This window comes from Dendrobates tinctorius, unplaced genomic scaffold, assembly GCF_039654945.1.
Source record: "Dendrobates tinctorius isolate UK_male_01 unplaced genomic scaffold, ASM3965494v1 ptg000011l, whole genome shotgun sequence".
Taxonomy (NCBI): domain Eukaryota; kingdom Metazoa; phylum Chordata; class Amphibia; order Anura; family Dendrobatidae; genus Dendrobates; species Dendrobates tinctorius.
Genome location: NW_027361679.1, coordinates 82,866,268 through 83,084,082, shown reverse-complemented (window position 1 = coordinate 83,084,082; position 217,815 = coordinate 82,866,268). Strand labels below are relative to the sequence as shown.

General features: G+C 43.6%; 1 protein-coding gene and 1 long non-coding RNA gene across 4 annotated transcripts; one reads left to right on the top strand and one right to left on the bottom strand.

The window, feature by feature from the left end:
* Window positions 1-41,506: 41,506 nt before the first annotated feature.
* Window positions 41,507-211,690, top strand: NFIC (nuclear factor I C). Of its 3 annotated transcripts, none has more exons than XM_073543941.1 (11): window positions 41,507-41,966; window positions 67,478-68,009; window positions 112,280-112,351; window positions 112,488-112,562; window positions 112,993-113,116; window positions 116,337-116,461; window positions 141,511-141,639; window positions 159,179-159,363; window positions 159,649-159,802; window positions 166,915-167,000; window positions 206,513-211,690. In XM_073543941.1, the coding sequence occupies exons 1-11, from the start codon at window positions 41,964-41,966 to the stop codon at window positions 206,528-206,530; spliced, it is 1,503 nt and encodes a 500-aa protein (XP_073400042.1). In that variant the 5' UTR covers window positions 41,507-41,963; the 3' UTR covers window positions 206,531-211,690. The 3 variants fall into 3 exon arrangements, with proteins under 3 accessions (XP_073400042.1, XP_073400052.1, XP_073400035.1); XM_073543951.1 differs by lacking the exon at window positions 41,507-41,966 and adding an exon at window positions 43,060-43,600 and having other exon boundaries at window positions 159,700-159,802; XM_073543934.1 differs by lacking the exon at window positions 41,507-41,966 and adding an exon at window positions 43,065-43,600.
* On the bottom strand, window positions 89,508-123,373 carry LOC141048422 (uncharacterized). Its single transcript, XR_012220049.1, has 4 exons — window positions 123,214-123,373; window positions 113,627-113,757; window positions 92,218-92,322; window positions 89,508-91,983 (listed from the first exon to the last, which is right to left on the bottom strand). It is a non-coding gene; the product is annotated as an uncharacterized lncRNA (long non-coding RNA).
* Window positions 211,691-217,815: the final 6,125 nt, after the last annotated feature.

Here is a 217,815-nt window from a genome sequence, read left to right as displayed (position 1 = left end):
CTGGGCTGTATTATACTGTGCTGGGCTGTGTTATACCATTTTGGGGGGCTATATACCATGCTGGGCTGTATTATACCATGCTGGGCTGTATTATACCATTCTGGGGGGCTATATACCATGCTGGGCTGTATTATACCATACTGAGTGGGTCATATACCATGCTGGGCTGTATTATACCATACTGGGCTGTATTATTCCATTCTGGGGGGCTATATGCCATGCTGGGCTGTATTATACCATTTTGGGGGCTATATACCATGGTGGGCTGTATTATACCATGGTGGGCTGTATTATACCATGCTGGGGGAGCTATATACCTTGCTGGGCTGTATTATACCATGCTGGGGGGCTATATACCATGCTGGGCTGTATTATACCATACTGGGCTGTATTATTCCATGCAGGGGGGGCTATATACCATGCTGGGCTGTATTATACCATACTGGGCTGTATTATTCCTTTCTGGGGGGCTATATACCATGCTGGGCTGTATTACACCATTCTGTGGGGCTATATACCTTGCTGGGCTGTAGTAGACCATGCTGGGCTGTATTATAACATTCTGAGGGTCTATATACTATGCTGGGTTGTATTATACCATGCTGGGCTATTTTATACAGCCCAGCATGGTATACAGCTTGTATACCATGGTGGGCTGTATTATACCATGGTGGGCTGTATTATACCATGGTGTGCTATATACCATGCTGTGCTGTATACCATGGTGGGCTGGGCTGTATACCATGGTGGGCTGGGCTGTATACCATGTGGTGCTGGGGTATATACCATGTGGTGCTGGGCTATATAACAAGGGGTGCTGGGCTATATACAATGCAGCTGTGTTATATACCATGGGGGGTACATTTTACATTATATTCTATAGGGGAAGGCTGTTATATAATATGGGGGGCTACATTATATTCTATGGGGAGGTGGGCTGTATTATATTCTATTTGGGGCTACATTATATTCTATGGGGGGCTATATTATATTTATTATATTTAATGGGGGCTGCATTATACTATATGAGGAGGGCTACATTGTATTCTATGGAGGGGCTACATTATACTATATAAGGGGCTGCATTATATCCTGTGAGGGGATTGCCATATATTCTATGAAGGGGCTGCATTATACTATATGGGGGTGGGGCTGCATTACATTCTATGGGGGGTTACATTATATTCTGTGGAGTGGCTGCATTATACTCTAAGGGGTGGCTGCATTATACTATAAGAGGGGGGCTGCATTATATTCTATGGGGGTTACATTATATTGTATGGCGGGGCTGCATTATACTCTGTGGGGTGGCTGCATTATGCTCTATTGGGTGGCTGCTTTAAACTATATGTTGGCTGCATTATACTGTATCGAAGACTATGGAGAATACATTATATGAAGAACTATGGGGTGCGCTATGCTATGGGAAGTGAATTGTACTACATGGGTGACTATGGCGGTGCATTATACTATATGGAGAGTGTATTATACTATATGGAGGACTGAACAGTGTATTTTAATATATGGAGGGCTATGAGGAGTGTATTATACTATATGGAGGACTGAGGAGTGTATTATACTATATGGAGGACTATGGGGCAGATTATATTATATGGAGGACTATGTGGTGTAAACTGTAGATGTGCTGCTGATAGCATGATATTGTATGGTGATCTGTTAGGGTGTGTGCACACGTTGCGGATTAGTCTGCGACTTTTTCTGCAGAGAATCAATATCTCTTGGCAGAAACCGCAGGGTAAAACACATGCATTTTTCCTGCGGATTCCTACCATATGTACAGCGGATTTGATGCAGGTTCTAGTGTGGTTTGGCAGTGCGGATGAGAGAGAGATTGATTGATTTGTATGTCCCGGAAGGTACTGTCATGGTCACGTGTGTCAGGACGCAGATGATGTCGCAAGGCGAACCCATAACACACGTGACCCTGGATACACCGCCTCCAGTGGGGCGAATTTAAATAATAAAGCGTGCAGGTGGATACGCCGCCTCCACCTGGCGGATTTAGGTATTACACGCCATGCATACATATATCTGGAAACACCGCCTCCAGTAAGGCGCATTTAAATAATAAGGGGGGAACCTGGGTAACTTTAACAATGGTGGGCCCTGCGATAGGGAATGGGGAAATGGAGACCTCCTGCACTCCCCTGAGCCAGTGACCCTACACTCCTCACATTCCCTAAACAGGCTCCGCACCTGTCACCGCACGCGTACCTTAACGCCCTTGCTCGCCCTGAGCCTAAACCCTCACTAGGGAATAGGTCGGTGCGGAGACTAATCCCACCACTGCACTAACAACACACATGAGGAAAGAGACAATACAGGGGAAACACCACTTATCTTTGCTCTGTTGCGTGCGCTCCTAGCAACAGAGCCCACCACCTGTGTGCATCTTCTCCTCCACCCTGATCCATCACATAACTGGATCCATCACCATCGTGCAGCCTGGGAGCAGAGTCCATCACCACTTGCAGCAGTCCAGTACACAGAGTCCCAAGATGAGTCCAGCCTCTGCCAAGAATCCAAGCATGCTCGAGTCCAGTTCTCAGCAACCAAGTCGAACATGCTGAGTGCAACTCTCTTCCAAGTCGCCACTCCTCCAAGCCATGCCCGCACCTCCCGCCGACACCATAAACTGGGACTCCACCAGGCCATGCCAGTCCTTCCTGCAGACACCATTAGCTGGCACTCATTCTCTCTGGCTGACTGCGCAGGACTCCTATCCAGCTCCATCATTCCACCAGGCTCTCCAACAACTCAGCAAGAAATATCACCAGCGGTGAGTGAACACCCTGAGCACACCTTTATCGGGAGTCACACCTGATCCATAATTAAGTGAACATTAACCTAAACCTAAAGTGCGATACCACTCACCACCACCGGGGACAGTCAAAACACCTTTGAACTCAACCAAAGTAAAAAAAGTTCACTTTGTGCTTTTAATACCGCCAGATCCAACACTGGATCATGACAGTACCCCCTCCTTAATGAGGGGCCTCTGGACCCTCAAGACCACCCCTCATTAGGGAAACACCTACAGCGGGGACGCCCAGACCCTGAGTTCACCCCACCATTCCCTGACACTTCAGGTTTATGACAAACACCGCTGATATTGGCAATATATGTTCCTTTTGGAGGCACCACTCATCTCCACAGTGCCGACCTGGGGAACGAGTTAATGTATGTGTAGGTTTTCTCAGAGCTAATCAGACTCCACAACACATTTCCACAAGATGTTTTTTGGTGGCACCCATACACGCTCGTTCACACACAGGTCCGGACCTGAACGTTTATTGCACACATACATGTCATAACTTGGTGAACTCACTCCGGACTCAACAGAGGCATCCCCCTGTGTCACCACACTCACACCCCCACTATTCACCAAGGGACACCACCCTCCAACCCTTTCACCATGAGGACTGCGCCTCTTAGGGTTGGTTAATGGCGAGGGTAGAGATTTGTCCCTACTCCCCCGCAGCACACCTGCTGCACACACCAGGAGGAGAAGGGGACCGGGAAATGGAGGAAATATACTCTCGCTGGTCGCCTCCACATGACCAGGAGGGCGGCTTCTTCGATGGTATGAAGATTTGGCGTAAAACCCCACGGACTCACACCAGTCAGCTCACCACAGGGGCGTACCCCTTCACCTCGGGGAATACCAGGCAGCTCCATGGGGCACCATTCCTCCCACCTGCCTGGGTGCGCCCGCCTGCATGAACCAGTCCTGCTCCCCAGCAGCGACTCTAGGGGGTTTTAGTACCATAGCCGCAGGAATATGGAGGAAAATATATATACTCGCTGGTCGCCTCCACACGACCAGGAGGGGCGGCATCGAAGATTTGGCATGAGCCCCGCGGAATATACACCAATCTGCTCCCTACAGGGACGTACCCCTTCACCTCGGGGAATGCCAGGCAGCTCCGTGGGGCACCATTCCTCCCACTTGCCTGGGTGCGTCCCCTGTAAGAGCAAGTCCCGCTCCCCAGCAGCGACTACACACCTAGTCTGCTCACCACAGGGATGTACCCCTTCACCTCGGGGAATACCAGGCAGCTCCGTGGGGCACCATTCCTCCCACCTGCCTGGGTACCTCCCCATGCAAGAGCAAGTCCCGCTCCCCAGCAGCGACTCTAGGGGTTATTGCCAGACCGCAGCCGCCATTTTTGTTTCTCTGGTTATCTGAGCAGAGGCCCCAGACCCTGATAACTGCTGCTGCAGCGGCTTAAACACACCTTGCCGCTCCCCACTGCACCTCAGTGAGGACCGGCAGCAATTACCAAAGGTCTCCACATGGCCAAAGCTCACCAGAAAAAAAGTAAGGGCTGGTGATAATGTCATGGTCACGTGTGTCAGGACGCAGATGATGTCGCAAGGCGAACCCATAACACACGTGACCCTGGATACACCGCCTCCAGTGGGGCGAATTTAAATAATAAAGCGTGCAGGTGGATACGCCGCCTCCACCTGGCGGATTTAGGTATTACACGCCATGCATACATATATCTGGAAACACCGCCTCCAGTAAGGCGCATTTAAATAATAAGGGGGGAACCTGGGTAACTTTAACAATGGTGGGCCCTGCGATAGGGAATGGGGAAATGGAGACCTCCTGCACTCCCCTGAGCCAGTGACCCTACACTCCTCACATTCCCTAAACAGGCTCCGCACCTGTCACCGCACGCGTACCTTAACGCCCTTGCTCGCCCTGAGCCTAAACCCTCACTAGGGAATAGGTCGGTGCGGAGACTAATCCCACCACTGCACTAACAACACACATGAGGAAAGAGACAATACAGGGGAAACACCACTTATCTTTGCTCTGTTGCGTGCGCTCCTAGCAACAGAGCCCACCACCTGTGTGCATCTTCTCCTCCACCCTGATCCATCACATAACTGGATCCATCACCATCGTGCAGCCTGGGAGCAGAGTCCATCACCACTTGCAGCAGTCCAGTACACAGAGTCCCAAGATGAGTCCAGCCTCTGCCAAGAATCCAAGCATGCTCGAGTCCAGTTCTCAGCAACCAAGTCGAACATGCTGAGTGCAACTCTCTTCCAAGTCGCCACTCCTCCAAGCCATGCCCGCACCTCCCGCCGACACCATAAACTGCGACTCCACCAGGCCATGCCAGTCCTTCCTGCAGACACCATTAGCTGGCACTCATTCTCTCTGGCTGACTGCGCAGGACTCCTATCCAGCTCCATCATTCCACCAGGCCCTCCAACAACTCAGCAAGAAATATCACCAGCGGTGAGTGAACACCCTGAGCACACCTTTATCGGGAGTCACACCTGATCCATAATTAAGTGAACATTAACCTAAACCTAAAGTGCGATACCACTCACCACCACCGGGGACAGTCAAAACACCTTTGAACTCAACCAAAGTAAAAAAAGTTCACTTTGTGCTTTTAATACCGCCAGATCCAACACTGGATCATGACAGGTACATTGAAACTGCGGTTCCGCAAAAAAGAAATAACATGCTGCGGAAAATAAACCGCAGGAAATCTGCGCGGAATTTTCCACATGTGCACGGCGGATTTGGTTTTCCATAGGTTTACATGGTACTGTAAACCGCATGAAAACTGCTGCAGATCCGCAGCAAAAATCGCAACGTGTGCACACACCCTTAGTGATCCATTAGTTATCATTCTGTTCCCATCATTCTTTCTCAGATGGTGGAAAGAGGCCGGGAAACAAGTGTTGAACGACTTCTTCAATTTTGTCGATCACACTCGTTTAGCGGCCTGAACTCAGCGCATGTAAATACAATTGAAATGCTTCTGTGATGTGCAATATGTTAGCATTTGGGGCCCCATTTTAAACTCTGCCTAGGGACCCACTTTGCCTAAAACCGGCCCTGCCTGGCGGTGATCATGTAAGAAAATGAGCCAGGACAGAGTCAGCAGTTCCCTGTATACTTTAGGGCCGGAACTATCGGGACTGTCACCACTGTTGCTGGAGGACAATTCTTCTGAGGGGGGAGGACCTTTGCACTGGACAGCAGGGGGCATGGGGGAGATAAAAGGGGCTGAGCGTGTGAACGGGGGAGATTTGGCGGGAAGGCGACAGGAGAACAAGGAGAAGGTTGACTCCCTCCCCACTGCTCCGACTGCTAACTCCTCATCCTTTAGTCCCCTGTGGATTGACTCCCCAACAGACTGTGTCCTGACTGAGCTGCCCCCGGACATTCCTGTACCGGTCAAATCCTTTCTACCCCAGTGAAAGATAGTTTTGCTCACTCTGCTCATAGCGAGTAGGTTAGAGTTTTGCACACTGCCGCGGTCTGCGGGCCTGCATGCTGTTCGTGTTCTGCACCATCCCAGAGGAATCAACGAAAGAGACTGTTTCTGCATTCCAACGTACTCAAGCCAAGCGAGTCCGGATTCATCGGCACGGTAGGGAGACAGTGCATTCCGTTCCTCCGTAACAGAGCCAGAGACATTGTTCACGATCTATGATGCCGGCGGGAGATATTCCAGACTCTCCCCAACAAGAATTTCAAGCGACAAGTTACCTCTTTCGTACACCCTTTTCCCCAAATATTGTGTTTTTGTTCAAATTCTGTTGTTGCGCTCAGTGCTCCTGTGACATTTCGTTGTTGATCTTATCTCCCTGTGCGGAGTATACCTTGTACGTCAATAACCTGTATAAGTAAATTCTGTTAACCCCTTCTCTGCCTCTTCACTGCATCCCACGAACCTCACTCTAGTATCTTTACAATCACACGTGCACAGCTTCTGTGCACTGCCAAACGCCATGTTGTACCCATACGTCAAAGATCGAGAATCCCTATCCAATCATGACCTATTAGGTACGTCAAAGGTTGTGAGGGGGTTAAAGAGTATCCATCGTTGTAATTTTGATTTCATAAATCAATAGTACACAAGAAAATAAGCTATTTTGTAATATATCGTATCAGAGCGAGCCACCTCTTTTTCTGCCAGAATTGATCAGTCATTACCAAAATTCTCAATTCTGAGGTAAAATCTGCATTCAGTGAAGACAGATTTTCCCAATACTGAGATGGCATTTGCTATGGATAAAGTTCTAGATGGGAGAAGAGAGGAGCTAGAAGCTGAGCTCCTCCCTTTTCCTCTCCATTTAATCTACATAGAGTCTCATCAGTAGCAGTCGCCATCTCAGTAATATAATAATCTTTCTTCACTGAATACAGAATTGGGAATCTTGATAATGACTAATCAATTCTGGAAGAGAAAGAAGCTGATTTCTCTGATAAGATATATTACAAAGTTGCTTATTTTTATTTGTTTCAGGCAAATAATCTTTCAGTGTAAAAAAAAACCAATCACCCTACACAGATAATGAACACAGCAATAGATATAGCTGTGCAGGCTGAAGTAAGAAGGAGGTTGAAAAAAATGACCATTTATATATGCACTACTAAGCGTCAATATAATTTATACATGAGCGAAAAGGTCACATAAAAATCATTTTACCTTGGACAACAAGGTAGAATACGCGGAAAAAACTATCAGCGAGTCAAACAAGGGAACTCAATCTTTGTCTTTTTATAGCTTTAGATCTGAGATTTCCAGTCTCTAAGCTGATTTAAAAGATAAGTTGATCACTAGGGGGAGGTGGAAACTTTATAGATCAGGTAACTGGATGTGTGTTTAACTGTTTAACACAGCAGCGTAGCTAGCAGGGGGGCAGAGGGTGCCGTCCCCCAGGGCCACGCGCTCTGAGGGGCCCAGCCGGAATTTACTTTTAACTGTATCGGCATGAACAGTAAAATTCTGCACCAGAGTAGGGAGACATGATCTCCTTGCATTGCTGCTCTCCTTTCTGTAAGCATTAGGTCGCTTTAGTCCTGCGGCCTACAGAACGGCAGGTCCAGAGCAGAGAAAGGCATGACGTCATTGCGCCCCTACATGCACAGGACGTGACTCGTGGTGTGATTACATCACAGTATTCGTCTGTCCCGGGCCTGCAGCTGTCTGCTGCTGGACTCGATGGGGAAAGGTGAGTGTATGATGTTTATTTTATTAAAATTGTGTTATGGCCATAATGTGTGGAGGCCCTGCAAAAATAGTTGGAGCTGCTAACGGGTCCTCTATAAATAGTGGGGGCTTCTAAGGGGGCAATGAATAAGGATTACAATCCCAGACACGTTTGCTCATTTTGCTCATTTATGTACAGTTAGGTCCATATATAGTTGGACAGAGACAACATTTTTCTAATTTTGGTTCTAGACATTACCACAATAAATTTTAAACAAAACAAATCAGAAATGCAGTTGAAGTTCAGACTTTCAGCTTTCATTTGAGGGTATCCACATTAAAATTGGATGAAGGGTTTAGGAGTTTCAGCTCCTTAACATGTGCCACCCTATTTTTTAAGGGGACCAAAAGTAATTGGACAATTGACTCCAAGGCTATTTCATGGACAGGTGTGGACAGTCCCTTCGTTATGTCATTCTCAAGGCCTGGAGTTGATTTGAGGTGTGGTGCTTGCATTTGGAAGGTTTTGCTGTGAAAGAAACATGCGGTCAAAGGAGCTCTCCATGCTTAAGCTGCAAAAACAGAAAGAACCCATCCGAGAAATTGCTACAACATTAGGAGTGGCAAAATCTACAATTTAGTACATCCTGAGAAAGAAAGAAAGCACTGGTGAACTCATCAATGCAAAAAGACCTGGGCGCCCATGGAAGACAACAGTGGTGGATGATCACAGAATAATCTCCATGGTGAAGAGAAACCCCTTCACAACAGCCAACCAAGTGAACAACACTCTCCAGGAGGTAGGTGTATCAATATCCAAATCTACCATAAAGAGAAGACTGCATGAAAGTAAATACAGAGTGTTCACTGCACGGTGCAAGCCACTCATAAGCATCAAGAATAAAAAGGCTAGACTGGACTTTGCTAAAATCATCTAAAAAAGTCAGCACAGTTCTGGAAGAACATTCTTTGGACGGATGAAACCAAGATCAACCTCTACCAGAATGATGGAAAGAGAAAAGTATGGCGAAGATGTGGTACAGCTCATGATCCAAAACATACCACATCATCTGTAAAACAAAACACGGCGGAGGCAGTGTGATGGCTTGGGCATACATGGCTGCCAGTGTCACTGGGTCACTAGTGTTTATTGATGATGTGACACAGGACAGAAGCAGTCGAATGAATTCTGAGGTATTCAGAGCCATACTGTGTGCTCAGATCCAGCCAAATGCAGCCAAACTGATTGGTCGTCATTTCATACTACAGATGGACAATGACCTAAAACATAAAGCCAAAGCAACCCAGGAGTTTATTAAAGCAAAGAAGTGGAATATTCTTGAATGGCCAAGTCAGTCACCTGATCTCAACCCAATTGAGCATGCATTTCACTTGTTAAAGACTAAACTTCAGACAGAAAGGCCCACAAACAAACAGCAACTGAAAACCACCGCAGTGAAGGCCTGGCAGAGCATCAAAAAGGAGGAAACACAGCGTCTGGTGATGCCTATGAGTTCAAGACTTCAGGCAGTCATTGCCAACAAAGGGTTTTCAACCAAGTACTAGAAATGAACATTTTATTTACAATTATTTAATCTGTTCAATTACTTTTGGTCCCTTTAAATACAGGGGGGCACATGTTAAGGAGCTGAAACTCGTAAACCCTTCATCCAATTTTAATGTGGATACCCTAAAATGAAAGGTGAAAGTCTGAACTTCAACTGCATCTGAATTGTTTTGTTTAAAATTCATTGTAGTAATGTGTAGAACCAAAATTAGAAAAATGTTGTCTCTGTTCAAATATATATGGACCTAACTGTAACCCTATGCAAATAGCTGTATGCAGTAGCTGCCACTTTTATGGATTTTTTTACACTGCTCAATAAAGTTTCTTTTTTTAATGAAGACCTACACTCTGGATTTCCTCCAATTTTCTTCATCTATTAAGTAGGCCCCCATAAATACTAGGCGCTACTAAGGGGGCACTCATAAATAGTTGGGGCTACTAGGGGAGGCCATTATATATAGTGGGGGCTACTAAGGGGGCTATCATAAAGTGTGAGGGCTACTAAGGGGGCCATGACACAGTGTGGAGGCTACTAAGAGGGCCATAACACAGTATGGGGGCTACTAAGGGTGTCCTGATATGGTGTGAGGTCTACTAAAGGGGCAATGATACAGAGGGGGCCTACTTAAGGGGTCATGATACAGAGTGAGAGCTAGTTAGGGGGGAATGATAAAGAGTGGGACTGCATGTGTCATCATGGCCGGACTGGCCATCTGGCAATTCTGGCAAATGCCAAAAGGGCCTGATTGTGGGCTGCCTTGTCTGCTACATTGTTAACAGAATCGGTGTTCTCAAGACACCCATAGTGTTAAGAGTTGTGACGGAGCACAAAGTCGCTGACTCCGTCACTTACCGCAGCAGGCTATGGGTAGCATTATAAATAATGGTCTTGTAGTAAATCTTGCTTTCCTCTATCTTGGGTAGCATTAGCAATTCATCCCATCTAGTGCTTGAGGATCGGGACAGCATGGGCCTGTGTGATTTCAAATGCCAGGGCTGAATTTCAGCCCCAGTCCGTAACTGGTCATTATACAGTTTGTAGACTACTGAGGGGGGCCATGACACAGTGTGAGGGCTTCTAAGCGGCCCATGAGAGTGAGGGGGCTACTAAAGGATCAAGATACAGAATGGGGGCTACTAATATGGCCATGATACAGAGTGGGTGCTACTTAGGGGCCATGAAACAGTTTGTGGGCTACTGAGCGGGTCATCATACAATGTTGAGGCTACTGAGGGGCCATCATACAGTGTGGGGACTATGGGGAATGCCACCATACAGAGTTGGGGCCATCAATCAGCTTTGGGTCAGTATTCTGTGTGGGGTTTACTACAAGTGTTGGGGCATTATATTATGTGTAGGGGGCAAAATATGGGCACTGTTTTCTAAAGCACTTGCACAGTGCATTCATATATTATAGAGGTTTGCTTTACCATCTGGAGGCACACAGTAACACGCAATAGATACCGTAAGAGGGACACACACGGCAGCAGCGGCTCAGTATTGGGGTATCAGCATGATAGGGAGTTTGTGCAGATTGAGAATAGATGGGGACGGTGCTGGAAATTTGAGAAGTCAAATTTGTCTTTGTTGTAATCTCTGCAGACGAGTCCTGACTGGGAGAAGTTGTCATGTTGGTCTGGGCCAGATGGAAAAGTTTGGAAAAGTGAACGTTTCCACGGGAAAGAACATCAGCTGTAAGTCACCATCTATAACTGTACTGTAATCTCTTACATGTTCTGCAGGACAGATATCTACCACTATATAGTCACTATATGGCGGCAATATCAGTGCTGGTCTTTGTATAGAGTTTTTTTTAATAATAGCGCTGTCATCTGCTGAGGTTCACCTACATCCACTATTAGGGTGCACCACCATATTAGTTTCCAGGGTTACCTGGTTAGGGGCCCACTCAGACGTTTTACCCCCCTCCCCCCAAACCAAACCAAACCAAACCCTTAGTTATACCTCTGGTTTAACAATAATAAACATTTGGCTGACATTGCCATTAAAAGGGGTTTTCTTGGACAGGGAAAATTTTCACTCAAGCACGTTTGCTCAGGTATAACAGTGTGTAATATACATGGAGTCAGAATTCAGCTCTACTTGCCAGTTCGAGTGATCTTCACATGACCAAAAGTATACCTACTCCTACTTGATTTCCAGCCTCTATGCTCTGTGACTTCATGCAAAGGAACCATCAGTCAAGCAAAAGGAGGTGGAGCTGGGTGGGAAATTTAGCTGTGGTCACAGAGGTTTTAGATCTACATATCAGTTCAAACTCTGATTTCTTAATATTGGAGGAATGGACTAGCCATGTAAAGACTTGGGGGTTGAAATCTTGCTGAAAATTCCACCTGCTGCCACTAGAGGGAGCAATACTGCATAAACAGTATACATCCCTGAAAACGGTTAAGGGTAAGTTCACACAGGCGTTTTTGCAGCTTTTTTTCTGCAGCAAAACCTGATTTCTTGGCAGGAAAGAAGCTGCGGCAAAAACGCAGGTTTAGGTGCATTTTTGGTGCGGATTTGGTGCATTTTTGCTTCGTTCTTTCTGTCTCTTTGTCCATGCTAATGTCCATGTCCATGCAGAAAAAACACTGCAAATAATGATACCTGCGTTTTTGCTGCAAAAACATTGCAAAAATGCTGAAAAAAGTGACATGCTCTATGTCCAAAACAAGCAGTAAAGCACAAAATCCTGATGTGTGCATGAGATTTCTGAAATCTCATTGGCTTTGCTGGTACTGTAAAAAGCAGCTGAAAATCCTTATGTGATGATTGTGGCGACAAACTGAATTTTATCAGGTAGCAATAGCATATTGCTGAATAAAGAATAGTGCGATTTAGAGCTTTGTATTATATAAAAATGCACATGATATAAGGAATACAGTGGGTACGGAAAGTATTCACACCCCTTTAAATTTTTCACTCTTTTCTTTCATTGCAACTATTTGGTAAATTTAAAAAAGTTCTTTTTTTCCTCACTAATGTACACTCTGCACCCCATCTTGACTGAAAAAAAGAGAAATGTAGAAATTTTTGCAATTTTATTAAAAAAGAAAAACTGAAATATCACATGGTCATAAGTATTCAGACCCTTCGCTCAGTATTGAGTAGAAGCACCCTTTTGAGCTAGTACAGCCATGAGTCTTCTTGGGAATGATCCAAGTTTTTCACACTTGCATTTGTGGATCCTCTGCCATTCTTCCTTGCAGATCCTCTCCAGTTCCGTCAGGTTGGATGGTGAACATTGGTGGAGAGCTATTTTCAGGTCTCTCCAGAGATGCTCAATTGGGTTTAGGTCAGGGCTCTGGCTGGACCAGTCAAGAAAGGTCACAGAGTTGTTCTGAAGCCACACCTTTGCTATTTTAGCTGTGAGTTTAGGGTCATTGTCTTGTTGGAAGGTGAATCTTCAGCCAAGTCTGAGGTCCAGAGCACTCTGGAAGAGGTTTTCATCCAGGATGTCTCTGTACTTGGCCGCATTCATGTTTACTTCAATTGCAACCAGTCGTCCTGTCCCTGCAGCTGAAAAACACCCCCATAGCATGATGCTGCCACCACCATGTTTCACTGTTGTGATTGTATTGGGCAGGTGATGAGCAGTGCTTGGTTTTCTCCACACATACCGCTTAGAATTATCACCAAAAACGTCTATCTTCATCTCATCAGACCAAAGAATCTTATTTCTCATAGTCTTATAGTCCTTCATATGATTTTTAGCAAATTCTATGCGGGCTTTCATATGTCTGGCACTGAGGAGAGGCTTCCGTCGGGCCACTCTGCCATAAAGGCCCGACTGGTGGAGGGCTTCAGTGATATTTGACTTTATGGAACTTTCTTCCATCTCCCTTCTGCATCTGTGGGGTCTGAATACTTTCCGTACCCACTGTATATATAACTACATTTTGTACACTAAACAACCATTAAATTACCCATATACTGTTCCAATACACAATAAATGTTAGGTATTGTTCTGGGTTACCAATAGTTGTTGAGGAGGCTACTTTATTATTTTCACGTGGGCATCAGTGTGATTTATCTCTCCTTTAAAAATTCACATAAGTAGAAATTTGGTGTTACAGTCTTCCAGACGCTCTCTGGCTAATATCTATACACTGGATATAAAAAGTCTACACTCTTCTGTTAAAATGCCAGGTTGTAAAGAAATCATACCAAGAACAATTATTTCACATTTTTTTTCCACCTTTAATGTCACCCAGTAGCGTAACTACCAGGGGGCGCAGAGGGGCAGTTGCTTGGAGGGCCCCACCTGGAGCTACTGCTACCCTTAACTGTATACAGTTAAGCTGTAAAGTAGGGCAAGAAGACATGATGTTTCAGCTTTACCGCTTTCCGTTCTGTAGACCGTAGGTCGTTTAAAGTCTGCAGTCAACAGAACGGCAGGGTGATGCAGTGGCCTTGGCCCTGTCAGATGCCCGTGAATCCCAAGGCTGGCGTCAGCATCTGGCGAAATGCCGGGGCCCTGAGTAGGTGGGGGGCCCACTCACTGTCGGGGACACAGAAGTGCTAAGGGGGCCCAGTGCTAGCACCTGCGAGTGGGTCCCCCCAGCTTGTTTAAGGCCCTGGTACTTGCAATATTTACTTCTCCCCGTTCCTCCTCTGCGGCATCTTCCGTGTATTCTGACTTGTGTCGTTTCAGGTAAAAAAGTGCGATGTCACTAGTGTGCGCCCTCTGCTCTGAACAGTCACAGTGCAGAGAGCCAGAAGACGGCAAGGCTGCACAGCAGTTTCTACAATGTGTGAGGCCCCCACACTGTCTTGGGGCCCCTGGAGGAGCCAGTGCCCTAGGCAGCTGCCTGTTCTGCCTGCCCCTAACACCGGCCCTGACTATATGTCAGCACATGGCAGTAATATTGGTGTTGGCCTTAGTGTAGATTTATTTTCAGTAACACCATATGCTTCTTTTGAGGTTCCCCATACCAACATTTAGGGTTCGCCACCATAGTTGTAATCAGGGTTGCTGGTTAGCGGCCCACTCAGGTGTTTTGCCCCCCTCAACCTCCCGAGCAGATTCCATAGCTGCACCCTTGATGTCACCCATCATGTCAACAATTCAATTAAAAATCAAACTGAAATCTTTTTGGGTGGAAAAAGAAAAAAGAACTGCAATGATGTAGTTTCAGAAATATATTCACCCTTAAACTAATTATTTGTTGATGTACTGTACCCTTTGAATTTATGACAGCATTCAGTCTTTTTTGGTAGGAGTCTACAAGCATGGCACATCTAGAGTAGGCAATATTTGCTCTCTTTTGCTTGGTAGGGCTCCAAATCTGTAAGATGGCAAGGACATCTCCTGTGCACAGCTCTCTTCATATCAACCCACAGATTTTCAGTTGGATTCAGGTCTGGGACATCTCAAAACATCTGGTGAAGCCATTCTTTTATTGATTTGGATGTATAGTTATTGACATTTTTGTGCTGAAAGATGACATTTTTCTTCATCTTCAGCTTTTTAGCAGAAGCCTGAATCTTTTGGTGCAAATTTGACTATTCATAATTCCTTCCACCTTGACAAAACCCTAGTTCCAACTGTTGAAAACAGCCCCAATGCATAATGCAGCCTTCACCATGCTTCACTATGGGTATGGTGTTTTTTTTGGTGCTGCAAACACCAAACATACCTCTTGGAATTTTTGCCAAAAAGTTCAACTTTGTTCTCATCACACTACAACACATTTTCTCACATGCCTTTGGCAGACTGGCTGTAGGTTTTAACATAATATAGTTGAGCTTGGATGTTTTTCTTTGTGAGAAAATCTTCTGTAGGCCTCCTGGCGGCTTCCCCGATCAATTTTCTTTTCATCAATTTTTGAGCGATGACCAGTTCTAGGTAATGTCACTGCTGTGCCAGCTATGGACTGACTACTATTTAACATGAGTTTAAATGTGATTGAAAAGGAACCCGACACTCAAATAACAGATGCAAATGAAGAAAGGTTTATTGTAGTAGAATTGTGCAATCCACTGATTACTGTAATGTTTTGGTCATGCAATATACCTTCATCAGACACTATCATATATACATGAGAAAATAAAAAATAAATGGTTACTGTTTAAGGCAAGCACATTTAAGGTGTATGCACTACTTGATTTACCTACTTCAACATCTTCGGAGCAGTGGAGTATATAGAACACAGGGTAAATAAATCTGCAAAAAAGAAAACCGTAAGTAGAGCCACTCTTACCAGATTATGTTGGTAACGATATATAGGGAATAGAATTTAAACATGCAACGCTATATTATAGCATGTATGTGCAGGAGAAAGGTGCTAGAGATTGATTCTGACCATCACTTTAAATAGAAAACCCAACGTGTGGACCACACGAGTTATGGGCGGGTAAATAAAAAGACGCCGAGACCGGAAGTGATGCGTTCCTCTGGTGCTGAAAAGATATTGTCGCCTAACTAGGGATCTTGGTGAGTTATGCATCACTGGAAGTGATTATTGCATGAGTCAGTTTGTCAATAGATGTCAATTTAGTATACTTGTGGCAAGAGGAATGAGGGATAATCAGGGCTATATTTTCTACTAGGCATCAGAGGTCCGGTGACTAGGGCAGCAGGCTGCGGAAGGCAGCACTAGCCTGCCATGACTATAAAAAAAACAACAAAAATTAATTCCATTTCCCTTTCCTCCCTCCACCGGATTGACATCTTTGCCCGGGGTCTATAAAGACGCGAATACAAATGAATATGTGAGCGCTGGTACTTCTTTGATAAGCTCCCTGCCTGAGGTGCAGAGCGATCATGTCATCTCATCTAGTGATAGGTCGTTCACGAATGATCCGGTACAAAGAGCTGGCTCCCTGCTGTGAATGATGGGAGCCGACACTCCAGTGAGAGCCACTGAATTCTCTGAATAGCTCTCACTGGGCATACAATCCCTGAGTTCAGCAGACGTAACTCCGCCCACCCAAACAAAACGCCACCCATTCATCATTTTAATTGGTTACTTAGCAAGTGGGCAGAGTTTATGCCGTCGGTGTTTGCCGGGTTTTCGGATGCATTATGTCAGCATAAATATGTGTTCACATATTGCAAACACATATTTAATAGGGTTCCATTTAGGATCCAAAAAGAGACAGCTCTTTTTGGTGAGTGGAGCCATGAGAGCCAGATCACCAAAAAGAGCCGGACTTCCCATCACTAATGGACTGGAGATAGGCAGTAAAAGGGGGTCCCTATGTAGATGGGGCAGTATAATGGAGTCCAAAAGGAGATGGGGCAGCATAAGGGGGACCTTATGGAGATGGGCCAGCAAAATGGGGTCCCTATGGAGATAGGGCAGTATAATTGGTCCCTATAGAGATGGGGCGGTATAAGAAGTCCCTATTGAGATGGGGCAGTATAAGGAGTCGCTATGGATACGGGGCAGTATAAGAAATAGAAAAAAATGTATTTCAGCTCACCAAACATTCATACAAATGAGGTCACTCCGCAGTTAGTAGGGTGCAGTAAACGGACATGGAGATTCTGAGCCAACTCCCAGGTGAATAAACCATATACAAAAAAAGGAGGACGTCCAGTCACCAGCAAAATGGCGTATTTTAGGCATAATTTTACTCTATCAAAATACGCCATTTTGCTGGTGACTGGACTTCCTCTTTTTTAGTGTAAGACTATGGAGATGCGGCAGCAGAATAAGAAGTTTTTATGGAGATGGGTCAATATAAGGAGTCCCTATGGAGATAGGGCAACATAAGGGGGTCCCTATGGAGATGTGGCAGCATAAGAGGGTCCCTATGGAGACGAGGCAGCATAAAGGGGTCCCTATGGAGATGGGACAGCATAAAGTGGTCACTATAGAGGTGAGGCAGCATAAGGAGTCCATATGCAGATGGGACAGCAAAAGGGGGTCCCTATGGAGATCTGGGCAGCATAAGTAGGTCCCTATGGAGATGGGGCAGCATAAAGGGGTCCCTATAGAGATGAGTGGCATAAGGGGTTCCTATAGAGATCGGGCAGTATAAAAGGGTCCGTATAAAGATGGGGCAGTATATGGGGCTCTGTATGGAAATGGGCCACTATAAGGGGGACTTGGTGTGGAGATGGGGCAGTATAAGGGAACTTGGTGTGGAGATGGGGCAGTACGAAAGGGGGCTCTGTATGCAGATGGTGCATTATGGAGGTGCTCTCTATGGAGATGGCGCAATATGGGAAGTCTGTGACTGGAGAATGGGCAGAATGTGGGGCTGTCTATGAAGAAGGGGCAGTATGTGAGGTCAATATGGGGACAAGGCTCAGTGTGAAGCGGGTGGGGACAGTGTAAAAAGGAGGCTCAATGTAGAGTGAAGGCATAGTGGGGGTTCAGTATGGGGGAAATAATGTGGACTGCATAGTTCATTAAGAATGAAGGTATGGTGGGTATAACTCATAAGCGAGGACATTGGTGGTTGTAGTTCACCAAGGCGTACAGTAGTATGGTGGCATTCATAGTATAAAAGGGGGATGGTATGTTGAGAATATTTTATAGGCAGGGATGGTGTGGATACTATGTAACATAAGAGGAACAATGTGGGGATCACTTTTTGTGCAAGGAGCACTGTAAGAGGCAATTATTTATTCCGGCGCAGTGTAGGGTTTATTTAGGGCACATCATACAGTAGGTGGTTATATTTATTCAGGAGAATTACAATGACATGCTATTGTAGGAACGTGTGCCGACTGGGGGGTGGTCCCTTCCGTACCGCTGTAACATCCAACGTGCCATTGCCAAAGCCAGGAGACAGGAGCCCGTAGATGTTCAAAACAAGTTATTCTTTGTTTCTTTTCTCCAGTAACGGTAGTCTCAGACAGCTTCTGCACACCTGCCTGGGTACCCGTAAACCTCCTTCTGCTTTCCTGGTGCAACAGCTCTTCGGTCTCTTTCACTGTGCCTGTCTTAGTCTACCGGCCACAGTGATCACCCTGTCAAGCCTGTCCACCCGCTGCTACACCTACTTCCGCTTCAGTGAACAGCCTTCTGGTACCCCAGGCTCCTCCTGTCTGCCGCTGTTAGGCGTCGGGTTCCTGCAGCTGCACAGCAGGAATCCAGAGCCTTGCATTCAGCAGTCTCCCATTCTCCACCGACCGCTCAGGAGCCTGCACAGCAATCCCGGCATCCCAGACGCTCTGCTTAGACCAGCTCTGTGGGTCTGGCTGTTGCTGCCACCTCTGGGCCAGCAATAGCATTGCAGCCTGCTCAGCAACAAGTGTGTTATGATTGGGTCACCAAGGAGGAAAGCAAGACCAAGCTAAGCCACAGAAAACCAGAGAGGTTGGTAACTAAGCGGATTGCAGACCCCTGATCGTATCCACACAACTAGCAGTAGCCGTGGAGCGTACCTACGATGATTCTAGACGCCTCGACACAGCCAGAGAACTAAATAAGCCTAAAGCAAGAAAGGGGAAATCTAAACTGCCCCAGAGCAGACCCCAAAGGAATAGTTAGCCCCAAAACATATATTGTCAGTGAGACAAGAAGAAAACACAAACGCAGGTAGGAAAATAGGCTGAGCAAACAATGGGGCTCACACTAACTAGACAGGACAGGAAAGGAAAGACACTGTCTGCAATCACGCAAAAAAACCTGCCAAAAATTTCCAACAAGTCTGATAGAAAAATACTGAAGTCACTCGACTTCGCTCACTATATCAGCACTCTGGCATATTCTGAAAGCAAAGCAAAAAGAGGCCAATCTAATAAGGGACAAAAACAAACTGGCACAAGCAGTAATATAAGGATGGAAATTCAGCACAGCCCCAGCTGGGGTTGGCTGACCACACAAAACTGAATAGACAAAACCAAATCAAATGTGAACAGTAGCAAAAGAACACTTAGCTTGAGCATGCAGGGACTGAGCTGGAAACTAAGACCTCAGGAGGCAGGTAAAAATCACCAGCAGGGATAGAGGGAGTCGGCTGTCTTAAATCCAGTCAAAAACTCGAGATGTCCAATCGTCCTCCTCATTATCAGATGGCAGGCCTCTGTTAATTAGATCAGCTCCATTACCTCCTGTAACCACCAGAGGGAGCCCGGAAAGAGAACTCGCGACCCCTCTGTCAATATAACCAGCTCCACTACCTTCACTAGTAACCAGAGGTAGGCCAGAAAGTGAATTTACAACAGTACCCCCCCTTGAGGAGGGGTCACCGAACCCTCATCCACGCCACCAGGCCGATCAGGATGGGCCCGGTGAAAAACACAAACCAATCTGTCGGCATGAATGTCAGAAGCAGAGACTCAAGAATTATCCTCCTGGCCATAACCCTTCCATTTGACCAAGTACTGGAGTCTCCATCTAGCCAAACGAGAATCCAATATTTTCTCTACCTCATATTCCACATTGCCTTTAACCAATACAGGGTCAGGAGCTGCCGCCATAGTAACTACTGGCTCCACAAACCTCTTCAACAGAGATTTATGAAACACGTTATGGATCTTAAATGTAACTGGAAGAGCCAATCGAAAAGAAACAGGATTAAGAATCTCCAAAATCTTATAAGGTCCAATGAATCTTGAACTTTGGAGACGCAACCTTCATAGGAATATTCTTTGACGACAACCAAACCATATCACCCACTTTAAACCGGGGACCAATGGTCCTATGCCGGTTGTAAAACCGTTGGGCTTTTTCCTGAGAGAGGGACAACTTATCCACCACTTGGTCACAAATCTGCTGCATTCTCTCTACCACAGTGTCCACACTTGGGCAGGTCGAAGATTCCACTTGCCCTGAAGAAAATCGAGGATGAAACCCAAAGTTACAGAAAAAGGGCGACATCAAAGTGGCAGAACTAGCTCTATTGTTTAGCGCGAATTTGGCCAAGGGCAAAAATGAGACCAAGTCATTCTGATCAGCAGATATAAAACATCTCAAATAGGACTCCAAAGTCTGGTTTGTTTTCTCAGTCTGCCCATTGGTCTGAGGATGAAACGCAGAGGAGAAAGATAACTGAATTCCCAGATTGGAACAAAAAGTTCTCCAAAATCTGGAAACAAACTGGGCTCCTCTGTCTGACACAATGTTCTCAGGAATCCCATGCAGCCGAACCACCTGTTGTAAAAACAAGGGCACCAACTCTGAAGAAGACAGCAACTTTGGGAGTGGTACAAGATGGATCATCTTAGAAAATCTATCACAAATCACCCAGATAACAGTCATTCTCTGAGAGACAGGAAGATCAGAAATAAAATCCATTGAGATATGGGTCCATGGCCTCTTGGGCACCGGCAGGGGCATCAACAACCCACTAGAACGAGAACAGGGTTTAGACCGAGAACAAGTCCCACAGGACTGCACAAAATTCCTGACATCACGAGATAAGGCAGGTCACCAAAAAGACCGACTCACCAAATCTCTGGTACCAAAAATACCTGCATGACCAGCCAACGCGGAGCAATGAATTTCAGACATCACTCTCTTCCTCCACTGGTCAGGAGCATACAATTTTCCCATAGGGCAACGCTCAGGTTTGTCCTCCTGAAATTCCTCCAGGGCACGTCTCAAATTGGGTGAGATGGCGGAAAGAACTACCCCCTCACCTAGAATGGCAGTAGACTTGGTCACAATAAGAGGATCCGCAAAGAAACCCCTAGAAAGGGCGTCCGCCTTAACATTCTTAGTGCCTGGAAGAAAAGAGACCACAAAATTAAAACGCGTGAAAAACAAGGTCCACCTAGCCTGTCTAGGATTCAAGCCTTTGGCTGATTCAAGATAAATCAAATTCTTGTGGTCGGTGAGGACCACAACTTGATGTCTAGCTCCCTCCAACCAATGTCTCCACTCTTCAAATGCCCATTTCATGGCCAACAATTCCCGATTCCCCACGTCATAGTTACGTTCAGATGGGGAGAATTTTCGAGAAAAGAAGGCACAGGGATTCATTTTACAAGTCACCGAATCTTTTTGGGACAAAACAGCTCCTGCACCAATCTCAGAAGCATCTACCTCCACTTGAAATGGAAGTGAGACATCAGGTTGCTGTAGAACCAGAGCAGAAGTGAATCTCCGCTTAAGCTCCTGAAATGCCGAGACTGCCTCTGGAGACCAATTCACCACATCAGCGCCCTTTTTGGTCAGATCAGTCAGTGGTTTGACAATACCAGAAAAATTACCTATAAATTTACGATAGAAATTAGCAAAACCCAAAAATTTCTGGAGATCCTTCAAAGAAGTGGGCTGAACCCAATCATAAATGGCCAGTACCTTGGCCGGGTCCATTTCAATAGCCGACGGAGACAAAATAAATCCCGAAAATGAAATCCTCTATACACCAAAGAGGCATTTCGATCCCTTAACATACAGGGAATTTTCCCTCAAAATCCGGAACACAGTCCGGACATGTTAAACATAAGAATCCCAATCACTGGAAAAGATCAAAATATCATCCAGATAGATGATCAAAAACTTATCCACAAAGTCCCGGAAAATATCATTCATAAAGGATTGGAAGACAGAAGGGGCATTAGTGAGCCCAAAAGGCATCACCAGGTACTCAAAATGTCCCTCCGGAGTATTAAACGCCGTCTTCCATTCATCCCCGTGCTTGATGCAAATAAGATTATACGCCCCCTGAGGTCAAGCTTGGTAAACCAGCAGGCATTTTTAACTCTTGAAAATAAATCAGAAATCAGGGGTAACGGGTACTGATATTTGACAGTGATTTTGTTAAGGGAACGATAGTCAATACAAGGCCTTAATGAACCATCTTTCTTGGTCACAAAAAACCCCCAGCACCTAAGGGTGAAGAGGATGGTCTAATATGACCCTTCTCCAACGACTCCTTGATATAAGACCACATAGCATCATGTTCAGGTACTGATAAGTTGAAAAGCTGACCCTTGGGAAATTTACACCCGGGCATTAACTCAATTGCACATAACTCCTATGAGGAGGCAAAGACGAAGACTTACTCTCACTAAATACATCAGAAAAATCAGCCAAATAATCAGGAATATCATGAGACTGGGGAGAGGTGGATAAAACAGGAGTGTCACTAAGAACACACTGACAACCCCAACTCACCACAGACACAGATTTCCAATCCAAAACAGGATTATGAGTTTGCAACCAGGGAAAACCCAGAACAATAGTATCATGCAAATTGTACAGCACCAAAAATGTACAATTTTCTTGGTGGTCCGGGGCAACCCGCATTATCACCTGGATCCAAAACTGGGGTTTATTCTCCACCAAAGGAGTAGCATCAATACACCTCAAAGGGATAGGAGTCCACAGGGGTATCATGGGAAAACCACAACGTTTAGCAAAGTCCAAATCCATCAGATTCAAAGCTGCTCCTGAATCTACAAAATCCTTAGCGGAAAATGTAGATAAGGAGCAGATCAGAGTAATTGCCAAAAGGAGCTTAGGTTGTACACTGCCCACAGCAAATGTGTGCGCAAAACGTTTCTCTCGTTTAGGGCAGACAGAAATAGTATGAGAGGCGTCTCCACAGAATAAACACAGCTTATTACGCCTTCTAAACTCCTAGACAAAACCCTATCACATTGCATGGGTCCAGACGTTTGCTCAAAAGGCGGCAACGCCTCTCATGTAGTTTTACGTTCACGTAAACGCCGATAAACTTGATTGGCTAATGACATAGAATCATCTTTCTGATAAACCCTTCCGAAAGAGAGCTGTATGGCACCATCATTCCATGTAGTAAGGACCGCCCACTTTTGGAATTTTTGACAGTATAACTCTGCAGAATCCTGACCCTGGTTCAATGCCAATAGGGTTTTCTCAGCTTGATCAATAGCAGTAGGTTCATCATACAACCCCAAGGCTTGAAAAAATGCATCCACATTAGTCAGAATAGGATTTCCAGGTGTCAGAGAAAAAGCCCAATCCTGGGGATCGCTGTGCAGCAAAGACATGACAATTTTAACCTGCTGCACAGAGCTCCCCGATGAGTTAGGCTTCAAGGCAAGAAATAGTTTACAATTATTCTTAAAATTCAAAAATTTAGACCGATCCCCAGAAAATACATCAGGAGTAGAGATTTTTGGTTCAACAGCAGGTGATTGAGCGAGATAGGCAGAAATTCCCCGCACACGATCAGACAATTGCTTAATCTCCATTAAAGAAAAAATCCTCCTACGGCCTCATAGAAAAAGAGGAAAAATATATATATATAAAAAAAAAAAATTCTGACACTTTTTTTTTTTTACAATTCTCTCCTGCTTTTCAGTACCCTAGAATCTGCGGTTTAGGCTGGTGATTCTGTTATGATTGGGTCACCGAGGAGGAAAGCAAGACCAAGCTAAGCCACAGAAAACCAGAGAGGTTGGTAACTAAGCGGATTGCAGACCCCTGATCCTATCCACACAACTAGCAGTAGCCGTGGAACGTACCTACGATGATTCTAGACGCCTCGGCACAGACGGAGAGCTACATAAGCTTAAAGCAAGAAAGGGGAAACCTAAACTGCCCCAGAGCAGACCCCAAAGGGATAGATAGCCCCAAAACATATATTGTCAGTGAGCCAAGAAGAAAACACAAACGCAGGTAGGAAAATAGGCTGAGCAAACGATGGGGCCCACACTAAATAGGCAGGACAGGAAAGGAAAGACACAGTCTGCAATCACGCAAAAAACCCTGCCAAAAATGTCCAACACGTCTGATAGAAAAATACTGGTCACTCGACTTCGCCCACTATATCAGCACTCTGGCATATTCTGAAAGCAGAGCAAAAAGAGGCCAATCTAATAAGGGACAAAAACAAACTGGAACAAGCAGAAATATAAGGAAGGAAATTCAACACAGCCCCAGCCGGGGCTGGCTGACCACACAAAACTGAATAGACAAAACCAAATCAAACGTGAACAATAGCAAAAGAACACTTAGCTTGAGCATGCAGGGACTGAGCTGGAAACTAAGACCTCAGGAGGCAGGAAAAAATCACCAGCAGGGATAGAGGGAGTCGGCTGTCTTAAATCCAGTCAAAAACTCCAGATGTCCAATCGTCCTCCTCATTATCAGGTGGCAGGCCTCTGTTAATTAGATCAGCTCCATTACCTCCTGTAACCACCAGATGGAGCCCTCTGTCAATATAACCAGCTCCACTACCTTCACTAGTAACCAGAGGTAGGCCAGAAAGTGAATTCACAACACAAGCCACTCCAGAGGCTAAGTCCTCCCGTCGCTCTACTGGGCATGCACATGAGATGATCTCCCATCGGAGATCGGGAGTCACATGCCCAGATCCTTCTCGTGATCTGATTGGTCCATCTCAGGGATCTGGAAGCTTCCGGAAGGTCCCGGCTATAAAAGGTTCGCATGGCCGCTCGGCCATGCGCTAGTATAAACTAGTATAAAGTGGCTAACTGTGTGAATGATGATGGATGCATGTACCTGCGAATGACTCATTAAGATCCCCTCCCTCTGATATTACGAGTGTGTATAGGGACTTAGGTTTAGAGTCAGCGCCAGCCAGTGGCAAGCTACAGCCACAGTGCTCCTCCACAGTGCTAGCGTCCGACAGTGCACCTGCTACCGGGCATTGTCGATTAGCAGCAGTGTCTGTCGCCACGCTACAGTCTGCAGCTCCTCTTGGCGTCCGCAGTAGCGACGCCACATGCACAGTAGGTCTAGACGGACGCTGACCTTCTGCCTAGGGCCCAGCTCCTGTGACCATATACCATACGTGCACTTCTCTGAGACCTGTGACGTTAACAGGCTCAGCCTTTTGTGTTTAGCACTTAGGCGTCTCTGTGAATAAACAGAGATCGCTCAGCGCACTCGGGTGACGTTCACCCTGCGTGCGTTATACCGCCATATTGTACGTCCGCCATTATCTAGCAGCAGTGTTAACACCTTCTGCACGGTGGACCCTGGGTGGCGAACGCACTTTACGTTATTTAATATTTAGTGCGCTCCGCCGTCCCTAACATTATACTAGCACCAGGGTCTGGCTAGTAATGGCGGACCTGCAGCAGCTACGGCAGTACATTCGGCAGCTGGAGGGCAGGTTGGCGGCTATCGAGAGCTCCACCTCAGCTGCGAATGCTACAGTGGACGCTGCCTGGGCAGTCGCAGAGGCTGTCTCGCGTGTACCCACATCCACGCCTGTGCCGAAATTGTCCCGCCTCCCATTGCCCGATAAATTCTCTGGTGACAGCACCTACTGCAGTGGTTTCGTGAGCCAGTGCTCTATCCAGTTGGAGTTACTGGCCGCGCGATTCCCTACAGAGCGGGCTAAGGTGGGGTTTATCGTCTCCCTCTTGTCGGGCAGGGCGTTAGAATGGGCCACGCCGCTGTGGGAGTGTGGTAATCCCGTGGTTCTGAGCGCTGCTCAGTTTCTAACCTCTCTAAAGCAGGTCTTTCTGAGACCACGGGTCACTCACGACACCTCTCTCCAGCTATTGGCATTAACACAGGGCTCTCTCTTGGTCAGCCATTACGCCGTCCATTTTCGGACTCTGGCTTCCGAGTTGGAGTGACCTGATAAGGCACTCGTCCCTGTGTTCTGGAGGGGTTTGGCGGAGCATGTCAAAGATGCTTTAGCTACCAGGGAGGTTCCCGTAACTCTGGAGGAGCTGATTACTATCTCCACCCGCATTGATCTCCGTTATACCGGGCGCGGGTTGGATCAAGCTCAATCCAGACAGAAGATTAGGTTGGCTCCTACCTTCTCGGTACCTCTTGAACCCACGGAGGTGTCACGCACCGGTCCCAAGTCGAGTCCGGTGCGAAGCTTCGCACGCTGTTACCAGTGTCGACAGTTTGGTCACCCGGCTAACAGGTGCCCGCAGCGCTCGAAAAAACGAGCACGTAACATGGTAGTATGTGGGGGTCTACCTGATATGAAGCCCTTTTCCCCCAAACCAGTATTCCGAGGGACGTTAGATAGTGGTGCCTCCACCTGGGAGGTAGAGGTCACAGTGGATTCCGGGGCAGAAGGAAATTTCATGTCCTCGTCCTTCGCCCAAAAGCACGCTATTCCGCTGGTGCTACTGCCCCATCCCATGACCATCAGGGTGGTTAACGGTGCGCCTTTACCATCTCAGGTCATCCATCAGACAGCACCCCTTGGGCTCTCAATCTCACCACGAGACCTTGTCCCTGTTCATTTTGCCAGATGGCATCGACCAGGTGCTTCTCCGAGTTCCCTGGCTCCGTTGCCATTCACCTCATATAGATTGGTCTTCGGGGAGTATACTGGGTTGCAGCAAGGACTGTGAGGGAAGGTGCATGAGGGGCAGTGTTCAAGTAGCCTCCACAGAGGTGCCCGCGGATCTTTCTGCGCTCCCTAGCCACTACCGGCAGTACGCGGACGTCTTCTCCAAAAAATCAGCGGAGACACTTCTGCCGCACCGTCCTTACGATTGCCCAATAGACCTATTGCCAGGCGCGGAACCTCCAAGAGGATGCGTGTATCCTCTATCTCTCCCGGAGACAGAGGCCATGTCACAATATATCCGGGAGAACCTGGCAAGAGGGTTTATCAGAAAATCGGTGTCACCGTCTGGTGCAGGGTTCTTCTTCGTGCAGAAGAAGAGTGGGGAGTTGCTCCCCTGCATCGACTACAGAGGTCTCAACGCCATTACAGTAAAAAACAAATACCCTCTTCCTTTGATCTCTGAGTTGTTTGACAGGTTGCGAGGGGCCCGGATCTTTACGAAATTGGATCTACGGAGGGCGTACAACCTGATCCGCATACGCGAGGGAGACGCGTGGAAGACAGCCTTTAATACCAGGGATGGCCACTATGAGTATCTGGTCATGCCCTTCGGCCTCTGTAATGCGCCTGCTGTCTTCCAGGACTTTGTAAATGACGTCTTTCGCGATATGCTCTCTACCTTGGTGGTGGTCTATCTGGATGACATCCTCATCTTTTCTCCAGATTTGACCTCTCACCAGAGAGACATCTGCAAGGTCTTCGACCGTTTGCGGGCAAATTCTCTCTTCGCCAAGCTGGAGAAGTGCTAGTTTGAGCAGGAGTCCTTGCCGTTCCTGGGCTATATCATCTCAGCCCAGGGGTTGGCTATGGATCCTGCCAAATTGCAAGCGGTAATGGACTGGCAGGATCCCCATTCTCTGAAAGCGGTGCAGCACTTTTTGGGGTTCGTTAACTATTACCGTCAGTTCATTCCTCACTTCTCCACACTGGTAGCTCCTTTGGTCGCTCTCACCAAGAAAGGAGCCAATCCTAAGGTTTGGTCAGAGCAGGTCTCCACGACCTTCTCGTCTCTGAAGACCCATTTTGCTGGCGCTCCGCTATCCTCCACTGTCCTGATGTGGATAAACCCTTTATCCTAGAGGTAGACGCCTCATCCGTCGGTGCAGGAGCAGTCCTTTTCCAGAAGGATGCTCAAGGTCGGAAGCATCCCTGCTTCTTCTTCTCAAAGACCTTCTCACCAGTGGAGAAAAACTACTTCATCAGGGACAGGGAGTTGCTGGCCATGAAATTGGCCTTTTCCGAGTGGAGACATCTCTTGGAGGGAGCCCGCTTTCCCTTTCAGGTGTACACTGACCATAAAAACCTGGTCTATTTACAAACGGCCCAGCGCTTGAACTCTCGTCAAGCTAGGTGGTCGCTCTTCTTCTCCCGCTTCCGCTTCACCTTGCACTATTTGTCTGGAGAGAAGAACGTCCGTGCGGATGCTCTCTCTCGCTTGGTGGTCTCAGTGGAGGAAGAGGAGGCTGAGCCTTGGCTAATCGTCCCCACTGAGAGCCTGAGGACCGTGGCCCCAGTCGCTCTTGAGGCAGTACCGCCGGGCAAGACCTTTGTCCCTCCTCGCCTGTGACCAGAGGTCCTCGCGTGGGCACACGCGTCCAGGGTGGGCGGTCACTTTGGCAATAAGCGGACCACATTGCTCCTGGCAAGGTCTTATTGGTGGCCACACATGGCTCGGGACACAAAAGAGTACATTCAGGCATGCGTCTCTTGTGCTTGGAACAGGTCCTCTAGACAGAGGCCAGCTGGGTTACTGTATCCCTTGCTGGTGGCAGACAGACTCTGGGAGATGGTCGGCATGGATTTTGTGGGCGGCCTGCCCAAATCTGGTGGCAGCAAGGTCATCTGGGTGGTCACCGATCATTTTTCTAAAATGGTGCATCTGGTGCCACTCGCGCGGCTGCCTTACGCTCGTGGTCTTGCCGCACTGTTCATAAAGCACGTATTTTGCTTGCACGGTAAGCCAGACAAAATAGTCAGTGACCGAGGTCCCCAATTTGCGTCTCGATTTTGGAGGGAGCTCTGCAGTCTACTCAGTATCGAGCTCAATTTGTCCTCCGCATATCATCCCGAGTCGAACGGGTTGGTTGAGAGAGCCAATCAAACTCTGGTCACGTACCTGCGACATTTTGTCTCTGCCAGGCAGGATGACTGGGCATCCTTACTACCATGGGCTAAATTTGCCCTGAATAACGCAGTGGCTGATTCCACTGGTCAGATGCCGTTCCTTCTTAATTACGGCCAGCATCCGCGCATCCCCGTTCCGATGCCAGTGTCTTCCACTGATTCCAGGGTGGCAGACTGGGCAGTGGAGGCTCGTGACATTTGGGATCACACCCAGGATGCCATTCGAGCCTCTAAAGAGAGAATGAGGGCGTCCGCCGACACACATCGGCGCCCCGCTAAAACGTTTGCCCCTGGTGACTTGGTGTGGCTCTCTGCCCGAAATATCAAGCTGCGGGCCGAGTCCTCCAAGTTCGCGCAGTGATACATTGGTCCCTTCAAGGTCCTCGAGCGGATCAGCTCAGTGGTCTACCGTCTGGCTCTGCCACCACACTTGGCCATCTCTGACGTCTTCCACGTTCTTCAAGCCTGTTCACATGTCCCGGTTTTCCGAGTCATCTGCCGAGACATCAGACTTGTCTTCGGACGAGTTTGAGGTCAACGCCATTGTGGGACGCAGGATTGTGCGTGGCAAAAAGTTTTATTTGGTGGACTGGAAGGGTCATGGTCCAGAGGCCTGGACACCAGTGGAGAACATCCACGCCCTGCTCCTGATTGTGGCATTTGAGCGTAGCGAGGCTCAGAGGGGAGGAGGCGGGGTAATGTTAGGCGTCAGGTTCCTGCAGCTGCACAGCAGGAATCCAGAGCCTTGCATTGAGTGGTCTCCCATTCTCCACCGACCGCTTAGCAGCCTGCACAGCAATCCCGGCGTCCCAGACGCTCTGCTCAGACCAGCTCTGTGGGTCTGGCTGTTGCTGCCACCTCTGGGCCAGCAATAGCATCGCAGGCTGCTCAGCAACAAGTCACTCCAGTCCTCCCTTTGCTCTACTGGGCATGCTCACGAGACGGTCTCCCATTGGAGATCGGGAGTCACATGCCCTGGTCCTTCTCGTGATCTGATTGGTCCATCTCAGGGATCTGGAAGCTTCCGGAAGGTCCTGGTAATAAAAGGTTTGCATGGCCGCTCGGCCATGCGCTAGTATAGACTCTATGTGGCGAACTGTGTGAATGATGATGGATGCATGTACCTGCGAATGACTCATTAAGATCCCCTCCCTCTGATATTGCGAGTGTGTATAGGGACTTAGGTTTATAGTCAGCGCCAGCCAGTGGCAAGCTACAGCCACAATAGCATCCTTCACAGTGCTAGCGTCCGACAGTGCGCCTGCTACCGGGCATTGTCAATTAGCAGCAGTGTCTGTCGCCGCGCTGCAGTCTGCAGCTCCTCTTGGTGTCCACAGTAGCGACGCCGCACACACGGTAGGTCTAGACAGACGCTGACCCTCTGCCTAGGGCCCAGCTCCTGTGACCATGTACCGTACGTGCACTTCTCTGAGACCTGTGACGTTAACAGGCTCAGCCTTTTGTGTTTAGAACTTAGGCGTCTCTGTGAATAAACAGAGATCGCTCAGCGCACCCGGGTGACGTTCAACCCGCGTGCATTATACCTCCATATTGTACGTCTGCCATTATCTAACAGCAGTGTTAACACCTTCTGCATGGTGGACCTTGGGCGGCGAACGCACTTTACGTTATTTAATATTTAGTGCGTTCCGCCATCCCTAACAGCCGCTGTCCTTCCAGGACCACCCCCCGACTGACTCTTAGTATAAGTTCACACGTGGCGTTTTTTTCGCGTTTCCGCGGCGGTTTTAACTGCGCGATTTTGCCGTGAAAACGCGAAAAATAAGCATCCCATGCATTCCTATGGGATTCCGCAATGCTGTGCTAATGCTGCGGTTTTTACCGCGGCGGAATCGCTTTGCGGTAAAAAACGCAGCATGCTCATTAATTTGCGGAATCGCGGTGATCCTGCACCCATAGGAATGCATTGTTCCGCTTACTTCCCGCATGTGGCTGTGCACACCATGCGGAAAGTAAGCAGAACAATTGCGGATGGTACCCACGGTCCGGAGGAGAGGAGACTGTCCTCCGGACTTTGGGTACCATATCCCTGTAAAAAATAGAATTTAAAATAAAAAATATTGTTATTCTTACCTTCCGGCGTCCCGTGTAGCCTTTCCGCCTCTCTCCACGCTTCCGTTCCCAGTAATCCTTTGCGAAAATGCCCGCGATGACGTCCGTTCTCGCGGGATCGCGAAGTCTCGCGGTCATTCGCGTGACGTCATCGCGAATTACCGCGAGACATCGCGATCCCGCGAGAACGGACGTCATCGCGGGCATTTTCGCAAAGGATTACTGGGAACGGCTGAGCAGGACGCCGGAAGGTAAGAATAACACCATTTTTTATTTTTTTTTTACATTCTATCTTTTACTACTGAGGCTGCATAGGCAGCCTCAGTAGTAAAAAGTTGGTCACACTCGTCAAACACTACGTTTGACGAGTGTGACCAACCTGTCAATCAGTTCTCCAAGTGATGCTACAGATCGCTTGGAGAACGCTAGCATTTTGCAAGCTAATTACGCTTGCAAAATGCTAGTTTTTCCACGGGAAAATCGCGGGAATTTAAAATGCGATTTTCCTGCGGAAAGGAATTCCGGAATTCTCGCGGTAATTTCCGCGAGAGTTCCGGTACGTGTGCACTCAGCCTTAATCTGGGACTCCCCCTCCTTTTATTCCTTTTTCCTGGAAATTCCCTTCTTTGTCTCACTTGCTCCGCCCACCATGACTTGGGATTTTCCTAGCATTAGCTGTTGTTAATGCCTTTTCTTTCCCTGCACTGTGTCTCCCCATAGTGGCTAACTTCTGTACTCTACTGTCTCTAGCGAATCCCTTCTACTTCAAACATATACTCATATACATGTAATGGATACAATAGAACATGTCACACAGCTCATATACATTTGTCCTATACACTCAGACAGGTCCACGTATTAGTCCACTCTCCTACATAACCCCTTCCTGTGATCAATGTCGTCCCCGACAATCCTATAGCTTTCTTTTTTCTTCCCAACTTTCGTTTTGTTTGTGTGGCAGGTTGCCGAGCAGAGTCCGAAGCACTTTTAGCTCTACACAGGGTGCTGGGCAGAGCCTGGAGCAATTAAACTCCGAGTAGCTGAAGGCTACCCGCAGGCACGTGCGCCTATATGACAATTCCCACAATTTGTTGGGGTAGGACCACCTGGACTCCTCAATGGGTGCTCTCCCCCACTTTTCTTACATTTCCAGCACCCACATTTTATTGGGGTGTGACCACCTGGACTCCTCAACGGGTGCTCTCCCCCACTTTTCTTGCACTTCTAAAACGGTTTTTAGTTCTAACCCGTGGACCATTGTCTGTACCAGGCCATAAACCATCATATCAAACTTTCATATGCTTTCTGTTACATTTTGTCATGGCAGGCATTTCACTTTGTTTTGTACTATATATCTTTGCATTTTTACCATGGTTAACATTCATAACATTTTAATATTTTACCACGTTAATATTTTACAACACTTAAAATATTTTCCCAACATCAACATCCCAACATTTCAACCATTTTCAATATTCTGCAACATTTGTGCTCCCCCTTCCTTTGTGGAGAGCACCCCATACATCCCTGCCACGTCAGGAGACAGGGTTTCTTACCCTGAGGGGACGCGGAACAATACCCATGCTGTGCAACCGTGCACAGTAGTCCGGCAGTCTGTTTTCTTCAGCGGTGCTTCAGGCCGTCTCCTGGTGACCGATCTTTTTTCCCCCCCTGGCAAAAAGGAACTCCACAGCCGTGGAGCCCCCAGGATGACTGGCAGTCCCCAGGCCACGAGTGTCCTCAGTGCCCGAGACCCGGGAGTCCGCCTCCCCTTTACGGGGTTCTGTGTTCTTCCGGGTATACGATGACCGCCATGGCATAGTAACCACGGGGACAGTATTCCTTATAAAAGGACACCCAGTCCCCCATTTGCAGGGCCCTTACGTGCTTGATGGAGGCTGCGTTCAGAAAGACCTTGTGACCAGTCTCCGTTTCCTTGATGAATCCGTAGCCCCGTTCAGCATTAAACGAGCTGCCCGTGCCATCGGGGGACAGACATAGCAGCCTCTCCTTTCTCATGCTGCAGTGCCCAGACCTCCCGCTCCTTGGCCTTCTTTTGCGTGATGATGTCAGCGATCCAGACAGACGGCCCCGCATAGGCCGCGGATCCATCAGGGGCGGGGACGCTGGTCGAGGGGACGCTGGGCGGGGAGGCTGAGGCTCGGGGGCGCGGACCTATGGTCTGGTACCCCCCTGGGCCGATGATGTGGGCTCTGCCTGCAGCGGTCCCGGCTGGGGCGGGGATGCACTCACCTTCCCCGGAGCCGCGGCTTCTCTCGAACTGAGATGCAGCTCCTGCAGGAACTGGTGCATCCGGGCGGCCGAGGTCTCCGGGGTGTTGCCAACTTCCACCTGCTGGATGAGTCCCGCCGTTCCTCTGCTGCTTCCGGTCCCGTCATCTGGAGTGCGCTACTGTTCTTCATCCTGCCGTCCGGCAGGACCAGCCTCCAGGCACGATGGTTCCACAGGGAGCCTCAGCGGCAGTTCCTCCAGTCGCTGCTCTGGCACGGTCTGAACTGTGGGTGAGCACGCTTCCAGCTCCGCAGGTCCGGCCGTCGGCGGCTCCAGCACGCTCTCCTCCATGCCCTGGGTACCATATCCCTGTAAAAAATAGAATTAAAATAAAAAATAGGGATATACTTACCCTCTGTCGGCCCCCGGAGTCCTCAGCGGCGCTGCCGGCAAGTTCCGTTCCCAGGCGTGCTTTGTGAGAATGACCTCTGATGACGTAGTGGTCACGCAACCGCTACGTCATCAGATGTCATTCTCACAAAGCACGCCTGGAAACAGAACTTGCCGGCAGCGCCGCTGAAGACTGGGAGCGATGCTGAGGAGATCGGGGGCCGCCAGGAGACGAGTATATCAATATTTTTTTTAATTATTTTTAACATTCTACCTTTTACTATTGAGGCTGCATAGGCAGCCTCAATTGTTAAGCACTATACTTGACAAGTGTGACCAACCTGTCAATCACTTTTCCAAGCGATGCTTCAAATCACTTGGAAAAGCGCTAGCATTCTGCAAGTAAAAAACGCTTGCAAAACGGTTGTGTTTTGCGGGAAAACACATGCGAATTCCGCATGCGTTTTACCCGCGGCAGAGAGTTGCGGAAATGCTACGGACAATTCTGCAGCATTTCTGCAACGTGGGCACAAAGCCTAATACTGAAAGTTATACAGTCATGGCCAAAAGTATTGACACCCCTGCAATTCTGTCAGATAATACTCAGTTTCTTCCTGAAAATGATTGCAAACACAAATTCTTTGGTATTATTATCTTCATTTAATTTGTCTTAAATGAAAAAACACAAAAAGAATTGTCCTAAAGCCAAATTGGATATAATTCCACACCAAACATAAAAAAGAGGGTGGACAAAAGTATTGGCACTGTTCGAAAAATCATGTGATGCTTCTCTAATTTGTGTAATTAACAGCACCTATAACTTACCTGTGGCACCTAACAGGTGTTGGCAATAACTAAATCACACTTGCAGCCAGTTGACATTGATTAAAGTTGACTCAACCTCTGTCCTGTGTCCTTGTGTGTACCACATTGAGCACGGAGAAAAGAAAGAAGACCAAAGAACTGTCTGAGGACTTGAGAAACCAAATTGTGAGGAAGCATGAGCAATCTCAAGGCTACAAGTCCATCTCCAAAGATCTGAATGTTCCTGTGTCTACCGTGCGCAGTGTCATCAAGAAGTTTAAAGCCCATGGCACTGTGGTTAACCTAGAATCATAGAATCGTAGAGTTGGAAGGGACCTCCTGGGCCATCTGGTCCAACCCCCTGCTCAAATCATCCCAGTCAGATGTCTGTCCAGCCTCTGTTTGAAGACTTCCATTGAAGGAGAACTCACAACTTCTCGTGGCAGCCTGTTCCACTCATTGATCACTCTAACTGTCAAAAAGTTTTTTCTAATATCTAATCTGTGTCTCCTCCCATTCAGTTTCATCCCATTGCTTACCTCCCTAGATGTGGCCGGAAAAGAAAAATTGACAAGAGATTTCAACGCTAGATTGTGCGGATGTTGGATAAAGAACCTCCACTAACATCCAAACAAGTTCAAGCTGCCCTGCAGTCCGAGGGTACAACGGTGTCAATCCGTACTATCCGTCGGCATCTGAATGAAAAGGGACTGTATGGTAGGAGACCCAGGAAGACTCCACTTCTTACCCCGAGACATAAAAAAGCCAGGCTGGAGATTGCCAAAACTTACCTGAAAAAGCCTAAAACATTTTGGAAGACTGTTCTCTGGTCAGATGAGACAAAAGTAGAGCTTTTAGGGCAAAAGCATCAACATAGAGTTTACAGGAGAAAAAAGAGGCATTCAAAGAAAAGTACACGGTCCCTACAGTCAAACATGGCGGAGGTTCCCTGATGTTTTGGGGTTGCTTTGCTGCCTCTGGCACTGGACTGCTTGACAGTGTGCATGGCATTATGAAGTCAGAAGACTACCAACAAATTTTGCAGCATAATTTAGGGCCCAGTGTGAGAAAGCTGGGTCTACCTCAGAGGTCATGGGTCTTCCAGCAGGACAATAACCCAAAACACACTTCAAAAAGCACTAGAAAATGGTGTGAGAGAAAGCACTGGAGACTTCTAAGGTGGCCAGCAATGAGTCCAGACCTGAATCCCATAGAACACCTGTGGAGAGATCTAAAAATGGCAGTTTGGAGAAGGCACCCTTCAAATATCAGGGACCTGGAGTAGTTTGCGAAAGAAGAATGGTCTAAAATTCCAGCAGAGCATTGTAAGAAACTCATTGATGGTTACCGGAAGCGGTTGGTCGCAGTTATTTTGGCTAAAGGTTGTGCAACCAAGTATTAGGCTGAGGGTGCCAATACTTTTGTCCGGCCCATTTTTGGAGTTTTGTGTGAAATGATCAATGTTTTGCTTTTTGCTTCATTCTCTTTTGTGTTTTTTCATTTAAGACAAATTAAATGAAGATAATAATACCAAAGAATTTGTGCTTGCAATCATTTTCAGGAAGAAACTGAATATTATCTGACAGAATTGCAGGGGTGTCAATACTTTTGGCCATGACTGTAGGTTCATGAGATACATATGTATGTTGTGATGTGTAACCTCACATTGCAAGAGATTGCTATATTTTATTGTGTTGTATTGATGTACTGATGTTGGTTCTGGTGGTGTAGTCATGTACTGATGATAGTTCTAATGATACATTCATGTGCTGATGGTAGTTCTGGTGCTGTACACATGATTGTTCTGGTGCTGTATTTACATACCAATGATGGTTCTGGTGCTGTATTCATATACGTATAATGGTTTTATTGTAATGTTCGTGTGCTGATTATGGTTAAGGTGCTGCATTCATATACTGATTATGAATCTGTTGCTATAATCATGCACTGATGATGATTCTCATAATGTATTCATATATTGACAATGGTTCTGGTGCTGTGTTCATGTACTGATAATGGTTCTCATACTTATTCATGTTTTGACAATGGTTATGGTGCAGTATTAGTGTACTGATAGATGGTTCTTGTGTTTTGTGTACTGATGATCTGTATTAGTAGCATTAAAAAAAAATTATTTGAGGGTTTGGAAAGGTAGGGGGTTGGAGATGGGAGCCGTGCTTTGATGTGTTTTGTTATATGAGTAGATTCGGTAATTTCATTAAAACCTTAGATATCACCTACTACCTCATGGTTTGCATGATTTGCACCTACGTTTGAATGAGCCCTAAAATGAGGTCCTATGTTCCTAAAGCCTCATTGGGAGGTCATTATGAGGGGGCTTTTCCTAGTGGTTGTGTTGCTGTTATTTGCCCTAACATTACTAAGGTGTCACAAGAGGTTTGCTATGTCAGTTGCCTATTTTCCCAGCTAACCACACCCGGGAGCAGCATAAAACTGTGCAAAAACTTTGTGAGCCAAAATGTTAAAATATTTGATGCCCCCCCCGCCCCCCAAATGGCACAGAAGCCATAAAGTATATCCCCAATGTCTCCAGGACACCTCAGCTCCATCCTTCCATCTTCTGGTGGATCATTTAATCTGCATTTGTACAATTTGGAGGCACCGTACGCGTCCATGCACCAGATGGGGGAGTAACATGAGGCTATTTCTGGTGCCCTATGGCGGACCCATTGGATGGTATAACAGGATGGAGCCCTCTGTCAGTGCAGGGGCAGCTGGGTGTCACTGCTGTATACGGCGGACCCATTGGGTGGTATAACAGGATGGAGCCCTCTGTCAGTGCAGGGGCAGCTGGGTGTCACTGCTGTATAAGGCGGACCCATTGGGTGGTATAACAGGATGGAGCCCTCTGTCAGTGCCGGGGCAGCTGGCTGTCACTGCTGTATACGGCAGACCCATCGGGTGGTATAACAGGATGGAGCCCTCTGTCAGTGCAGGGGCAGCTGGGTGTCACTGCTGTATACGGCGGACCCATTGGGTGGTATAACAGGATGGAGCCCTCTGTCAGTGCAGGGGCAGCTGGGTGTCACTGCTGTATACGGCGGACCCATTGGGTGGTATAACAGGATGGAGCCCTCTGTCAGTGCAGGGGCAGCTGGGTGTCACTGCTGTATACGGCAGACCCATTGGGTGGTATAACAGGATGGAGCCCTCTGTCAGTGCAGGGGCAGCTGGGTGTCACTGCTGTATACGGCGGACCCATTGGGTGGTATAACAGGATGGAGCCCTCTGTCAGTGCAGGGGCAGCTGGGTGTCACTGCTGTATACGGCGGACCCATTGGGTGGTATAACAGGATGGAGCCCTCTGTCAGTGCAGGGGCAGCTGGGTGTCACTGCTGTATACGGCAGACCCATTGGGTGGTATAACAGGATGGAGCCCTCTGGCAGTGCAGGGGCAGCTGGGTGTCACTGCTGTATACGGCGGACCCATCGGGTGGTATAACAGGATGGAGCCCTCTGTCAGTGCAGGGGCAGCTGGGTGTCACTGCTGTATACGGCGGACCCATCGGGTGGTATAACAGGATGGAGCCCTCTGTCAGTGCAGGGGCAGCTGGGTGTCACTGCTGTATACGGCGGACCCATCGGGTGGTATAACAGGATGGAGCCCTCTGTCAGTGCAGGGGCAGCTGGGTGTCACTGCTGTATACGGCGGACCCATCGGGTGGTATAACAGGATGGAGCCCTCTGTCAGTGCAGGGGCAGCTGGGTGTCACTGCTGTATACGGCGGACCCATCGGGTGGTATAACAGGATGGAGCCCTCTGTCAGTGCAGGGGCAGCTGGGTGTCACTGCTGTATACGGCGGACCTATTGGGTGGTATAACAGGATGGAGCCCTTTGTCAGTGCAGGGGCAGCTGGGTGTCACTGCTGTATACGGCGGACCCATTGGGTGGTATAACAGGATGGAGCCCTCTGTCAGTGCAGGGGCAGCTGGGTGTCACTGCTGTATACGGCGGACCCATTGGGTGGTATAACAGGATGGAGCCCTCTGTCAGTGCAGGGGCAGCTGGGTGTCACTGCTGTATACGGTGGACCCATTGGGTGGTATAACAGGATGGAGCCTTCTGTCAGTGCAGGGGCAGCTGGGTGTCACTGCTGTATACGGCGGACCCATTGGGTGGTATAACAGGATGGAGCCCTCTGTCAGTGCAGGGGCAGCTGGGTGTCACTGCTGTATACGGCGGACCCATTGGGTGGTATAACAGGATGGAGCCCTCTGTCAGTGCAGGGGCAGCTGGGTGTCACTGCTGTATACGGCGGACCCATTGGGTGGTATAACAGGATGGAGCCCTCCAGGCCCGGATTGGCAATATAACCAACCGGGCATTTTCCCGCTGGGCCGCTGTCACGTGGGCCGCGGGCGGCAGCGCCCAATCATCTGGCCACTTGCCAGCTGCTGCGGCCACTGTTGCTCCTGCCGCTGGCCCTCTGCGGGTACGGCGGTGATAGTTTCAAGTTCCTCCCGCACTGCAGGGAGATAAGCCGCCACGCCCCCCATCCTCGCCTTAGCATGAGACCCCCCCCGCAGCCACTCACTGCGTCGCACTCGCTTGCCTGCTCGCTCTGTTCGCAGGACCTGTGATGAGGTCACAGGAGGGGAGGAGTCAGGGGGGTCACATGATCAGGAGCCTTTGTCCAGACCCCCGATCATGTCACCCCCTGACTCCGCCCCTCCTGTGACCTCATCACAGGTCCTGTGTGCTCAGCCTTGCCTCTACCGTCTGCAAGACTCTGCTACTTTGCTGTTGTCATGGTGCTGGTTGAGGGAAGTATGTGTGGGGTCAGGATTTACAGTGTGGATGTAGCAGAGCTGTGTGTGTACGAGGTGTACGGAGCGGAGCCGTGTGTGTACGAGGTGTACGGAGCGGAGCCGTGTGTGTACCAGGTGTACGGAGCGGAGCCGTGTGTGTACGAGGTGTACGGAGCGGAGCCGTGTGTGTACGAGGTGTACGGAGCGGAGCCGCGTGTACGAGGTGTACAGAGCGGAGCCGTGTGTGTACGAGGTGTACGGAGCGGAGCCGCGTGTACGAGGAGTACGGAGCGGAGCAGTGTGTACGAGGTGTACGGAGCGGAGCCGTGTGTGTACGAGGTGTACGGAGCGGAGCTGTGTGTGTACGAGGTGTACGGAGCGGAGCAGTGTGTACGAGGTGTACGGAGCGGAGCCGCGCGTGTACGAGGTGTACGGAGCGGAGCCGCGCGTGTACGAGGTGTACGGAGAGGAGCCGTGTGTACGAGGTGTACGGAGCGGAGCCGTGGGTGTATGAGGTGTACGGAGAGGAGCAGTGTGTACGAGGTGTACGGAGCGGAGCAGTGTGTACGAGGTGTACGGAGCGGAGCCGTGTGTGTATGAGGTGTACGGAGCGGAGCAGTGTGTACGAGGTGTACGGAGCGGAGCAGTGTGTACGAGGTGTACGGAGCGGAGCAGTGTGTACGAGGTGTACGGAGCGGAGCCGCGCGTGTACGAGGTGTACGGAGAGGAGCCGCGCGTGTACGAGATGTATGGAGAGGAGCCGCGCGTGTACGAGATGTACGGAGAGGAGCCGCGCGTGTACGAGGTGTACGGAGAGGAGCCGCGCGTGTACGAGGTGGACGGAGTGGAGCCGTGTGTGTATGGAGTGGAGCCATATGTGTACGGGATGTACGGAGTGGAGCCAAGTGTGTACAAAGCATATAAAGCGGGCTTTTCCCACGGACACAGGAGTACACGGCGGAGCCCCGAGGAGCATTTTAAAACACACACATGACATTCCACCTGAAGTGATGTGCTGGAAGCTGACCAGAAATGAGATAATTTCTTGAGGAGATTGTGACGGAACCAGGAATGCTTCAGATCTATCACCGTGTCCTCCTCCGACAGCGCAGACAGCAGGATCGCCTTGGACTCGGGGATGCCGGCCATGTGAGCGGATCATGATAGGTCCTGCACCGGGAGGCTCAGGTGGGCACTACAATGGGAGCCGGACTGCTATAGTATCTTTGTAGAATCTTTCTTTATTTCTTTCTCTCTTTTTCTTTCTTTCTCTGTTCTTTCATTCTCTGTTCTGTCTTTCCCTCATTTTCTTTCTCTCTCTGTTCTTTCTTTCTCTCTGTTCTTTCTTTCTCTCTGTTCTTTCTTTTTTCTCTCTGTTCTTTCTTCCCCTTTCTTTCTTTTTCTTTCCTCTCTTTCTCTCTGTTCTTTCTTTTCTTTACTTCTTTCTTTCTCTCTCTGTTCTTTCTGTCTCTCTGTTCTTTCTTTCCCCTCTTTCTTTCTCTCTCTGTTCTTTCTTTGTCTCTCACTGTTCTTTCTTTCCCCTTTCTTTCTCGCTCTCTGTTTTCTTTTTTCTCTCTCTCTCTGTTTTCTCTCTTCCTTAGTGCCAGTCAGTGTGCCCATAATGCCAGCCACTGTGCCCTCAGTATCAGTCAGTGTGATCAGCAGTGCTAAATGGGTGCGATTAGGCGTGGACATGGGTGTGACTAGTTGTGAAATGGGTGTGGCTGGGCGTGGCCAAAATTTGCAGCGGCGCGCCATCTTTCCCTTCTTCAAAAGTTGGGAGGTATGATAGGGGCGGCTATGACCAGGGGGTCTGTTTGCCCAATAGAGAGCAGTTCTGCCAGGAATTCTGTCACCGTGCATACAAAAGGGGACAGAGATTTGGGAGGAGTACTGTACCTAAAAGCAATAAATAGGACTGAGCTGAAATACTGGGCACAGCTATGACTACATGTTATATAGTCGTGTTAATCTCCTCTCACTTCTTGTAAGCTACAAGTGTACAAAGATATTATATAGTCACCATGTGACTAGTGGGCCTGTGTAACTTCAAATGCCAGGGCTGAATTTTAGTCCCAGTCCGGCCCTGGAGCCCTCTGTCAGTGCAGGGGCAGCTGGGTGTCACTGTTGTAGAGCGACATGTTGGTGTCAGCACAGCCAGGAAGCTTTGTGAACTGTCTGCCATGAAGTAGTTAACCCAGGGCCTGTGCAGTCTGAGGAGGGGAGGCCGAGCTCCTCCCTCACCCCTGCAGATGCCAGGGGGCACAGGCCAGACGGGTACAGCCAGTGTGCGGGGAGGAGACTAGCTGGAGGTGGGGATGCATGAGTAGGAAGGAGGGTGCTGACAGGGAAGACTGAGGGGATGACTAGAGGGTCAGGGCAACTAGGGAGAGGTGCGAGCACAGCCTGTGCCACATGAGCCGGGTGTGAGCCCACATGTGGCCAGTGAGGGTGACACACTAGTTCTCTGCCCCCAGACCAGTCTGACAAAAAGCCTGTGCTGGCGCGAGGGGCTGCACGAGAAGTGGGGCGCCGTCCCCTCGGTGACACGCCAGGCGCCCGTTATTTTCGGGTGCTCCCTTCTCCCCTCCCTCCGGCCCAGTAATTCCCCAGCTGGAGCAGCGGGGAGGGCAGGACAGGAGCTCACACTATGTTACTCAGCATTTCGTTCCCAGCGCCGGGACAGGACACACGGGGACCCTGATGGGCTCCTCCTCGGCTCCCACCTACCCAACCCGCCGGGCATGGACCTGGGAAGAGCCCCTGGCGCCTCCAGCCTAATTGTGGCTGCCTAATTGCATCGGGCACAGGATCATGGTAGGTGGCCTCCACGCTGCGAGCTCACAGGGCTGTGTGGGCACATGCTTTGTACATGCGGCCCCGGTATTAGCGGGGTGACACCCCCCATTTCCTCACCCTTCTATGTGTCTAGCGTTATACTAGAGGAGGGGAATTTAGGACAAGGGGGTGGGGAGATTCGGCTACAACAGACTACAGGCTGGAGCTGGTTAAAAATGGCCGCGTAGGAAGGGGAGGACCCGGCGCAGACATCAGCGTGAACTTGGAAGTGAAGCCGGGAGAGCTGTGCCCTGCTAGAGCAGCCCCATAGGCAGCAGGGCAGTGCCAGGCTGCGGCCACTGCGGGAGCCGCCATGTATGCCCGTGTCCTTATGTACCCCGGGGAGCTGTCAGCCGCAGTGCCGCCTGCTGCAGTGCCCCCCACAGCCTGGGCACCGAGGAGAACTTCTGCCCTTCCATGGAGCAGTGCCAGCCATTTCTAGTTATACAGTGTGTATGTGCTGCTCTCTCCTCACCCAGCCAGGATCTGACAGCCCATAGTGTCAGTGTATGGAGAAAGGGCACTTCTGGAGGACTGACCCCTCTACACTATGGGGACATATGGCGATGCCCACAACCTAGACATCCCTAAACTCCTACAAGCCCAAACTTGAAGCATGAACACGTTAAGGGCTTATTCACACGTAGCGTTTCTTAAAGCGTTCTTATTTCTTACTGCTTTTTTGAGCTGTGATGGGTTTTTACTCCAAGCTTTTGCAGCAGGTTCATTCATTCATTAATTCTTTCTTGTATTTCTTTTTACCCATCCATCAAAAACTCACATAATGTAGTTTTTCCTGCCAACTTTGCATTTTCGAGTGGAGGAAAAAATGCCTTAAAAAAAAAATAAAAAGTACTGTGTGAACTTACCCTTACTAAGCAGGCAGAGCGTAATCCGTAACCCCCAAATCCCTGCACATAACAACAGAAAGGACATTTCTATGTGACGCATGCTACACAGAACAGGTACCAGAGACACAGACGGTGTCCCAAAACCAATTGTGTCTGTACTGATGCATCGCAGGTTAACCAGTCGTCTGCCAGGCGCTGCACCGTCACCGTCCTTACTCTTTGTGCACGGATGCTACATCTTTAAAGGGATGTCATTTTATATCAGGTTTTTTTTTTTATAAGTAGTGTAGGACGGGCTTGATGTAGGACGTCACCCTTTTCTCTCCTCCTCCCCCTCCTTCCCACACTCTCTCTTTTTTTTCTGTCTTTTTTATTCTATCGTTCCTCTGCTCATTTTCCTAATGGAATACAATTCACAAAGTTGCCTTCTGCCTCCCTGTGAGGAAGCCTAAATTAGGCAGTGTGCTAAAGGAGGGGATCAGGATTTTTTAAGGCAAAAAAACAAAACGAAAACCTCTTTGCCACTGTCCCAATCTGGAATTACCCAAAAAGGAAGCTTTATTGCTGTTATTATTTTTATGTGGATTTTGCAAGAACATTTTGTATTTTTTGGGGGGATCCAGAAAGTTGGATGTGGGATCGCAGAAGGAGAAGCGAGCGGACAGCTGCTGCCTGTGACTCAGTAACTTTGTGCATGTAACAGTGGAGTATAAGAGGATCCCCTACCCAGTCATGTATGCATCACCTTTATGCCTGACCCAGGTAAAGTCACTTGTACCCAGTTGCTCTGCTTCGCAGCTTGCCACACTCCTCTCCCACCCTGCTTGCTCCTTCCCGCTGCATTGTAGTGCCTTGTCATACGCAGCTACGATTCTATCTTTATAGGATGTGTAATGCATGGCATTGTTGGGCGAGAAAAGCTCGGCGTACAGATAAAAGAGCAGAGGAGAAGGAAGCATTACTGCCATGGCAGTTGCGACATTTTATACCTTATGCAAAAAATCGAGAAACTGGTTAGAAGTTTTCAACAAAGTGCTTCTGTCCTGAAAAGGTCACGCTTTCATGGCGAATTTCTTGTTATTTTAGCCAAAATGATCGGTTACGAGAAAGTTTTGGGTATAGGTTTTTCAAAACGTTTTCTATCTTAGGAATGTAACGCAGGCCGTTCTTTGCTGATAAAAAAAAAAACAAGTCACATGTCGAGTCCGCCCCTCGTCCCACACCCTCTTGCCCGCTTTTTTCTGGGACGTGAATATTATATATATATATTTATATATGTATATATCTGGACCTTTGGCATCAAATCTCTTACTTCTCTTGCATTTCAAGGCTATACAGATCAATGAGGTTTTCGTTCATGTCTGGCGCAATTTACCGTACAGAATTATTGCTGTTTGTTCCCTGGGTGCTGAGTAATTGTGGGTGTTTTCCATCTCGCCCCCTGTTTTTAATGTGTCGAAGCTTGGTAACTGCCGGAAAACACAAAATTACCTCCATCGTGCTTTGTACTGTATTTTACTGCTCGTTCAAGTGGCAGCCCAGGGGTTAATGGACGGGAGAGTGGAAAAGGCCTGTGCGTAAAGTGACCTTGGCCTGGTGTGACAGCACTCCCAATAAGCAGCAATAACCAATTGTTCGCACTTTCATGGACTTTTATTGCACCTGCTGATTAAATGCTATCTAGCTGGTACTGCGTGAATATATACATAATTAACATATATGGACGTGTGGGTATGTATAATATATATAGATATATTTGCACTGTGGGTGTGTGTGTCTGTGTATATATATAGAGAGAGAGATAAGTGTGTGTGTATATATATGTATATAATAAGTATTTGATACTCTGCCAGTTTTGCAAGTTTTCCCACCTACAAAGAATGGAGAGGTCTGTAATTTTTATCGTAGGTACACTTCAACTGTTACAGATAGAATCTAAAACTAAAAAACAGAAAATCACATTGTATGATTTTCATATAATTAAATAGCATTTTATTGCATGAAATAAGTATATGATCACCTACCAACCAGCAAGAATTCTGCTATCACAGACCTGTTAGTTTTTCCATAAGAAGTCCTCATACTCTACACTCATTACCTGTATTAATTGCACCAGTTTGAACTTGTTGCCTGTATAAAAGACACCTGTCCGCATAATCAATGACATTCCAACCTCTCCACCATGGCCAAGTTCAAAGAGCTGTCTAAGGACACCAGGGACTAAATTGTAGACCTGCACAAGGCTGTGATGGGCTACGGGACAATAGGCAAGCAGCTTGGTGAGAAGGCAACAACTGTTTGCACAATTATTAGAAAATGGAAGAAACACAAGGTATCGGTCACTCTTCCTAGGTCTGGGGCTCCATGCAATATGGTAAAGATGATTCTGAGAAAGGTCAGGAATCAGCTCAGAACTACATACGAGGACCTGGTCAATGACCGGAAGAGAGCTGGGACCACAGTCTCAAACATTACCGTTAGTAACACAGTTTTCTGTCATGGACTAAAATCCTGCAGGGCACGCAAGGTCACCCTGTTCACGCTAGCACATGTCCAAGCCCGTTTGAAATTCACCAATGACCATCTGTATGATCCAGAGGAGGCATGGAAGAAGGTCATGTGGTCAGATGAGACCAAAATAGAACTTTTTGGTATCAACTCCTTTCGCCATGTTTGGAGGAAGGAGAAAGATGACTACAACCCCAAGAACACCATCCCAACCGGGAAGTGTGGTGGGGGAAACATCATACTGCACCTTATTGAAGGGAGGATAGATGTGGTCATGTATCGCAAAAATTTTGGGCAATAACCTCCTTCCCTCAGTAAGAGCATTGAAGATGGGTTGTGGTTGGGTTCTTCCAGTAATGCGATGACCTGAAACATACAGCCAGGGCATCAAAGCAGTTGCACCATAAGAAGTATTTCAAGGTCCTGGAGTGGCCTAGCCAGTCTCCAGACCTGAACCCAATAGAAAATCTTTGGAGGGAGATGAGACTCAGTGTTGCCCAGCGAGAGCTCCGAAACCTGAAAGATCTGGAGAAGATCAATATGGAGGAGTGGGCCAAAATCCCTGCTGCAGTGTGTGCAACCTTGGTCAAGAACTACAGGAAACGTCTGATCTCTGTAATTACAAAAACAGGTTTCTGCAGCAAATATTAAGTTCTGTTTTTCTATTGTGTCAAATACTCATTTCCTGCAATAAAATGCAAATCAATTATGTAAAAATCATACAATGTTATTTTCTGGATTTTTTTTGAAGATTCTCTCTCTCATAGCTGAATTGTACATACGATAAAAATGACATATCTCTCCATTCTTTGTAGGTGGGAAAACTTGCAAAATTGGCAGTGAATGCCAAGTAGTCACGTAATTTGTAGCTCATGGGCCTCAATGCAAAATCTCCAACATGGCCACCAGCTATCATGGGTCTTTAGTAGAATTGGACATCTCATATGGCCCAAAAGAACCTTTTGATCTCCAATTTGCTCCAGGGCATCGGTGCACCTGCAACCTCTGCACACACTGTAGTTACTCCCCTTTTTTTAAGTTATTTTGCTTTTTATCATTTATTACTTATTTTTCAGTGTTTTAATTAGTTCATTACGTTATAACTCCTATAGTCAAAGTTCTTCTGTGTCTGCAGAAGGACCTACCGTATATCAGTTTAGGTCACTAGCAGGCTTAGCTAATATATGAGGCCTGCTATGGAAGCATAGAAGTAAAAATGACTTCAAATATATTTAGAATTTATTGCTGAAAATACATTTCTATTCTGATGGGAACTGTCATGTTCCACATGGTATTTGATCTGCAGGCAGCTTGTTATGAAATGTGAGGAGCTGATCAGAATGATACATAGTTTATTTATTGGTGAATCACGCTATTGATTTTAGCAAAAGGAAAATAACAATATTTAGTAATCAATAGCAGCGAGATATAAAACAATCTAATCAATTATTGAAAGGCAAAGAGCTAGATAGCTTCTATTCAATCACTAAAACGGACAAGGACAAGGGGAGAGGTAGGATGGAGGAGGACAAAAAGGTTCCCTAAATGATTGGTATGAAACCAAATGTAGATTAATGCTATATAAAACTATTTTGCATCTGCCAGGTCTTCCAGGATATGTACGATCTTTATTTCTCACCATTATATATCTTATTCTATGAATGATGATAATTTTATTTATATAGCGACAACATATTACCCAGCACATTACAATTAACCCCTTTGAGACGAAGCCTGTTTTCACCCCAATGACCCGGCCAATTTTTACAATTCTGACCACTGTCCCTTTATGAGGTAATAACTCTGGAACGCTTCAACGGATCACAGTAAATCTGGGATTGTTTTCTCGTGACATATTGTTCTTTATTATAGTGGTAAAATTTCTTCGAAATAACTTGCGTTTATTTGTGAAAAAAAAACGAAAATTTTGAAAACTTTGCAATTTTCAAACTTTTAATTTTTATGCCCTTAAATCAGAGAGTCAAATCGCACAAAATAGTTAATAAATAACATTTCCCACATGTCTACTTTACATCAGCACAATTTTTGAAACATCATTTTTTTTTAGGAAGTTATAAGGGTTAAAAGTTGACCAGCGATATCTCATTTTTACAACAAAATTTGCAAAACCATTTTTTTAAATAACCACCTCACAATTGAAGTCACTTTGAGGGGCCTATATGACAGAAAGTACCCAAAAGTGACAACATTCTAAAAACTGCACCCCGCAAGGTGCTCAAAACCACATTCAAGAAGTTTATTAACCCTTCAGGTGCCTCACAGGAATTTTTGGAATTTGGAAGGAAAAAAATAAACATTTACTTTTCTTTCACAAAAATTTTCCTTTAGACTTATTTTTTTTTTTACTTTTGTAAGAGTAACAGGAGAAAATGGATCATACATTTTGTTGTGCAATTTATCATGAGCACACCGATACCCCATATGTGGGGGAAATCTACTGTTTGGGCACACGGCAGGGCTCGGAAAGGGAAGGAGCGCCATTTCACTTTTTGAATGTAAGATATGCTGGAATAATTAGCGGTCGCCATGTCGCATTTGGAGAGCCCCTGATGTGCCTAAACAGTGGAAATCCCCAACAAGTGACACTATTTTGGAAACTAGACCCCTTAGGGAACTTATCTAGATGTGTATTGAGCACCTTGAACCCACAGGTGCTTCACAGAAGTTTATAACGTTAAGCCGTAAAAATTAAAAAAATCACGTTTCCCACAAAAATCTTTTTTTGCTGCAAATTTAGTATTTTCACAAGCGCAAAAGGAGAAAATGGACCCCAAAGATTGTTGTACAATTTCTACTGAGTTCACCGATACACCATATGTGGTTGAAAACTACTTTTGAGGAACAGTGCAGAGCTCAGAAGGGACGTAGCACCATATTACAGTTCAGATTTTGCTGCACTTGTTTGAGGGTGCCATGTTACATTGACAGTGCCCCTGAGGTGCCAGAACAGCATAAACAGCAGAACTCCCCATAAGTGACCCCATTTTACCAATTAAACCTCTCAATGAATTCATCTAGGGGTGCAGTCATTATATTGACACCACAGGTGTGTGACAAATTTTTTTACCATTGGGCAGTGAAGACAAAAATAACTACATTTTTACCACCAAGATTGTGTGATAGCCCCAAGTTTTACATTTTCACACTGGGAAATTGGTAAAAATGGCACCAAAAGTTAGCCCAGAATTTCTGCTGAATGTAGAAATACACCATATGTGGCTATAAAGTACTACTTTTGCATACAGCGTGACTAAAGGTACAGAGCGCTATTTGCCTCTTGGAGTGCAGATTTTCCTAGACTAGTTTGTGGACTCCATATAAAGAGCCCCTTAAGTGCTAGAAAAGCAGAATCTCCCCTAAAGTGACCTAATTTTGGAAATTATAACCCTTTCGGTTCATATTCACATGCAAAAAACTCTTGATGAGTCTCGCACGTCAATACCCGGCACTACTGCTGGGACTCGGATTGGAGCGTTCAGCTGCAAATAAATACATGCAGCTGAATGCTCCGATCCGAGTGCCGGCTGCAGTGTCGGGTATTGTCGTGCGAGACTCGTCCAATTTTCTCGCATGTGAGTATGAGCCCTTTGGGAATTTATCTACAGGTTTAGTGACGATTTTGACTCCATGGGTGTTTTCCAGAAACAGGCAGCAGTGGATGTTGCTGAGTGAAAGTTGAAAACTGCCATTGTAGTGAACAGTATGCTGTAGTGACCAGCACATTATACCCAGCCCGTGCTTCTGGAGACATGCATCTGTAAGTTAGGTGGGCTCTCATCACTACAGAAATGCCAAACATTTGGGTGCTAAATGTTGTTTAGGAACACTGGGGCTCAGAAGGAAGGGGGGCATTTGGATTTGGGAGCTGACAATTTGCTAAATTTCAGCAGGTGAGAAGCCATTTTGCTTTTCCAAAGCTTTTGGCTACCAGTAACAGATGACAGAGCTGAGTGAGGACTTGCTTTTTTTGTGGATTGAGTGGAAGCTTTTAATGGGAACATTTTACATAACCTTTGGGATCACAGTTATCTGGCGCTCTACGCTGACCACTTACTTTGGGTTTTCCATCTAAATCTCTGAGTGACGCAATTCAGATGAAACCCCTGATACATCCATTCACTATAGTGAGGCAGCAGAGTTACTCTGGACACCGACTGGCCTCTGTTCCATGGTTTCCATCTTTTCAGAAGTGCACAAAACTGTGGCCGATGGCACTTTTATGTAATCCTAAAAAGACGCACACCGCCGGATCACAGATGCTATGGCGTCCACTGTGCCTCCATCTGTCTCATTATAGGGAATGTTCAGCCAGAGGTTCTGTCTGAATCAAGTATTTCAGAGATTTACATGGAAACCCCGATTTAAGTGCTCACTGCAGAGCGCAGGATAAATGTGTGCAGAGCCTTATTGCGATCTTTGGGAGGCAGATTGAAAAAATCAACAGCATGTGAAGAATTGGTTTTACTTATTTTTTATGCCGTTCCTCGTGCGGTATAAGTGATTAGGAGACTTTATTCTTCGGATCGGTGCGATTACAGCGATACCAGATTAAGGCTGTGTGCCCACGATGCGTTTTGTTAAGCGTTTCCGCAGCGTTTGTGCCGGATCATACGCTGCAGAAATGCTTAAAAGATGCATCAAATTAATTAGCATGCGTTTTTGGCTTTTTGTGCCAATGCATGCGTTTTTAACCGCTCAGGAATCGCATAGCGGCTAAAAACGCAGCAGGCTCATTAATTCCCGCATTGCTCAGCGTTTTTAGCCATCCCCAATGTTCCCAGAAATCGTGTGTCAAAAAACGCGTCAAAAACGCGTCAAGAAACGCGCAGAAAAAGACGCGCGTTTTCTGGGAAAGGGGATCCTTTTCCTGAGCGTTTAAAAATGCTAGCGTGGGCACATAGCCTTATATCTGGTTTTTATGTTTGGCTGCTGTCACACACTAAAAGATGCTTTTTAATGCGAAAACTAATTTTTTCATCACCATATTTTGAGAGCTATAATTTTTTCATATTTCGGCCAACAGAGTCATGTGAGTGCTTGTTTTTTGTGGGACGAGCTGACGTTTTTATTGGTACCATTTTCTGGCACATTTTTTTTATCTCTTTCTATTCCAATTTTTGGGGGGACAGAATGAACAAAGACCAGCAATTCAGAAATTGCTTTTTTTTTTATACCGTTCCACGTGTGGTAAAATTGATAAGGCAAGCTTTATTGTTTGAGTCAGTACGATTACAGCAATACCTTATTTATATCTTTTTTTTATGTTTTGGCGCTTTTACAAGATAAAAACTTTTATAGACAAAAATAATTATTTTTGCATCACATTATTCTGAGAGCTATAACTTTTTTATTTTTCCACTGATGGTAGCTTGTTTTTTCAGGACAAGATGACTTTTTAAGCGGTACCATTTTTATTTACATCCTTCTTTTTTATCACGTTTTATTGCACTTTTTTGTAATTGCATTTTTTGTTTCGGTATGATGATAAAGCATTGTTTTTTTGCCTCTTTTATGCTGTTTACTGAAGGGGTTAACTAGTTTTATAAAGCAGGTTGTTACGGATGTGGCGATACCAAATATGTGTACTTTTATTGTTTTTTATTTACATAACTATTTATTGGTAAAATATTTATTTTATTTTTTTCTTTGGGGATTTAAAAAAAAAAAAAAAAAAATAGTTTTACAGATTATAATTTCTTTTTTACTAATTTGCATTGTCCCAGTATGGGACATAAATATATAATGTCAAATCGCTGATCTGACACTGCACAGCAGATTATTATTATTATTCTGCTGTCACTACTGACAGCGGCATCAGAGGGGTTAAAGGGAACCTGTCACCCCCTCCAGGTGATTTTTAAGTAAAAGAGCCATCTTGTGCAGCACTAATGCTGGATTCTGTCAAGGTGGCTCTTTTATTTAGGGTACCTTCCACCGCAGAAATAAGCGTTTTTAAAATTTGTCAGACATACCTGATATTTGCGGCCAGAGGTCTTGCTTATGATTTATTCACACTGCGGGGCTGGCAATCTTGGGCATGCGCAGTAGTTATCTGCGGCTCTCATGCCCAAGATTCCCAGCCCCGCAGTGTGAATAAATCATAAGCGAGACCTCTGGCCGCGCGTCCACGTAGGCGCGATAGGAAGGCCAGGAAGTCATGAGAGAGGACGGCAGCGGTCACTGCGCATGCTCCAGAATACATACTACAGCGCAGGCGCCAGGATTTGAAAAGAAAAATGAAGAGGAGCAAACAACGCAGGAAGACATGACTGACGGATGTGAGGCGTCTCGGTCAGATGGGGAAAGCCCTGCCCCCTGTCAAATATCAGGTGTGTCTGACCAATTTTAAAAAAAGATTATTTCTGCAGTGGAAGGTACCCTAAATGAAAGAGCCACCTTGACAGAATGCAGCATTAGTGCTGCACAAGGTGGCTCTTTTACTTAAAATCGCCTGGAGGGCGTGACAGGTTCCCTTTAAATGCCCACGATCGGTGCTGACACACGCACGCGATTGCTGCCGCACTCAGCCTGAGGCTGCGTGATCACGGCGCCGTACTAATACTGCTCTCGGCACAAACGCACCTACCGCAGAGCAGGACTAGTATGGCGCATGTCGCGAAGGGGTTAAAGGGAATCTGTCAGAATGATCATCCCACCTAAGCTGTCTGGGCATGTAGGTCATAGGAAGCTGGACAAAATAATACCTTCATATCTGTAATCTGATGTCTTATTCCAGAGAAATCCACATTTTTCTTATATGTAAATGAGATGTTAAGATCTATGGACTGGACACTGATTATTATTATTATTTATTTATATAGCGCCATTAATTCCATGGTGCGGAACATGAGAAGGGGGGTTACATACAAAGTTATAGATATCGTTAACAGTAAACAAATTTACAATGACAGACTGGTACAGAGGGGAGGGGACCCTGTCCTTGCGGACTTACATTCTACATTCTATACATACTTACATTCTATAGTGGGGAAGAGACAGAAGATCAGGGGTGCAGCAGCTCTGGTGGTGATGAGGCGGGAGCTCAGGCGGTTGTGAGGCGGCACCTCAAAAAGAGGAAAAAATCCTCCACAAAATTCAGGAAAACCAGACAGGCCTAAATGCATCTGCACTAATACAGGGTGCAGCGGACCCAAGTAAAATGGCAGCTGCACAGGTGCAATAATACCAAATGAATCAGCCAGCCTACAATCAGGGATTGGCTGTGTGGCACACCAGTGCAGAAAAAATAATCCGCATGTGGCAGTGTTCACACAGGGAATGCAGGGCTGTTGTGAGGCGGCAGAATGGTCATTGCAGGCTGTAAGCTTTCCTGAAACGATGGGTTTTCAGGTTTCGTTTGGAGGATCCGAGGGTGGTGGATATTCGGCTGTGTTGAGGCATGGCATTCCAGAGGATAGTGGATATTTGGGATAATCTTGGAGGCGGTTGTGTGAGGAACGAATAGGTGTGGAGGAGAGTAGGAGGTCTTGAGAGGATCGAAGATTACGTGAGGGAAGATATTGGGAGATTAGTTCAGACAATAGGGAGGGGAAAGGTTGTGGATGGCTTTGCAGGTCAGTGTTAGTAGTTTGAACTGGATTCGTTGGGGAATTGGGAGCCAATGGAGGGATTTGCATAGGGGGGAGACAGGGGAGTAGCGAGGAGAGAGGTGGATTAGTCGGGCAGCAGAATAGAGGACAGACTGGAGTGGTGCAAGAGAGTTAGCAGGGAGGCCACAGAGGAGAGTGTTGCAGTAGTCGAGGCGGGAGATGATGAGGGCATGTACAAGAGTTTTAGTAGATTGAGGACTGAGGAAGGGCCGGATTCTGGAAATATTTTTGAGTTGGAGGCGACAGGAGGTGGCGAGTCGAGAGTTACTCAGAGGCAGCGGATTTCAGGTGCGGTAGAGAGCGTGATGCCGTTTACCATAATAGATAGATCGGGTAGGGAAGAAAGGTGACATGAAGGAAAGATAATGAGTTCAGTTTTGTCTATGTTGAGTTTTAGGAAGCGAGAGGTGAAAAAGGAGGATATGGCTGATAGATACTCTGGGATTCTGGACAGCAGAGAGGTGACATCTGGAGCGAGAGAGGTAGATCTGAGTGTCGTCTGCATACAGGTGGTACTGGAAGCCATGGGACTTTATGAGTTGTCCTAGGTCAAGAGTATAGATGGAAAAAAGTAGGGGTCCCAGGACAGAGCCTTGGGGGACTCCAAGAGAGAGGAGGTAGTGTGGGAGTGGGAAACGCTGAATGTGCGGTCAGAAAGGTGTGAGGAAATCCAGGACAGGGCAAGGTCTTTGATGCCAAGAGAAGAAAGAATCTGTAGCAGTAGGCAGTGGTGAACTGTCTCAAAGGCAGAGGACAGGTCAAGAAGGAGGAGGATGGAGAACTGTCTGTTAGCTTTGGCTGTGAGTAAGTCATTAGTAATTTTGGTCAGGGCAGTTTCAGTGGAGTGGTGGGGGCGGAAGCCAGATTGCAGGATGTCAAGCGGGGAGTTAAATGAGAGGTGGGAGGAAAGTTGAGCATGGACATGCTGTTCAAGGAGTTTGGAAGCAAACGGGAGCAGTGATATGGGGCGATAGCTGGGCATAGCAGTTGGGTCAAGGTTTGATTTTTTGAGGATGGGTGTTATGGTGGCATGTTTGAAGGCAGAGGGGAAGGTACCAGAAGTTAGGGATAGGTTGAAGAGATGGGTTAGGGCTAGAATGATCATGTTAGTGAGGTTGGGGAGCAGGTGGGAAGGGATGGGGTCAAGTTTACAGGTGGTGAGGCGTGATTTGGAAAGGAGATGAGTAAGCTCTCCTTCAGTGATGTTGGAGAGTGAAGTTATTAGGGAAGGGCAGAGGTCTGGTATGTGGCGTGGTTGGGGTGGTGGAACCGTAAAAGAAAGGTTTGCCTTGTTTGGTCAATCTTGTTTTTGAAGTAGGTGGCAAAGTCCTCAGCAGAGATGAGGGGAGTTGGAGGTGGCAGTGGTGGGCAGAGGAGAGAGTTGAATGTTCTGAACAGTTGTTTTGGGTTGTGGGATAATGAAGAGACAAGGTTTGTGAAATCTGTTTAGCAGAGGTGAGGGCTGATTTAAAAGCAAGTGTAGCTTGTTTGAAAGCAGTGAAGTCGTCTGGCAGGCGTGTTTTTTTCCACCGCCGCTCCGCGACCCTGGATGCTTGTCAAGGTTATTTTTGTGAGGTTCTTGTGCCAGGGTTGCCTATTGGTTTGTCGCACTTTGCCATGCATGAGAGGAGCAACTGAGTCTATGGCTGATGTGAGGGTGGCGTTGTAGAAAGCGGTGGCACTCTCCGTGTTGTGGAGTGAAGATATGGAGGACAGAGGTAAAAGAGAGTCTGAGAGTCTGTGGATGTCTAGGTGTGTGAGGTTTCTGTGAGGATGTGCTAGTGGCTGGACATGGGGGGCAGGTGAGAAGGATGAGAAGGTGAGTAGATGGTGGTCAGATAGGGGGAAGGGAGAGGTTGTGAGATTAGATAGGGAACAGAGGCAGGTTATGATGAGGTCTAATGTATGTCCATCTGTGTGGGTGGCTGTGGAGGACCACTGAGTAAGTCCAAAGGATGAGGTAAGTGACAGGAGTTTGGAGGCTGCTGGCTGGTGGGTGTCAATGGGGATGGTGAAGTCCCCCATGATGATGGTGGAGATGTCAGCAGAGAGAAAGTGGAGGAGCCAGGTGGAGAATTGGTCGATGAAGGCAGTGGCTGAGCCCGGTGGTCGGTATATGACAGCCATTTAGAGATTAGAGGGGGAGTAAATACGGACAGAGTGAACCTCGAAAGAAGGGAGGATAAGGGAGGGTTGGGGTTGTATAGGGTTGAAGGAGCAGTTTTTAGAAAGGAGGAAACCCACTCCTCCACCATGTCTGTTGCCAGGGTGAGGAGTGTGGGTAAAATGGAGGCCACCATAACTTAGTGCGGCCGGGGAGGTTGTGTCAGGGGGTGTCAGCCAGGTCTCAGTGAGGGCCAGGAAGGAAAGGTTGCAGGCGGTAAAGAGGTCTTGGATCACGTGGAGCTTGTTGCAGATGGAGCGAGCGTTCCAAAGTGCTCCAGAAAGAGGGTGCGGGAGGGAGGGGGTCAGTGGCACAGGTTTTAAGTGTGAGGGATTGCGGTAGTTTGTCTTAGTGTGAGAAAGATAGGGGTGGGGATTAGTGGGATGTATGAGGCAGGGGGGGCCGGTATTGGGGGATATGTCAACAGCAGTGAGAAGAAGCAGAGAAAGGGAGAGCAGGTGGGTGAAGGAGAGTGATCGTCTTGTATTGTATTTTAGTAGGAGAGGTCTGAGGTTAAGGAGTATGTCTGCAGATATAGTGAGGTGGGGGGCTAAGATAGAGGGGGATATATTTGGTTCGAGGGTGCAGGGGTTTGGGGATAGCAAAGGAAAGTGAAGATTAGTGGAGCAAAAACGGTGAGGGCAAATGTGAGCATGGTTAAAGAGCAGGGTGAAAGGAAAAAAAAAGCAAGTAAACTAAGAAAGCAGTGGTTAGTCTTACCGTCTGACCGATTTCTGAACTATTTCTGGTATACTTCTCATGTATCACTTTAAATATGTCACTTCAAATGATGTCACATCTGACCAAGGTCATATCTGACCTGCTCTGTTCAAACTTATACCATTTAAAATGGATACACGGATATAGACAGCACACGGACACACGGATGTCACGTACATACGAACGGATGTCACACGCACCATGGATCTCAACATTACACTGATCTCTGTGATAATCTACCTCCAGAGCGTATTTTAAATAAAAGAGGATGTTACCAGTGTGAGACATGTAGATCAGGAGACCAGGCTGTCAGTCATTACATGTCTCACTCATTTGAAATAAGCTCTGGAGGAAAATTATCAGGGAGATCTAATGTATGTCCGGCCCATAGAGCTTAACAGCTCATTTACATATAAGAAAAATTTGGATTTCTCCATAAAAAAAATCTGATTTCCAATATCAAGGTAAAATTTGGTTTAACTTTCTATGAACTACATATTGACGGATGACGAGAGTTGATCCTACTGACAGATTACCTTTATGAGGGTCCTTGTACAAATATTAAGACTAATTAGAACAAAGAAAGGGAAAAAAATGACTTGGGAGGGATAAAGGCATCTCTATATATAAAAGTGAATGTATGTATATATATGTGTGTGTGTGTGTGTATCACTAACCAATCACGAAGCATCTTTTATTTCACCAGAGCTGTTCAAAAGAAGCTGAGCTGTGATTGGTTGCTGTGAGCAAGTTTTCCCACTTGACAACACCTCAGCAGACACTGACATGGTGGGAGAAATCTAGCATCCCCGGGAACATAAGCTCCCAGCCATTGTCTGCCCCTAGAAAGGAGCAGTGAGTACATGACAGAAATGAATCCCCCCCTCCCGTGCCTATATACCCATCACACATCCTCCATTTCATAGTCACATCTTCTCTCTTAAAGGGATCATTAGTATAGAAGTCAGAGCAAATCCATTCAGTGCTTTGGTTTTGACCCCAGGCCTCTCTTAAAGGGATCCCCGGTATGGAAGTTAGGACCGTTCCACTCAGCTCTGTGGTTCTGACCCCAGGGTCTCTTAAAGGGATCATTGGTATGGAAGTTAGGGCAAATCCACTCTGCTTTGGTACTGACCCTAGGCCTTTCTTAAACGGATCTCCGGTATGGAAGTCAGGGCAAATCCATCCAGCACTTTGATTCCGACCCCAGGCCTCTCTTAAAGGGATCCCCGGTATGGAAGTCAGGGCAAATCCATCCAGCACTTTGATTCCGACCCCAGGCCTCTCTTAAAGGGATCCCCGGTATGGAAGTCAGGGCAAATGCCTTCAAATGCTGTGGTACTGACCCCAGGCTCTCTTAAAGGGATCTCCTGTATGGAAGTTGGGCAAATCCCTCAGCTCTCTGATTCTGACCCCAGGGTTCTATTAAAGGGATCACTGGTATGCAAATCAGGGCAAATCCACTCAGCACTCTGGTTCTGACCCAAGGCTCTCTTAAAGGGATCTCCTGTATGGAAGTTAGGGCAGATCCCTCAGTGCTCTGATTCTGACTCCAGGGTTCTATTAAAGGGACAACTGGTATGCAAATCAGGGCAAATCCACTCAGCGCTCTGGTTCTAATCCAAGGCCCCTCTTAAAGGGATCCCTGGTATGGAAGTGAGGGCAAATCCACTCTGCACGTTGGTACTGACCCCAGGCCTCTCTTAAAGGGATCCCCGGTATGGAAGTTGGGGTAAATCCCTCAGCGCTCTTATTCTCACCCCAGGCTTCTATGAAAGGGATCATTGGTATGGAAGTCAGGGAAAATCTACTCAGCGCTGTGGTTCTGACGCCAGGCCTCTCTTAAAGGGATCCCCGGTATGGAATTTAGGATTAGGACCGTTCCACTCAGTGCTCTGGTTCTGACCCCAGCCTGACGGGATGATGTGGGATATTAGGGGTAGTAGTCTGGTGGCTCTGGCTGCGGGATGATGTTGGATATTAGGGGGAGTAGTCCGGTGGCTATGGCTGACGGGATGATGTGGGATATTAGAGGTAGTAGTCCGGTAGCTCTGGCTGACGGGATGATGTGGGATATTAGTGGTAGTAGTCTGGCGACTGAAGGGATGAACTGGGATATTAGTGGTAGTAGTCCGGTGGCTCTGACTGATGGGATGATGTGGGATATTAGGGGTAGTAGTCCGGTGGCTCTGGCTGACGAGATGATGTGGGAAATTATAGTGAATGTGGCTATGTGGAGTGGGCGGGGCTCTACACTCAGCTTTATATATATAGATATAATCATTATAATTTTTTATAACTAACCGTAGTTAGTTACTATGCCCGGGCAGTACCGGGCTCTTCAGGTAGTATTAAATAAAAAGGGGAGAACCCCATATTGGATCCTTTTCTAACAAGTCATAAGACTTAACTTTTACTTAATTAATAAAAATACAAGAGAGGTACATATAATAAACATGTCCCTAATCTGCCTTCTGTTTATATACTTTAAGGAAGACTTCCTATTAGTGCTTTCAATAGATGGCACCCTGGGGTGTCCTCATTATCTGGCACAAGACAAAAATTAGTACACAGGCCCCCCTAACACATTACTATATTGTGCAATGGATGCATATTAACACTGTTCCTTTAAATTAAATGAAATAAGAAATATGCATATGAATAATTGAGCATATATACTGTAATTATTCAGTTATTTAATAAACATCCACAATCTTTAACATCTGAACAGCTATTGAAGTGGAGGAGCCAATGTGTGTAAACGTGACCAATCAAACTGACAATAGTCAATGTGATGTAGCGGAAGTAACTGACCAATCCGGTCGGTATGTTAGTCCACCAGTAGAGCGTTTATGGCTAGTATGGTCATCCAATGTTATATTGGGTACGGAAAGTATTCAGACCCCTTTAAATTTTTCACTCTGTTTCATGGCAGACATTTGGTAAATTCAAAAAAGTTATTTTTTTTCTCATTAATGTACACTCTGCACCCCATCTTGACTGAAAGAAAACTGAAATGTAGAAATTTTTGCAAATTTATTAAATGGCGTTTCTAGCTGTCCGCCATTCATGCCATTGTCCCATCCCCTGATGATGCCACACATGCGGTGTAATATTAAGACTTCTCAACCCTTTTTTATCTAGGAGATTGAACTTAGGATAATTGACAATAAAGCCATCTTAGCTGATGCCACAATTCTACTAGCACAGACTTGATTATATCAATAAAATATATAATTCCAAAAAGAAGTGATCATCGGGTATTCCCATCAGGTATACATGTAAAGGGCATGTCACACTAAGAGATATCGCTAGCAATATCGCTATAACTAGTGACGTTATAGCGATATTGCTAGCGATATCTCTGTGTCTGATACTTACCTACGACCGGCTCCCCCGCTGGTTATCGCTGATCGCGCGAGAACGTTCAGGACTGTTTCTCGTCGTCAGCTTCCTGTGGCGCTTCCTGCTGTGAGGACGAGCAACGCATGGAGCCGGGCAGGAGGACCCAGGATCGCCTGGTGTGACAGGTAAGTAGCGATCCCCGTCCCCAGCGATGTCGCTAGTGAGATCTGCCTGTGTGGCAGCTCACTAGCGACCACTTAGCGATGTACCAGCGATCCTGACCGCGTCATATCGCTGGTCGGGATCGCTGGTACATCGCTAAGTGTGACAGTACCTTTAGAGCTAATCGATCTACCCCATTTCCAGCAAGCATTGGAGGATGTTGGAAAGATTATGGGACATCTATACTAATTAGAAAGAATTTAAACATTTTACTTTGGAGTTCTACAAGCAATCAATGACTCGTGGTTAAGTTGAAACATTCATCTTGAGGAGTTCCTCCTCCGTGGAGGTAACAATCAGTTCTTTCTCTCATTTAAAATCAAAAGCTGATTTAACCTCTGTAGTCTTCACGTCTTTCAGCAACCCATAGACCAAAAAATTGGTCAGATTTATGTAGGGATGCCTAGAACAAAGAGGAAATTGTGTTTTATCAAGAGCATCAGGGTTCCAGGTCTGGAGCAAAGTTTCATTTTATCATAAAAAGTCCAATATTCCTAGGAGAACTCCGGATATGTAAGGTTGATCTGTAATAGGAGGACAAGCTAATTCTAGGATTCAAGATAAATTGTGAGAAAAGAGAGGGGAGAGACGGGGGTCCAGACCTAACAGTAGCTTTGAGGTCTGATGATGCCAACGCTGCAAAAACTGGCCCAGTACTCTAGACCGATATCTGGCAGACTAGTGCCCCTCCTGTCTCTATGTCTTGTCAATGAGGAATTAAGGCCCCATACACATTAGATGAAATTCAGCTAAATCTGCTGAATTTGGTTGAACTGGCCGAACATCTGACGTGAATAGAGGCCACCTGACTCTCTACCATTAAATGCTGGGGAAGAGAAGAATCAGGCTTAGCCTTTTTTTTGAATGGACACTGGTGGTATCTTCTCTCTCCCTGTTGAAAACACTTGAACACTGAGTGAATTGGAGTGCTCATTTCTATGGAGGAGTCAAGAGAGATAGCTGCCTGAAAAAATTATTTGATATATATGGCCAAGTTAACTCTGAAGAAGCTTAAGGACCAAATAAACATGCTCACTAACGATTCAGCTTCATTAAAAAAAGAATGTCCCAGGACTATGATACAGGAAAGATATATATCTTTGTACCGTATTAGCCATTAGTTAGAAGAATATTTAGAATTGAGAGTCCTCAGTGGTTGATACCTTTTAATGGCTAACTGAAAAGATGGTAACAAATTGCAAGCTTTCGAGACTACTCAGGTCTCTTCATCAGGCTAGACTAATACAAAATCTGAAGAGTCACATATTTATACACAAGACAGCACAGAAATAATGCAATAGAAAAGACAAGTGATGTGAAGCAGAAAATAAGAAAAAATAACCAGGTGCCTCTAGTGGTCACCTAAAATCCAAATCTGGAGGTGCTAAGGGGAGCTGCACGGAAATTACAACCTTTACTACAAAAAGATGCCAGATTACAATCCATATTTCCAGACCCCCCACTGCTGTGTTTTAGGTAGCCCCCTAATCTAAGAAGCATCATTGTCAGAAGCTCCCTGTCCTCTCCAACAGCTGCAGGAACCTTTCCTTGCAACCAGAAAAAATGTAAAACCTGTCCATTTATAATGACCATGGGACACGATAAAGATCCCCAACTCACATCAGGACTACAAGATCCCAGGTACTTTCAGCTGCATCATATCTAATGTGGTGTACTTAATTATTTTTTAGTAAATGTCCAAGTGGGGGTCTGTATGTGGGGGAGACCGGGCAAAAACTGAGAACAAGGATGAATTCTCATCGTCACACAATAAGAGAAAAAAGAATGGATCTACCTGTGGCAAAACATTTTTGTATCCCTGGCCATAGCCTGATGGACATTAAATTACTTGTATTTAAAGGTAACTTCAAGTCTCAGAGAGACAGAAGAATCTTGGAGTACAAATTTATGAAAACTTTCGACACATTCAGTGCAGGAATGAATGTGTTGCATGGATTTATGTCCTTTTACATCAATTAAGGAATTTGCTCTTCAGACCTTCTGGGGTCATCACAACACAGAACTAGACCCCATCAGAGGGCAATAAAACGTTCACGGTTCTTATCTATGAACTGCTCCAATATTTATGTTTATCCCTCTACCATAATGACAATTCTGTTTCACAACACTTGTCTTTTCTATTGCATTTTTTCTGTGCTGTGTTGTGCATAAATATGTGATTCTTCAGATGTTGTATTAGTCTAGCCTGATGAGACCTGAGTAGTCTCGAAAGCTTGCAATTTGCTACCATCTTTTCAGTTAGCCATTAAAAGGTATCAACCACTGAGGACTCTCAATTCTAAATATTCTTCTGTCCCAGGACTAGGAATTAATAATTTGTGTAGATTGTATAGGACTCTAGGTAATATGCCCATTTTGATTGCTGCCACTCACTCGATTAAGTGAGCAGATTCCACCTCTCATGTAGATGAATGAGTTACAGTATATAGTTCATAGTATAGAAGACATTAAGATCTGTCACTTTTTGTAACCCTATGTATCTGTTAAACCGGGATTGGCACTGAAAGAGAAATGGTGAATTAATTATAGAAAAAGTATCTGATCAGAGAGAAATATTTAAAATCCCAGATTTAGAAATATCAACTTTACGGTTACTTAATGAGCCAAATTTCGTGAATTTGGTCAAGAATGCCAGCAGCAAGAAGTAACATACAATAGGAGATCATCTGCAGAAAGAGAAAGCTTATAAGGGTGATCTCACATCACAACTCCTGGAATGCGTGGCGAAGTTCTCAACACCACAACTAAATGTTCCTTTACTAGAATGCAAAGGAGAAGGCGAGGGGATGCCCATATCTTGTGCTGTTGTAGAGCAGTCAGACTACCATTGATCCTAAGCTGAGTTGAAGCATTATGGTATAGAATATCTATCATCACTCTGGGGATGCCCTTTTAATTTAATAAAATATAAGTTATTGACAAGAGTACACGGAAGACTCTCTAATGTGCCTCGACTTTTGGGAAAAATTCACGCCTGAACTTCTAGGTAGGAGAATCCCTGCATGCAGATCGCCTTCAAAGGCTCCTCTCGCAGTTAACGCGAGAGATCGTCTACATTATCGCCAGAGTCCTCTCTTTTCACCACCCCAGCGATGCCGCTTCGTTTGCTGTACAGTAATATCCTTAAAGTGGTGATCATTCAGTCTCTGCTTACTAAACCATTCGGCAGCGCTGGGGTAGTGCATAGAGCGAGATCTCGCAAAAATCCACAGAATTTCACACTTTCACCGCTAGTGTGTGCGAGGGATGTGCAATCCCACCCTGCATGCAAGGGTCCCACAATTCAGAAGTTCAGATCGGACCGTGTCTAGAAATTTGGACCCTTTCTGAGAACTTCAGGGAGATTCTGTGCACTTTCGTCAATAATTTGTAGTTAGAAAAATGACCAGTCTTGGGATGCTCACGTTTTCATTAAATAAAAAGGGCAGTCCCAGATTGGTGATATGTACCTTTTATGTAGATTGGGTCCCATCTCTATACCCTTGAGTACCCACTGCATGAAATCCCAGTTCACTCAACCAAGTCTTTTCGTCATCTACAGATAGCATGTGGTAGTTTGTTTTTTTACGGTATTGCCCTCTGCCTTGGGACAAAATTGCCATATATAAATTATTTGGATTCCTGCTCATGCTGTTTAGACAGCTGTCAATCACTGAGTAGGGCCGCCCACAGGACTCCTCAGCACAGAATGAGCAGAGATGTAAATCAATAATATATTGGACATACTACATATTTTCGTACAAAACTGTATATCAGCCTCCTGCTGTACAACTTGCTATCCAGAGATTGCACAGCATTTTCAAGCTGACAGGTTCCCTTTAAATGAATAATAATGAAGGACCTGTGTAAACCAAGGCATCAGCATCTCCGTCTTCCTATGAAACTGGTAGTGCTTCTCTGCTCTTACACCGTTGAGAGCTTGATGGAAAATGCTAGAAAATGTTATGAGTTGGATCGCTAAGTGCTGGGCATTTCTCTCCCAGCATATGTGTGAAAATGTCGCGTGTCGCTACACTTCCACTACCTATGTACATTTCTAAATGCACACACAGAATCCGTGTCCTCGTATAACCTTACTTTATGTTCTCTTGACACAAACACCCCTCTGAGCTCCACCTGTTCTTACTCCGGAAGTAAGATCTCCCCCCCCTCCATTTCTTGCATTTGCTTTGTAGCGTTAACCATTCATCGACCAACAGCACCCCTTATTGTTGTTGAGAACGTTGTCGCCAGCTCTCTTTAATGTAAGAAGATTTAAGATTTTGCTGTGTCCTTATTTTGTTCACCAAAGAGTGTTCATATGCCCCTACCGTGCAAGGCGTGGCGTGTGATTTCCACAGTGGGTGCTCGAGAGTTCCAACTCTGAAATAAAAGTCCACTGAGACTTGTCAGTAAAGACATTGTGAAAGAGAATAGCAAATAATACGGGATTTAAAGAGTTTTAGGCTGTGTTCACTTTGCATTTTTTTCGTGTTTTTACCAAATAAAGCGCTTAAAAGAAGCTTCCCATTCATTTTAATGAATTCCGCACTTTCTGTGCATATTGATATGTTTTTTTCCGCGAAAAAAAACCGCATCGTGGAAAAAAACGCAGCATGTTCATTAATTTCGTGGAAAATTCTGCATTTTTAGCTATTTTCTATGTGACTGGGACCGCTTCGGAAAAAAAAAGCATTAAAAACGTACAAAAGCGTACAAAAGCCGGCAGCGCTTTGGACGGAGCGGGCATGTGCTGCGTCCAAAGCGCTGCCGGTTTGTGCCCATGGAAACATAACAGTCGTTTTCGCCTTGGAAACTCAGATGTTTCTCTGGCATCTTAACCCCTTTCCCAACAGTTTTTTTTTCCTTGTTGCATTTTTGTTTTCACCCCCCCCCCCTTCTTCCCAAAGCAATTACGTTATTATTGTTCCATCGACATAGTCATATGCGGGCTTAATTTTTGAAGGGTACGTTTTTTTTTCGAATGACACCATCCATTTTATCATGTGATGTACTGGAAAGTGGGACCCCTCATAGAGTATAATGCCCTCCAAAATGTACTTCCACAGTATGTTGACCCCACGGCATCCTCCAACACAGTATGATGTTCCCGTAGATCCTGAAACACATTATAATGTTCTCACAGCCCCCAAACATAATTTAACGCCGCCCCCCCAAGCAGTTACACAGACCAATGGCCACCACACAGTATGATGCTCTCAATGCTCCCATACACAGTATGATGCCACCACAACTCCCCACACACAGAATGATCAGCTCTAAAGCCCCATACGCACAGTATGATGGCTGCTACAGCCCTTCTTGCAGAGTATGATGCCACTAAAGCCCCGCATACACAGTATGATGCTTCTATATAGTATAATATCCCCACACAGCCCCCATATACAAGATGATGGCTATCACAGCCCTCCATATCTAGTATGATTTCCACCAACACACACAATGTGATGTCTCCCACAGCCCCCATATAAATTTTGATGCCTCAAAGTACACAGTATGATGGCCACCCCACAGTATAATGCCCCACAATCCCTCAATAATAAGGCCTCAGTATGATGGCCTCCACAGACTCCCAACACAGTATGATGACCACACAGCATCCTATATACAGTATGATGGACCTCACAGCCCCCCCCACACAGTTTGATCCCCCCTAACACCCACTCAGTATGATAGCCTCACTGCCCCATGCTCACACACTATGGTGGTCACCACACAACTCCACATAGTATGATGCCCCCATTGCCCCTATAAACAGTATGATGGTCATCCAACCACCATACAGAGATTGATGGCTCCCACAGCCCTCCACACAAAATATGATGATGCCCACAGCCCATCACACTCTCTGATGCTGTAATGTTCCAAATACACAGAATGACTGCATCCATACAGTTTTATGTTCCACATCTCCCATACTCAGTATGGCTCTCACATACTGATTATCCCACAACGCCCCACAGTATTATGATCACCCTACCACTACTACAGTATGATGCTCCCACAACCCCCCTGAAACAATATGCCGCAGTATGATGGCATCCACAGACCTCCCAACACAAAAGAGCGCCCCACAGCATCCTATATACAGTATGATGGACCCCTCAGCCCCCATACATGGTATGATGGCCCCCAACCACCACGCAGTATAATGGCCTCACTGCCCTGCACACACTACGATGGTCACAGTATGAAGCAGAGATTGATGGCTCGCACAGCACTTCACACCTAATTTGATGTCATCCACAGTCCCTCACACTCCTTTTGATGCTTCAAAGTCCCAAATGCACAGAATGATGGCTCTCTTGCATTATGATGTCCCACAGCCCCCCACATTCAATATGATGGCTCTCACAGACCATCTTCACACAGTATGATTATTCCAAAACCCCCATAGTATGATGGACACCCCAGCTCTAAGATGATATGACGCTCCTACAAACCCCACACACTGTGTTGATGGTCGTCGAAGCCCCTCACACAGTAGGATGCTACCACAGTTACCACATTCAGTTCCCGCAAAGCATGATGCCACCACAGCCCCCACTTAGCATGATTGCCCCCACAAATCCCATACACAGTATCATGCTACCAAAGATAGCAGTGAAGTGAACGCATTGTAGCGCCCAACATCACGTATGTAGCTCCAGCCTTTTGCAGCTCACAAACTGGAAGCAGGTTAATGCCTGCCAGAGCGAGTGGTGGACCAGGAAGCCAATAGTTCTCTGCTCCACTACAGGTGTTAACAGTATTGGTATCCATAGGAAGGATGCTAGACCAGCCTATCTGGCATTTACAAAATGGTCAGTCTTGCTGTTTTTAAGCCCAAACCACAAGTGGCTCCAAAACATGGAAGAAGTAGAAATCTATCTATTACATTTTTTTCTAATCTGGCTTACAAATTCTCAAACCTCAAATTCCCTGGTAAGAGAACTGGATGCAGTTTTCATTTACCGAGGTCTAAAATTGTTACGGCATCTAATAATTATTGAAATTATTGAACTGCAATTTGTGATAATAGGTAAAACAAAAGCATACAGAACTTCAAAAATGCATTACAATACTAACGTTTTATAACAAAAAGAATATATTAGTTTTTGTGCAACTTTCTTCAAGGGACTTTCTTGTTTTAACATTTTATCATTCTTAGGCTAGCGAAGGTTGAAAGCAATGAACTGTGATGATACTCACCTTTTGTTGCTCCTGTGGCGGCGCTCCACAACTGATCCAGTTCCTTTTTATAGGCTGGGGCAGCGTCATGACTTTAGCGCACATCACTGCTGCAACCAATCACTGAGCTTAGTGGCTTGTGCCGTCTCCATTGGATGAGCTCATTGTTTAGCCGCAGCACAGTCGTGACGTCACTGATGCAGCCTCTGAACAGAGACAAGGCCAGTGGCAGATAGCCGCCAAATGGAGAATTAAAAGGTGAGTACAATCTCAATTTATTGTTTTTACCCTCTGCTGTCTGTTTTAACCTCCTTTGGATGATAAACGTTTTTTTTTTTTAGATTTTATCATTATAAGTGATTTGCTACCACTTGCAGTATGTTCTGTAAACTTGTATTTCTGCGTGCGCCGTATGGCTACAGACGGCGGTTCTTTAGTGAGAGTTTTGCTTTAGTATTTGTAAGCCAATATCAATAGAATACTTACACTAAGAAATATTATAATAGACGGATTTGCAAATCCTTTGTGTTTTGCACCCATTCCTAGTTTAGCACAACAAATGCTGAAGCAAAACACTTACCAAAATATTGGTTATTGAAAATGCCCTTTGGCCGGGTTATACCATGCTTTGCTACTCTTACTGTGGATAAAAAGTGTACTGCAATATGTTTTTGGCTTTATATTGACTACAATTGTAAAAATCCATAAAATCACCACAAAAATGAAAAGATAGAATCGCAAAAATGAATTGCAAGCCATTGCCTGCTCTCTTTGATTCAGGCTCTGTCCACACTGGCCCTGTGTCGCAGCCGGTCTACGAGAAGCCTACTAATAATAATTTTTACTTTACCCACACAGGATGAATTTCACCCATTTATTGAAGCCCTGCTCCCTCATGTACGAGCTTTTGCCTACACTTGGTTCAACCTTCAGGCACGAAAAAGAAAATATTTCAAGAAACATGAGAAAAAAATGACTAAAGAAGAAGAGCGGGGCGTAAAGGACGAACTTTTGAATGAGAAAGCTGAGGTTAAGCAGAAATGGGCATCCCGCCTTTTAGCAAAGCTTCGCAAAGATATTAGGCCGGAGTTTCGGGAGGACTTCGTGTTGTCTATTACTGGAAAGAAGGCCGCCGGTTGTGTCCTCTCTAACCCGGACCAGAAGGGCAAGATAAGGAGAATCGATTGCCTACGGCAGGCAGATAAGGTGTGGAGGTTGGATCTTGTCATGGTAATCCTTTTCAAAGGCATTCCATTGGAGAGCACGGATGGAGAGAGACTGATGAAGGCAGCGCACTGCTCAAACCCCCAACTATGTGTGCAGCCGCACCACATTAGTGTTTCTGTAAAAGAACTAGACCTGTACTTGGCTTACTTCATTCGGGAGAGAGGTGAGACAATATTTTTGTGTTCATTCAGCTTTTCAATGGGAAATTTCATGCTATAATGCCAACTTTATGCCCTAAAGTATGCCAGGTTATAAAGTATGAGTATTATCTCACATTGAATCTCTTGTTTTGTGAAATGAGTAGTTTTGGAACAGAAGAAAATAACTAAAGAAAATTTAGTTATAAATAATTTCCTAAATACCTTTAATTAGTATATCACGCTCATCTTGTCTAGGGAGGTAATCACTATAAAATTGTTCAGTAAGGAAGCTCGTCTCCCCTCTCTTCATACAGTGGGTACGGAAAGTATTCAGACCCCTTTACATTTTTCACTCTTTGTTTCATTGCAGCCATTTGGTAAATTCAAAAAAGTTCATTTTTTCTCATTAATGTACACTCTGCACCCCATCTTTACTGAAAAAAACAAATGTAGAAATTTTTGCAAATTTATTAAAAAAGAAAAACTGAAAATCACATGGCCATGAGTATTCAGACCTTTTGCTCAGTACTGAGTAGAAGCACCCTTTTGAGCTAGTACAGCCATGAGTCTTCTTGGGAATGATGCAACAAGTTTTTCACACCTGGATTTGGGGATCCTCTGCCGTTCTTCCTTGCAGATCCTCTCCAATTCTGTCAGGTTGGATGATGAACGTTGGTGGACAGCCATTTTCAGGTCTCTCCAGAGATGCTCAATTGGGTTTAGGTCAGGGCTCTGGCTGTGCCAGAGAATGGTCACAGAATTGTTCTGAAGCCACTCCTTTGTTATTTTAGCTGTGTGCTTAGGGTCATTGTCTTGTTGGAAGGTGAACCAAAGGTAAGAGGGTTTGGGAATATATGGGTGGGCGGTATATACTATTCAGACACGAGCTTTGGCATAATACATTTCAAATTTAGATTCATGTCCTGTTTCTTTTTAAAAAATGAAATAAAAGTTTTTAAAGACGTTTTGTAACAGTGGTTTGTAAAGTCAAAGGAGCTGTTTGGAGAAAGCTAGTTATCATCTGTCCACAGGATAGGCTATAACTTGAAGGGTGGGGGTCCGACTGCTGGGACCCATACTGATCAGCAGAACTCCATTAATTCTGCGGAGAAAGTTGAGTGCTGTGCTTGGCAGTTTTGCAGGGAATGTGTACAGACACTCCATTCTAATGGAGTGGAGGTTGGGCATCCAACCAATCAGTAAGTTATCACTGGACAACCGTTTAGTTTTTTTCAATTACTTATTTTGCTTGTCCATATATAACATTTTGGTAAGGGGCAGACATTCCTCTGCCCTGTCCAGCTCCAGGTGGAGGAATCTCACATAGCTAGTAATCCGGTCTTGACAGACCCTCGCCTTGTTTCCTTCTATTCGAGGCCATGCACCTTTTTAAGGAGAACATCACCTTTTCTTTGATTTGGAAAGCATCAGAGGGCTCCAGAAACATGGCGCTATCGCATCGATCATTCTCCCTCCACCACATTTCATCCCTCACAGTTGTTTCTATTCTCTTGGTCTTGCTTTATATCTCTTACATCAGCGTTATTCTCCCAGAGTCCCACTGACTCATGAAGGTTGAAACTCTAGGGACATTTGGCCTGGAAGATTGTGTCCCTTCTTTGGGGAGAATGTGTAATTGTGAGTGTGTTTCTCCTTCTGACGTTTCCGCTTTATCTGCCCTGTCTCACTCTTTGTCTCGTGTTTTCTCCCTCCCTAGAAGGTCACATGACACTTCTTCTCACTGCGGTTTCTTTGCAGAAGTCTTAACAAATTTTACTTATTTCAGTTTGTGGCTTGTGAGGAAAATATTGGGGGCTGGGAAGAAAGAACAGATCTCAAAATGAATAAATAAACTGAATGTTCTGAATGTGCTTAGCAGAGAGTTAGAGAAGATGGACGAGGAGCAGAGATGTTGTGTTAACATTGAGATCTCTGATGTCCTCTCCTCCACCCTCTGTTACCCCTTCTCTTACAGCGAATGCTCCTTCTCCTCCCTGTGCCCTGAGACACGCAGCAGATGGCACCAGGCTGCCTGGCAATGTGAGGGAGGGACTCATCTGTCACTTTATCTGTGCCAGGCTTTACAGATGTGTATTAACCCTTACATACAGTTGCCACCTGTTATCCCTTTTTATCCCTCTCTACTCCTCTAGTTTATCTGCCATTTTTTTTTCGTCATACTGCCGTTCGCTTTCAGGTCTTTGAAGAGAAAGATTGATCATTATATTCTTCTGTTGTAAAATTAATAATAATAAGTCACTGACCTTCTTTGTGAGAATTCTGCTTAAAGGGATTGTCCCATAAACAAAGTTAATTTTAATCAATAGATCTTGGAATAATAATTTCAAGAATTGGATGTGTTCCTGTGCTGAGATAATCTTATAAATGTGCCCCTTCTGTGTATTGTGTAATGGCCATGCCTGACCATACAGGAACATGGTCTGATCATTCCACAGCTCCTGGGCAGGGGAAGCAAAGAAGTATACAGACAGGACAGGAGGGGATCACAGGTAAAGCTTTAGCTTCTTGTTTTTAAACATGTTTTACCTCACAAAATGACAACAGCTATAATCCCCTGCTGTAATGTCTGCATGCTCTCTTTTGCGTCCTCCTCTGCCCAGGAAATGTAGTATTATCAGATCATGTTCCTGCATGGTGAGACACTGCCATTACACATTACATAGCATGGGCATATTTAGCAGCCCCAGCTATCTGCTTTCACTTTGCTGGTTATTGAAAAATTGGTTAACCCAATAATAAATAATGTGATGTCCCCCTATTTTTAATAACCAGCTAAGGCAATGCAGACAGCTGGGGGCTGATATTAATAGGTTGGGAAAGTCTATGGATATTGTCCCCTTTCCAGCCTAATAAGGCCAGCCAAAATGGTGCATCCATTGGATGCGCCAATTCTGGCGTTTAACCTCGTCTCTTTCCGATTGCCTTGGTGAGGTGGCAATCGGGGTAATAGTTGATGTCAGCTTTGTAATGTCAGCTGGCATCAAGCCCAGGGATTAGTAATAGAGAGGCGTCTATCAGACACCTTCATTACTAACCTCGTATTTAAAAGAAAAAAACAGAGGACAAAAAGTTTATTAGAATAAAGACTCTCCCACACATTCCCTGGTTTACCCATTTAATATTAAAAAATAATCTCATCAGTTCCATCATAATCCTTGATGTTCCCATGACGTCCATTAATTCTCTAGATTCTCTCACGGGGATGACAAAAGTAACGTCAGCGCCCATGAGACATGACCGTGAGTGAACTATGCAGCCTTGTTCTCGAGAACAAGGCTGCATAGATCATTAGCGGTAATTTCTCACAGGCGATGATGTTGCGTCGGCACCCACGATAAATTACCGCAAGCGACCTATACAGCTGCCACTGGTCCGCGATGATGTCTGGAAGCTAGTGGCTGCAGGGAGAATATAAATTCATTTTCTCTCTGTAGCTGCTGCTCCTGTATGGCAGCCAGGCAGGATTTTAACACTATTATCCATTTATATCGGCAGGTTAATAGTGTTTCTGGACATGAAGAGTTCCCTTTAAAATTAAAAACAACATGGTACAGCATATAAAATCCTTCATTTTTTTCATGCTCTTATTACTGTGTTCTGGCACATAAAGCCGTTATTTCCATTCATGTTACTGTTATGAGCATGGTATTTTTTACTTGAATTGAACTGACCCTGTGGCCTGTATTACATTTTTTTTTTCTGGTATTACCTGCATCTTTTACAACTGACAATGATTCTAGATATAGAGCTTGAATTCTTCTTCTGCCAGGAGCACTCACGCTAAATTCTTGTAAAAATTGAGGTTGTAGAAGTCTTCAAGAAAAATCCAGCATAATTGCAGAACTTTCATTATATATTACAGCATTGGTCCCCAACCTGTGGCTCGTGAGACTTCTTAAGCTTGTGAGTCCCTGCTGTGTGGCATTAGCATCGGGGATAGCATTCAGTTGAAAGTGTAGGGGTAGCCATGGAAAGTCTGTAGTGTAGCGGCACAGTGCCACTAATTCCCCTTAGGGCTTATTCACAAGCTGCATTTTTCTACTCATTTTAACAGTATCAGAAAAGTTAATTACATTTCTGAAATCTCATGCCCATGCTACATATTTTTTCCTTGCAAATTTGATTCAAATCATTTTATTCAAATCTGTTAAGTCAATTGTTTCAGGTTTTTGAAGCATTTTTTATCCATTCAAATGCATGATAATAAAATGCTGTAAAAACGCATCTGAAACGCTTTTATTTTGCACAACGTTATTCCTGCCAACACTCTAGTTTTGGTGCAGAATATTCGGCTGCAAATATTCAGCGTGTGCACATAGCCACTTGTTCCCATGGGATCTTCTTGAACATTGCATAGCCATTTACTGACTGCCTGCCTCCAATTGCATACTCTACTCGGCAGCATGCACCCACATGGCTCCCCATTGCTCTCCTAAACATACTTTACACATTCTTCCTTACTATCAGTATTTTAGTGGGAGGAAGGCAGGTTGTAAATATGGCCATTTTACATCATTATGGTTAAATGTTTACTTCCATCGGAATAACACCTCCCGATGGCGCATTCGTCTGGGCAGGAGTCTGTAGACCTTCACTGGCAGCGCTCACCTCCCAATGTGGAAGCCAGAATAATCCTTTAAACATTAATCTGATTTCATTGTACGTTCTGCACCATTTGGAAAGTTTTAAAGGGAACTTGTCACTAGGCCTTTCCAATATAAACTGCGGCCACCACCTTTAATACCTCTTTTACAGCAGTCTAGCAAGCTGTATATAAGTCCACAACCCCCTCTACATAGCCCAAAAAATACCTTTTAAATTCCCCATACGGTATGGACATCTCTGGTTTTGCTTGGTGCCTCCATTAACCCCCTAATCACCGTCCTCCTTCCCTGCTTCATGTGGGTGAAGCTTCCTACATCATCCACACGTCTCAACTCACCGCCATATCTGGAGGTTAGAGGCATCAGTGATGTCACATTTACAGGTGCCTGCCGGGACACTTACGCCATCGACAGGTGTAAAGCACTTGGCCTATTCTAATAATACCTGCTGATAACACACACATCCCATCAGGCATCTATTGGCATAATGTAGCACCACAATATGGAAGTGACAGAGCCAGAGTAACCCTTTAACGGCCAGTGACCTATACAGTATTCGTCATTGGTAGCATCCCTACAGTATGTGTGGAGAGCGCCCATAAGCTTTGTATTCTCTATACAGTGGAGGTTGGATGTTTTACACAGTCTGTACCTGGAGGCTGCTAGCGGGACCAGAGATACCTCCAATCCCGACAGCTTACCGCTGATATGCCAGGGTTATTTGTGACTGTGACAGCTGAAGAATTAGTCAGGGGGTAGCCCCTGACCTCTTGTTTCAGTTTTTTTGCTGTTTTCTACTGGAAGATTTCTGTGCATAAAATAAATATAAACCTCAAGATCGGAAAAGTTGGGACCATGGCACTTTAGGAGACAGCAGGTCCCCATGATCACAGGCATTTACAATGTGGGTTTGCCTTATCCTGTTGTTTATCGGTATTGGGACCTGCTATAGGTTAGACCTGTTTCACACGTCCTGATATTTCCGTTACTGGAAAAACCAGAAGAGGAGATATTATTGTCTGTGTGTGTAATTCTTGTGGCATACGTATGGCAACCGTGTGCCGCCCGTATGCTGCATCAGTACCACACATACCAGCGCCAGGGAACAGTGGCAGAGAAGCAGCGGTATAGTTAGTACTGTTCTCGGATGCTGAAGACCCTCTCATCATTCTCCCTTGCTCTGCCAGCAATCAGCATGGGAAGAGGAGAATGTTGAGAGTTATTTTCAACTGATAACAGTGAGAACAGGCGGTGGCTGATAGGACTACTACTCTGATCAGCCTACACCTGCTGATGCTAATAACAGTGAGAGCAGGCAGAGGCTGATGGGAGTATTCATCAATCGCCACCTGCGCTATAAATAAAGGAAAAATCCAGTGAGGGTTTCCATGTATTTTTGACAACCAATCAGGCAAAAATGACAGCTGCATGCTGCAACCCTCAGCTGTTAGCGTTAGCAAGGCTGGTTATCTAGAATAGAAGGGTTCCCATGCGTTTTTTTTAAAATTAAATGTCCCCCCATTTTTGACAATCAGTCTTGCTAAAGCAGACAGCTGGGGGCTGGTATTCTCAAGCTGGTAATGGGCCATGGATATTGACCCCCCATCCTTAAAATAGCAGCCCACAGCTGACCAAAAAAGGAACACCTATTAGATGCACAAATTCTGGTGCTTTGCCAAGCTCATTCCACTTTCCCTGTGGCGGTGGCAAGTGGGGTAATATTTGTGGGGTTGATATCACCTTTGTATTGTCCGGTGACATCAAGCCCACGGCGTAGTTTTTGAGAGGTGTCTATAAGACACCTATCCATTACTAATCCTATAGTTGTATTGTAAATAAACATGCAGCAAGTATAAAGTCCTTTATTTGACATAAAAACAAAAAACACTTTCAAGTGAGACGAATCGGGCAAAATGGCAGAATTGATGCATCTAATAGATGTACCCTTTTTGGGTGTCTACAGGCTGCTATTTTTAGGCTAGGGGGGCAATATCCATTGCTCCTTACCAGCCTGAGAATACCAGCCCCCAACTGTCTGCTTTAGCTTGGCTGGTTGTCAATATGAGGGGGACCCGATGCCGTTTATTAAAATTATTTTTTTAAATAATTTAAAAAAACAGCATGGGTACCCCTCCTTTCTTAACCATCCTTGCTGGAGCTGACAGCTGAGGATTGCAGCCCCCAGTTTTCAGTTTTGTCTGGCTGGTTGTCAAAAATACAGAGAAACACATGCCTTTTTTTAAATTTATTTATAGCACAGGCCTGCACTCACTGTTATTAGCGGCAGCAGGTGTAGGCTGATGGGAGTAGTAGTCCAATCAGTCACCGCCTGCTCTCATTGTTATCAGTTAAATATAACTCTCAACATTCCACCCTGCTCTTGCTAATCGCTGGCAGAGCAGGGGAGAATGATGAGAACGGTCTGCAGCTCCTGGCATTGGGGAACAGCGCTAACTGCAATGCTGCTTCCCAGGCACCCGGTATGTATTATACTGATGACACACGGATTTCATCCATGTGTCATCAGTGTACACGTGTGCTTGAAGTTTTGCAGCCTGTCCTGCTGTTAAAAAACGGACATGTCAGCGTATTTTGCCCAAGGACACAGGGTCAGTGAAAACACACTGACATGTGCACAGACCGATTCACTTGAATGGGTTTATGTGTGTAAGTGTCTCCGGCCTGTGGGAAAACAGTCACCACACGTATTGGAGACACTGACGTCTGAAAGAGCCCTAAGTCTGGCTTTTATTGTGTGATGTTTTAAGATGAATTATCCCTCGTGTCCTGAGCATTTATGGAGCTTTTGTTCTTCATTTAGAAATGTTTCCATACGATCCATTTCCCATGTTCATAGCGGCAAATGTGTTGAAAGTGTAGGCGCGTAAATCGTATGTAATTCCTTGCAGATTCTCTCTTTTTTTCTGTCCTTTTTGCTGTCTTTCTGGAATCCAGTATCAAAATATTTATGTTCCTGTTGGTTTTACTTCCTTGCTGACCTCAAGTCCCCTCTCTTCCTTTTCTGCCTCTCTTTTTAATGGATCTATAGGAGGCGCTTCCCAGTACAGAAAGATTAACCCCTTTACAGTCAGAAAAGTACAGCTAAGAAGCACACTTAAATATTATGATAGGGTAAATCCTTATTGTCCTCATTTATTATATAATCTTACTATTATATCTATGTGCTCTGCCAAGTAAAGAAGAAATGCACACTGTGGTAATGTACATGTGTAATAGTGTAAAAAATGCTGTATATGTAACGGCAACTAGGGTGGAGCCCATCTAATCAAGCTGTTGTCAAGCAGATTAAGGCTGTGTGCCCACGATGCGTTTTGTTAAGCGTTTCCGCAGCGTTTGAGCCGGATCAGACGCTGCAGAAACGCTTAAAAGATGCATCCAATTAATTAGCATGCGTTTTTGGCTTTTTGTGCCAATGCATGCGTTTTTAACCGCTCAGGAATCGCTTAGCGGCTAAAAACGCAGCATACTCATTAATTCCCGCATTGCTCAGCGTTTTTAGCCATCCTCAATGATCCCAGAAATCGCGTGTCAAAAACGCGTCAAATCGCGTCAAAAATCGCGCAAAAAACGCTCGGAAAAAGACGCGTGATTTCTGGGAAGGGGATCCTTTTCCTGAGCGTTTAAAAACGCTAGCGTGGGCACATAGCCTTAAGGGGATAGTGGGGGTCTGACCCTGAGACCCCCAAGTTTAGCATCATTGCTTGCTCAGTATTTTCTCAGACACACACCATTGTGTACTTCAGGTCAGTCATACTCGCATATGTAGGTCTATCAAAAAGGGGCAATGTCACCCAAATTTTGCTGACCAAAGGGGGGGTGAATATAATTATATATATATATAGAGAGAGAGCGAGAGAGAGATGGTAATAGAAATAGTGGAACAGCACACTTATAAAAATGCAATGTGGGTGCAAAAAAGCCTTCCATGCAAGATATGTAAATTTTGTAAGAGTACATAAAAGTAAAAAAGGTAGGCAGCACTCCAGTTGTTACCAAAATAGATTTCCTTTATTAGCTCATATGTGCGGATTTGTGGCAAAACCTGATGCCAGCATAGAGAATGAGAAACCTGAGTTCTCATGCACAGGTTGAGTCTTTGTGACGTGCAGATTTGGTGTAGAAAACAATCTGCAGCATGGCTTAAATGCCCGTTTTTGCTGCCAAGAAGTGCAGAAATAGTGCAGAAATGTTACTTAACAAAAGTTAAACAATTTATAACAGAACTGTATGGATGTTATTCTGCTGTTGTTCGCTATTGTCACGTACGATTGGAATAAACGGCAATGAGCAAAATAGTGTCGTGTAGTAGTAACGGTTTATGATGGCTCATTAACATTGTGCTGTCTGTTGTTAGATGGCTATAAAAAGATAGGGTCCTGTTTACTCCAAATCTTTTCTGATTTCTCGGGATTCCCGTTGTTAATGTCTTATCCGATGAATATGTTCCACACGTTGGTGTCACTGCCAGCAATGCAATGCTGTGCTTTGCAGCCCAGGGCCCAGGATTGGGGTGAAATGAGGGGAGGCGCTCCTATCAGCTCTGAATGTTAATCAGGCTGTGATTGTCAGCCCAGACCGGAGCCAGTCGATGAGTATTGATCAGCCTGTGAAAAGCCTCCTGCATGTTGTTAAGAAGGGGATGGAATGGAGCTTCGTGAAGCAAAACTCCTGCATAGTTTAACTCTGTATGTGCAACGAGAGTTTTGATCATTGTGACAAATACCTTAAAGAGAATCTATCACCAGGTTTCTGACACATAACCTGAGAGCAGTATAATGAAGGGTCCGGGACCCTTATTCCATAGTCTTTTAGTATACTTTTTATAAAATCATTGTTTTATTAGCTGGTGATTATCACTAGAGGACCAGTAAACCTGCTGCCTGGTAGTCCATCCACACCCCCAGCACTGATGACAGCTTTCTAGGTATACTGTGCATAGGCAGAAAGCTGCCAATCAGTAATGTGGGTGGGGTTATACAGAACTCCGCATTCAGACAACTGATAGATCTGCAGCAGAGAAAACCACTGCAATACCCAGTAAAGTGAGTAATACATTGAGTGCAGCATGTTATAGGGACAGAGACCGTGATTCCAGCAGATTGAGTAGCCAAAACATGGTGATAGATTCCCTTGAGGGTATGTGCACACGTCTTCCCAGAAAATGCGCATTTTTTCTGCACGTTTTTTATGTGTTTTTTTTCTGCGCTTCCCCAGTCTCATAGAATATAGATAGAAATGCGGATTTTTCTGCAAAATTAATGGGCATGCTGCGTTTTTACCGTGATGCGTTTTTTTTGCGGAAAAAAGCGCATCAATGTGCACAAAAAGTGCGGAATTCATTCAAATGAATGGGATGCTTTGTGTAAGCGTTTTTTAAGCGTTTTTGCCAGTAAAAACGCTTAAACAACGCGAAAAAAACGCTTACGTGTGCACACAGCCTCAAAGGGAAACCCGTCAGTCGATTCACGCTGACCAAGCTACGGGCAGCATGAATCAGAGCCTGGCTGCACACTTGCAGTCAGGTATGAATTTTCTCTGAATTGCCATTCCAAAGAAAGAATAGTTTAAGCATCTGATCAGGAACCGTAGGCAGATACTAGAGTAGTGCTAAAATATGAATGTAAAAGATATCTAGCATTATACAACCTTTTACAATTCTATAGCTTAATAAGGGTCTGTCACATTCCTGATATGTCTTGTTTTTCAGTGACTGCTTGTATTACCGATGAAATAATTCTGGAGCATCTTTTCGTAGAACTTGGTGTAATGCTGTTCCTCCGTTAATCCCCTTAATAATTTATGTAACAACTGGGTGTTATCATTTCCCCCTCAAAGGAATGTGTCCTTACACAATCTCAATCTGTCAGCACTGATTTAACAGTGTCAGCCTGTGAAGGTACAGTACATTCGTCTCCCAATTAGTAATACCCATTTGTCAATTTATTCATAAATTACCGTATTTTTCCGATTGAAAGACGTTCCGAATTATAAGACGCAACCCAAATTTTGAGGAGAGAAATAGTATTTTTTTTTTTTTTTAATAAAATGGTGGTGCTTCTTATAACCCATGCGTGGGTGAAGCAGGGTCCCAGGGTCGCTGCTGGAGGAGGCAGGAGTGGGGTGATGCTGCAGGCCGCAGGCTGGGGTGATGGGGCGTCCGATATGCAATGCACCGCGGCAGATGTCCGGTGCTGTAGGGGTGTCTGGCGTTCCTGCGGGTGTGTCCAGCGGTGCTGTGGGGGTCTCTGGAGCGGCTGTGGGGGTCTCCAGTGCTGCGGGGGACTCTGCCGACATTTTGTGAAAGGTCAGAGCCCCGCGGTGGACTCCGGGAAAATGGCCACTGAAATCTCATCTCCCGAGATCATGATGCCAAGATCTCCATCTGTGCATGCGACGCCCCCTGGCGGCCATTTTCCCGGAGTCCACCGCAAAGGAAACCACGAAACTGCGGGGGCTCTGGCCTTTCACAAATTGTCAGCAGAGCCCCCCTGCAGCACCGTAGACCCCAGCAGCACCACCGAGCAATCCCTCATCCTAGCCTGGTATATACACATTATCAGACGCGCCCGAATTTCCTCCTCAAATTTGGGGGGGAAAAGTGCGTCTTATAATCCGTAAAATATGGTACTTGGAGGAATGTTAGAGGACTAGCAGAAGTGCCTCCATACAAAAAGAGTAAAAAAAAATCACATAGCTCCAGTGTCACATAGCCTTTTACAGCAAATTTCTATTTCTTTTGATCGAAAACTATCTGCGTCTGTTCATTCAAGACCTGGAAGTCTTTGTACAATTTGATAAGTGATGAGGATGAGTCTGGTCTCCTATCTCAAATGCAAGATTTCTTGCCTACATCAGGATTGTTGCCTATAGGCTCTTCCCTCTTGTCGGTCATTGACGTGTGAGCCATATTATTGTCCTTCCTCTTCTACTTATTATTATTTGCAGCATGGCATCTATGGATCACTTTTTCATCCACACAGTGCACAGGATTCATTTTTCATCCATTTTTGGTCTGTGCATCATTATTTTTTAATACGTTAAAAAAAACTTCTGAATGAGGTTTCCTCAGGTTCTTTTAGCAACCAACCAGTCAAAAACCGATACCATTAGGCTATGTGCACACGTAGCAGAACTCTCACGGAAGTTACCGCGAGAATTCCGGAATTCCATTCCGCGGGAAAATCGTATTTTAAATTCCCGCGATTTTCCCGCGGAAAAACTAGCAATTTGTAATTAACTTGCAGAATGCTAGCATTTTCCAAGCGATCTGTAGCATCGCTTGGAGAACTGATTGACAGGTTGGCCACACTCGTCAAACACAGTGTTTGATGAGTGTGACCAACTTTTTACTATTGAGGCTGCCTATGCGGCATCAATAGTAAAAGATATAATGTTAAATATAATTAAAAAAATAAAAAATGGTGTTATATTCACCTTCCAGCGTCCCGCACAGCCTTCCAGGGCCTCAGTGATGCTTCCGTTCCCAGTAATGCCTTGCGAGACCTTTGATGACGTCGCGGTCTCGCGATAATGTAGCGTCTTCAAAGGTCTCGCAAGGCATTACTGGGAACAGAAGCATCGCTGAGGCCCGGGAAGGCTGCGCGGGACGCCGGAAGGTGAATATAACACCATTTTTTATTCTATTTTTTACAGGGATATGGTAACCAGAGCCCGGAGGACAGTCTCCTCTCCTCCGGACCGTGGGTGCCATCCGCAAATGTTCTGCTTACTTTTCGCATGGTGGGCACAGCCACATGCGGGAAGTAAGCGGAACAATGCAATTCTATAGGTGCGGGATCGCCGCGATTCCGCAAAATAATGAGCATGCTGCATATTTTTCTGCGATGCGATTCCGCCGCGGGAAAATCCGCAGCATTAGCACAGCATTGCGGAATCCCATAGAATTGCATGGGATGCTGTTTTTTTGCGTTTTTGCGGCAAAATTGTGCGTTAAAAAACGCCATGAAAATGCAAAAAGAAACGCAACGTGTGAATGCAGCCTTAGTGTGCTGTCCGATTTTTATTTTTCAGCTGATCCATTCAATTGTCCGTAGGTTTGAGTAGGATACAGTATGTTCCGTTTTTCTTTATACGGGACATCTATCATGTGGTGTGTCAGTGAAAAAATCTGATGTCACAAGTACTAGTGCTAAAAATGTCAAACCACTTGAGTGGTTTAGTACTATACTATTGTATCGGTATAAGGGCTCATTCAGACAGAAGGGTTTTTTCACATTCGAGATAAACAGTGTGTTAATTAGCATTTCACCCGGGTTTCAGCAATGTCGTTAAAGTTTGATTCGAGTTTCATCATTATTTCTCCGATGAGGGACAAAAGATAAAAGTGCTTGACCTTCTCCTATCTAGAAGTCCATGAAAAACGGACACCCCTCAGATGCCACCAAGTTGAAGTTAGTAAACCTTCATTCAGTACGTGCTTCGTAGTCCGTACTTGGACTTTATTCCAGATGTCTGAATTCGGCCTAAAGCTAGGTTTAATTGAGCAATGAACTTTGCAGACCAGTCACATCCGCAAATTGTTCTCGACATAGGTCTCATGTGCAGCACCTTGCTTAGTGGACAGGTGTAGGAGCTACCTACTATTTACATGCACTAGTTTGGGCTTTATATTCGATCAGACTAACACATGATTCGATTTCCATGTCGACTTGAGTTTCATGTGGAAATTAACACATGTTTACTGCATGTGCTTACACACCAAAACAAACGTGATTACGTCGACATAAGACATCCATTGCCAAATAAATGTAGATGTCAATGATTACAAACTTCAGATATATTGCCTGTCTTTCGCACGATATTTATTTCGTGTTCTAGTCAACCTTTTGGGCCTCGGTTGACATTGGCTGTTCTGAAAAGAGGAGGTCCGTCTGGAAGGGGGTGTGGCCTAAAATGCAAAACACTTTGCCAGAAACTAACAAGTGGTGTAAACTTAGACCAGACAGACTTAAAATGAGGCAAGTGTATCAAACAGTAGGAACCACTAAAATAGAAATAGTGGATTTTAAGACCATTTAGTGTAATTTTGCACTGTTTGAAAAATAGTCAGTGCAGTTAATTACAATTATAAAAGATATGTCATTGATTTCTATAGCGTTACCACATTTTTGTATGTAGCTATAGTCATGTTATACATCTAATGTACATGGTGGCCTTCACACTAGATAAGAAGATACAGCAGAAAGCTTCTGTGCAAAGAAGGCTTGGTGACTAATTTATATAGTAAAAGAAAAGTGAAGGACAATGGTTAAAGAAAAATCTACATAGAGAACTGATATTCTTAACTACGAACGAACGTGCACTCTGTCAAGCATCATTTTTGAGCCAGTGCCCCTACTGGTGGCGGACAATCGGATATGGTAGACTGCATCTGAGTGTCCACCCCCACTTGGTGTATACTCCCAAAAATGATGCATGGCATAGTGCACATTCGCTCTGTTGGCACCATTAGCTGCTTAATATTTGGTTGCACACCCTTTGGAATAAATAATAATTGCAATCAATGGCTTCCTATAACCATCAACAAGCTTCTTCCACCTTTCAACTGGAATTTTGCACCACTCATCTTTTGAAAACTGCTCCAGGTCTCATATTTGAAGGGTGCCTTCTCCCTACAGAAACTTTAAGATCTCTCTACAGGGGTTCAATGGGATTTAGATCCTGACTCATTGCTGGCCTCTTCAGAGCTCTCCAGTGCTTTGTTTCCATCTACGGTATTTCTGGATGCTTCTTGTAGTATGTTTGGGGTTATTGTCCTATTGGAAAACCCATGACTTAGGACACAAATCTAGCTTTCTGAAGCTGGGCATTATATTGCGACCCAAAATCTTTTGGTAATCTGCACATTTCATGATACCTCGCACACAGTCAAGACACTCGGTGTCAGAGACAGCAAAACAACCCCAAAACATCTTTGATCCTCGCCATATTTGACTGTAGCTACTATGTTCTTTTCTTTGTAGGCCTCATTCCATTTTCGGTAAACAGTAGGATTATGTGCTTTACCAAAAAAACCTCTACCTTGGTGTCATCTGTCCACAAGACACTTTCTCAGAAGGATTTTGGCTAAGGCCTCTTTCACACTTCAGTTTTTTGCATCAGTTCAAATCCGCCAAAAAGTCAGACAAGCGGATCCGTTGTCAACTGATGTGAACGGATGGCACAGGATCCGTTTTCAGACGGATCCTGAAAATGAGGAAATTTAAAGGAATCGCTGGCTGGGAAGGAGAGAGAGAGAGAAGAGAGAAAGAGAGAGAGAAAGAGAGAGAGAGAGAGAGAATTTTTTTTTGTCCGGCAACCAGAAAGAATTTCGGGTTAAATGAGTGTCTGGAGGATCCGCCAGAAAAAAAAACGTTGCAAGCTCCGTTTTGAAATCTTTGAGGATGTGACGGACAGCAACTTTTGGCGGATCCTCAAAAAAAACGGATGCAACGGACGGCAATCCGTCACAATCCGCCATTAATGAAAGTCAATGGAGAAAAAAAACGGATCCTCAAAAGAAAATTGAGGATCCGTTTTTTTCAAAACCTGGCGGATTGTGACTGATTGTAAAAAACTGAAGTGTGAAAGAGGCCTTACTCATGTACTTTTTGCCAAACTGCTGTCTAGCCTTTTTCTGTCTGTGTCAGCGATGGAATCCTCCTGGGTCTCCTGCCATAGCATTTCATTCAAGTTACAATGGATAGTTCACACTGACACTGATGCACCCTGAGCCTGCAGGACGACATGATTTTCTTTGGAACCTGATTGGAGCTGCTTATCCACCATCCAGACTATCCGGCTTTTCAGCCTTTCATCAGTTTTTCTCTTCCATTCACATCCAGGGAGATTAGCTACAGTGCCATGGGTTGTAAACTTCTTGATTATGTTGAGCACCATGGACAAAGGAACATCAAGATCTCTGGAGATTAACATGTAATCTTGTGATTGTTGATATTTTTCAACAATTTGGGCTTTCAAGTACTCAGACAGTTTTCTTCTTCTCCTGTTCTCCGTGGTTAGTATACACACAGCTACACAATGCAAAAATTGAGTCAACTTCTCCCCTTTTTATCTGGTTTCAGGTGTGATTTTTATATTGCCCACACCTGTTACTTGCCACAGGTGAGTTTAAACGAGTATCACATGCTTGAAAGAAAGTTATTTTGACACAATTTTAGGAAAGGTGCCACAAATGTTGGCTTGCCCACTTTGGGGGTTTTGTGTGAAATTATGTCCAATTTGTTTTTTTTCTCTGTTGTTCCAATATATGCAAAGGAAATAAACTTGTGTATAACAAGACATGTGTTATAACATGTACTGCTTTGTGATGCTGGATCACACTAGGCTCCTCACTTCTTCTTTGGATTCAGCTATTGGCTGTGAAAATACTTCTTTGCTCTCTTGGATCTAGTTGGGGCAAAAAAAAAAAAAATTGGCTCTAGGTTTTGTTATTACTGCCGTACCAGCAAAGGTGACCTACAAAGCTGTTCTTATTAGTATTGTAATTGAATGACCAATCATCAGTACTTCGGTTCCAATCATCAGTACTTCGGTTTTGGTTGTTTTTGTGAGAGCTAATTTAGATGATAGTAGGCTACTTAAAGTTTGAGTTAGCATGGACTGTATTGGACTTAGTCTTTTGGTAATTGTAAATCATATATTTTGGAAGTTCAGCATATTTTTTTTTTACATCAGACAACTTTGAGAACCCATCTGAGGAAGAAAAGTTGAGGAGCTGTGCCAGGTACGCATCTGGTGCTCACTCCTTCGGACTCCCCCAGATGACGCTGCTAAGCATGTGACAGAATCTCAATCCACCTTAGAAAGAGAACCTAAACCAAGTGCACCAAAAAAGGAAACTATCTCTTGTTTTGGTCAAAATAGAAACACCTCATTTATTTGAACTGGAGGTGAACATGTCTTAATTGTTTTCACCTGAGGTTTTTGTGGTCTCATGAACTGTGGTGAAAGCCAATTCATTTGGTTAAAAACTGCTCCTCGTGTGTTTTTTACTAAAAACTCAAACAAAACTTTGAGTAAAGAATTGCCCTACTCTGTCAGAATCTGGGAACCATCTCTAATGGACACTTTCCTCCATTTTGTTGACCGCATGTCCCCTTCCTAGGGAGAGAGGGTGGTGGGCAAAGTTTAATTAAGTCTCCAGAAAGATGGAGTGTGTATTTAGGTGACACTCCCATGGCGAGTTATGCCACAAGAAAAATGGTAGCTTCTGAGTCAATGTGATAGCTTTCTCCTAAGGATTTACTTGCGGCACTTCTGCATTTCATTTTTGTTGGATGCATCACTGGCTGCCGTTTGCACCCAGCAGCTGTTCTGAGGTGGCTGCTTCCACAAATAACGAATCAAAGTCTCAGCAGAGCTTATTCCTATTACTAAAAAGACAGAAAGTCTATAAAGTACAGATTACTAAACCACCTGTGAGAAAAATAATGAACTCCCTCCCCTTGGTGGAATAAAAGGGGGGTCGCATGATAACACATCCCCCATAGGATGATTATTTAATGTTGATATGCATTTTGGTATGAAGGAACATGAAAGGGTTAATAAAACCTCTGGTAAGCTGTGCTGTGCAGGAACAGGTTATAACTGTTTTTTTTTGGTCTGGCTTCCCGCTCTTTTTTACTTTTTTGATTGGTTAGCACAAAAAGAGCGGGAGAAATTTTTCTTATAAAATCAGCTGTTTTGAGCAGTTACCTCAAGAAGATTCAAGATCCCTCCCTCCCTCCCTGTTATTTTCGCTTTATTTCGTGTCGTTTATTTTGTGGGAAAATTGCCTGGTTTTCCGGGTGGATTTGGACGTGCGAGTTAGGATTTACTTCAGTTTACAGGATTTAAATGGTTTATTTGTTATGATTAAATAAAATTGGATTTATGAATAACTCAAGATAAACGCCACGGCCATTTTATTCCACACTTAGTGGTATTCACGTGTGCTTATTTAATTTCGGGTGGGGCTTGTATTACCATGAATATTAGGCAACTGATATATATATACAGTATATATATATATATATATATATATATATGCACAGAGGGGGAAATAATTATTTGATCCCTTGCTGATTTTGTAAGTTTGCCCACTGACAAAGATATGAACAATCTTTAATTTTAAGGGTAGGTTCATTTTAACATTGAGAGATAGAATAACAAAAATTAAATCCGGAAATTCCCATTGTATAAATTACCGTATTTTCTGGCGTATAAGACAACCTTTTAACCCCTGAATATCTTCTTAAGGCTGTGTGCCCACGTTGCGTTTTTGTAAGCGTTTCCGCAGCGTTTGTGCCGGCTCAAACGCTGCAGAAACGCTTAAAAGAAGCTTCACATTAATTAGCATGCGTTTTTGGCTTTTTGTGCCAATGCATGCGTTTTTGGCTTTTTGTGCCAATGCATGCGTTTTTAACCGCTCAGGAATCGCTTAGCGGCTAAAAACGCAGCAGGCTCATTAATTTCTGCATTGCTGAGCGTTTTTAGCCATCCCCAATGTTCCCAGAAAACGCGCGTCAAAAAATGCATCAAAAACGCGCGTCTTTTGTGCAAAAAACGTGCGGAAAAAAGACGCGCATTTTCTGGGAAGGGGATCAGTTTCCTGAGCGTTTAAAACGCTAACGTGGGCACATAGCCTTAGGCTATGTGCCCACGTAGCGTTTCTTAAGCAGAATATTCGTGAGCAGAATCGCACACCCTGCTCCCGGGAAAACGCATGCGGTTTTCAACACGCTTTTTTAAGCGTTTGTCAAGCGTTTTAGCATGCGTTTTCCTATGTGTTTTTGCCCATACAATTGATGGTATGCGGAATTGCACACGATTCCGCAAAATTAATGAACATGCTGCGTTTTTTACCGCTAAGCAATTCCGCAGCGGTAAAAAACGCACTATTGGCACAACATGTGCATTTTCAGTTAGGAATGCTTTTTTTAAGCGTTTCTGCGGCAGAATCGCGCGTTTAAAATCCCAGCGGAAACGCTTAAAAACGCTACGTGGGCACACAGCCTAAAAGTCGGGGGTCGTCTTATACACCGGGTGCAGACCAATCAGCATATGGTGAGGGAGTGGTCCCAATGACGAAAGGAGGGGGCGTCTCACAGGGAACTGGAGTTGCCTTCCCCCTTTTACCTCATTCTTGGCAGCGGTGCTATCTGCGGGTCTCTGTGCTGGGGTGCGGCGGCTCCTCTTCCTTCAGCAGTGTGGCGGCTCTGTGCTGGGGGTTGGCGGCGGCTCCTCTTTGTATAGCGTGGGGGCTCTGTGCTGGGGTCGGCTGTGGCGGCTCTTTGTCCAGCATCGTGGCTCCGCTGAGCGTACCAAAATGCAACACGGTGCGTTTGGCACACGTCGGCGCAGCGCCAAAAGGGCGCATGCTCCCGCAAAAACATACCAGCGCATGGCCTGCGTACCCAATGCTAAATATAGGGGACGCAGGTCGCATGCAGCATCATGCGCCCATAGGAGGAGCTGACCTGAGGGGGCGGGGCCGGGGGCTGAGCTTAGCGGCGGCGCTGCGCCTGATAACGCAAGTCTGAAAGTAGCCTAAGGGGGCATAATTGAGATCTTCACTCTACACCACCAATTGCATGCTTATTTTTGGAAAACATATAAAGGTGGTTTCTGTTGTTCTGGAACTTAGTGTCTCTGAGTGTCTCTGGAACATAGTGTCTGCAAACTATTCCAAGAAAATCTGTGCTCCTTCCTTTCCGAACCCTTCCATGTTCCCAAATAATAATGTACAGCCACATATGGGGTATTGCTGCTTATTGGAGAAACTGTAACAAATTCTGAATTCATTTTCACCTTGTGAAAATTAAACTAAAACAGCATTTTAATGGTAAAAAGTTTATTTTTATTATGAACGTTATACAATTTTGTGAAACATCAGTATGCACATTGTACACCAAGGTGAACATAAAATAGCAGTGTTCTTAGGCAAAATTGTGCGTGAGCCCACTCACTTGTAAAGCAACCACACATACAGTATGAATGGTTCCAGGATGCTTTACTGTTGGCATCACACAGGACTCAAGGAAGTGCACACCTTTTATCCGGGCAATCATTCTTCCAGATGTCCTTAAACTGCTTGGAGGCTTCATCAGCGAAAATAACTTTACAGGAAGACCTGCTTTTCCACTGAAAATTTTGCGCAAGCGCCTTCATTGCCTCGGCCGTGTTTGCGAAGTAAGGTCCTGATGACACTGTGAAAGCCGGTCTATCAGTCTGCACATGCGCCAACCCAAGACTATCAATCTGCACATGTGCCAACCCAGGACTATCAGTCTGCACAAGGGACATCCCAGACAATGATGGTGCTGATGAACTATCTCTCTAGAAATAGCATGTCACTGATGAAATAGTGACCTGTCAGTCAGATTCAGAAGGCAGGCAATGTGAGAGAGTCTAATGCATTGTCCCTCCCCGATTCACTTGCAACTCATCTGCATAAGATTTCAACAATAAATTTCTCTTAAGCAGCAAAAGGCATTTTCACAAAGCAAGGTAAAGATTTACTCAGCATTAAAGCGCTATCACATACGGGCCTTTATTTAGGGGTATATAATCCGGATAACAGGTTCCTTTTAATGAGACAGAGGAGATAGTCAAGTCGTCAGTCCCATAAAAGTATACACTGAATAATAAAAAACACACAGTCAGCAGGAGATTTCTATAAATCCCATCTACTTTGCTGGAACTGTAAGATGCTGCGTTTTGGATACAGCAAAAATATGCAGCATCAAAAACTCACTAAAACTTATTGTGGGCATACAGCTTTAGTGATCAGTGAGAATGGGTCAGACCCGTATCAGTCATATATAGAATAGTTATTAATTGAATGGAATAATAAGATGCAATTTAAAGCAAAGTCTATGACATGACATGAGCCTTTAAAGAGGTGTATTTTCTAATATACTTGCATTAAAAATGTCCTATCCTTCCTTGACCTCTCTAAGGCTGTGTGCACACGATGCAGATTTGCAGCGGATTCGCAGCGGATTTTACCGCGCAGAAACGTTGCATATCCACATTGTGATGTACAGTAGCCTTAAAATCAATGCAAAAAAAAAACCGCTGTGCAGACGCTGTGGATTTTTCCGTGCGGTTTTCCTGCGTTACAAAATCTGCAGCATGTTTCTTCTTTTTGCGGTTTTCCATCTCCCCTGTCACCAAATCCGCAGGGGGGAAACCGCAGTGGAAAACCGCACAAAAAACGCAAGAAAACCGCATGAAAAATGGAAGAAATCCGCAGGAAAAATGCAGGTCATTTGACCTGCGGATTTCTTCCATTCTGCGCGGAAAAATCCGCAGGGCCAAAAAGTCCGTCTGCACTCAGCCTAACTGTTTTTTTATTTTTTTCCCTACTACCTTCTTGATGATGCTTCGTTTGAGAGTCCCAGTGCATGCTGGCATACTCAAAAGAAGCGTCATCAGGGGGCAGAGGCTGCGGTCACTGCCACAGCTGCTGCACCCTCCCTGAAAACCAAGCGCCATCAGTGACACTCCTTTCAGAGGCTGGGCTAGTACTTCCTTTGTCCCTGCTGTATACTGTGTGATATGCACATTGACAGCGCACAGTTTGTGTTGTCGGCTCAGATCAGCAGTAACAAGGTGGCAACTGAGCGATGTCAGAATACCCGGCGTGCAGAGACCAGCGGTACCCCCCCCCTACAAGTGACGTCACTGGTTTCTGCAACTCAGGGTATTATGACAACGTGTACTGTTGCTGGCTTGTTACTGTTGATCTGAGCTGATAACAAAGCGCGCGCTGGCATTGTGCATATTGTGTACAGAGACTAGCCCAGCCCCTGAAACGAGTGCCACTGACAAAGCTTCTTTTCAGGAAGGGGACAGGGGCTGTAGCAGTGAATGTAGCCTCTGTCCCCTGACGATGCTTCCTTTGAGTATCCCATGCACTGGGATTCTCAAGCCAAGCGTCATAAAAAAGGAAGTAGGGGAAAATTTGAAAAACAGTAGTGTAGTTAGGGAAGGATAGGGAATTTTTAATGCAAGTATATTAGAAAATAATTTAGATTATGGCACTAAATAGATAGGGATTGAGCATGAAAATTACTTTGCCGTTGGACACCTTCGGACCACCCCTTTAACACAAATCCGAATATATCCTTAGGGTATGTTTACTTTAGAGTTCAACCTTTACATTTGTCACCAATTAAAAAATAAACATACTGCCTACAAGTCAATTTCCACACAATTTTCAGAAACATGTAGATCAGCTGGTACTATATTATGCTGTGGATTTTTCACACACAAATCCACTCAGAAAACTTGCAACTAATACGTAATGTGTGAACCTTAAGTGTACTCTAATCATAGCTCACCCCTTTTAATGAGTTCCGTTTGATTCCATCATAGTGTCATGGTGTCAGCTTTTTTTCTACTCAAACCTGGCAGAACTTGCAACAGTCTAGAAAGGAGTCTTTAAAGGGAACCTGTGACTTCGGACTACTCTATTTACCTGCAGTATAGGGTTAATCTGCAGGCACTGTAATGGCATTAAAAATGCTGCCAAAATACCATACCGAAAGGAAAGTCCAGCTGCTGCGAGAAAATGTACTTCCTTCCAAGAGCAGCCAGCTTTCAGTCATGGAGGCACTTTGATTGACAGCTCGCTCTGCATAGATGATGCATAACCAACTGTCAAATCAAAGTGCCTTTCAGTCACAGTATATTGACCCGTGCCGTGCACACTCCCACAGCTCAAAGCCGGTGGCTCCAAAGAGGAAAAAAGTTCATTTTCTCCCAGTAGCTGCACTTTCTGTAAGTCAGTTGGGCAATCTTGTAATGCTGTTTACCTTCAGAATAACTCTATATCTGGAAATAGGGTTTTTCCAACTTGACTAGTTCAGTAAAAAATCTGATCAGTACATACAGATGGCCATATAAACTGTGTATTTAGACACGCCATGGAACTGTCTTGAGATCTTGGAATTGTGCCGAAATGGGACAAGAAGTATTTTAAAAAAGTCAAGAACTTTTTTGATACAAGCAATAATTAATGTATATTTGCTCAAAAACAGTAGTCATGTATTTACATTTAGGTGACCCTCCACCCTAGGACTAAAAATTAAATGTACATTCCATATTTGTAGACATCCTACTTGGTGCTCTCCATTCGTCTTCCACTTCCTCCTCTGATCACATAGGCTTTCTGTTCTTCCTGTTTCCACCATGGCCACCACAATATACCGTAAACCATACTTTCCCTGTGCTGTGGGATTGGAAAGGCAGGGGAGCCTTGTTGTAGACTTATCTGAGCTTCCCTTGCCACTGTGGCTGTTATCTTGGAAGCAGGAGAAAAACAAACAGGAGACTGAGCAGAAGAGGCAGGCGGAGGCCAATGGAGGGCTCCGGGTACATGAGAAATGTGTAGCCACATTTCAGTCTCATGGTGGAGGATCGCTTTAATTTTTGACAATACAGATATGAGTGAACAAGTGGACTACCTAATGTAGTTTTTGTGCAATGGAAAACCAAAAAATTAAAAGAGACAGGTTCAGTTTGTGCCACTCTGAAATGGTCATCATGGTGGGATGATTATTCTGACAAGCTTCCGAGGACCATTTTGTCCACACGTTGGCCAGTCCTCTCTTCTTCGCAGCAGCACGGACACTGTCTCTGAGCTGATGACTGCTATATTTCAGATTTCTGTCTCGGAGACCACTTTGGATCGGAGAAAGTAATGTAATTAGGAGAAGGGCACCAACCTAAATACCTAAATCGAATACAGAAAATCTGATATGGAATACTTAAAACGTAGGGGAACATGATGTACAGTGAAAAAGAAAAGTTAGTGCGGTGTGAGAGAAACCACTTAGAAAGATAGAGGAAATAATAGAAAGCTTAAGAAATGAGGGGAGAGTGCAGAAGATAAGAGGAAGTAAGAGAAGGAAATGGAATGAACCACTGAAAAGAGGGAGTGGAGGCAAAGGGAGAAGGAGGGAGAGAAAGAGAGAGGAAAGAGGGTGCTTGCCAAATTCAACTACTTGGCTTGGCAGACTTGTATGCTAGAGAATTTAACCCTGTAGTTGGTCAGCTGTAAAGCACAAACACTTCCGTGATTGGTGTGCTTCCTTACAGTGCGGTTCTCCGTTATCAGAGTTGCTACCTGCACTATCAGTATTAACTCCTTGTCTACCAGGGAGGCCAGCTTGTGCCAGGTCATTTCAGCGTTCTGTTCCTTGCCACTTAAAAGGTTAAACTTTATCAGCAGTGGATCGGGAAACTGCCGACACCCTCTTCATTCCCCTCTCTCTACTAAACCTCTGTGCTTCACAAACATTTTCACATTCGGAGACAACAAAATGGCCGCCATTCTGTAAAACTGAGAAAGAAGAGGGAAAAGAAAATGTAAATGTAGCAGAAAAAAAAACAAAATGGCTGCCTAGACATTAGTCAGGTACCGCGTGACCTTAAGTATCACCCCTTCCAAAACACACACTCCTTTTTTTTTTTTTATAACGCTCCAAAATGTCTCCACCCCCACACTCCGTCTGTGTACTGGACATTTGCCATTATAAATATATGATCAGCACTACTGTACATTCAATCTATTTACCCGTCTTTCATTAAAGGCAGATAGGAAGGAAGTAGTAGCTCTAATCAGGTCGTACTTTATGCTCACACGGACACATGGAGTATTGTGCGGATATGGAAATGCAAACTGAAAGACACAAACAAACAGATGTTGCTCATTTTTATGAGTGGTAAGCACCACAAGGAATGCCATGTTTCCCTGCCAGAATTGTAGAATTCGTCTAGCATTAACTATATCTTGGCTTCTGCAGTCTTGGATAAAAATTACAAATGAAACCATGCAGATCTCTAACACAAGCGAAATGAAAGGAGCGACATATAAGCTCGATAACATATTCATCAGGCTGTGCATTGTTTCGTAAAACTTGAATTTGACATCCAGGTCCAACGTATTTACTAAGAAAGCGTTTACACATGGGGCTGACCAATATTCCCAAGCGGCATGCAAATGCTCCATCTAGTAACTTACTGGTTCAAGATATAAAGTTGAAACTAGAAGTTTATACACTATATGAAAAGACACAGGTGCATGTTTTTCTCAATATCTGACATGATATCATAATAAACCTTTCCCATTTTAGGTCAATTAGGAATACAATAATTATTAATACTTGCCAAATGCCCGAATAATGAGAGAGAGGGAATGTTTTAAGGAATTTTTATTACTTACTGCAAAGTCAAAAGTTTACATACATTTCATTGGTATTTAGTACCATTGCCCTTAAACTCAGTGACTTGGGTCAAACGTTTGGGACATCCTTCCACAAGTTCCTCAAAATAGTTGGTTAGAATTTGGGCCCATTGCTCCTGACAAAACTGGTGTAACTGATCCAGGTCTTGAGATGTTGCTTCAGTATTGCCACATAATCTTCTTTTCTCATGATGCCATCTATTTTGTGAACTGCACCAGTCCCTCCTGCAGCAAAACAAACCCACAACATGATGCTGCCACCCATGTGTTTCACAGTTGGGATGGTGTGCTTAGGCTTCCAAGCTTCTCCCTTTTTCCTCCAAACGTAACGATGGTCATTATGGCCAAAAAGTTCAGTTTTAGTTTCATAAGACCACAGGACATGTCTCTAAAAATTAAGGTCTTTTCTGTTTCTTTTGGAGTAATGGCTTCATCCTGGCAAAGTGGCCTTTCAATCCATGTTGACACAGTACTCGTTTCACAGTGGATATGGACACAATCTTACCAGCTTCCGCTTGTGTGTCTTTTTATATAGTGTATGTAAACTTCTGGTTTCAACTGTATATAATGCACTGCTCATAAATTGGCTTACATTGTGCCTTCCTTGTCACTTTTCTTGCATTGATTGCCCTGCAAATCTGGATCGTTTCATACAATTGTATTACAATACAGTTGTATAGAGCGAGGCCACGCCCTATCTAGTGACGTGACCGCCCAGTGGACATGGCCGACTAGAGGGCACAGCCTTGCTCCTTATAAGTGTATGCAGTGAGTCCGCACCCACTGGACGGGATCTGGCCGGGAATATGTATAACTCATACATACCCTCTTGTCCGGGTTTAAAAACCGGCGAATCCTTGCAGAGCACAGTGTGCGCGCTGCAGGGATTCATAAATCTGTAGTCACACAGAGTGACTGCAGACTTATCGATTTGGCCAGGAGATCGACTTTAAGTTCAAGAACCACTCTGGTTTTTTTTGTCAAATGAGTGTGACGACCCTTGTCATGTGCCTCCCATGTTAGTTCAAAACTAAGCTTATAGGATTTCTGCTGTAATAACACAACAATATATTATGGCTTATACATTACCTTTCCTTGTGTTTCCTCCCTCTATTAATGTACCTATACCCGACATTGCTATTTCCGTGTGTGGTTCCACCATTACTCCCCAGCAACATGCCCGCTGTCTTGGGGTCATACTTGACTCCGAGCTTTCCTTTGCCCCCCACATCCGATCACTGGCTCGCTCTTGTTGTCAGCACCTCAAAAACATTTCTAGAATTCGACCTTTTCTTACTTTTGACTCCGCAAAAACTCTTACTGTTTCTCTTATTCATTCTCGTCTGGACTATTGTAACTCTCTTCTAATCGGTCTCCCTCTTACCAAACTCTCCCCTCTCCAATCTGTTTTGAATGCTGCAGCCAGGATCATATTCCTCGCCAATCGTTACACCGATGCCTCTATCTTGTGCCAGTCATTACACTGGCTACCCATCCACTCCAGAATTCAGTATAAACGTATTACCCTCACCCACAATGCTCTTCATGGCTCAGCACCACCCTACATCTCCTCCCTCGTTTCAGTCTACCACCCTACCCGCGCCCTCCGTTCTGCTGATGACCTAAGGTTAGCATCCTCAATAATCAGAACCTCCCACTCCCATCACCAAGACTATACACGTGCTGCGCCAATTCTTTGGAATGCACTTCCCAGGTCAATACAATTAGTCCCCAATCCCGACAATTTTAAGTGTGCCCTAAAAAACGCTTTTATTCAGACTGGCCTACCGCCTCAACACATTAACCTAACTATCCCTGTGTGGCACAGTCAAAAGTTTTACCATAACCAGTTTCCCCGTACCATGTTCCCACATGCTTTATGCATCTATTAGCCCTCTGTGTCTGTACTGTTACACACTTAACATTATGGCTGTCCAAACAATCAGGGCAATTGTTACCACCCACCTTTCGTGTCTACCTTTTAGGGCCCTCATTCCTCTTGGCATCTGTTATGATCTATGTGATTATTGCTATGCTGTAATGGCTATCGTCTGTACAAGTCCCCTCTGAAATGTAAAGTGCTGCGGAATATGTTGGCGCTATAGAAATAAAATTTATTATTATTATTAATAAGCAATTTGTAATCCAAAATAATACTTAAAAACGCTTGGATTTCAAATTACTACATTTATTTTTGAGGTGATTTGAAATCCAGACCTAAATTTGTTGATGATTTTGCTGTACATTGACCGTTTTCTTTTCAATTAAGTATTTTATTTCCATAAAGACTTTCATCTTGAATCTTTCCTTCATCAATATCCGATGTGTGATTTATTGAGGATCTACCAGTCATGGCAGAAATGTTACCAATGACAGCAGATTAAAATATTAGATTTTTGTCAGTAGCCCAGTTTTACAGTGCAAAATCTGTCGAGTTTCTCTTCTCTGTGACATGCTAACTGCGAGGGGTAACGCTAGCGCTATACAGCATCTCTGTGGTTAAAGTGAGGCCTTGTGCTCAGACTTGACAGGATTAGGCCTGTTTTGCGATTTTGTTGAATCATTCGTCCATAGAATACAGTGGAAGAATCGATTCACCTATTTTTCTCAAAGGTTCGCCAAAAAAAAAGAATAAACTGCTAAAGAGTTCATCTAAGTCTCTCAATACATAATGTACACAGGCAGACATCCCTGCATGTGTTGCCGGAGTCTAACAGTCGCGAGACATGCAGCCGTGGAGACTTAAACATACTTTTCGAGCACGCCAAAGAACAGTGCAGTTTCTAGGGAATTTTGCCAACAGGGCGAACATCGAAAAAGCGCCCCCCCCCCCGAACATTAACATGCTGAATACTTTAGATAAACTTAGATAAACGCGTCCTCATGTCACTGTTATTAGCGGCAGCAGGTGTAGGTTGATAGGAGTAATAGTCCCAAAAGCCTCCACTTGCTGTCATTGTTCTCACCTTAATATAATGCCGATCGCCGGCAGAGCAGGGGAGAATGATGAGAGCCATCTTCAGCACCCGCTGCCGGGGAACAGTGCTTACTGTAGCGCTTCTTCCCCGGCGGCCTCCAGTGTTGTACTGATGTGGCACGCGTGCGGCACACGGTTGCCACACGTGTGCCGCAAGTATTACACACTCAGTCATGGATATCTCCGGTACCGGTTTTTCCGGTACCAGAAATATCAGGACGTATGAAACCGGCCTCACACACAGTGACTCACAGACCCTGCGCTATCAATCTGCAAATTGCAAAGATTGCAGTGTGTGAACAATCAACAATGTATGTAAGACATCCATCTCTATTCTAGGAAACAATGGTTTTCATTTGGGATGATAACGTATGAGAATAATGAGAGAGTGGCTCCCGTCCTCACCGAACATCTGTGAGCCGGTAATGGTCCATCATCATCTATAGGAGCCGGCGCAGACTTCTGTGTGCAGCCTCCGACCCTCTCCTGTGCCATTACATCACTCACCCCCCCACCAACCAGGACATGACAAGTGACAGCGAAGCCTCCCAAAATCACTGGGGCAGACACACATCACTGGGGCAGACACTGGGGTATACACACATATCACTGGGGCAGACACTGGGGTATATACAGATCCCTGGGGCAGACACTGGGGTATATACACATCACTTGGGCAGACACTGGGGTATATACAGATCACTGTGGTATATACACATCACTGGGGCAGACACTGGGGTATATACATCACTGGGGCAGACACTGGGGTATATACACATCAATGGAGCAGACACTGGGGTATATACAGACACTGTGGTATATACACATCACTGGGGCCGACACTGGGGTATATACATCACTGGGGCAGACACTGGGGTATAAACATCACTGGGGCAGACACTGGGGTATAAACATCACTGGGGCAGACACTGGGGTATATACACATCACTGGGGCAGACACTGGGGTATATACACATCACTGGGGCAGACACTGGGGTATATACAGACACTGGGGCAGACACTGAGGTATATACAGACACTGGGGCAGACACTGAGGTATATACACATCACTGGGGCAGACACTGGGGTATATACAGACACTGTTGTATATACACATCACTGGGGCCGGGACTGTGCATACAGTAACAGATGCTCCATGTCTGGACTCACCCAGATCCTGATGAGGGGAAGATGAAAGGCGGGAATGCAGAGCAGATTCCATAGACAATACAGGCACAGAGCAGACTCCATAGAGACAACGGGACAGAGCACAAACTCCGCCCACCGAAAAGCTTCCTTGCCGGAGTCAGACATGTGACACAGCAGGGGTTACAGGGAGAGTCGGCACCACGTTATCTGACGGGGGCCGCTCTGCCGCCCCTGTCTTCAGGAAGCACTGCCGCCTGAGGCAAATAGCTCAATTTGGCTCATGAGGTGCGGCCCTGCAAGCGCCCCCTGGCTTGGGTGGCGCCCCGGTCGATCGCACCCCCCGTTCCCCCCTAAAAACGGCCCTGCCAAAGACAATCGGCTAGCACACAAGCAATCAGCATCTCTCCTTGTTTACATGCTGTATGTTTCCACCCCCCACACACTGACATACTGTGGTATCTCATAGCTGAGGTGCAGGAAGTCTCACACAGCTGTCAGTATGGTGAGGCGGCAGACAGCCCCTCAGGCAGCACAGTGGCTCAGTGGTTAGCATTGTGCCACCAAAGACAATATCTGCAAGGAGTTTGTATGTTCATCCTGTGTTTTCGTGGGTTTTCTCCCACACACCAAAGACATACTGACAGGGAATTTAGGTTTTGAGCCCCAAATGGGGGCAGCAATGATAATATATGTAAACTGCTACAGAATGCTATGCAAGTGAGCATAAATAATAAATAAGTGAAAAAAATAGAAGTTGCGGACGGCACCGCTATTACCATATATCAGCTGATGGTATGCGTCTGGCAGCAAGCTGTCATCCAATGCTCCTGGGTGCTTGACCTCGCAGTGATCAAATAATGGAATCCATGTGAAGAAAAAGGTCGCACTCGACAGGATGAAATATAGCTCCTTTATTGACACGTAGTTACATGTCAGGTCAGAGTAGAGTGGCAAGAGTGTTCACAAGCTGACAACGGCCGTTTCGCGCTGTGCTAGCGCTTCCACGGGTCAAAGAGCAGGAGGAAATTACGGGCTCATATACTACTCGCCTCATCTCGTCTACCCTCCTGCTACAGCTGATACATAAGTGATAAGTGAATTAAAAACATGTGCACTATACAATTCACAAAATACGCCATGAAACACACATTTTTCATTAACCACTAAGCTGCGGGGTAAAAATTATGAGCCTGTCATTTCCTCCTGCTCTTTGACCCGTGGAAGCGCTAGAACAGCGCGAAACGGCCGTTGTCAGCTTGTGAACACTCTTGCCACTCTACTCTGACCTGACATGTAACTACGTGTCAATAAAGGAGCTATATTTCATCCTGTCGAGTGCGACCTTTTTCTTCATATGGATTCCATAAATAATAAATACTTGAGATTCTTAATTAAATGAATTTCTTTTTTAGACCACGTGCACATGTTGAGTTTTTTACCTCAGTATTTGTAATCCAAAACCAGGAGTAGGTGATAAATTCAGAAGTGGTGACGTGTTTCTATTATACTTTTCCTTTGATTGTTCCACTCCTGGTTTTGGCCTACAAATACTGAGATAAAAAACTGACCAAATACTGAACGTGTGAACATGGCCTTAAAGGGAATCTGTCAGCTGGTTTTTGCTATGTAATTTGAGCTCATTGTGTAGGAATTCACCTTTTAGATGTTTTACTTAAGGGGCTGCGTGTTGTTGTGTCAAAAAAATCAGGGTTTTATCAGCAGGAGATTATCACTTGAGGACTAGTTGTTTTGTTTCATTTAGGTCTCCTGCTGTGTCACCCTGCCCCCACCACCAATTAGAAGCTTTTTGCTTATATACAGTGTTAACATATAGCTGTCAATCAGTGATGTGGGGGCAGGGTTATACAGAGGTCAACATTCAGAGATCTGCTAGATCAGTGTTCCCCAACTCCAGTCCTCAAGGCCCACCAACAGGTCATGTTTTCAGGATTTCCCTTGTATTGCATAGGTGATGCAATTATATCACCTGGGCAATACCAAGGAAATCCTGAAAACATGACCTGTTAGTGGGCCTTGAGGACGAGTTGGGGAACCCTGTGCTAGATCTGCTGCTGAGAAGACAGTGATTTGATCAAAATGACAGCGTACAGGCCAGTACGTGACACATTGCTGGAATCGGGGCCAGTGACCCTACATCATAATAATCAAAGATGGGGTAACAAAAACTTGCTGAAAGATTTTCTTTAAATCATTAAGTTTTACAGTTCTCCTGTCATATACAGTATGTTGGAGAAACATTGGAGGCTACTTTAACACGTGCATTTTTGGCAGTATCTTTTTTTTCTCCAGTTTTTGGTGTGCGTTTTGACATTTTTTTTTTGTTAGTTTACATTCTTATTACAATTAATATCATTCATAGATCATGTAATTCCAAGTTTTAATAGAAAAAGACACAAGAAAAAAGCACAACTAAAAATGCAATACATGTTAACTCTACCATTTTTCAGCAGAGGGGAAAAAAACAAAAGTGGTAGTAAAAAAGAGGTACATATTTATCAAGCTAAATGTGCCAGTACTGTGACTTAATTTGCACCAAAAAACCCTGTTTTTCATGATTTGCATCATATTTATGATGTGTTTTAGACACCTTTTACAAATTGTCCGACTAGGCAAGGTGGCCTCACTGAAAAGGAGCATAGCTTATTGGGAAAGGGCTCATGGCTTTACATGAGAAGTTGGGGTGCACTTTTCTGGCACAAAGTAAGCCAACTAATACAGAGGAAAAGACCCGGCTCTCCTTATAGTGTTTGAAGAAGAACATCTTTAATGGTGCAATCCAGAAAAATAACATTTCAGTCCACATTAGACCACAGTGTGATCCAGCAATCCCGATGAAATAAAAAAATCTAATTTATTGCAAATATATTAAAAACATGGCAAATAAGCAAAAGAGGGAACAAAGAAAAAAATATATAAAACCATATATTAAAAGTGGTGACGCGTTTCGAACCATTCTGGTTCTTTATCATACCATCATGGGGCCATGATTATAGACACCTACTAAGGGAACTACACCTGTTTCTCCAATTGTTTTACAATGCAGTTTAGTCAACTCCACACAGTGCTAGCCACCTGCAAATTCTGTATATGCGTCTAAAACCATGGCATCTGAACTGGCTGCATTTATGCACATGTATGTTACCCCGTTTCACACAGTTTATCGGGATATTTTGATTGGAATATTCTGTTATACTTGGTTATTTACCTACTTTTGTGGGGAGGTACACATATTTTGTGTCATGATCCAGTGTTGGATCTGGCGGTATTAAAAGCACAAAGTGAACTTTTTTTACTTTGGAAAGTTCCAAGGTGTCTTGACTGTCCCCGGTGGTGGTGAGTGGTATTGCACTTTAGGGTTTTTTGCACTTAATTATGGATCAGGTGTGACACCCTATAAAGGTGTGCTCAGGGTGTTCACTCACTGCCTGTGATATTGTGAGTTTGTGTTCACTCTGTTTTTGGAGAGCCTGGAGGAAGGATGGAGCTGGTGAGGAGTCCTGCGCAGCTTAGCCAGGGGGGACGTGTTTCAGCTATGGTGTCTGGACGAAGGGCTGGCATGGCGTGGTGGAGTCGCAGTGATGGTGTCAGCGGGAAGTGTCTGCATGGTCTGGTGGAGTGGCTACTATGGAGAGTGGCACTCACCATGTGGGACTTGGCCGCTGAGCTGGACTCAAGCATGCTTGACTTCGTGGCAGAAGCTGAACACTTCCTTGGGACTCTGGTACTAAGCAGCTGCAACTGGTGTTGGACTCTGCTCCAAGGTTGCACTAAGGTGAAGGATCCTGTTATGGTGATGGATCCGGGTGGAGGAGAAGATGCACTCAGGTGGAGGGCTCTGTTGCTAGGAGCGCACGCAACAGAGCAAAGCTAAGTGGTGTTTCCCCTGTATTGTCTCTTTCCTCATGTGTGTTATTAGTGCAGTGGTGAGATTAGTCTCCGCACCGACCCATTCCCTAGTGAGAGTTTAGGGTCAGGGTGAGCAAGGGCGTTAAGGTACGCGTGCGGCGACAGGTGCGGAGCCTGTTTAGGGAATGTAAGGAGTGCAGGGACACTGGCTCAGGGGAGCTTAGGAGGTCTCCATGTCCCCATTCCCTATCGCAGGGCCCACCATTGTTAAAGTTTCCCAGGTTCCCCCGTTATTATTTGATTATTGTATGTATAACGTGTAATACCTAAATTCGCCAGGTGGAGGCGGCGTATCCACCTGCATGTTTTATTATTTAAATGCGCCCCACTGGAGGCGGTGTATCCAGGGTCAGGTGTTATGGGTCCGCCTTGCGGTATCATCTGCGTCCCGACACACGTGACCATGACATTTTGGCCACTTTCAATTTACATCTTTTACTTGTTCGAAAATGATGCTTCTACTGCCACATAAAGAGAATACTGTAGTTTTGTGTCTTATGGACTATCATGTCTGTGTTTGTTGTGGTAGAATCTGTGCTCTAAGGCCACGTTCACATGTTCAGCAGTTGGTAAGTAAAACCAGGAGTGGAACAATCAGAGGAAAAGTACCGTATTATAGAAGAAGCACCACTTCTGTATTTTTCATCCACTCCTTGTTGTGCTTACACATACTGAGGTATAATACTGACCAAATACTGAATGTGTGAACGTGGCCTAAGGGTAAAACACCTATCTAAGGTTGTCATAAAGGCTTTCAGGACTAGACGAAGAGGAGCGGGGGCACATTCACTTGCATTACCTATTAGGGTGTAAATGTCTGCAGATAGTTAGGGCTCATGATTTAGGGCCTTACAGGGATATTGTATTGGTTATTTTGTCACATTTCCCCTCTTTGGTATGTACCATTTTTTGATCTATACTATTCATCTTTCCTGTATATGTGTGTGTGTATATGTATATATATATATATATATATATACACACACAGAGTGTATATACAGAGTATATATATATATATAATGGGGGAAATAAGTATTTGTTCATAGGGGACAAGATCATAGACCAGCACAAAGCTGGAATGGGCTACAAAACCATATGTAAGTAACTGGGTGATAAGGAGACAACTGTTGGTGCAATGTAAGAAAATGGAAGAAATACAAAATGACTGTCAATCGACATTGATCTGGGGCAGCATGCAAAAGCTCACCTTGTGGGGTATCCTTAATCATGAGGAAGGTAGAGATCATCCTAAAACTGCACGGGGGAACTTGTTAATAATCTCAAGGCAGCTGGGACCACAGTCACCAAGAAAATCATTGGTAACACATTACGCCGTAAAGGTTTAAAATCCTGCATTGCCCGCAAGGTTCCCCTTCTCAAGAAGGCACATGTGCAGGCCCATCTGAAAATTGTCAGTGAACACCTGGATGATTCTGTGAGTGATTGGGAGAAGGTGGTCTGGTTAGATGAGACAAAAATTGAGCTCTTTGGCATTAACTCAACTCGCCGTGTTTGGAGGAAGAGAAATGCTGCCTATGACCCAAAGAACACCATCCCCACTGTCAAGCATGGTGGTGGAAACATAATGTTTTGGGGGTGTTTCTCTGCTAAGGGAACAGGACTACACCACATCAATGGGAGAATGGATGGAGCCATGTACCGTAAAATCCTAAGTGACAACCTCCTTCCCTCCACCAGGAAATTAAAAATGGGTCGTGGCTGGGTCTTCCAGCAAGACAATGACCCAAAACATACAGCCAAGGCAACAAAGGAGTGGCTCAAAAAGAAGCACATTAAGGTCATGGAGTGATTTAACCTTAATCCCATAGAAAACTTATGGAGAGAGTCGAAGCTCCGAGTTGCCAAGCGACAGCCTCAAAATCTTAATGATTTAGAGATGATCTGCAAAGAGGAGTGGACCAAAATTCCTCCTGACATGTGCACAAACCTCATCAACTACAAAAAATGTCTGACTGCTGTGCTTGCCAACAATGGTTTTGCCACCAAGTATTAAGTCTTGTTTGCCAGAGGGATCAAATACTTATTTCTCAGTGCAAAATGTAAATTTATATAATTTATACAATGTGATTTTCTGGATTTTATTTTTGACTAGCTGAAGAGCCCTGCGCTGCCCGAGCATAGTAACTAACTACGGTTAGTTATAACAAATTATAATGATTATATCTATATATATAAAGCTGAGTGTAGAGCTCAGCCCACTCCGCATAGCCACATTCACTATAATATCCCACATCATCCCGTCAGCCAGAGCTACCGGACCACTACCCCTAATATCCCACATCATCCCATCAGCCAGAGCCACCAGACAACTACCACTAATATCCCACATCATCCCGTCACAGCCGCCGGACTACTACCACTAATATTCCACATCATCCCGTCAGAGCCACTGGACTACTACCCCTAATATCCCACATCATTCCGTCAGAGCCACCAGACTACTACCCCTAATATCCCACATCATCCCGTCACAGCCGCCTGACTACTACCCATAATATCCCACATCATCCCGTCAGACAGAGCCACCAGACTACTACCCCTAATATCCCACATCATCCCGTCACAGCCGCCTGACTACTACCCCTAATATCCCACATCATCCCGTCAGACAGAGCCAACAGACTACATCCCCTAATATCCCACATCATCCCGTCAGACAGAGCTACCGGACTACTACCCCTAATATCCCACATCATTCCGTCAGCCAGAGCCACTGGACTACTACCTATAGTGTCCCACATCATCCCATCATCCTGGGGTCAGAACCAGAGTGCTGAGTGGAACGGTCCTAACTTCCATACCGGGGATCCCTTTAACAGAGGCCTGGCATCAGAATCAGAGCGCTGAGTGGATTTGCCCTGACTTCCATACCAGTGATGCCTTTAATAAAAGCCTAGGGTGAGAATCAGAGCGCTGAGAGATTTGCCCTGACTTCCATAACGGGGATCCCTTTAAGAGGCAAGATGTGCCTATGAGACTATGGGATGGAGGATGTGTGATGGGTATATGGGCAGGGAGGGGGGATTAATTTCTGTCATGTTCTCTCTGCTCCCTTTAAGAGGCCTGGGGTCAGTACCAAAGCGCAGAGTGGATTAGCACTCACTTCCATACCGGGGATCCCTTTAAGAGGGGCCTGGGGTCAGAACCAGAGAAGCTGAGTGGAATTGCCCTAACTTCCATATCAATGATCCCTTTAAGAGAGACTGGGGTCAGAACCAGAGCACTGAGTGGATTTGCCCTGACTTGCATACCAATGATCCCTTTAATAGAATCCTGGGGTCAGAACCACAGCGCTGAGTTGAACGGTCCTAACTTCCATACTGGGGATCCCTTTAAGAGAGCCTGGGGTCAGTACCAGAGCATTTGAAGGCAATTGCCCTGACTTCCATACCGGGGATCACTTTAAGAGAGCCTGGGGTCAGAACCAGAACGCTGAGTGGAATTGCCCTAACTTCCATACCATAGATTCCTTTAAGAGAGGCCTGGGGTCAGTACCAAAGCGCAGAGTGGATTTGACCTCACTTCCGTACCAATGATCCCTTTAATAGAAGCCTGGGGTCAGAACCAGAGCGCTTAGTGGAATTGCCCTTACTTCCATACCAATGGAACTGGAACTGGATGGACTAATGTCTTTTTTCGGCCTTACTAACTATGTTACTAACTATGTTACTATGTGTGAGCACTGTAACGAAAGACCTCTTTGCTTCTGTTTTTACACAGTCTTGTTTTATTGCATGTTAGTTGGAATGTTACATTGTAAATTCTTTTAGAGAATTCTAGTTGAAAATTTTTTTAGAAACGATAATTTGAAAGGGGGATGCCCAAAAGTCATTTAAAAATATACATGAAATCAGTGGCCAAAGTCAAAATGTCTCAACACAAGTCAAAGTGTACATCCTGGTGTTGAGCGAGTGTGCTCGTTGCGCGGGTTTTCCCGAGCGTGCTCGGGTGATCTCCGAGTATTTGGAAGTGCATGGGGTAGCACGGTGGCTCAGTGGATAGCACTGCATAGTAACATTCGTATCCCACCAAGGACAACATCTGCAAGGAGTTTGTATGTTCTCCCCGTGTTTGCGTGGGTTTCCTCTGGGTACTTCGGTTTCCTCCCACATTCCAAAGACATACTGATAGGGATTTTAGATTGTGAGCCCCATCGGGGAAAGTGATGATAATGTGTAAACTGTAAAGCGCTGCGGAATATGTTAGCGCTATATAAAAAGAAAGATTATTATTATTACTTTAAGAGACCCTGGGGTCGGAACCACAGCGCCGAGTGGAATGGTCCTAATTCCATACCGGGGATCCCTTTAAGAGAGGCCTAGGGTCAAAACCAAAGCGCTGGATGGATTTGCCCTAATTGCCATACCAGTGCTCCCTTTAAGAGAGGCCTGGGGTCAGTATCAGAGATCTGAGGTTTTGCCCTAACTTCCATACTGGAGATCCCTTTAAGAGGGAAGATGTGTCTATGGGATGGAAGATGTGTGATGGGTATATGGGCACGGGAGGGGGAGATTCATTTCTGTCATGTGCTGCTCTCTGCTCCTCTCTTGGGGCAGACAATCGCTGGGAGCTTATGTTCCCAGGGATGCTAGATTTCTCCCACCATGTCAGTGTCTGCTGAGGTGTTGTCAAGTGGGAAAACTGTTGCTCATAGCAACCAATCACAGCTCAGCTTCTTTTAAACAGCTCTGGTGAAATGAAAGATGCTTCCTGATTGGTTGGTGATACACACATACACACACATACATTCAATTTTATGTATATATATATATATATATATATATACAGTATATATATGTTCTATCGGTCAATGTTAAAATTAACCTACTCTTAAAATTATAGACTGTTCATGTCTTTGTCAGTGGGCAAACTTACAAAATCAGCAAGGGATCAAATAATTTTTCCCCCCACTGTATACACAGTGGCATGTAAAAGTTCACCCCTGTGTAGTTCACCCCTGTGACGTTATACGTTGTATAGCTGTGAGTTTATCGTGTATCTGTGATGTCACACATTGTATAGCAGTGAGTTTATTGTACATCTGTGACGTGACATGTTGCATAGCTGTGAGTTTATTGTACATCTGTGACATGACACGTTGTATAGCTGTGAGTTTATTGTACATCTGTGACTTGACATGTTGCATAGCTGTGAGTTTATCGTACATCTGTGGCAATACGTTCTATAACTGTGAATTTACCATAAATCTGTGATGTGACATAATGTATAGCTGTGATTTATCATACATCTGTGACGTGACACGTATAGCTGTGAGTTTATCGTACATCTGTGACGTGTCACGTTCAGCTGTGCGCTATCATAGAACTGTGACGTTACGCGTTCAGCTGTAGGACATGTCATGTCACAGAAGTGTGATAGCTCACAGCAAATATATGTCCTTAGAATTATTGGGCCAAATAATACAATAGCGTACGCAAAAAAAAATGCCACTTAGAGAGAGTGCGGCCACATAGCAATACATGGAGCCACACATTTCGCTCCCGAGTGCCGGCGGCAGTGTCGGGTATTAAGATGCGAGATTCGTCTGAGTTTCTCTCATGTGAGATCCCGGCCTCAAGAGGAGAATCCTCCGGTGGGTCCTTGTGCAATATTGGACCACCACCCTCTTATATGAGCAGCACTTGGCGCTATACGCTAGAATCACTATAGACAAAGGCAGCATCTTATTCATTTACCAGTTTACCCAGTTCATTGTGATAGAATATTGTGATTGAGGATAATGTCACATTTGTATGTAGCTGAAAGTGGGGCCCTGGAGGTGGTTACTGGTGGGCCCTTGGCACCCTACTCTGACACTGTGTATGAATGCCAGCGAATGACGCTTATAATGAAATGACGCTCAAGGCCGCTGAGCATGTAAGTTGTAGATTGTGCGGCACTGCCAGGACGTGTGCTCTCTACCATTGTCCACACTTTATCTCCATCTGCTCTGCTTTCATTACTGAGCTTCTCACTTCCAGTATGGACATTTGCTGACTGTACAGAATGTGTGTGAGGAAACACATGTAGATGAAGGTGTATACCTTTCAGTAATACTTGTAGTAGTGTGTGCCATCTCTCTTCAGTATAGCTTACATTGCAACACTTTCCTCCCCATTCATTGTCGCAGTCAGTAAGAAAATGACAAGTAGTTGTTCTTAGTGCTAGGGTCTCCCCAGTCCCCCTTCGCCCATGTGGTACGTGCCAACATCAGTGGGTAGCCCTCCCCCGTTTCTGCGTCTCTCTATTAATATCGAGCTCCTGCAGACGCTGAGCTCAGCACTTCTCACTCCCAAGCAGCAAGATCTTCACATCTGTCCTCCCTGCAGAGGAGCAGAACATCCCCCCGCACTGCGCACTCAGCACACCCCCATACACAGCACACCTCTCCCCTCATACACACCACTTCAATAGATAGTATGCTATCATATATAAATATTATCTATGGATTTTATGCTTGGATTTTATTTTTTCAAGAAACAAATAGTTAAAAATAATAGTATATTCTGTCATTAGCTGTGCAGCAAGCATCAACTATACACTCATAGCACCCTAAACAACGACCATATGGTGCATGCATATACATAGACTGTTTGCCCTAGCACACCGTGGCACCCAACAAACTAAAAGGATGTCTTCATACACAGCTTCCATACTGGAAGTGAGAAGCTCAGTAATGAAAGCAGAGCAGATGGAGATAAAGTGTGGACAATGGTAGAGAGCACACGTCCTGGCAGTGCCGCACAATCTACAACTTCCATGCTCAGCGGCCTTGAGCGTCATTTCATTATAAGGCTGTGCTCACACACAGCGTTTTTTTAGCGGTATTGTTAGCGGATTTCCAATAAAACCGCTAAAAATAAGCTTCCCATTCATTTCTATGAATTTTGCACTTTTTGTGCATACTGATGCTTTTTTATACCGCGAAAAAACCGCTTCGCGGTAAAAAACACAGTATGCTCATTAATTTAGCGGATTTTTCCGCGTTTCTGGCTATTTCTATGCGTCTTGAAAACGCGCAAAAAAAACGCATAAAAACCGCGCAGAAAACAAACACGCGGTTTCTGGGAAGGGAGTCAGGTTTTTCAGCAGAAATTTTCTGCTACGTGTGCACATAGCCTAAGCGTCATTCGCTGGCATTCATACACAGTGTCACAGTAGGGTGCCAAGGGCCCACCAGTAACCAACTCCAGGGCCCCACTTTCAGCTACATACAAATGTGACATTATCCTCAATCACAAATTTCTATCACAATGAACTGGGTAGACAGGTAAATGAGTAAGATGCTGCCTTTGTCTATAGTGATTCTAGTGTATAGCGCCAAGTGCTGCTCATATAAGAGGGTGGTGGTCCAATATTGCACAAGGACCCACCGGAGGATTCTCCTCTTGAGGCCGGGATCTCACTTGAGAGAAACTCAGACGAATCTCGCATCTTAATACCCGGCACTTGGGAGCAGAGAGTGCGGCCACATAGCAATACATGGAGCCACACACTTCGCTCCCGAGTGCCGGTGGCATTGACGGGTATTGACGTGCGAGAGTCGGCCAAGTTTCTTGCATGTGTGATCCTTGCCTAACCTGTGGACCAGTCCAAGGCTTTAAATCCAGATTCATATCCAGACTTAGTGTTTCCTCTCGATGCCATACATATTTAACCACTTTGTAAATACAGTTACATGTTTTGGCTCTGTGTTTGGTGTGTTCTTTCACTATTACCGTGCTGTTACTCAGCGCTGTTACTGTCATACTGTGTCTGTATTATTTACTACGATGCAGGTATCATTTTTTAACTTCCATGAAATGACATCAGATTTTCATTACATTGAAATCATGTCAAAGATGTATGATAGTTCATAGAGGAATAACGTGTCACATCACAGACATATGATAGGTCACACAACTGAACGTGTTATGTCACAGACGTATGATAGGTCACAACTGTTCATGTCACGTCACTTTCATATGATACAGTTGTGGCCAAAAGTATTGACACCCCTGCAATTCTGTCAGATAATACTCAGTTTCTTCCTGAAAATGATTGCAAACACAAATTCTTTGGTATTATTATCTTCATTTAATTTGTCTTAAATGAAAAAACACAAAAGAGAATGAAGCAAAAAGCAAAACATTGATCATTTCACACAAAACCCCAAAACTGGGCCAGACAAAAGTATTGGCACCCTCAGCTTAATACTTGGTTGCACAAGCTTTAGCCAAAATAACTGCAACCAACCCCTTCCGGTAACCATCAATGAGTTTCTTACAATGCTCTGCTGTAATTTTAGACCATTCTTCTTTGGCAAACTACTCCAGGTCCCTGATATTAGAAGGGTGCCTTCTCCAAACTGCCATTTTTAGATCTCTCCACAGGTGTTCTATGGGATTCAGGTCTGGACTCATTGCTGGCCACCTTAGAAGTCTCCAGTGCTTTCTCTCAAACCATTTTCTAGTGCTTTTTGAAGTGTGTTTTGGGTCATTGGCCTGCTGGAAGACCCATGACCTCTGAGGGAGACCCAGCTTTCTCACACTGGGCTCTACATTATGCTGCAAAATTAGTTGGTAGTCTTCAGACTTCATAATGCCATGCACACGGTCAAGCAGTCCAGTTCCAGAGGCAGCAAAGCAACCCCAAAACATCAGGGAACCTCCGCCATGTTTGACTGTAGGGACCGTGTTCTTTTCTTTGAATGCCTCTTTTTTTCTCCTGTAAACTCTATGTTGATGCCTTTGCCCAAAAAGCTCTACTTTTGTCTCATCTGACCAGAGAACATTCTTCCAAAACTTTTTAGGCTTTTTCAGGTAAGTTTTGGCAAACTCCAGCCTGGCTTTTTTATGTCTCGGGGTAAGAAGTGGGGTCTTCCTGGGTCTCCTACCATACAGTCCCTTTTCATTCAGACGCCGACGGATAGTACGGGTTGACACTGTTGTACCCTCGGACTGCAGGGCAGCTTGAACTTTTTTGGATGTTAGTCGAGGTTCTTTATCCAACATCCGCGCAATCTTGCGTTGAAATCCCTTGCCAATTTTTCTTTTCCGTCCACATCTAGGGAGGTTAGCCACAGTGCCATGGGCTTTAAACTTCTTGATGACACTGCGCACGGTAGACACAGGAACATTCAGGTCTTTGGAGATGGACTTGTAGCCTTGAGGTTGCTCATGCTTCCTCACAATTTGGTTTCTCAAGTCCTCAGACAGTTCTTTGGTCTTCTTTCTTTTCTCCATGCTCAATGTGGTACACACAAGGACACAGGACAGAGGTTGAGTCAACATTAATCCATGTCAACTGGCTGCAAGTATGATTTAGTTATTGCCAACACCTGTTAGGTGCCACAGGTAAGTTACAGGTGCTGTTAATTACACAAATTAGAGAATCATCACATGATTTTTCGAACAGTGCCAATGCTTTTGTCCACCTTCTTTTTTATATTTGGTGTGGAATTATATCCAATTTGGCTTTAGGACAATTCTTTTTGTGTTTTTTCATTTAAGACAAATTAAATGAAGATAATAATACCAAAGAATTTGTGTCTGCAATCATTTTCAGGAAGAAACTGAGTATTATCTGACAGAATTGCAGGGGTGGCAATACTTTTGGCCACAACTGTACGATACCTCACAGCTGTACAACGTGTAACGTCACATGTACGATACCTCACAGCTGTACAACGTGTAACGTCACAGATGTATGATGCCTCACAGCTGTACTATGTGTAATGTTACAGATGTACGATGCCTCACAGCTGTACTACGTGTAATGTTACAGATGTACGATACCTCACAGCTGTACATGTCACGTCACAGACAGAGGATAGGTCACAGCTGAATGTGACACGTCACAGATGTATAATAAACTCACAGCTATACAATGTGTTATATCACAGATGTATGATAAACTCACAGCTATACAATGTCTCACTTCACAGATGTACTGTAGCTCACAGCTACACAATTTGTCATGTCACATGTGTGATAGCTCACAGCTATACAACATGTAACGTCACAGATGTACGATACCTCACAGTTGTACAACGTGTAACGTCACAGATGTACGATACCTCACAGCTGTACAATGTGTAACGTCACAGATGTACGATACCTCACAGTTGTACAACGTGTAACGTCACAGATGTACGATACCTCACAGCTGTACAACGTGTAACGTCACAGATGTACGATACCTCACAGCTGTACAACGTGTAACGTCACAGATGTACGATACCTCACAGCTGTGCAACGTGTAACGTCACAGATGTACGATACCTCACAGCTGTACAACGTGTAACGTCAGTTGTACGATACCTCACAGCTATAAAAAGAGTTGCATCACAAATGTACAATCGCTCACAGCTGAACAACGTGTCACGTCACAGCTGTACAATACATCATAGCTGAAGAATAAAGAACAATTCTAGCAGTTGCTTTGAAATCCTGGTAGAATTTGAAAGCATTTTTATAACTTGTTTATTAGAACAACTTGCTGCGATTCCTATTTTATGACTTTAAATAGAAAACTCGAGACAATTGATGATGTCTGTCACCACCATCATTATCGTTCACGAGATATCCAAAGCATTGACAGGGAGTCGGGTTTATTGTAACAGTGCTGCTCCTAATCATTGGTTTGAGCTTTTAATAACATATCCTATTGCTATATGTGTATATCAATAGATATATATCTTACAGTACATCTGCAAGGTGCTTTCTCCTTGTAGACCTCCTGTAGTGAAATATGCAACAGCATTTCATTTAGTACAATAATACAATTAACCCATGCATTTCAACTTTTCCATTGCAAAGCGTGAAATCTGTGGTAAATCTGCAGAATACCTGGACATGCTGGATTTTATAAGTCTCATGCACAACATTGGTACTTGTGTCCTGTGGCCACATATCCATAAGGCAATGTATTTGCAATGTTAAGTTTATTTTCGTTTTACCGCAGAAATAATTTTTTCCACTAAAAATCCACTTTATACTTATCAGCGCAGAAGTTCATCTAGTCATCTTTTCCTGGACTGACTTTTCCGATTTTATGTTATTTATGAATTTGCATTGCCTGTTTTAATATATACTTTTATGAGCCGTGCCTCTCCTTGTGATGGCATGATATACACTTGTATCAGTTAACAGTGAAATACTTGCTCTGAAATTCTTGTAGGCCATGAAAGTTTTTTTTAGAGGAGGAAATGATCATTTATGGAGTAACTTTCAGCAATGCACAATTTTTAGAAAGTAAATGTGATAATATACTAGTAGATGGATTATTGCTGTTCTTAGTGGGAATATTTGACTCACTTAAAGTATCTTTTTGCTGCAGATTCAGAACAGGACAGCAGCCCCCGCACAGCCATTGGCTCAGACCTGGAGGACACTAAACCGATCAATTTGGGTAAGTAAGCGATGAGGTTCTGCCTTGTAACTCCCAGGCCCTTGTGATAGAAGTGAATACTTCTGGTAAGCGCATCCATCCACATGTATTCTTCACCTCCAAGTCATGTCACCGCTTTTTTTTTTTGTCTCCGCAGACTTGACGGATTTCCAAGAGAGTTTTGTCACTTCTGGTGTTTTCAGCGTGACGGAGTTGATTCAAGTATCTAGAAGTGAGTACTCAGTCGTTTATCCGAGGGAATGCATATTACTGAAGAAGGGGCATTGTATTTGTACTATTTGTGTTGTCATTCTACTTGTATTGGCGCTCTTTTCTATCACTGGGTGACTATTATGGGTGGATATTTGGCACTGTAATGGAAATCCAGAAATCCATTCTTATAGAAGTAAATGTTGATTTGACCCATTCTACAATACCTGGAGATAACCTACAATTACTGGCAAAATGCAATATATAGAAATCACTATGTCATATAGGCAAATCTGTGGTTAATGTTACTCTTTAGGCAGTTTTTCTGGCACCGAATTGGTTTTATTGGATATTTAATGTGACGTTGTTTTGACGTTATTTTGTAAAATTCCTTGCGTTATAGTAAATGAATGGAATCATACATTTCATTGCATGTCATTTGTACTTTACAGCCCCAGTTGTGTCTGGATCAGGACCCAATTTCTCTCTGGGAGAGCTACAGGGACACCTGGCATATGATTTAAACCCTGTCGGAACTGGGATGAGAAGGACCCTCCCTAGCACGTCTTCAAGCGGGTACGTCCTCTTGTCTGTATGGTTTAACATGCAAATCAATATAGGATCAAATGATCAAATGCCATCATATAGCACATGAGCACAATTTACTGTCTTGATGCAAAATATTTATTTTATTGATTTTAATATCTTCTCTTTCTTAACCTACTTAAGCTGGCCTCACACAAACGATGCTTTGGCCGGTCATTTGGCTACCAGCCCTCTCAACCAGTTCTCCCGTACACAGCAGCGCTTACACGGCCGAGTGCTCCTGTGTTCTCTATGAGAAAGCCATCATGTCTGGTGACAACTTATCTCCAGGAGAACAAAGAGATCTGTAGTCTGAAATCTGATATGCCCCATCAACAACTACCCCGACAATGAGTAGTTGGGGTCCATCATAAATATCAGACTGTCGGACAAAACCATTAATATTGGTGGGTTTGACCAACATTAGTCCAATGTGAATAGGGGCCTTTAGTCATATAATAGGTAAATATGGCACTCCTAAGTACATGGATGGTGTCTCACCGCGTAGTAAATATAGAGAGAAGAATCCGGTACTCCAATCTTCAAAGAATATCTGGACACGAAGCCTTAGTGGACAATGCAGTGAGGGACGGCTCTTGCTGCACTCAGTTGTCTTGCAGCGATGTCTACGTCTGAGATTTGTGAGAAGGAAGAGTAAATTGACATTTTCCACCTTATTAATGTTTAATCTTGTTTTTAACCTATATGGACTCAACATTAAAAACGCAACACCAAGAAAGAGAAGTTGTGGAATTATGGAAATCACAGGATAGATAGGAATATTAATGATATGAAAATGATGAAAAAATGGAAACAAAAATGTTTAAAAACATCTTGATTTATTTAGTGTTGAGTATTAGCACCACACACAGAAATCTCTGCACTTATGCTATCGGTGAGGTTATTAATGGTTGTCTGAAGAATGTTCTCCCACACTGAGTGCACTTGGGCACGCAAATCATCAAGATCTGCTGCTGGCATCTCTCTTTGTAATGATGCCACTCATTGATAGCAGCCAAAGCGTGTAAGTATGTGTATTTCTGTGTGTAGTTCTCATATTCAATACTGAATAAATCAGGATATTCTGAACAGTTTTTTTTCTAATTTTTTCATTATTTGCATATCCTTAACTTGTCTATTGATCCTGTGAGTTAAATAATACATTGACTTTTCCCTCCTTGGTGTTTATAATTCAATGTTGAGTATATAAAGCATATACTGTAGTTAAATTGATGACACATATAAATAATATGCATTTTATATGACTCATGCAAATGAAAGCTTGCTGTTATGCACAGGAGAGCCTGTATGGAGCTCCCGGCCTCAGTGTACCGCCATACAAGTCATATTCTAGTGTGATACCAGCATGCATAAGGACATGCCCTCCTTTTCTCTGTTTCCATAGCATATCAGAGGCTTATGAGGGTACAGTAGTGACAGTAGTACCACGTTGGCAGCTCTGATCGAAGCTGTACTACAGCCGTGTTTATAAGCCCTGAAGAAGTATTTTTATGAGATTGTACTTGAACTTTACCTGAAAAGCTCTGATGATTTGACAATATTTGCTAAATACTTGTCCTATGCTAGTCTGTAATTAAATAACAATAATCTAGTGGTGCAAACCTAGGTAAATTAGCCGAAGGACAATTAAAGGGAATCTGCCATCGGGTTTTTGCTGTCCCATCTGAGAGTAGCATCATGTAGGAGTAGAGACTCTAATTCCAACAATGTATCACTTACTGAGCTTCTTGCTGTCGTAATGATAAAATCACCTCTTTATCTGTTGCAAATCTACCAATTATCTGAATGCTGAGCTCTGTGTAACCCCGCCCACACCACTGATTGGCAGCTTTCTGCATAGTCACAGTGTATGCCGAAAGCTGCCAATCAGTGGTGTGGATGGGGTTATACAGAGACCATGAATATGGAGGACTGTCCAGCAGCAGATTTACTAATCCTCTATTGAGAATCTGTTCCTGATAAACCAGTGATTGTATCAAAACTACACTAAGAAACCCATTAAGTGTCACATCTCTGGAATCAGGCTCTGTCTCTACATCATACTGCGCTCAATCTTCAGTGTTTTGTTAAAGGGGTTGTCCAGCCTTGGGATACAACTTTGCAATCACTCTAAGTGACTGAAGACTTACAAATCCTCACATCATGTGCACTGAGCGCTGTGAGGATTCTCCCGTGGCGACGCTGAGAAGGGGCGGTCATGTGACGGCAAGTTTGTGATTTGCATACTTCCAGTCGCATTCCGACTAGACTGTGTTCGGCCCCGCTTAATACACTGGCATTGAGTAAGGCTGCCCCCATCTAGTCGGCACATGACTGCATGTATTCAAATCACATACAGTGTGTGGTTACGCACCTATTGCTCTTAGCGCGGGCACCAGAGAATGCTCACAACATGCAGTGTGCAATGTTAGGATCCACAAGTCTGCAGTCACATAGATTAACAGCAGACTTGTAGCCTAAGACTGAACAACTCATTTAAAGAGAATCTGTCACCCCATTTTCGAGTATCAGCTGTGCCCACCGCCATCAGGGGCTTATCTACAGCATTCTGTAATGCTGTAGATAAGCCCCCGATGTAACCTGAAAGACAAGAAAAATGAGTTAGATTATACTCAACCAGGGACGGTCCGGGTCCGGTCCGGAGCCTCCCATCTTCTAACGGTGACATCCTCTTCTTTGCTGCCTGTCGTGGCTCCTACGGAGGTGCACTGCTCTGCCCTATTGAGGACAGAGCAGAGTCCTGCAGTGCGCAGGCATCGGGAGAGGTCCGGCGCCTGCACACTGCAGTATTCACCTCTTTCCTGCGCAGGAGCCACGAGAGGCAGCAAAGAAGAGGACGTCACTGTTAGAAGATGGGAGGTGCTGGACCGCCACACCCATTGGACCAAGACCGGTCCGCCCCCCGGTGAGTATAATATAACTCATTTTTCTTATCTTTCAGGTTACATCGGGGGCTTATCTACAGCATTACAGAATGCTGTAGATAGATAAGCCCCTGATGGCAGTGCCGGCAGCTGATAGGCCAAAAATGGGGTGACAGATTCCCTTTAAGGAGGCAGAAATCATGTCACCTTTGACAGTAAGTAAGAGTGATTATCAAGTTTTAGAGATTAAAGTTACTTATTTTAGGATGACACGGTGAAGTCGGCCATATGCTTTCATCAATCTGTTGTTACTGTTCTTTTGAAAGGAGCAAGAGACACAAATCTGGGTCTCTAGAGGATGATGTGGACACAAGCCCTGGAGGGGAGTTCTATACATCTCCGTCTTCTCCAACCGGGAGCAGTCGAAACTGGACTGAGGATATGGAGGGAGGTAAGTGCTCCAATGTAACGGAGACCTGAAGATATGAAAGTTCATGTATTTACTGTCAATACTAAAAGGAACACTTCGGCGTTTTTTTTATTGACCTCTTTGTTAGTAATCAGTAGTGAGTGCATTAAATTATTAACCTGTTACTGTCTTCAGCCGTTTCCAGCGCAGCTCCAGTCTTCTTCTGAATAATGTGATGACAATTGTGACCCGCCAGGTTACCGACCATCTCCTGTGAGGCCTTGAAGTCACTTTCTCAATGTAAGTGTACTCAGGACAAGACTCTCGTAGACTTTCATTAAAAAAGGAAGTAATGGTCCGCTTCGTTAGCTGGCAAAACAGAGCTATGGTCACATGATGGAGGAGAGGACTGGAGCTACGCTGGAAATGGCAGCGATGGGTAAATATTCCAATGTATGCACTTCACACACGTCACTGATTGCTAACAAAGAGGGCGAGAAAAAAACACCAGAGTTCTCTTTCAAGGGTCAGTATGAGTCAAATATTTTTTCTAGTGCTTTGTATTTTTACTGTCCGAACTCATGGATTAAATGAGAGCGATTATGCCCATATTGTAGAGGATATGATACGTGGAAAACTTATTGAGGGTATATATTGGATTTCACAATCTCTTGGCATATAGAGGTATTCATAGCCAAAGCCTTCCATGTTAAAAGCCTAAAAAATACAGTTTATTGCACTCTTCTAAAAAGTTAAAAAAAATAATGTATACCAACATTTAGGGGCTTAATAAAAAAAATGCTTTAATGTTTTTGCTTTAGCAGTTGTTTTACTGAATAATATAGCACATCATGCTATGCTACTGATGCCATGAAAGACCACTTGAAATCTGACAGAATAAGTATGGACAGAGATTAAATAATACAATATCTTTATTTTATTTTTTTTTATTTGAGTAACTTAATTTTTGAGTATAAAAATAAAATAAATTTGTAAATTAGATTGTCCTATTTTTACTATATTCTTTCTGCCTCTTGAGATTGGGGATTTTGGTTAAATGGTCATTTGCATCTCTAGTTCATATTAGCTTTAATCACACAGGACATAGAACACTTCAGTTCTCATCTAGTATAATTTATTGTTTTCATAGCTGTAATTTGCATACAAACGTCCATAACGTGGCCAGGCCTGTTTCATTTTTTTCTTCAATGGGTTGCATTAAAAGGGGTTATTTCAATATCAATAATGGATAAACTGCCTGGAAAAAACAAGCAACTTTGCAATTTTAATATTAAATATCTCCATTCGCAAGAATTGAGGGATTTTTAATATTCTTGTTGAATGCTGATTGTCTAGGCTACCTACCACCAACATACTACTGTCTAGAAGCATGGTGGACGATGCAAACCGGAAGCCAGGAGGCAGAGAACCAGTCGGCTCCTGAAGATTAAACCTGAGAACAACCCCTTAAGTCTGATTTATATAGCGGTGTCTTTGACATGCTTTTGTTATAGTGTTTGATATCTCTTTATGTTTCCATATTTGGGTCTATCCTCCTATTTTCAGCAAAGGTCATTAGCCTATCGCTAGCATGCAGACCTGTCCTCATTATAATGTTGCATAGTTTCAGTGATGTTATACCCCTTGTTATCAATGCGGGAATAAAGGAGAATTGTCGTGCAGCTGAGGAGGCATTAGTTTTACTTTATTAATGCAAGTGTTACTGCACTTCAGTCTGCATTACTCTCAATCTTTAAAACACTGTTCTCATCGAGACCATGCGGAGTAGGGCAGTGCGCACACTTTAGAAAATTGATAGTCGTGCAGTGGAGTGACATTGAACCCTGCTTTAATAGGGTAAAGCTAAGGACCAGCAAGTAGAGCGACTATTTTGCTTTATTCCTATTTTCTCCGAGATCATAAGTTCATGCTGTTTATAGCAGAGAGAGCACTGTGTAAAGATTGGACTAGGGGCTTGCTCATTAGAACAATGCACAGAGTGACCATGCACATTAGAACAATTATAACAATTGTGGGGTAGTGACCACTGTGTCCGCTAGGGGGCGCTGTGTGGGTGTCCCAGGATGAACGGATAGCCTTGTCCAGAGTGGTAACAGGGGCAGGGTGCTAAAGGATCGTTATGTATCTCAAGGTGGGTGGCCTTGGGATGGAGGCTTGCTTATGTGCTGATTAGCAGAGCTGATCTTTCATTCCAATGTGTCAGGGAGAAGTCTCCAGGTAGCTGGTGATACGGGCAGGACTAGTTACCTACAAACCCACCCAGGGGTGTGTGTTTAAGAACGCTATTATAAAGTGTGTATGAGTGGTTGAAGGACCTGTGATGAGGTCATAGCCATGTGACCCGGTGGGCGTGGCTACAGACCATATAAGGTGGCCAGGGTAGGTCACATGAGTGAATGCTGGGACCTGGTTGGTCCGTTTTGGAAGGTCCTGTCTGAGAGAGATGGGGCTGTCTTCCTGACAGCAAGTGAACGCTGTGTTAATGGCTGCACGTGCCTGATAGTTCCCTGGAGGGAATGGACGTCTGCAGCGTGGTGAAGCAGCCATGAGGTAAACCCAGAGAGGGGATATAACTGTGAGGCTAAGAGAGTCTGTGTGCTGGACATGGCACAACCTGTGTGACCAAAGGGATAACAGAGTGAAGCGCTGTCATGGACGCTATGTTGTTAATATGAACTTTATGTTGCTAGCCATGGTTTATGATGCCTAAATAAACCGCATGGACTTTGATTGTTTTATGGAAAACCCGTGCCGGATGTGATTATTTGGCTGCTAAGCGAGTATCCCCTACCCAAATGACAGCGCTACCTTACACAATGCACAGAGTGAACATACACATTAGAACAGTTAGAACAATGCACAGAGTGCACATGTGCATTAGAACAGTGAGAACAATGCACAGAGTGTGCATATGCATTAGAACAATGCACAGAGTGTGCATGTGCATTAGAACAATGCACAGAGTATGCATGTGCATTAGAACAATGCACAGATTGTGCATGTACATTAGAACAATGCACAGAGTACGCATGCGCATTAGAACTGTTAGATGCACAGAGTGCACATGCTCATTAGAACAGTGCACAGAGTGCACATACGCATTAGAGCAATGCATTCTCATTAGAACAACGCACAGAGTGCACATGGGCATTAGAGCAATGCACAGAGTGCACATGCGCATTAGAGCACCACAATGCACTTTCCAGGTCATCCCCCCAGTTCCATCACTCTTATTCCCTTCTTTTGAGGTCCACACCATCAGGCTCTTCTGTCCCCTCTCCCTCAGAGTAGCGGTCATATACCGGCCCCCAGGCTCACCCACCCACTTCCTTGACCACTTTTCAGCCTGGCTGCCGCACTTCATGTCCTCAGAACTTCCAACCCTTATCCTGGGAGACTTCAACATCCCCATTAACAGCCCTACTTCCACATCTGCATCCCAGCTTCTATCACTAACCACCTCTTTAGGCCTCTCGCAGCTTTCAACCTCTGAGACACACAAGGACTGTAACACCCTTGATCTGGTCTTCGGCCGGCTCTGCTCAATCTCCCACCTAAATAACTCACCGCTTCCACTTGCTGACCACAACATTCTCTCCTTCACGCTCACAAATCCTCGCCCACCCCAGCTCACTCCTACCTACCATACAGTCAGAAATCTACAAGCCATTAACCCTCAGACACTTTCAGACTCCCTACACTCATCACTGTCCCCAGTCTCCTCTTTTTCCTGTCCTAATCTGGCTGTTCATCACTACAATGATACTCTTAGAAGCACCCTTGGCCAAGTAGCTCCCCTCACCCTCAGAACCTCTAAGCACAAAGTAAAACAGCCCTGGCTCACATCGCAAACTCAACTTCTCCAGCGATGCTCTAGGAGTGCTGAACGCCTATGGAGAAAAACCCGCACACCAGAAGACTTCATCCACTTCAAATTTATGTTAAGAACCTATAACGCTGCCCTTCACCTGGCCAAACAGACCTACTTCACCACCCTGATCTCCTCACTAGCCAACAACCCCAAGAAACTTTTTGACACTTTTCACTCCCTCCTCAGGCCAAAAGCACAAGCCCCTATCACAGTCATTTGTGCTGATGACCTGGCCTCCCACTTTACAGAAAAAATAGATAATATCGGTCAGTAAATCTGCTCCCAACCACCAAGTGCTGTGACTCCCATCCCTTCCTGCATCTCCCCTGGCTCACTTTCCACATTTGATCCCATCACAGAAGAAGAAGTCTCCAGACTCCTCTCTTCTTCTCGTCCGACTACATGCACTACTGACCCCATTCCCTCACATCTCCTCCAGTCTCTCTCTCCAGTCGTCACAACCCACCTAACTACAATCTTTAATCTCTCCCTCTCCTCGGGCATTTTCCCATCCTCCTTCAAACATACCATCGTTACTCCATTGCTAAAGAAACCCGCTCTCGACCCATCCTGCACAAACAACTACAGACCAGTCTCCAATCTCCCCTTCATCTATAAACTTTTGGAGCACCTAGTTTACTCCCGCCTTACCCGTTACCTCTCCACTCACTCCCTTCTAGACCCTTCACAGTCCAGCTTCCGCCCCCTACATTCGACTGAAACTGCACTCATCAAAGTGACCAATGACCTTCTGACAGCAAAACGTAATGGTGACCACTCTCTGCTCATTCTTCTTGACCTATCTGCAGCTTTCGATACTGTTGACCACCATCTCCTACTCTCTAGGCTCCAGCCACTAGGCATTAAGGACACTGCTCTCTCCTGGTTCTCTTCCTACCTCTCTGACCGCTCCTTCAGTATTTTGTTCTCTGGCTCCACTTCATCTCCTCTTCCTCTTGCTGTCGGGGTACCTCAGGGCTCAGTCCTTGGCCCCCCTCCTCTTCTCTCTCTACATAGCCCCAATTGGACAGACCATCAGCAGATTTGGCTTTCGGTACCATCTTTATGCTGATGACACACAACTATATACGTCTTCCCCCAACCTTACCCCCTCTGTACTACAGAACGCTAGTGACTGTCTGTTCGCAGTCTCCAATATCATGTCCACTCTCTATCTGAAACTCAACCTCTCCAAAACTGAACTACTTCTGCTCCCGCCGTCTACTAACCTCCCTAAATCTGACATTTCCCTCTCCGTGGGTGGTACCACAATAACACCCCGGCAGCAGGCGCGCTGTCTGGGTGTTATGTTTGACGCCAATCTCTCCTTCACATCCCATATACAATCTCTTGCCCGCTCTTGCCCCTTACAACTAAAGAACATCTCTAGAATCCGCCCTTTTCTCACCATGGAAACAACAAAAACCCTCACTGTAGCATTGATCCACTCCCGCCTGGATTACTGCAACGCTCTATTAATTGGCCTCCCCGCCACTCGACTATCCCCTCTCCAGTCCATACTTAATGCAGCAGCCAGGGTCGTCCATCTGGCTAATCGGTACTCGGACGTGTCCGCTCTTTGTCAGTCATTACACTGGCTGCCCATTCATTATAGGATCCAATTCAAAGTACTTGTGCTCACCCACAAAGCTCTCCATGGTGCGGCACCCCCCTACATCTCCTCCCTCATTTCTGTCTATCGGCCTAGCCGATCGCTGCGCTCTGCAAACGAATTTCGACTAACCTCTGCACTAATCTGTACCTCCCACTCCCGACTCCAAGACTTCTCCCGTGCTGCTCCTATCCTCTGGAATGCTATACCCCAAGAAATTAGGACTAACCCCAATTTGCATAGTTTTAGGCGCTCCCTCAAAACACATTTGTTCAGAGCGGCTTATCACGTTCACTAATCAAAGTCATTCTATGTGTAACTGTGCATGTGTAGCCCATTCACTATCTCCATCCATCCTTCACTCCGTCAAGATGGCTGGACCATCATTGTAAATACACTATTGTAAATACACACCTGTATTCTGTATCTCCCTCACCTCATTGTAGATTGTAAGCTCTCACGGGCAGGGTCGTCTTATTTTGCTTTAATTATTGTATTGTTAACGTTGTTACTTATGACTTGTGTTTTGAAACTGTTAAACTGTAAAGCGCTGCGGAATATGTTGGCGCTATATAAATAAAGATTATTATTATTAGAGCAATGCACAGAGTATACATGCTCATTAGAACAATGCACAGAGTATGCATGCTCATTAGAGCAATGCACAGAGTATGCATGCCCATTAGAGCAATGCACAGAGTATGCATGCTCATTAGAACAATGCACAGAGTGCGCATGTGCATTACACCAATTAGAAAAGTGCACAGAGTGCGCATGCGCATTAGAACAGTTAGAACAATGCACAGAGTGCGCATGCGTGTTAGAAAAGGTAGTACAATGCAGAGTGAACGTACGCATTAGAACAATGCACAGAGTGCTTGTGCATTAGAACTATTCACACAGTGTGCATGTTCATTAGAACAATGCATAGAGTGCGCATGTGCATTAGAACTGTTAGATGCACAGAGTGCACATGCTCATTAGAACAGTGCACAGAGTGCACATACGCATTAGTGCAATGCATGCTCATTAGATCAACGCAGAGTGCACATGCACATTAGAGCAATGCACAGAGTATACATGCTCATTAGAACAATGCACAGAGTATGCATGCTCATTAGAGCAATGCACAGAGTATGCATGCTCATTAGAGCAATGCAGAGTATGCATGCTCATTAGAACAATGCACAGCGCACAGCATGTACATGTGCATGAGAACACTAACATTTTTTCCATTAAAATCGGCCCTGTAATCATGTCCATATAGCACTTTCTATAGTTATACCTAACCTGCTCATTTAGTCATAAGGGTGTGCTTCATTTCAGTTCAGTCACAGGCGTTTCTGTCTACACAATTTGATTGATATTCCCTGGTCACACTGACGTCACTCGAGTCCGCGATAAAATCCCGCACTTGTGCAGTGTGTAGCGTGGAGCCGCACTTGTGCAGTGTCGAACGGGGACAGTTTTAGATGCTGAAAATAGGATGACAGGTTCCCTTTAAAAAGTGCTAGAAGGGTAAATTAAATGATTGGTCCTTTTAATATTTTCAGGACTGTCCCACATGGAATGTTCAACTCATTCACTGTTTACATCCAGCCACCACTGGTGCTGAAAACATCTGAACAGCACAGCTCCATTCCCTGTGTTGTGGCTTTTCCCAAATACTGCAGTTCAGCTCCTATTGAAATGAATATGGGCTGAGTTGCAGTAACCAGAAACTGAAACAACATAGGGAATGGAGCTGTGCTGCTCAGCTCATTCACTGTTTACAGGAGGGGGTTCTGGATGTTGGACACCCACCAATCTGATATTGATAACCTGTTATTGATGCATTATTGATTGTTACCATCTTGTTGCACTTGGATGTCTTGTAATTCTTCATAGGCTTTCTTATTTTATATATGATGTATTCAGTTTTCGAGCACTTTGTTAACTTCATGACACGGTTATGTGGTCATTATAGGGGGTCATCTATCCTGTTGATGTCAGTTTATGGACTTTACTCAGTGGGGTCTATATTGGACGACCCTATGTTCAGCTATATTTTTTGTTTATATTTTGCACTTGCTGTTTTTTTCTTGTCATGCAATAAAGTATTGTTAGATTTTATATACGTTGATGTGTTTGCTGTAATTTACTGTGAAACATAGTTCTTTTTTAGCATTTATGAGTGTTCGCTTACCTCGGAGTGCCCACTTTGGTTGTGTATATATGCTGCTTTATTTTGACACCCACTTTATGCACATGACATCGCTGTGCAAAATGCAGCTTGAAAATGGCTCATAGGGCAAAGGAACAACAGTCAATAATATGTAAGGCTAAGTGCATACGTACTTTTTAGCCCTGTAGATTTTTCCACGCAGAATTGAAGAAATCCGCAGGTCATATGACCTGCATTTTTCCTGCGGATTTCTTCCTTTTTTCTTGCGGTTTTCCCCTGCGGATTTACCCCTGCGGATTTGGAGAATGGAGCAGGTGGAAAACCGCACAAAAGAAGTGACATGCTGCCAATTTTGAACCACAAGAAAACCGCGCGGAAAAATCCGCAGCGCCTGCACAGCGTTTTTTTTTTCTATTGACTAACATGCTACTGTACATCACAATGCGGATATGCAGGGTTTCTGCGCGGTAAAATCCACTGCAGATCTGCTGGATATCTGCATCATGTGCACATGGCCTAACACAGACTGAGTTTTAGGGGCTTTATTGGTAGAAAAACCAGTCTCATTAGTTCTGTTTCTTTGGAGCACTGGGTTGTTTGCTTGGATGCAACCAGGTCAAAGTTGTGTTCTCTGCAATGCAGGTGTGTGGGTGACGTTTCTCAAAAATCAGCATTAGGGCCTGTGCACTTGCACTTTTGCTGCATTTTTTCTGCGCAGATTTGTCACAAAATCTGAAGGATTTCCTTTTGCCTTCAGCGTGAATGAGAATCCTGAAGTCTCAGGCACACGCTGCTTATTTGTCCCGTGCAGATTTAAATCTGCAGCGTGTCAGTTCTTTTTCGGTGTTTTGCCTACAGATTCCACCCATATTAAGGAATGGGATTCAAAAATGGATGTTTTAGGCCATGTTCACACATCAGTATTTGGTCAGCATTTTACCTCAGTGTTTGTAGGCCAAGACCAGGAGTGGGTGATAAATACAGAAGTGGTGACGTGTTTCTATTAGACCATGTGCACACATTCAGTATTTGGTCAGTATTTTACCTCAGTATTTGTAGGCCAAGACCAGGAGTGGGTGATAAATACAGAAATGGTGACGTGTTTCTATTAGACCATGTGCATACGTTCAGTATTTGGTCAGTATTTGTAGGCCAAGACCAGGAGTGGGTGATAAATACAGAAATGGTGACGTGTTTCTATTAGACCATGTGCATACGTTCAGTATTTGGTCAGTATTTTACCTCAGTATTTGTAGGCCAAGACCAGGAGTGGGTGATAAATACAGAAATGGTGTCGTGTTTCTATTAGACCATGTGCACACATTCAGTATTTGGTCAGTATTTTACCTCAGTATTTGTAGGCCAAGACCAGGAGTGGGTGATAAATACAGAAATGGTGACGTGTTTCTATTAGACCATGTGCACACATTCAGTATTTAGTCAGTATTTTACCTCAGTATTTGTAGGCCAAGACCAGGAGTGGGTGATAAATACAGAAGTGGTGACGTGTTTCTATTAGACCATGTGCACACATTCAGTATTTGGTCAGTATTTTACCTCAGTATTTGTAAGCCAAGACCAGGAGTGGGTGATAAATACAGAAATGGTGACATGTTTCTGTTAGACCATGTGCACACATTCAGTATTTGGTCAGTATTTTACCTCAGTATTTGTAGGCCAAGACCAGGAGTGGGTGATAAGGCTGGAGTCACACTAACCTGTGCAAAATACGGTCAGTATTTTACATGTGTAATACGGATGACATACCCCTAAATAGTGCTCCGTATGTCATCCGTAATCAAGGTGTGGTCGCGTATTTTGCGCATGTCAGCATCTGTATGCAATCTGTATGGCATCCGTATGGCGAGATTTTCTCGCAGGCTTGCAAAATGGACATATAATGGAGCCCTATGACAGGGTTTCTAAAAGACACCGGGTGCGTATTTCTCGCAAGTCACATGTGTGGTCCGTGTGTAATGCGTATTTTTTGCGCACCCACAGACTTGCATTGGCGTACTACGGCCGTAGTACGCTGACAATCGCAGCATGCTGCGATTGGCACAGCGCGTAGGATACTGAGGAGAAATATACGCCTGGTGCGAGGGACCCCATAGAGAATCATTGGTCCGTGTGTAATGCGTGCTTTTAGCGCCTCTCGCTCGGCCGTATTCCTCGCCAGTGTGACCCCGGCCTAATACAGAAATGATGACGTGTTTCTATTAGACCATGTGCACACATTCAGTATTTAGTCAGTATTTTACCTCAGTATTTGTAGGCCAAGACCAGGAGTGGGTGATAATACAGAAATGGTGACGTGTTTCTATTAGACCATGTGCATACGTTCAGTATTTGGTCAGTATTTTACCTCAGTATTTGTAGGCCAAGACCAGGAGTGGGTGATAAATACAGAAATGGTGACGTGTTTCTATTAGGCCGGGGTCACACTAACCGACGCAAAATACGGTCAGTATTTTACATGCGTAATACAGATGAATGGCCCCTAAACAGTGCTCCGTATGTCATCCGTAATCAAGGTGTGGTCGCGTATTTTGCGCATGTAAGCATCCGTATGTAATCCGTATGGCATCCGTATGGCGAGATTTTCTCGTCACCTTGCAAAATGGACATGTAATGGAGCCCTATGACAGGTTTTATAACACAAACCAAAGAATAGATATAGACTCATAGAATGCATATATATATATATATATATATATATATATATGGTATGTATTCTATGTGTCTATATCTATTCTTTCATTTCTTTATTAAACCTTTCAGTGTGAGTTTACTGTATCGTGCACTGAATTGCCGGCTTTGCTAAAAGACACCGGGTGCGTATTTCTCGCAAGTCACATGTGTGGTCCGTGTGTAATCCGTATTTTTTGCGCACCCATAGACTTGCATTGGCGTAATACGGCCGTAGTACGCTGACAATCGCAGCATGCTGCGATTGGCACGGAGCCTAGAATACGGATGAGAAATATACGCCTGGTGCGAGGGACCCCATAGAGAATAATTTGTCCGTGTCTAATGCGTGCTTTTAGCGCCTCTCACTCGGCCGTATTCCTCGCTAGTGTGACCCCGGCCTTAGACCATGTGCACACATTCAGTATTTGGTCAGTGTTTTACCTCAGTATTTGTAGGCCAAGACCAGGAGTGGGTGATAAATACAGAAATGGTGACGTGTTTCTATTATACCATGTGCACACATTCAGTATTTGGTCAGTATTTTACCTCAGTATGTGTAAGCCAAGACCAGGACTGGGTGATAAATACAGAAATGGTGACGTGTTTCTATTAGACCATGTGTACACATTCAGTATTTGGTCAGTATTTTACCTCAGTATTTGCAGGCCAAGACCAGGAGTGGGTGATAAATACAGAAATGGTGACGTGTTTCTATTAGACCATGTGCACACATTCAGTATTTGGTCAGTATTTTACCTCAGTGTTTGTAAGCCAAGACCAGGAGATGGTGATAAATACAGAAGTGGTGACGTGTTTCTATTAGACCATGTGCACACATTCAGTATTTAGTCAGTATTTTACCTCAGTATTTGTAAGCCAAGACCAGGACTGTGTGATAAATACAGAAGTGGTGAAGTGTTTCTATTAGACCATGTGCACACATTCAGTATTTGGTCAGTATTTTACCTCAGTATGTGTAAGCCAAGACCAGGAGTGGGTGATAAATACAGAAATGGTGACGTGTTTCTATTAGACCATGTGTACACATTCAGTATTTGGTCAGTATTTTACCTCAGTATTTGCAGGCCAAGACCAGGAGTGGGTGATAAATACAGAAGTGGTGACGTGTTTCTATTAGACCATGTGCACACATTCAGTATTTGGTCAGTATTTTACCTCAGTATGTGTAAGCCAAGACCAGGAGTGGGTGATAAATACAGAAATGGTGACGTGTTTCTATTAGACCATGTGCACACATTCAGTATTTGGTCAGTATTTTACCTCAGTATTTGTAAGCCAAGACCAGGAGATGGTGATAAATACAGAAGTGGTGACGTGTTTCTATTAGACCATGTGCACACATTCAGTATTTGGTCAGTATTTTACCTCAGTATGTGTAAGCCAAGACCAGGAGTGGGTGATAAATACAGAAGTGGTGACGTGTTTCTATTAGACCATGTGCACACATTCAGTATTTGGTCAGTATTTTACCTCAGTATGTGTAAGCCAAGACCAGGAGTGGGTGATAAATACAGAAATGGTGACGTGTTTCTATTAGACCATGTGTACACATTCAGTATTTGGTCAGTATTTTACCTCAGTATTTGCAGGCCAAGACCAGGAGTGGGTGATAAATACAGAAATGGTGACGTGTTTCTATTAGACCATGTGCACACATTCAGTATTTAGTCAGTATTTTACCTCAGTATTTGTAGGCCAAGACCAGGAGAGGGTGATAAATACAGAAGTGGTGACGTGTTTCTATTATACTTTTCCTCTGATTGTCCCACTCCTGGTTTTGGCTTACACATACTGAGATAAAATGCTGATCAAATACTGAATGTGTGAGCGTGGCCTTATACGCTGTGTTTTTATGCAGTGTTTTACCTACCAACACATCAATATTTTCAGCAGATTCCAGTTTATGGGTGCACAAAAAACAATCAGACCCCATGCAGAACATCCGTATTGTGTCCATTTTCTACAGATATATTCCCTTTAACCTGGGATACTGTATCATCTACATTTTGAACTGTTGATATGTATAAAAACGGATGCCACGCCGGCGTAAAATACGGGCAGGCGGATGACGTTGTGGAGAAAAATTGTCCAAAGTTTTCTGGATGAAAATCGAACGTTGACCCAGTTTTAGGGTATGTGCACATGTAAGCTTTTTTTCGCGTTTAAGTGTTTTTACTGGAAAAATCCACATTTCTAACTATTTTCTGTGAGACTGGGGACGCTCCGGAAAAAAAACATAAAAAACGCGCTTTAAACGCCCGGAAAAAAACTCGCGTTTTCTGGGAAGGAGTCCAGTTTTCAGTCAGGAATTTTCTGCATACGTGTGCACATACCCTCAGGGTTATAAGACTGACCCTTTGAAATAGGGAGTAACTTAAATGTGCATTGGATAGAGGAATGAATCAGATGAATGTCAAGTATCTTATATAGTGTGAGGAGGATCAGAAGCGGGGTTGAATGTAATCTGACAGAGGAAACGTCACATCTGCAGTGGTTGAGCCTTCCGACAACCTATGGGAGAACTAGCGGCCTGAATGAAGGCTTTAGCAGGAAGTGTTACAGTGAGGCTGCTGTGGTGGCCATAGCTGGGACTTCTATGTAGGTCTCCTCCCTGCTGTGTCACATGTTTACTGTATTATAGCGCTGTCCTGAGATGAACTGCCAGGTCCTGACATCCCCTCCTCTTGGTCACCCCTCCTTTCCCTCGCAGCTCCCCCTCCCTCTGCTCTCAGTTAATGTCTTTGTTCAGACTGTGGTTGGATGTGGATCAAGAGCTCGATGTGCTGGGCAGGCGGTGGAATTTCCACTGCCTGGAACTCAGTTTAGTTTTGCTGCAACTTTGTATGCATCTGCTTAGATACATTGGCAAGGAGCAACGTTGTGTATTCTGTAAATAATTGTCATATTTGTTTGCTACAATAATGCCTGGCCAGACAATTCGTTGACAGCGTGCTACAAAATGGAGCTTCTATGGTTGATCTCCTGGCCTCCTCCATTTGTGAGGATTTATAGCTCTTCTTTAATCAGATTTTAGGAAGGAACCATAAATCAACATGTAATGGAGGGAGGAAAGAAAGAATGTTAATGTTAGGCAAAGGCTTGGTGCAAAATCGTCATCCGCATGCCACTGTGTCCGTTTTTTTACTCCATCCATACATTCATTTTGTCCATCCTTTTTTTCAAGAAATGAGCGATAAAGGACAAATCCAGTTTCCTCTTTCCCCCCCCCCCCAAAAAAAAAAAATTGCCATTTAGCGTCCAATTTGTATAAATACATTGCAATCCTTTAGAATGGCAAACTTTATTCTTGTAAATTTTAGTAATGGGTAATGTATAAAAACGGACATACCGATCACGAGACAGATAAAAAAAAGTACACAAAGCTATATAAAATATTTATTTTTATTAATGATGGGTTAAAAAAAAATATTATTCAAACGGTGATCTCCAGCAAAATGGTGGAAAAACGGTAAACTAAGTGGGATTTATCACTGCTCTTGCATTTCATATGCATGTAGTGATCGTTTTATATGTGTGGAGTTTGTAAATTCTATCGTTTCATCTACACCCTGACATATACAGTGACTTCTAAAAATTTGGGCACCCCTGGTCAAAATTAGTGTTATTATCAACAGATACGAAGATGAAATGATCTCTAAAAGGCCTAATGTTAAAGATGGGACATTTCGTTTGTATTTTAGTAAAAATAAAATTTTATATACAGTGTATATTTTTATATATTTATATATAGGGCCGATGCAAAAGTTTGGGCACCCTGTATGGTTAATAGTAGTACCCCCTTTTGAAAGTATCGCAGCTTGTAAACACTTTTTCTAGTCAAACAAGAGTCTTTCAATTCTTGTTTGAGGGATTTTCATAAATTCTTCCAGTTCTGTGAGATTCCTGGGTCGTCTTGCATCCACTGGTTGTGTTTTGCAGTCTAGCCACAGATTTTGAATGATGTTCAGATCGGTGGACTGTGAGGGCCACTGTAAAACCTTCAGCTTGCACACTTTGAGGAAATCATTCTTCCCTTTCCTCTACCCGTGAAATGTCCCCCCCCCCCCCCCCACCAAAAGCATGATTGATCCACCCCCATGCTTAAAGGTGTCAGGATGTTCTTTTCCTGAAATACTGTGCCTTTTTTTCTCCACACATGCTTTTGGTCATTGTGGCCAAAGAGTTCTATTTTAACCTCATTGGTTTACAGGATTGTTTCCAAAATGCATCATGCTTCTTTAGATGTTCTCTTGCATACTTCTGTCTCTATGGTAATGATGCAGAAGGCCATATTTGTGCAGGTGTCTCTGAACAGTAGAACAATATATCACAACTCCAGAGTCTGCTAAATCTTTCTGAAGGTCTTTTGCTGTCAAGTGAGCGTTCTGATTTGCCTTTCTAGCAATCCTACAAGTAGCTCTCACTGAAATTTTGCTTAGTCCACCAGACGTTATCATAGAATCATAGAATCATAGAATCATAGAATCGTAGAGTTGGAAGGGACCTCCTGGGCCATCTGGTCCAACCCCCTGCTCAAAGCAGGATTCGCTAAATCATCCCAGTCAGATGTCTGTCCAGCCTCTGTTTGAAGACTTCCATTGAAGGAGAACTCACCACTTCTCGTGGCAGCCTGTTCCACTCATTGATCACTCTGACTGTCAAAAAGTTTTTTCTAATATCTAATCTGTGTCTCCTCCCATTCAGTTTCATCCCATTGCTTCTAGTCTTTCCTTGTGCAAATGAGAATAAAGTTGATCCTTCTACAATGTGACAGCCCTTTAGATATTTGTAGACAGCAATTAAGTCTCCTCTCAGTCTTCTCTTTTGCAAACTAAACATTCCCAAATCCTGCAACCTTTCCTCATAAGACAGGGTTTGCAGACCGGTCACCATTCTGGTCGCTCTTTTCTGAACTTGCTCCAGTTTGTTGATGTCTTTTTTAAAATGTGGTGCCCAAAACTGGACACAATATTCCAGATGAGGTCTGACCAAAGAGGAGTAGAGGGAAATAATGACTTCACGTGATCTAGACTGTATGCTTCTGTTAATACATCCTAGAACTGCATTTGCCTTTTTTGCTGCTGCATCACACTGTTGACTCATATTCAGTCTGTGATCTATTAGTATACCCAAGTCTTTTTCACATGTGCTGTCACTTAGCCCTATTCCTCCCATTCTATATATGCTTTTTTCATTTTTATTGCCCAGATGTAGTACTTTGCATTTCTCCCTGTTAAAAACCATTCTGTTAGTTACTGCCCACTTCTCCAGTTTATTTAAATCTTTTTGAATCCTCTCTCTCTCTTCTCTAGTATTAGCTATCCCTCCTAGCTTTGTGTCATCAGCAAATGTAATCAGTTTACCCTCAATTCCTTCATCTAAATCGTTGATAAAGATGTTGAACAATACAGGGCCCAGGACAGAGCCCTGTGGTACCCCACTTGAGACATTCTTCCAACTGGATGTGCAGCCATTTACGACCACTCTTTGGGTCCGATCACTAAGCCAGCTATGAATCCACCTAACAGTTGCCTTGTCCATTCCATACTTAGTCATTTTTTCAATAAGGATTGTATGAGAGACTTTGTCAAATGCTTTGCTGAAGTCAAGATATACTATATCTACAGCATTTCCTTGATCCACCCAATCAGTGATACCGTCATAGAAGGAAATTAAGTTAGTCTGACATGACTTATTAGTTACAAACCCATGCTGACTCTGTTTGATCACTTCATTCTTATCCAGGTATTGACTTACATGTTGTTTAATAATTTGTTCAAAGATCTTTCCTGGTATAGAAGTCAGACTCACCGGCCTATAGTTGCCTGGGTCCACCTTCTTCCCCTTTTTGAAGATAGGAACAACATTTGCTCTTCTCCAGTCTTCTGGCACTTCTCCTGTTCTCCAAGAATTTTCAAAGATTATGGAGAGTGGTTCAGAAATTTCTTCTGCTATCTCCTTCAGTACTCTGGGGTGTAATTCATCTGGACCTGGAGACTTGAATTCATTTAGGTTAGCTAAGTGTTTCCTCACTATCTTTCTGTTTATAGATATCCTGGATTCTTCTATTCCCTTAATAGGACAGTGAATAACAGTTGGTGTTACATTTCCTTTCTGAGAGAAAACAGATGCAAAATAGGAATTTAAAAGTTCAGCCTTCTCAACATCCTGTCTTACCATTTCATCATTTTCATCCTGTAAAAATCCTATAGCATCTTTGACTTTTCTTTTACTTTTGACATATCCCCAAAATCCTTTATTATTGCTTTTGACATCTCTTGCAAGCCTCAATTCATTTTCAGCTTTAGCTAATCTGACTTCCACTGTTCCTGTTAACTGCCATTTCTTAATAACATTTCTAACTAAATAAAGGGCAACTTGAAAACACTTTGCTATCTTCTTATACCCTTCTCCAGCTTTGTGGTCCCCCACCATTTCCATTTTCAGAGAGCTAGGCAGCTGCTTAGTAGAACCCATGGCTGATGTTTTTTGTGACAAAGTTAGAGAAAGCTGGGTTTTAATAAAGCTGGGAGATCTCCATAACCTGGTCTTTCCTAACATTGATTGTGAACAAGCCATAACCCTAACAGGCTAATTAAGGTCTGAAACTTTGGTTATCTGAATACACAAATCTCCAAAGGTGCCCAATACAAGCAAAATGTGTCATAATTAACTTTAGGCATTTTAGAGATCATTTAATCTTCATCTTGCTTAACTGTACACAGTAAGGCTGCTTTCCCACGATCAGGACGCTGCATATTTTTGCTGCGTCCAAAGCGTTGCGTTCTAATCATGCAGGTAAATCCGCTTGTGTTCACTGAACAATGCAAATTTATCGGATCCAATGCATGTCTATGGTGGAAATTTCTGTTGCAAAAACCAACGTCTTCACAACAGAAATTGACATGCTGTGGCTCATAAACCCGCACCACGAGTCAGTTTACGCAGGAACAAATAGAAGCACAGTGGGCATGGGATTTCTATAAATCCCATCCACTGTACTTGTACTGTATAACTTAGCCTCCAAAACACTGTTAGTCCTGATCGTGGGCACATACCCTAACAGTAATTTTTACCAGGGGTGCCCAAACTTTTACATGCCAAGGTATGCAATGATCTTTATACATGTGAGATTTGTCATCTGAGAGGTGACATGTATATAATATTTCTATTTAATCATACCTCATGAACTTTCTATATTTTTTTCACCTGAGATGTTGATCTCTGCAGCTCCTTCAGTGACCATGGCCTCTTGGCTGCTTCTCTAATTAGTGTTGTCCTTGCTTGGGTTGTCAATTTAGATGGACAGCCATGTCTTGGTCGGTTTGCATATGTGCCATATCCCTTCAATTTTTGGATGATGGATAGTGCTCTATGAGATGTTCAGCGCTTTGGCTATTTTTTATAACCTAACCCTGCTTTACTCTTCTCCACAACTTTATCCATGACCTGTCTGGTGTGTTCCTTGGTTTTCATGCTGCTGTTTGATCCCCAATGTTCTCAAATACACCTCTGAGGCCTTCACAGATCAGCAACAGTTATACTGTGAAAAAATTACACTCAGGTAGTCTCAGTTTGCTAATTATGTGATGTCTGGAGGCAATTGTTCATTCAGAATTTTATTTAGGGGTATCAGACTATAGTGGGATGAGTAAATATGCACCTCACAATTTTCAAATTTAGATTTTTGAAATAAATGGAAAACCACGTATTATTGCCTTTTACACCTCACAAATACTTGCTACTTTGTGTTGATATATTACATAAAATCCCAATAAAATAGATTTAAGTTTGTGGCTGTAACGTGGACAAATCTGGAACAGTTCTTGGGATATGAACGCTTTTTCAAGACACTATATATAATATAATTATTTAATTTTGGTTGATTGGCTTGTTTCTGCAGGGAAATATGTCAAAAATATCTACACCAAAATGTGCACAACATGGTGCAGATCTCCCTGCAGCTTTCTTTCCATCCTCTGCATATGAACAATTCCATCACACATTTCTGTTAACTTGTAGACTGGTCAAACTGGGTGAGGGGCAAACAAGGAGTCAGGAATAATATTCATTGTAGTTTATGGAGGGCATGGAGTGGCCACAGTGTGAGGGAGCACAAAAGGGAGCAAGTGTGAGGAAGTTAACCCTTCACTCTTCTCATGCACAGAGAAATCAATATAGGGGTTAACACACAAACTAGATGAGGAGGTAAGGGTCAGACCTGGCATACACGCAAAAAGGCGAGGAGATGAGGACAGTTTAATACATTGGGCCACAATGTGGAGATGAGGAGTAGACAAGCATTTAAGGACGAATAAGGCATATCAGCCTGAGCTGTGAGGAGAATTTGCAGGCAGATGTAGCTGCTACTAATTAGCTGCCCCCCCATACTGAAAACAGCCAACGGAGCCGCGCTCTAGCTATTAGGGGGTTAACGGAGTGTCCTAGGAGACAGTGCGGTCTGCGCAGGCCTTTCTGGCCATATCTCCTATGACTTATTCCTGGGACACAATGTACCAGCTAACTGCTTCCTGGTTAGGTGCAGCACCAGGGTACAAACATCTCCTGGGCACCGCTCTCCTCATGCAGCCTCTTCTCTTATTCCTGCCCGTTACTGACTAAAAAGAATTCTACATACACTATATAAAATACATACATTTGGGATTGTTTTTAGAATTTTTTTTCTCAGGAACACACCAAGTCTACAAATTTAGGTACTACCATCACTGGTGGACAGAGACACAAGAGGCCCCTGTGCAAGACCAATATACGTAGCCCAAAAGCCCAATCCCACCTACTTTGAAGATGAAAGTGTGCCCCCTTACCTCTCGGGCCCCTGTTTGGCTGCACAGGTTGCACCAATGATATGTCTGCCCCTGACTACCAACATCACCCCCTCAAAGCTTCATGAATACCTGTCTAGTGCTCTTTTTACGTGATGTTCAAATGGCATAGTGATATATGCGAAAGGGTGGCCTGTAATACCACAACACTAGACCTGGCCCATGTCTGTGAGACCGTTTCTGACGACACATGCATTGGGGGAAGTAACAGTTAAGCAAAGAACTTATGTTAGATGTGAACGCCGTGATCTACACCACGGAAGTTTCACCAATAGCACGACATCTTTTCCAATTAGATGGCTGTCCGAAAATTGCCTAAAAAAGCGAGAAGTAGTCATTTAAAAGAATGAACATATACATGCATTTCTGTACGAAAATGACATGATGTTCAGGCTTTTGAGCTTCTTTTAACCATCAGTTAAAATAAATGAGCGGAGCATTCTTCAGGCAGCTTCTGCTCTGACGATGCTCTATACTTTATAAGGAGAGTCAATGGGAAGGCTCCAAAAATGCCTGGAAGATGCCTAGAGCGTTTTGCTAGTGTTTGCTAACTGTTTCTTCATTGTCGAATAAAGTTAACAAAACGTCACAAAAATGCTGGAAATTTGCTCAAAAAACCCGCCGGCGATAAAAAGCGTTGAAAAAGAGCTCAGGAAGCGACCATAAGTGCCAGCATTTCCTTAAGAGTCTTCTTTCTTCTTGAATAATTTGGCGGGCTCATCCACATGAAAAAGATGTTGTGTACATACCCTGATGGTGGACTGCGAGGTGCTTTGTAGAGAAAAGTAAAGGTACTGTCACACTTAGCGATGCACCAGCGATCCCGACCAGCGATATGACGCGGTCAGGATCGCTGGTGCATCGCTAAGTGGTCGCTAGTGAGCTGCCACACAGGCAGATCTCACCAGTGACATCGCTGGGGTCGGGGGTCGCTACTTACCTGTCACACCAGGAGATCCGGACATCCTCGCGTCCACGCGTCGCTCGTCTTCACAGCAGGAAGCCCCAGCAGGAAGCTGACGACGAGAAACGGCCCAGGACGTTCTCGCGCGATCAGCGATAACCAGCGGGGGAGCCGTCGGAGGTAAGTATCAGACATAGCAATATCGCTATAACGTCACAAAAACCAGTGATGTTATAGCGATATTGCTAGCGATATTGCTTAGTGTGACAGGCCCTTAAGCCCCGGAAGCTGATAATGGCCTGGCATATTGCCAGAGAAGTCTCTGAAGGCCTCACCTTCAGCTTCCTATTCTTAATTGTCTTGAGCTGCTTCTTGCTTTGTTTTCCAAGTGTTTTGTTGTCTTCACTCTCCTCCTCTCTGACTAAGGCTACCCTTACCGCACCTTGTTCGGCACATTTTTACCAGAGGGAGGTTAATCTGATTTCAAGGATACAAGATATAACTTCATTATCATCATCTGAGTGGCCTAATTCAGCTTTACAGTATGTTTACCCTTCACCCACCACAAAGATGGCTTTCAGTTCCAGGGAGACAGAACACAGCAATGTCCAGCTGCTCATTTATTGAACTGTAGATATGGCACTTGCAGAATAATTCTCAGGTCATTGGAAAGAGTTGTAATCTGAATATGTAAGGCACGCAACAGGGACAGTGTCATATATATACACTACCATCACAATTGTATAAATGCATATTTTAGTACCTTGCTATTTACAGGGTGTGCCTTTTGCTTCTAGATGTTTTTGCACAGCAGACCACAAATGAGAGGTGTCCTATATTTCATGGTGGTTTGTAAGACTGAACTCACATTTGTGTTGGAGCCTCCATCGCGGACTCATGGACTCAGGTTCATGGAGCACGACAGGTGTCCAACGTACAAAGGATCCAGGACATTATGATTTCCATTATAATAATAATCGTCTGACAGATTCTTCATTGTTGAAAGAAGTTTTAAAAAATACCAGAAAATGCCATAAATTAAAGGGAATCTGTCACCAGGTTTTTGCTACCCCATCTGAGAGCAGCAAAATGTAGGTTCAAAGACCCTAATTCCAGCGATGTGTCACTTACTGGTTTGCTAGCTGCGTTTTTAATAAAATCCATGTTTTCTCTGCTGCAGATCTAACAGTTCTCTGAATGCTGCGTTCTGTATAACTGCGCCAACAGCACTGATTGGCAGCTTTCTATGTACACTGTGCATAGGCAGAAAGCTGTCTAACAGTGGTGGAGTGGGGTTATGCAGAGGGGGAGGAGGACTATGTGGCATGAAACCGCTATTCCTCTAGTGATAATACACTGATTTTATTGGAAATGCAACAAGCCAGGCTCTCATCCCCTACGTTGTGCTGCTCTCAGATTACAGAGCAAAAATCTGCTGACAGATTTTCTTTAAGACATCTACATATATAATCGTCAGTGGCCTGTCCCTGAATCCCATAAGGCAGTGCGGCCACGAACTGCGCCTGTGCAAGTGACATACACGTCTCCGCTATTCCCACGCAGGCGCAGTAACAGCCGCGTCATCACTACACTGCTGCGGCAGAGGAGCAGCCCAACTCTCCTCACAAACTACACCTACCCTGGTGCCAGTGTCAGCTCTGCCAACCCTTTATGCTTCCTGGCCACTAAACCAGCAGCAAGACTACAAATCCCAACATTCCATGCTCTCTGAGTGGAGAAAGCAGGAGACGTCACAGTGCATGCTGGGACTGGTAGTTTTCTCATGTTATGAATACACCTACAGCAGCCCATGCTGAGTCAGCGGTGTGAGGTGAGGGCAAAACCGAGAGCAGGAGAGCTGCAGCCTGAGGTGTTATATTCCAGGAAGGTGTGTGTGTATATGTATGTGTGTATGTATGTGTGTGTGTATATGTATATATGTGTATGTACGTATATATGTGTATGTATGTGTGTGTATGTATGTATGTGTGTGTATGTATATATATGGGTGTGTTACTGCGCATGCGTGCAGAATAGCGGTGACATCTGTTTCACTTGTGCAGCCGCAGTAACAGCCTTACGGCCACGAACTGCACCTGCACAAGTGATAGATCTACATCACCTGTTAATTTCACCACACTCCCGATGCGATAGCATTGGGCCTATTTCTAGTATATTATACGAGCAAGCAATTCAGTTTGTCTCATGGTACAGTAAAGCATACAATGGCTATTGGGGTGAATGCCAAAATTCTGTATTTTTGTAGATATAGGTGTATGTATTGTCTGAATGTCCACAGCAGTGTTTCATCTCTTTTACAAGACATTCAAACAGTGAATATTATTTTAGGCATTTCTACTTCAGCATAAATGGTGTTTTCAAATGGTACCAAAGCAGAACAATTTTTCTTTTATTTTATATGAGCTGAAATAGGAAAAATGTTTTTCCTTCTATATTTCAGTGGTACAGATTTAACCAGATGTGAAATAATCATGTGTATTGCTGTAACACCTGGGAACTACAGTTTTTATTTTTTAGTACATAGGCTGGCAAGGAGCATTACGTTTAGCAGTTTTTTGATCATTTCATCCATTATTCACTTCAGTTGAATCTTGCACTCTTTTATGAAAAGACTCTAGTGTGTCTGTGTGATTGTCCAGTTGTGGATGTGTGTGCGATGCAAAGCGGTAAATGGAGGGTGGACTTGGAACTGGCCACCAGACACCTGGATACTACTGTATGTTCTCCATTATTTTAAATATTATATTAGTCAATTAACATCTATGAATCATTCATTTGAACCTTTTGTCTCTTGCTCAAAAAATTGGGAAAAAGAGGTTGTCCACTACTTTTACATAGAATGGGTCATCAATGTCTGATCACCCGAGGTCCAACACCCAATGCCCCTGCTGAACAGCTGTTATCGGTATCAGCGGCCGCCGCCGTCATCTGGTGGTGCTTTCTTGCTGATCTGGCTGTCTACTCGTAGTGGCTGCTGCAGGGTAGTCCATGTCAGCCTCCTATTCATATCAATAGGGAGCGGATGTGTAGTACCCTGCCTCGGCCACTACAAGTAGACAGCCAGCTCCGCAAGTAAGTACTTCCAGCCACTGGCGGCCGCCATTGAGACCGATAACAGCTGATCAGCTGGGGTGCCAGGTGTCGGACCCTGGCCGATCAGACTTTGATGACCTATCCTAAGGCTATGTACCCACATATGCAGAAAAAAATGGACTCCTTCCCAGGAAAAACACGCTTTTTTTGCTCAATTTTTGCGCATTTTTTGCGTGTTCTTTAAGCGTTTTACAGGAGCATCCTCCTGCTCATAGACTATAGTTAGAAATGCGGATTTTTCTGCAAAATTAATGAACATGCTGCGTTTTTTACCGCAATGCTTTTTTTTCGCGGTAAAAAAGCGCATCATGTGCACAAAAATTGCGGAATTCATTAAAAAGAATTGGATGCTTCTTGTTTGCGTTTTTGAAGTGTTTTTTTCCGGGAAAAACGCGAAAAAAACGCTTAGGTGGGTACACAGCCTAAGGATAGGTCATCAGTGTAAAAGTTATCTCCTTGTAAAAATTCTTGTGCTCCACTTTATTTTGCAGCTTTTTTTCTGTTTTCCACTGAGTCACTCCATTGCACAGATATTAACTTTTATTGATTTTAAAGTGCACTATATGACTTCTTTGTTTATGATGCAACTGGGTGTTTCTACATAGTCCTTTTTGGGGATGTATGCTTTCTACCCTCCCTGACAGACTATGCCAATCACAGTTCAGCAGCTGACCTAGGAGTCTATCACTCTCGGATGCCGCCGAGCTGTAATTGTTAGTATTGGGAGGGAGGACTGAAAGCCTCTCGGAGAAGACTCTGAAAAAACACCCAGTTGCATCAAAACCAGGGATTTCACATACTGTGCTCCAAAAGTCTTACATTTGAATATCTCTGCAATGGAGTGACTCAGTGGAAAACAGAAAAAAGCTGCAAAATCAGGGCAGCAGAGTGACTTTTACAAGATATTTGATTCTTTTGAACAAGTGACAGGTCCTATTTCCCTATTATGGGAAATAGTTTTTTATATCACACTAGCCAAAGGATGATTGGCACCACATATTACGGAGAAATGTATCACTGGTATAAAACTTACTACCAGGTACTTATAACCAAACAGTACTGGGGAAAGGTAAACTAGAGGGTTTACTAGATAACATTTTTGTCATAAGCTAATATATTACTTATAATTCTTATCCAGTACCAGTATGTCCTGTACTATCAGAAGAGGATACATGACAGACATTAACCACTAGTGAGAAGGGTGGTAGGAGGCGGAAGGAGTACCCTCCTCATAAAATCTTAGCTGTAGTCTTTATTAGGTTCTGTACTGTTCGTGAAATGGTACAATATTTTTTATGCTTGTGTTAATGGTAAAGCTGACTTGTCCCCTTAATATCCTGTCCTACTTCTCATTGATAAAATTATTTTGGCACATGTTCACAAATAACCTTTTTTCCTTAGCTGTGAATATTATATTGATTTTTATCATATAATAGTCTTGCTCAATTGCCATCCTATCCATCAACAGAATGCAGGCTGTAGTTTACAGCAGCCTGAATTCTCCATGTTAAGCAGTTGTTGTTTTTTATTCTTTTTACATTTTCAATTTTGGTATGGTTTATAATAGGGAGGTGACTCTCTTTTTATTCAGCTATGTAATTATATTTTTTTCATGTTTTTAATTTTTACTTTGAACAGGGCCATCTTGACTTTGTTCTCCACCTTTTTCTCTTCATGTACTTAGTTATATGGTCACCATTATCCCTAACGTAAATGTAAGCTCCAGTTAGATGCACCTTATTAATGAGGGAATGTAGTCAACCATGCCTAGCCTTAGCTAATAACTTTTATTAATTGTGGCAAAATGTTTAAATGTACCTAATAACCTGTTTTGTATTGTAATTGGCTAGGAATGTCTCCCACTGTGAAGAAGTCAGAATTGGACAAATCACCATTTCACAGCCCATCTCCTCAAGATACATCCCCAAGAATCAGTGGCTTCACACAGCATCACAGGCCGGTCATAGCTGTGCACAGTGGTGAGTGCCCACAAGTGAGAGCATAGCTCTCTAGTCCACACTTAAATATATATATACAGTCAGTATAGTGTTGGTACCCTTGAGATTGATGCAGAAAATGAAGTATTTCTCCCAGAAAATTATTGCAATCACACGTTTTTTATATACATGTTTATTTCCTTTGTGTGTATTGTAATAACACAAAAAGAAAAACAGAGGAAAAAAAGGTAAACTGGACATAATTTCACATAAAGCCAAAAAAATGGGGAAGATAAAAATGTTGATGCCTTTCCAAAAATTTGGGTAAACAACTTTTTTCCAAGAATATGAGCCTTGTTCAAAGTTACCTGTGGCAATTAACAGGTGGGGGTAATATGAACGTCACACCTGAAACCAGATAAAAAGGGAAGAAGTTGACCCTATTTTTGCATTGTGTGTCTATGTGTGCCACACTAAGCATGAATATCAGAAAGAGAAGACAAATGTCTGAAGGCTCGAGAACCAAATTTCTTGAAAAATATCAACTATCTCAAGGTGACAAGTCCATCTCCAGAGATCTTGATGTTCCTTTATTCACTGTGCGCAGCATAATCAAGAAGTTTACAACCCATGTAACCCAGTGACATGGGTTGTAAACTTCTTGATTATGTTGTGCACCATGGACAAAGGAACATCAAGATCTATAGAGATGGACTTGTCACCTTGAGATAGTTGATATTTTTCCCTTGACGTGGATGGCAGAGAAAAATTGCTGAAAGGTTGCAACGCAGGATATTCTGGATGGTGGATAAGCAACTGCAATCAAGATCCAAAGAAATTCAAGCTGTCCAGCAGGCTCAGGGTATTTACCGAAAACGGAATGAGGCCTACAAAGAAAAGAACATAGTACTTACAGTCAAATATGGTGGAGGTTCAAAATTGTTTTGGGGCTGTTTTGCTGCCTTTGGCACTGGGTGCCTTGACTGTGTGCAAGGCATCATAAAATCAAAAGATTACCAAAGTATTTTGGGTCGCAATACACCGTGTGCAGAATTATTAGGCAAGTTGTATTTGAGAGGATTCTTTTTATTATTGAATAAAAACTATGTTCTCAATCAACCCAAAAGACTCATAGATATCAAAGCTTAATATTTTTGGAAGTTGGTGTGGGTTTTTTTTAGATTTGGCTATCTTAGGAGGATATCTGTTTGTGCAGGTAACTATTACAGTGCAGAATTATTAGGCAACTTAATAAAAACCAAATATATACCCATCTCACTTGTTTATTTTCACCAGGTAAACCAATAGAGCAACACAAAATTTATAAATAAACATTTCTGACATTCAAAAACAAAACAAAAAAAATCAGTGACTAATATAGCCACCTTTCTTTACGATGACACTCAAAAGCCTTCCATCCATAGATTCTGTCTGTTGCTTGATCTGTTTACGATCAACATTGCGTGCCGCAGCCACCACAGCCTCCCAGACACTGTTCGGAGAGGTGTAATGTTTTCACTCCCTGTAGCTCTCATATTTTATGAGGGACCACAGGTTCTCTGTAACGAATGGAAGCGGAGGCGGAGATGGTGAAGTTCACATTCGTTTTTATTTTTTAAGTGGAACCACGGTCCGGGGGGCTCCGAAGGGGGCGTGACTAGTGAGCCCCGGGCACCCGTAGTAAAGCCCCCTCAGGCAGGACCAGAATGGAATACCTGGAGGACACAGGTGCTACCTCCAGTTAGACCCGAACACGTGGCAGCTGTCCCAGCGGGACCAAAAAGTATAACAAAAGTTACAGCAGAGTCCGTAATGCGCTGGGTCCTGGATCCAGTTAGTAGGTAAGGAGTCGGTTCCAGTGACCTTCACACAGTCCTTGGACTCGGATGGCTGTAGGCGGAACGGGATGGCTTAGGCCCAGATAGTTGCTGATATAACCAGGTAACACAGGATACAGATATGCTGTAGAAACAGAGCATTAGACAATGCACAGAGACTGCAGATGCAGCGCAGACAGGTTAGGATGAGAACCGGATGTAGCAATGAAAGATACTCGTTGCTCCAGCGCTCTCCCTATGGAGGAGAGGCCAGAAATAGCAGCCAGTGAGCTGCCATTGGTTAATTGTATTTTTTGAATAATGCGCACCGCCCCTTTAAGAAGGCAAGAGAGCTGGCGGGTGTGCCCTAATAGTCTTAGCTACAGATCTCCTCACAGGGCGCCAGGAGGAGGAGGCAGGAGGGAGGACAGAACGCTGAGCAGCAGCAAGAGATCCAGAGGGGGCCGGCTGCTGCCTATGTGAGGCTCGAGGTGAGTGCCCAGAACGGAGAGCAGCGGCAGGCCTGAACGCAGCGCCAGGACGGAGGCCAGGTGTAACAGCGGCAGACCTGGACGCAGCGCCAGGACGGGGACCGGGTGTAACAGTATCCCCCTTGTTACAGAACCACTCAGCACCCAGAATATGTTGTGCAGTTATATGTATATATAATAGGTTCCATGTGAGATGCATGTCCCTAATGTATCAGCAGTGTCCGCCATCCCCCTACCTTTGTAATTCCCACAGTAAACATACGCAGGCTCCGGCCACCTGCTGCTTTTGTAATGCATGTCTGGCCTGACGCTTGTCTATTGGCCGGCCCTCTGTATCTGTGTGATATATTCTGTGTCCTGTGAGTAAAGTGTTGTCAGACTGGAAATACATGGAGAAGCAGTGATCTTTTATATGCGCCCATGCACTCAGAGGAATTCCAGCCAGCGTCCTTCATTCAGACTCCAGCCAACGCAGAGCGGACCTCCGAAAACACGGGGTGGTACTGAAAGAGGTACCCCAGCTTGGAAGACCCCGTTACACTGGTGGCAGCCAGCGGGATTTGATACCCCTTCTACAGGATGAAAAAAAAAAAAAACAGGGGAAGAGTCTTGAGGAGATCATTTGCATATTCCCAGTGCCTTCTGGGATAAGTGAAGAGTCTCCGCGAGCTCAACGATCACTGGGTTTTGGCGGTTGCAGCTGAAAAGAGGAAATCGGAAAACCAGGGGAAGAGTCTTGAGGAGATCATTTGCATATTCCCAGTGCCTTCTGGGATAAGTGAAGAGTCTCCGCGAGCTCAACGATCACTGGGTTTTGGCGGTTGCAGCTGAAAAGAGGAAATCGGAAAACCAGGGGAAGAGTCTTGAGGAGATCATTTGCATATTCCCAGTGCCTTCTGGGATAAGTGAAGAGTCTCCGCGAGCTCAACGATCACTGGGTTTTGGCGGTTGCAGCTGAAAAGAGGAAATCGGAAAACCAGGGGAAGAGTCTTGAGGAGATCATTTGCATATTCCCAGTGCCTTCTGGGATAAGTGAAGAGTCTCCGCGAGCTCAACGATCACTGGGTTTTGGCGGTTGCAGCTGAAAAGAGGAAATCGGAAAACCAGGGGAAGAGTCTTGAGGAGATCATTTGCATATTCCCAGTGCCTTCTGGGATAAGTGAAGAGTCTCCGCGAGCTCAACGATCACTGGGTTTTGGCGGTTGCAGCTGAAAAGAGGAAATCGGAAATTTGGCTCATCTTTCATCGTTTTTAAGAAATCTCAAGATGGAAGAGGCCAGGAGCCATTTGGTGAGCTGCATTTCTTGCTACATGTTCACAGATTTACCAGTGGAAAAGCCAAACTTCACATGCCACAAATGCAAGCTTGTGTCCCTGTTGGAGGAAAAGTTGCAAAATCTCGAAGAGAGGTTAGCTACGTTGAAGATCATTAAGGAAGGTGAAGAGTTCTTGGACAGAGCAGAATTATCTCTTCATGTTACAGAAAGAGAAGAAATTCGAAGTACACCTGAAGAAACAGAGGAATGGAGACATGTGACCCAGAGAAGCAGGAGGATCAGGAGGCAGTCAGCACCCATACTGCTCAGAAACCAGTACCAGGCTCTCACGCAGGAAAACGATGAAGAAATACATCAGGATAAGACTTTGCCAACAAACAGCAACCTTGTACGCCTTCAGAGTCCTCCTGGATGGAGAAAGAAAAATGTTGTGAAGAAGAAACGGAGAGTGGTGGTCATGGGGGATTCCCTGTTGAGAGGAACAGAGGCCGCTATCTGCAGACCGGATATAACTACAAGAGAAATGTGCTGTCTTCCAGGTGCAAAAATTAAAGATGTGTCTGACAGGATATCAGGACTCTTCAGACCTACAGATGACTACCCATTCCTGCTACTACATGTGGGGACAAATGACACCGCAAGAAACGACCTGGAAACCATCTGCAGAGACTTTGAAGACTTAGGCAAGAAAGTGAAAGAACTGGGAGCGCAGGTGGTCTTCTCTTCCATCCTCCCAGTGGATGGCCATGGAACAAGGAGGTGGAATAAGATTCTGCAGGTGAACAACTGGCTACGTCGATGGTGCCGTCAGCAACGATTTGGATTTCTGGATCACGGAGTGAACTACTTATACGATGGACTACTTGCTAGAGATGGGGTGCACCTTACAAAGACTGGAAAGCATGTATTTGGAAGTCGCCTTGCTACACTTGTAAGGAGAGCTTTAAACTAGAACAACATGGGAAGGGAAGCAAAAGACCAGAAAAAGCCATACACCTGACAAATGCTATTGAGAACTCTGCTATTAGAAGTGGAAAGGAAGAACAAAGACAAAAGAATCTAATTAATAAAAATATTGGAGAAAGAGAAACCAATCACAAACTAAAATGTTTCTATACTAATGCACAAAGCATGGGCAACAAACAAGGAGAATTGGAACTACTAACACAGGAACAGAAATATGATGTAATTGGAATCACTGAAACTTGGTGGGACAATACACATGATTGGAATACAAGGCTAGAAGGATACAACTTATTTGCAAGAAACAGACTTGATAAACGAGGAGGAGGTGTCGCATTGTATGTTCGAAACGCGTATATCTGCACAGAGATTGAAGCTTCAGAGACTGGGAGTTCTGTGGAAACTGTTTGGGTAAGAATACAAGGACAGAACAATGGAAAGGACACCATTGTAGGCATTTACTACAGGCCGCCTGTGCAAGCCGAATATATAGATGAACTCTTTATGCATCAGATGGCCAAGTTCTCCAAAAAATATGACATAGTTGTCATGGGAGATTTCAACTATCCAGACATTTGTTGGGAATCTCTCTCAGGCAAAACTAACAGGTCAAGGAAATTCTTATCCTCTCTTGCTGACAACTTTATCTTCCAAAAGGTAAGGGAGAAGACAAGGGGAACTGCTACCTTGGATCTAATCCTTATAAACAGGGAGGAAATGGTTGAGGAGGTAAAAGTGGCTGGGACCCTAGGAGGTAGCGACCATGCTATTTTAGAATTTTGGATTACTAGAGGTGGAAGACCTGTGAAGACTCAGACGTCAAGGTTAGATTTCAGAAAGGCAGATTTTAAGGGATTCAGAAAGAGAATTGGAGGGATCCAATGGCTGGATATCCTTAAAGACAAAAATGTCCAGGAAGGATGGGAAATCTTGAAAAATGAAATTCTCAAAGCACAGTTGTTAACAATTCCGAAAAGAGGGAAGAATAGGAAGCATTTAAGGAAACCAGGATGGATGAACACAGAACTTAAGCACATGCTAAAAAGGAAGAAAAAAATGTTTATAAAATGGAAAGAGGGAGGCATATCTAAAGAAGAATATAATGCTGTCTGCAGAACCTGCAGGGCACAAATCAGATTAGCTAAAGCTGAAAATGAACTGAGGCTTGCAAGAGATGTCAAAAGCAATAATAAAGGATTTTGGGGATATGTCAAAAGTAAAAGAAAAGTCAAAGATGCTATAGGATTTTTACAGGATGAAAATGATGAAATGGTAAGACAGGATGTTGAGAAGGCTGAACTTTTAAATTCCTATTTTGCATCTGTTTTCTCTCAGAAAGGAAATGCAACATCAACTGTTATTCACTGTCCTATTAAGGGAATAGAAGAATCCAGGATATCTATAAACAGAAAGATAGTGAGGAAACACTTAGCTAACCTAAATGAATTCAAGTCTCCAGGTCCAGATGAATTACACCCCAGAGTACTGAAGGAGATAGCAGAAGAAATTTTTGAACCCCTCTCCATAATCTTTGAAAATTCTTGGAGAACAGGAGAAGTGCCAGAAGACTGGAGAAGAGCAAATGTTGTTCCTATCTTCAAAAAGGGGAAGAAGGTGGACCCAGGCAACTATAGGCCGGTGAGTCTGACTTCTATACCAGGAAAGATCTTTGAACAAATTATTAAACAACATGTATGTCAATACCTGGATAAGAATGAAGTGATTAAACAGAGTCAGCATGGGTTTCTAACTAATAAGTCATGTCAGACTAACTTAATTTCCTTCTATGACGGTATCACTGATTGGGTGGATCAAGGAAATGCTGTAGATATAGTATATCTTGACTTCAGCAAAGCATTTGACAAAGTCTCTCATACAATCCTTATTGAAAAAATGACTAAGTATGGAATGGACAAGGCAACTGTTAGGTGGATTCATAACTGGCTTAGTGATCGGACCCAAAGAGTGGTCGTAAATGGCTGCACATCCAGTTGGAAGAATGTCTCAAGTGGGGTACCACAGGGCTCTGTCCTGGGCCCTGTATTGTTCAACATCTTTATCAACGATTTAGATGAAGGAATTGAGGGTAAACTGATTAAATTTGCTGATGACACAAAGCTAGGAGGGATAGCTAATACTAGAGAAGAGAGAGAGAGGATTCAAAAAGATTTAAATAAACTGGAGAAGTGGGCAGCAACTAACAGAATGGTTTTTAACAGGGAGAAATGCAAAGTACTACATCTGGGCAATAAAAATGAAAAAAGCATATATAGAATGGGAGGAATAGGGCTAAGTGACAGCACATGTGAAAAAGACTTGGGTATACTAATAGATCACAGACTGAATATGAGTCAACAGTGTGATGCAGCAGCAAAAAAGGCAAATGCAATTCTAGGATGTATTAACAGAAGCATACAGTCTAGATCACGTGAAGTCATTATTTCCCTCTACTCCTCTTTGGTCAGACCTCATCTGGAATATTGTGTCCAGTTTTGGGCACCACATTTTAAAAAAGACATCAACAAACTGGAGCAAGTTCAGAAAAGAGCGACCAGAATGGTGACCGGTCTGCAAACCCTGTCTTATGAGGAAAGGTTGCAGGATTTGGGAATGTTTAGTTTGCAAAAGAGAAGACTGAGAGGAGACTTAATAGCTGTCTACAAATATCTAAAGGGCTGTCACATTGTAGAAGGATCAACTTTATTCTCATTTGCACAAGGAAAGACTAGAAGCAATGGGATGAAACTGAATGGGAAGAGACACAGATTAGATATTAGAAAAAACTTTTTGACAGTTAGAGTGATCAATGAGTGGAACAGGCTGCCACGAGAAGTGGTGAGTTCTCCTTCAATGGAAGTCTTCAAACAGAGGCTGGACAGACATCTGACTGGGATGATTTAGCGAATCCTGCTTTGAGCAGGGGGTTGGACCAGATGGCCCAGGAGGTCCCTTCCAACTCTACGATTCTATGATTCTATGATTCTATGATTCTATGAATGAATGGAAAATAATTACCAGAAGTTAAAGTGGACTACATTAAAAGACCTGGTGGAAGCCCGAGGGTTGATCGCCAGCAACAAAACAAAAGCGGATTTGATATCAGCCATCATGGAACACGACAGTGCAGCGCCCCCCAATGTGAATGTGGAGGAGACCGAATTCCAGAGGGAGGTAAAGAACAGACTGGCGTTCTATGGCCCAAACCCTGCAGTAGAGATCATACGAGAGGTGATGGCTGATGTGCGTACTGATCTGAAGGAAAAGATGGCCGAGCGGACCAGCATAGAGCTAGCCAAGATGGAGATGGCAGAGCGGACCAAAGTGGAGCTGGCCAAGATGGAGATGGCAGAGCGGAGAGAGGAGAGTCAGCGAGCAGGGAGAACTCTGGCCTTTGACCAGGTACCTTCAACAGTAAGCCACAAAAAGATCCAGTACAATGCCTTCCGACAGTTGGGGGAGGCAGAGGAAGACATTGATGGCTTTCTGCAGGACTTTGAGCGGCAGTGTGCTCTTCATCAAGTAAACCCGGAGGAACGGGTTCAGGTACTGGCCAGCAAGCTGACAGGCTGGGCAGCGGACGCCTATCCCACGGTACCTGATGAGGACTGTATGGACTATGAGCGGATCAAAGAAGTGATCTTGACCCGGTATGCGCTGACACCAGAGGCCTACCGCCAAAAGTTCCGCGGACTTATAAAACGCGTAACCGATACCCACGCTGAATGGGCCTGTAAATTACGGCGGTCACTGCTACAGTGGGTACAAGGGAGCCAAGCAACCACTAAGGAGGACGTCCTCCAGCTCTTCCTGTTAGAACGATTCTTTAAGGGACTAAACCCCGTGACACAGGAATGGCTTCAGGACAGGCGGCCAACGACTCTTGAGGAAGCCGCTCGTCTGGCCGATGAACATCATGATGCCAGGAGGCCGCAGTTGTCCGGATCAAAGGTGGTCACTAGGGGCCCGCTCATGAACCTGGAGGGCCCCAAACCACCGAAGATTGTAGGGGGACCAGCTAGAAACCCGGCCTACAACAGTCCCCCTGGGGCGCGATGCCACACCTGTCGTCAGCTGGGCCACCCGCAAAGATAATGCCCCAACCGGACTAAGCATACCCTGTGGCCAAAGGCGGGAACAGCTACCTTCAGCCGGGCTGCTGTACACTGCTACCAAGGTGAAGCTGACCCGGCATTGGGGGCTACGATTAACCAAGGGGTGGAAGAGATGGAGGAAGTGCTGCACGAAGTAGACCCCGTGCAGGCAGGTCAGGAAGATAATCAACAACAGCATCGACAAGTCGTGTGGGTTAATGGGAAACGTATGCAGGGACTAACAGATTCCGGGGCAACTTTGACCCTTGTGAAGCCTCATCTCATCCGGGACCAAGAGAAGACGGACCGGACAGTGGCAGTCCGTGTAGCGGGGGAGGCATACATCGACTACCCACTGCCAGGATTCACCTGAACTGTGGAGTCGGGGATGGCCTTGTTGATGTCGGCATGATGGAGGATTTGCCTGCAGACGTCTTGCTGGGAAATGACTTGGGGGCCCATGTTGTCTGCATTCTCGGTGGCCCCTCTGGCTGAGACATATCCTGTGACCACCCGGAGACAAGCTCGAGCTGCGGAGGCGGAATCACACTCAGAGGCCCAGGTAAGACATTCCAGCCCTACACGTATTCCCATAGCCAGACACATTTCTTGGGCCACCCCAGATGAATTTAAGAGGGAGTTACTTGAGGATCCTTCATTAGAGGGATATCGTGGGAAGGCACAGGAGGGGAGAGGGTACTGGAAGGGGAACAGTTTGTATGGAAGCAGGGACTCCTCTACCGGATCACAGAGCAGCACCACACAGGGACGAGCCCCACTATAAAACAACAGCTGGTAGTTCCCAAGAAGTATAGGCAGGAGTTACTGCGAAACTCTCATGATATACCCTTGGCCGGGCACTTCAGCGTCAGTCGCACCAGGTACACTTGGGCGAAGACCTAGGCCCCCGGGAGAGACAGCAGGTGGAGGCGTTGTTGAGGCTGCGACAGAGGATGTTTTCAGAGAGGCCGGGGTACACTCGCCTGGCACAACACAAGGTTGAGACCCAGGATCTGACCCCCTGCGACAAAACCCCTTCCGCGTCCCTGAGTCTGTACGAGAGGGGATGTGACAAGAGATTCAAGAGATGCTGCGTTTAGGGGTCATTGAAGCGTCAGATAGTCCCTGGGCATCCCCCGTAGTGTTAGTGCACAAGAAGGATGGGACTACACGGTTTTGTGTAGACTATCTTAAGCTCAATGAGAAAACAGTGACGGATGCATATCCCATGCCGCGTGTGGATGAGTTGTTAGACCGGCTGGTGGGGGCAAAGTATTTGACCACCATCGATCTATGCAAAGGCTACTGGCAGATTCCCCTTAGTCCTGACGCTATTCCCAAGCCGGCATTTGTCACCCCGTTCGGCTTATTCCAGTTTCGAGTTATGCCATTCGGGATGAAGAATGCCCCGGCGACCTTCCAAAGGCTGGCTGACCGGCTTCCTGATGGTCTCAAGGACTATGCTTGTGCCTACCTGGACGACATCGCCATCTACAGTGCAACATGGGAAGAGCATCTTAATCACCTAGAGACAGTATTGGACAGGATCCACCAGGCCGGAATCACCCTGAACCCAAACAAGTGTCACGTGGGCAAAGCAGAGGTTCAGTATTTAGGGCATTGGGTGGGAAGTGGGAAACAGCGACCAGAACCAGCCAAGATTGAGGCCATAGCCAAATGGCCCATCCCACGCATTAAAACCCAGGTCATGGCGTTTCTAGGGACAGCGGAGTATTACAGGAAATTCGTTCCCAATTACAGCAGCGTAGCCAAGCCCCTCACTGATCTGACCCGTAAGAACCAACCCCGCCAGGTAACCTGGACCTCAGAGTGTGAGGAAGCCTTCCGCCAACTAAAGGACGCCCTCACCAATACCCCTGTATTGGCCGCACCCAATCCAACTAAACGTTTCCTGGTTCACACAGACGCTTCTATGTTTGGATTGGGGGCAGTACTGAGCCAAGGCGGGCCGGACGGCCAAGAACACCCGGTAGCTTACCTGAGTCGGAAACTACTGCCCCGTGAAGTAAGCTATGCGGCCATCGAGAAGGAGTGCCAGGCGGTAGTATGGGCACTCAAGAGGTTGCAACCATATTTGTATGGACGACAGTTTTCCCTCCTAACGGACCATAATCCCCTAGTCTGGCTTAATCGGGTCTCCGGAGACAACGCCAGATTGCTGCAGTGGAGTTTAGCCCTACAACCTCTGGACTTCACCATCCACTACAGACCCGGCAAACAAACCAGTAACGCCGATGGACTAAGTCAACAAACGGAACTTGAACCAACCCCATAAACTTCGGTCATCCCCAAACCGATCTGTTGAGGATCAGACTGTGTATGCCGATCGCGACGTTGAAAAGGGGAGCCGTGTTACAGAACCACTCAGCACCCAGAATATGTTGTGCAGTTATATGTATATATAATAGGTTCCATGTGAGATGCATGTCCCTAATGTATCAGCAGTATCCGCCATCCCCCTACCTTTGTAATTCCCACAGTAAACATACGCAGGCTCCGGCCACCTGCTGCTTTTGTAATGCATGTCTGGCCTGATGCTTGTCTATTGGCTGGCCCTCTGTATCTGTGTGATATATTCTGTGTCCTTTGAGTAAAGTGTTGTCAGACTGGAAATACATGGAGAAGCAGTGATCTTTTATATGCGCCCATGCACTCAGAGGAATTCCAGCCAGCGTCCTTCATTCAGACTCCATCCAACGCAGAGCAGACCTCCGAAAACACGGGGTGGTACTGAAAGAGGTACCCCAGCTTGGAAGACCCCGTTACACCCCTCTTTACACCCCCTCTTCAAGCCTGCGTAGAACCATTTAAGGAGGAGAGGAGCCTGAATGTTCTCCCTAGGCTCCCAAGATCTCTCCTCAGGACCAAAACCCTTCCAGTCCACCAGGTAGTAGGTCTTACCCCTTACTTTTTTTACGGCCAGGATATGTTTTACCTCAAAAACATCATCCTCCAAGACAGGATCAGTAGTGGTACCCGGATCCTTAAAGAAGGGACTCAAAACTACTGGTTTGAGGAGAGAAACATGAAAGGAGTTAGGCACAAGTAGAGAGGCGGGCAACTTCAGTTTGTACGAGACTGGAATGATCTATCTCAAGATCTCAAACGGTCCGATTAACCGGGGGCCCAGTTTGTAGGATGGCATCTTTAACCGGATGTACTTAGAAGAGAGCCATACCTTGTCTCCGGGGCGAAAGATAGGTGCATCCAAACGTCTCTTGTCCGCATGCCTTTTCATACGCTGGGAGGCTTTCTCCAGAGCAGTTTTGGTATCCCTCCAGACCTTAGAGAAATCTTCGGAGAAGGTATCGACAACTGGAACGCCAGATGATCCGGAGATGGGAAGAGGTACTCCGGGTTGCAATCCGAAGACAATCTGAAAGGGAGACTTTCCAGAAGATTCACTTACTTGATTGTTGTAAGAAAATTCGGCCCAGGACTGTAAGTCTACCCAGTCGTCATGATGGGCGTTAGCAAAGTGATGCAGGAATCCAGCCAGGATTTGATTTGTCCTCTCCACTTGTCCTTTGGACTGGGGATGGTACGCTGAGGAAAAATCCAGTTCATTTCTTACCAGTTTACAAACTGCTCTCCAGAATCTTGAGGTGAACTGGACTCCTCTGTCGGACACGATGTGGAGAGGGAAGCCATGGTGACGGAAGATGTGCCAAATGAACAGGTCCGCCAACTCAGGGAGCAGTTGGAAAACCGGCTAGTGGAACGAAGTGAGCCATTTTAGAGAAGCGATCCACCACTACCCACACCACAGAACAGCCAGATGAGATTGGGAGATCTGTGATGAAGTCCATCGCGATATGTTGCCAGGGAGCAAACGGAATTGGAAGAGGCTGAAGCCTACCTGCGGGTAGATGCTTGGCCGTCTTGTTACGAGCACAGGAAGGACAGGCTGTGACGTACTTCAGAATGTCTTTAGCCATGGCAGGCCACCAGTAGTACCGGGAGATGAGTTGCAGAGTCTTTCCCTGGCTGGCGTGCCCAGCCAACTTGCACGAGTGACCCCACCGAAGAACACGAGTACACTCAGAAGCTGACACGAAAGTCTTCCCGGGAGGCAGCCGGGCAACATCAGTAGAAGCGACCGTGACTAACCTTGAGGGTTCAGTGATGTGCTGCGGTTCTTCTTCTTGATCGGGAGGTAGAAAGGCTCTGGAAAGTGCATCTACTTTGACATTTTTGTCAGCTGGGCAAAAATGAAGAACAAAGTTAAAACGAGCAAAAAACAAAGCCCAGCGGACTTGACGAGGATTCAGCCTTTGTGCAGTTTGGAGGTAAGCAAGGTTCTTGTGATCGGTGTATATGACTACCTGATGAAGAGCTCCTTCTAGAAGATGCCTCCACTCCTGCAGAGCCAATTTGATATTCAAGTCTCCAGGTCCAGATGAATTACACCCCAGAGTACTGAAGGAGATAGCAGAAGAAATTTTTGAACCCCTCTCTATAATCTTTGAAAATTCTTGGAGAACAGGAGAAGTGCCAGAAGACTGGAGAAGAGCAAATGTTGTTCCTATCTTCAAAAAGGGGAAGAAGGTGGACCCAGGTAACTATAGGCCGGTGAGTCTGACTTCTATACCAGGAAAGATCTTTGAACAAATTATTAAACAACATGTATGTCAATACCTGGATAAGAATGAAGTGATTAAACAGAGTCAGCATGGGTTTGTAACTAATAAGTCATGTCAGACTAACTTAATTTCCTTCTATGATGGTATCACTGATTGGGTGGATCAAGGAAATGCTGTAGATATAGTATATCTTGACTTCAGCAAAGCATTTGACAAAGTCTCTCATACAATCCTTATTGAAAAAATGATTAAGTATGGAATGGACAAGGCAACTGTTAGGTGGATTCATAACTGGCTTAGTGATCGGACCCAAAGAGTGGTCGTAAATGGCTGCACATCCAGTTGGAAGAATGTCTCAAGTGGGGTACCACAGGGCTCTGTCCTGGGCCCTGTATTGTTCAACATCTTTATCAACGATTTAGATGAAGGAATTGAGGGTAAACTGATTAAATTTGCTGATGACACAAAGCTAGGAGGGATAGCTAATACTAGAGAAGAGAGAGAGAGGATTCAAAAAGATTTAAATAAACTGGAGAAGTGGGCAGCAACAAACAGAATGGTTTTTAACAGGGAGAAATGCAAAGTACTACATCTGGGCAATAAAAATGGAAAAAGCATATATAGAATGGGAGGAATAGGGCTAAGTGACAGCACATGTGAAAAAGACTTGGGTATACTAATAGATCACAGACTGAATATGAGTCAACAGTGTGATGCAGCAGCAAAAAAGGCAAATGCAATTCTAGGATGTATTAACAGAAGCATACAGTCTAGATCACGTGAAGTCATTATTTCCCTCTACTCCTCTTTGGTCAGACCTCATCTGGAATATTGTGTCCAGTTTTGGGCACCACATTTTAAAAAAGACATCAACAAAGTGGAGCAAGTTCAGAAAAGAGCGACCAGAATGGTGACCGGTCTGCAAACCCTGTCTTATGAGGAAAGGTTGCAGGATTTGGGAATATTTAGTTTGCAAAAGAGAAGACTGAGAGGAGACTTAATAGCTGTCTACAAATATCTAAAGGGCTGTCACATTGTAGAAGGATCAACTTTATTCTCATTTGCACAAGGAAAGACTAGAAGCAATGGGATGAAACTGAATGGGAGGAGACACAGATTAGATATTAGAAAAAACTTTTTGACAGTTAGAGTGATCAATGAGTGGAACAGGCTGCCACGAGAAGTGGTGAGTTCTCCTTCAATGGAAGTCTTCAAACAGAGGCTGGACAGACATCTGACTGGGATGATTTAGCGAATCCTGCTTTGAGCAGGGGGTTGGACCAGATGGCCCAGGAGGTCCCTTCCAACTCTACGATTCTATGATTCTATGATTCTATGATAGCCAACAATTCCCGATCCCCAACAGAATAATTCCTCTCTGCTGAAGAACAAACCTTGGAAAAAAAACCACAGGAATGCATTTGCCCGGAGGACGATTTCTGGGTTAGTACAGCTCCCGCACCTACTGAAGAGGCATCGACTTCAAGAAAAAATTGTTCATTGGAGTTAGGACGATGAAGAACAGGTGCAACTGCAAAGGCCTTTTTGAGAGAAACAAAGGCCTCCTCAGCCTCAGGAGGCCAATCCTTCGGATTTGTACCTTTCCGGGTTAGAGCTGAGATGGGCGCCACTCGGGTGGAGAAGTTAGGAATGAATTGCCTGTAGTAGTTGGTGAAGCCCAGGAATTGCTGTATGGCCTTCAACCCAGATGGACGAGGCCACTTGAGTACAGCCGATAACTTCTCCGGATCCATTTTTAATCCTGTGGAGGAAACAATGTAACCGAGGAAAGGCAAAGAAGATTGTTCAAAGAGGCGCTTTTCAAACTTGGCGTACAGTCTGTTCTCCCTGAGCCTCTGTAACACCAGGCGCTTTTGTCTGCGATGCGAGACCAAGTCAGTAGAAAAAAATCAGACTGTCGTCTAGGTAGACAAAAACACAGGTGTAAAGCAGGTCCCTGAAAATGTCATTGACAAACTCTTGGAAAACACGGGTGCATTGCTTAGACCAAACGGCATTACCAGGTACTCGTAGTGGCCATCACGGGTGTTGAAGGCTGTTTTCCATTCGTCTCCATCTCTGATTCGGATCAAATTGTAAGCACCTCTGAGATCCAGCTTGGTGAAGATCCTGACCCCTCGGAGACGGTCAAACAGTTCTGAAATTACAGGCAAAGGGTACCTGCTTTTTTACCGTGATCTGGTTCAACCCTCGGTAGTCGATACAGGGCCGCAGGGATCCGTCCTTTTTCTTCACGAAGAAGAAGCCTGCTCCTGCCGGTGACGATGATTTTCGGATAAACCCTCTGGCCAAGTTCTCCTGGATGTAGTCCGACATAGCCTGAGTCTCTGCCTGGGAAAGAGGGTAAACTCCCCCACGGGGAGGAGATGTTCCAGGAAGAAGGTCTATTGGACAGTCATACGACCTGTGGGGGGGGGGGGGGGGGAGTTTTTCAGCCTCCTTTTTCCCGAAGACATCCGAAAAGGACCAGTAAGCGGATGGTAATCCAGGCAGGGTAGCAGGTTGGACTGGGGGTGAAGCTGGTTCAATCTCGGTTAAACAATGGTCCGAGCTGGAATCTCCCCAACGTAGAATTTCGCCTGTTCTTCAATTAAGGACTGGTTCATGTTTCTGAAACCTAGGCAAACCTAGAAGCAAGGGGTGAGACAAACCAGGGTACACATAAAAACAGATTCTTTCAGAATGCATAAGACCTACCCGGAGTTGCACTGGCTCAGTCTTGAACTGGACGGGTTCGGTCAGAGGCTGGCCATCGACAGCGGTTACTCGCAACGGGTTGGGAAGAGCCTGAACTGGTAAGTGGTAGCGATCCACAAGTGTCTGCTGGATAAAGCTTCCGGCGGCTCTGGAGTCCAACAGGCATGTCCCACAAGTTCATCTTTGATGATACCAGCCCATACCAGTACCCCACCTCCACCTTGCTGGCGTCTGAGTCGGAGTGGAGCTCTCTGCCCTTTACTGATCCAGCCTTGGGCCCATCCATCTGGCCAATCAAGAGTCGCTCTCATTTCATCAGTCCATAAAACCTTAGAAAAATCAGTCTTAAGATATTTCCTGGCCCAGTCTTGACGTTTTATCTTATGTTTCTTGTTGAAAGGTTGTCGTTTTTCAGCCTTCCTTACCTTGGCCATGTCCCTGAGTATGGCACACCTTGAGCTTTTTGATACTCCAGTAATGTTGCAGCTCTGAAATATGGCAAAACTGGTGGCAAATGGCATCTTGGCAGCTTCACGCTTGATTTTCCTCAATTCATGGGCAGTTATTTTGAGCCTTTTTTTATCAACACACTTCTTGCGACCCTGTTGGATATTTGCCATGAAGCGCTTGATTGTTCGGTGATCACGCTTCAAAAGTTTGGCAATTTCAAGACTGCTGCATCCCTCTGCAAGACATCTCACAATTTTTGACTTTTCAGAGTCCGTCAAATCTTTCTTCGGACCCATTTTGATAAAGGAAAGGAAGTTGCCTAATAATTAAGCACACCTTATATAGGGTGTTGATGTCATTAGACCACACCCCTCCTCATTACAGAGATGCAGATCACCTGATTTACATAATTGGCAGTTGGCTTTCAAGCCTATACAGCTTGGAGTAGGACAACATGTATAAAAAGGATGATGTGATCAAAATACTCATTTGCCTAATAATTCGGCACCCAGTGTAAAGTGCCCAGTGGAGAAAGCTTGGTTTGCCTCTTAGGTCATGGGTCTTTCGGCAGGACAGTGACCTCAAATATACTTCAAGAAGTACCCAGAAATGGATGGAAACAAAGTGCTGGAGAGTTCAGAAGAGGCCACCAATGAGTCCGGATCTAAATCCCATTGATTACCCGGGGAGAGATCTTAAAATTGCTGTAGGGAGAAGGCACCCTTCAAATATCAGAGACTTTGAGCAGTTTACAAAAGAAGAGTGGTCCAAAATTCCAGATGAGAGGTGTAAGAAGCTTGTTGATGGTTATAGGAAGCAATTGAATGCAGTTGTTTATTTGAAAGGGTGTGCAACAAAATATTTAAGTTGAGGGTGCAAACAATTTTGTCCGGCCCATTTTTGAGTGTTTGTATGAAATTATGTCCAATTTGTCTTTTTTTTCTCTGTTTTTTTGTGTTGTTCCAATAAACAAAACGTGCAATTGCAATAATTTTCTATGAAAAATACTTAATTTTCTGGAACATTTCAAGGGTGCCAACACTTTCAGTCATGACTGTATGTATAGGGTTGCTCTTCTTTATATGTTTTTTATTTTTTACGAATTGAATATTTATTCCTTTCTCTTTTTTCCCCCCACTCTTTACTGTTCCAATATCTTGCAATCCTTAGGCCTTGCCCGAAGTCCCCATGCCTCCACTACGTTACACTTCCCACCTTCCTCCCTCCTTCCTCAGGGGGCTTCCACTTACTTTCCACACACGGCCATTCGCTACCCTCCTCACCTAAACCCTCAGGATCCCTTGAAAGACTTGGTGTCTCTTGCCTGTGACCCGTCCAGTCAACAACCAGGCCCGGTAAGCATCTGAGAGTTTATGATCAAACAGCCCGGGGGGAGTTGGATATAGATAATATATACTGATATATGTAAGAGTGGGATAGTGGGGTTTGCATATTAACGGTTTTTGTATTCCATGTGATAAGCATTTTGGAGATCAATTTTAGATAAATCTAGTAGGTTAGCATTTGCTAACTGTCTTCTATTGTGGGTGGATAGTTTACAATATCCCATGCAATATAATGTACTGTGGGGTCATACTAGAATGTTACCACATTTCCTCTCCAACCACTTGCTCTCTAAGCTGAATGGGAGTGGCCAGGTGAAGGTTTCGAGTCACTATATCTCCACGCAGATGTTGGCCCCGCCTCCTCCAGGGATGCCCCGCCTCTCATTGTCCTCCGATACCAAATCAACCACGGCATCTGACGGGGGTAACTCCTCACCCACTTCTCCATGTGAGTACTTGTTGGAACATTCAGGTATTTACAAAAGCTATAATGTAATAGATAATAAAGTGAACCATGTCTTGAATAGTCACTGATATTTACAAACCCAAGTACTATAGTTCTGGCAAAGAATTTAGCTAGGAAAGCATATATGTCCATATTATTACTGCAATGTCATTATCTGTGGTTTGTGACTGCCTTGTGGTTTGCTTATTTTTATGATATAAAGCTAGTTTCACACTTGCGCCTTTTTGCACAGCGTTTCAAGCGCACATGAATCGCATGCAAAAAACGTTTACAAACGCTTGTAAACACTGCGTTTTTTCGTAGCATCATCGTGCGCATTACGACAAAAAACGCTGCATTTGTATGCGTTTTTATGCGTTTTTTCATGCGTTTGCATTTTTTATGCGCATGGTGTCACAATCACAGGAGGAAAATTCTTGAAAAATTCTTGCAACAGACTCCACCAATGGGACAGCAGTGGGCTTGTGTTATGGAAATTCTTTATATAGACCCAGTTTACAGCTGAATTCTTCACATTTCCTTGGATTTTCTCTTGACAACATGGATCTGCGCTGGAAGAGTTTTCACTTCAATTTGGATCTGGACATCAGAATGGCTCAGGTTTATGCAGTTGCTTGCCATCAACAAAGGGAGAGAGAGAGACAGCGAAGACGGCAGCGGCGGCGTTTGTGGATACATCCGATTATTGAACTCCGGGAGAGCCGTGGAGCGTACCACACCCTCTACAGCGAGCTCTAGGCAAACCCGGATAAATTTACTGACTACACACAGATGTCCCAACAAACCTTCAGGTATTTGCTTGGTCGTGTCCAAGATGCCATACGGAGACGGGACACACAGCTCCGTCGTGCGATTCCTCCCGAGGAACGGCTCCTGGTCACATTGCGGTACGTAGTATTGCAAAAACAATGCCTGCATAATTTTCTTTGTTCTCACATGGACTATTCCAAAGTTGGCAGAATTATTGTTGTGCCATGTAGTTAACCAAACAAAGGCTGCATTTTTTTTTTATGCCATGTAGTAAAGAAAAGGCTGCATATATATTTGTATGCCTTTGTTTTTTTCTTGTGTTATGTATTTATTGTGGTTCTAAACAATCCATAAACACAAATATTAATTATTTTTGGTTCTCGGTTTCACAGATTCCTGGCTACTGGCGAGAGCCTCTCTTCACTGCACTTCCAGTACCATATTGGAATATCAACCTTGTCTGGAATAGTTGCGGACACCTGCCGGGCTTTGTGGGATGTTCTCTGTCCCGAATTTATGCCCCTCCCCACTGTGGAAAAGTGGTTTGAAATTGCTGAAAGATTTTGGACAGTTTGCAATTTCCCTAACTATTTGGGTGCCGTTGTTGTGAAACACATCCGTATTATAAAACCAAAAAGAACAGGCTCTGAGTACTATAACTATAAAAAGTACTTTTCTACAGTACTCATGGCCATTTCTGATGCAGACTGTATGTTTATTGCAGTGGACATTGGGGCATTTGACCGTGGGAATGACTCCCAGGCTTTTAAGAACTCTGACATGGGCCGGAGGTTGTATGGCAACCAGTTCAATTTCCCCAGGCCACGGCCTCTTCCCGACACCGAAGGTCCGCCTCAGCCCTTTTTTATGGTTGGGGATGAGGCATTCCAGATGTGCCAAAATCTGCTCAAGCCCTACTCCAGCCGGGACTTGGACCACACCAAAAGAATTTTTAATTACAGGCTGACCAGGGCCAGAAGAACTGTTGAGTGTGCCTTTGGTATACTTGTCTCCAGATGGCGCATTCTCAGCACAGCCATTAATCTGAAACTGGAAACAGTGGATGAGGTGGTGAAGGCCTGTGTGGTTCTACATAATTTTGTGATGGTTAGAGAGCACCCGAACTTTAAACTCAATGATGCAGCTCCTAGCCCATTGCCTGAATTTACTCAGCACCCTCTCAGGTCATCCATTGAAGTTGGCCAAATGAGGGACCAATTTGCGGCCTACTTCAACTCAGATGTTGGATGGGTGGAATGGCAAGATCAAATGGTGTAAGCCAAGTTTTCTTTTGTGTGTATGTTAATAAAAAACCTGTGTTGATACCTGTACCGAGTGCACTCTGTCTTCTTACACTTCAATACAATAATCAACTGGCCCGGTGTACCAGTGAATTAATGATGCTGTGTCAATTTGCTGCGACGGTGGAGATAATACAAATATTTTTTTGTGTCACCTGGCATGATGTTAACAATAGTGATTTGGGACTGCAGTAGCATCCCTCACTGTGACTATAAATATTATTTGTTGTATCATCACTGTGGCTTCAGTTTGAACGCAGACAGTAGACATAGTAAAGTTTATACAACTAATACAGTACCCAGGCCTGGTGTCATGCTGAAGTGAGGAACCCAAAAGTAACGAATCCAGACTTCAGAAGGTTATCCCACATGGGCAGGAGAATACACATAAGAGGTAAACTGCAGCATCGCTACAGTCTGATAGAAATATATGCAGACTGAAGCGACGCTGCAGGTAAAAAACTCATGTGTATTCACCTGGCCAGGTGTGATAGTTATGATACAAGGGTAGGGTATTGTACATATGGCGTGTATTTTCCCCATCATCTCCTCAGTTTCTCAACACACACTGAATAGAGGATGTGGTTAATTACAAGGTATATCTAGAATCACCTTGCCTTGTATCACAAAAAGTTAAATGATGTTGGTAAAAACACACCATAGTCAATTAACTTTTGATGATACCTGGCAAGGTAACAATAGATACACCTTTGCACTCAACAACATCCTCTATTCAGTATGTGTAATATTAGCTGACTCGAGACTGGTGTGGAAAATACAAGTCATATAGATTTGTGTTTTTGACTACACATATCTCCAAGAATGACACAAGAAACATGTGGCAGTAATGGAGCTATGTGGTGACAAAAACGCTAAGTTTACGGCACAGTGTGTGTACGGCGCAGTGTGTGTAGGCGGCAAAAGACACATTAATGAAACAGTTTTTTGTGAAAGCAGAATTGCACATTTATTTTAAAAAAAAACATATATTTTGAAGGACGTTTGGGGGAAGAGTGGGATACTTTGGTGGTGTGGAGAGACGAGGAGCGGCTGGAAGTTGAGGAAGGGGTTCTAGGTGAAGGGGCGACTAAAGTAGTGGGGAAAGGGAGATCAGGGATGAAAACTGAGGCAGGTTGAGAAACATTAGAAGGAGAGGGGGGACTGACAAAGTCTTTTGTTTTTTGGTCTTCTTTGGGGCAGGAGTCACCTGCCTGGACCGACTACCACCGTGTGACTGCCTTACATTGCTTCCCCGCCTGGAGATGGTGGACCGTGTCCCTGATGAGAAAAAGAGGGAATGTGGGTCACCCCTCTGCTGCTCGGTGGTGGCGGTGGCGGTGCTCCTTGAAGGAGAATATGTGGTGTCGGTGCTCTTAGAAGGAGAAGTGTTCTCGGTGCTTCTTGTTGGAGAAATGGTGGCGGTGCTCCTATGAGGATAAGTTGTGGTGGTGCTCCTAGTAGTGGAAGCGGTGTTCCATGTGGGTAAAACCGCGTTCCATGAGTGAAAAACCGTTTTCCACTCTGTCGGACAGCAACTGGAGGCTGGCATGAAAGGCCTCACTCAAGTGCATGAACTCGGGCAAGACAGGCCTGTCCGAGGCCCTCTGCCGCTGGCGGGTAGTGCCCGCATAACCAGTGACAGAGACCTTGGACAGGGGAACACCTGATGGACCAGCTTCCTGGTCACCAACTGTCCGTGTTGCTGACCTGCAAGTTGCTTCCTGGCTGTCGAATGGCTGGAACAGGTCCGAGGTCGATCGATGAAGGACTGCTCCAGGGACAGGTTGCAGGGTGCTGCTCCAGGTGCTGTGGAAAAATTAAAACATTACTATCATGCATTTACTAGAAGCATCAGCTGTGGAATAGAAAAGCACAGGTTATTAAAAAAAAGTATAATAAAAAATATAAAATACGTCTAGTGGCAAGGACCGGTCTCCGGAAAGCCAACTCGCGATGATAGCGGTACTTTGTTCTGGTCCTTGCTGCTGAACCACTGCGAACCTGTCCCTCAGCACGAACATCAGTGTTGAAGCGGTCCTTCATTGAGCGCCAACGTGTGCGGACTTTGTTCACTGTAGAAAAAACAAAGAAAAAACGTTATACAATGCACTGATGGCAATATCTGTATCATCTCACACACCTGAGTGAACATGGCAAACATTCAATGCTGCATCACAAAAGAATTCAGTACACAATGCAGTCACTGTTGATCCTGACATCACAGGTGTGTTTACTGCAAGAATATATCTTGCAAGAAACACAAGTATCAACAGCATCAAGAGTAAAAGCATGATCAGTACAGCATTACAATACACAATGCATTCTTTATTGATCCTGAGGACACTGGTGTGTTTACTGCAAGAATATATCTTGCAAGAAATACACCAGTATCAACAGCATCAAGAGTGAAAGCATGATCAATGCAGCATTACAATACACAATGCAGTCACTGTTGATCCTGAGGTCACAGGTGTGTTTGATGCAAGAATATATCTGGCAACAAACACACCAGTACCTTCAGGAGCAAGAGTGAAAACAGAATCAATACAGCAGTCCAATACAGAAAGCAGTCACTGTTGATCCAGAGAGCACTGGTGTGTTTGATGCAAGAATATATCTTGCAACAAACACACCAGTACCTTCAGGAGCAAGAGTGAAAATAGAATCAATACAGCAGTCCACTACACAAAGCAGTCACTGTTGATCCAGAGGACACTGGTGTGTTTATTGCAAGAATATATCTTGCAACAAACACACAAGTACCTTCAGGAGCAAGAATGACACCAGAATCAATACAGCAGTCCAATACACAAAGCAGTCACTGTTGATCCAGAGAGCACTGGTGTGTTTGAAGCAAGAATATATCTTGCAAGAAACACACCAGTATCAACAGCATCAAGAGTGAAAACATGATCAATACAGCATTACAATCTACAATGCAGTCACTATTGTTCCTGAGGACACTGTTATGTTCCCTGATAGAATATATCTATCAGGAAACACAAAGTATCCTCAGGAACAAGAGTCATTGCGGCATCAAACAGCAGGGAAATGCTTACTAAGCGCCTTTTTGAAGCTGCAGAGGCGCTGTCCCAGCCCTCCATCAACTATGCGGCTACTTCATTCCAGGGCTGCCAGGTCACCACAATGTCTTTGTACTGCTGGTCACAACTGTCCCACAGTGGGACACGTTCCTGGACAAGGCGTATCAGGTGCTCGTTGTCGAGATAGGTGTCTTCATCCCGTTGTGGAACCTAGAAAAAAAAATGATAATCTTGGAAATTGATGAGAATCACATTGAAAAAAAGGAAACAGAAAAGAAGAAAGATATGGAAGATGAAAAACAGGACAGAAAAAAAGGAATAGAAATTTTTTTTTTTTTAAAAAGGGACCTTAAAAGATTAGATACTTACATTGCGTCTCCTCGCCGTGACTTTGCTAGGCTGTTCCCGCTGTTCCGCCTCACTTGCCGGTTCCGATGCTGAGGTCTGTAAAAGAACACAAATTAGAGGCAGCTATATTGTACTTACACAAAGGCAGCAAAATCCTCACCTCCCGGTCAGCTTGGGCCAGTTCTTCTTCGGATGGCGAATATTCGGATCCAGAAGACATGCTGGGATAAAAAAAAACCAAAACATTAGAACATAATATATTTTTAAGGACTGGCACACATATATAGATTTTATAATACTCACATTTTAGCTGCTGAAAGTGTAATCCAAACTTGAGTCTTGTCTCTTGCTGAGTGGGTGTATTGTCTCTTGCAGGGCTTCTTATCTCTTGCAGACTGTGTGTAGAGTGTGGTCTGGCACTACAGACCCCTTCTTTTATGTACACTCCTCCAAAACAATGTTGCTTGTTTAGGGGGTGGATTAAACAAGTGTCTAGACATTGTTTACTCTGAAATCGCACGCGCTCGCAAAGCGCTGACGTGCGCACTTCACAGCGCACATCAACGACCCCATAGACTGTAATATTTTTTAACGATGTTGGGCGGAACAAAAAATGCAACATGTAGCGTCCGGCGCGTCTGGTCGCACACCTGGAAAATGCGCGGCGCACGAAAACGCTGAGGCACGAGTTCAATCGCTAGACACTGCGCCCACCATTTTAAAGATAGGGGACAATTGCGCGTGCGACCAATAGCGCACGATACGCTGCACGATAAAACGCTAGTGTGAAACCAGCCTAAGACAAATTCTTTGATATGCAAATTCCATAAAGGGAATCTGATGCCAGGTGTTTGCTCCCCCCATCTGATTCTAGTGATGTGTAACTTACTGGACTGCTTGATGCAGGTCTACCAGTTCTCTGAATGCTGAGCTCTGTATAACCCCTCCCACTTCACTGATTGGCCTATTTCTGTGTTCACTGTGCATAGGCAAAAGTCTACCAATCATTGTTGGATGTGTGGTTATTCAGTGCTCATGAATATGAAAAACTACATGGCCACAGGTTTTATTAATCCCCTAATGATAATCTCTAATTGTGATTTTATCAAAACTACAGCAATAACCTCCCCCCAAATAGATGATTTTTTATCTGTATTGTCATCAGTATGCCATTCATTATTATACATCCACAGTGAATGAAAGACCTAAAATGGGATTCTATATGGGTGATCTGTATGGGATCTGGGTTCTTTTAGCACCCATAGACTTGAATAGGCGAGTCCCGTCCGAAATATGGGAGATACAAAGGCATGCTGTGAATTTTTTCACGTATTGATTTAAGGCATGTAAAAAGCTCACTCTTGAATAACATTGGTCAGTGTGCCGTCCGTGTGATGTCCGATTTTTCTACGGGCAGACCAAAAATATGGTTGCATGCACAAATATAACTTCATTTTGTACACTTCATTTTGTGCTAAAATGCACAATTTATAATGGAGACAGCTTTATAAAGGTATTGCAAGAAATATAATGCCATAATAATGATTTAAAGTAGGAAAGCCAAGTGACAGGTTCCCTTCAATATAGCCTGTTTTTCATATTTTTTTCATATTTTCTATACAGCGCATGTTAAAAAATGTATTTTTTACAGCATACTCCGCCCCTAGCACGCCTCCCACCAACCGATCCTTTGTAGGACTTGGACCCCGTGACCCTGGGAGCATATATCAGCCACAGGTAAGTTTGATTAAGGTAAGCTTTTCCATTAATGCCAATGTGTATCACTTTGTGCATGTTACCCTCCTGTCCGACTGGATTGGACAGCATGTGTCATCAGACTGGTTTCCTTAACCCCTGGAGGTATTTTCGTTTTTGCGTTTTCGTTTTTCGTTCCCCTCCTTCCCAGAGCCATAACTTTTTAATTTTTCTGTCCATATGGCCGTGTGAGGGCTTGTTTTTTTGCTGGAGAAGTTGTACTTTTGTATGACACCATTGGTTTTACCATGCCGTGTACCAGAAAATGAGAAAAAAGTTCCAAGTGTGGTGAAATTGCAAAAAAAGTGCAATCCCACACTGTTTTTTTTGTTTGGCTTTTTTTACTACATTCACTAAATGCTAAAACTGACCTGCCATTATGATTCTCCAGGTCATTACAAGTTTATAGACATCAAACATGTCTAGGTTCTTTATTATCTAAGTGGTGAAAAAAAAAATTCCAAACTTTGTTAAAAAAAAAAAGATATGCGCCATTTTAAGATAGCTGTCGCGTCTCCATTTTTTGTGACCTCTGGTTCGGTGAGGGCTTATTTTTTGCTGACGTTTTTAATAATACTTTTGTGCAGATAAATTCTTTTGATCACCCGTTATTACATTTTAATGCAATGTCGTGGCGACCAAAAAAACGTAATTCTGGCGTTTTGACTTTTTTCTCGCTACACCAATTAGCGATCAGGTTATTCCTTTTATTGATAGATGGGGCGATTCTGAACACGGCAATACCAAATATGTGTATATTTGATTTTTTTATTGTTTTATTTTGAATGGGGCAAAAGGGGGGTGATTTGAACTTTTACTTTTTTAATATTTTTAAAAACATTTTTTTTTTACTTTTGTCATGCTTCAATAGTGTCCTTGGCAGAGTAGAAGCTGCCATAACCCAATCGGCTCTGCTACATTGAGGCGAGGCAATGATCAGTTCGCCTCTATGTAGTAGAATTACTCACTTGCTATGAGCGCCGATCACTGGGTGGCGCTCACAGCAAGCCGGCACCGACAACCATAGAGGTTTCCAGGAGACCACCGGTTATCATACCAACCCACCGGTGACCCGCGATCACGTGACATGGGTCACCAGTGAGTGGATTTACGGCATGATTGCCGGAAACACGTGTTAAATGCCGCTGTAAACGTTTGACAGCGGCATTTAACGGGTTAATAGCCTCAGGTGGATCGTGATTCCACCCGCGGCTATTCCAGGCACATGTCAGCTGTTCAAAACAGCTGACATGTGCCCAGAAAGATGTGGGCTCGATGTCGGAAAGGGGTTAAACATATACACACAAAAAAAATATTTTGGTGGTTTTCCCATATTCTGAGACCCATAACTATTTTATACTTCTGTAAACCGAATTGAGTGAAGGCTTTTTTTCTAGGACAAGTTTTACATTTGTCAGTTTCCATTCTTGGATGCATGCGACGTTTTGATTGCTTTTTCCCTTTTTTTGTGAGGCTGAATGAAGAAAATACAGCAATTCTGGCACTGGTTATGTATTTTTTTGTACTTAAAGCATTCACTGTGCAGGATAAATAATGATATAGTTTTAATGTTGAGACAAAACAGTAATACCCAATTACTATTTTTATTGCTATGTTTTTAAGAGCTTTACACAAGAAGATCACTTTTTTTTGCAATGATCACAATAAAGTAGCCTCTACGTGTAGAGAAAAGATTGTTTAATCATAATCACAGTCGCAGATTCTTTACTGTAAGAGCAGTGAGACTATGGACCTTTCTGACACATGATGTTGTCATGATTGATTCACTGCAAAAGTTCAAGGAAGCCAGGGTCCCTTTCTTGAAAAATATAATATTATGCATTTATGGGTATTAAATTCTGTGATGGGATGTTGATCCAGGGAACTAGTCTGATTGCCGTATGTGGAGTCTGAAAGGGATTTTTCCCCTAATATGGGGCTATTAGTATTAGTGACTGCCTCAGAGGGCTTTTGCCTTTCTTTGGATCATTATGTTAGGCTTCAAGTTGAACTCAATGGACTTATGTCTTACTTTAGCTTAAAAAATTATAAACTATGTGTCACTGTCATTATTGACAGTGGCATATGAGAGGTTAATGGGATTGTTCAGAACACAGATTTTAGTAGTTACACCACTTATCCTTCTGTATATATCAGTAGGGCTCCTGGAGCTCATAGCGACGGCAAAGAAGCAGTACTCGACAATCAGCATGGCGGCCTTATCAATCATGGACCTGTGCTCATCACAGATGTATGTTGTATAGTATTAAGGGGCTAAATTTGCCACCCTCAGCTCATGTTGTATGACTAATTTTGAAAGGCATGAGAGTCATAAGAGAAGGTAAAATATTTGACACTGAGCCTGAATAGATTACTCACCAAGTTAAAATGTTACAAGTGCAACTCAATGGCCTGAAATGGGGTGCAGCGGGGAATCTGATCTAAGCAGTATTGGACTATAGGAACGTGAAAGACAGGGGCACCAGGTATGGAGCATAGTCACCCATGAGTCCCATATTAAAATCCAGTAAGGTCGGATATGTATACCAGTTCTGTCCCGAGGTCTAATCCAAATCTCAGCTGGACTGGTAACTGTCAGAAATTGAGAGTGGCATATGTCATTAAACAGCAGAAATTGGACCTGCTGTTAGAGGCTGGTGCCAGCTGTATAACACAGCTGGCACCCGCAATCTATGGGGTGCCAAGCTCCAAAACCCGCTACATACACCTGCACTCTAACAATGATGCACCATATATTAAAGTGTTAAAAAGTGTTGTCCACTGCTGGAAAACTGTCATTAGGACGTGAACGTCCTGGGCAGGGGTCCGCAAGTGTGAAAGGAGCTTTAGCACTCATGTCATTGCTGCTGCCAACTAACCAAACTGGTTCAGCAGCAGTCAATCAGCAGAAATATGTTATCTTGCTTTTTTCCTACCAATACATTTATCTGGTCAAATTTTTTGGAATTCAGAAAACCTACTGCAGATGACCCCTCCCCCTCATCATCTAGGGCAGGGGTGAGCAATATACTTTCTCAAGGGGCAACATGAGGGGGAGTGAATGTTGTGGGGGGCCAAACAAACCCCTTGAACTTCATTCTGCTCATTATCATTACTTCATATTAATTTTTGTCACTTTAAAGGGAATCTCTCAGCAGTTTATATATATATATATATATATATATATATATATATATATATATATATATACACTCACTGGCCACTTTATTAGGTACACCATGCTAGTAACGGGTTGGACCCCCTTTTGCCTTCAGAACTGCCTCAATTCTTCGTGGCAGAGATTCAACAAGGTGCTGGAAGCATTCCTCAGAGATTTTGGACCATATTGACATGATGGCATCACACAGTTGGCGCAGATTTGTCGGCTGCACATCCCTGATGCGAATCTCCCGTTCCACCACATCCCAAAGATGCTCTATTGGATTGAGATCTGGTGACTGAGGAGGCCATTTGAGTACAGTGAACTCATTGTCATGTTCAAGAAACCAATCTGAGATGATTCGAGCTTTATGACATGGCGCATTATCCTGCTGAAAGTAGCCATCAGATGCCTGTTCTTAGCTGAGAGGAGTGGTACCCAGTGTGGTCTTCTGCTGCTGTAGCCCATCTGCCTCAAAGTTCGACGCACTGTGCGTTCAGAGATGCTCTTCTGCCTACCTTGGTTGTAACGGGTGGCAATTTGAGTCACTGTTGCCTTTCTATCAGCTCGAACCAGTATGCCCATTCTCCTCTGACCTCTGGCATCAACAAGGCATTTCCGGCCACAGAACTGCCGCTCACTGGATTTTTTTTCTTTTTCGGACCATTCTCTGTAAACCCTAGAGATGGTTGTGCGTGAAAATCCCAGTAGATCAGCAGTTTCTGAAATACTCAGACCAGCCCTTCTGGCACCAACAATCTTGCCACGTTCAAAGGCACTCAAATCACCTTTCTTCCCCATACTGATGCTCGGTTTGAACTGCAGGAGATTGTCTTGACCATGTCTACATGCCTAAATGCACTGAGTTGCCGCCATGTGATTGGCTGATTAGAAATTAAGTCTTAACACACAGTTGGACAGGTGTACCTAATAAAGTGGCCAGTGAGTGTATATATATATATGAGAACAAAAAGGAAATCCAGCAAGAACTCAGCAAACCAGGGTTGGAGTAAAATGATGCTTTTCTTTATTTCTTCAACAAGGTATAAAAACGACCCACAAGGATCAGGAACCAGAGTACATGGCAGAAATAAGCGCAAATGGGACTACGCCTTTCGGCGGCCTAATCCGCCTTCTTCACGCTCACGGTTTGGACCGTGAAGAAGGCGGATTAGGCCGCCGAAACGCGGTCTCATTGCTGCAGCTGGACACTGACACACATACTCATATATATATATAAATAATCTGAGAGCAGCATAATACAGTATAGAGCAAGAGGGGCCTGATTCCACGGATGTGTCACTTATTAAGCTGTGTGCTGTAGTTTCAATATAATCAGCGTTTTATCAGCAGAAGATTATTCCTGCCTGACTAGATCTCATGTGCAGGCCTGTCATGTTAATCTGTGTAACCCTGCCCCCATCACTGATTGGCAGATTGCTGACAATGTTCAGTGTACACAAGATTCTGCCAGTCAGGGGTGTAAATGGGGTTATACACAATTCGGCATTATGGCTGCTGCTATATCTACAACTGAGAATGACACCAATCAGTCCAGTAAGTTGTACATCGTTGCAATCAAGTTCTCTTGCCCTATATTATACTTCTCTCAGATTACACAGCTAAACCTGCTGTCAGATTCCCTTTAATATTGAGCAGAATAAAGTCTGTTGTCTACCTACCTTATTTTTCGTTTTATAAGACGCTCTGGATTATAAGACGCACCCCAAATTTTGTGGTGAAAAATAGGAAAAAAACTTTTTTTCAATAAAATGGTGGTTCTTCATATAATCCAGGCGTCTTATTGCTTACCGGAGGTGGTGGAAAGTGGGGTCCCAGGGTGGCTGCTGGAAGAGGCAGGAGTGGAACGTTGCTGCTAGGATGAGGGGGTGTTTTGATGTGCGGCGCGCGGCTGCGGGTGTCCGATGCTGCAACTGTGCTATGTCCCCGCTCTCTGTACCTGATGCTGCCGGGTTCTGCCGCCCGCTCTTTCCCCCAGTGCTGCCGGGTGCTGCCGCCGTGCTCTGTCCCCCGGTGCCTGCCGCCGCGCTCTGTCCCTCAGTACTTGCCGCCGCCGCGCTCTGTCCCGTGCTGCGTGGGGGGGCTCTGCTGTTCCGTCCATGCTTACTTGCCTGTGCAGTGGATTGCTTCCGGGAAAATGGCCTCCGCGGAAGCGCAGATGGAGATCTCGGCACTGCGCGGCGGCCATTTTCCCGGAAGCAATCCACCGCACAGGCAAGCAAGCATGGATGGAACGGCAGAGCCCCCCCACGCAGCACGGGACAGAGCGCCGCGGCAGCACCCGGCAGACAGAGCTCGGCGGCAAGCAGCGGGCACCCGCAGCGGCAGCACAGATAAGTTATATCCGCATTGTAAGACGCACCCCTATTTTCCCCCCAAATTTGGGGGGAAAAGTTGCTTCTTACAAAGCGAAAAATACTGTACTTATGCTAATATATGTTACGATAAAGCGCATTGTAATATATATTTTCACTATTAGCACTAATTAAAACCATATATTTTGCAGCTTTTTGTAAAAGTAAATTTTGCTGCTTCTGTTATTCAATCTTAAGTAGGCATAACAAGTATAGATGTACCTTGATAAACAGCATTCCCACAATATAATATGATGCCCTCACACAATGTTAACCCCAGTTACCCCCATCTAGTATAATACCCCCAGTATCCCGCACACAGTATGATGGTCCCCACAGCACCCTTCACACAGTATGATAGCCTCCACAGCCCCCCACACGATGATACAGCTACAGCTTCCTATGCACATTTTGATGCACTCCACAGCTCCCCACACATGTATGATGCCCCCACAACCCCACACATACAATATGGTGCCCTCCCCAACTGCTTTTACACACAGCATAATACCTCCACACCTCCCCACCCACAGCATGATAACCCCACACCTCACTACACACAGCATGATAACCCCACACCTCCCCACACACAGCATGATACCCCCACGCCTCCTCACACACAATATGATACTCCCACACTTTATGATGTCTTCATAACTCCCCACACACAGCATGATACCCCCACACCTCCCTACACACAGCATGATACCCCCACACACAGTATAATACTCCCACACTTTATGGTGTCTCCATAACTCCCCACACACAGCATGATACCCCCACACCACCCCACACACAGCATGATACCCCCACACCTCCCCACATACAGCATGATAACCCCACACCTCCCCACACATAGCATGATACCCCCACACCACCCCACACACAGCATGATACCCCCACACCTCCCCACATACAGCATGATAACCCCACACCTCCCCACACACAGCATGATACCCCCACACCTCCCAGCACACAGCATGATACCCCCACACACAGTATGATACCCCCACTCTTTATGATGTCTCCATAAATCCCCTCACACAGCATGATACCCCCACAAGTCCAACCACACAATATGATTAGTTTACAGATTCCTACAAGTACCGACTGACAAAAAATATATAAAACAACTTGCCTCCCCCAGTTCCCCCAATGTGCTGCTCCTCTCTGTGCACTGTGATCACTGAGGCTACATGCAGCAGGTATGATCTAGTAAGGTCATCTTGCCCGCTGCTCTGACACTCAGATGTCCAGGCTGAATGATGCCGATACAGGTGAAATCAAGAAGCCAGGCGAGGCTGCGTGGTACAGTTTGCCACCGCTCTAAGCCTTTGGCTATCCGGTCCATCATAGGGCTGCACTTTGTCCAGGTCTGATCAAGAGAGGTCACAGTTACTGATTCAAACCTATGTCAAGATCATCAGATACCCATTATTTGATGCTAAACAATTGTTTATCAAGAAAAAAAAGGTACAGAATCACCTAGTAATGTGCTATTCAATAAAACGGTATGCAGTAAAAAAAATGCATTTACGAATGTATACGTCTTTTCACACATGGACCATATGGGTGACAATTAGATGCATTCATTAAACGTATCTTGCCATAGAAGTAATAAGTGTTATAAAGTTCATCGAGTTGCATTTTCGAATGACACCGTTTTGATATATATATTATGCATCTTAAAATATTTTTTATTTACAGAACAGGGTGAAAAATACAACTATTCTACCATTGTCCTTCTGTTTTGGTTTTTATCTTAAGCACCATCTTGTATATTTGCAATAATTTATTCTCTGGGTCATTACAGTTATGGCAAGAATTTTCTACTTTTGCACAATAAATAAAAATATATTTTTTTTTTACATTTTTTGTGCTACATAAAATCATTTAAACCGTATGTCTCATTTAATCTATTCCCAACGTGAGTCTTACTAGTATGTCTCTCGTCGGGTGAGCATACTTAGGAGCTGATCTCGCTTCACACATCGCAAGTGGCAGCTGTGTTATAAAGGTCTCACCATTTAAATGCTGCTGAACCTTACAGCTGATACACTAACTATATGATTTCACTCATCTATGTTTGAGTCTGAAAAGCTGTAACGTTTCATAGAAAAGCATACTTTATATGCCGGCGGGACCAAGCCGCATGGGAGAATAGATGGATTGGCCGATCCCTGGCTGCTTCTCCACACCCGCTCCCCTTAAGTAAAAGTTCTCTTTCTGCATGTATAGGGAGGGACCTATTGGTCACTGGCAATGGGCAGGGAGAGACCGCCAATGACTGGCCTTTTCGATTAGTCTTCAATGCAGCTTGGTCATCAGCGGTTTTAAAGTTTGTTTCTCTTGGAAATGCTGCAGCGTTGTAGAGATAATCATATTTGTTGCTTTTGGAGCGCGTTATGTGAAATCTCTGAATGGCAGTTCAACTGGGTATTTCTTCAGAGTCTCTTCTGGGGGCAATAAAAGCTCGGCAGCTGATCAAGCAGTTCTAGTTGCTGCAAACTGAGTTGTAGTGTCTGGGAGGGAGGGGTGAAAGTGCACGCCACCAGAAAAAACTAAACGGCCAAATGGCCTGCCAACAGAGATTTCACATACATACTGGGCTTCAAATGTAATGGAGGGATGCAGTCCAAAAAGTGAAAGAGCAACAGAATCTGTGGTACTCTGTGATTTTTACAAGGTATTTTTCTCAATTTTTTGGAGAAAGTGACAGTTCTTCAAAAATAAAACCTCCAACTAACAACCCTTTTCCCATAACCTGAATAGCAAAATCTAAAAAATCTACAGTTGTGGCCAAAAGTATTGACACCCCTGCAATTCTGACAGATAATACTCAGTTTCTTCCTGAAAATGATTGCAAACACAAATTCTTTGGTATTATTATCTTCATTTAATTTGTCTTAAATGAAAAAAACACAAAAGAGAATGAAGCAAAAGCAAAACATTGATCATTTCACACAAAACTCCAAAAATGGGCCAGACAAAAGTATTGGCACCCTCAGCCTAATACTTGGTTGCACAACCTTTAGCCAAAATAACTGCGACCAACCGCTTCTGGTAACCACCAATGAGTTTCTTACAATGCTCTGCTGGAATTTTAGACCATTCTTCTTTGGCAAACTGCTCCAGGTCCCTGATATTTGAAGGGTGCCTTCTCCAAACTGCCATTTTTAGATCTCTCCACAGGTGTTCTATGGGATTCAGGTCTGGACTCATTGCTGGCCACCTTTGAAGTCTCCCGTGCTTTCTCTCAAACCATTTTCTAGTGCTTTTTGAAGTGTGTATTGGGTCATTGTCCATCCAGGCATCTCGGCGGACGCAAAAAAAATTGACGGATCCGCAAAAAAACGGATCCAACGGATGGCTATCCGTCAAGATCTGCCGGTAATGCAAATCAATGGGGGAAAAAACGGATCCGCCAAAAAAAATGGCGGATCCGTTTTTTTGCAAAAACGGCGGATTTTGACTGATGGTCAAAAAGAAGTGTGAAACAGTCCTTAGAAATCTCCAGTGCTTTCTCTCAAACCATTTTCTAGTGCTTTTTGAAGTGTGTTTTAGGTCATTGTCCTGCTGGAAGACCCATGACCTCTGAGGGAGACCCAGCTTTCTCACACTGGGCCTTACATTATGCTGCAAAATTTGTTGGTAGTCTTCAGACTTCATAATGACATGCACACGGTCAAGCAGTCCAGTGCCAGAGGCAGCAAAGCAACCCCAAAACATCAGGGAACCTCCGCCATGTTTGACTGTAGGGACTGTGTTCTTTTCTTTGAATGCCTCTTTTTTTCTCCTGTAAACTCTATGTTGATGCCTTTGCCCAAAAAGCTTTACTTTTGTCTCATCTGACCAGAGAACATTCTTCCAAAACGTTTTAGGCTTTTTCAGGTAAGTTTTGGCAAACTCCAGCCTGGCTTTTTTATGTCTCGGGGTAAGAAGTGGGGTCTTCCTGGGTCTCCTACCATACAGTCCCTTTTCATTCAGACGCCGACGGATAGTACGGGTTGACACTGTTGTACCCTCGGACTGCAGGGCAGCTTGAACTTGTTTGGATTTTAGTCGAGGTTCTTTATGCAACATCCGCACAATCTTGCGTTGAATTCTCTTGTCAATTTTTCTTTTCCGTCCACATCTAGGGAGGTTAGCCACAGTGCCATGGGCTTTAAACTTCTTGATGACACTGCGCACGGTAGACACAGGAACATTCAGGTCTTTGGAGATGGACTTGTAGCCTTGAGATTGCTCATGCTTCCTCACAATTTGGTTTCTCAAGTCCTCAGACAGTTCTTTGGTCTTCTTTCTTTTCTCCATGCTCAATGTGGTACACACAAGGACACAGGACAGAGGTTGAGTCAACTTTAATCCATGTCAACTGGCTGCAAGTGTGATTTAGTTATTGCCAACACCTGTTAGGTGCCACAGGTAAGTTACAGGTGCTGTTAATTACACAAATTAGAGAAGCATCACATGATTTTTCAAACAGTGCCAATACTTTTGTCCACCCTCTTTTTTATGTTTGGTGTGGAATTATATCCAATTTGGCTTTAGGACAATTCTTTTTGTGTTTTTTCATTTAAGACAAATTAAATGAAGATAATAATTCCAAAGAATTTGTGTTTGCAATCATTTTCAGGAAGAAACTGAGTATTATCTGACAGAATTGCAGGGGTGTCAATACTTTTGGCCACAATTGTATATATTTGGCAACATTAGTCATACAAATGGTGCTTCTCCATAGGGCCCCTGGCAACAGCTCCACATTGAACTCTCAGAATTCCCTATAGTAAACCACATACGTCTTGGCCCAGGGAAGGCAGTATGAGGCAGTCTATGAAAAAAGTCAAGGTCCAGCTCCAGGAATAAAATCAATAAAGCTTTATTGCAAATCCAGTAAAAAATATTAAGAAGGCTGCTATGTTCATAGGAGGTATACCCCCGAATGGGATTACCTTGGACTGGTCTGCAGAGCACCTAACGCGTTTCGAATAGCTGGTGTTCTTAAACTCACAAGAAGGGAAGTTGCCTGAGCTCGATAGAAAATGGAGAGTAGACAATTACAATTAGAGAAGATCATAATCCTTCCCGTGAACGTGCACAAAAACTCCACTTCTTGATAGCTGAAATAGTACTAATGATTGGCTGTGTGGACATGCTAAGACAATTTGCATCGATTAGGGAGTGGAGTCATAAAACCTTTGTATTGGGCCCTTTTTATAGGAAGCTTGCCACTTGATTCATGTTGCCCGAAGCATGGGTAGCATGCCCCAGAAACAGGGCTGCAAACATAGTTTCATAAGCCAACTGGGAACCATTGGGAGAGATGTGACTAGTCCCACAGCCCCACACTGCTCTAACTGACTGACAGGTCCCTCCGGTGTGTGTTTATAGGGAGTGATCTATCACTCAACTGAAGCAGAGCGAGGAGAAAATGGCCAGGTTCAGTGCAGGACTAGTCACGTCTCTCTATAGTCCGCAGCCGCATCTTGAAAATATGTTTTCTATGTAACACCAAAGCCAGGTTCTGATTCATGCTTCGTGTGACCGGGACAGCATGAACTTAATGAAAGGGTCCCATCAAAAATGGCAGAATGATAAAGATTTAAGTTGTATTATGTGTACAAATGTATATTATTGACTGTGTAAAATGCACTGATTTTGTCTTGAAAAGTCAATCTTCATCCATATGCCCTATTATAACAAATGGATGTCACACACTCATGAGCCCCCTTTGTAAGACAGATGTGTGGAATGACCCAAGCAGTTCATGTATTACCTTGAATTCCATTTATCTGATGGCTGTCATATAATACTATATTTTCCCAGAAATCCACTCAGAAGTCAGCTGTTTGCCAGAATTGCTGTGAGCTAGACCCAATTAATCACCATGGAGGCTCAAAATGTAAAGAAGATGTCTCTTAAAGTTTAGTATATGGCAGGTTCATTTGAAAAGACAGGTCAGATGGGGGTCCATATGTATATGTAATACTAATAGTGATGCAAAGCGGATTTTCTATATTGTAAGCATATTGCACCATCTACAGGGTACTGTTATGTATTGCAAGACAATAAAAATGCAGTTGTATTTTTCAGTAAAAGTGCAAGCTGTTGGTAAGAAATTGTATATAACAGGATTTTTACAGTTGTGATACTGGATGTGGCTTCATTCATAATTCACCTTTATATTGGTATCCAAGAAGTATCGTTTCTCCTTGCGGAGATTGACATGCTAAGCATGCCGAGATGAGGAGACTTAAAGCCGCAATGCTCCTTTTGGAAATATGGAGGAAGAGGACTAGAACTCTAGTGCCACCTATTGGAAGTAGCAGTCCTAAAAGTCAATGTCGACACTTTAACGAGCCTTGTCACATGACTTAGGGTAAAAAGCCAAACCAGAATTTCAATTTGCAGACACTGTGTTTCGAGGTACTGCCCCCTCATCAATGCAATGTGTGAGATTTGGATTGGCTGTGTGAGAGGCGTCTGACCAATATAAGAAGTATCGTTTCTCCTTGCGGAGAGTGACATGTTAGGCATGCCGAGATGAGGAGACTTAAAACTGCTAATTGAGTTTCTGGTTTAGCTTTTTATCCTAAGTCATGTGACAAGGCTCGTTAAAGGGTCGACATTGACTTTTAGGATTGCTACTTCCAATACGTGGCACTTGAGTTCTAGTCCTCTTCCTCCATATTTCCAAAAGGAGCATTGTGGCTTTAAGTCTCCTCATCAGGGTGAGTGTATTTAGCCTGCAATGCTTGGCGGGTCCCACGAGTATATTTGGCCTGTGATGCTGTTCAGGGGCTCGCCTGGGCGCAACTATATCAGCATCCTGGATGCCTAACAGTTGAATGCAATGACGTATCAATGCAACGGCCGCAATAATGTAATTACAACGTGCCCGTTGTACCGAGGTGTGCAGTGGATCTGAACACACCGTGAAGAGACTGGAACAGTGGGGGAACTGGCAGAGGTGAGTATTTTTTTTTTATTTTTTTTATGTGGGGCTCATAATGCTGTGTGGAGAATTATGCGAGGCCATTATACTGTATGGAACTCAATATGGTGCCATTATAGTTATATGGAACACAATGTGATACCATTATTCTGTATGGAGCACTACGTGGGACCATTATACTGTATGGAGCACTATGTGGGGCCATTATACTTTATGGAGCACCATATGGTGCCCATTATACTGTTTGGAGCACTGTACGTGCTACCCATTATACTGTATGGAGCACTATGTGGTGCTCATTATACTGTATGGAGCACTATATGGGAAGCACTATGTGGTGCCCATTATATTGTATGGAGCACTCTATGTGCTGCCCATTATACTGTATGGAGCACTATGTGGTGCTCATTATACTGTATGGAGCACTATATGGGGAGCACTATGTGGTGCCCATTATACTGTATGGAGCACTCTATGTGCTGCCCATTATACTGTATGGAGCACTATGTGGTGCTCATTATACTGTATGGAGCACTATGTGGGGAGCACTATGTGGTGCCCATTATACTGTATGGAGCACTATGTGGTGCCCATTATACTGTGTGGAGCACTTTATATTGTTTGGCGTACTATATGGTGCCCATTATACTTTATGGAGCACTATGTTGTGCCTATTATACTGTATGGAGCACTATGTGGTGCCATTATACTGTATAGAGCATTACATGGTGCCCATTATACTGTATGGAGCAGTTTATGGGGCCATTATACTGTATGATGCACTATATGGTGCCCATTATACTGTATTGAGCACTCTGTGGTGCCCATTATACTGTATGGAGCACTATGTGGTACCTGTTATACAGTATGGAGCACTATGTGGTGCCCATTATACTGTATGGAGCACTATGTCATGCCGATATACTGTATAGAGTGGTTTGGGAGGCCATTATACTGTATGGAGCACTATATGGGGCCATTATACTGTATGGAAAGCTGTGTGGGAATTACAGTTGGAGAATCATATTGTGATGGGGGTCACCGTTCATTGTTGGGGGGGATTGAGGGAGGTGAAATACAGTATGGTTTTCATGCCATGTATGTGGAGGGTTCTGTGGAGGAATTAACTTTTGGGGTATAATACTGTGTTGGGGGGGCACTTTTGTTTGCATCATACTTTATTATCTGTATTGTTCATGGTTTTTTATCCTTTGTTATTACATATTTCAATTAGGCCATTGGTTCACATGCTTTTTACTGCTCTTACATAACATAATAAAACATTGGAATAATATAATGTAAAATCTATTAATTAAAATGTACTTCGTGGGACAACCCCTTTGAGTTTCTTTCCATATGAAAAAGGTTCATTGTTATATTTGATGATAAGGAAAAACCTCAAATCGTAGACTTTTTTTTAATAAATATCAAGGTTGGCCTGCGACTTTGTCCAAGGTTTTCACTTTGGCCCTCTGTATTTGAGTTTGACATCCCTGAGATCACAGAGCAGAACTATCTGATGCAGATGCTTAAAGGCACCTCTCACGTCACCATTCTAGGGTAGGTTTCTGACAGTGTACCTAACTAAACCGCTATTTTTACCTCCCCAGACAAAACAAGTGTAATTTAGTAACTAAAGATATTTAGGAATTTATTTATATTGACATTTTCTATCTATAGTTTTTCTCTTTCTGGAGAAGCCCTTGAAGAGCAAGTATCTCCACTTGTGAGCCCATGCGGCCTGAAAGCAGTTTTCTGAGGAATATTTTGACATGTATATAAAAATTAAAGCGGTTCTCCAGGACTATTTTTTTTTACTTTATTATATGCCATGACCTAACATGCAGGTAGTTGCTAACTACTTGCCTGTTCTACGCGGTGTGTGCTCCAAAAATGGGACCAATTTAAAGGGGTTATTTGGGACATTTTAATTAATTCTACTAAGGGCATAGCAGCTAACAGGCAAGTAGGTATTAACTACCTGCCTGTTCTGCCTACCTCTGCGGGCACAGAGTGGTCACGTACCGCTCCTGCCAGCGATTCTGCTTCTTCACGTAAACAGAACAGCTCTTCCTCTTCCGGCCTGCTCTGTGGACGGGGCGTGACTGCTGGTGTCATGCTGATTAACAGCCAGCTTTCTGAAGTTAGGCACCAGGGAGCCGGCTGTCAATCAGTATGATATCGTCAGTCACGCCCTGTCAACAGAGCAGAAGAGAAGCAGCTGCTTTTTCGATGTATAATCAGCAGAAGTTGCAGAATCGCCGGCTGGAATGGTCTGTGACCACTCTGTGCCTGCAGGGATCGACGGTGGGAGATCAGGCAGGTAGAGTTAATACCTGCCTGTTAGCTGCTAGGCCCTTAGTGAAAAAAAATTAAAATGTCCCGGACAACCCCTATAAAATGGTCCTATTTTCTGAAGCAAGTACAACTGCACATAGTCAGCTCTCCATAGGCATAAGTTGAGATTGTGTTTGTACCGGATGCCTTCCTTTGCCTCCATGGTTACATTGCTGCCCTCCTGTTTTTTAGTATAAATTAATTCTTGGTATGGATTTATCTACTATTTGCACTATTTTTGTGTGTGATATTCTGGATTAATAAAGACTTTTTGTAACTATACATGACAAGTTTTTTATTAGTTAACACTTAGGGTGTGTGCACACGCTGCGGATTCTGCTGCGGATCCGCAGCGGTTTTGGCCCTGCGGATCTGCAGCAGTTTCTGCTGCAGTGTACAGTACCATAATATCCTATGGGAAATGGAAACCATAGTGCAGACGGTGTGGATTTTTCCACGCGGATTTGCTGCGGTTTCTAATCCACATAAAGAATTGACATGTCAATTCTTTCTGCGGATTCCTCTACGGTTTACCATCTCCTCCATTTTAGAGATGATAAACCTCAGGGCAAAACCACAGGCTAATCCGCAGATAAACCGCAGGTCTTTTGACCTGCGGATTTACCTGCGGATTTTGCAAAATCCGCGCGGATCAATCCGCAGCGTGTGCACTAGGGTGACCGGATCTCATATGGGGGGGAAAAAATGTCAGAATCTTGTTCGTCTGGACCCCACAAAACGATTCCCCTTTCCAGATATTGAGAGAGCCAAAATTTGAGCTCGATCAAACGACGTTAACCCGTGTCGCTCGTCGCTCAAAGTTTGAAAAAATCCAAATTGAGGTATTTTAAGATTTAGGTATTTTGCATAGTCTGTTAGACTATAAAGAATGTGACAACAACATTGCAGAAATAGCCCTGACCAAATTTTCGAACCATTTGTGGTATTTGAATGCAGAGTTGGTGGGATTATCGTTTTTTGATCCCACCATTACAGACAATGAAAAGTTGTTAATGGCTAATAAATTGCTCAGTAGCACGCTAACCTACCGTACATGAGTTGATAATTTTACATAGTTATCTAATCTATTCTAGAGCTTTTGTTAAAGTAGTTTTTGAAACGTCAGAATATAATGCTCGGCATTTGCTTACAACTTGCAGGACATATTGCTTTTGTTCTTCATCTTTTGTCAGAAGGTCGTTAAAGTCGGTTACTTCCTACCTCTTTTAATTTTTCTTTCCTAACTTTTGGATTTACAACCCTAGCGTGCTCTGATGGTTCATCTGTGCTACTGAGCAATTTATTAGCCATTAACAACTTTTCATTGTCTGTAATGGTGGGATCAAAAAACGATAATCCCACCAACTCTGCATTCAAATACCACAAATGGTTCGAAAATTTGGTCAGGGCTATTTCTGCAATGTTGTTGTCACATTCTTTATAGTCTAACAGACTATGCAAAATACCTAAATCTTAAAATACCTCAATTTGGATTTTTTCAAACTTTGAGCGACGAGCGGCACGGGTTAACGTCGTTTGATCGAGCTCAAATTTTGGCTATCTCAATATCTGGAAAGGGAAATCGTTTTGTGGGGTCCAGACGGACAAAATTCCGACATCGATTTTTTGCGGTCACCCTAGTGTGCACACACCCTTAGATATACCTTTGAATCTCAGCCATATTATTATTAGGATGTTTAAACTCTCTGTAGTTTTTATGCATTCTCTATAGCTTTTTTGAGAGTATCCTTGTTCAAGAACATGCATTCTGCCCTATTGCATTGGTTCTGGATAGGTTGAGATTGAGCACTTGGGGAGGCGAAACACACCTGAGTGGCCCCTAATCAGGTAACCAATTTTATAACTACGATGGTGCACCCGATTCCTGGATGTAGGGGAACCTCAGCAGATAACCATGCGGTTGCTGAAAATAAATCTGTACCAACACCAATATTACTGCCATACAGTGACTGTATAGTGATAGATAAAAAGTTGAAAGGTCCGCTTAAAATAATTTGCTTTATTCAAAATCCATTAAAATATCGTCATAGCAGGACAGCTAAATGAAATGTTGATGTATGTCGACACTGAGGGTTTTAATTGCATTTTACAGATCCCACCATGCAGCTATAAAGCAAAATATTTTTACTGGAGCTTTCAGCTATTTGTCTTATTTGGCTTATACTCTTTGCCTCAGCAAAAAGCTTGCTGAGGCTCCAGAGGCATATGGTAGAGAGACGATATTGGTGAGCTTATTTTTTTCTTTTTTGAATATTGGTAGATCTAAAGTAGATACCATTTCTACAGGACAGATAAGTACAGTTATAAATAGTTATAGCTAACGTTCTTTCTGATGGAGTCATTTCCTTTCCATCTGGCCCAGACCGACATGACAACTTCTCTAACCACTGCTAATCTGCAAAGTTTGCCTCAAAGTAACATTTCTCTTCTCACTTTTCTAGCACCATTTATTTCCAACCTGCACACGGTCCCACGGCATCCTGCTGATATCCCAATGCTGAGTCTGTTACTGCTGAATTTATCCGTATTACTGTACAAGCTGTGTGGCATGGCAACAGTACTTTTCTCAGTGCCCCACATAATAATAATAGTGCCCACTAGTGTGCTCTGTACATAGTAGAACTCTCCCTTTTGTGCCCTCTAGATGGTGAAATTGTGCGATAGAAAATATTAAAACCCTGTGTTCACCTTTTGCCCCGTACAAAGTAATAATTCTCCCTGTGTGTCCCTTTGATGGTTGCGGTACTGAGTGCTTACAATAATAATGTCCTCTGAGTTCCTTGCATATAGTACTGATGCCTCTGAGATCACTACATTTATTAATAATGACCATTTAGTCCCCCCCACCTACAGTAATAATGTCCTATGAGACAGTCACCCCCACATACAGTAATACTGGACACTGAGTCCCCTCAACATATACTTATACTTCTCCTTGTGTCTCACCAAAAAAACATGAATAATGGCTTCTGTTTATCCCACATACAGTAAATATGGCTCCCGAGTCCCCCCCACACACACAGTAATAATGGCCTCTAAGTCCCCTCCATATACAATAATAATGTCCCCTGAGTCCTCCACACATACAGTAATAATGCCCCTCTGATCCCCCCCACATATACTAATAATAACCCTGAGTTCCCACATATGCGGTAATAAAGCCCAGAGTCCCCCTAAATACAGTGATAATTGCCCCTAAGTCCCTCCCATACAGTTATAATGGCCTTTTAGAGCTCTCACACATACAGCAGTTGAAATAAGTATTGAACATGTCACCATTTTTCCAAGTAAATATATTTGTAAAGGTACTATAGACAAGAAATTCTTGACAGATGTCGGTAAGAACACATCCAGTCCACACAGGCAAGGAACTCAAACCATAGATGTCCATAAATTAAATTATGTGTAATAATGAGAAATGACACAGGGAAAATGTTTCTTCATGAACCCATGAAGAAAGAGAGGTGCAAAAAGCCATGGAAAGTAATGACACCAGCTGAAATCTATCAGAAATTAGAAAGCAATCATGCCACGTACTGAAAAATAATATCAGCTGGTTCAACTGAAGATCTATTAAAAGTTGTCTCATTACCAAGGTGCCATGCAAGAAACATCTCATGATAGGTAAAACCTGTGAGCTGGCTCAAGGCCTTTGCAACCTTGTTGCAAAAATACTCATGGCATTGGTTACAGAATTTCTAAACTACTGATGGTACCAGTGAGCACTGTTTGGACCATAATCCAGAAGTGGAAAGAACATCATTTCACCATAAACTGGCCACTACCTGGTGCTCCCCGCAAGATTTCAGACAGAGGAGTGAAAAGAATTATCAGAAGAGTTGTCCAAGAGCCAAAGACCACCCCTGGAGAGCTTCAGAAAGACCTGGAATCAGCCGTTACAATTGTTTCAAAGAAAGCAATAAGTAATGCACTCAACCTCCATGGTCTGTATGCACCCTCACCACACAAGACTTCAGTGCTGAACAAAAAGCATGTTCAAGCACGTTTAAAGTTTGTTCAACAACATTTAGACAAAGAGAATATAGTCAGGTCAGATGAGACCAAAATTGAAATTTTTTTGATGTCATAATACACACCATGTTTGGATGCCAAAAGACACTGCATATCACCCCCCAAAAAAATCTGCCATCTACCAGGATCATGAAAATGAAACAAGAGTGAACATTTTAGCGAAACAATGAACCCAAACACATAGCCAAGGAAACTCTCAATTGGTTTCAGAGAAAGAAAATGAAGCTTTTAGAATGGCCCAGCAAATCATCAGACCTGAATCCGATAGAAAATTTATGGAAGGAACTAAAGCTCAGAGTTCATAGAAGGAGCCCACAAAGGATTTGAAGAGTGTCTGTGTGGAAGGATGAGCCAAAATCACACCTGAGCAATACACGCTACTAAATTCTCCATACAGGAGGCATCTTGAAGCTGCCATCACCACCAAAGGCTTGTGTACAAAGTATAAAATAAACTTCAATAAGTGTGTTCATTATTTTTCCGTGTCATTTCTCATTATTACACATAACTTAATTTATGGATATCTATAGTTTAATGTATTTGCCTGTGTGGACTGCATGGGTTATTACCAAGATCTGGTGAGCATTTCATGTCAATAGCACCTTTAGAAATACATTTACTTATGAAAATTGGGGACGTGTACACAAGGCTGTGGAGTCGGTAAGCCAAAGCTCCGACTCCAACTCCTCAATTTCCATGACTCTGATTCCGACTCCACCAAAATCGGCTCCAACTCCACAGCCTTGCGTGTTCAATACTTATTTCACCCGTTATACTAAAAATGCCTCCGGAGTCCCTCCCCCCCACATACAATAATATTGGCTCCTGATTATCCACTGTAACTCTAATGTCGGTGCCGCCCTTGCATGGTCCCTCTTCCCCCTCCATGCATGGCTGGATGGCATCTAGTATAAAAGGCACCCTCCCCAGTTGAGAGATGCCTGAGCAACCCCTGTAGTTTCCCTGCATCTTTTGTGTGTGCCTCTAAATGTTGCCAGTCCCCCGTCCTAATCTACTGAAGATAGTTTGATATCCTGAACCTTTTTCTGTATTCATGTATAGTGTGTATGTTACCTTGAAGCCGCTCTGGCGGTGCCTGAACCCTGGAGTCGCTCCAGCGTTAGCCAAACCTTGTATCCGCTTCAGCAGTACTTGAACCGCACCTGAGGTCTTTAAACCCTGATCCACAACTGTCCGGTGATTCAGAATCGTACTGTCAATACAGGTTTCGAATCCAGTCCTGCTTGTGACTGAGTTCGTGACCATGACTGCGATCCTGCCCCTTTGGGGTCAGCAGCTGCAGTACCAGAGACTGCCTAGGAGTGGTACCTGTTGGCTACCTGCAGCTCATGCCTGACACCACCATCAGGAGCTCCAGTGAAAACCAAGTAGCCATGCCCCTCCTAGGTAAGCCCGGCCCTTTGGCACAGTGGGTCCACAATCCACATTTGCAACCTGCGTGCGTGATAGTTTGCTCAGGCCATGGACCCCGCTGAGGCATCAGAAATGTACCAATAGTTGATATGTCAGCAAGGAAAAATGTCCTATCTGCAGACTGTGAATACCCGGTTGGATACCCTGACCTTGGCTGCTTCATCCGCTCCAGCCCAAGTCGCAGCAGCTGCGGTTGAGTCTAATCAACCTGCAACCTATGCTCCTGGAGTTAATCTTCGTTTATCTGCTCCACCTTGATTTAATGGAGACCCTAAGCAGTGCCTTAGATTCCTGAACCAGTGAACCTTGCAATATCATTTTCAATGTGACCGGGCTAAAGTGGGATTCTTAATGTCCCCTCTAGCAGGAGAGGCCCGAACATGCCACACTAGACTAATTTATTTCCTTGACAATACGGATCAACATCAGGTTTCAGGAGTGGAGAGGTGACGAGTGAGAGGAAACGGTCCTTAAAGAGAACTCTTGTTACCTAGCTTTCTGAGACTACCTTCTACTCTGAAACTATGCAGGCTGATTGTGTTAGACTGGCAGAGCAGCAGCCGTAACGTTGTCATGCCAAGGGAGTGTGCTACAGCTGTGGTAGAGCGGAACATTTCATTCATTGCTGTCCTGAGCGGTCTGAAAAACTCCAAAACTTAGGGCCAGTATGTGAAGTTTCCGTAGGTCTTCCTTAGCATCTTCACCGCTGACTCCCCATCCATGCAGGGACGCCGACATACTCACCACCCCGGCCGTGCGTCTTCTAGCATGTCTCCTCCGTGCTTCCTATGCATGCCGCACAGGCCTCCTGGTGGAATGTCTAGTGCGCTAAAGTGCTCCGCTATTCTTAAAGGAGCGGTGCGCACCTTGAAGATGCCCCTCCCTCAGCCAATGGCTGGGACGCATCGAGTATAAGGCTATGTGCCCACGTTGCAGAAATGCTGCGGAATTGTCCGCAGCTTTTTCGCAACTCCTCGCCGCGGGTAAAACGCACTCGGAATCCGCATGCGTTTTCCTGCAAAACACAAGCGTTATGCAAGTGTTTTTAGCTTGCGGAATTCAAGCGCTTTTCCAAGCGATTTCATAGAATCATAGAATCGTAGAGTTGGAAGGGACCTCCTGGGCCATCTGGTCCAACCCCTTGCTCAAAGCAGGATTAGCTAAATCATCCCAGACAGATATCTGTCCAGCCTCTGTTTGAAGACTTCTATTGGAGGAGAACTCACCACCTCTCGTGGCAGCCTGTTCCACTCATTGATCACTCTAACTGTCAAAAAGTTTTTTCTGATATCTAATCTGTGTCTCCTCCCATTCAGTTTCATCCCATTGCTTCTAGTCTTTCCTTGTGCAAATGAGAATAAAGATGATCCTTCTGCAGTGTGACAGCCCTTGAGATATTTGTAGACAGTTATTAAGTCTCCTCTCACTCTCCTCTTTTGCAGGCTGAACATTCCCAAATCCTGCAACCTTTCCTCATAAGACAGGGTTTGCAGACCGGTCACCATTCTGGTCACTCTTTTCTGAACTTGCTCCAGTTTGTTGATGTCTTTTTTAAAATGTGGCGCCCAAAACTGGACACAATATTCCAGATGAGGTCTGACCAAAGGGGAGTAGAGGGCAATAATGACTTCACGTGATGTAGACTGAATGCTTCTGTTAATACATCCTAGAATTGCATTTGCCTCTTTTGCTGCTGCATCACACTGTTGACTCATATTCAGTCTGTGATCTATTAGTATACCCAAGTCTTTTTCACATGTGCTGTTGCTTAGCCCTATTCCTCCCATTCTGTATATGCTTTTTTCATTTTTATTGCCCAGATGTAGTACTTTGCATTTTTCCCTGTTAACCATTCTGTTAGTTGCTGCCCACTGCTCCAGTTTACTTATATCTTTTTGAATCTTCTCTCTCTCTTCTCTAGTATTAGCTATCCCTCCTAGCTTTGTGTCAGCAAATTTAATCAGTTTACCCTCAATTCCTTCATCTAAATCGTTGATAAAGATGTTGAACAATACAGGGCCCAGGACAGAGCCCTGTGGTACCCCACTTGAGATATTCTTCCAACTGGATGTGCAGCCATTTACGACCACTCTTTGGGTACGATCACTAAGCCATTTATGAATCCACCTAACAGTTGCCTTGTCAATTCCATACTTAGTCATTTTTTCAATAAGGATTGTGTGAGATACTTTGTCAAATGCTTTGCTGAAGTCAAGATATACTATATCTACAGCATTACCCTGATCCACCCAATCAGTTATTCTGTCATAGAAGGAAATTAAGTTAGTCTGACGTGACTTATTAGTTACAAACCCATGCTGACTCTGTTTAATCACTTCATTCTTGTCCAGGTACTGACATACATGTTGTTTAATAATTTGTTCAAAGATCTTTCCTGGTATAGAAGTCAGACTCACCGGCCTATAGTTGCCTGGTTCCACCTTCTTCCCCTTTTTGAAGATAGGAACAACATTTGCTCTTCTCCAGTCTTCTGGGACTTCTCCTGTTCTCCACGAATTTTCAAAGATTATGAGCGGTTCAAAAATTTCTTCTGCTATCTCCTTCAGTACTCTGGGGTGTAATTCATCTGGACCTGGAGACTTGAATTCATTTAGGTTAGCAAAGTGTTTCCTCACTATATTTCTGTTTATAGTTATCCTGGATTCTTCTATTCCCTTAATAGGACAGTGAAGAATAGTAGATGCTACATTTCCTTTCTGAGAGAAAACAGATGCAAAATAGGAATTTAAAAGTTCGGCCTTCTCAACATCCTGTCTTACCATTTCATCATTTTCATCCTGTAGAAATCCTATAGCATCTTTGACTTTTCTTTTACTTTTGACATATCCCCATAATCCTTTATTATTGCTTTTGACGTCTCTTGCAAGCCTCAATTCATTGTCAGCTTTAGTTAATCTGATTCATGCCCTGCAGGTTCTGCAGACAGCATTATATTCTTCTTTAGATATGCCTCCCTCTTTCCATTTTATTAACATTTCTTTCTTCCTTTTTAGCATGTGCTTAAGTTCTGTGTTCATCCATCCTGGTTTCCTTAAATGCTTCCTATTCTTCCCTCTTTTTGGAATTGTTAACGATTGTGCTTTGAGAATTTCATTTTTCAAGATTTCCCATCCTTCCTGGACATTTTTGTCCTTAAGGATATCCAGCCATTGGATCCCTCCAATTCTCTTTCTGAATCCCTTAAAATCTGCCATTCTGAAATCTAACCTTGACGTCTGAGTCTTCACAGGTCTTCCTCCTCTAGTTATCCAAAATTCTAAAATAGCATGGTCGCTACCTCCTAGGGTCCCAGCCACTTTTACCTTCTCAACCATTTCCTCCCTGTTCATAAGGATTAGATCCAAGGTAGCAGTTCCCCTTGTTTTCTCCCCTACCTTTTGGAAGATAAAGTTGTCAGCAACTTACAAGTGATTTGAAGCATCACTTGTAAAAGTGATTGGCAGGTTGGTCACACTTGTCAAGCATAGTGATTGACAAGTGTGACCAACTTCTTACTATTGATGCTGCCTATGCAGCATCAATAGTAAAAGAATGTTAAAAATAATAAAAAATATGGATATACTCACCTCCTGTCGGCCCCCGATCTCCTCATCGGCACTCCCGGTCCTCAGCGGCGCTGCTGGCAAATTCCGATCCCAGTGATGCATTGCGAGAATGACCTCTGATGACATAGCGATCACACGACTGTGACGTCACAAAGGTCATTTTGGCGCGAAGCACGCCTGGGAACAAAGCCGCCGCGTGCACCGCTGAGGACCGGTAGGACTTTGCGGGCTGACAGAGGGTAAGTATATCCTTATTTTTTATTTAAATTCTATTTTTAGCAGGAATATGGTACCCAGGGCCTGGAGGAGAGACTCCTCTCCTCCAGACCCTGGGTACCATCCACACATGAAACACTCACTTTACGCATGGTGAGCATGGCCACATGTGTGAAGTGAGCATTTCAACGCAATCCTATGGCGGCGCGATTCTGCCAAATTAATGGACATGCTGCTTATTTTTCCACAATGCGATTCAGCATCGGAAAAATCCGCAGCATGGACACAGCAACTGCGGAATCCCATAGGATTGCATGGGATGCGTTTTAACTAGCGTTTTTAAGGGTTTCCACGGCGGCCTTGCCGCTGCGGAAATGCTGAAAAAATGTAACGTGGGCATACAGCCTTAAAGGTATATTCCCCAGTTGGGAGGTGCCTGAGCAACTCCTGTAGCTTCCCTACATCTCTTGTGTGTGTAAATGTATGTTGCCAGGTCCCCCATCCTGAACCTGTTGTCGTGAATTCCTGTGTGCACGTTAACTTATAGCCGTTCCGGCGGTGCCTGAACCCTGAAACTGCTTCAGCAGTACCCAAATCCTGAAGCAGCACTGGCGGTACCTGATATCTGTAGCCGCACGGGCGGTACCTGAACCCTAAAGCAGCATATGCGGTCTCTAAACCCTGAAGCTGTAAGTGATTCTGAATCGTACTGTCTGAATAGGTTCTGAATTTAATCTTGCCTGTGACTCTGAGTCCGTGACTGTGACTGCGATCCTGCCCCTTTGGGATGAGCAGCTGCAGTCCCAGGGACTGCCTAGGAGTAGTAACTGGCAGCTACCTGCAGCTCAAGACTTACTCCACCATCAGGATCTCCAGTGAAAACCTGGTAGCTACTTACCTAGCCATGGCACAATGGGTCCGCGAACCACGTGGCCCCTTGCGTGTGTGACATCATGTACATATACTGTATACCTCTCTATACATCCTGTACATAGACTAATTGTGCTTCCTGATAGTGACCTGAAAATAAAAATATAAATACATTCATATAGGTATATATACTCACATAACCCAAAATCCTGATGAGTCCACTGGCGGTCAGTGTCCTGTCACAGACAGAGCACATGATACATGTACGTTCTTTTGTCGTTCTGTACCCCACAGGCCTAGAGCTACCTCACCAAACAGAGAGTGGTAGAGCAGGGAGACCATGGCTCTCTGCTGTACTGCAGAGCTTAATTGTACTGGCATGATATAATACAAAACTCAAATTTTGTTATAAATAAAAAGCCTATTTTTACATTTGTTAGTATGGGTCCTTTGTTAATGATGGTCCTCAATGCACTCTTGCACAGTACACAGTGCATCTTTCCAGCTGCGCAATTACAATCCGTCGCACACCTCCCCCTTATGCTGATTGACAGTGTTCACTTTGGAGCTTTGCCTGAATTGAATCCCAGCCAAACATACACTGCGACAGCAGCAGTTCATTCCTCAGTGGTTCTCAACCTGGACGGTCGCATCTTGACACCGTTTAGGTAAGTTAAAAACTATCCCCAGACATGGATTACGGCGTGGGACAGAACTTCGGACGAGTGAGGTATATGGTTCGTTTTTATTTTTGTTTTATTACAGGAGTCAAAGTCTTCAATGAAATGGGTGTTAGGTGCATCTAACTGTGTTTTGTTATTTTTAAATAAAAATAGAATTGTGTATTTAGTTTTTATTTTAAATAAAAGACTATAATTTCTGTGGATTTATTTACCATATAACTATAGAATTAGTAATGGATAGATGTCTTATAGATGCCTCTCCATTACTAACTCGTGGGCTTGATATCACCAGACAATACAAAGGTGACATCAACCTCACAAATATGAACCCCACTTGTCACCACCAAAGGGCAAGTGGGAAGAGCTGGGTAAAGTACCAGAATTGGCGCATCTAATACATACGCCTTTTCTGGGTGGCTGCAGGCTGCTATTTTTATACTGGGGTTTCAATATCCATGGCCCCTTACCAGTGTGAGAATACCAGCCCTACCTGTCTGCTTTAACAAGGTTGGTTGTCAAAAATGGGGGAATTCCTTGCCGTTTTTTTAAATTATTTAAATAATTTAAAAAAAACAGCGTGGGGAGCTGGGAACCCTTCTGTTCTTGATAACTAGCCTTGCTAAAGCTACCAGCTGTGGGTTACAACCAACAGCTGTCAGTTTTGCCTGGCTGGTTATCAAAATACAGAGAAACCTACAACTTTTTTAAATTTATTTATAGTTCAGGTGGTTGCTGATGAATACTCCCATCAGCCGGCGCCTACTCTCATTGTTATAAGCGGAAGCAGGTGTAGCCTGATGAGAGTAATAGTCCCGTCAGCTGACACCTGCTCTCACTGTTATCAGTTGAATATAAGTCTTAACATTCTCCACTGCTAGCGATGATTGCAGTGCAAGCAGGGGAGCGTGATGAGAGCAGTCTTCATCACCCAGTGCCGTGGAACCGCGCTGACAGTACCGCTGCTTCTCAGGTACCAGTACGTGTCACAGTGATGACACACGGATGTCATCTGTGTGTCATCAGTGTCAACATGTACAGGACATTTTGCGGCCTGTGCTGCTGTTAAAAAACAGATATTTCAGCTTATTTTGCCCACAATAAATACTGTTTTATAGAAAAATTATTTTTCCATCACTTTATTCTGAGAGCTATCATTTTTTTTCAGGTGATGGAGCTTTTTGGTGCCTTGTTTTTTGCAGGACAAGACAACGTTTTCATCAAAACCATGATTATTTATATCCGTGTTTTTGTTTTTGATCGGGTTTTATTCCACTTTTTTGTTCTACAGTATGATGACAAACCATTGTATTTTGCCTTGTTTTTTTTTTATGATGTTCACTAAAGGGGTTAAATAGCGGGACACTTTTATAGGTCAGGTCGTTGTAGACACGGCGATACCAAGTATGTGTAACTTTAGGGTATGTGCACACGTATGCAGAAAATTTCTGCATTAAAACTGGACTCCTTCCCAGAAAACGCGCGTTTTTGCCGCGATTTTTGCGCGTTTTTGCCGCGATTTTTTCCGCGCGTCCACACACACATAGAAAATAGCTAGAAATGCGGAATTTTCTGCGAAATTAATGAGCATGCTGCGTTTTTTACCGCAAAGTGTTTTTATCGCGGAAAAAAACGCATCAATATGCACAAAAAGTGCAAAATGCATTAAAATGAATGGGAAGCTTTTAAGCGTTTTTTGAGCGGATTTTTTGGTAAATCCGCGGGAAAAACACGAAAAAAAACCGCTGTGTGTGAACACAGCCTTATTGTTTATATATTTTTTTCATACAAATATTTATTTATAGATACAATATCTTTTTTTTATTATTATTATTTTAGATTTTTTAAACATTTTTACAATTACAGTATTTAAAAAAAATTTTTTTTTACTTTTTTTTACTTTTTCCCACAATGCTGCTATCATTTTTGCAGGTTGATCGCTTGTTTAGTATGGAGATGCGGCAATGCTGTGTAAATTGTCAGCTATGCACTGACAGAGAAAGTTGCTGATCATGCACTGTGCATGATCAAGCAACTTTCCTAGCTCTGGTGACCCGGATGTCATCATGACAACATCGGGTCACCATGGCAACGATAGAGACGCCATGTCATGCTGCAGGGTCTCCGATCCAAAGGCAGAAGGGCTGTCATCCCTCTGCTGGCTCCCGGAATTCGTTCGATTGCATCATTTAGGGGGTTAATGTGCCGGGAGCAAACTCAGCTGACACCCGGCGGGAATCGCCTGCGCACAGTCCAAGTGTGCCGGCGATTGCGATGATGTAATAATCCATCCCTGGTCAAATAGGCCAAGGGCACAGAGACGTATTATTATGACATGTCAGAAAGAGGTTAATTTTCACGGCTCAACATTATAAAATTCTATGAAGCCCCTGAGGGTTGAAGATGCTCACCAGACATATAGATAAATTCCTTGAGGGTTCTAGATTCCAAAATGGGGTAATTTGTGGGGGCTTTCCACTATTTAGGCACCTGAGAGGCTCTCCAAACGCGACATGGTATCCGCTATCGATTCAGCCAATTTTGTATTCCAAAAGTCAAACAGCTCTCCTTCCCTTCCAAGCCCTGCCTGCCAGTAGTTTTCCCCACGTATGGGGTATCGGCATACTCAGGAGAAATCGCACAACAAATTTTATGCTGCATTTTCTGCTGTTACCCTTGTGAAAATGAAAAATTTGAAGCTACAGTACGGTAACATTTTTGTGGGAAAAAGTTAAATGTTAATTTTTTCCTTCCACATTCCATTGATTCTTGTGAAGCACCTGAAGGGTTAATAAACTTCTTGATTGTCGTTTTGAGCACCTTGAGGGGTGCAGTTTTGGGTATTTTCTGTCATATCGGCCCCTCAAAGTCACTTCAAATGGGATGTGGTCCGTAAAAACAATGGTTGTGTTTAATTTACTGGAAAAATGAGAAATGCTGGTCAATTTTTAACCCTTTTAACTTTGCAAAAAAAAAAATTATGTTTCAAAAATTGTGCTAAGTATACATGTGATAAATGTTATTTATTAACTATTTTGTGTCACATACCCCTCTGGTTTAAGGGCATGAAGATTAACTGTTTGAAAATTGCGAAATTTTCTAAAGTTTCGCCAAATTTCCGGTATTTTCACAAATAAATGCAAGTCATATGTAACTATTTAAACCACTGTCATGAAGTACAATATGTCACGAAAAAACATTCTAAGAATTACCGGGATCCGTTGAAGCGTTCCAGAGTTATTACCTCATAAAGTGACAGTGGTCAGAATTGAAAAAAATGTTTATGAAGGCGAAAACAGACTCTGACACGAAAGGGTTAAAAAGATAAGTATTGAGGTACACACCCTAATGCCAGATTCAGGAGAGCTGTGTATTCACGGGGTAAATAATATACATCTTCAACTCTTCTTTACTACTTAACGGCATATATTTCGTCAATAAGGGATGTATAAAGTAGTCTCAGGAGCTGAGCCTGTTTCATACCAGGAGTGCACTGCTATTATAATAATAATAATAAATTTTATTTCTATAGCGCTGACATATTCCGCAGCACTTTAAATTTCAGAGGGGACTTGTACAGACAATATACATTACAGCATAACAATAATCACATAGATCATAACAGATACCAAGAGGAATAAGGGCCCTGCTCGCAAGCTTACAATCTATGAGGAAAAAAGGGGAGACACGAAAGGTGGGTGGTAACAGTTGCCCTGATTGTATGGACCAGCCATAATGTTAAGTGTGTAACAGTACGGATGCAGAGGGCTAATGGATGCATACAGCATGTGGGAACATGATACGGGGAACCTGGTTATGGTAAAAAAAATTTTGGCTGTGCCACACAGGGATAGATTAGGTTAATATGTTGAGGCGATAGGCCAGTCTGAATAAATGCGTTTTTAGGGCACGCTTAAAATTGTGGGGATTGGGGACTAATCGTATTGACCTGGGAAGTGCATTCCAAAGAATTGGCGCAGCACGTGTATAGTCTTGAAGACGGGAGTGGGAGGTTCTGATTATTGAGGATGCTAACCTCAGGTCATCAGCAGAACGGAGGGCGCGGGTAGGATGGTATAATGAAACAAGGGAGGAGATGTAGGGTGGTGCTGAGCCATGGAGGGCTTTGTGGGTGAGGGTAATAAGTTTGTAATGGATTCTGGAGTGGATGGGTAGCCAGTGTAATGACTGGCACAAGGTAGAGGCATCGGTGTAACGATTGGCGAGGAATATGATCCTGGCAGCTGCATTCAAGACAGATTGGAGGGGGGAGAGTTTGGTAAGAGGGAGACCGATTAGACGGGAGTTACAATAGTCGAGACGAGAATGAATAAGAGAAACAGTAAGAGTTTTTGCAGAGTCAAAAGTAAGAAAAGGTCGAATTCTAGAAATGTTTTTGAGGTGCAGATAACAAGAGCGAGCCAGTGATCGGATGTGGGGGACAAAGGAAAGCTCAGAGTCAAGTATGACCCCAAGACAGCGGGCATGTTGCTGGGGAGTAATAGTAGAACCACACGCGGAAATGGCAATGTCGGGTATAGGTACATTTGTAGCGGGAGGAAACACAAGGAGTTCAGTCTTTGACAGGTTCAGTTTCAGATATAGTGAGGACATGATGTTAGACACAGCGTTTAGACAATTGCCGGTGGTTTCTAGAAAGGCTGGCGTGATGTCAGGAGAAGAAGCGTATAATTGGGTGTCGTCAGCATAGAGATGGTACTGGAAACCAAATCTACTGATTGTTTGACCAATAGGGGCAGTATACAAAGAGAAGAGGAGGGGGCCTAGGACTGATCCTTGAGGAACCCCAACAGTAAGGGAAAGATGAGAGGAGGAGGAGCCAGCAAAAGATACAGTAAAGGAGCGGTCAGAGAGATAGGAGGAGAATCAGGAGAGAACGGTGTCCTTGACGCCAATGGAACGGAGCATAGTGAGGAGTAGCTGATGATCCACAGTGGCGAATGCTGCAGAGAGATCCAAGAGAATTGGCATGGAGTAGTGACCATTTGATTTAGCTGTTAGTAATTATTGTAATTTAACTACTTAAATACCACTGTCAATCTCTAGTAGTGATACTTGAATGGCACAGGTGCCAGTTGCACATCGTTACTGGCTTCAATCGGTTCCTCACAATGTGATTGTGAGGAAACAATGGGTTGTCATTACAGCCAGGAGCCTGCTAAAGGCTTCCATCACTGCCATCTTCATTCTCTAGTGAAATTCAGCTACAGGGTGAGCTCTATAGAAGAAGCATGATTTCTGTATAAGCTGCAATACCATGGGATTGCAATATACAGCTCTGACAAAAATTAAGAGACCACTGCACAGTTTTATAAAAATCAGCTTCTCTACATGTCTGACAGCCATTCCATTCCAGTGTCAGTTGAATTCCAACCAGAGTACACCTCATTCTACTTAATTTGCTTCTGATTAGGTGATCACCGGAACCAAATCCTAATTAACGAAGGAAAGTATGAAAAAAAAACCTGCTGTGGTGTTCACAATCCTCTTGCAATAGGACAAGCTGGATGGCAAAACAATTGCTAGTAATTTCCCAAAAGTAAGAGGAATGAAAAAAATAACTTTTAACCATGCCAAAGGAGTTGAAAAGAAAAGTCTTGAGTGAGGAAAAGAAGGGCTCAATTCTGGCTTTACTAGCAGAGGGATACAGTGAGCATCATGTTGCCTCCGTCCTTAAAATTTCTAAGACGGCAGTCCATTACAACAAGGTCAAGCAGAAGACATTGGGGACAACAAAGCTACAGACCGGCAGAGGGCAAAAATGACTCTCCACTGACCGGGATGACCGTCCTTTTATTCGAATGTCACTCAGCAACCGCAGGATGACATCAAGTGACTTACAAAAGGAATGGCAAATGGCAGCTGGGGTGAAGTGCACGGCAAGAACAGTTCATAACAGGCTCCTAGTGGCAAGGCTCAAGTCATGTAAAGCTAGAAAAAAGCCTTTCATCAATGAGAAGCAAAGGAGAGCCAGGCTGAAATTTGCCAAAGACCATAAGGATTGGACTATAGAGAACTGGAGTAAGGTAATCTCTGATGAGTCTAATTTTCAGCTTTGCCCAACACCTAGTTGTCTAATGGTTAGAGGGAGACCTGGAGAGGCGTACAAGCCATAGTGTCTTGCACTCACTGTGAAATTTGGTGGAGGATTGGTGATGATCTGGGGATGCTTCAGCAAGGCTGGAATTGGGCAGGTTAATCTTTGCGAAGGACGTATGAATCAAGCCGCATACAAGGTTATCCTGGAAAAACAGTTGATTCCTTCTGCTCAGGCAATGTTCCCCAACTCTGAGGATTGTTTTTTTCCAGCAGGACAATGCACCATGCCACACAGCTAGGTCAATCAATGTGTGGATGAAGGACCACCACATCAAATCCCTGTCATGGCCAGCCCAATCTCCAGACCTGAACCCCATTGAAAACCTCTGGAATGTAATCAAGAGGAAGATGGATAGTCACAAGCCGTCAAACGAAGAAGAAGTGCTTAAATTTTTGTACAAGGAGTGGCATAAGGTCACCCAAAAGCAGTGTGAAAGACTGGTGGAAAGCATGCCAAGAAGCATGAAAGCTGTGACTAAAAATCATGGTTATTACACAAAATATTGATTTCTGAACTCTTCCTGAGTTAAAACATTAGTATTGTTGTTTCTAACTGATTATGAACTTGTTTTCTTAGCATTCGTTATTTGAGGTCTGCAAGTATTGCATTATTTTGTTATTTTGACCATTTCTCATTTTCTCAAAATAAATTCAAAATTAATGCTTGGAAATTCGGAGACATGTTGTCAGTAGTTTCTAGAATAAAAGTGCAAATTACATTTTACTCAAAAATATACCTATAAAGAGAGAAATCAGACAAAACTGAAAATTTTGCAGCGGTCTCTTAATTTTTGCCAGGGCTGTATAATCACAGGTTTAAATTCCCAAAAAGAACTATAAAATAAATCAAAAATATAAACATTCTAATCCCTACCCCTCTATCCCTAAATACATTTTTAAAAGATTGACATATTTAGTATTATGTCCCCCCAAAAGTCCAATCTATCAAAATATAAAATTATTGAAACCATACTTTAAAAACTGAAAGTAAAAAAATATATAACTGCCAGAATTGTGTTTATTTTGTTCACCACAATTCCTCCCCTCCAAAAAAATAATAAAAAGCAGTCAAAACATAATATAAACTGGTATCAATAAAAATGTCAGCTTGGCATGCAAAAACATTCCATGTTTTTGCAAATTTCAGATTTTTTTTTAACACTAAATTAACCAAAAAATTGACAAGTTTGGTTTCACTTTAAAAGTGCTCTCCTGAAGAATCATATTGGCAAGTAATTTTAACTAAAGATAAATGAACAGTTCATCAGCTCACCGGTGTAGAAGATATATATATTGAAGTAGGGCACAGTGCACCGAGGGATCGGGCTGACTTCTGAGCTGAAACCATGGAAAAAATAGTGGAAAAATCCAGCAACCACAAAAAAGTTTTTTTTTTTTTTATATATAAAGCATCACATTTATTTGGATATGGCTAAACTCAAAGAAGAAATGAAGATAGTATAAAATAAAGTGGTGAACACAGAGTCTACGCGTTTTGACATTTCAGGCTCTTAGTCTTAGACTCGGGGACCGCCATTTTATTTTATACTATCTTTGTTTTTTCTTTGTTTTTAGCCATGTCCAAATAAATGTGATGTTTTGTATATAAAAAATTATTTTTGCGGTTCCTGATTTTTTTCCCCTATTTGTTCCGTAATTTTAACTAAACACAATGAACATCACAAAAAAGCATTGGCAAAATTCTGGTTTTTTTTGCAATTTCATGTACCATACTTGGATATTTTTCCCATTTTCCATCAAATTTTATTGTACGATGAACGAAATCAATCGAAATTGCAACTAACAAGGGTAGCAAGGTGGCTCAGTGGTTAGCACTGCAGCCTTGACACCCTGAAGTCCTGGGTTCAAATCCCCCAAGGACAAAATCTACAAGGAGTTTGTATGTTCTCCCCATGTTTGCGTGGGTTTCCTCCCACATTCCAAAGACATACCGACAGGGAATCTAGATTGTGAGCTCCATTGAGTACAGCGATGATAATGTGTGCAACCTGTAAAGCGCTGCAGAATATGTTAGTGCTATATAAAAATAAAGATTATTATTATTAAAAAATCAAGTCCTCATGCAGCTATATAAACAGGAGGATGGAAAAAATGATGGCTCTTGGTGCCATGGGGGGAAAATAGAAAATCACAAAAATGGAAAATTCCTGGGTCTTTAAAGGGTTAAGATAGATAGTTACATATTATTAAAGGAGCATTTTCATTATAAGTTATGTTACCCAATATATAAGGGGCACTTTGCATAGGCAAAAAAGGATTATAGGGAAGCTATCATCAGAAAATTTCTAGTTGTTTAAATCAGATTTATATGCATTTTTTTCTTATTTTTCTGCAGTGCTTTTTATTTTCTTTATCTCAATCTGTTTTCAAAATAAAAAATAGAAGTCTTGCTATTTTCACACTGGCCACTGGGGCTATTCTTTACTCATACTTCCATTTTTTTTCCAGAAATTCACATGTATATTAGCCACAATGCACAGACTCCATTCCTATGTTTGTATTGAAGTGTTTAATGAGTATGTGCAGAGGTCATTGTGTATGCAGAGGGAGCTGGTTCAAATGTGTCATCACCTATGGTTGATCTTTTGTTATCACTTGTGTGTCATCCTGCTTTTTATAATGATGAATTTATAGATAGGCAGGACCCACCAAGAGCTCTGTTATCAAGGAGGATAAAGGATATTACTGTAAATAATTCCCTGAGACAGTAATGGCCATTTATTGGTATTGATCAGTATAAAAATAGATATCAGAAACGACTTTTTGGCTCCCAACCTGAGGCCTTCATCAGTTGTTTCTACATTTTAGTACACAATTAATAACACTGCTTTGGTGGTTTGAATAAATTCTCATTATGTGATAAAATCATCAAAATTAAAACCATTAGACCATATTACATCATAATGTCTTGTATAATGATAATAATAATAACATTTTAGGGTTACGAGTGGTGCATAACTTTAAAACAATCAATTATTCTTGACCAGGTTATGGTGATAAAACAGATGCGTTTCTGAAACATTGCTTAGTATCATTATTTCTGCAAAATGTACATAATAAATAGTATACAACTTTCAAAACTATGGATTTATTACATAGAAAGTCCCAGGTCTACAGAAGCTGGGAGGAATGATAGCAAGTTCTTTAGTGTTTTTACACTGCAATTTATAGTAGTAGTCATTAGGTGTAGCTGTTTTTTTCTTTTCCTTTTTCCCCATCTTCTTTGCACTAATTATGTTATTGCAGTTCTTGCCCTAAATCACTTTCTAGTGTTTTTAAAAAAATTGCTCCAGTTGTTTAGTCGTTTAATCCATATGGAGGTAGTGTCTTCATTTTGTATGTCAATATATTTCTCACTTCCTGAGGGGATCATATACTGTATGTTATACATGTGTCCTGTATGGCGGCTTATCAGTGGAAAAATCAAAAAAAAGTTAAAGCTCTCAGAAGAAAATGATGCAAAAATATTTTTTTTTGTATAAAATAGTTTTTTAGTGTGTAAAAGTACCAAAACATATAAATGTGGTATCACTGTAATCTTAACCAGAGGAACAAATGAATTTTTGAATTTTGATCACTCTGCATCCCAAAAATTGGAATAGAAAGTGATTAAAAAAAATGTAATTTGCTCGAAAATGGTACCAGTAAAAATACCAACTCGTCCCGCAAAAAACAAGCCCTCACATGACTGTCAGCCGAAATATGGAAAAATTATAGCCACAAAATCTATGACTGACAACATTTTTGCAATAAAAAAGTCTATAAGTGTGTGACAGCTGCCAATCATAAACTAAATCTCGTATCGCTGTAATCGCACCGAACCGAAGAATAAAATTGCATCACTTTTAGTACACGAGGAACAGCATAAAAAATAAATAAAACTAATTCTTCACCTGCTGTTTCCCAAAGATTGCAGTAAGGTTTAGCTTACATTTATCCTGCGCTCTGCACTGAGCACTTAATCTGGGGTTCCTGTGTAAATCTCTGAAATACGTGATTCAGATGGATCCCCCGGTGGAAGATTCCCTATAATGAGCAGATGGAGGCACTGTAGATCCCGTCTGTCCTATGATCTGGCGGTGTCCTTGTTTTTAATAGTGCATGAAAGCGCAGTCGACCACAGTTTTGTGCACCTCTGAAAAGAAGTACACCGCTCAGCAGAGGCCAGACGTAGTCCACAGTAACTCTGATGTATCATTATAGTGAATAAATTACATCTCTCTGAGATTTAGATGAAAACCTAGATGTAAATGCTCAATGTAGAGCGCTGGATAAATGTGATCCAAAACATTATGTAAAATGTTCCCAATAAAAGGTTAAAGTCAATCCACAAAAAAATCAAGTCCCCACTCAGGTCTGTCATCTGTTAACAGAAATATAAGGGGCTTCCACTTTACTGGTAGTACAAAGGCATTAGAAAAGTAAAATGGCTCCTGGCCCCCCCAATTGGAAATTCAGCAAATTGTGCACTTTGGAAGTGCAGTCTGGTTTCCAAAATGGGGTCACAACACGACATGGCACCTGCAAAGTCTGAATTCCAAAAGTCACTCCTTTTTTCTGAGCCCTGTCGTGCACCCAAACAATAGTTTTCCCCAACATATGGGGTATCTGTGTACTCAGGAAGAATTGCTCAACACATTTTGGGGTCCATTTTCTCCTGTTATCCTTGTGAAAATAAAAAAAGGGGCTAAAAGAACATTTTTGTGGGAAAAAATTTATTGTCACAGCTCTACATTATAAACATCTGAGAAGAACCTGAGGGTTCAAGGTGCTCACCACACATCTAGATTCATCCCTTCCAAAATGCGGTCACTTGTGAAAGGTTTCCACTGTTTAGGTACATCAGGGGCTTTCCAAACGCGACATGGCGTCCACTAATTCCAGCAAATTTTGCATTCAAAGAGTCAAATAGCACTCCTTCCCTTAAAAAGCCCTATCATGCGCCCATATAGTAGTGTACCTCCAGATATTGGGTATCAGCGCAATTAGGAGAAATTGCACGACAAATTGTACTGTGCATTTTCTCCTGTTACCCTTGTGAAAATTCAAAATTTGGGGGTAAAAGAACATTTTTGTGGGAAAAATGTGATTTTTTTTATATTCACAGCTCTATGTTTAAACATCTGAGAAGCACCTGGGCATTCAAGGTGCACACCACACATCTAGTTTCCAAAATGGAGTCACTTGTGGGGGATTTCCACTGGTTAGGCACATCAGGGGATCTCCAAACGTGACATGGCGCCCGCTAATTATTCCAGCAAATTTTGTATTCAAAAAGTCAAATAGCGCTCCTTCCCTTCCGAACCCTGCCGTGTGCCCAAACAATACTTTTCCCCCACATATGGGTTATCGTCGTGCTCAGGAGAAATTGCACAACAAACTTTAAGGTTTATTTTCTCCTGTTGCCCTTGTGAAAATAAAAAAATGTGGGTCTAAAGTAAAACTTTTGTGAAAAAAGTTAAATGCTCATTTTTTCTTTCCACATTGACTCAATTCCTGTGAGTCAACTGAAGGCTTAATAAACTTCTTGAATGTGGTTTTGAGCAACTAGAGGGGTGCAGATTTTATAATAGTGTCACTTTTGGGCATTTTCTATCATATAGACCCCTAAAAGTTACTTCAAATGTGATGTGGTCCCTAAAATTGTAAATTTTGTTGTAAAACTGAGAAATTCATGGTCAGCTGTTAACCCTTCTACTTTCCTAAGAAAAAAAATATCAATAGTTTCAAAATTATGCTGATGTAAAGTAGACATGGGGAATGTTATTTATTAACTGTTTTTTTGTGACATAACTGTGATTTAAGGGCATAAAAATTAAATGTTTGAAAATTGCAACATTTTCCCCAAATTTCAGATTTTTTCACAAATAAATGAAAGTCATATCGAGTAAATTTTACCACTCCTTCCTTTCCGAGCTCTACCATGCACCCAAACAGTGGTTTACCCCCACATATGGAGTATCAGCATACTTAAGACAAATTGCACAGCAACTTTTGGGGTCCAATTTCTCCTGTTACCCTTGGGAAAATAAAAAATTTGGGACGAAAGCATCATTTTTGTGAAAAAAATATGATTTTTTTTACAGTTCTACATTATAAACTTCTGTGAAGAACTTGGGGGTTCAAAGTGCTTACCACACATCTAGATAAGTTTCCTAGGGGGTCTAGTTTCCAAAATGGTGTCACTTGTAGGGGGTTTCCACTGTAGGCACATCAGTTACTCTCCAAACGTGACATGGCTTCCGATCTCAGTTCCAGCCAGTTTTGCATTGAAAAGTCAAACAGGGCCCCTTCCCTTCCGAGCTCTGCCATGCATCCAAACAGTGGTTTACCTGCACATATTGGGTATCAGCGTACTCAGAACAAATTGCACAACAACTTTTTGAGTCCAATTTCTCCTGTCACCCTTGGTAAAATAAAAAAAAAAAATGGATCTGAAGTAAATTTTTGGTGAAAAAAGTTAAATGTTCATTTTTTTTAAACATTACAAAAATTCCTGTGAAGCACCTGAAGGGTTAATAAACTTCTTGAATGTGGTTTTGAGCACCTTGAAGGGTGCAGGTTTTAGAATAGTGTCACTTTTGGGTATTTTCTATCTTATAGACCCCTCAAAGTGACTTCAAATGTGATGTGGTCCCTAAAAAAATGGTGTTGCAAAAATGAGAAATCGCTGTTTAACTTTTAACCGTTATAACTTCCTAACTAAAAAAATTGGTTCCAAAATTGTGCTGATGTAAAGTAGACATGTGGGAAATCTTAATTATTAAGTATTTTCTGTGACATATCTCTGTGATTGAAGGGCATAAAAATTCAAAGTTGGAAAATTGCAAAATTTTCGCCAAATTTCTGTTTTTTTCACAAATAAGCGCAAGTCATATCAAAGAAATTATACCACTATCATGAAGTACAATATGTCACGAGAAAACATTCTCAGAATCACCAGGATCCATGGAAGCGTTCCAGAGTTATTACCTCATAAAGGGACAGTGGTCAGAATTGTAAAAATTGGTCTGGTCATTAACATGCAAACCACCCTTGGAGGTAAAGGGGTTAAAATGGTATCACTTTTGGGGGTTTTCCAATATATAGGACCCCTAAAGTCACTTCAAACCTGGATAAGTCCGTAAAAAAAAATATTTTGTAAATTTCCATGAAAAAATGAAAAATTACTGCTACATAAAATGCTAACAAAACAAAATAACATTTTACAAATGGTGCTGATGTAAAGCAGACATGAGGGAAATGTTATTTATTAATGTTTCTCTGTAGTAGGGCTATCTGGATTAAAGGGATAATCAAAGTTTGAAAATTGCTAATGTTTTTACATTTTTGTCAAATTTCTGATTTTTTTTTATAAATAAACACAAAACATATCAGCCTAAATGTACCATTATCATAAGTATAATGTGTCATGAAAAAAACAGTCTTAAAATCACTGGGATTTGTTAAAGCGTTCCAGAGTTATTACCTCATAAAGGGACACTGGTCAGAATTTTAAAGTTTGGCTCTGTCACTAAGGGGTTACGGCAGTCCATTTGACCAAATGTTTTGGTCTTCTAGGCATTTGGTATTAGTTTAGTCTTATAATTTTTTTTATTTGAAGCAATTTCTCAGCATTATGGCTTGTTTTTTAATTCATTCATTGTAAAGTGTTCAGCCTTCATTCTCACTATTGTCTTTTTTCTCCTTACCTTTTTTTCTTTACAGTCATGGTACTTGGGATAGCAGCCTGACCTACCTCCCATCCACTGGAACCAGCAGACAGAAAATGGTCTCTGCAAAGTTTCTGGTCCAGGACAACAGCTAAATGCATCTTTTATAAATCAATATTCCCACAAGAGAATAATCGGTGGTATACTACAGTGGTCAGTGGGAGATGAAGACGTGATAATATACTTTGAGGGGCTTGCATCTTCAAACAGGATGTCTTAGAGCGTTTGCTCTTGCATTATGGATTTTGAGAAAATATACGTGTATATGATTTTAATGTCCTTTTACTCCTAACCCATTCATAAAAGGGTTGAATATCCAACCAGCAAGAAGGAGGAAGAACAAAAATCTTCCTGTATGGATATACTTTTGTTATTGTTGCAATTATTAATAATATTATTATGCGATTGATATAACTTCATTGTTTATTTACTCTGTTCTGCTCCCTCCCTGAGAAGTTTAACTGTTCTTGGCTGAAGGACTTTGATTACGACAGCTTGCCATTTGGGGGATACACAAAAAATTGCAGTATGCACCTTAACAATTTACCCCCGGTCATATTTGCAACTTCAGGGTACCTAGTGAATTAGCTACCATACATAGATATGTCTAGGATTGTAAAGTTGTGCTTGTGATCTGTTTAGCACACTGACTCTAAATTGTGTGGGGTTTTTTTCCATTTTGAATAATATTTTTCAAAGCTTCAGTTAGCTAATTTTCACCCCCGGATCTATATTTCCATATAGTATGTTGATATCTGTCTGTATGTGTAAACCATAGAGACATATGCAGTTGTAATATGCCTTGCATATATTTTTTTTATTTCAGTTGCTATGACTTGCATACTTCCCAAATGTACAAATAATCTTGGGGAGAAAAAAAACTAAATATTTAAAGTGGTGTTTGGCCTTGGACAGTTTGGTCCTTTCAAAAAAAGCTAATAGCAAAATCAGCTGTTTCCTGTGATGAAAGCTTTCAGTATGTGTTTAAAAGGGAATGGTTCCGCTGATTGTAGCCTACTTGTATGTATAGAGTAGGTGTAGGGTAAAGAACAGAAATGAATTCATACCTGTATTAAATTAGTGGACGACCCCTTTTCACATAGTGTATATCGATAGAATCTGCAGTATGTGAACAGTAGGAAAACTAGCTAAAAACATATTGTGCTTAGTTTATTTATTTATTTTACTCATTTATATAGCGCCATTAATTCCACAGCGCTTTACAGACATGATCATTGCTGTCCCCATTGGGGCTCCCAATCTAAATTCCCTATCGGTAGGTCTTTGGAATGTGTGAGGAAACCGGAGAACCCGGAGGAAACCCACGCAAACACTGGCAGAACGTACAAACTCCTTGCAGATGTTGTCTGTGGTGGGATTTTTAGTTAATACCCTTTTGATCAAAAAGAGATAAAAACCATCCCACATCGACAAGGTGTTCCCAATCAGGATGGTCCTTAACTCTATTGACTTACCTCACTATGTGCCAACCAGGTCTCAACAATAGATGGGGGCTGAGCAGGACCAGTGCCTGATTGTTTTGGGACCTGTCTGCAGGAGGCTGAATATATAATGGCGCATGACCAGTAGGAGGGAGCACTCCTAGGGGAAGGTTGCCCTCCCCTAATGTACCAAGAACAAGAAACTAAAGAAAAACTAAAAAACAAGGACAGGCACACCTGTAATTATGAGTGATACTACATATATACTAACAGGTGTGCCGGTCCTTGTTTTTGGCTTCTATTTAATTCTATTAGCACATTTGTTTTTCCTAGGTCCACATTTAATCCTAGTCACTTATTTTTGTTGCTAGTTTCATCCCCCTCTAAATGCTCATTAATTCCAACAATATCCCACTCTCTATTCTTTCTATCCCCTACTCCAAGATCCACGTTTAAAATCCCCTCCAGCTTTCTTATTTTCTTCCCAATTTAGCTTTATGCTCCTCATTGAGGTGCAACCTGTCACTACTGTAGTCAACAGAGAAGTTGGCCCAGTCCTTTATGAAAGCAAACCCTTCCTTCTTGAACCAACTTTTAAGCGACTTACAGTATATATCTTCCTAAGCAATCGCTGTCTTTCACTGGACTTCAGCTTCTCTCCTAGTTCTGTAAAATCGTTTTTAAAGATGAGTGCCCCACAAAAATTACCGTATATCCGCTAAAGCTGTTTAAACGTGTATGTAATGTAGTGTAGCTGTATTAAAATACTTACCAATGGCAATTATTGCCAGTTTCCAGTGCAACTCTGATCCTCTTCTGAGTAACATGACTAGTTGGATGACTCTTGACCAGAAGTCACTTTTACAATGTAAATCTAAGGGGCTTCATTCACTTCAGTGGACAGAAGGTCCAATACCAAGCCCAGCCCACTAGTTCAAGAAAAGAGGACCTTTTCTCCAAAACTGGACAGACGCTTCAAACCATATCAAATTCCCTTTTTGTTCTTATTTTGTTTTATACTGTTAGCACATATGTAGTAACAAAACAGCAATGCCATCATTTTGCCAGTAACAGCACTGCATGATGTGATGTTCTTGCTGTCTAAATTTGACAAAATTGCTCGGGACCAACTTTGACTTCAGGCTGACAGTGCTTAAATCAGCTAGGGTTAACATGTTCCGCAGATCCAATGGCCCTTGTTTTCTTTGTTCCTTGAGATGATTTCCTCTTCATTTTGATCTCAGAGTTTTGTGTAGTATACAAGATCTACTCAGCATCTGAAGTAACACTGGGGATATGCTATGCAAGGCATAACAAATATCTCTCTCTCTCTCTTTATATATATATATATATATATATATAGAGAGAGAGAGAAAGAGAGAGAGAGGGCATAAAGTATGGTAGTAATCAACACTAATCAGTCCATTGACCTTTATACAATAATATTAGAAGAATGCACGCTGGGCCTCCATTATCAAACCGATCTCTGAAAAAAGTGTTCTCGTTACCTAGAGCAATTGTTCAGCTTTTATTGTTTAAACTGCACTAAAAAAATGAAACTTTGAAACTGATTGGTTGTAATGGGTGGCAGAAACTTTTTTTCCCCTGAAGCTATAAGTAGCTTTCTTGGATTTTGAATTGATGATGGTCTATGGATGTGTTATAAATGGGGTCTCATTAGTAGGACCCTCACCAATAGGCATGCCTCATCATAATTGTTCCTACACAGTGTTTCACATGTCCGAGCCACTGTGTCTAGCTTATTTACTTTGTGTAAAGGGTTTGGGTTGCCATTCTTTCATTCTTTCAATCTACTAATTGGCCAGAGTAAAAGATCTAAGGGGTGCATGTTGGTAATGAATTAAAAGGCCAAATATAAATTGGGATAATACTGATAAAGACCCATAAGCCATTCCACAATTGATTAAACTACACAGAAAAAGAACAAAGGAGTTAAATGGATAAAAAAAAGTAAACATTTTATTAGAGTAGATACAAAATAAACACATGTAAATCTGAAGTATATACGATGAAATAAAACAGCACACTGGCTAACAGATAACAAAGGTTATGTGGTGAGATGGGTATATGAAGGTAAATTTCACATATAATATGCTTAATAGTTATTAGGCGCAAGACCAGACTCTCACTGTACAAATTTCCACATCTAAATTAAACTAAAAGCACCCCTTTTATCAAATAGAGACTGATGTGGTCATATTAAATACGTTCCAAAGAGCCAAATTTCATATATCTATAAGGTAGAGAAGTCCATCTTACCCATCATAAAGTACACCAAGTGTAGTTGCCAGGCATGAAAAGAGTCCCATCGTGCGTTTCACGTATTTGTGATGTTGCTTCTTCAGGGGGATGGACTTGGGTCCCTGGTCTAAAATCCCCACAAATCAGACATTAAATACCTCTTCACTTTAAATCCATGAAAACTCTGTTTAAATTTTGATACATGAAACCCACTATATTTGCTTTCAATAATTTGCAGTAGCATCAGCAGCGAACAGAGACAGAAGAGGAATACATGGGCCCTATGCTTTGAAGGTGGAAGTGGGCCCTGTTACTTCTTGGGTCCCTTTGCGGCTGCCCAGTTTGGACCAATGGTATGTCCACCCTGGATAGCTTAGCGTATGATAAAAGATACTTTAACAAGGAATAGATCACATGGATTCACAATATTATCTCAGGCATAACAAATCCAGCTCTAAATTAACCATAATTGTGAATAAAATGAGTATATACAAATATATTGCTGTCATTAAAATCCAGACACACCAAGACAGGATGTACAGATATGTAAAGTACATACACTACTGAAGTATGGGTCACCAATGAAAAAAAACAATTACGGTATGTTTTTGCTATCTTAAAAGAATAGCGAAGTTGTCCTAAGTAAATGAATCTTATCAGCCCAGTTACAGAGTAAACCGCATGGTGCTTCTTCCTGCAATCAACCCCACTACTTGCACTCATCATACAGGCTTATGGCTGAAGACCTGCATGGCAGATTTAAATATGGCACTAGTCCCTTTAATAGTTAGGACGGGAGTGGGCATTCTTTTATATTTCACACGGTCATCTTTGCCATATGTTAATAGTCAGACTTGGAGGGAAGGTTAAAGAAGGAAATAGTACTTCTATTATTGATTTTCAGTAATCACTGTGGTAGAGTTGTCCTTCTCAGCTGAACCACCTTTCACCCCAAAGAAATCTTAACTCATTGAAGAGTTCTCAGCAATTGACATAATGTTAAGGAGGCTACTTACTCGCTGTTTCTGATGAACATATTATTCTCTGCCATTAACAAAATAGCAATATAATTAAAAACAATTGATGGCTATTTTGGAGTGATGAGAAAAGTAGTTTCACTCTCTTTTTTAAGACCATGACATGAATCTGAGATGGGGTCTGCTGTGTCTTAAGATGTTAAATTGGAAGGAATACATGGGAAAAAAACACGATATAAATAAAACACTAGAATTCCAAAAATATCATATGAAACGAAATAGTATATATAAATATATATATATAGCATTAAATATGTACAAATGATCTTTTTTTTCCCTTATTTGCACGGAATTTTCTATCACATTATGTGCCTTGCCTTCTGACAAATGATGAAATAACCACTTGCTCATTTGCTGCATGCTATGACTTCAGTATACAGGAAATATGAAATGTGTACAGACATTAAACAGTTAATGATTTCTGATTCCTTATTATTTTGTTAATGGATTTTTAATTGTTTTCTTTTGTATGCCGTCTTCATCTTTTATGCGGTATTTCTGTTGCATTGTCGTTCCCCTTGTTGAGTGTGTAGCGTCAGAGAGGCTGTTAAACTTTGGCAATGCTGGGAGCCATGCAAAAAAAAAAATCAGATTTGCAAATAACAAGTGAAGGGCTATGGGGTGAGTGGAATATGATGGCTCCACAATTTTGTATGCTTAGAGTCTGTTGTATGATCAATGTATAGGAAAAAAAAACTGACTCTTAGCAGATAAATGTTACAGATAGAAGGAAGGTGTAGACAGTAGTAGGTAGAATGTAACTAGAGGCTATAAAGTCAGTAATGTAGGAAGACATACACATATTTAAAGAGAACCTGTCAGTGGGATTTAGCCCTATAAACTAAAGGCTCGGCCATAATGGCACTGTGATGTTGATTAATCTGATACCTAATGTGAAGGGATGTGATCACTGTCTGTTAAATACTCATTTTCTGAAGTTTTCTTCTGTACTTTAGGGCAGGACGTGGGGGCAGGGCATTCTTCTGGTTCTCCGCCCCCTCACGATCCTCCTCTGCTTTTTGTATAGGTCACTGATTATTCAGGGACCTGCCTCCTTTTTAAAATTCTAGGCCGCTGCCATTATTGTGTGGGCGGGGAGTGCACAGTGTGAGTCTGTGCCATATGTGTAGGACTTCAATAAAATTAAAAACTCAACTGAGCAGAAATCTCGATCTACAATGAGATCAAGATTTGAGGTTGCGAAGATCCAGAAGAATGCCCTGCCCCCACGTCCCACCCCAAAGCACAATGAAGCACAGAAGATTTCTAGGCCGCTGCCATTATTGTGTGGGCGGGGAGTGCACAGTGTGAGTCTGTGCCATATGTGTAGGACTTCAATAAAATTAAAAACTCAACTGAGCAGAAATCTCGATCTACAATGAGATCGAGATTTGAGGCTGCGAAGATTCAGAAGAATGCCCTGCCCCCACGTCCCACCCCAAAGCACAATGAAGCACAGAAGATGTAATTTTATGAAAACTTCATAGGGTAAGTATCAGCAGTCACTGATCAGATCCCTTCACATCAGGTATCAGATTAATCATCATAGCGCCATTATGGCCATGCCATTAATTTATAGGGCTAAATCCAACTGACAGGTTCTCTTTAGCAAATATTAAGCTGTATGCCTCTTACATGCTCTACATCCTCTATTTCCATGAGCGTAAAATTTTAATAATTCATTTTCCCCAATTAACAAAACTATATTATTTAAAATAATTGAAAAATGTGGTCAGTTATTAAGATTGTCAGGATTTTCCAAAAGATATATATATATATGTGGAAAGGTTTTAGGCAGGTGTGGAAAAAATACTGCAACGTAAGAACACTTACAAAAATAGAAGTATTAATTGTTTAGTTTCAACCAGTTAAAACATGCAGAGTAAATGAACAAAAGAGAAATCTAAATCAAATCAGTATTTGGTGTCCACCATTTGTCTCCAAAACAGCTTCAGTTCTTCTAGGTGCACACAAAGGAAAGGGATTTTATAGCATTTTAGTTGGGAGTGTGAGTAACCAATTATACTAAACAGATAACAATTATCATTTTCATATGTAGGTTGAAACATGGTCATTAACCGAAACAGAAACAGCTTTGTTGGTAAGGAACAGACAAACTCTACTACAAAGGTGTGGTTGTGGAATAAATTTCAAGTCTGAAGTCATATACCATGGCATGATTGAGCAAGGCAACAAGACAAAGGTAGTTATATTCCATCAGCAAGATCTCTCCCAAGCAAAGATTTCAGAGCAGGCTGGGGATTCATGTCCTGATAAAGGACTTTTGCTGAAGCATCAAGAAATGGACAACAGAGATGACCTTGGACATAGTAGGAAGCCAAGGAAATTTAATACAGCAGATGAAAGACACATATTGCTTTCTTCCCATAGAAATCAGAAAATGTCCAGCAGTGCCATCATCTCAGAACTGTTAGCAACCAGTGGGACCCATCTAGTGTTCAGTAAAGTCTGGTGACACGTGGTCTTAATGGAAGAATTGTGGCCAAAAATTATACTTTCAACATGGAAATAAGGCCAAGTCACACAATTATGCATAAAAACATGGAAACGGGTGCAGAAAAGTGACAGTATGCTATCCAAATTGATGAGTCAACTATTTGGCTATGAGAAGGTAGTTTGTTTCCCCGAAGGACAGGGAAGTGGTACAACAATGAATTTCTGCAGTCACCAGTGAAGCATGGTGGAGGTTCCTTGCAATTTTGCAGCTATATTTCAGCAAATTGAGTTGGGAATGTGATCTAGATGAATGGTGTCCTCAATGCTAAGAAATACAGGCATATACCTATCCATTAAGCAGTACCATTATGTTCCAAGAGGACATCAACCATAAACAGACAGCCAATGTCATTAACAACTATCTTCAGTGTAAAGAATAACAAGGAGTCCAGGAAGTGATGATATGGTCACTACAGTACACAGATCACAACATCATCAAGTGTGTATGGCATTACATGAAGAGACAAGGATTTGCCCATGCCTACATCCACAGAAGATGTGTGGTTGGTTCTCCAAGATGTTTGAAAAAGCCTCCCTACATAGTTCCGTAAAAAACTCTGAGCAAGTGTACTAAGAAGAATCAATGCTGTTTTGAAGGCAAAATATACTAAATATTGATTTGATTTAGATTTCTCTTTGGTTGATTTTTGTTTATTAACAGAATGCAAAGTGAATTAATTACTAACGCTTCTATTTTTGGAAGCATTTGTTCCACACCTACCCAAAACTTTTGCCCAGTACTCTATATGCAAACATGTATGTAAATTCTTATTGCTTTGTAACACATATTATGTAAAGATAGCGTTGTACTTAAAAAAATGTTGTAAGCCTAAAATATATCAACACGTCTGACTTTGTAGAAGCAGCAATAAATGGCAATCAATAGATTGTATTACTGACATGGTTCCAATTATAAATTGAAGTAAGAAAATTCCACTGGTGGTAGAGACGCTAGGCCTCGTTTATCAAAACTGTCTGTCCTGTCTATAGCAGCCAATCCTAATGCAGCTATCATTTTTCGTCAATAGTATTAGAAATGAAAGCCAGCTGGTGATTAGTTACTTTGGGCAACATTTTTTCTGGTTTAGATCTTATTATACATAAGATTTTTGGGGAAATACAGTACCTTTGTACCTGAACATTTTGCCAAATGTTTTGAATTAGCACTCAGATTCTTTTTAGTGACAAAAAAACCTTAAAAAGTATTTCGGCTATAAAAATAGTAAACAGTTTACATTTTGCTTTCTATAATATAATTGTCAGATTGAGGATTATGAATTAAATGTAAGCAAGCCCCTTCCTTACTTATGTTAATTCCTAATTACCAATTGATTAGTAAGTATAAATCACTTATTATGTTTTCAGATATGTTGTTAGGGTTTATACAGTTAGGTCCATATATATTTGGACAGAGACAACATTTTTCTAATTTTGGTTCTGGACATTACCACAATCAATTTTAAACAAAACATTTCAGATGCAGTTGAAGTTCAGACGTTCAGCTTTCATTTGAGGGTATCCACATTAAAATTGGATGAAGGGTTTAGGAGTTTCAGCTTCTTAACATGTGCCACCCTGTTTTTAAAGGGACCAAAAGTAATTGGACATATTAAATAATTGTAAATAAAATGTTAATTTCTAGTACTTGGTTGAAAACCCTTTGTTGGCAATGACTGCCTGAAGTCTTGAACTCATGGCCATCACCAGACGCTGTTTCCTCCTTTTTAATGCTCTGCCAGGCCTTCACTGCGGTGGTTTTCAGTTGCTGTTTGTTTGTGGGCCTTTCTGTCCGAAGTTTAGTCTTTAACAAGTGAAATGCATGCTCAATTGGGTTGAGATCAGGTGACTGACTTGGCCCTTCAAGAATATTCCACTTCTTTGCTTTAATAAACTCCTGGGTTGCTTTGGCTTTATGTTTTGGGTCATTGTCCATCTGTAGTATGAAACGACGACCAATCAGTTTGGCTGCATTTGGCTGGATCTGAGCACACAGTATGGCTCTGAATACCTCAGAATTCATTCGGCTGCTTCTGTCCTGTGTCACATCATCAATAAACACTAGTGTCCCAGTGCCACTGACAGCCATGCATGCCCAAGCCATCACACTGCCTCCGCCGTGTTTTACAGATGATGTGGTATGCTTTGGATCATGAGCTGTACCACGCCTTCGCCATAATTTTCTCTTTCCATCATTCTGGTAGAGGTTGATCTTGGTTTCATCTGTCCAAAGAATGTTCTTCCAGAACTGTGCTGGCTTTTTTAGATGTTTTTTAGCAAAGTCCAGTCTAGCCTTTTGATTCTTGATGCTTATGAGTGGTTTGCACCGTGCAGTGAACCCTCTGTATTTACTTTCATGCAGTCTTCTCTTTATGGTAGATTTGGATATTGAGACGCCTACCTCCTGGAGAGTGTTGTTCACTTGGTTGGCTGTTGTGAAGGGGTTTCTCTTCACCATGGAGACTATTCTGCGATCATCCACCACTGTTGTCTTCCGTGGGTGCCCAGGTCTTTCTGCATTGATGAGTTCACCAGTGCTTTCTTTCTTTCTCAGGATGTATCAAACTGTAGATTTTGCCACTCCTAATGTTGTAGCAATTTCTCAGATGGGTTTTTTCTGTTTTTGCAGCTTAAGGATGGCTTGTTTCACCTGCATGGAGAGCTCCTTTGACCGCATGTTTCCTTCACAGCAAAACCTTCCAAATGCAAGCACCACACCTCAGATCAACTCCAGGCTTTTTATCTCGTTAATTGAGAATGACATAACGAAGGGATTACCCACACCTGTCCATGAAATAGCTTTGGAGTCAATTGTCCAATTACTTTTGGTCCCTTTAAAAACAGGGTGGCAGATGTCCAGAAGCTGAAACTCCTAAACCCTTCATCCAATTTTATTGTGGATACCCTCAAATGAAAGCTGAAAGTCTGAACTTCAACTGCATCTGAATTGTTTTGTTTAAAATTCATTGTGGTAATGTCTAGAACCAAAATTAGAAAAATGTTGTCTCTGTCCAAATATATATGGACCTAACTGTATATTATCAAACAATGAATATTTGAGTTTTTTGGGGAATATTGAACAACCAGCTAGGTTAACAGCCTCTCCAAATATTTGGGTCAGACACAACAGGTTCTGAATTTATATTTCCTTACATTATGATAAACATGCTAGAGACATGACTCCTTAGCATTATATCACACACCTCTCATGTCAAAATGATCCATTTAGATTATTTTCTTTCTCTAACTCTCCTTGAATTACATCACTTCTTGTAGCTTTAGTAGCTGCAATGCTAATCGTTTCTTCATTAGTTTTAACTTGTATAATCTTATTTTTTAATTGTAAAATAGTATTGAGTACACCATGTCCTAATAGTGTCAATTCAAGTTGAACTAGAAATGTAAACTCAGAACTACAGAACTCTGACCCTATTATAGTGATCTGATTGCCATATAACAGATTATTTGTTCCCACAGACACGCAAAGAAAAATTTGTGGGGTCGTCATAAAACATGTTGAGTAATAAGTAGCTTCAAAAATAGTTCAAAAACACTAGGCAATATTGAGGCTCCGATACCTTGAAATTTTGGTTTGTTCAAGGAATAAATGTGTGTAAATATCATATATATATATATCACATATACATATGCATGCACTTATAAATATATATCTATCCATCTCTATATATATATACTGTATATATAGAATGTATATAGTGTGTGTATGTATATATACATACACACACTCATATATATACGGTGTGTATATATTTATATATACACACACATATACATTTATATATATACATACATACACACATACATACATACACTTGTGGCCAAAAGTATTGACACCCCTGCAATTTTGTCAGATAATACTCAGTTTCTTCCTGAAAATTATTGCAACCACAAATTCTTTGTTATTATTATCTTCATTTAATTTGTCTTAAATGAAAAAACACAAAAAGAATTGTCCTAAAGCCAAATTGGATATAATTCCGCACCAAACATAAAAAAGAGGGTGGACAAAAGTATTGGCACTG

Excerpts from the sequence above, each read along its gene's own strand:
- NFIC (XM_073543934.1), top strand. The coding sequence starts at position 43,571 with ATGTATGCATCACCTTTATGCCTGACCCAG. Across the intron at positions 43,601-67,477 it reads CACCTTTATGCCTGACCCAG|GATGAATTTCACCCATTTAT; the intron begins GTAAAGTCACTT and ends TTACCCACACAG. Across the intron at positions 68,010-112,279 it reads TTACTTCATTCGGGAGAGAG|ATTCAGAACAGGACAGCAGC; the intron begins GTGAGACAATAT and ends TTTTTGCTGCAG.